We start from the raw sequence: 221,684 nt of genomic DNA, 5'->3' as shown, positions 1-221,684 counted from the left end.
GGACATTCATCACAAGCAAATCCAAACATAGATGAAAAATTACAGGATTAGCAATGACCTTCCAACCAATCAGCCACTGTAATTACACTCGTTTGTTACAACCTGCAGAGACAGAGCAATACAGAGATGACCCTTCACCAAAACAAAATGTTTATAAATGGACAAGCCGAAGAGGAATGCTAATAGGGAGTCATTTTATAAGGCACACAGTCAAAAGCCATATATTTATGTGTGCATTTCTTTTTATAAAGGGTTTAGATTGTCAAAGTGTCCAAAAGTAATGATTACATTTCCTAATTTTACCCTGCGAATTGAACAAATGTAGATTATGATGCTCTAAATATTTAATGGTGTACTTATTTCAGATGTTGAAATAAAAATACATTTTTTAAGCATTTAGCAGGACTTGGTTTGTTCATTCAGTAGTTATGTTTTAAACTTATACTGTTTTAATATGTTTGCATGTGGTTTTGTAGGAACTGTGGCCTAGTGTTAGCATGCACACTGTACATCAGTGGCTGTCATGTATGAGATCATGTCATGTTTGATTCTTATGCACTGTGATTGTGATTCTCTGGCTCACTTCATGCACTGTGTGTGATACTGGCCCTCTTTCCCAATCATTTCATAAATGAATAAAATAATATAGTTCAAATGTGATTTCTTTGTTGGTGGCATTATATTTCCTATATATATATATATATATATATATATATATACAGTATTGTGCAAAAGTCTTAGGCACATAATTTGTCTTAAGATGGTTATTTATATCTTCAGCTTTAGTGGTGTGTCAATAGGAAATATAAATGTTGAATATTGAATAAACACTGAATATTTATTTAGCTTTTTTTTTGTTTACTGGACTTTGTATGACATTAAATGATAAATGAAAACTTTTGATGTCATTATTTTTGAAGACATCCTCACTATGCAAAATTTTTCACAAGTGCCTAAAACTTTTTCATAGTACTGTATATATACACGCGCGCGCGCACACACACACACACACACACACACACACACACACACACATATACTGTATATATATATATATATATATATATATATATGTGTGTGTGTGTGTGTGTGTGTGTGTGCCTGCGTATGTCCTCCTGCTTCTTTGTAGACCACATCCCCTCCCCTGGCTGTCATTATTCCATGTTCATCGACAGAGAAATTATAGTCAAATGGGTTGGACAGCAGATAATTGAGGTGATGATCAGAGCTGTTCAAAGACAATTGATAATGATGGAGTCAGGGTTACTAGCATGCAAGGATCCTGGCCTGTGGAGTCCTCCCTTGCCCTAGGAGTGGTACACAGAATATAGAATAACATATACGCTACTAACGTGTGTCAAGCAGTCACTCTAACACACTGGGCTTTAAGGGTGTTTGGCCGAACTGAGCATTCCATCAGCCGACAGGGATATTATGAGAGAGCTTTCTGAACCGTGTGAGCATGAGAGAATTTACCCGGACTCCATATATCTGTCTGATCCATCCATTTGACAAGTTGCCAAACTTCTCAAATACCCCCTAAGACGTTAAGGCAAAGCAAGCTGGGAAGTGATACTTCACAAGCACAGTGCTGGGTTAGGTGGGACACATAGGAAGTCATTACTTTTTTGTCTCTCAGTGAAGCCTTTGTCTGGATTGAATGTGTCAAATCTGAGATATCTTATTGGCTTCCACATACAACTCCATTTCTTTAGTTGTTATTCCACAATTGAATGCCACAACCTTTTTCTCCCTTTCTACCAGTGTATTAAAGGCATAGTTCACCCAAATATGAAAATTCTGTTATCATTTACTCACCCTCATGTTGTTGAACCCGTAAATAAGTATTTTTTTCCCCGTAGAACACAAAAGGAGATGTTAGGCTGTGGTGTTGGAGAAGCTTCTTTGAAACTGTATCTTCCCAAGCTACAAGCGACCAATAACAAGACCACAGTCAAGCTACTTAAAAAAAAAAAAAAAAAAAAAGTAGTTAGCTAAACTACAAGCTACTAAAAAAGTAGCTATCCACTTTAAGAAAATGTTTTTAAATATATAACAATCACATTATATAATTTATTATTATTAAATAAAATATTATCACCTAATACTGTAGTTATATATTTAATTGTGACATTAAATAATTAGGGTCACAGCATTAAATTGAACATATAAATTTATAGTAAATAAAAACAAATAAAACAAGAAAACACCCTATTTTATATAACTGACACGATAATATAGTAACAGTCATGATTCACTGTTGTTTGCCTCGTGTTTCTCCCCTGTCATCTGTTCCTCCCGGACTACATTTCCCATAATTCCCTGCCTTCATCACTGCCAGCTGTCCTTGATTGTCCTCACCTGTGTTCCATTAAGTAATTATCCATTGTGTATATAATGCCCTGTTGTTTGCTTGTTCTTTGTCAGTTGTTATGTGTTTTGACCTCCCATGTATGACCAGTGCCCTTTGTAGATGTTTCCTCATGTTCATGTTCATGTTCATGTTCATGTTCATGTTCATGTTCATGTTCATGTTCATGTTCATGTTCATGTTCATGTTCATGTTCATGTTTCCCATCATGGATGTTTTATTTTGTTCCTGAGTTTTCCCATTATTTTGTACTTGTTTATTTTTCATTAAACTCCTTAGCCGCACCTAGATCCAGCTCTCGTGACTTCCTTCCAGATCGTTACAGTAACAATCAGCAATTAAATATTTCAGCAACTTTCCTTTAATGCTGCGCAGGGTCTCAAGTGAATTAATGAATCATTTATGTGAACTGGCTCTTTTTCTTGAGTCTCTAAATTGAACTGGAGTTACCTAAACTAAAAATAAATTAATATTTTTTTGTTTTGTTTTTACAAGTTAACTGTCCTTAAGTATTGATTCACTTAAATATTTGGATTTCACAGCACTACATACAGTATAAAAAAGAGAGTACGGTGTACATGAGCATGTTCGATTACTCCCACAGCTCAGCTGTGTTCACAATACAGTGTGACAGATGTAGCATTTTGTGACATTACATGGCTAGTCATTGAAAATGTAGCTTGCTACTGGAAATCCTACACTATTTTGACTGAAAAGTTTTGTTACATTAGTATTGTTACTACTTTTGATGAGTTATTTTGTTTATTGCATCTTTTTCCGTACAATAAATGTAAATGGTGACTGAGATTGTCATTCGGTCTAACATCTTTCATGTACCACGGAATAAGGATTTATACCAATTAGAGCTGTCAAAGTCAACACGTTAACGCATGTGATTAATTAAAAAAGTTTAACACATTCATTTTTCTTATTCGTGATTAACGCATTTACCGTTAATAAAGCATAGGTCGGAGTATGGTCTCCACCCGGAGTCATTACACTGACGCACATACCACAAACACATACAACAGCTGTGTCAGTGATCAAATGATGGGGAAAGGACCTCTTAATGCTATTTGTTGTACAAAACAAGCCCATATGGGATAAATCAAGTAATTTAATTACCACAGAAGCAGGTCAAATCTTAACTATCATGAAAATGCAGAAAGAGAAGTTTGCAAACGCTTTTCATGTGGAGTTCAAAGCGAAGCTTGACACTGGCATTGACACCCTGACAGGAATCATGAATACGGCCTATTCTCCTATGGGTGTTTTTAATGGGGTTTTTGAACTTATGAGTAAAATAAGGTCTGTAAACATTGCTTAACGATACGTGGACATTTTGTTCTACAACATAAATTACACACTTTCATACCTCAAACATGAATTTTGAAGCCGCAGTGTGTTTTTTAAAAAAAAATTATGTAATAGGAGTGGTGTGGCGCCATGCGGGGGTCAGACATGTGAACGGCGAGCTCTGCGCACTTTGCTAGTTTTTAATACTTTTTGTGTCATAAACCAGTGAGATTCGATACACCCTGTTCCATAACTGTTCTATGAAGTCAATATGTTGTAGGTTCTACTGGTTGTTTAGATCAGTGTTACTATCAGAAATAATTAATAATTATTTCTTTAGTTATTAATTAATATTTAAATTAAATAATAGAATCTAACTCATTAAAACCTCACACGGCACACCACTAAATGTAGTGCACTATGTTCAGGAGCAGGTTTGGTTATAAGCAATAATGAATAATTATCAAAGATAATTATTAATTATTAAAATCAATAGAACATTGATGAGAATCAATGTTAGCTTTTTTAATCCTTCAAATCAACAATTATCAAAGATAATCACCAATTATTAACATCAATGAAACACTGATTAAAATTAACACTAGCTTATTGATCCTTCAAATTCAACAATTATCAAAGATAATTATCAATGATCAAAAATCAATAGAATATTAATAAGGATTAATATTGCCGGGGCACCACCCTGGATTCAGGGACTAATAACCAGATAGTATAACTGTCTCAATATTAGATTGTTCTCTTAAAAGTCGACATCCCAAGAATATTGACCTTCGAAAAGAAACAATGAAGGCTTGAATCTGAGCACTGACATCCTCTGTCAGCATTTGACACATTTGTATGCAAAACAAACCAAAACACTTCTCTTTGAAATATAACAAAGTTTATTTATGCAGTAATATCGATTAATAATCAATACAATGCAGTCAATAAACTTCCGACTTACAACTACAAACTAAACAGTGACGTGATTAAATATGGTAACCAAACTAAGCCTATAACACATGAGAGGAAGGTAGGTGTGTGTGTGTGTGTGTGTGTGTGTGTGTGTGTGTGTGTGTGTGTGTGTGTGTGAATGGGTGTGTGTGTGTGTGTGTAAGGAGTGACGTGCACCAAATGGCGGACGTGGCTCTCGTGGAGAGTACGTCACGCAAGATTTCCGGCCAGAGAATATGGCTGTGAATGTGGGCGGAGAGAAGCCTGTTAATGGCATCTGCCCGTTTACTGCGTGTCTCCGCTTGTACAATAACTTAGGGACAAAGCTGAGCTTTATCACGAAGTTATCTACTAGCCAAATGTGTGTGCGAAAATGTTTGTGAGGGGTCACGTGTGGTTAGTATGAGAGAGAGAGAGAATAAAGTGGTGGCACCAAAGCCGGTTTCGCGATCGTGGGAGAGAAAGCAGCTGTTAGTTTATCACTCAGAGACGCGGTGAACGGCTCGTAAACCATCCCACGGTCTTTGGTTCTTTAATGGATAAACTCAGTTTGCCGGTCTCACCCGCGATGGCGGAAATACACAACAGTCCAATGTGGTTGGACTACAACACAGCAGATCACATTTGTGATAACAGTACATTACAGTAATACCTTGAGTATTATTAGCAGCAATGAGCAGACTCGGCGGTCCGTAAACTGTACAACCAATAACCTTGATACACAAGAATAACACACTATAATATTCTATCTCTGCCCAGACGTAAACCTCTTACTTGAATCGCATGAGGACACAGACGAATGTGTGTTCATCCGTCCTTTAACTCCGACTCGGTTCCTCGAGGCTCGGGTGATGACGGGAGGCCATTTCCTCGCTCTGTCGGCGGGTGGTACGGCTGCTGATTCTTGGTGGGCTGGCGGAGAAATCAGCGACTTCGACTTGATTGAAGATGGAAGAGAAATTTTTTTCTCTTCACTTCTGCAGGCAAATGGATGAAGATGCAGATTGCTCAGCGGACTCCTTCAGATCCGTTAGAGTATTCGGTTGAACACAGAGTAATCTCAACTCGTCCAGCGAGATGGAGATTGTATGGCCACAGTTTCAAGTCGGATGTTACTTCCTTGTGCCACGAGGCCACACCTGAGAGCAGCGATGAGCTGCGTCTACACACGGCAAGCAAAGTTGCTGGAAGCAATTCCCGGAAGGATCTCAGAGTTATTTCTACTCCTGATGACGTCATTGTTGAGGGGCGTTCTGTCGTGTGCCTCATCCAATAGGAGTTGAAAGTTCGATCCTTTAGTGAGCAAGGCTTCATAAGTTTTGTAGTCTGTTATGACTGTGTCTCTGGGCCTCAGTCAGGCTTCTACGACTGTTAGGCCTGCCTATGTCTTCTATCTGAATACATGAGGCCCAACAATGTCAAAGAATTCAAAATCTTCTGGCTCTGGAGACATTAAAAGGCACTTACGTGCTCAAGCTGATACCCCTGACAAGGTCGCAGACTGGGGACTCCATTTGGACAGTGCAGTGGGAGAGATTCAGCGTCAACTGTCGAGCATGTCGGCAATGCTGGCGAAGGTCGTAGCTGACTTGAAGGATCTTGCTCTACTATGTCAATCGATCACTGCCATGGAGATGAAATTCTTTGAGTTTGTTACAAGAATGGGGGACGTCGATTATCTGGAGTCATCAGAGATGGAATTAGCTGCTATCCTGCTAGCGACCAAGATAGACTTGGAACACTTTTAGGAAAAGTTGGAAGACCTTGAGAATCGTAATCTGCGAAACAACGTCCAAATTGTTGGAATTCCTGAGAACGAAGAAGGCAGAGACATGGTGAAATTCCTAGACAAGCTCTTCCCGAGTCTGCTCTACATAACAGGCCATTAGCTGGAAATCAAGCAAGCTCACAGGGTCCCGGCTCAGAGATCAGCTGAGGGAGACAGGCCCTGATCAATTCTGGCCAAATTTCTGAGATCATCCAATAAAGATCTTGTGTTACGCAAGGCGAGGATTAAAGGAAGGCTTTTTTGGAAGAACTACAGCATTTTCTTGTTCCCAGACTTAATTCGACAAGAAATTAATGTGATCGATTCATGGAATGCAAGAAACTCTTACATCAACGAATTGTCACTTTTGCACTGATGTTCCCGACCAAACTGAGAATAGATACTAAGGATGGCCGTAAAATATTTACATGCCTACAGCAAGCCATGTCCTTCATAAAGTCAAAGGAATTAGTAAGTCATGGTGTGATTCTCACATTGCAGCCAAGTGAGCCTGACTCACTGTACATTCACTTGAGCGTCCAAGGAAACTGGGCTTTTATTTTTTTTGTGCTGGTTCCACCTAGCGGCTAGAGTTTGTTTTGTGGAATAACACTCCTTCGGGACAGTTGTAGATGAATCTGCACGTTCTTTGTGCTCATACCTCCTATTGGCTGGAGGTTGTTTTGTGGGCATCTCCGGGGGCAGATGGCTTTGCCGTTGAGTTTTTTAGATCCTATGCCACAGAATTGGCCCCACTTTTGTTAGAAGTTAATACAGAATCATTAAAGAATGGAAATCTTCTGCCAACCATGAAACAAGCCCAGATCAGTCTGATTCTTAAAAAAGACAAAGACCCAAGCGAGTGTAAGAGTTATTTTATATATAAAAAATATTGTCAAAAATTTTAGCTAACCGATTAAGTTATGACATCTCTTATACATATAGATCATGTGGGGTTTATTCGGGGGCACAGCTCTTCTGATAACATTAGGTGTCTCATCAATATTATGTGGCCAGTGGCGAATAATCAGACTCTGGTCGCGGCCATCTCACTTGAAGCTGAAAAGGCGTTTGATATAGTAGAATGGGATTATCTTTTTAAGATTTTGGAAATATACGTCTTCGGAAATACTTTTATTGGATGGATTAAGTTACTTTATAGACACCCAGTAGTGGTGGTACAAACAAATGGATTAATTTCAGATTATTTCACTCTGGATAGGGGCATCCGGCAGGGATGCCCTCTTTCCCCATTATTGTTCTGTGTTGCCCTGGAACCATTAGCAGCCGTGATAAGAAGGGAAGCTTTTTGCTTTACACAAATGATATTTTATTATTCATCTCCGACCCCACTAGATCTATGCCTTGCCTCCACAGTATTATTAATTCCTTTTCTAAGTTCTCAGGATACAGAGTCAATTGGTCTAAATCTGAAGCTTTGGCTCTGACAGCGTACTGCCCAGTAATGGCTTTTCAGCCGGGCGCCTTCCAGTGGCCCAAAAAAGGGCATTAAGTATTTGCCGTTAATTTTGACCCCTTAATAAAAAGGTTTTCGAGCGATGTGGGCAGGTGGGCTTCATTACATTTATCTATGATTGTGAAGGTTATTGTTATTAAAATTAACTGTATTCCAAAATTAACTACCTGTTACAATCTCTCCCTGTAGATGTCCCCCTCTCTTATTTCAAGCAATTTGATAGCATAGCAAAGTCCTTAATTTGGAATGCTAAACGTCCCAGATTACATTTTAATAAGTTACATAGGCCAATTGACAAAGGTGGGCTAGGCCTACCCAAGATTTTGTTTAATTATGCATTCGGTCTTAGATATTTGGCTCATTGGTCGCTTCCACCTGAGAGAGCCCCTCCCTGGTTTTGTATTGAACAGAAAGTTCTTGCCCCTATTTTGCCATTGCAAAGCCTTTCTGTCAAACTAATCAGAGAAGTTTAGTGACACCCTGTTATCTTGCATTTGCACTTGGTATGGACAAAAGTGTCCAGAGTGTTTAATACGGACATTTATTTAAATGTTGCCTCAAGCATATGGCTGAACCCTAAATTATGTATTAATAAGTCCCCTTTCTTCTGGTCAGAGTGGATTGTGAGAGGGTTAGTACACTTGGTGACCTATATGAGAGTGGAGTGTTGAGATCTTTTGAATATTTGGTTCAACATTTTGGGAGACCCAGATCTCAGTTCTATAGGAATTTACAGCTGCACCACCTGCTCTGTATTGTTTTTGGGAGTAGCACACACACCCCTAAAGTGGCAGATACTCTGGGAGAGTTGATTACTGCTTTTGGAAAAGGTCATGAGACATCAGTGTATTACTCCCTGCTAATTCAGAGTCTGGGGGATGGAGCTTCAACTTCTCTCAAGAGATTATGGGAGAAAGATTTAAATTTGTTATTGGAGGAGGGAGTGTGGGCTAGGATTCTAAAAAACGTCAAGTCTGCATCTAGAGGTGCAAGGGTTCGCCTTATGCAGATCATGATTTTTTTTAAACATTATAAAAACCCATAGGAAAAACCAATGGTAACCCATGGCGAATTCTCTTCCTGGTTTTTGGACTACAAGCTGAACAGATCTATTGTAACAGAATGTAAGCCTATGTAGCTATTTCTTCAGATTTCAACACTTCTGGCTGTTCTTCAGTATGCATGCAATGTAGTGTGATGTCTTTGCTGGGATCAATGAAGCTCTTTGAGGAGTATATCAATAACTCAATACTCCAACCATCAGTGACCAGGATGCCAGCCCCCTGGGCTCTGCTATAGGATCAGGTTGGCAGCATGGGATATGAATGGAAGAGAATGAAGGGAGCCTGACTGGCTATCACACCCTTCCCTACCTCAGCATCTTGTCAATGCTCTGACAGTGGCAGGTGAAGGGATTGGACTGGTGACCGGGGGGCTACAGGTTGCCACTGTCAGGAAGCAGCAACAACACTGTCACCCCACCTTAATCCTCTTTTGTGTGCAACTCCTTCAGCACAAAAAGACTGCCAATGTCTTGTCAACCACGCTTAATCTTCAGAATCCTGAGATTAAGCCTCTGAACGAGGCCCCCAGGGCTTTGCCTGGGCCACCTTTCTTGCCCCTGTTATTGACCTGAACTGTCATTCTGGCCCACTGATGACCCCAGTGCATGGGCCAATCTATTGTGGATCATGAGTTCAAATGATTTTCCTCCCCTCTCCCGCCCCTGTTTTCCTAGTGAGCTGATTGCAAATGACAACATTAGAAAGGTCAGAATGGAGATTCCACAAACAATTTGCACCCTGGATTTGCAAATCTAATATTTGAAGTGGTTCAAATACAAGCCTGTCATAATGATATGAAGGACCACAATGGAAATATGTGGAAATAAGTAATTGTATTGTGTTAACCTTGACATAAGAGTTTTTCGTATTTATTGTCAAATAAACTGAAAATGCTCTAAAATAAATGCTCTGTTTAAAGCAAGATACATTTTGGCAATAAAGTTAAATTCATTCATATTGAAGTGTTGATAAAATTTAGTTTAGAATAAATAAGAAACTGATTTTTTGAAAAACAGCACTGATCGGCCGAAGCATGGACTCTACAAGACCCCTGAAGGTGTCCTGTAGTATCTGGCACCAAGACATTAGCAGCAGATCCTTAACTCCTGTAAGTTGCAAGGTGGAGCCATCGTGATCGGACTTGTTGGTCCAGCACATCCCACAGATACTCAATCAGATTGAGATCTGGGGAATTTGGAGCACCTTGAACTCGTCATCAGGGCAGCACCTTGAATTCGTCATCATGTTTTTCAAACCATTCCCGAACAATGTGTGCAGTGTGGCAGAGCGCATTATCCTGCTGAAAGAGGCCACTGCCATCAGGGAATACCATTGCCATGAAGGGGTGTACCTGGTCTGCAACAGTGTTTAGGTAGGTGGTACGTGTCAAATTGAAGTCCACATGAATGCCGGACCCAGGGTTTCCCAGCAGAACATTGCCCAAAGCATCACAATCCCTCCACCGGCTTGTTGTCTTCCCACAGTGCATCCTGGTTCCATTATTTCCACAGGTAAATGGCACACGTACATGCCGTTCACGTGATGTAAAAGAAAACAGGACTCATTGGACCAGGTGCCCTTCTTCCACTGCTCCAATGTCCAATTCCAACGCTCAAGTGCCCATCGTAGGTGCTTTCGACGGTGGACAGGGGTCATCATGCATGGGCACTCTGACCAGTCTGCGTCTACGCAGCCCCATATGCAGCAAGATGCGATGCACTGTGTGTTGTGACTAGGGATGTAACAGTGTCACAGTTTCATGGTATATCACGGTTTTAAAAACAGACAGTTATCAAACCGTTGACATTTATAATTCACGGTATTGCATTCATGGTATTACTTGATTTTTTCTTTTTTTTTTAATCCAAGTGAAGGAAGGTTACATTGTAAATATCAAGTAAATTAAGAGATTTACACAGCATCATATAAACTTGATCAAACAAATCTGTAACTTGCAACATCCTCCTGTTTCACTCAACCAACACTTCTTTTTAAAAGCCACATGCGTGAACTGCATGGCCATGCAAACGCACTCACACCAAAGCACATATGCTTACACTCAAACAGATGAAAACATCAGTCATAGAGATGGTAGAAGCATTTTAAAGTGGCCAATTCAGAATATTTTCCCTTTACAAAGTACTTTATGCAACCGTTTAAATATTCTGTCCATCATAACATTATTTTTCTAACAAATTCTACATTTCATAACGCTCATAGTAAAAACATTCAGTCAGTGAACCAGATAATTAATGCACAGCATAGAGAGTTCAAATATCAGAAATATTCACAGATAGACAGTCTTTAACGTTAATGAATGAATAGAATACAACAGGCATACTGTTTTACTCACAGACTAAAAGCTGTTTATTTGAATACAGCATAGAGTTACAAAGTATCGGATCTGTATTTCCTGAGGTTATTTAATCTTCATAACGGAGCGCATCTGAATTTTGAGCGGATCAAGGGAAGTCGGGACTCGGGCAGCTGCAGTAAACAATCTCTGTCAGTGCGACTTTTACAGAGATGCAACTCTTTGTTTGTTTTTGTTTTTTTCTCTGAACAACGTGATTTGGACCAGGTGCAACTTATATTCAGGTGTGATATTATTTCCGGAAAATACGGTATATCATATAAATATTAAACTGCTAATAATTTTAGCAAGGTACCTAAATACCGTGATACCGTAATATTGCAGTAATTTTTGTGAAGGTTATCATACCGTGAACATTTCATACCATTACACCCCTAGTTGTGACACATTCCTCCAGTATTCATCATTAAAATTTTCAGTGACTTGTGCCACAGTAGACCTTCTTCTAGACAGGATAGCCTTCATTGCCCTCGCGCATCGATGACCTTGTGCGCCCAACACCCTGTTGCCGGTTTGTCCCTCCTCGGATCACTGTCAGTAGGTACTCACCACCGCTGACTGGGAGCACCCCACAAGCCTTGCTGTTTCAGAGATGCTCTGACCCAGTCATCTGGCCATAACAATTTGGCCCTTGTCAAAGACGCGCAGGTCTTTACTCCTGCCCATTTCTCCTGAATTCAACACGTTGACTACGAGAACTGATTGTGTTTCATACCATTACACTAGGGGTGTAATGGTATGAAATCTAATCTACCCAGACCTTGACCTGTGGCCTTGTTAGGAGATGATCGTTATTCGCTTCACCTGTGAGTGGTCATAATGTTTTGGCTCATCAGTGTATATTGTGACATCTGTATTGAAATCAACTACTCAGTCAAATCTACTGTGCGCTTCACGTGAGGAGTGTATTTGTGTGGCTGGAAGTGGTGTTTAATGTATATGCATTTGTGAGCTCCAGTTTCTACCTGAAATGTCCACTAGTGGTGCCAAATGCCAGTTGTAATTTTAATTGTAAATAATATAAAACAGTCAATAGGAATGCATACTTTATTAACTCTACCCCAAAAGCCAAAACCCAACCTTAAACCTAACTGCAGTGGTGTATAAATGAAATTTTAGAGCAAAAATGCAACCTCCAAATCGCACTCACTATTGTTTATGTGATTGCAATTACTTCCTGTGTGATCATGTTGGTAGAGTTGCTGTCTGTTAACCATTCCAAATCAGTCACTTATGAGGCTCTATGATCTTTAGAGTGCTGCCTTAGAACTTAGTTGTCTATTTAGGCAGTAGGCAGTGAGGCAGCTCACTAGGTTTTGGAGGAGAGCTTAAGTATGATGTTTGTTGCAGAGTGATCACATGATTTAATTTCATTAGTCAAGAGGGGATGCTTGTGAATTTTGTGAGGAGATGAAGTGTTGAGACATTTCTAGCAATTTCATTACATTACAGTTTACAGTGACATTCAACAGTGACATTTCTTTCTTAACATATTGCTTTATTGATGAACATTGTTTCAGAAAAAGATGATTTACATTTGGGTAGGTGCACTACAGTATATGGTTCAAATACTTCAATTTGAGCTTCATAAAACCTTGCGCTTTCTACATTCCAAGACTGATTACTTTTCATTTGCCTGCTGCAAATACCTCAGAGGGACGTACATTTTTGTATGCTGTAATATAACAAAAGGGAAAACAGCTACATGAATCAGTCGAGTGGCTATAAGGCAATTGGGAGCATGATCGTGATGATGATGACGAAGATGACGATGGAAGGAATCAGGTTATTCATCCAACCCAACACACACTATATGTTAACAAATTGGTTTGGCCAGCATCTCGTAACTTGGGCTCCATGGCCCATTCCCTTCCTGCATTTAAATGGAAATTTGGGGGTTAACCCCCAAGTCCACCTCTTGCCTTCCACATTCTCAACTGGGCCCACAGTAAATATTTCATTAATCAAAAGTTGCAAACAGATTTTGTACTGTCATAACTCTTTGCCATGGCTTTCCTGTTGATTGATTCCTATACACACATACTGTCTGATTACCATAATGTGTTTTTGTGGTGAGAATTCCAGTTGGGGGTTCAGGGGGGCAGGGAGGAGGGAAGCATGGCAGAGCGCCAAGGGAAGTACATAATAAATGGTGGTGGCTCCTCCTCATCGGGAGTGATTTTAATCCAATGCTCTATCACTGCACATGGTAGAGTAGAGTCTTTGGGGTTTAGGCTATCAGTTATGAGCCTATGTGTGCAGGCAGACACAATCATTTCGCTGATTGTCACAAGTCCCAAGTAGTGACACCAGGAAGTGATCTATCAGTCCATTTCCCATGACATGAGGAGAAAGATGATGAGGGGCCCCTTGACTTATGCAGAGAACCCCAATGCTCTCTTTTCCATGACTCTTTATACATGCTCCAGGGAAAGTATTTGATTCCAAACACTTAACCTTCCTGTGTTCCACCATTTTTCTCCAAGCCTATTGATTTATTAATTCTGACTGGCCCAAAACAGGTGCTTTTGTTATTGATCAAACTACTTACTGTCAAAAAGGTGTTTGCTGCCTTCATTTTACTTTCAGGTCTTGTAAGGAGACACATGCTCATCACATTTGTGAAAGCAATTCGATGCTACTATTTCACTAAATTGGTCACACTTTATATTAGGTGTCTTTAACTACTATGTACTAACATTAAAATACATACAATACTACATGTTGTTCTGCAAAATTTTCACAAGATTCACATTTGCTTCTACTGAGGTTGAGGTACAGGTTGGTTTAGGAGTAGGGTTGGGGTTAGGGGTTAGAGATAGGTTTTAGGGTAAGGGTTGGGTTAGGGTTAGATTTAGGGTTAGAGGTCAGGTTAACAGTGGAACTAGAAATGTACTTAAATGCAGGTACTTTGAATGTAAGTACAATGCAACAACAAGTATGTACATAATAAATACATTGTATTAAATGCTTAAGTTCATAGTAGTTAAAGACACCTTATATAAAGTGGAACCACTAAATTTAACCCTAGAATGCATATGTGGGTAAAAAATTGCAAGACTGTTTACTTTTTGTCTATAGTTTTTACATGTAACTCCTGGTATTCCTCAATTCAAGTGTCTTAGACCATGTGAACTGACTTTTTTTTTAACATTTAGTTGAATATTTCTTTCAATTATGAGAGAATTTGCAACAGTACCCCTAGAATGCATATACAGGTGCATCTCAATAAATTAGAATGTCATGGAAAAGTTCATTTATTTCAGTAATTCAACTCAAATTGTGAAACTCGTGTATTAAATAAATTCAATGCACACAGACTGAAGTAGTTTAAGTCTTTGGTTCTTTTAATTGTGATGATTTTGGCTCACATTTAACAAAAACCCACCAATTCACTATCTCAAAAAATTAGAATACATCATAAGACCAATAAAAAAAACACTTTTAGTGAATTGTTGGCCTTCTGGAAAGTATGTTCATTTACCGTATATGTACTCAATACTTGGTAGGGGCTCCTTTTGCTTTAATTACTGCCTCAATTTGGCGTGGCATGGAGGTGATCAGTTTGTGGCACTGCCGAGGTGGTATGGAAGCCCAGGTTTCTTTGACAGTGACCTTCAGCTCATCTGCATTTTTTGGTCTCTTGTTTCTCATTTTCCTCTTGACAATACCCCATAGATTCTCTATGGGGTTCAGGTCTGGTGAGTTTGCTGGCCAGTCAAGCACACCAACACCATGGTCATTTAATCAACTTTTGGTGCTTTTGGCAGTGTGGGCAGGTGCCAAATCCTGCTGGAAAATGAAATCAGCATCTTTAAAAAGCTGGTCAGCAGAAGGAAGCATGAAGTGCTCCAAAATTTCTTGGTAAACAGGTGCAGTGACTTTGGTTTTCAAAAAACACAATGGACCAACACCAGCAGATGACATTGCACCCCAAATCATCACAGACTGTGGAAACTTAACACTGGACTTCAAGCAACTTGGGCTATGAGCTTCTTCACCCTTCCTCCAGACTCTAGGACCTTGGTTTCCAAATGAAATACAAAACTTGCTCTCATCTGAAAAGAGGACTTTGGACCACTGGGCAACAGTCCAGTCCTTCTTCTCCTTAGCCCAGGTAAGACGCCTCTGACGTTGTCTGTGGTTCAGGAGTGGCTTAACAAGAGGAATACGACAACTGTAGCCAAATTCCTTGACACGTCTGTGTGTGGTGGCTCTTGATGCCTTGACCCCAGCCTCAGTCCATTCCTTGTGAAGTTCACCCAAATTCTTGAATCGATTTTGCTTGACAATCCTCATAAGGCTGCGGTTCTCTCGGTTGGTTGTGCATCTTTTTCTTCCACACTTTTTCCTTCCACTCAACTTTCTGTTAACATGCTTGGATACAGCACTCTGTGAACAGCCAGCTTCTTTGGCAATGAATGTTTGTGGCTTACCCTCCTTGTGAAGGGTGTCAATGATTGTCTTCTGGACAACTGTCAGATCAGCAGTCTTCCCCATGACTGTGTAGCCTCTGAGAGACCATTTTGAAGGCTCAGGAAATCTTTGCAGGTGTTTTGAATTGATTAGCTGATTGGCATGTCACCATATTCTAATTTTTTGAGATAGTGAATTGGTGGGTTTTTGTTAAATGTGAGCCAAAATCATCACAATTAAAAGAACCAAAGACTTAAACTACTTCAGTCTGTGTGCACTGAATTTATTTAATACACAAGTTTCACAATTTGAGTTGAATTACTGAAATAAATGAACTTTTCCACGACATTCTAATTTATTGAGATGCACCTGTATGTATCTTATATGGCCCTTATATGTTTACTTTGGTGTTCAATGCATTTAACACTGGTATTACTCTTGTAATACTTTTTTTTTCAGTGTTCATTTGTTATGTAATTAAATATATGTTGAATACCATGTTCACGTTCATATTTATGTGCAGTATGCAAGTATAGCAAGTTGTCATTCAGCCGATGCTTTTATTCAAAGTGCATGAGATTATACCCATAATAGGGACAGTCCCCATACTGAGGTTAGATGCCTTATTCACGGCAAGGGCACAAAGGTAATAGCTCCTGGACCATTTCTTAATGTTTTCGCAACTTCTTAATGTGTTTTTTATTCAGTGCACCTCACTACTTCGAACAACAAAAGTAGCTGCATAGAGTAATATAGAAATATGATGTTATTCAGTATTATAGAGTTGGTCATTTAAAATAAGACCCTAACCTAATCCACTGTACTTATATGTATGTGTTTGTTGAGACCCTTCATATTTTACCACCTAATGAAAAACGCCCATATTTTTGTTATACAGCCTTTTTTAAACTGTCACCCAAAAGTCCTACTTCATTTTAAATGTGTGTTAAACTCTTTGGAATTAAATGAAATATAGATCAACCATTTAAACATGTAAATTATTAATACAATTATCGCTACAGTTAAATTTCCTTGAAAAATAGGTAGTTTTTCAGAATATTCTTTGTGCAGTTCCTTGAGTTCCATCCCATATACCCACCATCATTAACAAACTATCAAACGATCATTAATATATTTTGAGTCTGAAATAACCAATGAATAAGTTTCATTAAAAAATATAGCAGTTTTAAGACAGCATATCAGCCAGAAGGCAGGTAACATAATAATATATATTTAAAACAGTCTTTTTATTTCTTTTAAACTGTCCTTTGTTTCCTGTGCTGTCAAATTCTTGCTTCAATGTCCCAGAGACAACAGCCACAGAAGCAAAAATCTGCCTTCACACTGATCAGTTTGTCAATCGCTCATATTATCTGTTATTTCAAGATGATGAATGTACATACTAAAGATTAACCTTTATTATGTGATTAAGTTCCATATGAAACAATTATCTTGTAGCTGAATATGGTGCCATATTCACCAAGTACCACATGTTCCTATATCAACATCCTTTTTGATCATGGAACAACATTTCTGTCAACCAATCAGACTTTAGATTTCAGGTTAATGTTAAGACTTGGTTAAACATAACCTATCATTTCGCACTAATTTTAGGGGTAGGTTATGGTTATCGTTAGGGGTATCGGTAGGGATAGGACTTAGTTTCAAAGATCCAAGAACATGTCTTGGCAAATCATGATGAACTGAATACTACTGTAATAATGTGTGAAAAGGAAAATAAATAAATCCTGTGAAGAATGCATTTTTTATGCAGATTTTACAGACAAATAATAAAAAGATCCCATTCTAATCCTTAAAATTCACACTCCCCTACATATTCTTCTAGGAAGCTTTAATTTCATATTTTTCCAAGGAAAGTAAACTGGAGTCACCTCTCTATAATCTGTGAGTGCAGGACAGTGACTCTATCAATCTATGGCTGTTTGGATGATCGCCTTATCCGCTGGCCGGGTCTGTGTAATCTGTCTGGCTCTCATTGTGCACCTGACCAGCCGAGGGCTCATTATCACCACAATCGGTGGTGTAGCTCTCCCTAACATTATCCCACTTCATCTGTAAACAGGGTCATCCATCACACACATGCAGTCTGCTTATCCAAACAGATCCGGGGTATGTTCTAATCATTTGCTCATCTGTAGGAATGGAGGCGATGATAATAATGTACATAATGCTTCCGATGTACAATTCCTCCACTATCCTCCTCTGGCTCACTCATTCTCTCCCACTTGTTCTTAAACCTTTTTTGCCCTGTCAGAGTGGAGGTAGTCATAATATAATTTTGATGTTAGTTTATTAATCTTGTAGTGACATCAGGCAGGAGGGGAATGGATTGTAATTGATAAATATTGTAATTCATGATGTGATTAAAGTCATGATATTGCCTGTTGTTTACTTGATTGTAATCAAAACCTCACCATTATGTTGTCTGGGGAAAATAAGGATGGGTAATAGGTATCATAATGGGGTCTTCTATTCAGGTAATGTGTATGTTTTGTGTATTTATCTACCTATGTCCCTTTCTGTGCTTGTGTGTTAGTGGAAACTGTATAGCCCATCTTGTCTTTTAGTTTTTGTGGTTTCAAGAGTATATTGTACACAAAGTATTTGGCCACTTTAGCCAAGCTTACAAATGTATTCATTTATTTGCATTTCATAATAAATAAATAAATAAATAAATAAAATAAAAAAACAAGTGGCAATTGCATTAAAGACAGATGGAAAGAAGCACACTTTTCAAGCAAAACATTTCAATAATATAACTTTGTTAGGTTTCAATGTATAAAACAGTAGATTTATTCTTCAAATATTGTGAAAAAAGTATTTTGACTCTTTGTGACTGTAAAATCTTAGTGGAACATGAACACATGTAATGTGATGAACTACTCCTGTGGTTACTCTGCTAGGACACCTATGAAAACTGACTTCATACATTCACTAAAATGACCTTGGCCAGTTGGTAAAAAGAAATTGCAAAAAGTGAAATTATTTCAGATGCCGTTTTGATTATTATTATTATTTTCTATTTTATTTTTATATAATAAAAATGAATGAAATTCATACATTTTAAGTGTAGCTTATGTGTCCAGAAGTGTCTTAATACTTTTTGTGGCCACTTTATGTCCTCCCATTTTTTCTGTCATTACCCCAATTTAATTTGAGAATTTTTTTACAAGCAATTTAATTTATTTTATTCAAATTAAGTCAGTTCCATTCAGCCAACATATTAGGTTAATTAGGTCAGATTAGGTCAAATCAATGTACTATAGTAGTTTTAACTCAACTTCATTAGGTTCGTCAAATTAAATTATCTAATGTTTAATCTAATGAATTTAATTATGTTGGTCCAACTTTATTTTATTAATTATTAGCATATGCCAGGTGCGCAAGTGCAAGGACAGTGAAACTGTTGCACTGAAAATTTGACAGCAACTGCTTATAAAGCTAAGCAGCACTCAAAACCAGGGGCGTAGCAGTCATTTTAAAAGTGGGGGGACACAGTAGGTAGCTGTCAGTAGGTGGCTCGAACAGACCCAACACTTACAGTGCAGTCTTAATATATTACAGTATATATTAATATATAAGTATGATATAAGTATTATATTAATATATACGTATTATTTACTTTTAATATTTGTAGTATTTTAAAGATTCAAGTATTGCAAAATAATTTGCAAAATGTAGCAAATTTGGCTGCAAAAATAAAGGGCATCATGTGGAGCACTTTGCTTCTGTTTCACACATGGCAATAAAAGACTGAGCACAAGCTGGTCCTGAATAAATTATTTAATCAGTTACAATAATGACAACTGTGCATGTGCACAATACAATGTATTACTCTGTGCTTGTGCATTGTGGGATTTAAATGTATCCAAGTGGCTCGAGTGTTTTGACTACATTCACCAAAATTCGTTCAGATCCATTTAATGATTCAGTGACCATTTCTGGTGATGCCAGAAGTGGTGACAAATGAGCGTCTTGTGTGAAATGAGTTAGTCACTGAATCAACAATCAAAATAACATTTTAATCCTTTAAAATTTGTATGTCTACAGACCTAAAAAAAGAGACTTTAGTAAAGGTTTCATAATTAAAGAACAAAGCAAATCTATCATTTCCATACAGTTTGTGAGATGCTGAGCATGACTTCTATCAAAAGGCAACAATAATAGTGTCACAAACTCAACACCAGAGGTCCCTCTCGCCCGAGTTCTGAGGGCACCTCGAACTACACTTCCCAGCATGCCAACCTGGACTGATTACACTCACACCTGTTCCCTATTTCATAGACTATTTAAGCGCTGTTCAAACATTAATCATTGTGAAGTCTTGTTTTGTTCCTATTAACATTTCTGAGCGTTTATCTCTGTTTATACTGCCTGCCTTGTTTACCCATTGTTTACCTGGACTCTTACTGTGATTGTTTGCTGCCTGCCCTGACCATTGCCTGTTTATTACTACATCTCTCATCTGCCTATGCTGTTCCATTACTGGTGATTTACCCTACCTGTCAGTTTATGAGTTGCACATTTACTATTAAACCGCATATGGATCTTAACCTCTGTTCTCCGGAGTCTGTGTTACAGAAGACTTTGCCAACTACAGATCCAGCGGCGCTCCAGCAATTATCTACTGAAATGTTCGCTCAAGCTAATGTGTTGGCTGCCCACCAACAGCAACTCACCCGGCTGACTGCTTCTATGGAGGAATTAGTAAAGATCTTGCAAAACCTCCGCATTCATGCATCAGACGAACCGCCACATGCATCTCAACCCATTCTGGTGAATAACCCTCCTTCTCCGAACATCTTCACTGCCAACACACGTCTTGATTTTCCGGAGAAGTTTGATGGCACATCAGCTAGTTGCAAGGGGTTTTTGATGCAGTGTTCGATGTTTGTGAAGCAACAATCCACACTATATGCCACTGATGACAGCCGCATCTCTTTTGTCTACTCCTTATTAACCGGAAGGGCTCTGGACTGGGCTACCGCTATATGGTCTTGTGAGGGTTCGAGGTTCACTACCTTTTGATTTTCTTCAGCGATTCTGAGAAGTATTCAAACATCCTGAGGGAGGAAAGAACACTGGTGAGCTGTTATTCTCACTCCAACAGGGGAAGGACACCGCTGCTGAGTATGCACTTACCTTCCACACTCTCGCCGCTCAGACTGTGTGGGTAGAGGACACACTCAAGTTGCTTTTCCGAAGGGGACTCAATCTGGAGCTGCAATCCGAGCTGGCATGCCGCAATGAAGGGAGACCCTGATATCCTAATTTATTCAAACTCTCTGGAAGAACACATCACCCATGTTCGAGCAGTCCTTCAGTGTCTGATCCACCACCAACTCTCGGCCAAAGCCGAGAAGTGTGAGTTCCTTCAGACCTCTGTGTCTTTCCTTGGCTACATCATCAGCCCAGAAGGGGTCACCATGGTTGACAGCATGGTATGTGCGGTACTAAACTGGCTTCAACCTACTTCTGTGAAGGAATTGCAATGCTTCCTGGGGTTCACCAATTTCTACAGGCGAATTATCCGAAATTTCAGTTCAGTCGCTGCTCCATGTTAAAGGGAGGGGGCTCCAAACTGTGTTGGTCTGCAACGACCCTCCAAGCCTTCAAGAACCCGAAGTCTCGCTTCACCTCCGCTCCCATCCTGCACCATCCTGACCCCAACACTCTTTTCACAGTTGATTTGGATGCCTCTTACACGGGAATCGGAGCCATTCTCACACAACATCATGTAATGCCCCCAAAACTCTACCCTTGTGCATACTTTTCCTGTAAGCTATCGCCTGCCGAGCAAAACTACGATGTGGGTAACCGAGAATTGCTGGCTATGAAAGCGGCGCCAGAGGAATGGCGTTGTTCTTTTCTCGATTCAATTTCACCATTAAATATCGTCCAGGTTCCAAAAATTCCAAAGCCTATGCTTTCTCATCTGTTTGAGTCTGCCTGTGTTCGACTTCTGCCTGTTTCCCACTGTTTGATACTCTGCTGCCTGCCTTGTTTACCCATTGTTTACCTGGAATCTTATTGTGATTGTTTGCTGCCTGCGCTGACCATTGCCTGTTTATTACTACGTCTCTCATCTGCCTACGCTATTCCATTACAGGTGATTTACCCTGCCTGTCTGTTTATGAGTTGCACATTTACTATTAAACCGCATATGGATCTTAACCTCTGTTACAAATAGTCTTATAATAATTATGAGTTTCAATAACGTCCGTGTGTTTTTATATATGCATAAAACACATGTCTACATACCTATTCACTTCAGTAAAATGCCTAAGTGTTCTAAGAACACAGCAGATCTATCTTTTTTCCCACAGTTTGCACACCAACATAAAGGTAAAAAACAGGAGCTGATATTAACATATATTTACATTTACATTTTTAACAGACCTAGTAATCTGCTTAAATTGGCAAAAACAACCTATCAAACTTCCTATCATATTAAAAAAAAATCTATCATTATTACCTCACAAACATACTGTAAAAGCATAACTTAATGAAGATTCATGCGCTGATATAACTCCACTTACAATGTGTGCTTAAAAGAAGGATTGTCCTTTGTTTTTTCTGCAGTACATTTCATGTAATGCTGACAATCAAGAACGATATGCCGATAAATAACTCTCATTTGTGTGTTCCTCTTCTCTAGATTTTTAATATAGATCAACATCAATGCGATAAAAAAAAAAACATGGATAAATGAGTATTGTTGAAAGCAACTTTGTAGAAATGAATGGAGCCGCGTTGATTAGACTGTCTGACTGACGGCCTATTACGTAAGGGTTGTTTCAGCTCATGAAACTCACCTGTGATTGTCTGGATGGTCGCTCAACCAGCCCAAAGGAACAAAACACAAAGAATACTATATACAAATCCACCATTTGGACTCGTTATGGGTAGTGATGTCCAGTTCGTGAACGAATCGTTCTTTGGAACCAGTTCTTTTCAGTGAACGAGTTGAATTAGTTCACCAAATCGGACTGAATCGTTTGAAACAGTTCGCATCTCGAGTCAACACTGATGCACAAGTTACTCTATCTTAACCTGTCTCTCGGATGTGCCTGACACTCCAAATCGAAATGAGCCGATAACCGGGAGTAATATGATCCTAGAACTGGTGATATCTGCTTTTGCCAACTCTTCTTTGCAATGAACCGCTCCAACTTGTTCACAAACCAGACTGAATGCTCGGGTTGCAACAGTACACTGAACTGAGAATTGCCTCTTTCGGAGGTGTCCGACATAGAACCGATGAGCTGCTGACATTGAGCATGTGTGTGATTAAAGGGCGAAATGTATGTTTCAGGTGTATTTTGCTGAACAACAGGGAGTGTAACAAATAAAACATACTGGAAATATGTTTATGACTTGATTGTATTACCGTTTTATCAATGTATGAAGATGATCCAATCTACAGTTCTCGAGTCAACAGTACACTGATCCGAGGACAGCAGCTCTCGCATCAGTAGTACATTGAGTTGATCACAGCAGTTTTTGAGTCTCACTGAACTGAGAATCACCTCTTTCTGACATAATACTGAGAACTGCTGATCAGTGAGCAGCTGATGAGTATGCGTGAACCGAGGACTTGAATGAAGGTGCGAAACATTTCAGTCGAGAGATGTAAACAAATGTTACTATTGAGTATTGTGCATGCAGATTATATCTGAAGTTGTGATGAGCTGGATCATGGTTTCTGTAAAAAAGGGTGAGTTGATTAAGACTAGTTTAATCACTTTTTATGCTTTAAACATGTGTAGAACATCCACGTTTGTATATCAGTGTCAGTGTTGGGTGCTTTAGGTGCAAAACTTTAATGTAGGATGTATTGTAAGATCACTGAATGAAACACTGATGACAATAAACACCCTTATTATTATAACTTAATTAAATAAAATGTTATAATCAGCAATATGCCCTTACATATGGCTTTATTGAATTTGTTTGTGCATGTATTCTACTACACCGGCGAATTAGCATTATATATAGTGACGTCATTACATGATTACGTAAATGAACTGGTGAACCCTTTTTTTGGAACCAGTTCATTGAAATGAACCGTCCTAAAGAACCGGTTCGCGGAAAAGAGTCGGCCTTCCCATCGCTAGTTAAGGGTTTAGCTTGAAAAAATGCAGGAGACAAAAATCACCTTTTTAAAGAGTGTACTACACCCTTGCTCAAAATAAATTTCACTTGAAATTGAAAGTCCATCCTCAACCTAAGCACAAGTGCCAATCTTCAGCACAATGGTAATCCCCAAAACTCCAGCCTAGCAGACACTCTTTTAAATACGAATATAACAGAACATTAAACATTAACAAATCTCCTCCTATTCTCATCTTGCTCAAAAATGCATAAAATAACACTATCCAGTCCCATGCAAAGCATGGTGGGAAATGGAAATCCCCTCCAGTTTCATCAGTGCTACAAAAAGTAAACTCAAATGGACTAAGCAAACTTCAGTTTTACAAATTTAATTGGATAGAAAGCAATGACATCAATTTGTAACAAAATGTTCTAGAATTGTGTTGCTTTAGTTTTAGTTCATTTTAATTTATTTTAAGTAAACTGAACAACATGAAAAAATACTTTTTTTAGAGTGTACATCCCTGTAGATGCATGTACTTGTATGTGCATATGAAAAAAATAAATATTTATGTAATATTTTTGATTTACAGCACTTTATTCAATTCTAGTGTTGGGTTCGAGTCCACCTTAGTCAGGTCCAAGTCAAGTCCGAGTCTTTAAACAATCAAGTCCGAGTTCAAAAGGGGCCGAGTCGGACTAAAGACCGAGTTCATAACAGGCCGAGTCCGAGTCAAGTCCGAGTCTGAATGGATCTGTTCTGAATTAAAATTGTAACCGTAAACTTAACATAAATATTTTAAGCTTATTTTAAACTTCACAACTAAGAAAAACAGTTTATAAATGTAACAAAAACACCTCTGTTGCCTTTCATATATACATTTTATGATTAGTTTCCTGCTGAACAAATTTCAAAGTGGTTTCAGAATGAAAGTATATGCTTTAGGTGTATGAAGACAAAATTGTCCTTCAACACAATTCTTATTGTATTCTGTTAACATTTCAATTATATGTTGCTTTTTCCCCTACACTCAAACATACACCAAAGAAAGTGAAAGCTGTGTTAGTCATTACAACCAAGGTTATTATGTTTCAAATTTTTATTTAATTTTTATTTCTACTTCATTTTCAATTTGTCAATTCAATTTAATTTAGTTTTATTGAAATGTATCCCTATCTAAAGAAATAATAGGCTATACTGAGATTTCTTTCTGAATCTTTTTTCTCTATCTGCCGACTGATTTGGGAAAATGCATATTGTACAAATGAGTCAACACAATAGTAATTAGCACTCGCTGAGAAGTTACGTCTCACGATTTGACTGTAAATGCAACATCCAAAAACACTGGAAATGTCATCACGGACATGATTTTCTAGTTAATTTGCGGGAAACTGCACAATGCAGGGCAGTTCTGCGTGCTGCTCGTGTACCTAAATCCATGATGCGTCCATGTGCGTCTTGCAGCAGCTGCCGCAGAAGATAAAACAAATAAAATAATAATTGATATTTGCTTGAGCGGCCGCCGCGTTGGTCTGCAATGAGTCTGAAATTTTTAAATACCAACCGAAGAATATTTTATTGAGCTCTTCTTTAACCACAAAAACATGGAGAGTAATGTTTTTGAGTCATAAATTTAACATAATTTTCCTTCAAAAGTGACAGAGATGTAGGCTAAAAAAGACGTGCATAAGTTACCCAGGTGGTTTAGAATAAAAATTAAATTAAATTACATTTTAAAATAAAAACGTCATAACCAACTAAATTAATCTCGTAACATGAAGATTAGCTTCATACACAAACTCTGTCATTGAATAATACATTTACTTTATAGTCTATAATTAAATTATAAACAAAATATTTCACTGCCCAAAATATCCTAATATTTTATTGTGCATGACTGAATTTTGTGAATGGTGGACAAATGCTGTTAAAGAATGTATTTTAAGCAGCTCGTCAATGCTTTGAAAATAGTCAGTCAATAATAAATGGGTGCTGCTTATCTGTTTAGAGATGCTGTCTGCTTTAGCAATAATGCTTTATTCCTTCGAATATTTAAAACATTACACAGTTAATTCATCAAGCTATTATGGACCATTTCAAGCTAACAACATTGCATGGACCACAAGAGACTACAGAAGCCTACATGTGTAGATGCATTATGCCTAAAAAGACTTAATATCCAATATTAATACTATTTTTATTTCAATATGCTGTTTTTAGTAAACTGCGAGAGACATGATATGGGTGACTTGACTCAATAAGTTCTTGATTTTAAGTTTTTAACCATGATGAAACCGCAATCCGAGCACCGTCTTGGCTGCAAAAATGCCACATGCAATTTTACCAGTTGTCAGGTCCCGTGTCATAAGAAACTGCCTTGTTTAGTGTCTATTACATTGGATACATACCCGTCTTTATGTTTTCGTCATGCCAGCTACCTCGGTAGTCAATGTTATACAGTAGTCTCTGTAGTAACATTCAAGTGTATTGGTTGACTGATGAGTGTTCCTGTGCACATGTGTATGTGTGTGTGCGTGTGTTTGCTTAAACACAGTGAAACTACTCTGGCTACGTCTACAATTTCAGGGGCTAATAAAGCTGCATGCAGACAGAGATGCGTTCATTAATTTCTGTTTTGTTATTTATTTATTTATTTTTTCATTGCAACACAAATGTCACAGCTGTACTTGGAAACCAGAGCTGTACCAGAGTCCCAAAGGATCGAGTCCAAGTCAAGTCCGAGTAAAAATGTGTAAAATTGGTTCCTAAAAATTCCATCAGAATTGGACTTGTGACTCGCCTCTAGTCCGAGTCCAAACTCGAGTACCCCAGCTCTATTCAATTCCACAATATGCTCTAATCTTAATAACATATACAGTTTGTTATGGCACTGATCTGGGCAGCAATGGAGGTTACGAAAGTAACCAGGACGTTCCCTATCTGTCACTCACTCGATGTTGTGTCGATGTAGTGACACTAGGGGTTCCTATACAAAACGCCATGACTACTGAACTGTGTTATGTGGACTAGCGGTGCGAGACGGGCAGACCTTTGTGTGCCTCGTAGCCAGCGCACCAGGCCATCACGTAACCTCCCCCAACGCTCTTAAGAGTGTCAAACGGTCCTTCGGGAACAAGTAAACTGCCTAACAAATAGGGACAGGCTAGCCCAGCCATGGCCTCTTTTCCTCTTTTTTCTCCCCAAAAAGAGTGGAATTTGTTAACCGACTGGGGGCCATAAATGTCTACGTCGGAGGGGGTGTCACTCCCAAGGGGAAGACACCACGGAGACCACACCCCACCCAGAGAAGGGGGGGTATTTCGAGAGGAAGTACATCACATGGTCTTACCGAGTCTTGTCAGAAGTATGTCATGTGGAAAAGTCACCTGGTAGGTCCTACCCGAGGGGGGAGGAGTTTCTACAAGCATGGTGACGGGGGGGCAGAGGGGCCTCTGCCCAAGGAAGATGCAGTTTACTGACAGGGAAATGATTTAGTGGAAGATATATCACATGGGGTCACCTATGGGGAACCAGCGCATATGGAGAACCTACCCCAGTACAGGGCTTAGTTAGCACATGTACTGGGCCGGCAGCGAGTTTCTCCGCAAACTCGTCTGCCACAGGGCTAAGGAGGAAAATCATCCAGGGATCACAACTTGTGAACACGACTGGGAGTCAAAAGTGAACGTCTTCACCTCATGGGAGGGGAAAGGCACTATATGCAAGTAGTACACCCAGCCAGCTGTCCCAGAACTTACCTGTTCAGACCTGACAACACACGGGATGAAACCGGCTCAAGAACCTCGCAAAGGTGTTGGGTGTCGCCCAGCCCGCTGCTGTGCAGATGTCTGCCAAAGAGGCGCCACTGGTCAGGGCCCAGGAGGCCGCTACACTCCTAGTAGAGTGGGCTCATAGCGCCACGGGAGGCAGCACGTCCTGAGCGTGATATGCCATCACGATGGTGTCAATGACCCAGTGGGCGATCCTCTGTTTGGAGACAGCGCTTCCTTTCCGTTGTCCACCAAAGCAGACAAAGAGCTGCTCGGAGCTTTTAAAGCTGTGCATGCAATCCAAATAGATGAGTAAAGCACGCACTGGACATAGCAATGCCAAAGCTGGGTCTGCCTCCTCCTGGGGCAGCGCTTGCAGGTTCAACACCTGATCCCTAAACGGGGTCATGGGAACCTTGGTCACATAGCCCGGTCGGGGTCTCAGGACCACGTGAGAGTAGTCCGGACTGAACTCCAGGCACATTTCGCTGACAGGGAATGCCTGCAGGTCCTCTTCCCTTTTGATGGAAGTGAGCGCAGTCAGGAGGGCAGTCTTCAAAGAGAGTGCCTTAAGTTCAGCTGACACCAGGGGCTCGAAGGGGACTCCCCGTAGACCCCGAAGGACTACAGAGAGGTCCCATGAGGGGATGAGATGCGGTCTGGAGGGATTCAACCTCCTAGCGCCACATTGCGGGGGCTCGAGCCCCATGGCCATGCTGAGTCCAGGGACATCGAAGCACTTACCTGGCTCCTGATACCCACCATAAGATTGGTCGAGGAGGGGGGAGGAGGAACATCGTCCCCATAGTCCGTCAGATCCAACCCAGTGTGGGCGTGTTTGTGCCACAGCTGGGCGCACAGGGGCGGGGGCTCAGCCGCTGGATTGCCAAACCTGCGAAAATGGGACGGTGGACGGCGGTCGTGACGACGGCCGTGCACACCTGACATGTGACCCAGAGAACAAGGAAACCACTCTTTTGTTGAATTTTGGGTACCGCAGCCTCTTGGGCATGCGGTGAAAAATGAAACAAAAGATTCTCCTCCCGGCCCTCCACCAGGGGATGGAGTGGTCTGTCTAACAGCTCCGTAGAAATGGATCTCCTCATCCCTGGGTCACCCGTCTCAGGGGTGCTTCGAAGCCTTCCTAGGGTTCTTGGTGGCCGGCCATGAGACGGGTGGCGTCTGCTTCCTGCGGTGGGCTCCACACCGGGGCCACGGGGCAGGCTGCGGTGGAGCTGGTGCTGTTGCTGCAGGAGGATGCATTGGCGACGAGCAGATGGGGTGCGGGGTCTTAAGCCGCGCTGGGGCAGGATGTGTTGAATGGCCTCCGTCTGCTGCTTCACCGCCGAGAACTGCTGGGCAAAATCATCGACGGTGTCACCGAATAGGCCAACCTGGGAGATGGGGGCATCAAGGAACCATGCCTTGTAGGCCTCTCTCATCTCGACCAGGTTGAGCCAATGGTGGCGCTCCTGGACCACCAGGGTGGACATCGCCTACCCGAGAGCGAGGTTGGTCACCGAGCACAGTTCCTGCATCAATCCTGGGTCAGAACTATCCTCGTGCAGCTCTTTTAGCACCTTGGCTTGGTGAACTTGCAGGAGAACCATGGAATGCAAGGCGGAGGCAGCTTGTCCAGCAGTACTGCAGGCCTTAGCCGTCAGGGATGACGTAAACCTACAGGCCCTGGACGGGAGCTTCGGGCACCGTGAGCAACTTATCCACCTGGGGGATCACCGAATACCCCTTGGCTGCCCCACCATCGAGGGTAGTGAGAGCAGGGGAGCTGAAAGATCGGGATCAGGCAGTAAAAGGTGCCCCCCACGATCTTGTCAGCTCCTCATGCACTTCTGGGAAGAAAGGGACTGGGGTGGGGCGTGGTCGTGAGCGGCGCTCTGGGCCCAGGAACCAATCATCAAGCCGCGAGGGTTTAGGGGAGAGTGGAGTGTTCCACTCTAGCCCGACGCTCACGGATGCCCGAGAAAGCATGTCCGTCATTTCTGCGTTGGCCTGAGACTGGGCGACCACACCCGAAGGAGGGAGCCTAGCCGAGGCATCCGCGTCAGAGTGGACGAGCTCGATAACTCATCGTCTTACCCGGCTCCGAATAAGAGGTCGAACTCGCTGTGAGACGAGCCGGCGGTCTAATCCGAGAGCCCGACCGGGGCAAGCGAGTGTGCTTGGGAATGGGAGGTCCGTGGGGGTTTACCTGGCAGAGGTGCTCCTATTGAGGTCCCCAAATCGCCCCCAGTGCTAACCGGCACGGCCTCATACCCGTAGGTAGAAGGACCGAGGCGGAGAGCCGCTGGGGTGGCTTGCTTTCTTACGAATGCAAGCCACAACCGCAACGTTGCCATGGTCATGTTCTCGCAATGAGGACAAGACCCATTCATGAACGATGTCTCCACGTGGGCAGCGCCTAGACATGTAAGACAGCGATTGTGGCTGTCAGAAGCGGAGAGATAACGACCGCAACCAGCAATAACACACAAACAGAAAGGCATCTTTAAAAAGACATTCCGTGTGTGCCGCTATTTTAGAATGAAAATATACTTTGCCAAGAAACATCTGGTCGAACAACAACATTTACATCCTGTGCAGGACAGGAAGAGAGAAGACCAGACATCTCACTGACTCAAAACAATGGTACTTAAAATTTGGCTGTGCATAGACTTTAAATAGTCTAATAAACCCTTTTATTGGTGAATATACACTGGCAACCAAAAGTTTGGAATAATGTAAAAATGTTGCTCTTGTGGAAAGAAATTGGTACTTTTATTCATTAAATTGGCATTCAACTGATCACAATGTATAGTCAGGACATTAATAACCTGAAAAATTACTATTACAATTTGAAAAAAATTAAACTACTTAAACTACTTCAAAGTGTTCTCATAAAAAAATCTTCCATGTGCAGCAATGACAGCTTTGCAGATCCTTGGCATTCTAGCTGTCAGTTTGTCCAGATATTCAGGTGATATTTCACCCCACGCTTCCTGTAGCACTTCTCATGCACCTTACAGTCTAGCTGATCCCACAAAAGCTCAATGGGGTTAAGATCCATAACACTCTTTTCCAATTATCTGTTGTCCAATGTCTGTGTTTCTTTGCCCACTCTAACCTTTTCTTTTTGTTTTTCTGTTTCAAAAGTGGCTTTTTCTTTGCAATTCTTCCCATAAGGCCTGCACCCTTGAGTCTTCTCTTTACTTTTGTACATGAAACTGGTGTTGAGTGGGTAGAATTCAATGAAGCTGTCAGCTGAGGACATGTGAGGCGTCTATTCCTCAAACTAGAGACTCTGATGTACTTATCCTCAGTTGTTTAGTTGTACATCTGGCCTTTCACATCTCTTTCTGTCCTTGTTAGAGCCAGTTGTCCTTTGCCTTTGAAGACTGTAGTCTACACCTTTGTATGAAATCTTCAGGTTTTTGGCAATTTCAAGCATTGTATAGCTTTCATTCCTCAAAACAATTACTGACTGATGAGTTTCTCGAGAAAGCTGTTTCTTTTTTGACATTTTTGACGTAATATTTGCATACTGTGACAACTCAAACACAAAGACAATATTAAGCTTCATTTAAAGAACCAAATAGCTTTCAGCTGTGTTTGATATAATGACAAGTGATTTTCTAGTACCAAATTAGCAATTTAGCATGATTACTCAAGGATAAGGTGTTTGAGGTGATGGCTGCTGGAAATGGGGCCTGTGTAGATTTGATAAAAAATTACTTTTTTTCAAACAGTGATGGTGCTGTTTTGTACATCAGTAATGCCCTGACTATACTATAAAGTACCAATTTCCTTCCGAAACAGCTAAATCTGTGCATTATTCCAAACTTTTGGCTGCCAGTGTGTATATATATATACACACTATATGGCCAAAAGTTTGTGGACACCATATGTGCTTGATGAATATTTGATTTCAAAACCTTGGGCATCAATTTCTCCTTTTGCTGTAATAACAGCTTCCAATCTTTTTGGAAGGCTTTCCACTATACTGTATGTATTAACATGGCTGCAGGGATTTGCTCTCATTCAGACACAAAGCTATCAGTGAGGTCAAGAACTGATGTTGATCAGTGGGGCCTGACTTACAGTTGCTGTTCCAGTTCACCCCAAAAGTGATCAGTGGGGTTCAGGTCTGGGCTTTGTGCAGGCCAGTCAATTTCTTCCACGCCAGACACAGTAAACCATTTCTTTATTTACCTCACTTTGTTCACAGGGGCATTGCCATGCTGGAACAGAAAAGGGCTATCCCCAAACAGTTGCCACAAATTTGGAAGCACACAAAGCCCAAGCCATTACATAAAGAAACATTAATATTTTTCTTCACTGGATTTAATGGAGTAACCAAATTCATTAATACAAAAAGGGTTGTCCACAAACTTTTGGCCATATAGTGTATATATATATATATATATATATATATATATATATATATATATATATATATATATATATATAGTTTTGTAGACATAAATATAATTGTGCCAACATATTAATTGATTTCATTATGAAACTAAAATTGTATTAAAAAAAAGAAAAGAAAAAAAAAACTTTTTTTTTAAATGGATGACTTTGACTGAATAATAAAGAAAAGCAGTGCCAGGCATAGATGGGAACTCCTTCAATACTGTTTAAAAAGCATCCCAGGGTGATTCCTCAAGAAGTTGGCTGAGAAAATGCCAAGGGTAAATTTCTGCAAATTCTAGGCAAAGGGTGGCTACTTTGAAGGTGCTAAAATATAACACACTTTTGATTTATTTTGGATTTTTATAGTCACAACATAATTCCCAGTTCCATTTCTGTTATTACATAGTTTAGATGACTTTACTTTTATTCTAAAATGTTAAGAATTGTTTTTTTTGTTTGTTTGTTTTTTAAATAAAGAATAAGTAAGTGACCTTAAACTTTTGACCGGTAGTGTGTGTGTGTGTGTATATATATATATATATATATATATATATATATATATATATATATATATATACACAGTACTGTGCAAAAGTTTTAGGCACTTGTGAAAAATGTTGCATAGTGAGGATGTCTTCAGAAATAATGCCATAAAAAGTTTTCATTTATCAATTAACATCATACAAAGTCCAGTAAACATAAAAAAAAGCTACATCAATATTTGGTGTGACCACCTTTGCCTTCAAAACATGACCAAAACAGTTTTTATTGGTTATTGGCAGATAGGATGTTCCAAGCTTCTTGGAGAATTTGCAACAGTTCTTTTATCTATTTAGGCTGTCTCAACAGTTTTGGTCTCTTCATGTAATCCCAGACTGACTCTGTGTTCAGTGGGGGGCTCTGTGGGGGCTATGCTATCTGTTGTAGAGCTCCCTGTTCTATTCTATTTGCAAAAGGAATGTTCGGGAGTTTAAAATGTATATTTCCTATTGACACACTGAAGCTGAAGACATATAACCATCTTAAGACAAATGTTTTTGTGAAACATCTTATGTGCCTAAGACTTTTGCACAGTACTGTGTGTGTGTGTGTGTATATATATATATATATATATATATATATATATATATATATATATATATAAACTGTGATACAAATAATTTTGTTTGAGGATGTCTTAATGTCTTTCATGTGTCTTTGTGGAGAAGTCTGTGGCAAGTCACATAGGGAAGATGTCACAAGGGCTATATCAAAAGGCTATTTCTCATTAAACTAAAGTTTTAAGTCAAAAGTAAATTTACACAAATGCTTGTTTTCAGTGGTTTTGTATGTTGGTTTCAAACACCTATTTCAAAAACCTCTTAAATGAGAATATTTTTTGTTTATTCTAAACTCCAATCTTAAATTACAGTATTATATTTTTGCTAACGCTATTGGGTCTTTTCTACTTATTCAAATCAGTAGGCCTATTATTCATGCATTTCAATTTGTCATAACTAACAAACTCACTCTAAATAGGGCTCTACAACATAAATGTGTTTCATCTGGACCTTATATAAACCATTACAGAGTTAAACACTGATTTGAACATTTTAATTAAGTTAATGGAGATTTAGTTTGTTGGATACTTGTTAACCACAAAAGCACCACCCCTCACTTCAAGAAAGTTAATGTAGAAAAAGTTATATACATCAAACTGCCCAGGCACATCTCCATATTAATATGGTCCTATTAACAAGGGGCACTAATGAAAATTTGTTTTATAAATATGTATGCGCCCAAGTCACAACATTATACAGGAGGGGGGAAAAACAGAGGAGACAATGCTGAACAATGAAGATGAAGCCCAGAGGAAAAGAGTGTTCCCAGCAGAAAATTGGTTTAATTAATAGCACATTTTACATAATGATTACAGTGTAATTGCACCGACTAACAGAGTGTCATTAAATATATCCTTGCTCCTTTACAACACCCTCTGGCGAAAAATAATGAGTTACATTGGAAATCACTATGCAACAGGTTCATAAATAACATTTAAGCCCATACAAGGCAAGTACTTATAAATAATAAATATTTGCCTTCTGTAATTGAACGAAAAATTACTGCCTCCCTCACTCCTCTTTTTTTCCTGGGCATGCTGCTTTGTCCTGTTATGGCTGTTGAAAGGAGAATTTTCTCATTTTTTCTCCCCTTGTAAGTGGTGAATAATTTATTTCTTGGCTAATAGTCAACACTGTCAAAGCAGGGTGTTTAAAATATACCTGTGTCCAGATAAATGTCATGGCGGCTGAGGAAGTGATTATTCCCTGCTTCCAGATATTTTGTTGGATGCAGGCCCTGTATACACTGCAGTAAATCACCTTCTTCCAATTACCTGCCTCCATAAAACAAGCCCGTATTCAAATCAGGTCTAAACCGGAGCCCAGAGACGTGGTTCAGTGCAGTTATAACTGTCAAGGGAGGCGGAAAGAGGTGTTCAGCCTGAGGGGCTGTCTGATATTGGGAAGCTATGTAAGAAGGGTTGTGGCTCTGGGGACCAGACGTAACTTAGAGTGGCTGTTTTATGTAGCTGGGTGGAGATTTTAAAGTTTTCTCTGATTATGTTGTCTTTTTGAAGCTTTGAAAGTGAATCTACCCTTTTCTTTGGCATCTTAGGGAGTAATGTTGTCATATTGTCATGTCAGTAGTTGGTCTAAAGTCAAAATGTCACAAGCCAAACCATATTGTCTTCATGAATTAAAAAACAAAATTATCTAAATTTATTCAAATAGAACATGTAAACTGATTGCCCCTTAAGTAATCTACTTGTGTACATTTTTATTTGTATCTAGTGCACATGTCAATATGTATAAGGTGCACATCATGTCCAGTTACTTTTTTTAACCCATATATTGTGTTCTGGTCAAAACTGACAGGTTATCTTTTTTCTTTTTTTTTTTTCTGAAAACCGTAGTTTATTTCATCCAGTTGAAATACAATTCCATGACTTTGTTCACACAGTCATCTGAACACACAAATATTTTTTTAAGATAATTTTCATAAAATTTTATTGGTTTTATTTCACTTTGTTACACCTGTGGTGTTCCCAGTCTAAAGTGGCCGGCCATTGGAAATTAATCAATTAGACTACAAAATACAAAAATATTAATTGTTCAGGAGTATCCCAATCCTTAAGAATAGCACATATGTGGATGTGTGTTTGTATATACAAAGTCATCGATATGTGCACACACACACACACACAAACACACACATGTTGGTGCAGCTATCATTATGAGGACTCTCCATAGACATAATAATTTTTATACTGTACGGACTATAGATTCTATCCCTTAACCCTAACCCTACCCCTAAACCTAACCCTCACAAAAAGCATTTTTACATTTTCAATAAAACATCGTTTAGTATGTTTTTTAAGCGATTTAAATTATGGGGACACTAGAAATGTCCTCACAAACCACATTTATAGCATAATACCCTTGTAATTACCAGTTTGTAACATAAAAAAAGTCCTCGTAAACCACATAAACCTGCCCACACACACACACACACACACACACAACATGTGTTGAGCGCCCTTTTGTGCATACACTCTTTGAAGATTATTTCAAGATCTACTTATATTATGTTGTGTTTGGGCTCGTTTGAATTGGGATAGTCTGCCTGTAAGTTACAGTATATCATTGTCTATGTTACATGAATGTTTCAGGAAGTAATAAGAAAAAATGTGACAAAAAGACACTCCTGTTTATTATATATATATGTGTCAGTGTGAATTTCATACACTAATACTCATTACAGTTTGCCCTCTGAGTGAAACAGATTTTCTCAGTGCATCTTATTAATAGATTAAACAATATATGACAGATGACTATTTCATTTTTTTTATGTTTTTACCAACAATGTTAAAAAAAGAAGTACAAAACCTGTCATAATTTCTAAAAATATGCAATGCAATATTTTGGGATAATATATGCAATACGAGAGATAACAATCTAGGTGGTCATTTTTGACCAAGAACACAAAAGGAGTTAGCACAAACGAACACAACACAAGGGTTAATCAATTAAGATTTAGGTTTAAATTTATATGAACTTATAAATTAAAGTATATGTCTTAAGTCCTGTAACTGGTCTCTTTTTGCACCAACAAAACTCATTTTAAAGGTAAGATCAGGCAGAAATAGCTTAATTAGGTAAAATTGCAGGTTACCCCTCTTTACAGTTCAGCTCATTTTAAATGGTCCTGCAGTGTGAAAAAATGAATCTTTAAAAATACAGATATTCCATGTAGTCTCTACTTCTTCTTTTGGCTGCTCTTGTTAGGGGTCGCCACAGTGGACCATCCGTGATCCGCATATTTGACTTGGCACAGGTTTTATGCCGGATGCCCTTCCTGATGCAACCCCTTGTGGCTGGGGGACATCCCATGTAGTCTCTAAAGGTCATAAAAGTTATGTGTATAATAATTATATAAAAATTAAAAGAAATAGCAAAATGCTCTTTTGAATGGTTCTAGATAGGATGTCACACAGCAGGATGTCAACTCAACAAAAGTATTTCATGTTATCTACCCATTTACTGAAGTTTCACAGTACCATCTCAATAAGTCCCATGCCTTATTCATGCAACATGAGTAGAATGAATTTCTGTACGAAAAAACGTTCTTACATTAACCTCCTGAGACCTGTGTGTTACTGCTGTGTGCATTTTCCATTTCCTTCCTTTATGTGCAACTAGTAGCACCTAATAAATCAGCCAAAAAAAAAAATGTGTGAAATTTAAAATAATACCAAGCTATAGAAAATCAGATTTTTTCTATGAGTGATGGTTATTCATTTTTTGAGACATTACAGACATTACATCAGAAATTAGCATCATTAATTCTGATTCAAAGTAATCAAGCATCATCCAATCACTGCCAACCATGTTAAAATAAAATTATACTTTATAAATTCTGAATATATGTACTGATTATCTGTCCCATGTCTGCCAAACATGTTGAGTGGTCCAAACATCATCTGCAGCCTGAAACTGAACTTTTGGTTGGATTTTAGGAGTGAATGCTCTTAGCTGCGTAGGAAAGCTATATGATGCTCCCTTGCTCCTTATTTAGTGAATGTCTTAACCTCCAGTGTGCTGTCTGTCTGCACTGGTCTCAGAACAGTTTGAAAGGCACCTTATTTTCATCCTAACTCCATATAAAGCCTCTGAAAGCAACATTTTTCAGCTATTGTTGATTCTCAATGTTAAAATGCCAGCCTGATCTCACATAAAAATTGGCAAGTGTGTTGATTTTTCTTTAGCCGAAATCAGTATATGTTGACCGAATTTGAAAGCATTGTCCCCAGAGGCTAAAGCGGTAAGTGCTTCAGAGCATATAAACAAGTGTGACATTCATTTATATCCAGGAGAGGTCACCAGAAGCCAGTTGTAAAAAGAATGGTTTTCAGCTGAGCAGGTGTAAAACAGTGAAGAGAAATGCTTATTTTATTTAATCTACCCTCCAGCCAAAACCCAAATCTAACCCTAACCATTTATACAAACTTGAATACTTCCTCATTTGAATGGGGACTGAACTGTGGTCTCCCATGCAACTGATGCAACATGCTACCAGTCATGCCACGAGGGAAAATAATTGTTGTTGAGCCGTTCCAAATATGTCCGATGGGGCATGTCAGTGAGTCTGCATTCTGTTGCCGATCCTAGGGTACCGGAACTTTCAGAAACAGCATGCAGACTTTCCGTGTGATCATGTTGGAAAATGCAAAGTAAATATAGGAATGCATTTATTAATGTTAATGAATAGAACCATACTGTACAGTGATAACAAAATAAAATAGAACAAAATATATATTAAAATGAAGCAAAATGACACACAGATGTGTTTATGCTGAGAGTTATTCAGAATAACTAACATGTTTTATCTTCTTTTGAGGGAATATTGTCCCAAAATCCATGTATGTGGACATCACGTTTATCAGCGCGCTGACGCGTGAAAAATTAATATTTTTATAATCAAACAAAACTAGAGACGCTACTCTTTACACTTAAGCAGTTTTCAATGAAAAAACGTAAAGAGGTTTCTTACCAGAGGTACTTTTTGTGGCTCCATGCCCATAGAAGTGCTTCACGAAAATCAACGTCATGTTGCTGTGTCACGTGGCTCTGTGCGCTGGAAGTTTAACCCTTAAATGACAGTCTAGAGTGTTGTGAATAGTATTCAGTCAGCTTAAATTAATTTATATTATCCGTTGCGTATAGCGAAGCCAAAATACAATGTCCACGCATGTGGACACATGGTCGCACAAGGTTAATTGTTGCATTTAGTGAGACAATTTACACAGCAATTCGTTCGGCTTGTGTTTCATAAATAAGGCCTAGTAGCTGTACCATAGACCTACTGCAAAAAAAAATTGCCTGAATGAAGCAAGTTCATGACATACCCAGTCAATTGCCCTCTCTCGTGTTCTATCCAATTCACACATCTGCTGGCACTGAAGCTGCATGCTGATTTGCTGTTTATTTACTCCCTACATCAAACATGTAAATTCACAAACTGCTAGGGTCATTGTGGGTCTGCGTGCAAATGACTTCCAGTGGTCTACTGATAATCTCAAGCAGCCTAGATAGAGGACCATGGGGTCCCTATGACCTGATTCAAGCATCGTATCACCAAACAACCATTATGAAGAATGCATGCTTAAAAGAGTGTGTAAGCCCTTGCATCTGTGCATATGTTAGAGGAAAATGTCATCATCTCTCGTTCTCTCTCTCTCCTCGCCATCTTTTACTCTGCCGCTCATTCTCCCCTCATTTTTCCCAGAGATTCAGTGAACTGATAAATGTTCGAAGCTGGCCACATCATTGTCATACATGTAGAGCTCATGTATATGATTCTATTTTGATCTGCTCCAGGATGAAAACACTCAAGGATCTCCTCTACCTGTCTGCGGCTGAATGTATTACACACCCTCACAATCCCTGCATACACATCACAAACACACAGATGTTCACCTCATTTGCGAGGAGTGCATTTATGAAAAAAGATGCTAACAAGTCTTTTTCAGAGCTGTAATAGAGTAAAATACAGGACTCATCCCAGTGTGCAATCAGGCTTTAAAGGTATAGTTTACCCAAAAATGAAAATTCTGTTACAATTTACTCTTGGCTTGACATATCCTTTTGTGTTCCACAGAAGTAAGAACTTCATATGTCATATGGGTTCAGAACAACATGATGGTGTGTAAATGATGACAGAATTTTCATTTTTGGGTGAACTATCCCTTTAATCAGAAAATACATCAGCTGATCTCCCCAATACCTCTGCTTCCATCTGTGTAGACAGTAATCACTAAGCAGGTGCTCATCCCTTGCAGAAATGTATAAATAATTTTCATTCAAACATATTAACAGTCAAAATATGAGAATCCATCACAGCGCTTCTGTGAGAGGGTTTCTTAAGAAGCAATCAGGGCCATCTGGCAGTGTGTTCTTTGTCTTTTGTGCCTGAGAGACAAGGTGTAGATTACTTGTGCTGCTCTCTTTTGCATAATGACCTTCTTCCTCCCCCTACCACAGACCGATGGCGCATTTAAACTTTTGCCGGCAATCCATTACGTTTACCAAGCTGGGTCCCTTGTTTAATCTCATGCTTGCCTGGATGTGGGTTTAAAGACCTTTTTATGAAGGCAAGCATGCAGGGCTCAGTTCATCTTCAACGAAAAGGCCTGACACATTGTTGTTCCATGGACAGCTTATGTCCCACCATCTTAAAGAGCAAAAACTTGCCATTTTTAACTGATTGGTAAAGAGGTGACAGTGAAGAAGCCCAGGCCATGATGTTGGTGAGAACCTGACCAAGTGGATGAACCATTCTGGCATTTCTAATCTAATTTCTGAAGAGGAAACATTTTGGGTTCTCAGAATGTGTTGGATGTTCATTGAAATCAAATTCAGTCTATGAAGTCACATTGTAGCTTGATAAAGTGGCATGATCTAGTCACCCAGCCTTATTTAATTACACCTGAATTCGCTCTTCTATGCCCTGAAAGGCCGCAGGTGAGAAAGACAGAATAGCTATTCATATGTGGTAAATTAAATCTTTCTCTCTCCTGACTTGGAAACCACTCAAGTATGACAGGACATGGACTGCAGTTTTATGTCACCTCATTTATCTGCCATTTATATTTTCTATGACCGTATTGTATCTTTCAGGAACATTTGGAAAATACACTTGCAGTAAAAACAGTGTCCAATGTACCTCAGACATGCCTATGTTTTCCTCCTTTTTGTAGTGATGCAAACATATTAATTACTTTTATTTTATTATAATGTGTGTTTATAATTGTATACTTTTTCATAACTGTACAGTACATACTAGTGTATACTGTACACTTAAAAAAAAAAAGCTGCTTTTTCACTATCGGGCCTAACACTTTTCGTTGCAAAGCCGTGCCGTTCCGGTTTCTTTTTCCACTGTGGTCCTGCAAAATCAGGAGTAGAATACAAATTTGTCAGCTGGTGACTGATTGAGTGGTAAACACTGGGGCAAGTCTGCTATTGAGGATGATCACATATGCTTATTCCAGTTTTTAGAACTGCTTTTTCCCTGTTTTTTACTTTGCTACAGCACAGGAACAACATGGCTCATGTCACAAAAAAGGAGGAAAAATGAGAGAGGTTAATCATCATATGATGAGGGGTTGTGTATGCCACTGGACACGAACATGCAGAAAGGTAAAATTTCCCAGACTAGCTAAAAAGGATGTAACAAAATATAATATGAGTAATTTATTGATTTATTACATGATTAATTAGCTTGCTAGCGTAATCTACCTCCCTGACAAAAAAGGCATGTAGGAATATAATGTATGCTAGTACCATCATCATAAAATCATGAAGATACACTAAACATCCACACATTTTTATTAACTTAGCCCAAATATAGGCAAACTTAGCCAGCTACCTAGAAACCAAGAGTTATCAAATTGTTGGCAAATTGACAATCGTGAGTCACTACATGCTAAAACCATTCAACTAGCATGACTGGCCAGCCTGGCTCTCTGCTTTTGCTGTCGCAGACAGATTTCCGAGGTTTGTGACAAAAACGTTGGATCGCCGCCAAATCAGTGCTTGCTATGGTTGGCAATGCTCGTTATGTATGAGCAGTTCATCGACGTGATCTGAACCAGTCTTGAGCAGTCACAGACGCTGGGATGTTTTCACGCAATGCTTGATATTATCTACACATGATCTTGTAGTGTGAGCAATGCATCGACTAGGGCAAACTGCTCCAGCCAATCACATTTTATCATGCATCTTTATGTTCAACAACGGAAAGCCACAATTTGATCATAATTAAGTTTTTATTGTAATAAACTAACAAGTAAGATTTTTAACAAATAAATATATGGTCTGCACACTCAACTTGACATTGTGCTGTTTTTATTACCTCAGTTTGTTTCCCCAAAACAGACACAGAGAGCTTGCCCACGTCTTTTCATACTGTTGCTGCCATATTTTCTTTTTTCATCTCTTTTTTTGGTTTTCTGACAAAATAAGTGGACAGACAACTTTTGGACAGCAAGCTAATCGTGACCCTCCATTACTGGATAAATCTTGTGATCACTCTAATTTCTCACGTGAATTTACAGTACTAAGAAAACTGTTTTGCTGTTGGTTGGGGTTGCTCTTGATCAAAGATCTTGTAGTTTGTGTACCTCGTCTGCGTTCTGTTGTGTAGTATGAGTGCTGCTAAGACAAGAAGAAGACAGATAACAACAAACTTGTTGTGTTATGTGAGCAATACTGCAAATCAGGTAGTCTGACAGTTGGGTAGTGAGAGCCCAGCTTAACCGTGCTGAGAAGTCCGGGCCGAGAACGGTTTGTAATTGTACCATGCCAAACCATGCTCAAGTGGAAATGCTACTGAACTGTTTCTCAATGTGCTCAGAACCAGTCACCCTAATGGTGGAAAACTGCTTAGTGTTAACCTTAAAAATGTGCTTTATGTGGTAGCATCTAAATTAACTGTTTAACTGAGTCAAAATTATTACTTGACATCACTTAACATGAATCAACCTGAATACACCAACCAAACTAATTTAAAAGGTTAGATCAGGTAGTAACAGTTGCAGTTTTCCACTTTTAACAGTGTACACTGTAAAAATGTTTTGCCAGGTAACCTAAAAAATGTGCTTCATGTGGAAACATCTAAATTAAATGACTCCGTACTTGCTCTGCAGTAGCAGCATAGCAGATCTAGTCTGCCAAGGCCAATATCCTATCTATATGTCATAGCCACATTAGCATGCCAAATCTTTCCAAAAGTTGTTATGACTGAATTTACTAAGTTGAATGGCGCAAGCTGATAGTTTCTTTGAACTTGTTGTCAGTTAGCCAATCAGCTTGCTCACATATGATATGTCAAGCCAGTTGACATGGTGTAAGCTGATAGGTCCTTTGACATGTAATCAGGTAGCCAATCTCTTTGCCTAACATTTTAATTTTCTCAATTCACAAGTTAGCCGGTTTTACTGCAGCACACTGCAAGAGTTTTCTTTAAAAAATGTAATCATTGCACAGGTGGTTGCTGGGGCTTTTTCTTCTATCAGCTTGCATGGTAAGGTCTACTTTTGGCCATAACACATGGAAGCACATCTTTATCAAGGTAAGCCGTAGCCTAATCAGGCACTGGCACATATCGCTATCTAAGGTCATTAGTTTAAATAAATCCATGCATAGCTAGGCTAAGTCACTGGTTAAATAAGCTCAGGGCTTTCCTGGTCCAGATACACATTATGAGTCAGGTCACTAGACGTTTAAGCCTTTCATCCAAGCAGGCCCAGGCACACATAGAGATTTAGATAATTAGCATTATGCCATTCTCCAAGCAGGCCAAGGCACACCGAGCTAGCATACACTCGGTGCACATGGTGTGGTGTCCTGTTGTTATGTGCTATTCCTACTGAGACCGCTAGAGGGGAGTATGACTTAACTGCATAGAGTAAGAAAGAAAGTAGAGTAGAAGAAGAAGAATGAGACCGCATGTATATGCGTTGTGTGTTAAGACATTTTATTAAAAGTATCACATTCATTTTACCTGGCCTTGCTTCCTCTTGATCTCCTGAAAACATAACAAACTGGCGACGAGGCTAACCACTTACTTTTGCTGCAAGGATGGCTTCATCGGCTCTGTTCCCAAACTTTTTCTTACCTGCTCCGGGTGAACCCGTGATTCCCTTCAAAACGTGGGGGCACATGTTCCAGAATTATCTCTTAGTGATCGATGTTGAAGGGGAGAGATGGTCGGAAGCCAGAAAAAGAGCTCTTCTGTTGCCACAGACAGATGATAAGATGGCTACTGCTATTACTGCTTTATAGACTCATTTTTTGCCCAAGCTGAATGTGGTTATGGAACGACACACGTTTCAGATTGAGTACAACAGGCTGGTGGGTCTATAATTCAGTACATTGCCGCATTAAGGGAACTCTCGACTACTTGTGAGTTTGTAAATGCAGAAGATATAATTCATGAACAGCTGGTGGAAAACGTCACTAATCCATGCATCTGAGAGAGACTGTTGTTACAAGAAAAGTTAACATTGGCGGATGCCGTTACAATTGTGCAGAAAATTTAATCTGCTTATGTGCTAAAGTGATGACGAATACTCAGAACTTACCTGTGCAGATGGTGTGACTTCAAAGAGATTTCAAGGAGCACTGATGTGGGGCAGTGTGAGCTAGAACAAGACCTGCTGGCTCACGCTCAGCTGCTCTGTCAGCGAATTCTGCTGCATGCACCTGCTTTCACTGTGGCTCAGATAAGCATCTAGTGAATGCTCCGGAATGCCCGGCAGCCAAGGTGATCTGCAAAAACTGTAAGAAAAAATGACATTTTGCACGGGTTTGTAGAACAAAGCAAACACACACAATACGTGAAGTAGTAATGCCCGAATATACACTACTGTTACTCCAAGATACTCATTTAAACACTAAAATCTAGTGTACTGTTGATGTTCAAGTTGGTGCAATTCAGCGACCTGTTAAACTGATAGTAGGCACAGGTGCTTCAGTTTCAGTTCTGCCTAAGCAGCAGGTCACATGACGCTATGCGAGGAGCAGACATGTGAATGGCGAGCTCTGCGCACTTTGATAGTTTTTAAATTATTTTCATGTTATAATCCGGTGAGATTCAATACACCCAGCTACATATTTGTTCTCTGAGGTAAACATGGCAAAGAAGTCAAAATCCTCAGGCTCTGGAGACATTAAAAGACACTTACGTGCTCAAGCTGAAATCTCTGACGGGCCTGCAGACATGGGACTCGATCTGAACGGTGCAGCGGGAGAAATCCAGCGTCAACTGTCCAACATCTCTGTGATGCTGACGAAGGTTGTTGCTGACTTGGAAGATCTCACTGTAATACGTCAATCGATTATGGCGATGGAAAAAAATGTATCTGAGTTGGTTACAAGAGTGGCAGATGTTGAGAAACGGATCAATTATCTGGAGTCATCAGAAAGGGAATTATCCGCTAATCTGCTCGCAATCAAAACATTTTGGAAAAACTGGACGATTTGGAAAATAGGAGCCGATGAAATAACGTACGGATTGTTGGAATTCCTGAGCATGAAGAAGGCAGAGATATGGTGAAATTCCTAGACGAGCTTTTCCCGAGTCTGCTCGACATAACAGGCCATAAGCTGGAAATCGAGCGAGCTCACAGAGTTGAATCTTGAATCTTAACACACACCCAAAAGACATGAGTTGTGTCTTCAACTTCTGATTGGCATCGCTAGCAGGTTGGTGTGTCTTTAAGACCAAGCCTATATAATCTAGAGGGGGTCCAATAAAATCTATGTAAAATCTTAAATTGCATAAGGCGAACCATTGCATCTCTGGATGCAGACTTGACATTTTTTAGAATCCTTGTCCACACTCCTTCCTCCAATACCAAATTTAAATCTTTCTCCCATAATCTCTTGATAGAAGTTAAAGCTCCATCCCCCAGACTCTGAGTTAGCAGAGAGTAATACACTGATACCTCATGACCTTTTCCAAAAGCAGCAATCACCTCTCCCAAAGCACCTGCCGCATTGGGGGGGTGTGCTACTCCCAAAAAGAGTACAGAGCACGTGGCGCAGCTGTAAATACCTATAAAACTGAGATCTGGGAATCCCAAAATGATGACCAAAATTCTCAAAAGATCTCAACACTTCACTCTCATACAGGTCGCCAAGTTTAGTACAGTAACCCCCCTCACAATCCACTCTGACCAACAGAAAGGGGACTTGTTGATACATAATTTGGGGTACAGCCATATGCTTGAGGCAACATTTAAATAAATGTCTGAATTAAATACTCTGGCCACTCTTTTCCAAATCACGTGCAAATGTGAAATAAGGGGAGTGACTTAACTTCTCCGGTTAGTTTGATAGAAAGGCTTTGCATTGGCGAAATAGGGGCAAGGACTTCCTGTTCAGTAGAAAACCAGGGAGTGGCTCTTTCATGTGGAAGCGACCAATTAGCCAAATGCCTAAGACCGAACGCATAATAATAAAACAAAACCTTGGGTAGGCCTAGCCCACCTTTGTCAATCTGCCTATGTAATTTGTTGAAATGCAGTCTGGGACGTTTACCATTCCAAATGAAAGACTTCACTATGCTATCAAATTGCTTGAAATGAGAGAGGGGGACATCTATAGGGAGTGACTGTAGCGGGTAGTTGAATTTTGGAATACAGTTCATTTTAATAACATTAACCTTCCCAATCATCGATAAATGTAATGAAGTCCACCTGTCCACATCACTCGAAAACCTTTTTAATAAAGGGTCAAAATTAACTCTAACTAAATCAGACAAATTTGCTGGGAATAAAATATTATAATACTTAATGCTCTGTTTGGGCCACTGGAAGGAGCCTAGCTGAAAAGCTGTTACCGGGCAGTATGCTGTCAGGGCAAAAGCTTCGGATTTAGACCAACTGACTTTGTATCCTGAGAACTTGGAAAAGGAATTAATAATTCTGTGGAGGCAAGGCATAGATCTAATAGGGTCAGAGACAAATAATAAAATATAATCTGCGTAAAGCAGAAGCTTATGCACCACCCCTGGAAAATCATCCTCCTTTCTTATCATGGCTGCTAATGGTTCCAGGGCAAGACAGAACAATAATGGGGAAAGAGAGCAACCTTGCTGAGTACCTCTATTCAGAGTAAAATAATCTGAAATTAACCCATTTGTTTGTACCACTGCTACAGGGTGTCTATAAAGTAACTTAATCCAACCAATAAATGTACTCCCGAACCCATACATTTCCAAAATCTTAAAAAGATAATCCCATTCTACCATATCAAACGCATTTTCGGCATCAAGTGAGATGGCAGCGACCGGAGACTGATCATTCGCTACTGACCACATGATATTGATGAAATGCCTAATGTTATCAGAAGAGCTACGGCCCCAAATAAACCCCACCTGATATGTATTAGAGATGTCATAACTTTACTTAATCGGTTAGCCAAAATTTTTGACAACATATTTACATCTAGCTGGATCAGGGAAATTGGATGGTAACGTTTACACTCGCTTGGATCTTTGTCCTTTTTAAGAATCAGAGTGATCCGGGCTTGTGTCATAGTAGGGGAAGCTTTCCATTCTTTAATGATTCCGTATAAACTTCTAACAAAAGTGGAGCCAATTCTGTAGCATAAGATCTAAAAAATTCAGCAGCAAAACCATCTGGCCCTGGAGCCTTGCCAGTAGGTAAGGCCTTAATTACCTCATCAAGCTCCTCCAAGGTTATCTCAGAATCAAGAGAATTTTTTTTGCTCAGTCGTCAATTTAGGGAGTTCTAATGGTTCCACAAATGTTCTTATATCTTCATCAGTTGACGAAGACATGGAACTATAAAGAGCAAGATAGAACTCTTTAAAGGCATTATTAATATCAATGGCCGAGGTAAAAATTTCACCACCAGCAGATTTCACTGAGGGAATGGTAGAAAAAGACTCTCTGCTTTATATATCTAGCCAAAAGCTTCCCTGCTTTGTTCCCTGACTCAAAGTATGACTGTCTTGCCCTGAATAACCAAAACTCCACTTTCCGCGACAAAAGAGTATTATATCTGTATTTCAATAAGGTCAATTCTCTGAGGCCATCAGATGACATTCGGCGCTTCAGCTCTGCCTCTACACTTTTAATATTCCCTTCCAACTCCGTGAGTTCTCGTGCTTTGTATTTTTTGGTAAATGAGGCATACTGTTTGATCCGACCCCTAAGAACCGCCTTAAGTGCCTCCCAAGCCATGCCCACAGAAGATACTGAGGACCAGTTGGTCTCCATATAAACATTGATTTCATTCTTTAACATTTGTTGGAAATCAGGATTTTGCAAAAGGGATACATTAAAGTGCCAACTATATGATTTCTTTTTCTCCGTATGTGGCAACATCTCTAAACTCACCAGGGCGTGATCTGAGACTAAGATGTTTCCAATTGAGCAATCCACAACAGATGAAATGAGGGACTTATGGACTGATGAAAAAAATGTATAGTCCCTACCAGGTGAAGCATCAGTGTTGCACTAGGGGGCTTACACACTTTTGCTTCACTATGATCAAGGACTGAGTCCATCAAAAGATTAAAGTCTCCTCCCAATATTATATCATGAGGGGTGCCAGTGGTTTGCAACATCCCTTCAATGGGGGTTAATAAAAAAGCCCTGATTGTCAAAGTTAGGCACGTAAATATTAGCCAAAACCAACCTTTGCCCTTGAATTTCTGCTAAAACAATAATGATTCTCCCTAATTTATCATTAATCTGTTTGAGAGATTTGAATTGTAGATGTTTATTTATCAATATAATGACTCCCCTGCTCTTAATTGAGCCAGCACTAAAGAAAACATGCCACCCCATATCTTCCCAAATTTTTCAGCTTCCTGCGAGGAAAGATGTGTTTCTTAAAGAAACACTATATCAGATTTCTTACCATTAAGAAAAGGAATAACCTTCCTTTTTCCTTCCTTCCCCCAACCCATTCACATTCCATGTGGAGAAAGATAACCCACTTATATTAACATTTGACATTTTGATATAATAGAACAAATAAATTGTGTGTCAAAAACACGATTATAAAGACCACATTCCCACATTAGTGCGACAATCAAAACCCGAACATCCCCCAGAACCAAACAAACAGAAAAAAGAAAAACGTGCGCATTAACACCGTGCACGACAGCGGCAACCGTCGTCAATCCCTCTAAACTCAAAAGGTCCATGTACGCCTAGGAGAGCCCCTGCGACAACTTTGCCATTGGATTGCCATTGGATTGCTGTTGGAAGAGAATATTAAAATTGCCGAAGCAGAACTGAAGCACAGAATGTCGTCTGATGGCCTCAGTCAGAGAACTGACTCGATTAAAATACAGATATAATGCTATTTTGTCGCGAAAATTGGAGTTTTGGTTGTTCAGGACAAGACAGTCATACTTTGAGTCAGGGGACAAAGCAGGGAAGCTTTTGGCTAAATATATAAAGCAGAGAGAGTCTTTTTCTACCATTCTCTCAGTGAAATCTGCTGGGAGTGACATTTTTACTTCAGCCATTGATATTAATAATGCCTTTAAAGAGTTCTATCTTGATCTCTATAGTTCCACTTTTTCGTATACTAATGAAGATATTAGAACATTTGTGGAACCATTAGAACTCCTTAAATTGACGACTGATAAAAAAAAATTCTCTTGATTCTGAGATAACCTTGGAGGAACTTGAAGAGGTAATTAAGGCCTTGCCTACAGGCAAGGCACCGGGGCCAGATGGTTTTGCCACTGAATTTTTTAGATCTTATGCTACAGAATTGGCTCCACTTTTGTTAGAAGTTTATACAGAATCATTAAAGAATGGAAAGCTTCTGCCAACCATGACACAAGCCCGGATCAATCTGATTCTTAAAAAGGACAAAGATCCAAGCGAGTGTAAAAGTTACCATCCAATTTCCCTGATTCAGCTAGATGTTAAAATTTTGTCAAAAATTTTGGCTAAGTAAAGTTATGACATCACTTATACATATAGATCAGGTGGGGTTTATTCAGGGCCATAGCTCTTCTGATAACATTAGGCATTTCATTAATATCATGTGGTCAGTATCGAATGATCAGTCTCCGGTCGCTGCCATCTCACTTGACACCGAAAAGGCGTTTGATATGGTAGAATGGGATTATCTTTTGAAGATTTTGGAAGTGTATGGGTTCGGGAGTACATTTATTGGTTAGATTAAGTTACTTTATAGACACCCTGTAGCAGCGGTACAAACAAATGGATTAATTTCAGATTATTTTTTACTGAGCTGAATTCCCACGACTGTTCATTCACCTCTGCTGGATCTGATGGCGCATTTCAGTGGCTTCTCTCCCCTCTGCACTGGTGCAATGCAGAGAATGCCCCTGGGCGCTTCGGCAGAAATAAGAGTATATTTCTGTAAAAGAGTATATTTCTCTAAAAGAGCAGTACACATGGAACGTCTTTTTAAAGACGCGTCTTTTTAAAGATGCCTTTCCGATTGTGTGTTATTCCTGGTTGCGCTCGTTATCTCTCACCTTCTGATGGTCACGATCGCTGTCTTTCGTGTCTGGGCACTGCTCATGCAGAGACAGCGTTCGTGGATGGTCATGTTCTCATTGCGAGGATATGTCCATGGCAACGATGTGGTCGCGGCTCGCCTTCGTAAGAAAGCAAGCCACTCCAGACGCTCCCCGCCTCAGTCTTTTTACCCAGGGGTATGAGGCCAGCGCGGCTAGCACTGGGGGTGATTTGGGGACCCCAATGGGACCGCCTCCGCCGGGTATACTTCCGCGGACCTCCCATTCCCCAGCATGCTCGTCTACCCAATTGGGCTTCCGGATGAGTCCGCCGGCTCGTCTCACAGCGAGTTCGACCTCTTATTCGGAGCCCGCAAAAGTGATGAGCTCTCGAGCGCAGCATCGGAGAGCGGGCTCATCCAGTCGGACGAGGAAGCCTCAACTGGGCTCCTCCCTTCGGGGACGATTGCCCAGTCACAGGCTGACGCGGAGATGATGACATGCTTTCCTGGGCAGCCGCGAGCGTCGGCTAGAGTGGAACCCTCTGCTCTTCCCTGAACCCTCGTGGCTCGATGATTGGTTCCTGAGCTCACGGCGCCGCTCAAAGCCACACCCCGCCCCGTTCCTTTCTTCCCGGAAGTGCATGAAGAGTTGACAAGGTCGTGGGAGGCACTTTTTACTGCCCGTTCCCGATCTTTTCAGCTTCCCCACCCTCACTACCCTCAATGGTGGGGCGGCCAAGGGCTATTCTGCAATCCCCCGGTGGATAAAGGTGCTAGCGGTGCACCTATGCCCGCAGAGCGCCACCACCTGGCGCGGCTGCCCACAGCCCCCATCCAAGGCCTGTAGGTTTACGTCGTCTCTGACGGCCAAGGCCTATGGTGCCGCTGGACAAGCCGCCTCCACCCTGCATGCCATGGCTCTCTTGCAAGTCCGCCAAGGCACTAAAGGAACTGCACGAGGGAAGTTCTGCCCCGGGATTGATGCAGGAACTGTGCTCGGCGACTGACCTCACTCTCCAAGCGATGGAGGTCACGGCACAGTCTCTCGGGCGGACGATGTCCACATTAGTGGTCCAGGAGCACCACCTTTGGCTCAACCTGGTCGAGATGGGTGAGGCCGACAGGACACGATTCTTGCTGCCCCATCTCCCAGGCTGGCCTATTCAGCGACACCGTCAAGGACTTTGCCCAGCAGTTCTCGATGGTGGAGCAGTAGACGGAGGCTATCCGGCATATCCTGCCCCGGCACGGCTCAAGATCCCACGCCTCGTCTACTCATCACCAAGGGCATCCCCGTGCGGTGACTGCACTGGCTCCGCCGCAGCCCGCCCCTTCGGCCCGGCCCCGGCATGGAGCCCACCACAGGAAGCAGACGCCACCCATCTCACGGCCGCCCAGAACCCGTGAAAGGCTTCAAAGCGCCCTTGAGATGGGCGACCCAGGGACGACGACCTCCCCATCTTTTTGTTACCTTTGCATTTAATTGAGCTGCATGCCCAAGTGGCTGCAGTAGTCAAGAGTTCAGCAAGAGCAGTTTCCTTGTTCCCTGGGTCACGTATCTGGTGTGCATGGCCGTCATCACGACTACCATCCACCACTCTATTTGGCAGGTTTGGCGCTCCAGCGGCGGTCTCCCGGCCCTGAGCGCCCAGCTGTGGCACAAATCCAGCCCCGATGTGACTCTACAGGTCACGAGGACAGGCCTCTTCCTCCCCCATCCCAGGCTGTTCTGGGGATGGTCACAAGGAGCCAGGTAAGTGCTTCAATGTCCTTAGACTCAGCACGGCCACGACATGGTGTGGCACCTCGAGCTCCACCCCGCCACAAGGCCCCACCTGCTGGTACGTCCGACGACGTTGTCCCTTTGGTCCCCCTTGCGTGGAACTTGGACGCGTGGCTTGAGCTTTCCAATCCGTCGCAATGGCTGGTCCAGACCATCCGACTCGGCTACGTGATTCAGTTCGCCGGGCGTCCGCCCAGGTTCAACGGTGTCCACTTCACCTTGGTGAAGGACGAAAACGCTGCTACCTTGCGCGGAGATCGCTACGCTCCTACGGAAGGCTGTGATAGAACCTGTCCCTCCAGCCGAGATGAAGAAGGGGTTTTACAGCCCCTACTTCATCGTACCGAAAAAAGGCGGTGGGTTGTGGCCAATCTTGGACCTGTGAGTACTAAACTGGGCTTTACACAGACTCCCGTTCAAGATGCGAATGCAAAAACGCATTCTGGCGAGCGTCCGGCATCAAGATTGGTTCGCGGTGGTAGACCTGAAGGACGCGTACTTCCACGTCTCGATCCTTCCTCGACACAGACTCTTCCTGCGGTTTGCATTCGAGGGTCAGGCATATCAGTACAAGGTCCTCCCTTTCGGCCTGTCCCTGTCTCCTTGCATCTTCACGAAGATCGCAGAGGCAGCCCTTGCCCCACTAAGGGAGATGGGCATTCGCATTCTCAACTATCTCGACGACTGGCTAATCTTAGCTCACTCTTGGGACATGTTGTGCGCACACAGGGACTTGGTGCTCTCACACCCCAGCTGACTAGGGCTTCGGGTCAACCGGGAAAAGAGCAAGCTCCTCCCGGTTCAGAGCATCTCTTTTCTCGGTTTGGAGTTGGACTCTTTGACAGCGTGCCATCATGAACGAGCACGCCCAGTCGGTGTTGGTCTTTTTGAAGGCGTTCAAATAGAAAACAGCAGTTCCAATGAAACTTTTTCAGAGGCTCCTGGGGCATATGGCATCCTCAGCAGTGGCCACCCCGCTCGGGTTGATGCATATGAGACCACTTCAGCACTGGCTTCAGACTCGAGTCCCGAGATGGGCATGGCGCCGCAGGACACATCGTGTGGTCATCACGCTGGTCTGTCACCATCTTTTCAGCCCTTGGACCGACTTCTCATTTCTACGGGCAGGTGTTCCCCTAGAACTGGTCTCCAGGTGCGTCGTGGTCATGATGGATGCCTCCCAAACGGGCTGGGGTGCTGTTTGCAATGGGCACGCAGCCGCCGGCTTGTGGACGGGCCCATGACTGCATTGGCACATCAACTGCCACGAGTTGTTGGCAGTTCTGCTCGCCCTGCGGAGGTTTCAGCCGTTGATCCAGGGCAAGCACGTGTTAGTTCAGACAGACAACATGGCAACGGTAGCATATGTCAACTGCCACGGTGGTCTGCGCTCTCGTTGTATGTCACAATTCATCCGCTGTCTCCTCCTCTGGAGTCAGCAGCACTTCAAGTCACTGCGAGCCACTCACATCCCGGGCAACCTCAACACTACAGCGGACGCGCTGTCATGACAGAATACCCTCAGGGGAGAGTGGAGACTCCACCCTCAGTTGCTCCAGCTGATTTGGAATCGATTCGGACAGGCACAGGTGCACCTGTTTGCCTCCCAAGAATCCTCCCCACTGCCCGCTCTGGTACACCCTGACCGAGGCCCCCCTTGGCATAAACGCGCTGGCACACAGCTGGCCCCCTGGCATGCGCAAATATGCGTTTCCCCCAGTGAGCCTACTTGCAGAGACCCTGTGCAAGGTCAGGAAGGACGAGGAGCAGGTCGTCCTGTTAGCACCCTACTGGCCCACCCAGGCGTGGTTCTCGGACCTCACGCTCCTCGCGACAGCCCCCCCCCCCGGCGAATTCCCCTGAGGAATGACCTTCTTTCTCAGGGACGGGGCACCATCTGGCAACCAGATCTCTGGAATCTCCATGTCTGGCCCCTGGACGGGACCTGCGGTGGTAGACACGATCACTTAGGCTAGGGCCCCCTCTATGAGGCACCTGTATGCCTTTAAGTGGCGTCTGTTCGCTAAGTGTGTTCTTCCCGATGGGAAGACCCCCAGAGATGCGCAGTCAGATCAGTGCCTTCCTTCCTGCAGGAGAGGTTGAAAGGGAGACTGTCCACTTCCACCTTGAAGGTGTACGTTGCCGCCATAGCAGCACACCACGATGCAGTCGACGGTAAGTCCTTAGGGAAGCACGACCTGATCATCAGGTTCCTAAGAGGCGCCAGGAGGCTGAATTCCCCCCAGACTGCGCCTCGTTCCCTCATCAGACCTCTCTGTAGTTCTTCAGGGTCTACAGAGAGCCCCCTTTGAGCCTTTGCAGTCAGCCAAGCTTAAGGCACTCTCCTTGAAGACTGCCCTCCTGACTGCACTCACTTCCATCAAGAGGGTAGAAGACCTGCAAGCGTTCTCTGTCAGCGAAACGTGCCTGGAGTTCGGTCCGGGTTACTCTCACGTGATCCTGAGACCCCGACCGGGCTATGTGCCCAAGGTTCCCATGACCTCTTTTAGGGACCAGGTGGTGAACCTGCAAGCGCTGCCCCAGGAGGAAGCAGACCCAGCCCTGTCGTTGCTGTGTCCGGTGCGCACTTTACGCATCTATTGGGATCACACGCAGAGCTTTAGGATCTCTGAGCAGCTCTGGTGCACAGCGGAAAGGAAGCGCTGTCTCCAAGCAGAGGATCTCCTACTGGATCATTGACGCCATAACTATGGCATATCACGCCCAGGACATGCCGCCCCTGGTAGGGCTATGAGCCCATTCTACCAGGGGTGTAGTGGCCTCCTGGGCCCTGGCCAGTGGTGCCTCTCCAACAGACATTTGCAGAGCAGCAGGCTGGGCAACATCCAACAACTTTTCAGGGTTCTACAGCCTCCTGGTGGAACCGGTTTCGTCCCAGGTAGTGGCACTTAATACAAGCGAATAAGCCCGGGATAGCCGGCCGGGTGTATCGCTTGCACATAGCGCCTTCCACCTCCTTTTGAGCTGAAGATGTGCACCATTAATTCCCAGTAGTGTTCACAAACTTTGTTCCCTGGTTGACTTCCTCCGAGCCCTGTGGCAGTCGAGTCCTCGGAGAGACTCGCTGCCAGCCCAGTACACATGCTAACTAAGAGTCCTGTTCTGGGGTCAGTGCTCTGCATGTGGCGGTTCCCTGTAAGGCTAACCCCATGCGATATGTATCTTCTGCTAGTTCGTTTCCCTGTTGGCAAACTGAATCTTCCTTGGGCAGAGCCCCTCTGCCCCAGTCTCCATGTTTGTAGTAACTCCTCCCCTGTTGGGTAGGATCTACCTTGAAGACTCTCCACATGGTTGGGACAAGTCAACTGCCCAACAAATAGGGACAGGCTAGCCCAGCAGTGGCCTCTTTTCCTCTTTTTTCTCCCCAAAAAGAGTGGAATTTGTTAACCAACTGGGGGCCATAAATGTCTAGGTCGGGGAGTGTCACTCCCAAGGGGAAGTTAGTTTTCTACAAACATGGTGACCGGGGCAGAGGGGCCTCTGCCCAAGGAAGACGCAGCTTACTGACAGGGAAACAATTTAGCAGAAGATATCACATGGGGTCACCTATGGGGAACCAGCACATGTGGAGCACCTACCCCAGTACAGGGCCTAATTAGCATATATACTGGGCCAGCAGTGAGTTTCTCCGCAAACTCGTCTGCCACAGGGCTAAGGAGGAAAGTCATCCAGGGATCACAGCTTGTGAACACGACAAGGAGTCAAAAGCACACGTCTTCACCTCAAGGTGAAGGTTTCCCCTGTGTGCCAGGGGAAAGGCGCTATGCGCAAGTGGTACACCCGGCCAGCTGTCCCGGAACTTACCTGCTCGTACCTGACAATACACAGGACGAAACCGGCTCAACCCGGAGATTGTAGAACCTCGCAAAGGTGTTGGGTGTTGCCCAGCCCGCTGCTCTGCAGATGTCTACCAAAGAGGCACCACTGGTCGGGGCCCAGGAGGCCGTTACACTCCTAGTAGAGTGGGGGGGGCACATCCTGAGCGTGTTATGCCATCACGATGCTGTCAACGACCCAGTGGGAGATCCTCTGTTTGGAGACAGCGCTTCCTTTCCGCTGTCCATCAAAGCAGCAAAGAGCTGCTCGGAGCTTCTAAAGCTCTGCGCGCGATCCAAATAGATGTGTAAAGTATGCACCGGACACAGCAACACCAAGGCTGGGTCTGCCTCCTCCTGGGGCAGTGCTTGCAGGTTCACCACCTGATCCCTAAAAGGGGTCGTGGGAACCTTGGGCACATAGCCCGGTCGGGGTCTCAGGATCACGTGAGAGTAACCTGGACGGAACTCCAGGCACGATTCACTGACAGAGAATGCCTGCAGGTTCTCTAATGATCAAGTTGTGCTTCCCCAAATACTTACCATCCACTGCATCGTGATGTGCTAAAATGGCGGCTACATACACCTCAAGGTGGAGGGGGACAGCCGCCCCTCCAGCCTTTCCTGCAGGAAGGAAAGTAACGATACGACTGCACATCTTTGGGGGTCTTCAGGAAGAACACCACTTAGCGAACAGATGACATTTCAAGGCATACAGGCACCTCGTAGAGGGAGCCCTAGCCTGAGTGATCGTGTCTACCACCGTGGGTGGTAGGCCACTTAGGTCTTACACATCCCATCCAAGGGCCAGATGTGGAGATTCCAGAGGTCTGGTCACGGGTGCCAGATGGTGCCCCGTCCCTGAGAAAGAAGGTCCTTCCTCAGGGGAATTCGCCGGGGGGGCTGTCACGAGGAGCGTGAGGTCCGAGGTACTACTAGGATGACCTGCTCCTCATCCTCCCTGACCTTGCACAGGGTCTGTGCAAGGAGGCTTACTGGGGGAAATGCATATTTGCATAATCCCAGGGGCCAGCTGTGTGCCAGCGCGTCTATACCGAAGGGTGCCTTGGTCAGGGCGTACCAAAGCGGGCAGTGGGAGGATTCCCAGGAAGCAAACAGGTCTACCTGTGCTCGACCAAATCGACTCCAAATCAGCTGGACCACCTGGGGGTGGAGTTTCCACTCTCCCCTGAGCATAGCCTGTCGTGACAGTGCATCCGCTGCTCTATCGCACCCTTCCATAGAAGGGTAGTGATCTCTGCACGCAAGGTAGCGTCATTCTTGCCCTTCACCGAGGTGAAGCGGATGCCGCTGAACCTGGGCGGGTGCCTGGTGAACTGAATCGCTTAGCCAAGTTGGACGGTCCGGGTCAGCCATTGTGACTGGTTGGAAAGCGCGAGCCATGCATTGAAACTCCGGGCGAGGGGTCCAAGGGAATGATCACGTCGGACATACCGGCGGGTGGGGCCTCGCGGTGGGGCGGAGCCTGAGGCACCACATCGAGGGGGCTCGAACCCAGTGGCTGTGCTGAGTCCAGAGACATCAAAGCACTTACCTGGATCCTGACGCCCACCATAAGATTGGTCGAGGAGGGGGGAGAAGGAATATCGTCCCCGCAGTCCATCGGAACCAACCCGGTGTGGGCATGTTTGTGCCACAGCTGGGTGCACAGGGGCAAGGGGTCCGCCGCTGGAGAAGTTTTGGGTACCACAGCCTCTTGGGCATGCGGTGAAAAATGAAACAAAAGATTCTCCTCCCAGCCCTCCACCGGGGGATGGAGTGGTCTGTCCGCCAGCTCCATAGAAGCGGGTCTCCTCGTCCCTGGGTCGCCCGTCTCAGGGGTGCTTCAAAGCCGGGGCCCGGCTGCGGGGGCGGGCTGCGGCAGAGCCGGTGCTGTTGCTGCAGGAGGACGCCCTTGGTGACAAGCAGATGGGGTGTGGGGTCTTGAGCTGAACCGGGGCAGGATGTGCTGTATAGCCTCCGTCTGCTTCTTCACCACCGAGAAATGCTGGGCAAAGTCCTCGACAGTGTCGCTGAACATTCCAACCTGGGAAATGGGGGCATCAAGGAACCGTGCCTTGTAAGCCTCTCTCATCTCGACCAGGTTGAGCCAAAGGTGGCACTCCTGGACCACCAGGGTGGACATCGCCTGCCCGAGAGACCGCGCCATGACCTTCATCGACCGGAGAGAGAGGTCGGTCGCCGAGCGCAGTTCCTGCATCAATCCTGTGTCAGAACTACCCTCATGCAGCTCTTTTAGTGCCTTGGCTTGGTGTACCTGCAGGAGAGCCATGGCGTGCAGGGAGGAGGTGGCTTGTCCAGCGGCACTGTAGGCCTCAGTTGCCAGGGATGATGTAAACCTACAGGCCCTGGACTGGGAGCTTCGGGCACCGCGAGCACCTTATCCAACTGGGGGATCACCGAATACCCCTTGGCCGCCCCACCATCGAGGGTAGTGAGAGTGGGGGAACTGAAAGATCGGGATCGGGCAGTAAAAGGTGCCCTCCACAATCTTGTCAGCTCCTCATGCACTTCTGGGAAGAAAGGGGCCAGGGTGGGGCGCGGCCGTGAGCGGCACTCTGGGCCCAGGAATCAATCATCGAGCCGCGAGGGTTCAGGGGAGAGTGGAGGGTTCCACTCTAGCCCGACGCTCGCGGCTGCCCGGGAATGCATGTCTGTCGTCTCTGCATCGGCCTGAGACTGGGCAACCATATCCAAAGGAGGAAGCCCAGCCAAAGCCTCTGTATCAGACTGGATGAGCCTGCTCTCCGATGCTGCACTCGATAACTCATCGTCTTCTCGGGCTCCGAATAAGAGGTCGAACTCGCCCTGAGACAAGCCGGCGGTCTCATCCGAGAGCCCGACCGGGGCAAGTGAGCGTGCTGAGGAATGGGAGGTCCGTGGGGGGTTACCTGGCGGAGGTGCTCCCATTGAGGTCCCCAAATCGCCCCAGTGCTAACTGACACGGCCTCATACCCGTAGATAGAAGGACCGAGGTGGGGAGCCACTGGGGTGGCTTGCTTTCTTACAAAGGCAAGCTGCGACCGCAACATTGCCATGGTCATGTTTTCGCAATGAGGACAAGACCCATCCACGAACGATGTCTCCGCGTGGGCAGTGCCCAGACACGTAAGACAGCGATCGTGGCCATCAGAAGCGGAGATAACGATTGCAAACAGGAATAACACACAAATGGAAAGGCATCTTTAAAAAGATGTTCCGTGTGTGCCACTCTTTTAGAATTGAAAATATATTCTTTTAGAATATACACATTTGTTTTGTTCTGCCGAAGCACCAAGGGGCATTCTCTGCACTGCACGGGTGCAGAGGGGGAGAAGCCGTTGAAATGCACCGTAAATCCAGCAGTTTGAGGTGAACGGTAGGGAGAAATTGAATTCAGTGCACTGAATGCAACCACTCGGCTCCAAAGAGAAAATCTGAATGAGTGGTTGCATACCAGCTCCTTTTAGCCAATTCCCATTGGTCTTTTTTCAAAAAGCAGAGGTGTTTGGGGCTCCCAAGAGTGACCCCTAGTGTCACTACATCGACACAATGTCGAGTGAGTGATAGATAGGGAACCTAAATATCTAATTAATTGTTGTTTCTAAAACAAGATAAATCAAATTGATCTTGTTTTAAGGATTTTTAGATATTTTTACAGAAAAGCAATACAAAAATTATTATCAAGAATACGATTTTTGCCCTAATATCAAAGGTCTTACTAGAAAAAAAGATATTATGATCCAACATGAATTTTCTTGATAAAAAAAAATATGATCGTGCCTGGTAACATGTGCATGTAAAATGGCTAGAAACAGCATTTTAGCTTAGCGTAAAGCTGACAATTTACACAAGGTTTATTTCTATTTCTTCTGCTCCAAACTTACTTCAAACTTACTTATCTGTCTGCTCATATGAATGTAACACATCATAAGAAAGTGTTTCACTGCTGTTCAAATGCACTTTGGATCACATCATTTATATGTATACATTTTTCCATCTGAAAGGACTAAATATTAAATGAAACAAATAACAATAAAATGCAAGGTAATCTCTTCAGTAATCAAAATACTTTTCGAATGTAACTGTATTCTAAATACCAATGATTTAAATTGTAACTGTAGTGGAATACAGTTACTTATATTTAGTATTTTAAATACGTAATCCTGTTACATGTATTTCGTTACTCCCCAACCCTGGCGACAGAAATTAAGGCACCTAATATTCTCAGTGAGGACAGCTGTGTCTGCTGAACTGGACAGATTACTCTCTGCTGGAGTTATAGAACAGATCGATGCATTTCCCTGGGTTTCACCTATAGTGGTGACTGTAAAAAAGACAGGCGGCATAAGAATGTGCATAGACCTGAGAGAACCGACTAAAGCTGTGATAACAGACAGCTACCCCTTGCCTCACATGGAAGAATTACTGACTACTTTAGCGGGGTCGACAGTCTTCTCTACAATTGATCTCGAGAGTGCATAACATCAGGTGCCTTTGCACCCAGAGAACCACGATTTAACAGCATTCATTACGCACGAAGGACTGTTTCGATTTCGCAGAGTACCGAACAGTCTAGCCTCAGCACCTTCTGTATTTCAGAAAATTATGGAGTGTATTCTCAAGCTGAACGGAAGCCGAACATGTGCTGTGCTTAACACAGTGTTGAAACGACTGAAAGACGTTGGTCTATGGTTGAATGAACAAAAGTGTCAATTCAGGCAAAAGATCTTACGCTTCCTTGGACACTTAATTACAGCACAAGGTGTTCAGCCTGATACGGAACACTTACAGGCTATTGATCAAGCCCCAGCACCTAAAGATGCAGCAACCCTGCGATCCTTTCTGGGCATGCTCTCTTGGTATAGCAAATTTATACACAATTATGCTACTGTGGTCAAGCCCTTACGTGCATGCCTTCACCAAGATGTGCCATTTCAGTGGACTGCTGAGGCAGAGAACTATTTTGCTGCTGTGAAGAGATTGTTGGTTGCAAGTCCGGCATTAGCTTTATACAACCCTGCTTTACCATCCATTATCTCGACTGATGCTTTGGATTTTGGGCTAGGTGCTATATTCACACAAATTCATCCAGATAATACTGAACGCACAGTTGCTTTTGCCTCCAGATCCTTAACTCCAACTGAAAGAAAGTATGCAACAGTGGAGAAAGAGGCTCTTGCTTGTGTATGGGCTGTGGAGAAGTGGAGGACATACTTGTGGGGGTGCTGGTTTACACTCAGAACCGATCATCAAGCTCTAACCACATTGCTCTGTACAAAGGGTTCTGATAGGGCCAGAATACGCATAGCCAGATGGGCTACACATCTGTTGTGCTTCAATTATGATGTTGTCTATCAAGCAGGTTCTTTGAATAATACAGCTGATTGTCTTTCGAGATGCCCTTGCCAACTGCTACTGCTTTGGACATCGAACCTGAGCTTATTTCACTACTTTCAGCTGCTCAGACTGCCGTTGCTCCTGCTGAGTTTGAGTCTGCTTCCCTGGCATGCTCTGAGCTTTCTGCTTTGCATGCTTAGATTAAAAAAGGTTGGCCTGCTGCTACAAAATCACAGAGTCCTATGCTGCAACCTTATTTCAAATTGCGAAATGAACTGCGCATGACAGACAATTTACTGCTCCGGGGGTCGCGGTTACTGGTGCCAGTGTCGCTGTGTAAAACCATGGTCACACTTGCACATGAGAATCACCAAGGCATAGTGAGGACTAAACAGCACTTACGGGAGTTGTATTGGTTCCCTGGGATGGATGCCATTGTGCAGGCTCAGATAGTAGCTTGTTCATTGTGCCAAGAGTCTGAAAGAACTACACAAACGACTGCTTCCCCATTACAGCCAGTACCTCTTCCTGATGCCCCATTGCTTAAGTTAGGTTTGGACATAGTAGGACCATTTGAGACTACTGCATATGATTGTAGATATGCTATTTCACTTACGGACTACTACTCAAAATGGCCTGAGGTTGCATCACAACTTCTGCAGTGATTGGATTTTTGAACACTGTTTTTAGCAGGCATGGAAACCCAGAATGCCTGGTAACAGATAATGGACCACAGCTTAACTCCTCAGTCTTTAGTCCATTCTTGGAAGAACACAATATCATCCACACCAGAACTTCAGTGTATCATCCTGCGGCCAATGGAGCTGTGGAGAGATTCAGCCAGGTTCTTAAGGACTGTGTACAAATGGCCATGCTGCAAAAAAACCTGGGAAGGAGTCTGTTTTGGACTTTCTGCAAACTTACCGCTCTACTCCACATGCAATGACTGATGTTTCACCATTTGAACTGTTGCATGGCAGAAAGATAAAAACCAAGCTTACTGTTCTTACATCTTACAAAAAATGAAGCAATACTGTGATGCAAAACGAGGGGCACGAGTGCCTACTTTTCAAGTGTGGGACTTAGTGCGTGTACGCAAACCAACACATGTCCCCAAAAGACACTCAAAATTCACACAGCCAGTGGAAATGACAAAACTGGTGGGTCCAAGCACATATGTTGTCAGATGGACGATTGTGGTATTCTTCTCACTTGTCATTAGTCCCAGATGCCCTGTCACAGGTTTCAGATGTTTTAGTTACAAATGCACCAGATACAGTACAGAACAATGAACGACACTCTCCTAGACAGTGTAAACAACCAAGTTGGTTGAAGACTATGAGAGTAAATAAAGGTGTATGTCACAGTGATTACAAATAACTTAATGTATGTGTGTACATCTCATATGGTTGCTAATTACGGTATATTGCTGTAAATGTTATATTCTAAGTTGAGGAGTGAAAAGTTTCTGAGAGTTAGAAGCTATTTCATGTAATTACAGTTACTTAATTACTGTAAGAAATTTAGTTGTTAGTTACATAGATGTATGTTCCTATGTGGAGAGTCTTTAATACTCCTGAGTTATTTTACAACAGGAGAAATCCTTTTACGTAATGGGGGGATGTGGTGTCCTGTTGTTATGTTCTATTCCTACTGAGACCGATAGAGGTGAGTATGATTTAACTGCACAGAGAAAGTAGAGTAGAAGAAGAATGAGACCGCATATGCATGCGTTGTGTGTTAAGACGTTTTATTAAAAGTATCACATTCATTTTACCTGGCCTTGCTTCCTCTTGATCTCCTGAAAACTCATGACTCTTCAGAGCAGCAGCAGTACACAAGTCTTGGCGGTAGATATGCTTGTGGTTTGTGTTATACATTTGTGCAGCTTCTCTTCTTTGTTGGGGGATTGTGTTTGTCTAATTGTGCAGCAGCATGCCATATATGCTTGATTCAGCATGTCTTGTGTTTTCCTAATTGTGCAGCAGGAGCAGCAGCATGAACACAGCATGCCTGTTTATGTTCTAGCAGTAGCAAGTCTCCATACTTAGAGTAGCAGATCTAGTTCACAAGGCCAATACCAAGACCTTATGCTACCTTATTACTGTTTTAGTGTTTATTATTTGTTCATTTATATAATATTTGTACTATTTATGTTAACTAATAACTTATTTTGCTGTTTTAACCATCAATATACATATGTAGATCCCGCACCAGCAGCTGTTCTTATGGATCATGATATGTCCTCCGTCAGCCATACTGGAAATGTCAAGAGCTGTTTGTAAACACATGAAAGTGAATTGATGTGGTCTGCAGCAGTCTGGAGTCTTTTCCAGCAAATGTTCACAAGAATCAATATGCCATTTACATCAGACAATATCATATGATATCATATAAAAAATACATATTAAACAGAGCATTAGTAAAATGCTCTTGCATATAATGTTGATCATCATAGCACTGCCTGATGCTTTAGGCTTCTAATTAAAGAGATCAGACTAGTGATCTCAGTGGGATGGATAGGTCATAACCATAGATGAATTTAGTTCCAAAACCATCCAATATATGTTTTTATTTTTATTCATATCATATATTTTTATTAAATCATATAGCACCAATCATACACATAGTAAATTCTATCCATATAGGCCTATATTATAAATTATTTTGATTTCTGAAAAATACAACCATAGATATTAAAACGCTTTCAGAATTTTCCAATAGTTAGTACTGTAAATAAATCTTACTTAATGCAAAAAACACAACTTCCCTTCTAAAACAGTAATTGTTTTACTGTAAACAGTAGCAAACTCCAAATAATGTTTTCTACAAATAAAAATATAATGGCAAACATATTAAAGATTGGCACCCAGGCAGTCAATTTATTATATGATGCACTTATATATTTTTTTTATTACATTTTAACTTTGTAATGAAATAAATTAATATGGTGGCACAATTATATTTTTGTCTACAAAATTAATTTCAAACATTTAAGCATATGCCTTCAGAACAAAAGATTTTTAAGATCATGAGAAAATTTCAGTCAAGAGTTTCAAAAGTTTTGACCAGTAGCAGTATATATATATATATATATTCTTGTTGCACTCTAATATGTCTTTTATACTATTATTCTGATGCAAGTGAAACTTTGTAATGCAGCACTTTTTGTACTACTGTCTCCTTAAGATGATTTGCTTATAATGTAATATTCCTCTTTTGTAAGTCGCTTTGGATAAAAGCGTCTGCCAAATGAATAAATGTAAATGTAAAAGGAAATGTTTCCTCACTAAAACTGCTTATTCATCTCCTCCATTGACTTGCATTCAAACGGGCCTCCTTTTTGACCATTCCAATATAGCGGTGCGGTTGACGCATCCCAACCATCAAAATGTGTTATCTACGAATGTATATCTATGGGTTTAATAATGAAAAGATTGATTCAACAGTAATTTGGCCCTCCAATGGTACTGACTAAATTTGCATCTACTGTACTAGTTTTTGGCATTAGTGTTAGCTTTTGTTGCAGTGTATTTATATGACATTATGTATATGTGTATTATAATTATGTGCATTTAAATAGTCATTATTGTATGTAGAGCAGAGAGAACAAACATTTTAATAAACATGTGTCTTACAACATACAGCATATGTTTCTAAGGACTGAGGCCACACACAAATGCAATGGGAAAATGGCTGACTATACGCCATGCTTTGAGAGTTTTATTAAATTGCAAATGAAGACTAGAGCAAATTGAAGAAAAAAAGGACTTGTCATATCTATTTTGTCCCTATAGCTCTCCCTCTATTTTTCTCTGCCCTACTCTCCTGCCCTCCTAGTGTGTGAGGGCTCCTAGGAATTATTGCTCACTGAAGTGCAGTGGCAAAACCTGGGAGATTCATAGATGGTGGGAATGATAAAGTCCAGACCAGAAGAAGTGCTACCAGTGCAATAACAGCCTGAGAGGGTCACAATAAAGTTTAGTTTAATGACAAGAACAAATAACTCTAACATTTGGCCGGGGTGCTGAACCTCGCACCGGGGAAGCTCACATCTTATACTGTATATCAGTGGGCAACTAGCCGTGACTCACGGCTGATTGTGCAGGCTGGCGTTCACAGGGGCCCCCAGTGATACATGTGGCCGCTGTGGCAGGTGTCCATTTTATAGAGTTATTTAGTGAAAAAGGCTGGATACTCGGTCTGCTGACCAGGCCTGGGATTATTGTTCCTTTGCAGCTGACACATCCAGCTAAAACACCCACCCACCCCTCCCTCTGCCCTAGCCAGAACCTCTGACTTCCACCTACTGTTAGCATCCTTGTCGCTAAGAGCCTTCACTATAGCAATAACAAACCTGCCATGGGCTAAAGGCTGGACTGAAGCCCAGTAGCGATGGTGAATTTATTTCTAAGCACTGCTGCAGCAATTGCTGTCTTGTCAAATGGCTGTACATCCATCAGTGCACTTTCCACTTGACTCACCAAACGGAATTAAAAGGCTGGACTTGTTATAGCCGCTTACGCTAACTGACAGTTTTTACACCACACAACAAAATGATATATATTTATTTTTATTTTTCTGGACGTGTTTCTGCTGTTTGCAAATATTGTCATTTGAAGAGGTGTTTAGTAATGTTGTTCACGTCATGCCACAATTTCCATAATTACGAGTATCTGACTTATAAAAAAGGTTTGCATCTTTTTTTGTTAGAAAATCAATTTTTAAGTGCCAACTTGACCATTGTGGCAGCATGTAAAAAGAAACAAAATAGCAGCAGCCTCAGCAGTTAAATGTATTTAGGCATTTAAGTTTAGGTTTGATATGCCATTTTAATATAGCCAGTTTTACCTGATGCTTTTGCCTGATGATACCTTTTCTTTGTTTTTTGTTTTTTTTTGTTTTTTTTTAACCCTTCTGTTTTGGAAAAAATTTCTAACAACCATTCTTTTTGGGTCAAAAAAGACCTGGTAGAGTACAGTAGAGACAGCACACCTCCCTTTTAATTATAAGCATAAACATTAACATGGCTTGTTTTTCATACTGAACAAAATCTTTTATAGTAGCATTTTATCTAGAAAGAACACCACCTATATGTCAATGATGGTACTATTATTTTACAGTAGATACAGTATACAGTAAACCCTTAATTTTGAGTGAAAAAGCTTATAATTGGAATACTTTCCAATTTTCTTTTTGAAACAAATACAGAATCATGGTTTATAATCCAAAAGATTTTTATTTCAGAATATAAATGTCCCACCAGGAGATGAAAAATTAGCAAAAAATCCCATATACTTCAACTGAAAATTCTCCACACATATATCTATGGATCAGGATATTATAGAGATGTGGGGACGATCTCTTCTGACTTGCCAGTAAGCAACCATCTAGCCACCATTTAGTAAGGCCCTAGCAACCACCTAGTAATACCCTTGCAACACCCCAGTAACAACCCAAAACACTGTGACATTACATAAATATAAACAAGTATCATACATTTATTTTATTTTATTTTATTTTATTTTATTTTATTTTATTGCTTAATCATTTATTCCTTGTTGAGGAAAATCCAAAGACATTTTGACCAAATAAAAGATAATTTTTTAAGAGTTTTAATTCTTAAATGGGTCAAAAGCATTCAAATATAACAGGAGGTTTAAGTGCATAATGAATGAATGAATGAATGAATGAATGAATGAATGAATATAGTGATTAAATATTTCCCTGTCATGGCATTAGGAGCTAATGAAATTAATAATGTCTGAGTCAGAGGACGTGACTAGTTCTAAGTTGAACCTCTGAGTTTTCATCTTGTAATTATGTTAATTCTAACAAAGTGAATGAATCATAAGTCCTGAGTATTGGGAAGTAGTGCCAAAGATCTTCTAAACTGAGATAGCAACCTCTGCATTTCAACCATAAGAAAGAGTGTAACGGTCAACTAGTGTGTTACGACAGTTAAGTCACCATTTGCGGAGACCATTCAAATGAATGGGGAGAGCCGTAAACTGACACCTACCTGTTGCGAAATTGTCAGTGTCTTCTCTTATAAAAAAGTAATTTTATTGTAGTAAACACCACACATAGTTCATTTCAAAAGGACTTTTTAGTGTAAAACATGTTGAAGATTAGTGGACAGGAGGTCAGTTCATTAAGTGATGAGCTGTTTCTTCACAAAAACTGTTTATTCAGCACACTGAGGCATCTACTCCATAGACATTCATAAAAAAAAAAAAATAAAAAAAAGAATATTGGCCATAGAATGTCTATGGGACAGCTGCATTATGCATTGTGTTGCTAACCTTGTAGGCTCCCCTTGGTAAAAGAGGTCTGGTATTGTCTCTCTCAACAAATGGTGTGTAACCAGTGTAATTCAGACCAGGTTGTTTGAAGCAGCTTGCTCAGAATCAGACTTGTCTGTTTTTTGTGATGAGCAGCAGGAGTGTGGTCCACTGAAAGAGGAGTTGTAACATCAGTTTAGTCTCCCACACTTGGGTCATTAATAAAATCAACAATATATATCATTACTCATACACACTGGATCTCTGAAGTACAATTTCTCAGGCAAGAATATGACTTCTTGTCAGAACTGTGGCACAGTGGATAGTGCACGTGCTTGCAACACACTTACAGGGATGCTGGTTCGGGTCTAGCCTTAAAGTCATGCCCCAATCCTATTTCCCCCACCCCCAACTTTCTTGACTGGTATTGGCTGTGCAAAATTTAAAAAGGGGCTACTTAAAAGTTAGCCTTATTGTATGTCAGTAGAATTGTTTTGTAACTTGTCTTTAGTGTAAAAATGGCATCTTCTCAGCTAAATATTGAGACAAACCAAGTTTTCAGCTCTTTCAGCTTCATTTGTCAACACATTTTCAGTTTACACAGGCTTCAGAGATCCTATTAGTCTCTCTTTTGTCCAATATGGCTAGCATGCTAATCCTTTTGATAGAGTATTGTTAGAAGAGAATGGTAGACACAAAAGATAGACAAGTGGTGACAAATGATACACCCCCATAACATGGTTCCAGACACTGTTGCCAAGAATACAATATAAGCAGTGAAAGGGATGGCTTTGTGTTGGAAACAAAACATTAGCATTCATGGTGCACAGTTTTTGTTTTTTCCCAAGCCAGTGAGAGTGCTATACCTCTTAGGGATGACTCACCCACAAATGAAAATTCTAACATCATTTACTTTTTTAGTTCTGTGGAACCTTAAAAGGACATGTTAGGGAGAATGCTAGCTTCGGTCACCATTCGCTTTTGGGGGGGAAATGATTCCCTTGAAGGTTAATGGTGGCTGAGGCTAACATTCTTCCAAACATCTTTTTTCACAGAAGAAAGAATGTCAGAAAATTACTTTTGAATTATTTCTGTATTTCAAGCCAACAAGCAACTAACACAGTGGAAAATTGGAACGCTGAGGGCAGTAGATAACCTTGGTGTATAAGTGCAGCTAAAATGTTTTGCCTACTCTTGACAAGCTGAGTTAATGATATGCCTCAGGGGACTGTTCAACATAGAGGCTGATTAGTGATCAGTCTTATAATTAAGAGTAGCTTTGACACAGGCAGTGTTCCAGAAAACCCTCTCAGCATGGCCTCTCCCCACCCTCTGCCAGTGTCCTAACCATTCATTCCCCACCTCTCCACTGGAGGACCCTTGAGACCACTTCACAAGGCTGTTTATGGCACAATCCCATTATCTCACAACAAAAAGGCAGCAGGGCCACACAGGCCCTCGGCAGCTGTGTGGAGAGCCTTGGCGTGAGGATCCACGGCATTTCTCCAGCAAACGATAAAGAGCAACTTGAGTTTAAACAAAAAAGTTACACCATATTTGCTCAGACTAACTATGATGAAAGGCAATGAAGACAAGGGCTCCTCATATAGGTATCAATATAAATATTACTGGAAGGTCAATTAATATGTAAATTAACTCCTCCATTTAATTAGCTATTTAACTATTTTCCAAGGCATGGACATATTAAATCATGCTTAAAGACCCCTCTAACTAGCCTCTTGACAATAGTGTGAGGGAGTCACAGGCTCATAAACCACCGGCTTGACCTATAAAGAGCCCCGAGTCTGCTAATTCCATCTCAGGCTAATTTTATTACTTGCATAAAATAACCATAGTGCTGCTTTGTGGCTGTAAAGAGGATATGGGTGATAAAACTAGCTGGGGAAAGCATCTGAAAATCTCCTCTTACTAGTGTCCTCATTTATTATTCTATTATTCTTTGCCAGGAACCGAGTCCATGTGAAAGACAAATGACCTTATTATATTAAATAATTTGTGAGGATATTAACAGTTAATCACACATAAACATCATTTAAATGGTATTGATTTTGCCACACTCTCAACAGCTTGTAAAATTTATGTCCAATAACAAGATAATAGATAATCAGCATGACTGGGTCAGTCATGTAGGGGACAAGGGAAAGGTGAGGTGGTGTACCTCCCATGACCTCTGTTTATGACATCACATGTACCTCTCTTCCAGTAAACAAATACACGTCCTTGCAGGTTTCTGGATATCTGACATGCTACTATGTATGCAACACTGAAAGAATTGTTAATATATAATTGTTAATTCTATTTCTACTTGATCTAACCCATAAAAATAACTTTTGTTGGTGTAACCTCATATGTCAGGTAAATTTAGTCAGATTAAATAATTTTTTTGAATTGAATTAAGTTAATTTATATGTTACCACTTAAATCATATTTTTAGTTTACCTCACTTTTCTTTTCTTTCTTTATTTTTTTGCAGTGTATGTGTCGTTTTTTTTTTGTTTTTTTTTATTCATTTTTGTGTACATTTAGATTTTATAATATTTATGTGCACATGAATGAAGAGACATGCATCCCACCTAACAAGGAACGTTCCAACAACTTTGGCTAATGTTATGTAAAAGTAAGAAACAAATGTTGTTAAAAAAACATTAATGGAACATGCTTATGACGGTATTAGTATCTGTTAAAACTTCTCATAATGTTAGGAGAAAATGTTCTTAGTGCAACATTTTTCGTACGTCCTAGATTTCTTTACTATATTTCTGTCATTTTTTTTTCTGAGAGTGAAAACAGATAAACCAGTTGGCACATTTTTTTCAGGAATGAAGGCCTACGCTAACCTAAATAATGTTCTAGTTGCATTAAGAAAGCTTCAAGAAAACTTTTTTCATTTTTCCACAACCATATATATATATATATATATATATATATATATATATATATATATATATATATATATATGTTTATTTATTTTAATATTGAAGTGTTTTTTTGTTTTTTTTACTAGGATATTGTGTGCCCAGAAGTACTGTGAAGATGCTGTTGAGAGATTAGTCTCTTTACAATAATGCATAAAAAGCAAGTATAGCAGCAGAGGACACAACCAGACATGCAAATCTGTCGTGTGTCCCTGTGGGGCCAGCAGCACTGAATAGAGAGAATGCAGGTTTGCCGCTGGTCTCAAAAGTTAATCTCATTGTGGAAATGCAGTAGACTCTACCTGAGGAGGTATTAAGAATGATGGACATAGAAAATCGACTATTTGTTATAAAGCATTGTAATTGTATTCCATGTATTCCTTCAGTTGTGTGCATCTGTGTTTTAATATAATTGCAAATACCATTGTTTGCATTTTAAATAATTCAAGGCAATAAGTAATATGCTTAACATTTGGTTAAAAATGTTCTTCATGTATAAGTTCTTGTGTAAAATACAACAACTTGTAGCATATTGTTTTTCTTCAATGGCCTCAATGTGAAACCAGGTTATTTTCTGTAATGTCTGTGTAAGTATGTGTGAAGCTGACCCTGGCTTGGCTGATTGATTATGACAGTGCTATCTTTTATTAGCCATGTGGTTCTGATTAAAATTCTGTCTTACAAGGGAAATGCTAGAGCTTTGACTAGATTAATCCAGCAGATTTATTATTTTAGCACATATAGATCTAGGTAATTAAGGGAGACGCTGCTTTTGACAGATATAAAATGTTGAAGGTTCTAGGTAAAAAAAAATTCTTCCAAATATCACTCAAATAAGTCACTTATTGTCTTATTCATATATATAAAATATGTAATATAAATGCTATAATTAAATTTCAGCAGTTAGTATTTATATATATATATATATATATATATATATATATATATATATATATATATATATATATATATATATATATATACAGTATATATAATATTGTATACACTATCTGAGAACTTTATGAGGAACACCTGTATACCTAATTATTCATGTGATTATTTAATCAGTCAATCGTGTGGCAACAGTGCAGTGCATAAAACCACACAGATACGGGTCAGGAGCTTCAGTTAATGTTCATATCAACCATCAGAATGGGGGAAAAATGTGATCTTAGTGATTTTGACCATGGCATAATTGTTGGTGCCAGACGGGCTGGTTTGAGTATTTCTGTAATTGCTGATCTCCTGGGATTTTCACTCACAACAGTCTCTAGAGTTCACTCAGAATGGTGCCAAAAACCATAAACATCCAGTGAGTGGCAGTTCTGTGGACAAAAACGCCTTGTTGATGAGAGAGGTCAATGGAGAATGGCCAGACTGGTTTGATTTGACTACGGTAACTCAGATAACCACACTGTACAATTATAGTGAGCAGAATAATATTTCAAAATGCACAACACGTCGAACCTTGAGGCAGATGGGCTGCAACAGCAGAAGACCACGTTAGACACTTTATTAGGACCATAGTGTACCTAATAAAGTCCTACGTGAGTGTATATATAGATATATATGCTTTAAAAAAATAGGCAATATATTTTAGCATGTTTGAATCAACATGAACACATTAGGTTACAACATCAAAACTAGTTTAAGGGAAAGGTCAGGTAGAAGAAGCTTCTACCTATACATGTAGCTTATACAATTGCATGTTGTATACCTTTTGCAGTACTATGGAAAAAACTAAATAATTGCAACAAAGCTTATATATTTAGATTATTCCCACAGAAGACATTCATTTACATTAGTTTTCTCATTCAGAAACAAAAGAATGAAAACAAGTCATATTATGGGCATCGTCGGATATAAAAAATATATTATTGCCTATTTACTTTCAGAGATTGAAATCTGCAGAAATATTGATAGAGATTAGCAGAGTAAATCAAAACAATTCTTCTATCAACAATGGTGAAGTTTTACAGTCTTTTCAGGGCAGTGAACAAGAACTTGGCTTAATGAATTTGGATTTCACATGGTTTGTTACAAGCTGGCCATAAAAATGCAATTTAATGAAATCATTAATTTCATCCAACATTCTCTGAAATGGCAGGAAAGCAGAATATTGAAACTTTTTCCATTCTTCTAATTATTCACAGTTTAATTAGAATAATTTCAATTTAGCAGGTCATTGGATATTAAATATCCCTGAACTCACATTGCTCTAAACACTACAGTACATGCACATTTCATAGATGCACAGAGCTGATAGTTTTAGAGTGTCTGCAGATGTATCCATATCCATACATTTTTGAACTGAGTTTGTTTTCTACACATAGTCTGCCAATCTGCTTTCACATTTCCTGTTTTTATGGCAAGCAGCAGACAGGCCTGCTGAAGCCGTCGGTGGTAATTTTAGGGCTAGGACAAGTGTGAAGACGGAAAGTCTTTCTCTGCTCATAGCCTGTGACCATCGCCAGAGCACGGGAATCAATTCCCTCTGTTTACAGACCATTTCACAGCCCTTTACCTGTAACATCACTTGTGTCAGGCCCATAAATAGCCTTGGATATATAATGGTTGGATTAGCATAATGGTTCAAGATGCAGCACCCTTCCCAGCACAAAAGGAAATGTCAACACATCCCCTTCTCCGCAAAAGCAATTAGGGGCTCATTATACAGCCTCACTGGAAACATCATCAAGGTTAAAGACAAGTCCAACACCCCACTGACCGCTCTTTTATTTCAGTCTCTGAGAGATGAGCCATAGAAACTGAAATGTTGGTAAACAGTGGCTTGGAGTGCTCTCTTTAAGATCAGCCCCAATCAGCCCAGATACTCAGCATTAGAGTAGTTGTGTTTGTGTGTTCGCAGGTGTGAGCGTGGTGTAGAAATTAGATTATTTTCTTAACTACAGCCCAGGTAAGTTTGAAGATGTTGAATGTACAGCAAGTAGAAGGCGATAGACAAAACGAAGGGCAGAGTAAGATCAACAAAGACCTCATTCCATATTGTTAGTCCAGATAAATAGGCTAAGGGGGAATAACTTTAACCTCACTGGATCTGAATGCTGAATATGAATCTTTTAGATGAGTACATTCTACATACTTAACCACATCATCTAAATTTATACATAGCATGTTTCAAGTGTCTTAGAAAGTGGTTAGATAATATATTTTTTCCTGCTCAGGAACAACAGGAATACGATTATTTTGTGTACCAATAATTGTTTTTGTTTCTGCTATTGTTATTAATTACATTTACATATAATATGTGCAACATGGACAAAGTTATGTAAAAAAGTTACTGTGCTCAGTTTTATAATGTATCCAAATCATGTGATGACTGGATCCATATTTAGGTTAAATAAATAAATATTTGCATTTGTGCATTATTCAGTATCATTAAGTGCATTTATTAATTGTATTTTTTACTATTCTGCTATTGTTGTCTGTTTGAATATAGGTAATCTGGCTACACCCACTGAAAAACATTTACCCTAAAAAATGTGCTTCATGTGGTAACATCTAAATTAACTGGACTGATTCAAGTAAAACATTTTATTTAACATCACTGAATCAACCTGAATACATTAGGTTACACCAACAAAACAAGGGGTAAATCAGGTAAAAATAGCCCCTTAAGAAAGCAATAGCAGGTTACCACTTTTTGCAGTGCAATATATTATAATATTACTGTACATTTGTGGAGGAAACAGAACCAGAATTCAGCCCAAGTGGAAATGTAAGGACACACCTAAAATTGTGCCAACCTTTCAATTTTTTTTCTTTTTTTTTTTTGTGGAGCAGTTTATAACCGAGCTGGCAAGGAAGAGTTAAGAATCAAAAGGCCTTGTAAGTATTGCCACAAAACTGCAAAGGCAAGCAAGGCTATAGAGCAATGGTTCATGACCACCTATCATTCTGTGTGTGTGTGTGTGTGTGTGTGTGTGTGTGTGTGGACAGGTTTAAGTGGACTTTAGGTTACAATCTGGTAATTACAAGGGTATTATGCTATAAATGTGGTTTATGAGGACATTTCTAGTGTCCCCATGATTCAAATCGCTTAAAAAAAAAAAAAAAACTAAAAGATGTTTTATTGAAAATGTAAAAACGCAAGAAAGTTTTTTGTGAGGGTTAGGTTTAGGGGTAGGGTTAGGGTTAGGGGATAGAATCTATAGTTTGTACAGTATAAAAATCATTATGTCTATGGAGAGTCCTCATAATGATAGCTGCACCAACGTGTGTGTGTGTGTGTGTGTGTGTGTGTGTGTGTGTGTGGTCAGCATAGGGTACTGTAGATAGCAACCTAAAGGTCATGGCCTTCAGCACTAAGAGAAAATAAAACTCTGAAAACTGTCCCATATTAAGAAGAGAAAAAGCATACAAATCATATTTCCAGCTATCTTCAAATAATTTTGGATGTGCCATCTAAGGACCAAACAGCCATCTTGCCTGCCATCATTCTCAGAATTTAATGGAAATGCATTGATTAGTTTTTGCTTTGTCAAAGCTGAAATAGCCTGATTTAATAATATAAATTATCCTTTCATCAAAGGGTATAAACATATTGATAAAAGAGCTTCTTTTTAGATTAGATTAGATTAGATTTATTGTCATTGTGCAGAGAATAATAGTACAGAGCCTATACTATAAAATACAATTAGCATCTAACCTGAAGTGCATAAGATAGCATATAATATATAATATAGCATATAAATAAATTACGGTAAAGTGCAAATGGTCAACGGAGATCTGCGCATATGCAACGAGTGTTCAACTATGGCCTGAGAGGCTAGTTTGCCTTTGCCCCTGAGCCAATCAAAAGCTTTGATCATATTTATGTTAGCTGTTGACATGAGCATCGGAAGTTACCGCTCTTGACAGCAGACCTGCGTAGTGAACTTCATTGGTACGTTTTAAAGCAAATTTTTTCTAATGTGCTGTTGGTTGGATTTGTTAAGCACCGTTCATCATTTCATTTAACTGTATACCATTGCGTTGAGGTGTTGTGTTGTTGATGCATTGGTTTAACTGCTAAATTCGAGTTAGTGAAATAACATGCACACCCTTTGATGATTTGCCTATTTGTGGTTTACTTTCACGGTCACTTGAGCTTTTTGACGTGGATGTGCATGTCTTAGTGGTGTTTTGTGCTGAGATTAAATTATTAGGGATGTTTGTGTGGCATCATGTTCAGAGGTTGCCCAAAAAATTCCTTTATTTGACACTCTCTGTAAAATTTCTGTCATGGTCTATTTTATCAGTTATCTTTGTTTTCATTTTTTAAGTACTAGGACATTGAGGGGCATAGCATCTATTATAATGGCACATACATGAGAGTAGATAGGCTTTTATGACAGATTCTTTGACTCCCCTTGTTTGAGTGCGGTGAAACCAGTGAGTTCTAGTGTGAAACTTCTACCTGTGCAACTGCTGCACTTAAACAAGGTTTTTAAACTTTGCTGGTTAAAGCGTATACACACATGCACAAGCTCACAGAACTTCATAGTCCCTGATGTAAACATAAAATGTAACATAAGAAGCACATCTGTGAAACACAGTTATTCCACTAAAATAATGGACAAATCTGCTCTAAATATGATGTTTGTGCTTATATTAAATGCATGCATAATTGGCGTAAATGATGCACTGCTTTTTTTGTGTTTTCTTTTTGTTATTATGCAGTTTGCACTTTATTATCATACATTAACACACTGAAGTAATGACTGATGTATGCAGTCGTGAAATCAGATACCCTCTACTCAAAATCTAAACACAAAAGAGATGCACAATTCCATGTGTAAATGATGATGGTGCCAGTTAATACGCATCTAATACACATATTAATACCAGGGAATAAACAGGGCACAAGCACAGTGGGAATGTGAGGGACAAAGAGTGAAGTTAAAATCGATGCACTGTTTTTCTTGTTTATTTTTTTATCTGTCAAAATGACAGACAGAATTTTGAATTATTCCTCAATGTTTCAAAGATTGGTCAAATAACATGAGCAAAAATGGCAGTGTGGAGCGGTGTGTAATTGACGGGAAGATGTGCAAAATGGCAATAGTCACAGTGGCAGTAATGTACAAAATGTCAAGAGATTTCATTTTCAGTTGGTTCTAAGCTTTAAGACTTACTTGTATCATCTTACAGAATCTTACATAATAAATGCAATCCAAATTGATGTTACGGAAATTAAAACAGAAATTACAAGAACATACAAATACAAAAATTTTTTTTTGAAATTGTTACTTTTGTTAAAGAGGCTCTATCATGCTTATTGGGATTTTGCCTTTCCTTTAGTGTGTAACATAGCTCTTTGTGCATGTAAAAGGTCTGCAAAGTTACAAAGCACAAAGTCCACACAAAAGGGAGTTATTCTCTCCCACAGACAACACTGCTCAAGAACTACAAGAAACGGCTGGATTGTAGTCCAGCCATTTCTTCTGTAAAGTATTTACGTCACTATGTAACACATTTGCATAATGCCCACCTAAGGGCTACTTTGGCCAACCCTCAAACAAACATAGTTATAGCCGAGGCCAGGATGAGTTGGGTTAGTGTTGTCGCTATGTCGAGAAGATGCTGTTTTCTTCACTGCGAAAGCAAAACCTCCTTGTTTGGACTTCCAAAGGCAGACGAATTGAAGTATCAGTGGTTAAAATGTATTTTTACCAATATTCCTCAGCAGTACAACCACAACCACTGCCAGATTTTCAAGACGGTTTCTCCTGAAAGATGGTGCAGTTCCCACTTTGTTGGGACAATCTGGCACTTCAGGATCACAACCTGTAAGTATGCTTGATTATATGTGGATTTATCTGCTACCGAGAGTTTTGTGTTGTAGCTACGGTGTAAGTCGATCAGCTTGTTCTTCCAAACTTTCGTTATTTCATTCATTATCGGACTCTGGCTCGAACTGGTATGGAAAAAACTGATGCCACTGTTATCATAGTTACAGTAGTGTTTACAGCTGCTCAGGAAGCCTCGGGAGCTGAAACTTGGTTATGGTAAGGGGCGTTACATTTCCGACACACGCACTATGTGGTTTACCAATCACAACAGTCTAGGCCAGCTGACAAATCAGAGCAGACTGGGCTTTTCGGAAAGGGGGCTTTAAAGAGACAGGAGGTAGATCAGAGCATTTCGGCCAGAGTATGAAGAGCAGGGAAAAGAAATGTACAGTATGAGAAAATAATGTGTTTTTTGAAAATGAAAGCATGTAAACCTGTTCTAGTAGACCCCCAAAATAAAATTATGTAAATTAGCATAATATAGGCTCTTTAAAGGAATATTCTGTGTGATTTACTCGTGAATTCCAGGTTCAATACAAGTTAAGCTCAGCTGACAGCATTTGTGGCATAATGTTGATTACCACAAGAATTAATTTTGATGAGAGAGGTCGCGTGGCGCCATGCGAGATTCGGATGTGTGAATGGCGAGCTCTGCGCACTTTCTAGTTTTAATACTTTTTGTGTCATAAACTGGTGAGATTTGATATACTTTGTTCCATAACTGTTCTATGAAGACAATATGTCAAAGAATTAAACATCCTCAGGCTCTGGAGACATTAAAAGACACTTACGTGCTCAAGCTGAAGCCCCTGTACAACAGCCCGAAAGCCCGGGACTCAATTTGGCTTGTGCAGTGGAAAAGATTCAGCATCAACTGTCGAACATGACAGCAATGCTGACGAAGGTCGTTGCTGACTTGGAGGATCTTGCTGTAATATGTCGATCGATCACTACCATGGAGATGAAATTCACTGAGATGGTTACTAGAATGTCAGACGTCGAGAAACGGATCGATTATCTGGAGTCATCAGAGAGAGAATTAGCTGCTAATCCGCTAGCGACCAAGGTGGACTTGGAGCATGTTTGGGAAAAGTTGGAAGACTTGGAGAATCGTAATCGGCGAAACAACGTCCGAATTGTTGGAATTCCTGAGAACGAAGAAGGCCGAGATATGGTGAAATTCCTAGATGGGCTCTTCTCGAGTCTACTTGACATAACAGGCCATAAGCTGGAAATCGAGTGAGCTCACAGGGTTCCGGCTCAGAGATCTGCAGAGGAAGACAGGTCCCGATCAATTCTGGCCAAATTTCTGAGATCATCTGATAAAGATCTCATGTCAGAGGTGAGGAGTAAAGGAAGGCTTTCTTGGAAGAACCACAGCATTTTTTTGTTCCCAGACTTTGCGAATTCAACAAGAGAGAAACGTGATCAATTCAAGGAATGCAAGAAACTCTTACATCAACGGAAGGTCGCTTTTGCTCTGATGTTCCTGGCCAAATTGAGAATAGATACTAAGGATGCCCACAAAGTATTTACATGCCTACAGCAAGCGATGTCCTTTATAAAGTCAATGGAATGAGTAAGTCATTTTGTGTTGCTCTTGATGCTGCCGAGTGAGCCTGACTCACTGAACATTCACTTGACTGTTTGAGAAACTGAGTGTCTTTTTTGTTTCTTTTTGTGCTGGTTCCGCCTAGTGGCTGGAGTTTGTTTTGTGGAATATTCCTTGCAAATCATTAGAGGGATTAGGGCATTTGTTACACTCAGGTAACAGCCGAATGGGCCAGCTCACTGAACATTCATTTGACTGCCTGAGGAAATGTACGTTTTTTTTTTTTTTTGTGCTTCTTCCACTAGCGGCTGGAGTTTGTTTTGTGAAGGAACACACCTTCGGGACAGTTATGTGGATGAATATACATGTTCTTTGTGCTTATTAGCCTATTGGCTGGAGTTTGTTTTATAGATTATTTTCTGTTGTGTAATTCTGTCTCACAAAATTTGTATAGAAGTACCAGACTTGTCAATCCGATGGCAAAGTTGTCGCGGGGGCTCTCATAGGTGTACATGGACTGTTTGAGTTTGGAGGGATGGTCGCCGGTTGGCGCTGTCGTGTGCGGGGTTAATGCACATGTTTTTCTCTTTTCTGTTTTTGTTTTCTGCGGGTTGTTCGGGGGTTGATTGTTGCACCAGTGTTGGAATGTGGTCTTTATCATTTTATTTTTGACACACAATCTATTTTTTTTCATATGTCAAAATGTCAAATGTTAATATGAGCAGACTGTCTCTCTCCACGTGGAATGTGAATGGGTTGGGGCACCCCATAAAAAGAAGGAAGGTTATTTCTTTTCTTAAACGTAAGAAATATGATATAGTGTTTCTTCAAGAAACTTTTGGGAAGATATGGAGTGGACATGTTTTCTTTAGTGCTGGCTCGAGTAAGAGCAGGAGAGTCATTACATTGATAAGTAAACATCTACATTAGAATCATTATTGTTTTAGCAGAAATTCAGGGGCAAAGTCTTATTTTGGCTAATATTTATGCACCTAATGCTGATGATCAAGGCTTTTTTATAGATCTTGAAGGGATGTTGCAAGTTGCTGGCACCCCACATGATATAATACTGGGAGGAGACTTTAATCTTTTGATGGACTCAGTCCTTGATCATAGTGAAGCAAAAGTGTGTAAGCACCCTAGTGCAAAATTGATGCTTCACAGGATGTGTAGAAATCTTGGTCTTACAGGTATTTGGAGACTTTTGAACCCATTTGGTAGGAACTATAAATTTATTTCATCAGTCCATAAGATTTATTCTAGAATAGATTGTTTTTTTTTATATCTAAGTCCCTCGTTTCATCTTTGTGGATTTCTCAACTGGAAACATCTTAGTCTCAGATCACACCCTGGTGAGTTTAGAGGTGTTGTCACATACAGAGAAAAAGAAATCATATAGTTGCCACTTTAATGTATCCCTTTTGCAAAATCCTGTTTATATGGAGACCAACTGGTCCTCAGTATCCTCTGTGGCCGTGGCTTGGCAGGCACTTAAGGTGGTTCTTAGGGGTCGGATCATACAGTATGCCTCATTCATTCAAAAATCCAAAGCACAGGAACTCGTGGAGTTGGAAGGGAATATTAAAAGTGCCGAGGCAGAGCTGAAGCATCAAATGTCGTCTGATGGCCTCAGAGAACTGACCCGATTGAAATACATATATAACACTATTTTGTCACGGAAGGTGGAGTTTTGGCCATTCAGGGCAAAACAGTCATACTTTGAGTTGGGGGACAAGGCAGGAAAACTTCTGGCTAGATATATAAAGCAGAGAGAGTCTTTTTCTACCATTCCCTCAGTGAAATCTGCTGGTGGTGAAATCTTTACCTCAGCCATTGATATTAATAATGCTTTTAAAGAATTCTATTTTGATCTCTATAGTTCCACATCTTCGTCTACTGATGAAGATATTAGAAACTTTGTGGAACCATTAGAACTCCCTAAACTGACGATTGAGCAAAAAAACTCTCTTGATTCGGAGATAACATTGGAGGAGCTTGGGGAGGTAATTAAGGCCTTGCCTACAGGCAAGGCTCCGGGGCCAGATGGCTTTACCGCTGATTTTTTTAGATCTTATGCTACAGAATTTGCTCCACTTTTGCTAGAAGTTTATACGGAATCATTAAAGAATGGAAAGCTTCCGCCAACCATGACACAAGCCCGGATCAGTCTGATTCTTAAAAAGGACAAAGATCCAAGTGAGTGTAAGAGTTACCTTCCAATTTCCCTGAACTAGCTAGACATAAAAATATTGTCAAAATTCTGGCTAACCGATTAAATAAAGTTATGACATCCTTATACATATAGATCAGGTAGGGTTTATTCGGGGCTGTAGCTCTTCTGACAATATTAGGCGTTTCATCAATATCATTTGGTCGGTGGCGAATGATCAGACCCCGGTCGCTGCCATCTCATTTGACACTGAAAATGCATTTGATATGGTAGAATGGGATTATCTTTTTCAGATTTTGGAAATATACGGGTTCGGGAATACTTTTATTGGATGGATTAAGTTACTTTATAGACAACCGGTAGCGGCGGTACAAACAAATGGATTAATTTCAGATTATTTTACTCTAGATAGGGGCACCCGGTAGGGTTGACCTCTTTTCCCATTATTGTTCTGTCTTGCACTGGAACCATTAGCAGCCTCGATAAGAAGGGAAAATGATTAACCAGGGGTGGTGGCGGGAGGTATGGCGCATAAGCTTTTGCTTTATGCAGAGGATATTTTATTTTTCGTCTTCGACCCCATAAGACCTATGCCTTGCCTCCACAGAATTATTAATTCCTTTTCTAAATTCACAGGATACAGAGTCAATTGGTCTAAATCCAAAGCTTTGTCTCTGACAGCATACTGCCCAGTAACGGGTTTCCAGCCAGGCGCCTTCAAGTGGCCAAAACAGGGCATTAAGTATTTGGGCATCTTATTCCCAGCAAATCTGTCTGATTTATGGTACGTTTACATGACTACGATGTACTAAAAATGGAAACATTTTTCCTTTGCATTTTTTAAAAGTTTCACTTACAGACTACAACATTGTCAGAATGATCCCCGTTCACACGGATCCACGAAAACGACTAAAAACGCTGTATTATGCATGCCAGGCCAGTAGTTGGCGATGTCACTCTGTAAAGAAACACTATGCGCCTGCGCACATAAGCATTCTTCCACAGAGCGGTGAATACAAACAATGAAGATGGCAAAAGCATCGAGCAGTTTTGTCTGGACGGACGATGAGGTTGCTTTATTACTACAATTACTTTGCTGGAGAAGCGTCAATAAACTCAAAATCTTAAGCAGCACAAACACAGTCCTGTAGTCCGCCATTGTAGTTTTTAATGTCTCGCGCGTTGTTTTGAAGTACTCGCGCGCATGCCTATAGACTGAACTCTCAATATTATTCAATAAACTCTGCTCATTTTACCATCACTTCATCTCCTGCCTTCTTCTGTATTCCCCCTGCTGACTCTTGGGCTGGTAGGAGAGTAAGTTAACATAACAAGCTGTTGATGTTGACTGGTTTTGGATATCAGACAGAACTCTGATATATGGATATCTTCTGACGGAGAGAGGTCTTGTGTACACTGGATCTAACATGCATTTTCACTGCCTCATGTTTTCAGATTCTAAGCATATCACTGAATACTGTACATGGAATCACATCTCTGTCTATAGGCTACATACACAAGCAGTGGGTAAATGAATTGCAGGGTAAAGGTACATCAAATAAAATTAAGTAAATAAATAAATAACATTTAAAATACAAATACATTTTTCCCATCTGAATCCATACATTAATTTCAAGATTTTTAAATTGCAGGTTCTGCCTACTTTACAATGTTCACACTCCATACAAAACACTTCAAATGAATAAATTGTTGATTATTGTTGTTTGCACAGACACCAGTATTCATACTGATAATTATACATCTCAAATCGATGCCTATCAATCCATCATTCTTTATATAACACATAATACACGTGCGCATGACGTCATAGTTTTCACAAATTCGCATTTTGTATGTTTACACAGAGACGATAATGGCATCGTTTTCAAAAAGGTTTTCCGTTATTAGTTGTGTAAACGGCCCCTTAGTTAGAGTTAGATTTTGATCCCTTAGTAAAAAGGTTTTCGAGCGATGTGGGCAGGTGGGCTTCATTACATTTATCTATGACTGGGAAGGTTAATGTTACTAAAATGAATTGTATTCCAAAATGTAACTACCTGCTACAATCTCTCCCTGTAGATGTCCCCCTCTCTTATTTCAAGCAATTTGATAGCATAGCGAAGACTTTCATTTGGAATGGTAAGCATCCTAGATTACATTTTAATAAGTTACATAGACCAATTGACAAAGGTGGGCTAGGCCTACCCAAGATTTTGTTTTATTATTATGCATTCGGTCTCAGGCATTTGGCTCTTTGGTCGCTTCCACCTGAGAGAGCCCCTCCCTGGTTTTGTACTGAACAGGAAGTTCTTGCCCCTATTTTGCCATTGCAAGCCTTTCTATCAGACTAACCGGAGAAGTTAAGTTACACCCCATTATCTCGCATTTGCACTCGGTATGGACAAAGGTGTCCAGAGTGTTTAATTCGGACATTTATTTAAATGTTGCCTCAAGCATATGGCTGAACCCTAAATTATGTATTGATAAGTCCCCTTTCTGCTGGTCAGAGTGGATCATGAGGGGGGTTACTACACTCAGTGACCTATATGAGAGGGGAGTGTTGAGATCTTTTGAAAATTTGGTTCAACATTTTGGGATTCCCAGATCTCAGTTCTATGGGTATTTACAGCTGCGCCACCTGCTCTGTATTGTTTTGGGGAGAAGCATACACCCCCCTAAAGCAGCAGATATTCTGAGAGAGGTGATTACTGCTTTTGGAAAAGGTCATGAGGCATCAGTGTATTACTCCCTGTTAATTCAGAGTCTTGGGGACGGAGCTTTAACTGCTATCAAGAGATTATGGTAGATAGATTTAAACTTGGTATTAGAGGAAGGAGTGTGGGCTAGGATTCAAAAAAATGTCAAGTCTGTATCTAGAGATGCAAGGGTTCGCCTTATGCAATTTAAGATTTTACATAGATTCTAGTAGTAGTGGTGGTAGTGGGAGTTAAATGTTGATTCTGTGTATTTATGTTTTGCTTTTCTGTGTTCGATGCAGGAATCAATAAAAATGTTAATCATAAAAAAAATTATTAATTTTGACTTGTCCCTCCTTTTCTATAAAAATGCACAAATCTGGGTTACAGTGAGCTACTTACAATGGAAGTGAATAGGGCTAATCTGTGAATGTTAAAATGTTTCAAATGAATAACCACAAGACATAAACAATATGCATGTTAGCATGATTTTAGTGTGATACAATCACTTACTAACCTTTGCTGTGTAAAGTTACATGCAGTTTTACAACTTTGTTGCCATGACGGCGTTACACCATAAACCCTGTAATTCCGCAAAAACAATGATTTAAACAGGTTTACGGCCCAAATAATACATGAGTTTTAACAGAAGAATTAATGTAAGTGCTTTTATACAATTATTAGCTTCACATTTCTGTCTTTAAATCCTTCAAAAATTGGCCCCATTTATGTGCCTCACTGTAAACTCACGATGTCACGATTTGACGATTTCAAATAAATTTTTGTGGTAATCAACATTATGCCACAAATACTGTCAGTTGATTTTAAATTGTATTGAACCTAGAATATTCCTTTAATTGTCATTTTGCAGGTGCTTTATTGATACCCCAAGGAACAATTTAAGGTTAAGTACCTTGTCTCTTCATAGGATCAAACAATTATATTTGTGTTATAATCCCAGATCCTCAACCACTGGATAACCACCATTCCACTGGTAATCCTTTATAACAAAGTGTGGTCATGTCACACAGAACAAGGTGATAAGCCACCTAGCTGTGTAGTATTGATTAAGGTCTTGGAGACTTATCTAAAGAGGAGGTGGTGTGAGTGATTGTGTTCAGAACATTATCAGTCCCTTAGTGGCGTTAGAGTCCTCTCCGCACATACAGATAAACAGAGACCACTAAATGCAGGGAAGGACTTGCTGAAGTGTTACTTTCAATCTCAAAGCCAAATTGTAGGCTGAAACGTAAATGCTTGCTGTCTGTTCAGGCCGTTTTTCATTTCTATTCTTGACCACATTGGCAATTGCTATCTCGTATGCTCCCTTTGGGGGGAAAATGATGAGCTGTTATGTCCAATGTGTTCTCTGTCTTATCTCAGCAGCATAAGGCAAATACATCTCCTTTTTTTTTTTTCAGAGTGTGTGTCTGTTTTTAATCTTGTTCACCTGCTCTATATTTTTATTTGCTCAGATGAAATAGGAAAGGATGACTTTGTCAAAAAAGTCATGCCAGGCATTGACTGAGCACAGCAAGCCCAGAGCACCATGATGGATAAATCTGTCCATTAGGAGAATTTGAATAACTTTTACAGTTTTATCATGGTCTGTTTGTTAGGCAGGAGATTTATGGTCAGCCTGTGAGGGCACCATGTTTCTGATCTGTCCTGTCTCAAGATTAAATCTGGATCAGCCTGAGGAGAGACCAACTTGACTGCCACAATCCACAATTGGAGATGATCTTATCTCTTTTAAAATTGCCTGGAGTCGATGGCGGGGACGAGTGAGAGCTATTTTTTCTCTCTCACTCTCTCTCTCTCTCTTTCTTTCTCTCCTTTTCCATGTCCTCCATCCTCACTTATATCAGTGGTGATTACATGGGGAAGCCATATGTATGTAATTTTGCTTTACCCCTCCCCGAACGCGTCACGTAAACTCCATGTAATCACAACTGATTCCCTGCACTGACAACACTCACATAAACTCTCTCCTATCAGCCAGGTGCAATCTGAGGCACAGTCCGGACTAACAAGGAATTTAATATTTTTTCATGCTACTGCTCCTACTTTAATTGATTGATGCTAAAAGTTTAGCTAATAAAAAGCTAGCAGGTGATCAGAGGCAATCCTGGGCTCACCCTCAGAGGGGAACAGCCTGGATTGAAAGTGACAGCTTGCATTTTCGGCTTGAGCCGGTTCTGTCATCTCAGGGGCTGGATATGTGGGTCTGCCTCTTCAGACAAGAGCCAGTCTGAAACACACATGTACTGCGAATCAGGGAATCAATAGAACACTTAATGAACAATTAGGGGAACAGCTGTAGACCTGTCAAAGACCCATCTGTACATAGCTGGGAGTGAGGAGATGGTGGAGAGAGAGAGAGAGAGAGGCAGAGGGATCCTTTGGTGAGGATAAGTTTCCTGAATGCTAAGAATATTGCATATTGCACTGCTAACCTACATAAAAACATATAGTGTTACTAAAATAAACTTATTTTAAATTAAAATGCATTCATTAATAAAATAAGCTCTAGTATATGAACAAATGGAGTGGTGTAGTGTAGTGGGCTAAAGCACATAACTGGTAATCAGACGGTTGCTGGTTCTACCCTCACAGCCACCACCATTGTGTCCTTGAGCAAGGCATTTAACTCCAGGTTGTGCTGGGGGGATTGTCCCTGTAATAAGTGCACTGTAAGTCACTTTGGATAAAAGCATCTGCCAAATGCTTAAATGTAAATGCATGGAGTCTCACACACAATCCAAATTCATTCTACAAACCCTTTTCTCTTCACTATTTGCCCCACACTAAGTGGTTTTGCTGTAGAAAAATAGAAATGGCTTTTATCCGATCTCTCATCAAATGAGCAAAGTCATAAATTTGTCAAACAAAAGTTGCATTTTTACCGCATTAAAACATTTTACCCTTAAAGAAATGTACAACACTTTTAAATAAAAATAAATAAATAAAATAATGTACACTCATATTAGTATTTAACACTCATACTCGTATAGTCATATTAGTAGCCACAGGGGCCATACGCACGAACCTTGTGATACAGTCCTTGTGCAAAAAAAGCTAGACGCGCAGTGCTACGAATAGGGACATATATATTCCAGGGGGGATGGGGAGGAGGTAACACACCCAATAATCAAAACAAGCAAGTACAACCCCCCCCCCCCCATTATTTATACCATGATCAATGGAAATATGTAAATGCTTCATGCTGCAACCACCCCCCACCCCCCATCCGAATATGCATGCAGTGTTCACAATGCAGTCTCGTGTTTTTAACAGTTGAAGTTCTTTACTTGATATTGCATCTAAAAAGCACAGATGCTGAAAAAAGTGAGACGTGGCGCAATAGTCAAAGACGTCCATCTAGCATATGTTTACATAGGAAAGTGTGAAGAATGTACATGTTTCCATTGATCATGGTATAAATATTGGGGGGGGGGGTTGTACTTGCTTGTTTTGATTGTTGGGGGGGTTACCTTACCCCCATCCCCTCTGGAATCTACGCCCCTGCACTAAGTGTTGAGGTCTGCATGAACAGCCCTGTATTCTTTTTCTATCTCCAGTAATGCAAGGCTATGTTGTATAGAAGAATACTGTACATAGCGTGCAAAAAGCTTCCTTATGGATGACGTATGTATGATTAAACGTGTTTATAAGGAAAGTTCCAAATATGAGATGTTCATACAAAATGTTTTTATTTTATTTAAGTACCATGTACATCAGATTTGTAAGTTAAAGTTATTGTATAAACTGAAATGTTTAAGTTAAACTTACTTTAATCAATATTGTGTCATGAAGTTAAGTACATTTAACTTAATTTTAGACCATTCAAATTTACTTAGAAAAACTGTGTGCAAAAACTTGTTTAAGTAAATCTTACTCATATTTTTTTTCTTTCATTGCACTAGATATCAATATTAGTCCAAGATGACATAACTACCAGGACAACATAAAAAAAAATTGTACTACACATTTATCAAAACTGCTGTCCTGGACAAAGCAGTTTGTTTTAGATGTGCAGTTTTAGACACTTATTGTTCAAATGAACTCTAAAGTGCAGGCATGAGCCTTTAAACTACTAAATCACATTCAGTATTTCTCAAAGAAGGAGCTGGACCACACGGCACCACACACACCCTCTCTGCCACAATAGTAATCTCTTGCCCATTTTCTTTGAATCTCAACCTATTCATGATGCATTGAGATATTTTCCTCAAAGCTGACACACACCGTAAATGATGGGGATGAAGAGAGCCTCTTTGTCCACTTGTTAACAGGAAATGTCGACCTTACATGCCAATCAAAAGGGAAAAATAGTCAACAACACTGAGCACACACACACTGACACACAAAAACATTTCTGTTAGATCACTTCAGCCTTCACTTGCCTCCTAAGACATTATGGATGACTGGTCTATGACTGACAGATATTATGCTTAACTAAGCACAAGTATCTATACCTGGGGAGAGGCAGATTATTATTGACCTTGGACACCCTCGGTCGTGCTTTATTAAAACTTCATTTAAAAAAGACAAAACCTTGGTGAGGAAAGGAGCCACAGCCATAATGGATTAGATGAAAATCCATTATGCATTGCACACAAAAAAGTAGCGAATAAGACCTGCTTTAAAAATATATTTTTAGTACAGAAAATTAATGCCCCCACACAGGACCACTGAATAATTTTAATGGCCTTTTTTAGTACATAGGTATATGTGTTGAGAAGGCCAATATTTCAGCTGCACACAGACTAATGGCTCATTAATAGATAAATGTTTTTGTGCCTTTGTTTTACCCCCTTTTGGTTGTGGCATGCCATTTTATTCCCCTTTGTGAAAAGTAAAGGGTATTTTGCATTCAACTGAGTGTGTCCATCCTGTATTTACATTCATATTTAAAATGACAAATAATTCTGCGTTAAAATAATTTTAAGAAATTTGTTTTTTCACATATTTTAAACAATAAGGTATGAGAGGCCACACCATAGTCACGAAAAAAGGCTTTTTTTTTCTTTTTCTTTTTTTTTTTTTTTTTTTGCTTAAAAAAAAAAATCATTAAAACATTATTTTATTCATGTTCATGAAAACTCATTATCCATTTTATAGATTTTTTTAAATTAAGTGCCATCCTTCTATTGAAAGTTATTGTCCCTTACATGTAAACAATAGCATGTTATTCTGTGGTATCTGCATAATGGTATACACAGTAACTACACTGTAAAACACTAAAAGACTGTCAAAATGCTACAGAATTTTTTTAAATTGATTAATGAGTATTAACTGTAAAATATACAGTAAAAAAAAAAGTAATATATTTTAAAAGACAATACAGTAGTTTTTACAATAAAATGTTTTAAAAAGTAATTTTTTTTAGATGTAAAAATAATCATTTTCCTGTATAATTAATGGTAAAAATTTACATTATGTTTAACAAGAGAGTACATGTACTTTTTACAGGAAATTATTGTTAAAATTACAGTAAAAAAATAAATAATCGGGCATTCCCACAGTTCCCTGCATGACCCATCATATTTCATTATATTTTATGGGAATAGTTATGTTTCTTCTTATTTTTAATATCAGTTACATACATTGGGGTGTTCTGTGTTATATCTGATGTTTGCTGCATTATTTAAATTTCACATGTGTTACCCTGATGGTGTTTAGTGTTTGTGTGAGTGACACTGAGCACTGTCTCTACATGTTTATTGGTCATTGCTTCTGGAAGAGCAACTATTGGTGAACTTCATGTCATCATGTGTTCTTCTGTAATTTTTACAGTGATTAACAATACCTTATAAAGTAAAAAGCAGATTTTTACAGTTTCAGAAGGTTAAGATCAAGTTTATGGGTTTTTTTTTTTTTTTTTTTTTTTTTTTTACAGTGCCAGCGTGGTCATGTGAATTACAACAGTTTTAAACTGTACAATTTACAGGTTGTTCTGTAAAGTTGTTTACATTTTCACTGCAGTTTTTTACATAATTATTCTGGTAAAAACAGCTGCCAGTTTTTTTTTTTTTTTTTTTACAGTGTATCAAGCAAACACAAAACATTCCCCCAATGTTAGTGTATGGTTCCCGTTTGATTATTTATGGGTGGGAATGTTTTAGGAACATTCTTTTTAGGTTTTATTTTTTTTTTAATCAAGGATAACAATTGTTCCCAGAACATTCTGGAACCAAAACTTGTAAGCTGGGTGGGAACACAAGTGTTTTATATTTTAGCATGGCTGTAATGACCAATTAGCACCCAGGACTGATTAATTATGACAAAAATGCCAATAGATTCTTATATCACAACCAGGGTTTCCACCATTTTTAACCAATGACTTTTCCATGAACAAATTAATTAATGTTATATTTTTATAGCACTTTTCTGACTCTACACTCAAAGCACTTTACTTACTGAACAGGGAACCCTCCTCCACCTGGATGATGCAACAGCAGCCATAGTGCACCAGTACACTCACCAGCTGTGGAGAGGAGAGAGAACAGTTATATAGCCAACTCAGAGATGGGTATTACTTATTAGGAGGCCATGATTGATAAAGGCCAATGGGGGGGAATTTTGCTAAGACACCAGGGTTACACCCCTACTCTCTGCAAGAAGTGCCCTAGTATTTTTAGTGACTGAGAGTCAGGACCTCAGTTTCATGTCTCATCCAAAGGACAGTGCCTTTTTACAGTATAGTGTCCCCATCACTATACTGGAGTGTTAGGACCCACACAGACTGCAGAGTGAGCATCCCCTGCTGGCCTCACTAACACCTCTTCCAGCAGCAACCTTAGTTTTCCCCAAGAGGTCTCCCATCCAGGTTCTGACCAGGCTCAACTGTTCTTAACTTCAGTGGGTAACCAGCCTTGTGCTCCAGGGTGATATGGCTGCTGGGCATTTGTGATTACCAGATAAAGATTTTTAAAAATAATTTTAATTCAGACCGATTTACATAAATCATTCAGACCAATTTGTTATTCCTTTTATACCTATTTACTGAACAGACTGACTCAAAAGAACTATTCGCTCACAAATCAGACATCATTATGGCTTGCAAGAAAGATTAACTCTACTTAAGAGCAATGTCCAGCTGATGAGACATTTTTAGAGCAGAGGAAAATAAAATACAAATAATTATATATTCACTTTAGAAATTCCCATTACTTTCAAGATTTTATTAATTTCAATGGCTTTTCTAGGACTGGAAATCACAATATTACCATAGATATTCTCTATGAGAAATACTATGTAATGGTTGGGAAAAGGTTTGGTCTACAGCATATGTAAATGTTTCAGATTTTAGCATCTCAAATTTGCTGTTTACAACCATTCCTATTACCGAAGATTCCTAAAAGAACAATATATCTTTATCTCACTTCATTTTCCCTTTATTGCAGAGGTTTCATTGTGACATCAAGTTTTTAAGGTAGCCACTGATTAAGTTTATTCACTCTTGCAATTACTGTCATATTCCTGTTAATTAATGAGAGCATTTTACTGTGCTTTGTTTCCTTATGGAGCCTGAGACAATGAGACAAGCGACATGATTTCATCTGTGCGTCTGGGAAAAGTCTTTATAATTGTTCTAGCAACAGTTCTAACTTTGACCAAAGTGTGCAGCAGACAATAGACCTTGGATATATTTTTATGTGTGTAAAGAAACACTAGATGACAAAAGTGTGTCTGTGAGATAGATGTTCTGCCTTTCTGTGGTGGAAAGTGTCTCCTCTCATTGGAATGAACGACTGTGTGTGCATTCGTGATCCTCTCCAACCCCCCCAAAAGCCTCCATCTCAACTGTGGTTCACACATAGCTGACTCGACAGGCCCAACAGCAGGCAATATCCCCTGCTTTCCAGCCTTTGCTCTGGATGGATTTGGTTAGTAAATCGTGACAGGGGGTCGGCCATGCCTGAGAGGAGAGGGGAATGAGAAGCAAGTGTTTGCTCCGTATCACCCAAGAGATTCAAGAAACAGCCGCTGTGATGTCCTGTCACCCGAAAGGCATATGAAAACAGACACACACATCTGTTATCCAAATGTTAACTTCAGGCGGCCCGTGTTGTCACGTTGAAGGGGGAATGGGATTGTGGCTGGCTAAAGACAAGAGCGCTTTACCTGAGGGAGGGCTTGGGCACCCTGCTCAGTGGTAAGAAAAACCCAAAGAGTTAGATTTTGCCACGGTTGCTGATAACGATTTCAGAGCTAATAGTAGCTAAAATAACTAATAATAATAATAACTGGTTTTGCTTCAGGACTCCAATTTTATATTGGACATCAATAAAAAAATCTTAAAATCAAAAATTGCAATTTAGTAAAATTACCATGAACTGCTTAGTCTCAAAAATATGCAAAATTATTAACATTAACATTATTGACATTGGCTGAAAATGAAATAGGAATAGGTGTAATTTACTCATGGACCCATATTTAAAGGAATGTTCCGGGTTCCAAGTTAGTCTCAATCAGCAGCATTTGTGGCATAATGTTGATTACCACAAACATTTATTTTGACTTGTTTTTCCTTTTCTTAAAAAATAAGCAAAAATCTGGGTTACAGTGAGGCACTTCCAGTGGAAGTGAATGGGGCCAATTTTTGTTTAAACGTAAAAATGTGAAGCTTGTAATTTTATAAAAGCCCTTACATTCATTCTTCTGTAAAAACTAGTGTATTATTCAAGCTGTAAAGTTGTTTAAATCGTCATTTTTATGGTACACAGAAAAGATTAGCAAGTGATTTTTATCACACTAAAACTGTTAAATTTTGTTGCTATACTTTTGAAACAGTGAGTATTTTAGTGTTTACGGATTAGCCCCATTCACTGTATCTCACTGTAACCCAAATTTTTGATTTTTTTAAAGAAAATGAGGGACGAGTCAAAATACATTTTTGAGGTAATCAACATTTTGCCACAAATGCTGTCGACTGAGCTTAACTTGTACTAAACCCGAATTATTCCTTTAATGTAGTCTGGATCAAATTGTCTTTTACCTGGCTTAATTTTGTTTGTTTTTCGAAGATGAGGGCAAGTCATGCAACCTGTCCACATTGACATTTACCTAATTTGCAGACTGATCACACTTTAAATTCAGCAACAGGAGATCTAAAATTCTGCTGCTGAAATTGGTCTCTGCTAACCAAAATTTAAACCGCTGCCCCCAGTGGCCGAAGCTGGAAGTGTTGTTGACCAATTCCCAGGTGAATTGTCCACAGGGTGGTTTACATTTTACATTTAATTGTATGAATTTGGCAGATGCTTTTATCCAAAGTGACAGTACATTGAAGGTATATATTTTTTATCAGTTTGTAGTTTCAGTTTTAAATGATGTAATAGTCAACAAGAATGCATAAACTCAAACCTCATTCCTAAATCTAACCATCAGTGGAGTAAATAGGTAATATTAGAGCGAAAATGCAACCTCAGAATTTCGCTCACTATTGTTTATGTGAATGCGATTACTTCCTGGTTTCCACGGGACACTACACCCAACACTGGTGGCGCTTGTCAGAAAATTGGCAGAATGTGGTGATTTCAGGGTACATGAACATTCGGACCAGCATGTTGATTTCCTGTGTGGTCATGTTGTAATTCTGCTAGCTTCTACCAAGTTACAGATGAATTTTCACCAAAATACTGTAGCGATGAACTGGACAAATGGCTTTTGGGAAGCAACAAAAGTTATGGGAAGCAATTTCTCCTCTTTTTTAAAGGTTGATAAGCCTTTTAAGATATATTGCTGTTCTTACAATTTATGATTATTTGGTTGCATTTAGCAATATTTATTTCAACCCTATCAGAACAGACCAGCGACCCATTTTGGGGTTGTGACCCACCAGTTGAGAACCATTTTTTTAAGGAATTTCCTTGGTCATGGAAAACTGGCACTTGTTGAAGGACATCAGAACACAGACATGCAAACACAGACACAGAAGTCTTTACTTGTGTAAGCTGATATATTTAACTGCTCCTATAATGCCAGGATGATAATGTACTTCATGTACTTGTTTGAAGATTCCCTGCATTCCACAGATCTCGAACAGGAATAAGTCACAGAGCAGGTCACCTGGTGCAAGATGCCCTACCCTGCCACCTGAGCTCATGGCAAAACATGCTCCTCTACTCAAAGAAACATATATACACCTCTCTGTCAGTGTAAATCCAAATGTGAACGGAAATGTGTGATTTGAGAATACTTGTGTACACAAGTGGACATTATTAAATGAGTTAATCCAAATGTAGCTCTGAACAGGGTTTGTTTGGAAGTCTGTGGGGTCACATGGGACCACACTAAACACTGGTACCACGCTAAATACTCTGGCACACCAGTTACTGTGAGACCGACAAAGATTAGCTCTAGTAATCTGCTGCTGGTGGCATGAAATTCACATTTATGTGTCCAAGGTCATTCATCATGTGTAGCTACCTTTCTCCTTGTCTCTGTTGGATGGAACCTTTAGTGCTGCAGAAAAGAAGCACAAGATGGTCACAAGTAATTAAGTGGCAATCTTCAGAGTAAATGAACTAGTCTAAGCTCCACTGCACCAAGATGCTTTGGAAGGAGTTGTTAGTGCTCTGGTCTAGTTGGTAACATTTTGGATTTAAATCTATATAAATGAAAAGTTTTAACAATTACCAGGTTCAATACAAGTGAAGGTTAATCAACATATTTTAGTGCGATAAAATTTCTTACTAACCTAATATTGGTTATATCCAATATTACAACTATGTTGTCATTACGACATAACGCCAGTAAACCCTGTAATCTCGGTAGGCGATTTGATCATACTATAATCATGTAGAACAAGATGTTTTTATACTTAAATCATGTTAACAATTATAATGTTCATGTCTTGTGGCTATACTTTTGAAACAGTGTGTATTGTAACATCTATGGACTGGCCCCATTTACTTCCATTGTATGTGACTTACTGTTCTGCGGTATTTTATTTCAAAATAAACAAGGGACAAGTCAAAATTATTTTCTGTGGTAATTAACGTTATGCCACAAATGCTGTCGACTGACTTAACCAAAGTCCCTTTTCAGCATGTTTCAGCAAGTCAGTCCACTTGGCTGCCATCTTGAGAAAGCCCCGGGGCAGCTACTTTCTATATGGAAACAAGCAACAAAAATGTACAGTTAGTACTTACACAATCTTCTACAATCTACTTGAATGGAAAAAGACAGAAATCTCCAAAATGGTTGGTCAAGATAACGATCAAATAACATATTTTAAATTAGTCATAAAATCTGACAACAGTAATATCATAAATTGTGCTTGTCTTGTTCAGATCAAGAAAAAAACAAAAACAATAAACGCTATTTTTCAGGACATTCTCAAGTTAATTGACAGGCGATGTCTGTATCTAAAAGGTGAATGGCTCTTTTACCTGTAAGGTGAGACTTCCTTTTCTATGTCTGCCCTATTAGGTGTTCCAGTTTCTCTCATTCATTGTAATACAAATGGTCTGTCTTGGGCTAAACAGTCTCTGGCTTAACTTGTATTAAACACAGACTTTAAAGACTCTTTAAAAGACTTTGAGTAGTGTGTAAAATGTGTGAATGCTGCTATGCTGCCATCCATTTCCTCAGAAATCTGCAGAAAACAATCAGGAACATGGCCTCATTTTGCTCAGTCTTCAACAATAGTTGGTCTTAGAAATATAAAGAATGAAATGAAGGCACAACGGAATAAACACTGAACTGATTGTTTTTAGTCCATTCAGCATGGATGGCTGTGCACTCTCCCTTATAGCCTGCAGCAAACCCTTGTCGTATCATTTCTTGTCAAAACGGGTATCACAAAAGAGATAGAAACTTTATTCAGTCCAAAAGGCCTGCAGAAATGAAGCTCTCGTAGAATTCCGCTGCTTTCATCTGTGGAATTCGCTCGGCAGAGCAGATTAGATTTAAAGGAATGTGCAGGAATCAATGCCTCTATTGGCAGCAGAGCGCTGAGGTCTGCTATGGTGCTGTAGCTGCTGCTGGGATATAACGTTCTCCCCCTTGGAAAGCATGACTCATTAATCAAATATTCATACAGGCAGCATCGTAAATACGAGCAGAACACAAAGTCTCCTTAAAGCTGCCATGCATCCCAGCACAAGTGCCCTTTCATGTAACTCTGACAGAAAGGCCAGCATGTTGCCTCACCCCTGATGTCCTGAACTTCCCCCTTTTCCTCTCTCCTCTGTGCCTTATTTCCTAAAAACAGCCCAGCATGAATTTACTGATCACAGACACAAGCTCTGGAAAACAGTGTTAAACGATGGGCTTATTGTACTCGTCTGCTTCTGTCTTCCTGACATGCACTGGTAAAACAGGCAGTGGATTCTTTTGCTCTGTACTACAGAAGGGTATCTTGTTCCCCCAACCAGGGCCTATAATTGCAGGCCATGACCTTATTAATATAAGAATTTGTATTTAACATGAAAATAGCACAAGCATTGCTCAAACGGAAAAGAAACAGAGGAATTAACCATGGCAACATTGAGTCCCATAGAAGGATATTTTCTTTCCTCTGGAAAATGCCATAATTAACGGATACAGATTTTTTCCATTTGGTTGAATGGGTTGCAGTTAACAAGTGCAAGTCATTTTCATTTGCAGTCTTGCCCGTTTGTTGGGGAAAATGAGTTAATAGATTCACAAGAACTCAATAGCAAGTTTGAGGTTTAATAAAGAATGTAAAAAAAGAAAAAAGAAAAACACTTTCATGTTGGCATTTACAATAAAATGTACTCCATTTTTTTTTTTTTTTTTAACTGATCAACCATTTAAGATTTATTGTACACTGAGATCAACAAATTATACAACTGAAATGCTCATTGTGCAAAATGGATTTAGCAACCGATATTAAAATACACTGTGGTATTAAAGGTTATAAAATCTAATCTCTAACATTGAAATGGTAGAATTAGTAGGTCTGCATAAATAACAGAAAAAAAATTAAAAAATTAGGGTGATTAAATACAATGTTTTAACACTGTGTGCTAGAGCTAGTGTTAAAGTTCTGTTCCATGTCAAATGCTTTGGTTCCAATGTGTTTCCAAGTTATTCACAACAACTGGATATGGAAGTAAAATATCTTCTTTTATGTTGACAATTTTGCTGAAATGATCACTACAAAAGGGGGATTAAAATTAAACAGTCAAGTTATATAAAAAATTATGCATTTGATTCATACTAATTCATGTCCTGCATCATAACTTATGAAAATAATAGAGACCCGTGAAGACTTATGAGAACATAGCAGCTCTGAAATTCTTCATTTCACACATTGGCATTAAACCATTCGACTGTTAATAAATTATAAAAAAAAATTAATGTTGTATGAAGCCTCCCAACCCCCCCTTTTTTAATCTAGCTACTACTGCTACTGCTAAACAAGCACTATGACATGTTTATTTTGGCTGTGTATGCAGGCTTATGTGATACAGTGTTTTCTACTCCACAGTGAAGGCACATTATCCTTCCATTCAACATAAAACACAAGTCAGTGATTAATCAACCTTCATCTGATAATGATGTGCACCTTTCAAATAAGAAACTACATCTACTATTTGATTTGTTTATTTTTTTGAATGTTTTTTAATAGCTATATTAACCCAGAGAGAAAAATGTGATTCTAGTTGAATTACGAAATGTATGTATCAAACAAACATGTCCATTGCATTTATACAAAAAGCACTGCAATATTTGCAGGTTTAGGTAGTAAAGGGATCGGAACTTCAATATAGTGTGTGACAGAGGCCATGATCTGTGATGGGTTATGGAGCACTCCAGAGTCTAGACTATATAAAAAAATCTGTACATCATGTTTGCTTACAAGCACATATTGCCAAGAACTAGATAAGGACAATGTAGTGACATCAGTATTGATACAGTACATAGGTTCACTTAAGTGTTCAACTTTGTGAAGCTAGTGCATGCATCCAGTCTTTCAACTTGGCTTTTTGACATGAATAATCAAGGTGGCATAGGGTCCTACATTTTAGGTCCAAAGTGTTAAAGAAAGACTGATCCAGATGTACAACAGTAGTCCTAATTTGTAGTGTAATACTTGGGCTGTGAGTTGATGGCTCAAAGGGTTCTCTCAGAGCAGAACAAAGTCTCCTGATGTTGCCCCTGCTTTTCTTGTGTCCTTGATGAAAGGCCATTCTCTCTTTTCAACAGAAACCGAAAGCTCATAATCTTTCCCATGTCCTTTCATAAAGGTGAATGCAGGGTATTTTTCTTTCGATGAAGGCTGTAATATCTGGCATACAAAAACACAGTTTGTTATAGACCTAACACTGATAAAATGTGGATTTTTAATCTTAAATTAAGTTAAATATAATTTAAATAAATCTCAATCATTATAAAGAAGGACAAAGGAATTTACAAGATTTGCCCCTAAAAGTAGTCTATACAAGGATGAAGTGACAGTTCCCAATTACACAGTTAAATGCTGCCATCTGCTGACAGAAATCTAAAAGAACTGCCTTGTTACTGCTTAAGGGAAAATTGATATTTACTCTGGTTAAAGTGTGGTGAAATTGGAAAATTGGCTCTATTTCAACAAAAGAAAACACTTAACATGTCTTCATGCATATCAAAACAACAAATATGCAACATAAGTTCTTAACAGCTGTACATCCTTACAAATATGGTTTTGGATTTGTTTACCCACCTTTGAAAGTTGGCTGCTAATTCTTTCATAGTGTTCAATGTTTTTGGAGTAGAATCCAATTGTACAGCTTGGGTCCATTTTATTGAAAGCCATTTTCTTAGGTGATGGGCAATGATAAGACTTTAACCAAGAAAAATTATCAATGATTAAAAGGAGTCAAAAGAAGCCATTTGTGATCCATTTGCACAACTAAACTGCATTATAAATATTAATTCTTAATATCCATATACAGTGTAATAAGCTTGTAATACAGATTGGTGCAATACTGTTCCAAATTGGTCATTTGTGTGTTCATGTGAAACCATCAGATAGCAGATATGAAAGTTTTTTACTTTCTGACATACTGTTTTAGACAAATTATGGATTCTGCCTGAGATCTGAATGGCTTAGACAGCTGAGCTAAAAGTATGGAACAATATTTCTGTCTTTTGTCAAGTCTCTTACAGCACACAAAAAGCGTAAAAATAAGTTATGATGCTGAAATATAAAATCGTTGGAGCTAAATATAATATGTTGGAGCGGATACAAAGTACAGAATAATGTGTAAATCTCTTGCATTCAGTAATTGAGCATGGAGGACTACTTTGAGATTCATACCCTTAAGTACAGAAACTATTAAATTCACATCACTGTGCGGCGGTCAGCTTTTTGTAATTTCACATTACCTGCAGAGGGAAATTGCTTGTGCTGACATCCACAAAAGACTGACAGTAATGAGGGTCCAGGTAAATCAAGCTGTCATCTGCAAGGACAAAACAAAAGACAAGTTATTCAAAAAATACAGTGATTATTTTAATGCATATCCTTTCCATATTTCTATGCAGAACAGATCAAAGTCAACCACCTCAGTTGGGCTTCTAACAATCAAACTCAAGTATTTTTTCTTGGCCCTTCTTAAGCTTGGATGGATAAAACTCTGTATAATCAAATCCAGTTGTACAAGCACATTTGTTATGCTGCAAAAGGGGCTGTCATTTAATTTTGGTGTGAAGAAATTACTTTTACAAACATGCAATTATATTACATAATTTGCATATGATGAATGCATGCAATAGGCTGAGCCCAGCAAAGAGAATGTATTGCTTGTCATTTAGACATCATTGTGGAGTGTATTTCAAATTGCTAAAATGTAAATGGGTAAATATTGACTACCAACATGTACAACTGAAGGTTTCCACTGGCTGCTGAAGGTGATGGAGAGTGGGGCCACTGGAGAGCTCTGAAATCTATGCAAGTTGTTTATGGACATGTAAAATGTCTGCTACTTGGGATATCCTTGCATGATGAATGGTGTAGCATTTTGATGGGTTTGGGAAAAATAAAAGAAGCTTCCCTGATGGTGCTGGCCTTCTATATGTATGCATTAATTTACTTTGTCTATTTTTAACCATCACAGAGTATGCAAAATTACTTCTGAATAAAAGACTAACCTTGAAAACCAACAAAATAGTAGGCCTGTTTAGGCTTTCCGCCAATGATACCGATACAGTACTCTAAGCTCAATATACTCTGGAGGAGAGAGGAAGAGAGCAGTTAAGGTCACAGTTTTAAGTCAATAGCCACATCATTAACAAATATTTATCTCTTTCTCATCATATGTTCTGGTTTGTAGATAAACTAGAAACTGAAATGATCTAGATTAAGTTTTTGAAAATCATGCAGAAATAACAAAATTAGTTATTGCCATCTATGACCATGTCTTCTACAGCAACATGTATCTAGCTATACTTGAATACATAACCATCAGTATGTGCTAGTTAGTTATTAAAGCAGTTCTAGAGAAAAAAGGCTCACCTTGACAAAGCTGAAGTATTCTGTGTTGATCTTCTCTCCACCCAGTCTCACAGGAATGAGGATGATGACAGCCCTACTACCAGGAGCAGCTCCAGTATTGAGTCCCTGAGGATTACTGTGGCTGCCCGTCTGCCCCAAATGGCTATCAATAACATCAGCACTGTACACTGCAGACAAATCAATAACAGAGGTCAAAACCGGGTCCGCTGTCTATCTCTCTCACTGTCAAGTGGTACAAATAGAGCTCATACTCAATCTAATTGTGTTCCTCTTACCCTAACTATAAAATGATTCAGCTACAATTGTTATTAGGTTCAGTATTGGAATTTAAAATATCTCCTAGAAACTAAAATATTTATCCTGGGTCTTAAAGTAAATAAAAAAATTAAAAAAATCCAGAGACAGTAAAAAAAAACAACAAAAAAAAAACAATCTAATTAAAAGCTGAAATTCTTGAAAAATAAATAAATATTGGCACAATATTTTGTAAGAATCTTTTATTACTATTTCTAAAATAAAGCATTGACATTTTTTTAAAGATTTTTAATACAAAGTTTTAAATATATACACTGGCGGCCAAAAGTTTGGAATAATGTACAGATTTTGCTCTTATGGAAAGAAATTGGTACTTTTATTCACCAAAGTGGCATTCAACTGATCACAATGTATAGTCAGGACATTAATCACGTGAAAAATTACTATTACAATTTGAACAAAATGTTCAAAACTTCTTAAACTACTTCAAAGTGTTCTCATCAAGAAATCCTCCAAGAGCAGCAATGACAGCTTTGCAGATCCTTGGCATTCTAGTTGTCAGTTTGTCCAGATACTCAGGTGACATTTCACCCCACACTTCCTGAAGCACTTGCCATAGATGTGGCTGTCTTTTCGGCCACTTCTCACGCACCTTACAGTCTAGCTGATCCCACAAAAGCTCAATGGGGTTAAGATACATAACACTCTTTTCCAATTATCTGCTGTCCAATGTCTGTTTTTCTTTGCCCACTCTAACCATTTCTTTTTGATTTCTGTTTCAAAAGCGACTTTTCTTTGCAATTCTTCCCATAAGGCCTGCACCCCTGAGTCTTCTCTTTACTATTGTACATGAAACTGGTGTTGAGCGGGTAGAATTCAATGAAGCTGTCAGCTAAAGGCATGTGAGACGTCTTTTTCTCAAACTAGAGGCTCTGATGTACTTATCCTCTTGTTTAGTTGTACATCTGGCCTTCCACATCTCTTTCTGTCCTTGTTAGAGCCAGTTGTCCTTTGTCTTTTAAGACTGTAGTCTACACCTTTGTATGAAATCTTCAGTTTTTTTTGGCAATTTCAAGCTTTGTATAGCCTTCATTCCTCAAAACAATGACTGACTTACAAGTTTCTAGAGAAAGCCGTTTCTTTTTTTGCCATTTTTTATCCTAATATTGAGACATGCCAGTCTATTACATACTGTGGCAACTCAAAAACCAACACAAAGACAATGTTAAGCTTCATTTAATGAACCAAATAGCTTTCAACTGTGTTTGATATAATGGCAAGTAATTTTCTAGTACCAAATTAGCAATTTAGCATGTTTACTCAAGGATAAGGTGTTGTTGTGATGGTTGCTGGAAGTGGGGCCTGTCTAGATTTGATCATAAATTAATTTTTTCTAATAGTGATGGTGCTGTTTTTTACATCAGTAATGTCCTGACTATACTTTGTGATCGTGCATAAAATCATGCAGATAGGGGTCAGGAGCTTCAGTTAATGTTATCAACCATCAGAATGGGGGAAAAAAAATATGATCTCAGTGATTTGGACCGTGGCATGATTGTTGGTGCCAGATGGGCTGGTTTGAGCATTTCTGTAACTGCTGATCTCCTGGGATTTTCACCCACAACAGTCTCTAGAATTTACTCCGAATGGTGCCAAAAACAAAAAACATCCAGTGAGCAGCAGTTCTGTGGACGGAAATGCCTTGGTGATGAGAGAGGTCAACAGAGAATGGCCAGACTGGTTCGAACTGGCAAGTCTACGGTAACTCAGATAACCGCTCTGTACAATTGTGGTGAGAAGAATAGCATCTCAGAATGCTATTCTGAAATGCTGGTTGCCACTGTTTTGGTGGCACGAGGGGGACCTACACATTACTAGGCAGGTGGTTTTAATGTTGTGGCTGATCGGTGTATATACACACACAATACTGTGCAAAAGTTTTAGGCACTTGTGAAAAATGCTGCATAGTGACGATTTCTTCAAAAATAATGCCATAAATAATTTTAATTTATCAATTAACTTCATACAAAGTCCAGTAAACAAAAACAAAACAACTAAATCAATATTTGGTGTGACACTTTGCCTTCAAAACAGCACCAATTCTCCTAGGTACACCTGGACATAGTTTTTATTGTTTTTTGGCGATATGATGTTCCAAGATTCTTGGAGAATTCACCACAGTTCTTCTATCTATTCAGTCTGTCTCAGTTGCTTCTGTCTCTTCATGTAATCCCAGACTGACTCAATGTTCAGTGGGGGGATCTGTGTGGGCCATGCCATCTGTTGCAGGGTTCCCTGTTCTTCTGTTCTAATCTATTCTATTTGTAAAATTTGTTTGGAAGTCTAAAATGCATATTTCCTATTAACACACAAAATCTGAATATATAAATAACTATCTTAAGTCAAATGTTTTTGTGAAAGATCTTAAGTGCCTAAAACTTTTGCACAGTACTGTATATATAAGATATTTTGACATTTTTTAATACACACTTTGTTAGGGACAAATGGAGTATCCCTGAGAAAACGTATTGATATTCATGACTTAAACATTAATGGTATTTGTAAAAACGTTGAAAAATACGTTTAAATACAAGTAATTTTTTAATTAATACATTTTGTACACTCACGTGTATTCAAGGTGCAAAGAAAGTACACTGCCTGGCCAAACAAAAAAGTCGCCGTTTGGATTTAAATAATGGTTATGATCTAGGGTTGCTTTAATTGGTCAAGTCTAGGCTCAGCAAACGTTATGCAGCAATAAAATTAAGTTAGCTGAGTATCTAAATGTACTGAATGGCCAGTGTGGCATGGGGTGCGTGGTCATGTGTCGGTCTGCGGGAGAGAGAGAGCGGTAAGGCTCGTCACCTGGTTCATAACTCTCTCTAACACCTGTCTCTCATTACAGTGATGGCGGAGGGAGACTTAAAAGGCATGCCAGAGCATCAGAGAGGGGAAAGAATGACCAGAAAGCACAACAATCAGAGTGCCTGAGAGTGTGCTACATTGCCTTTATGTTTATAAGGACAGTTACTGTCATGTGTGTGAAAACTGAAAATTAAAGAGCTAACCTTGAACCTGCTTCGTTGTCTTGTGCCCCGAACTAAGAACATTTTCACAGCCAGGTTATCCCATCAATGGATTTCTTCTCCCCTGACAGAACGGGCATTTTCCAGGACGACAATGCCAAGATTCATCAGGCTCAAATTGTGAAAGGGTGGTTCAGGGAGCATGAGGAATCATTTTCACACATGAATTGGCCACCACAGAGTCCTGACCACTGAAAGTCATTGGGATGTGCTGGAGAAGACTTTACAGAGTGGTACGACTCTCCCGTCATCAATACAAGATCTCGGCCAAAAATTTATGCAACTCTGGACGAAAATAATGTTGTGACATTGCATAAGGTTGTCAAAACAATTCCACGACAAATGTACGCCGTAATCAAAGCTAAAGGTGGTATTGACGACGGGAGATTCGAACCACTCCTCAAAGTCTTCAAGCACGTTAAGGTCAGGACTCTGTGGTGGCCAATTCAAGTGTGAAAATGATTCCTCATGCTCCCTGAATCACACTTTCACTATTTGAGCACGATGAATCTTGGCATTATCGTCCTGGAATATGCCCATGCCGTCAGGGAAGAAAAAAAATCTACTGATGGGATAACCTGGTCATTCAAGTAGTCAGCTGACTTCATTTTATTGCCGCATAACGTTGCTGAGCCTAGACTTGACCAACTGAAGCAACCCCAGATCATAACCATTATCTAAATCAAAACGGCGACTTTTTTTTTGGCCAGGCAGTGTATATTAACACTTTTTTACTTGATGGTTACACCACTTGACATTTTTTAAGCCACTAAATAAATGTTTTTGTAGAAAATGCTATAAAAAAATATTTTTCGAAAATGTAAGAAACTAACATATACACAAAGATGACATTTCTATTAACTAGATACATGTGTTTCTTATTTTTATCAACTCATACAACCTTTTGTCAACAACACTTAAAACAATGTTTTGCTCCATTCAATTTTTAACAGTAAATGAAGTACTAATATAATCTCATCCTTAGCAAATAATAAAGATTATGCTGAATGTTAGGAAATATTGGCAGAGGGCTAATTTCTCTATAAATATCATACCTGTGCAGTCCTGTGCTACATAAACACTTAAGCCTTTTAGCATTGGGTCTGTGGCCCCATCAACAGCTTTTCTGAAGGAGAAGTGAGAATGACAGAGTGAGAAATTTTTATAACATTCATAACACCCTTTTTTTCATTTTTAATTTGCTGCAAAATTACTTCCAAATCAATGTGAAAGAATCACCATTTCTGGGTCTGGACATTTGCTTGTCCAGTGCTGATGAAACATTTAAGTGAAACATCCAAACATCACTATGTAATGTTACATCAGTGAGGACTGGGTGATTATTAAGGCAGACTGTTATACACATACAATTGTATCTATAAGCCATCATACCTGAGTATGTGTGCCACCACTGCTGGGCCATACCAATCTCCTGCCTGTTTTCCTGATGTCAACCCTAGCTGCACTAGTCTGTGGATGCCCAGCTGGGCTAAAGGTCCGTCTCCAAACCAGGACACAATGGTGCGGTGATAAGCCTCTTTCAGGTAGGAGTCAGCCTCCTCAGCCCTTCCCTGAGAAGAGCAGTGAGGCTGTGTGACCTGTGCTCTTTCTCCCTGAACGGAGGCCTCTAATGTGGCCACAAGTTTCCGTGCTGCACTGCTGGTCCATGTCTCTGTATCCAGTGGTTCCAAGGTCAGTGCCTCTGCCCAGGTCCAGTCTGGTGACAAAGAATTTAACAGATTTTAAGAACATACATACATACATATAATATATATATTAAAAAGAAAAAGTGTTTGCCCCCTTCCTGATTTCTTATTTTTTTGCATGTTTGTCACACTTAAATGTTTCAGATCATCAAACAAGTTTAAATATTAGTCAAAGATAACACAAGTAAACACAAAATGCAGTTTTTAAATGAAGGTTGTTATTATTAAGGGAAAACAAAATCCAAACCTACATGGCCCTGTGTGAAAAAGTGATTGCCCCCTAAACCTAATAACTGGTTGGGCCACCCTTAGCAGCAACAACTGCAATCAAGCGTTTGCAATAACTTGCAATGAGTCTTTTACAGCGCTGTGGAGGAATTTTGGCCCACTCATCTTTGCAGAATTGTTGTAATTCAGCCACATTGGAGGGTTTTTGAGCATGAACTGCCTTTTTAAGGTCATGCCACAGCATCTCAATAGGATTCAGGTCAGGACTTTGACTAGGCCACTCCAAAGTCTTCATTTTGTTTTTCTTCAGCCATTCAGAGGTGGACTTGCTGGTGTGTTTTGGATCATTGTCCTGCTGCAGAACCCAAGTTCGTTTCAGCTTGAGGTCACGAACAGATGGCCGGACATTCTCCTTCAGGATTTTTTGTTAGACAGCAGAATTCATGGTTCCATTTATCACAGCAAGTCTTCCAGGTCCTGAAGCAGCAAAACAGCCCCAGACCATCACACTACCACCACCATATTTTACTGTTGGTATGATGTTCTTTTTCTGAAATGCGGTGTTACTTTTACCCCAGATGTAATGGGATGCACACCTTCCAAAAACTTCAACTTTTGTCTCGTCAGTCCACAGAGTATTTTCCTAAAGGTCTTGGGGATCATCAAGATGTTTTCTGGCAAAAATGAGATGAGCCTTAATGTTCTTTTTGCTCAGCAGTGGTTTTCGTCTTGGAACTCTGGCATGCAGGCCATTTTTGCCCAGTCTCTTTCTTATGGTGGAGTCATGAACACTGACCTTCACTGAGGCAAGTGAGGCCTGCAGTTCTTTGGATGTTGTTGTGGGGTCTTTTGTGACCTCTTGGATGAGTCGTCGCTGCGCTCTTGGGGTAATTTTGGTCGGCCGGCCACTCCTGGGAAGGTTCACCACTGTTCCATGTTTTCGCCATTTGTGGATAATGGCTCTCACTGTGGTTCTCTGGAGTCCCAAAGCTTTATAAATGGCTTTATAACCTTTTCCAGACTGATAGATCTCAATTACTTTCTTTCTCATTTGTTCCTGAATTTCTTTGGATCTCGGCATGATGTCTAGCTTTTGAAGATCTTTTGGTCTACTTCACTTTGTCAGGCAGGTCCTATTTAAGTGATTTCTTGATTGAGAACAGGTGTGGCAGTAATCAGGCCTGGGTGTGGCTAGAGAAATTGAACTCAGGTGTGATAAACCACAGTTATGTTTTAACAGGTGGGGCAAACACTTTTTCACACAGGGCCATGTAGGTTTGGATTTTGTTTTCCCTTAATAATAACAACCTTCATTTAAAAACTTCATTTTGTGTTTACTTGTGTTATCTTTGACTAATATTTAAACTTGTTTGATGATCTGAAACATTTAAGTGTGACAAACATGCAAAAAAATAAGAAATCAGGAAGGGGGCAAACACTTTTTCACACCACTGTATATACAGTATATATATATTATATATATATAAATAAAAAAAATCTATAAATCAATGCTCCATAATTTATTTGATCAGAGATAATCAGATAAATTTAAAATTACATCTGTAATTCAAGAAACCCAATCATTCCAACAGCTTCTCAGCTTTGTGTTTAACCTTGTGCGACCCCGCAGCCTCATGCGAGGACTCACTATTTTGACTTCGCTATATGCAATGCATAATTAAAATTCATTTAAAGGAATAGTTCACCCAAAAATGACAATTCTCTCATTATTCACTTACCCTGATGCCATCTCAGATGTGTATGACTGTCTGTCTTCAGCAGAACACAAATGAAGATTTTTAGAAGATAGACCTCTGTCAGGTCCTTATAATATAAGTACATGGGTGCCAGCAATTTGACGGTCCAAAAGTCATATTTAGGCAGCATAAAAGTAATCCATGCGACTCCAGTCGATCAATGAATGTCTTCTGTAGCGAATCGATAGGTTTATGTCAGAAACAAGTCGATAAATAAAATGTTTTTAACTTTAAATCGGTGCTTCCACCCAGGGCTCTGATGTAGTTTGAAATGGCCGAACACTTGCGTGACATTCATTCTTCTATTGTAAATAAGCACCACTTTTGAATTCTCGCGTGAACTTGCTGACACGCTTACGTCACACTTTGCGTCAGCTGCTGGTCGAAAGCGCTTTTTTAAAAGTTAATAGCATTTTAATTATCGATTTATTTATTTTTTACACAAACGTATCGATTTGATTTAGAACACATTTACATATTGCTGCCTAAATATGACTTTTGGACCATCAAAGTTCTGGCACCCATGCACTTCTATTATAATGAAATGACAGAGCTTTTTCTTCTGCTAAAAATCTTCATTTGTGTTCTGCTGAAGAAAGACAGTCATACACATCTGGGATGGTATCAGGGTAAGTGAATAATGAGAGAATTTTCATTTTTGGGTGAAATATCCCTTTAAACCCATTGCATAGTGTTCAGGACACTCTAAGGAGTCATTTAAGGGTTAAACTTCTGATGCACGGATTCACGTGACCAAACACCATGGCGTCGATTTCCGTGAACTGCTTCTATGGGTGCAGTTCCAACAAAAGTGCCTCTGATAAGAAACCTCGTAAAAAAAATTAACTGAAACCTATTTGGTTCTCTAGTTTCGTTTGATATGCTGCTTTAAATATTTCATTCATTTATTGCGCTTTGGCACGCTGATAAACATGAAGTACTCGGATGAGACTATGGAACGGTGTTTTGACAGACGTTCCAAAAACATGTTTGTTATTTTGAATAACTTTTCACAGAAACAAATCTGTGGGTCATTTCGCTTCATTTGAATCAAAATTTTGTTATATTTTTGTTTGTTAACACTGTACAATAAGGTGCTATTCATTAACATTAGTAAAAGCATTCCTATATATTTACTCTGCATTTTCACATTGAGAATAAATGTATTCGTCCAAAAGCTGAAAAATTTTGCTTTCAGAGGATTTATATGGAGTTAGGATGAAAATAAGATGCATTACAAACTGTTCTGAGACCAGTGCAGACAGACAGCACACTGGAGGTTAAGTCATTCACTAAATAGGGAGCAAGGGTGCATCCTATAGCTTTCCGGTGCAGCTAAGTGCATTCACTTCTAAAATCCGACCAAAATTTCAGTTTCAGGCAGCAGATGATGTATGGATCACTCAACATGTTTGGCAGACATGGGACAGATAATCAGTACATACACTACCTGACCAAAAAAATAAAGTTGCATACTCTAATATCTCGTTGGACCGTTTTTAGCTTTGATTACGGTGCATATTCGTCGTGGCATTATTTCGACAATCTTATGCAACGTCACAACATTTATTTTAAGCAATCTTTATGCTCCCTAGCAAATTGAAGTAGTTTTTATCTGATTAGCCTCACTAACAAGTGACTTTATTGTGGCCACACAGCTGTTTAATCCCAATCCTGTAAATTCTCCTTGCATTGTGTGTGTGGAAATGCTCTTACTTTCACTACTTTCACATAGCCGTGAGTTCTACTGTCAATTTTTTTTTTTATGATGTGACTTCATCATGCGTTTTAGTGATCTCTGATCACGATCGTTCAAGATTTTTTTCCGACCAAATTTCTTCCACGAAGCTGATGGTTCACCACCATCCTTCCAGGTTTTAATAATGCGTTGGACAGTTCTTAAACCAGTTTCAGTAATTTCAGCAATCTCCTTAGTTGTTTTCTTTGCCAATAATTTGCCCCTTCTGAAACACAGTAACATCTTTTCCACGACCACGGGATACGTCTTCCGACATGGTAGTTTAAGAAATGAGAAGCTACACACTGCATCAGTTAGGTTTAAAAGAATTGTTGCCAGCTGAAACATATTAATCACTGCAATAATGATCCAGTCATAGGCTCTTAAGTACCTGCTTATTTAAATCCAAATGGTGACCTTTTTTTTTTTTTGGCCAGGCAGTATAGATTCAGAATTTTATAATTCAACATTTTGTTTTTACATGATTGGCAGTGATTTGATGATGCTGGCCATTACTTTTACTCAGAATTATGTATTCATCTTTCTAGCTTGTTTATTAGGTGCTACTAGTTACACATCAAAAAAGCACACAGAAGTCACGCAGGGGTCTAAGGAGGTTAAAATGTACATGGGCATTACTGTTGCTTGATGCTGTCATGATTCACTGTTGTGTTGCCTTGTGTTTATCCTCTGTCTTCTGTTTTCCCTGGACTACACTTCCCTAAATGCACTGCCCTCATCTCTGTCAGCTGTTCCCAATTGTTCTCACCAGTGTTCCATTCCCTCATTAGTCCTTGTGTATATAATGCCCTGATTTCTGTTGTCTTTGTCAGTTGTTGTGTTTTCTCCATTTCATGTACCAGTTCCTACTGTGGTTGTAACATTTGTTTTATTTTCCTAGTTCCTAGTTTTGCCTTGTTCCAGTGTTTTCCTTGTTTTTGCACTTTTATTTAGTTCTTATTAAACTTCAAGCTGCACCTAGATCCTGCTTTCATACTTCCTTCAAACGTTACAGAACAACTGACCAAATGGATCTAGCGGCTATGTTCGTCCAGTTGAGCTGGGAGGATTTACCCATAAGGGAATACTCCCATTGTTTCAGCACCACTGCCAGCTTCACTTGATTTGCTGATTCCCACCTTAAATCAATTTACCGGATCGGTTTAACAGCTCACCGGTGGAGGGAATTGCCGGAGACGGGAGACTACACGTGGGAGGAATACGTGAAATTGACACTAGAAACTCTGGCTTCAGAGGATACTCCTCTCCCTACCCTGATCCCAGCTTCCAAGCCTTCCACGCCTGAGTCTGCTCCATGCCAGGTCACAGCCAAATTTAAGTCTGTTCCACGCTATGTCACAGCCCAGCCTCCCGTGGCCCCTGTCTACAAGCCTTCCACAACCTCTCTCCAAGTTGAATGATTCCCCCAGTGAGGTCGGTGCGTAGGGCCATGATGACCCTTCCCTACAAATTCAGTTCCCACGCCTGCCACAGCCAATGAGCCAACACACACGCCTGTCACGGCCAACGAGCTTGAAGCCTCGTCTGTCCCAGAGCCAGCGTTGCCAGCCTCGTCCTTCCTGGAGTCAGTGTTCACAGCCGCCCGGAAGCGAAGGAGGAAAAGAAGGGCTTCTGCTATCAAGTCTCTTCCAGTGTACATGACCATGGAGGTAATTTCCAAGTCTCTGCCCGTGCTCACGACCACGGAGGTCGTCCCCCGAGTCCCTGCCCGTGCTCACGACCACGGAGGTCGTCCCCCGAGTCCCTGCCCGTGCTCACGACCACGGAGGTTGTCCCCCGAGTCCCTGCCCGTGCTCACGACCACGGAGGTCGTCCCCCGAGTCCCTGCCCGTGCTCCCCTCGAGTCCCCGCCCGTGCTCACGACCACGGAGGTCGTCCCCCGAGTCCCCGCCCGTGTTCACGACCACGGAGGTCGTCCCCCGAGTCCCCGCCCGTGTTCACGACCACGGAGGACGTCCCCGAGTCCCCGCCCGTGTTCACGACCACGGAGGTCGTCCCCGAGTCCCCGCCCGTGTTCACGACCACGGAGGTCGTCCCCGAGTCTCCGCCCGTGTTCACGACCACGGAGGTCGTCCCCGAGTCTCCGCCCGTGTTCACGACCACGGAGGTCGTCCCCGAGTCTCCGCCCGTGTTCACGACCACGGAGGTCGTCCCCGAGTCTCCGCCCGTGTTCACGACCACGGAGGTCGTCCCCGAGTCCCCGCCCGTGTTCACGACCACGGAGGTCGTCCCCGAGTCTCCGCCCGTGTTCACGACCACGGAGGTCGTCCCCGAGTCTCCGCCCGTGTTCACGACCACGGAGGTCGTCCCCGAGTCTCCGCCCGTGTTCACGACCACGGAGGTCGTCCCCGAGTCTCCGCCCGTGTTCACGACCACGGAGGTCGTCCCCGAGTCTCCGCCCGTGTTCACGACCACGGAGGTCATTCCCGAGTCTCTGCCTGTTTTCGCCCCTCGAGCCTCCCACGGCTCCAGTCTCTAGTCTGTAGTCGCCACCCAGGCCTCCTGACCCTGTTTCAGCCCTGTGGCCACCAACCAGGCCTCCTGATCCAGTCCTTACCCTGAGGTGGTCTCCCGGCCGTCCGCCTGATCTGCTCTGGTCTTCTTGGTCTCATGGCTGTCCGCCTGATCTGCCCTGTTCTCCTTGCCGTCCGCCTGATCTGCTCTGGTCTCCTTGGTCTCATGGCCGTCCGCCTGATCTGCTCTGGTCTTCTGGGTCTCCTGACCATCCGCCTGATCTGCTCTGGTCTCCTTGGTCTCCTGGCCATCTGCCTGATCTGCTCTGGTCTCCTGGGTACCCTGGCCATCTGCCTGATCTGCTCTGGTCTCCTGGGTACCCTGGCCATCCGCCTGATCTGCTCTGGTCTCCTTGGTCTCCTGGCCGTCTGCCTGATCTGCTCTGGTCTCCTGGGTCCCTTGGCCATCCGCCTGATCTGCTCTGGTTTCCTTGGTCTCCTAGCCGTCCACCTAATCTGCTCTGGTCTCCTTGGACTCTTGGCCGTCCACCTGATCTGCTCTGGTCTCCTGGGTCCCCTGGTCATCCGCCTGGTCTCTTTGGTCTGCCGGCCTTCTGCCTGATCTGCTCTGGTCTCTTTGGTCTCTGGCTCCATCTTGGCCCTGCCTCCCTTATCAGCCTTCCTTGGACATCAGGAGCCACCCATTGGGGGGGGGGGGGTTCTGTCATGATTCACTGTTGTTTCTTTGTGTTTATCCTCTGTCTTCTGTTTTCCTTGGACTACACTTCCCAAAATGCACTGTCCTCATCTCTGTCAGCTGTTCCCAATTGTTCTCACCTGTGTTCCATTCCCTCGTTAGTCCTTGTGTATATAATGCCCTGATTTCTGTTCAGACTTTGTCAGTTGTTGTGTTTTCTCCATTTCATGTACCGGTTCCTATCGTGGTTGTAACGTTTGTTTTATTTTCCTAGTTGCTAGTTTTGCCTTGTTCCAGTGTTGTTTTTGTACTTTTGATTTAGTTCTTATTAAACCTTACGATGCACCTAGATCCTGCTTTCGTACTTCCTTCAAACGTTAAAGATGCATTTATGGTTGTACAGTACTACCAGTAACAGCCATTCAGCCACTTAAAAGGGTAAGGGACTTTTTTGTTTTTTTGCTCATGTTAAAATATTTTTGATATCTTGTCTGTGGGCTTTTATTTAACAGATCACACTACATATGTTCAAAGTTAGCTTGTGCACAATATATTTGGGCTTTTAATGAACATAACATATGCATATTTCTTGAGAGGTCTGAATAATTTTGCTTTCATAGTTTAAAATCAGCCTTAACTATACGCACACCAATTAGTTATATTCTTAATTTTGTTAACAAGCTCAGAAATTACAATATTTACACCGGCAAGAAAAAGTATGTGAACCCTTTGGAATTAGCTGATTTTCTGCATAAATTGGTCATACAATGTGATCTCATCTTTAAAGTCACAAGTTTAGACAAACACAAGGTGCTTAAGCTAACAACACACAAAAAATTACAATCTTTAATGTCTTTATTGAACACATCCCCTTAAACATTCACAGTGCAGTGGAAAAAGTGAACCCTTGATTTAATAACTGGTCAGTGGCAGCAATAACCTCAACCAAGCGTTTCCAGTAGTTGCGGATTAGATCTGCACAACATTCAGAAGGAATTTTGGATGACTCTTCCTTACAGAACTGCTTCGGCTCAGCCATATTCTAAGGATGTCTGGTGTGAACGGCTCTCTTGAGGTCATTCCACAGCATCTCTATTGGGTTAAGTTCTGGGCTCTGACTGGGCCACTCCAAAAGGTGGATTTTTTTATTTTTATTTTTATTTTTTTTTTTATTCTGTAGTGGATTTACTTTGTTTAGGGTCATTGTACTGCTGCATCACCCAACATTTACTGAGCTTCCGTTGGCGCACAGCCACCCTGATGTTATCATGTAGAATATCTTGATAAACTTAGGAATTCATTTTTTCCTTGATGGCAAGCGGTCCAGGTCCCGAAGCAGCCCCAATTCATGATGCTCCCTCCGCCGTACTTCACTGTTGGATTATATTTTTGTTGGTATGTGGTGCCCTTTTTACGGCATACGTAGTGCTGTGTGTTATTCTCAAACAATTCAACCTTAGTTTTATCAGTCCACAAAACATTTTCCCAGTAGCGTTGTGGAGTGTCAAGGTGGTCTTTGGATAATTCAGGCATGCAGAAATGTTTTTGTTGGAAAGCAGCGGCTTCCTTCGTGGTGTCACTCATTGAGCATTCTGCTGTGTGCCCTTTGAGTCATCTTGGCTGGACGGCTACTTCTAGGGAGAGTAGCCACAGTACTAAATCATCTCCATTTATAGACAGTTTGTCTAAATGTGGACAGATGAATATCTAAGCTCTTCTAGATAACTTTGTAACCCTTTCCAGCTTCACGCAAAGCAACAATTCTTGATCTAAGGTCTTCTAAAATCACTTTTTTTTTGCGAGGTATGGTCCATGTCAACAGATACTACTTGTGAATAGCAAACTCAAAATGTTTGAGTGCTTTTTTTTTTTTTTAAGTCAAAGTAGCTCTAAACCACACATCCATTCTTGTTTGATGCCAGGTTTGCTAACTCCTGACTCTAATTAGCTTTTGTTGACATCATTGGCCTAGGGGTTCACATACTCTTTCCAACCTACACTGTGAATGTTGGTGTGATATATTCAATATATACAAGAACAATAAAATAATTTGTTATTAGTTAAAATATTGTTTGTTCATTATTGTGACTAAGATGAAGATCAAACCAGATTTTAAGACAAATGTATACATACTGTAAATGCAGTTAATTCCAAAGGGTTAACATCCAGTGCACTAAGAAATAGAGGAACAGATGTCTTTCAGAAGTTCTGAAAGTTTTTCCTAAATTTCTTTGAGCTATTTCACAGACATATTTAAATTTGACTTTTATTGAGACAGTGGGGCTAGATCTCTACGAACAAAAGTTCAATTACAATATTCAACGAAGTACGTATTTCACTTTTACAACATTTTATCCTCAAAAACAGGGTAGGTGTCTGAAATGGTGTGTGTAGGAGTGCTGAGGGTCATAAAGGTGCTGACCAGTGTGTGGGGCCCTTAGATAATGACCTTGCAAAGTGTCAAGGCCTGTAATTGGCCAATAAGTATATTTTATTAGCCATTAACCTCTTTATAGGTAGACATTTCTATAATGACATTTCATTACAGACATGGCCAATGGTGACACTTCAATGTTGTTTTTGAATGATGGTATTAAACTGGCAAATGCTGGGGCCTGTTCACCTTACTGCAAAAAACTGCCCTCAGTCAATCATGAGAGCTCATTCATTAGAAAGTGACAACCTCTGATATTGAAATATCCAACCTCTGCAATGAAAACTTTAAACAGAATTATTTTTTCACTATAATTTCTTCTTAAATTGAACAGTCAAAAGAATGCTTCAACCCCTTCAGTTCTAAAACTGTGGCAAAATCTATTTAAACAACACACACCTAAGAACTGTTTTTCTTGGGATATGCTGCAGCATCAGAACCGTAACTCTTACCTGGACAGTTATTAGAATCAACAACTTAATCTGTGGTACTTAAGGGGTGTATGCCAAATTTGGTGCCTGGCAGTACTCAGAAGAAAGATTTGCAGATTGCCACAGAATTGGAACGCTAGTCATTCACAAAATTCTACAGATCTCCTGCATGTGTTTATTTGATTTGACCCATTATACTGTAATTCATCCCCCCCCCGAAATGTTTACAGAAAAAGTGATTTAGGCAGATTCAGTGTGTGTCTACTCATCATTCACTCACAACTCGATCTCACCTCTACCCAAAATGTGAAGCAAGAGAGCCTGGGACAAAACCATCTGCCCAGCTCGGAGTGTACAACCCCACCCACAGTCTGAAGTGAGGGTGGAGCCTGGAAGGGCAGGAAGTTCTTCTCGATAGGTCAGCCAAACTCGTGAGGTGAAGTCCCTTCGAAATCCATCAACGTTACCCATGACGACGACATCATCATCTAGTGCATCAGCAGTACTACTCTCAGTAGGGCTTTCATCATCTGAGGACAACAGTTAAGAATATTTGTGTATGAGAAATAGAAACAGCAATGTTTCTTTTAAAACTGCCTAAAGCAATTATTAAATTACAACAGGTTATGCAATCAGTGCAAAATATTGTGCGTGTAAAATGGCTCTCTTACCCACAGCCTTGAAGTGGTAGCATTTCCCCAACAAGAAAACAGGAGAATTACGACTGAAGGCAGTTTTTGTTTTAAGAGCCCAACCTACAATTGATGTATTAAACAAACATTCATGTTTAGTGAAATGCAAGCATGTGTGAACAAAGACATCATTTTAGCGAGAAGAAAATGAAAGACTTCCAGTGTCAGGTAAAAGGAATATCAACATCCTAACAGTGACATGTGAGATCTGTCTTGACATACTGTATTTCACATTGTGCCATGCTGACATGAACTTGGACTTCAGTTTCTCCACCTCGTCGGTCCCTTTAGTCTCCATTTCATCAAACGCGGAGCAGAACCCATCACAGCACAAACGCTGGAGTTTTTGTGAAATGTTTCTAATACGAACAAAACAAGTTGTATTCTCCTGGAAAGATGATATGAACTTGCTCACTCACATATTATTATTAAGCTTACATTTCTATCACCTATGTTAAGTAATAGTTAACAGTACAATAAAATGATATATGCACTGGTCAGAATAGAGTTACATAAATACAGCTCAGTTTGTTGTTGGCTGACTAGCATGATAGTTAATCAGTAAACTTGTACTTCTTTCTAAACGTTACGAAGTTACCAACAATAAACCTAAATGCAAACAAGCGGCAAATACTTTGCAAAAAGAACAAATAAACGATATAAAAATGAAATTATATAGTTTAAATCGTACTTGCTCACATGTCTTCTTGTATTGAAGATCTCGCAGAGCAACTACTCACTTCTGTTTACACTTTGAGGAAGTGGCGATCTCGTGCGGTCTCGCGGTATTTCAGAAATGGAAAAACAAATTCTTGCTGGACGCATTTGGGACGACGACTGTCTACCTTTATTTCTTGATGGACACTGATGTATTTTGTCTTTTGAAAGATTGCTATATTTGTACCAATTTAATAAAAGTTGTTTTATTTTTTTTAATTTTTTTTACATTTGAAATAATAAAACGAAAATGTGTATTGTTGAAGCGTTGTATTATTATTTTCTTTAGTTCATATTAAAGCAATATTTAGCTCTTTATAGTCATATTATTATTCATAAGCAGAAGCTTCAAGTGCCACCCATTATTTCATAAACATGATGCGATTTTATGTACATAAAAATGCCAGTGACTTCATATTACGCATGACTTATGGAAGTGGAAACGGATGCATTTCACACTTTAGGCAAAACCGATAGTTTCCTGAAAAAGAGCCCTCTATTGTGCACACAGGAAATGAATCACGTTGGGAAAACTCCAACACACAATCCCAACTGCAAAATACTGTGAAGTACTGTCTGAGTCCCATAAAAAGTTGATGCTTCTAAAAAAAAAAACCTGAAGAACTGCATCCAAATAGACAAAAATAATACTTAAAACATCTCAGCTTTTCACTCTTTTAATATTAATGGCTGGATATTAGCAGTTGTTATGCGGATGAGTGACATTTGAGGCGTAAAAGATTACGTGCGTTTATTTTTCTACTTTTACGGTACGTTTTTCTCTCAAACCCCGCCCTGTATTACTCACCTATTATGGTTACTACGGCTTTATGAACGACTTCTCAACCGTCCAATCACAGACGTCTTATGAGTATCCTACTCTCTACTCCTGCCGCAGGGGGCGGGACTTATTGGAATACGGGCGGCTGGAGCGCTGGAGTTTTTTCGAGCACCCAGCGGCTATAGTCATGGCTGAGCGCCGCGCCTTTGCCCAGAAAATCAGCAGGTAAGGATATCTAACACATTTTAAAACCAAAACTTCATTGCAATTTTTTTTTTTTTTTATTTATTTATTTTTAACACTTGTTCACCCTGAGCCATGCAGTCATTCACTGGCTGCTGCCTGATGCAGTTGGTAAGCGTGCCACTCTTTCCCAAATAAGGCCTAGGCTTTGAGTTAGCTGGAGCAGACGATGAGTTATAGGCTCTGTCTCAAAACCAAGTGAGCTGCCAACCTAGACAGCATACTTGGACGTCAAATGCGCTTTCGAAATGCTGCCGAGGTTGGTAGCTCACTATATTTTGACACAAATCCATCGAGATGCCCGAGTGACCCACCCTAAGCTGCAAGACAGCAGTATGATGCCTTTGTGCCTCAATGCATTCAAATTAGTCTTTGTCGTTGGGTTTATAATTCATAGATGCGCCTTTTGTTTAGTCCATGTAGAGATTTAATGATGCAGACGGCCTGGATTGGGGCAGTCAATGAAATGCAGTGTTTGGGGTTTGTAAGTCGGTGGCTAGACATACTGACACATCGGCATGATCGTGAAATGTTGTTATGCAGTCAGTGCACAGAGCGTGCTTAGAATCGTAAATGTACAGTGCATTCTGGATTTGGGGTTTGAATACAAGCATAATGATTGACAAACTCTGGTGTGGAACAAAGTGATTGAGACTTAAAAATATGCATGCATTAAGAATGTTTTGTGTAAATGTAAACAATGACTTTAAGCCTGGAGATCGCCAATGCAAATTATGGAGAAGTGTATTACTTCTGATCTACGATCTAACACCACAAAGTGACAATTATCGAGATATTATTTTTTTATTTTTTATTTTTTTATTTATTTTTTAATGCATTTAGGCTATGGTTGGATTGATGTAGTAGTTTTGCAGCTATTATACATCTATTTTTTTACCCCCAGCCATTTCAGACTGAGATCCAGAACAATGTTAAATAGAATGCATGATTAAAACACAAGAAGATACTTTAACCATTGTTGGCACTCTTTCATGTTATGTGATAGATGTTTAGTTGCTTTGTCATCACATTTGATTTACTCCAATTTTGGCTAGTGGCCCATACTATGGGGAATAGAGCCATGTGTTATCATAATAGACTATAATTAAGTCTCATCATTGGATTACAAAAGAATCTCTTTTAAATGGAGATTTATTTATTTATTTATTTATTTTTTTGGGATGTGAAGTCACAGATTAGACCTCACATGTATTTAAAAAAAGAAATGACCTTTTAGTCTCCCCTGTGGTTGCTATGCACTTCTTGGCATTTCCCAGATGCTTGAATGCCTTTGCCTTGTCTTGTCAATGATGTGAATGTAATAGGATGAATGCATCAGTTAAAGAGAGACTTGGTGGCACCTGCTGCACTGATTCTAATCGCTATTTCTTACATAACCTGATTGAGAAATCATATGCTGAAGAAATTGCACACTGTTTTGTTTTATTCATTGAGGTAAAAGACAGGAAAGCTAATAACCACAGTACAGGATACAGAAGGCCACAGAAAAGACCATTATAAATGGTTGTAATTTAAGGTAATTTCTGTTTTCACAGTCAAATCAAAACTGAAAGCACTACTGACAATGCAACTATTTTTTTTTTCATCGAATCACTTGATATCTTAAAGTTCCTCTTGTAAATCACAGAAATTGTTTCTCACAGCCCTGTTTACTTAAATGAACAATCACTGAAAGACATTTTCAGAGAAGATGTGAAGTATGCACTGAAAGTCATGATAGTAGGTACCCAATGCCTTGGTAAACAACACATATGTAGTCTAATCATCTGCTAGCTCTTCAGGAATGTCCAGCCTAAATAAAGGTCCCTCCAGAATCAACAAGGGCACTAGGGATGGGTTGTTGTTTCAGTGCACGTCATCCTCCAATGATTAGAGGAGTATTCTGATTTGAGGTTCTGAATAAATCATTATTTTTATTTTCTTTACATCATTTTACATGGAACCTTCATGATGCCCCATGATGGTTTTTTTCCCTTCCCAAACCAACACTATGCTAAACAGGCATTCTGATAATGCTGTAAATTAGACTTTTACTGCTGACCTGCAGAACATTGGTTTGAATCAAAGCTTGAAAGTTTAATTTCTGCTCGTACCTTGCAGACCTAAAATCTCTTACCTTAAAATAAAACATAAGTTACAATCCTATGTTTTTCCCCAATAGTAATGACTCTTCATCATTAACCTATTGGAAGTCACAGCAGCAGGGTCTTAGAGTATTTTAACGAGCTTGCCTAGTCACACAACATATTACTCTTATTTGTGTGTGCTATTTGACTATTCCTGGGTCAAAAAATAAAATAAAATATCCTAGGGTTTTATTTTTCTGCAAATTCCTTTTTTTATTCTGTTTTTGTTTTTTTAATTCCATGTTTTAATGTTTAATTCAATTTTAAAGGGTGTGTAATCAAATTAATCCATAAAACTTGAATCAAATGGAAATAGAACAATTAATTTTCAACATTACATTACGTTATTTTTATCAAATGAAGTGCTTCTATACAGATCCTCAAAGCATAATGCAAATCACAACATTGGTGTAATTTTTTTTTAACAAATAAAGTGCTCTGCAAAAGATAAACAATTTAAAATATTGAGATACATGAAAACATTGATGAAAACTTAGTCAGAAGTCAGTACAACAGCACTCTTATGAGAATGCTATTGCTTAAATGTAATTATTATTGATTTATTGTTATTACCATTATTATTGTTATTACATTGAATATTATTTTGCTATACATTAGTAATACATTTCTGTTGTGTCAGAATTTCTTACATTTTTCTTTCAGTCAACTTCTATTTAGTGCACAGGTCTATGGCGTAGTACGATTAAACTGCGAAATGCTACAGTTTAATAATGTATTTTTAAATCTTAAGATTTAGCTGTTTATCTAGCAGATGTTTTTGTCTAATGTGACTTACATATAAGAATAAATTATATAAGAAAAAGTAAAAGACATATAAGAAAAAAGAATTACAAGATTTTTGCTGTATCTAAAATATTATAGTGCCATACTGCATGTACATTTTAAGAAGTATGCAGTATACTGTTGACGGTATACATATTTTCTATATGCATGGAATATCTGGATGACTTATATATGATACAGCAGAGCACACTCTGTGGGAAAATGTATGCCACAATGCAATGCACTTGACTTGACCCTCCATTGAAAAAACTGTGGAAAAGCAAGTTACAACATCTAAAATATACACTCTCATATACACTATATTGCCAAAAGTATTCGCTCATCTGCCTTTAGACGCATATGAATTTAAGTGACATCCCATTCTTAATCCATAGGGTTTAATATGACGTCGGCCCACCCTTTGCAGCTGTAACAGCTTCAACTCTTCTGGGAAGGCTTTCCACAAGGTTTAGGAGTGTGTTTATGGGAATTTTTGACCATTCTTCCAGAAGCGCATTTGTGAGGTCAGACACTGATGTTGGACGAGAAGACCTGGCTCGCAGTCTTCGCTCTAATTCATCACAAAGGTGCTCTATCGGGTTGAGGTCAGGACTCTGTGCAGGCCAGTCAATTTCTTCAACACCAAACTCGCTCATCCATGTCTTTATGGACCTTGCTTTGTGCACTGGTGCGCAGTCATGTTGGAACAGGAAGGGGCCATCCCCAAACTGTTCCCACAAAGTTGGGAGCATGGAATTGTCCAAAATCTCTTGGTATGCTGAAGCATTCAGAGTTCCTTTCACTGGAACTAAGGGGCCAAGCCCAGCTCCTGAAAAACAACCCCACACCATAATCCCCCCTCCACCAAACTTCACAGTTGGCACAATGCAGTCAGACAAGTACCGTTCTCCTGGCAACCGCCAAACGCAGACCCGTCCACCAGATTGCCAGATGGAGAAGCGTGATTCGTCACTCCAGAGAACGCGTCTCCACTGCTCTAGAGTCCAGTGGCGGCGTGCTTTACACCACTGCATCTGACGCTTTGCATTGCACTTGGTGATGTATGGCTTGGATGCAGCTGCTCGGCCATGGAAACCCATTCCTTGAAGCTCTCTACGCACTGTTCTTGAGCTAATCTGAAGGCCACATGAACTTTGGAGGTCTGTAGCGATTGACTCTGCAGAAAGTTGGCGCACTATGCACCTCAGCATCCGCTGACCCCGCTCTGTCATTTTACGTGGCCTACCACTTCGTGGCTGAGTTGCTGTCATTCCCAATCGCTTCCACTTTGTTATAATACCACTGACAGTTGACTGTGGAATATTTAGTAGCGAGGAAATTTCACGACTGGACTTGTTGCACAGGTGGCATCCTATCACAGTACCACGCTGGAATTCACTGAGCTCCTGAGAGCGGCCCATTCTTTCACAAATGTTTGTAGAAGCAGTCTGCATGCCTAGGTGCTTCATTTTATACACATGTGGCCATGGAAGTGATTGGAACACCTGAATTCAATTATTTGGATGGGTGAGCGAATACTTTTGGCAATATAGTGTACATAAATGTAAATTATGTATGATTGAAAATAAAATCTTGATGTTGAACCATGAAAGCGCATGGACATGTTATTTGACAACTACTAAGCACTATACATAAGGCAGTACGCTATTATTCCATTCTGAACATAGTCTTTGTTTTGTGCTTTTCTTAATGCGAGATGACTGTCAGGTCATGGGATCCTTGTCTGGCCTGCCTATATGCATTACACCAGAGGTTTTCAAACTGGGGTCTGGAGACCCTCAGTGGGCCTCAAGGGGGTGCCATGAGGTCCGCGAACAAATTTAGAGAGAAAAAAAATAGTAAAAAGTAAAAAAAAAAAAAAAATGCATTATTTGAAATGATAAATATTGCATTCTGAAAACATTGGATTGATCAGAAGTATTTTATTCTATTGACAGTCATAGTTTTAAACCATCAGAAATAAAAACAAATCTGAATATAATTTCATATATTATTAAAAAACATTTCTTATTTGTAAGAAATAATTGTTGTACTTCACTATTCTCTTTAAAGCTGCTTTGAAACAATATTTATGATGAAAAGTGCTATATTAATAAATTAGATTTTAATTGAAATTGTTTTTCTTCATTTTAAATTAAAAATTTAATTAAAAGAAAGTACATTTACATTACTATAATAAAAACAAGACTGCCAAATTAAAATGTAAATAATTATTTTGCTTTAGTACAATGGCACTATAAAAGCCAGTTGTTATATCATGCTAACACTTTTTTCACACAGAGGGTGCCTCGCAAGGTGATTATCATATTTGGGGGTCCTTGACATCATAAAGTTTTAAAACCCCTGCATTATACTATCCATGCTCTCAGACACATAGAGACTCACACACATCCATGCACTCATGCTTGATTGACTCCCTCTCTCTCTCTCTTTATTCTTCAGGACTGTAGCAGCTGAGGTCAGGAAGCAGATTCATGGTCAATATGGAGGCTCTCCTCAGCTTCTCAAAAACCTTAGTGTGGGTGGCAATGCAACTAGCAACACTGTAAGTACTACATTTTAAGGAGAATTTGCATTTTCTCTATTAGATCTGAGTAATTGACATTTGAGATGTTAGTTACAAAAAATGTGCTATAAAAAAAAGTCACCATATGCCACTATAACCTCAGGATAATGCAACCTTTTTCACATTCTCTTTCTCACTGTTCCTTTTGGATATCTCCCTACAGATTCCCCTGACAGAGGCTGTAGAGCCAGTGGATTTTGAAGAGTATTTGATCACACATCCATCCATTATTGAGTCAGGACCTCTGAGAGATCTGATTGAGTTTCCTCCAGATGACATTGAAGTGATATACACGGCAAGAGATTGCCGGACCCTTGGCCAGGCTGTACCCGAGGAGGGGTGAGTGTGTGTTTAGTGTAGATTGGTTTCATAGACTTGAGGCAGTCTCCTTGAATCAAAAATATACTTAATACAAGAGGTATTATTTAATATAATGGAATCAGTGCAGGTAATCTATGTGTTTTCATTGCTTGTGTGTGTTTCACACACTGCCCTTTCTGTTTCTTAGTGGAAATCATAACATATGCACATTAGTTGGTGCATTTATCCTCCGCTTCATGGTATTAATATTTTCTTCTCCAGGACAATTTATTTAGATTACTACACTAAACTGTATCTACTCTACTCATATCTTTCTGTAGAGTGTTTTTCTGTGTTTCCATCCATGTATTGTTATGCACATTTTGGGATATCGCTTAAAAACAGCTGGAATGAAACGCCAAGATGCGAATAAAATCTCCAAAATACGCATAAAATACGTAGACGCTTGCTTGAGGTGGATACATTTTTTATTCGATAAGAAGAAATGAGCATAAACTATGATGGAAACACATTTACTGAATAAACTCCTATTGAATTTATTAGGAATACAAGATGTGCATAAAAAATTTCATATGACTGAATAATTAATTCATAACTGGACTAAACTGCGGGCCAGTAGAGCTGTTCAGCCGTGTCGTCAATTTGTAGGTGAACCCGGAAATCTAATTCGCCATGGGTTCCCTCTGGATTTTTGTATGGGTTTTTATAATGGGGTTTTTGAACTTATGAGAAAAATAAGGTCTGTGGTAACCATTACTTGATGATACGTGGACATTTGTTCTACAACATAAATTACTCACATTCATACCTCAGACATGAATTTTGAAGCCGTATTAAATAAAATACGTTTTTTTTTTTTTTTTAAACGCAAGGCGGCTTCAAATCTCACGTTTGAGGTATGACTGTGTGTTATTTTTGTTGTAGAACAAAACGTCCATGGTTCGTCAAGTAATGTTTACCACAGACCTTATTTTACTCATAAGTTTAAAAACCCATAGGAAAATCCAGAGGGAACCCATTGCGAATTCTCTGCTGGGTTTTTGGACTACTATTATCGCATCTAAAATATTGCTCTGGTTATCCTGAAATAATGGTGTGCTGAAAAAAAGAGTTTGCAGAGCAAATAAGGTGAATACAAACTTGAACTGTGCTGAAGAGCAGGTTTATTGACACTTTTGAAAAATATATTATATATCCACATGGCAAAGGAGGAGGAACGCACACATACAGTGCTCCCAGAACTGTGTGCCTTTGTCGCTCCCAGACATGAGACAAAGTTCTTCTAGACTGTTTTTGTCTGCGTGCTCTAAACCATGAGTATTTCATTAATAAATGAGTCACAGTGGCTACAATGTTTCCGGAAGTGAAGATTTTGTTCTTTTGAATACATGGGATGGAAATGCAGCTTTATTCGCACATTGTTTTTGCGATATTATGGTTTTTCGCATATATTAAATTTGCAACATGGATGGAAACATAGCTATTGTCAGTGTTCGCTAAACAGAATTTGAAGTAAATTGAACTGTTGTAAAGCCACTTGCTTTCCACTTCATTTAGCATAGGTCAGAAAAGTTTTGGGTTTTTTTGCATAAAAATGATTTTGTAGATATGTCTTGATTATAGACCATATAGAGTTTTTTTTTTTTTTTTTTGACTTTGTTCTTCTAATAGTAGGTAACCAATTTTTCTCTCTTTCATGATTGCTTTTAATTTTGTCTAGAGATCTGTGCAATTCCTCAAAGCTGTCAATACTTTCTTGTCATTGCATTCTTTTGGTGCGCAGACATATTGATTAAGCATATTTGTGTTCCTCTTAAATAATTTTACAGTGACAGTGACTCACACGTCAGAGACTGCATCCGATCTTACACTGAGGACTGGGCTGTCGTTAACCGCAAGTATGACATTCAGAGAGTTTTAAATGCTTTACTACATTTCCTCCTGGTCTCTGTTTGCTCTTTTCATTCAGAATCCATTCAGGCTTTCATTTTTACATGTGGTTAAAGGTATAGTTCACCCAAAAAATTTAAATTCTCATCATTTACTCACACTCATGCCATCCTAGATGTGTATGACTTTCTTTCTTCAGCAGGACACAAACAATGATTTTTAAAGAATATTTCAGCTCTGTTGGTCCTTACAATGCAAGTGAATGGTGAACAGACCTTTGAAGCTCCAAAAATCACATAAAGGCCACATAAAAGTAACCCATAAGACTCCAGTGGTTTAATATATGTCTTCTGAAGCAATGCAATCGTTTTGGGTGAGAAACAGATAAATTTTTAAGTTCCACTTTCACTTTCAAAATGTAAAAGAATGTGAAAGTTAAAAAGGACTTAAATATTGATCTGTTTCTCACCCACACTTATCATAACGCTTCTGAAGATATGGATTTAACCACTGGAGTCTTATGGATTTTATGTGGCCTTTACGTGATTTTTGGAGCTTCAAAGGTCTGGTCACCATTTACTTGTATTGTAAGGACCAACAGAGCTGAGACATTCTTCTAAAAATCTTTGTTTGTGTTTAGCAGAAGAAAGAAAGTAATACACATCTGGGATGGCATGAGGTGAGTAAATGATGAGAGAATTTTCATTTTTGGGTGAACTATCTCTTTAAGCTCCTAGTTTGCTTTTTTACCTTTTACTTTATGCATTTCAGGTTTTATTATAACTATGAAATTAAATTAAATGTGAAATAGCTGTTCACTTATTGATTTGGGGGAGTCTGCAAAATAGAATTTTGTATTATATGGAGCAAAGTGAACTACACACTATTCGGTAGCTGAAAGCATAAATGAACACGAAAAGGGCAAAAGGGCAGGATATGTGTAGAACTTTGTGTATGGTGAGTATTTCAGTTCTGCAAACTTTATGGGGAGTTCTGCGGATGAAATTGCTGTGTGAAGAAATCCTAGGATTACCTTGGTAAATTTCTCTAATGCTCATGGTGCTTTTACATGTTAATTTTGACTGGGGCTTTTAAATACAGGGCATACAGGCCATAACTGAAATATTTTGGATGCACAGGTACCACAAATTGGGCACTGCGTTTAACCCCAATACTTTGGATAAGCAGAAGGAGAGGCAGAGAGGTTTACCAAAACAGGTTTTTGAGTCTGATGAGTTACCAGATCACAGCAACTATCAGGACGATCAGGTAAAACTCTTGATTGTTCTGCAGTTATGTGTTATCGTATGATTTTTTCTAAGCCTTGTAGCACAATACCCCTGTATGCCTTGGAGTTCCTCTCTGAATATAACTGAGAACTGTATTGTGTTTTGCAGGATGATCTGAAGCGGAGGTCCATGTCAATAGATGATACTCCACGTGGTAGCTGGGCCTGCAGTATATTTGACCTGAAGAACTCTCAGCCTGATGCTCTGCTGCCTCACCTTTTGGATCGAGTACCCAACGAAGAGATCGATCGGCACAATGAGGACCTTCGCAAATCCAATCGTCATCGAGAACTCTTTGCACTGCATCCTGCTTTGGATGAGGTACAGGATGACTTTTGCTTTTAGTGGTTTATGTAGATTAGATGTTTTTGAATGCTTAATTGTCAGCAAAGAGTACTATGGTTCAGTCAAGTTCAGACTATTCAAGATGTCCGTACTCTTTTTGCATCAGTCGTTATTTTTTCCACCTGTAGGAAGAGCCGATTGAGCGCCACTGTGTGCCTGATGTTCCTAAAGAGCATTTTGGCCAGAGGCTTCTTGTCAAGTGTTTGTCCTTGAAGTAAGTGGGGAACAACCTTTTCGTGTACTGAAATGTAATAGTAATGGCTGCAATTTTGCTGACTTGCTTCTGTCTCCCTTTTAAGGTTTGAGATAGAAATTGAGCCAATATTTGCAAGTTTGGCCTTATATGATGTCAAAGAAAAGAAAAAGGTGAGCTTGTGTGCATTGGGAGCACACAAAACATTCTGTAGAAATCTAGCATAGTACCAAATCAATCCAAAATAATACAAGTAATTTACTGCTTGAATAAAAATTTCATTAAAAGGCTAATGTGAGGTTTGAGTGTGTAGAGCATGTACATTTTCATTGTATTATGCTTCCATACACTATTTCTAATTACATTATATGTGGCCCCTATTACAGGTGGTTTAGGATTTCTTAAATAAAAATAGCTTTTGTCACTGTAGTTGCGACTGAAAATAACAGCAGAGCTAATAATGCATGCAGATTCTTGTAAATTACATAAACTTGCATGACACTAGAATTATTATTATTATTTTTTTAAATAGCAGGAATTTTAAAATTGGATGGAAATTCTGTTTCCCCACAGATTTCCAAAACCAAAGGAAGCAAATATTATAGTTAATAATGTTGCATTTTACCCTTTTGGGAAAATCCCATGACAGCCTTGGCTGGTTTGAACACTAGAGGGTAGTAGTCACCTGTTCAGTTGCTAGTTGTGCCTCTGCACGATTACCTACCATACATTTTCATTCTCTTGTCTTCATCCTCAGATATCAGAGAACTTTTACTTTGACTTAAACTCAGAGCAAACGAAGGCCATGCTGCGGCCACACATCCCATCTGCTGCTATTTCTACCCTGGCCCGCTCTGCCGTATTCTCCATCACCTACCCTTCCCAAGATGTCTTCCTCGTCATCAAGGCTGGTTACCTTATTTAACATCTTTCTTCTAACAACCTCCTGTCTAAGACATTGTCTTTTTTATGGTAGTTGAATGCTTGATGATTATTGCAGTTGTTTTTAATTATTTATTGGTTGATTACATTGTTGATTTTGAGTAGTGTTGACCGAAAGCGTGCTATAGCAGTGCATTAATCAGTGTCATCTGGACTGTGTTTGCTTGCAGCTTGAGAAGGTGCTACAACAGGGAGATATTGGAGAGTGTGCAGAGCCTTACATGGTCTTCAAAGAGTCTGATGCTGCCAAAGTAAGACCTGCCATCAGCTCTACTAGTGATCTACCCAAATGGGTTTTTATCCATTTTAGAGAGCAGGTTGATAGATGACGATATAATGCATAAATATAAAAAATATGTGAACCCTTTGGAATTACCTGCGTTTATCTATAAATGTATCTTAAAATCTTGTTTGATATTCATCTATGTTACAATAATGAACAAACTCAATCTGTTTTAACTAATAACACACAAATTATTGTTTTGTTCTTGTACATATTGAATACATCAAACATTCACAGTATAGGTTGGGAAAAAGTATGTGAACCCCTAGGCTAATGACTTCAACAAAAGCTAATTAGAGTCAGGAGTTGGCAAACCTTGTCATCTGCTGACGTGGACCATGCCTCGCAAAAAAGAGATCTCAGAAGACCTAAGATCAAGAATTGTTGCTTTGCATAAAGCTGGAAAGTGTTACAAAGTTATCTTGAAGAGCTTAGATATTCATCTGTCCAAAGTTAGATAAATTGTCTATAAATGGAGATGATTTAGTATTGCAGCTACTCTCCCTAGAAGTGGCCATCTAGCAAAGATGACTCAAAAGGCACACAGCAGAATGCTCAATGAGGTAAAAAAAGAAAAGAAAGGTAAGGATTTGAAAGAATCACTGGAACTGGTCAACATCTCTGCTCATGAGTCTACTATTCAGAAAACTTTAAACAGGCATGGTGTCCATGACAGAACACCATGCAGGAAGCAGCTGCTTTCCAACAAAAACATTGCTGCATGCCTGAAGTTTGCCAAAGACCACCTTTACACTCCACAACACTACTGGGAAAATGTTTTGTGGACTGACGAAACTAAGGTTGAATTATTTGGGAAAAACACGCAGCACTATGTATGGTGATAAAAGGGCACTGCATGCCAACCTGAAAATATCATCCCAACGTTGAAGTACGGTGGAGGGAGCATCTTGATTTGGGGCTGCTTTGCTGCCTCGGGGCATGGACCGCTTGCCATCACTGAGGGAAAAATGTGTTCCCAAGTTTATCAAGATATCCCACAGGATAATGTCAGGTTGGCTGTGCACCAGCTGAAACTCAGTAGAAGTTGGGTAATGCAGCAGGACAATTACCCTAAACATTGAAGGAAATCCACTACAGAATGGCTTAAATAAAAAAAGAAAATCCTCCTTTTGGAGGAGCCCAGACCTTAACCCTATCAAGTTGCTGTGGAATGACCTCAGGAGAGCCATTCACACCAGATATCCTAAGCCCGTACCCGACCCGACATAAAGACTGCGATCTGAACCGTACCCGCATTCAATTAAATCAACTACTTCAGGTAGGCAAATTGTTTATTTGCTCATGTCACACAAGCAAACATTGGACACTCTGAGTTGGAGCATTTAATTAAAACAGACACTTAGCCTAACGTTGTGGTGACAATTAACAGAAAAAAAGATGGGAAAGGAGAACATTATTTGACATTTAAAAAAATAGCCATTGCTATCTGACCCGCAGACCCGCCTGTGCCTATTGATTCCCGACCTGCACCACAAATGGCAATGTAAATATTTTTCCACCCATTACATCAAATATTATCGATTCACTCGTCGGTTACCCGCCCATGTGCAGTACTCTGAATACCGGAAATGCTTGGTTGATGTCATTGCTGCCAAAAGAGGGTCGACCAGTTATTAAATCCAAGGGTACACCTATTTTTTTCCACAGCACTATGAATGTTTAATTCGATGTGTTCAATAAAGACATGGAAGATTATAATTGTTTGTGTGTTGTTAGCTTAAGCACATTGTGTTTGTTTGTACTTGTGACTTTGATGAAAATGAGATTGCATTTTATGGCCAATTAATGCAGAAAACCAGCTAATTCCAAAGGATTTGCATATACACCAATCAGCCACAACATTAAAACCACCTGCCTAATATTGTGTAGGTCCCCCTCGTGCCGCCAAAACAGCACCAACCCGCATCTCAGAATAGCATTCTGAGATGCTATTCTTCTCACCACAAGTGTACAGAGCAGTTATCTGAGTTACCGTAGACTTTGTCAGTTCGAACCAGTCTGGCCATTCTCTGTTGACCTCTCTCATCAACAAGGCATTATCATCCATAGAACTGCCACTCACTGGATGTTTTTTGGTTTTGGCACCATTCTGAGTAAATTCAAGAATTCAACAGCTCCCCGACGCCTGCCGGCGTTGGTTGCTGGCTGAAGAGGAGGGCAACACAGACGACATCATCAGCATCATGGTGCTGGAGCAGTTAGTCTTCCGGCTACCGAAGGGGACAGCGGAGTGGGTCCAGTGCCACCGTCCGGTGTCGCAAGAGGAGACGATCCAGTTGGCTGACTATATAGTAGCATATCCGGGGGGCTGGCGAGCCCTTTTCTCTCTCGCTCCCACTGCCCTCCCCCTCATCCCGTTCCTGTTCCCCGGAAACGGGGAATTCCTTTATCAAAACCTGTTCCCCGGTCCCATGGGCCATTCATCCTTCTGGCTTCCCCTAACACTCTCTGCTTTCCCCCACAGGCGGGTAAATCCACTGCCGTGGGTGTGGGGGTGAAGTCTGGGCCACCAGATTCACCAAAGCTTTGTTCAATCCGAGGCTTTGGGTACAAGGTGGCGGGTGAAGGTAAGGTGAGTGACTGTCATCATTCAATTTCGAGGACAAAAGCACAGTGTCGAGGCTGTGGATAGTCCCCGCCTCACACATCTACTAATCTTGGTTACGAATTGGCCGGCATTTACCACTTTATTGAGGGAAATTTGTGTAGATGGGTCCTGTAACAAAATGTGTCGTTGTGTGGTTTGTAATTCACTGGCAGGGGAGGCAGAGCCAGGACCATCTACGTCAGCTCCGCGTCAGGAAGACATAAGGGAGGGGCAAGTCTCGACTTCCCCAGCCCTTAGAGGATTCCCTGCAGGGGATTTCCCTCTGGAGCAGATGTGAGACGAGACCCTCAGAGACACCTTAGATCAAGTGAAAGTGATTGATGGTCAACGCCTCCAGCCATTGCACTTGCATATCCGTGTTTTTCAATGATCTAGAATCGGTTGTATCGAGTGATACAGCACACTCAGACAAAGGAAGATACAACCCAATTATTAATCCTGAAGAGCCGTCTGGAATTCCAGACGGCACATCATAATCCGATGGTGGGCCACTTAGGGCAAGAAAAGACACTGAACCGTCTAATGGCCCGTTTCTATTGACCGGGAATTCATGGGGATGTTTGCAGATGGTGTGCGGCATGCCATGAATGTCAGCTGGTGAATCCGCCAGCCACCCCAAGAGTGCCATTGCGGCCCCTTCCGTTGATCGAGGTCCCCTTCGAACGAATTGGTATGGACCTCATCGGGCCATTAGAGCAGACAGCACATGGGCATCGCTTTGTGTTGGTTCCGGTGGACTACGCAATGCGATATCCGGTATCAGGTAATCTCAGCACGTAATGTTGCGGAGGCACTCTTCAGAATAATCTCCCGAGTGGGGATTCCGAAAGAAATCCTCACTGATCAAAGCACTATGTTTATGTCACACACACACTATGCGTACTGTACGAATTATTGGGGATTAAATCGCATCATCCCCAAAAGGATGGCTTGGTCGAATGATTTAATCAGACACTAAAAAATATGATTCATAAGTTTGTGCATGAAGACGCTCAAAATTGGGACAAGTGGCTCGAGCCCCTATTATTTGCAGTTTGAGAGGTCCCGCGAGCCTCCATGGGGTTCTCCCCATTTTAATTATTGTACGGGCATCGACTGCATGGAATGGTCAACGTTCTACGGGAAAATTGGTGGAGGGACCTTCAAACGGCAAAAACGAAATTCAATACGTTCTTGACCTAAGAGCAAAACTCTACACACTGGGGCAATTAACACAGGAGAATTTGCACCAGGCTCAAGAATGTCAAAGCCGGCTGTATAATAGGGGTACTCGGCTACGGGAATTTGCACTGGGAGATAAAGTTCTTGTATTACTCCCCACATCTAGCTCTAAATTACTCGGCAATTGACAAGGGCCCTTTGAGGTCACACGGTGAGTCTGGGAAATTGATTATGAGGCTAAATGAATGGATAGAGGCAGAGCACATCAGATTTACCACCTCAATCTCCTAAAACCATGGAGAGAGGCAGTCCCCGTGACTTTAGCAACGGTGGTTTCGGAGAGGGAGGAGCTCGGACCTGAGGTGAACTTAAAAACCACCAATCGAGTCACCCCAGTTACTTGCGGAGACCACCTCTCACTATCACAAGTCACGGAGGTTGCCAGGTTGCAAAGAGAATTCTCTTCCCGGTCGTATGAATCTCATAGAGCAGTGGTTCTCAACCTTTTTGACTCCAAGTCCCCCCATTGTTGGAGAAAATATTTGAAGGACCCCCATGTAGGCTATTAGATATTTATAAGATATTTCTATTATAAGATATTTCCTTAACTTGTGATTCTAGAACTGTATAGTCTTCATAAAAAGCAAGCTGTTGAAGGGAGTTATTAAATTTTTAGCATTTTCAGGAAGTTGAATTATAATTATTATATAAAAATTATAATAATCTATAATATTTTAAATAATTGTAAGAGATCTTGAGGCCCCCCTGGAAGTGTGCTGAGGCCTCCTAGTGGGTCCCGACCCCCTGATTGAGAGCTACTGTCATACAGCACCATATCGAAACAACCCCAGGGGTAGTGGTACACAGTCGTCCCTACCGATTACCCAAACACAAAAAATGTGGTTCGAGAAGAATTAAAGGCCATGCTGGATATGGGGGTAATAGAAGAGTCCCACAGTGACTAGGCCAGCCGGGTGGTGTTGGTTCCGAAGAGTGACGGCTCGGTCCGGTTCTGTGTGGATTATAGAAAAGTACATGCGGTGTCTAATTTTGATGTGTACCCGATGCCTCGGATTGATGAACTGCTCGATCGGCTGGCGTGGCTCGCTTTTATTCAACACTGGATTTGACAAAGGGATATTTGCAGTCAGATCCCCTTAACTCCCATGTCCGGTGAAAAACTGCATTTTCCACACAGTTTGGCTTACACCAATTTGTCACCATTCCTTTCTGTTTGTTCGGGGCCCCAGCTACGTTTCAGTGGCTCATTGACAGAATCCTCAGACCGCACGGCGCTTACGGCGCTGCCTATCTGGATGACATCATTATTTACAGTAATGATTGGCAGCAGCACCTGTAGCATTTGAGAGCTGTCCTGAAGTCGTTGAGACTGCGGGATTCACGGCAAACCCTAAGAAGTGTGCAGTTGGATGGGTGGAAGTACAGTATCTGGGCTTCCACTTGGGTCATGAACCAGTGCAGCCCCAAACTGATAAGACCGCGGCAATTGCAGCCTGCACGAGACCTTAGACCAAAAAGGAGGTGAGAAAGTTCCTGGGGCTGGCTGGTTATTATCGTAGGTTTGTGCCTAATTATTCGACCGTCACAAGCCTGCTATCTGATCTTATTAAAAAGGGGTCCAGTGGTCGGAGCCGTGTCAGCAGGCGTTCACGCAAGTGAAAGCTGCACTTTGCGGCGGGCTGTTATTGCACTCTCCTGAAATGGGGTTGGGAGCGGTACTGTCCCAGATGGTGGAGGGGAGGAGCGCCCCGTGCTGTACATTAGTCGCAAGCTCTCTATGAGAGAGACTAAGTACAGCGCAATCGAGAAGGAGTGTTTGGCCATCAAGTGGGTGGTCCTCACACTCCGGTACTATCTGTTGGGACGTGCTTTCACCCTCTGTTCAGACCACGCCCCGCTCCAGTGGCTCCATCGCATGAAGGATACAATGCGCGTATCACCCGTTGGTATCTAGCTTTCCAGTGTTTAAGTTTGAGGTGGTCCACAGGCCGGGGGCGCTGATGGCTATTGTGGATTTCCTCTCTAGGAATTGGGGGGGGTGGGTAGTAAGTGACAGGCCGGATGGTTCCCCGGCCTGAGTCGGGCGATGGGGGCATGTGGTGGTGGGGGCGTGGCTGAGTAAAATCACCTCTAGCAGCTGTTTTGTGTTTGCAGTAAGAGCGGAGAGGGATTTAAATCCAGACAATCCAGACCGCCAGAGGGGAGAGAGAAAGCAGAGTTTGAAGCTGTGCGTGTGTTCTGAAAAGCAAATATTTGAGTTGGTACTTATAGCTGAAAAGTGATCTTTTCTGTTAACAAGAAGTTTGACATTAGAGTGTTATAATAATTACAATCCCCGGATTGTTCACCCGACTCCCATTTCCTCTTCACATGACTGAACGAACCTGTTACAGGTGCCAAAAACACAAAACATCCAGTGAGCAGCAGTTCTGTGGACGGAAACGCCTTGTTGATGAGAGAGGTCAACAATGAATGGCCAGACTGATTCGAACTGACAAGTCTATGGTAACTCAGATAACCACTCTGTACAATTGTGGTGAGAAGAATAGAATCTCAGAATGCTATTCTGAGATGCGAGTTGGCGCTGTTTTGGCGGCACGAGGGGGACCTACACCATATTAGACAGGTGGTTTTAATGTTGTGGCTGATCGGTGTGTGTAAATATACTGTATATATCTGTATATAATATTCTATATACTTGTATGTAGGAAAATTGCAGTTCATAAGAAATACATGTACACTAAATTGCTGAAATTGAATGAACACGTATTAACAATATTTGCTGAAAATTCACATAATATTTGAAAACAAAAAATTTACACTATTTATTGACATGGCTGTTGGTAGATTTTGGAGCTAACACAAGGCTGAATGATGACTTCTGTTAAAGGAATATTCTGGGATACAAGTTAAGCTCAATCAACAGCATTTGTGACATTATGTTAATTACCACAAAAAATATTTTTGACTTTTCCCTCCTTTTCTTAAAAAAAGAAAAACAAAAATCTGGGTTCCATTGAGGCACTTATAATGGAAGTGAATGGAGCCAATCCGTAAATGTTAAAATACTTATTGTTTTAAAATTATAGCCATAAGATGTAAACAGTATGAGTGTTGACATGATTTTAGCCTGGTAAAATTGCTTACTAACTTTATTATATAAAATTTTACAACTTAGTTTCCATGACAATGCAGTAAACCCTGTAATCCCGGAAATATGAAACTTTTTACAACTTTACAGCTCAAATAATACACAAGTTTTAAAAGAAGAATTAATATAAGTGCTTTTATAAAATTATAAGATTCACATTCACTGCCTTTTTAACCCACCAAAAATTAGCCCCATTCACTTTCATGTAAGTGGCTCACTGTAATTTTTTTTTTTTACACACTTTTTAAAGAAAAAGAAGGACGAGTCAAAACATTTTTGTAGTAGTAGTCAACAATATGTCACAAATGCTGTCGGTTGAGCTTAACTTGTATTGAAACCAAAATATTCCTTTAATTGCCCAATTGGGCACAGCAATGAGCTATTGGCCAAATGGCCAAAAATTGTCCAAATAATCAGCCTTGCCATAATAACAGTATATCACTACACCTGACGTTCAGATTCATAATTGTTTTTTTTGGGTTCTAACCATTTTGTCCACATTTCTGTCTGTATATTCATAAACAACATGGTGACTGACATTTATTTTCTGATACTTTTATCCTGGGACTCATAGAATAAGGAAAAGCTTGAAAAGTTGCGCAGTCAGTCAGAACAGTTCTGCCAGCGACTGGGGCGCTACCGAATGCCCTTTGCCTGGACGGCCATACACCTCATGAATATAGTCAACAGTGCAGGCAGTCTGGAGAGAGACACAGAGCTTGAGATGGGGCTGTCAGGTAAGTCATTTTGACACATATGTTTGGGGTTGTAAAAAGACACAGATGGTTGTGAACAAGTTTTCCTTATGTTAAAAATGTGCATGCAGATCTTTATACCACAGCACAGCATTTGATCTAATAGTATTGAAGTGTGTAACTACCGACTATGTACCATCATGTAGAGCGCAAAGGCTCGTGGTCAGAGCGTAGGAATTCAAGTATTGTGGGGCGCCGCTCTCTGGAGAGGACCACCAGTGGAGATGAGTCGTGCAGTCTGACCAGCTTCAGACCTGCCACCCTGACAGTCACCAACTTCTTCAAACAGGTCACACTGTTATTCTCAAAAAGCAGACCACAATTGATTTAAATATTGATCTCATTAATAGAAAGCTGACTGTCCTCCAGTTACCGGTCATTACATAATGCAGACCACCAAAGTTTACACAATCCCCTGTTTTTAACAGCTTCATATTTTCTTCTTTTGATTGTGTCACTGTTGTTTTCCCATAGCCTTTGAATATCTGATCTGAAGAAAAATGTACTTCTTTATTTTTGTATTAGGAGGGAGATCGGCTCAGCGATGAAGACCTATTCAAGTTCTTAGCTGACATGCGGCGTCCATCCTCTGTGCTGCGTAGACTGAGGCCTATCACAGGTAGATAACTTATGACATATTTAGTGGTAGTTCGCAATTGTAGTAACTATTTATGTACAGAATTTGTAGTCAATTTAATTAATTCTCCTTTTTTTGTTTTGGTTGAGGTTTATGTAATAACTCATTTTCTTTATGATCTTAGCCCAGTTAAAGATCGACATCTCTCCAGCCCCTGAGAACCCTCACTATTGCCTGACCCCTGAACTGCTCCAAGTTAAGCCTTATCCAGACAGCCGTGTGCGTCCAACAAAAGAGATCCTGGAGTTCCCCGCAAGGGACATCTATGTGCCCAACACCACATACAGGTATCACCTCTAGAGCGGGTCTGTATCACTTTTGATTAAAGTCTAGAGCGGGGAATTTAACAGGGATTTTGCAGCGGTACTGCAGAAGGTATATTAAATTATAATGAACATCAATAACTATTATTTTAATGGATTTTCAATGCAAGCATCATAGCAAAGTATGTAAATTAGGCATGTCATAAAATATCAATGTATCGATTATTGATCGGCATGCTAATTTATCAATTTATTTTTTAAAGGCATCGATATATTACAATTAGCCAACATTCAAATTAGAAGCCTAATTTGCTTGCTTTGCAATTCACTGTCAGTTGGCGTAATAGCATTGGGAGACCACAAGAGGGTGATACAACATTTACTGAAGCAGGTCGTGAGGCACAGGTATCACAACATAGGATCTACTCTGCAGTATTTGTTTTTATTTATTATTATTTATTTATTTTATCCCATGCTGTGTATGTACCGTCATAGAAAATTATTATTTCAAATTTTAGATTGCGCTATGTCGTCCGCCAGACACATCCGGTGCACAACACCTTTAAATATACCCTGCCGCTCACACTTTACCTAAGTTGTGATGAGAAATATATTTGAAAACACAACAATCCCAAGCCTAATGTAAATACATTATTATTACGGATGTCCCAATACTATTTTTTTGAGAACAATTATGAGTACCGCTACTTTCTTTTTGGTACTCGCCGATACTGGGTCTGATACCTGTTTTTTTGTTTTATTTTTTCTGAATTCCATATCAACAATTTATTTAAATTTTATCATCAAAATGGTGTTTAAATAAAATAGTTAATTAAAACTTTAATCAAATGAAAGTATAACAATTAATTTTATACAAGATATTGTATTATTTTTATCAAATGAAATGATTTTATACAGAACCCCACAGCACAATCAAAAATACAGCATTAGAGTTATTTTTGTCAAATAAAGTGCTGCATAACAGAGCATCACAGATGTGAGATGTTGCTTAAATATAATTCAATTACTACTGATTTATAATGATTATTATTTGTAGTATTACAGTGAATATTATATAACTACACAGTAGTGATCTATTTCTGTCATACTTTTTCCCTTAATTGAGCTTTTTTTTTTTTTTTGGTGTATCTTTTATTTTGATGTGCTTCTGTATTGTTATGACCAAGGAACTCTGACGTTATGACCGCGGCTTTCCATTCTGGAAAAGCCGGTAGCTACGTGAATCAAAGTGATTATTAAACCGCAAAAGGCTGCTATTTAATTACATAAATATGTAGTCTGTATGTACCTCACGCTACACAGTGAATAAGCGCTCTGCCTGCTGTCATCTACTTCAAACAGAGTGAGCGATGCTTATGATGGTGTTTTCCGTGTATGAGCCAAGGATCTCTAAAAGGCATGAGCACTTTGTGTCTTTATGTCTGCACAACACCGGCTCCACACATTCACAAGCACTCACATTTAAAGTGCTGCACATGAAAACTATATATTTACAGTGCATCCGGAAAGTATTCACAGCGCTTCACTTTTTCCACATTTTGTTATGTTACAGCCTTATTCCAAAATGGATTAAATTCATTATTTTCCTCAAAATTCTACAAACAATACCCCATAATGACAATGTGAAAGAAGTTTGTTTGAAATCTTTGCAAATTTATTAAAAATAAAAAATGAAAAAAAAAATCACATGTACATAAGTCTTCACAGCCTTTGCCATGACACTCAAAATTGAGTTCAGGTGCATCCTGTTTCCACTGATCATCCTTGAGATGTTTCTACAACTTGATTGGAGTCCACCTGTGGTAAATTCAGATGATTGGACATGATTTGGAAAGGCACACACCTGTCTATATAAGGTCCCACAGTTAACAGTGCATGTCAGAGCACAAACCAAGCCATGAAGTCCAAGCAATTGTCTGTAGACCTCCGAGACAGGATTGTATCGAGGCACAGATCTGGGGAAGGGTACAGAAAAGTTTCTGCAGCATTGAAGGTCCCAATGAGCACAGTGGCCTCCATCATCTGTAAATGGAAGAAGTTTGGAACCACCAGGACTCTTCCTAGAGCTGGCCGCCCGGCCAAACTGAGCAATCGGGGGAGAAGGGCCTTAGTCAGGGAGGTGACCAAAAACCTGATGGTCACTCTGACAGAGCTCCAGCGTTTCTCTGTGGAGAGAGGAGAACCTTCCGGAAGAACAACCATCTCTGCAGCACTCTACCAATCAGGCCTGTATGGTAGAGTGGCCAGACGGAAGCCATTCCTCAGTAAAAGGCACATGACAGCCCGCCTGGAGTTTGTCAAAAGGCACCTGAAGGACTGTCAGACCATGAGAAACAAAGATTGAACTCTTTGGCCTGAATGGCAAGCGTCATGTCTGGAGGAAACCAGGCACTGCTCATCACCTGGCCAATACCATCCCTACAGTGAAGCATGGTGGTGGCAGCATCATGCTGTGGGGATGTTTTTCAGCGGCAGGAACTGGGAGACTAGTCAGGATCGAGGGAAAGATGAATGCAGCAATGTACAGAGACATTCTTGATGAAAACCTGCTCCAGAGCACTCTGGACCTCAGACTGCGGCGAAGGTTCATCTTCCAACAGGACAACGACCCTAAGCACACAGCCAAGATAACAAAGGAGTGGCTCCGGGACAACTCTGTGAATGTCCTTGAGTGGCCCAGCCAGAGCCCTGACTTGAACCCGATTGAACATCTCTGGAGAGATCTGAAAATGGCTGTGCACCGACGCTCCCCATCCAACCTGATGGAGCTTGAGAGGTCCTGCAAAGAAGAATGGGAGAAACTGCCCAAAAATAGGTGTGCCAAGCTTGTAGCATCATACTCAAAAAGACTTGAGGCTGTAATTGGTGCCAAAGGTGCTTCAACAAAGTATTAAGCAAAGGCTGTGAATACTTATGTACATGTGATTTTTTTTTTTTTTTTTTTTTTTTTTCTTTTTAATAAATTTGCAAAGATTTCAAACAAACTTCTTTCACGTTGTCATTATGGGGTATTGTTTGTAGAATTTTGAGGAAAATAATGAATTTAATCCATTTTGGAATAAGGCTGTAACATAACAAAATGTGGAAAATTGAATACTTTCCGGATGCACTGTATCTCTTTAAATTGCATCTTTTGCTGTTAAATAATTTCACTAGCTCATGACGTGATTTTAATTTGTGCGCTGATTGTTTACGTAATGACAGCCATACGTCAGATGGTATCGGTTTTTGGTATCGAAGCATTTTACGAGCATGAATACAAGTACATGAGCGCAGTATCGGACCCGATTCCGATACCAGTATCATTATCAGGACACCCCTAATTATTATTGTACTATACGCATGTTATTATTGACCTTTATAGAAATTCCACACTCAGTTTTTTACAAGATGTAACAGGGGGTCCCTGCTCATCTCTCTACAACAAGGGGTCCTTGGCCTGAAAAGGTTAATAACCCCTTGTCTAGATCGTAAACACCAACACATGCCTTGTTTTTTGCCTGTTAGAAAGGTGTTGTCTAAATTATGAATTGCTAAATAGCCAGGCCTCTTTCTTTGCAAGCATTCATCCTCACTGAATGACCTAACACCTGACCCCCCTATTTAAGGTTTCTGTTTCAGACAAGGTCAGTCAGACAAAGATGCTTATCATCTGCATATGTTGACATAACCTGTCATTCAGAAGACATGTTTGCTCACTCTCAGCCTCTGCCTACTTTGTTATCTTCTAGTGGACATGCTCACATCATAGTCAGCCTTGATTTGGGTGATGCTGACTGGACAGTTTAGGACATGCCTCTATTCTGATATAGTTTACTGCCAACAACATTATTATGCTAGATTTATCAAACTGGTCAGGTCTGTCATATGTGAAGGTCATACAAGATTTTAATTATGAAGGGCTGGGTTCACATGCAGATTAAGCTTGATCCTACTGCTGGACAAATATGATCTGTTAAAAATCTGTTAATTATAATAGTTCTGTAATTTATGCTCTGCCACTCTGCCAAGATTTTTCTCAAACTGTAGTTCAGAGTTTTGAATTAAACCAGTGAAATCGTTGTTCTCTGTTATTGAAATTTGTTTTATTACACAACATTGCCATAAATGCTTACCATGTAAGTTTGGGTATTTTAGCCATTTATTGCACTCATGAAAATTAAATTGGCTTTTATTTTTGTCTTAATGTTTAATTGTTTTGCTATAAATATGATGTACCAGACCATCACTAAGGAACATTCTGTAAACTAAATATATACAGTACAGCTGAGTATGCACAAAGCATAACCAGGAGTCAATATGACTCAGTAACAGAAAGAGACATGCAGCAGATCAAACTTTAACCACCATAATGGCACATTTCTTGGTAACACTTTATAATAACTTCAATTAATAACATTTAACAAACATTATATATTGCTTAAATGTGCACTCAGTCATTTGTGTTTGTTACGCTGTGGCATCACATAAAAGCAAAAGTTTAGCTGTTGTAGAAATGTCTTATTTGCAATCATCCATGATTTATTCTGAGTGAAAGTGTCCAATAACAGAGGTTGCAAAGAAATGATTGATTTGTGTATTTTCATATATTAAAATTTGTATGTACATAAACAACTTATCTGTTTAGAATTATATGTTTGTTCAAGACAAAAGTTAGACTATTTAAAAGTGTTACCCATTGATTTTCTTGTTTTGCACATTTTAGAACATTGCTTAAATACAATCTTTAAGTTAAAATACAATAAAACCAATGCATTGAGAAGCTTTATAGTTGAATGCAATGTAGTTCTATAATAGTGTGTGCATTGTCAACACACTTATTGCTAAATCTAGTCCACTTTTAATAATATCATGCACCAGATGTTCCATAGGTGAATCTTGCTATTTGAATCTGTGGTTTTATGATGTTTTTTTAAAAACCAATTATTCTTCCTCAACAAGCTGCAAGGTTGTAATCCAATGACCTATGAAGATTCTGAACTAACACATGCATGTTGCAATACCCCTTTGACTTGGTTTCTACTCTCTACCAGAGTCAATGACCTGTTGTAATTGCATCAGCCTATGGTGAAAAATCAGCAGTTTTGGACTGTCTATAGAGAAAGGGGAAAGCTTTGTTGGCTAGTGTCTACTGCCATTGTGACCCCACTGATTGATCTTGAATTGCCCAATGGAGAACAGGGTCAGGGATTATTGAAACTGGGCTGATGGCCTGATGGTGATCTTTGTGGATTTGAGGCTATAGGAGCTTCCTTTGGCTGGCCTCCAGTAGATCTCTTTCCTGCGCTGGGGATGAGATTTTGATCTCATCCAGGCATATCTCCCATTTAAGTTGGTGTCCCCGCATGCATTAAACCACCAACCACCTGAAAACAACAAACATTTTATGATGAATACTAGAATAGTGTAGACCGCCATTGAATTACATTAGACTAAACGTGCACAGTTAATTTTTTATATGACCATTTGATACCTGTGTAGTTGTGGGCGCAGTTGGACTCATCAAGATTATCATTGTCTTTGTCCTTGGTTGAGAACTTCATGCCTGTGTGGTTGCTCATGGCATCAGGCAGATTTCCAGATAAAGGTGCCAGATGAAGGGTGTAATCAGATGCAGTGCCATCCAGGGTGAACGTGTACTCTATAAAACTCTTTTCCTCTTTCCAGTCTTCCAGTTCGATGTGTAAAATGTATTCTCCTTGTTGAGCAATGGAATGGATCTTCTCCAAGCCAAGCCAAAACTCCTCTTTAACAAAAATACATTTTCACATTTTCACATAGGCTTAAAGGGATATATATATATATATATATATATATATATATATATATATATATATATATATACATGGGAATAGGTTATTCTGTCTTAAAGGAATATTCTGGGTTCAATGCAAGTTAAGCTCAATCAACAGCATATGTGGCATATTGTTGATTACCACAAAAATTAATCTTGACTTGTTTCTCCTTTTCTTAAAAAAAAAAAAAAAAAAAAAAAAAAAAATGGAGGTTACAATGAGGCACTTACAACGGAAGTGAATGGATGAATTTTTTAAGATTTAAAACACATAAATGTGAAGTTTATAATTTGACAAAAAAATAATTAAATTAATTATATTAAAACTTGTGATATTTTAACTTAAGTTGTTTAAATCATCATTTTTGTAGTCATTTTAGGGTTTTAGTGTTTATGGCGTTACGTTGTCATGGCGATGAAGTTGTACAACTGGATATAACTTCACAAATAATAGGTTAGCAAGCGATTTTATCACACTAAAATCATGTTAACGTGCATTGTTTACATTTTGTGGCTATACTTTTCAAACGGTGAGTATTTTAGCTTTTTTAAAGAATATTAAATTTTTGTGGTAATCAACATTGTGTCACAAATGCTGTTGATTTAGCTTAACTTGTACTGAACCCGGAATATTTCTTTAAGGACTCATCACGTCTTATTTTTAAAACGTCATGGTTACTTGCGTAACCTCCGTTCCCTGATGGAGGGAACGAGACGTGTCGATGTAGTGACACTAGGGGTCACTCTTGGGAGCCCGAGACACCTTCTGGTCTTTGATAAAAGGCCAATGAAAATTGCCGAGTGGTATTTGCATGCCATTCCCCCGGACATATGGGTATAAAAGGAGCTGGTATGCAACCACTCATTCAGGTTTTATGCTGAGAAGCTGAGACAAGGTCCAGCCATTTCAGCGGGTAGTTCAGCGTTGTGGCATGAGGGACACAATGTCTCGTTCCCTCCATCAGGGAACGGAGGTTATGCAAGTAACCATGACGTTCTCTATCTGTCACTCACTCTACGTTGTATCGATGTAGTGACACTAGGGGTCCCTATACAAAACACTGCAACTGGCTGAACTGTGTTACGTGAACTGGCGGTGTGTGACGGGCAGACAACTGTGTGCCTCGTAGCCAGAGCACCAGGATGACACGTAACCTCCCCCAACATAGTTATGAGTGTCAAACGGCCCTTTGGGGCCATTGACAAGTCGACTACCCAAAAAATAGAGACAGGCTAGCCCAGTCGTGGCCTCTTTTCCCCTTCTTTTTTTTTCACTCCCTAAAAAAAAGGGGGATTATCCGACTGGGCCGACCAGGTCTAGTCGGGAGGACACCACGTAGACCACACCTTGCCCAGAGAGAGGGGGGGATATTTAAGTGGAAAATACATCACATGGTCTTGCCGATCATGTGGAGAAGTCTCATGGTAGATCCTACCCAACGGGGGAGGAGTTACTACAAACATGGAGACTGTGGCAGAGGGGGCTCTGCCCAAGGAAGATGCAATTTGCCAACAGGGAAACGAATTAGCAGAAGATATACATCGCATGGGGTTACCTTACAGGGAACCGCCACATGCGGAGCACCTACCCCAGAACAGGGCTCTTAGTTAGCATGTGTACTGGGCCGGCAGCGAGTCTCTCTGAAAACTCGACTGCCACAGGGCTCGGAGGAAGTCAACCAGGGAACATAGTTTGTGAACACTACTGGGAATTAATGGCACACGTCTTCAGCTCAGAGGAGGTGAAAGGCGCTATGTGCAAGCGATACACCAGCCGGCTATCCCGGGCTTATCCGCTTGTATTGCGTGCCACTACCCGGGACGAAACCGGTTCCACCCGGAGGATGTAGAACCTCACAAGTTGTTGGGTGTTGCCCAGCCCGCTGCTCTGCAAATGTCTGTTAGAGAGGCACCCCTGCACGCGATCCAAATAAATGTGTAAAGCGTGCACCGGACACAGCAACGACAGGGCTGGGTCTGCCTCCTCCTGGGGCAGTGCTCGCAGGTTCACCACCTGGTCCCTAAAAGGGGTGGTGGGAACCTTGGGCACATAGCCCGGTCGGGGTCTCAAAATCACGTGAGTGTAGCTCGGACCGAACTACAGGCACGTTTCGCTGACAGAGAATGCTTGCAGGACTCCTACCCTCTTGATGGAAGTGAGCGCAGTCAGGAGGGCAGTCTTCAAGGAGAGTGCCTTAAGCTCAGCTGACTGCAAAGGCTCAAAGGGGGCTCTCTGTAGACCCTGAAGAACTACAGAGAGGTCCCATAAGGGAACGAGGCGCGGTCTGGAGGGGTTCAGCCTCCTGGTGCCTCTCAAGAACCTGATGATCAGGTCGTGCTTCCCTAAGGACTTACCGTCCACTGTGTTGTTGTGTGCTGCTATAGCAGCAACGTACACCTTCAAGGTGGAAGGAGACAGCCGCCTTTCCAACCTCTCCTGCAGGAAGGAAAGCACCAATCTGACTGCGCATCTCTGGGGGTCTTCCCATTGGGAAGAACACCACTTAGCGAACAGACGCCACTTCAAGGCATACAGGCGCCTCGTAGAGGGAGCCCTAGCCTGAGTGATCGTGTCTACCACCGCGGGTGGTAGACCACTTAGATCTTCCACGTCCCGTCCAGGGGTCAGACATGGAGATTCCAGATGTCTGGTCGCGGGTGCCAGATGGTGCCCCGTCCCTGAGAAAGAAGGTCCTTCCTCAGGGGAATTCGCTGGGGGGGGGGGCTGTTGCGAGGAGCGTGTGGTCCGAGAACCATGTCTGGGTGGGCCAGTAGAGTGCTACCAGGACGACCTTCTCCTCGTCCTCCCTGACCTTGCACAGAGTCTGTGCAAGTAGGCTCACTGGGGGAAACGCATATTTGTGCAGGCCAGGGGGCCAGCTGTGTGCCAGCGCGTCTATGCCGAGATGTGCCTCGGTCAGGGCGTACCAGAGCAGGCAGTGGGAGGACTCTTGGGAGGCGAACAGGTCTACCTGTGCCTGTCCGAATCGACTCCAGATCAGCTAGACCACCTGAGGGTGGAGTCTCCACTCTCCCCTGAGGGTAACCTGCCAAGACAGCGCGTCCGCTGCAGTGTTGAGGTCGCCCGGGATGTGAGTGGCTCGCAGCGACTTGAGGTGCTACTGATTCCAGAGGAGTAGACAGTGGGCGAGTTGTGACATACAATGAGAGCGCAGACCACCTTGGCGGTTGACATATGCTACCATTGCCGTGTTGTCTGTCCGAACTAACACGTGCTTGTCCTAGATCAACGGTCGGAACCTCCGCAGGGCGAGCAGAATTGCCAGCATCTCGAGGCAGTTGATGTGCTTACGCAGCCGTGGGTCCATCCATAAGTCGGCAGCATGCCCGTTGCAAACAACACCCCAACCCGTTTTGGAGGTGTCTGTCATGACCACGACGCACCTGGAGATCTGCTCTAGGGACTAGGGACTGCTTCTACGCCTGCCCGTAGAAAGTGAGGTTGGTCCGAGGGCTGAAGAGGCGGTGACAGACCGGCGTGATGACCATGCGATGTGCCCTGCGGTGCCATGCCCATCTCGGGACTAGAGTCTGAAGCCAGTGCTGAAGCGGTCTCATATGCGTTAACCCAAGCGGGGTGGCCACCGCTGAGGATGCCATATGCCCCAGGAGCCTCTGAAAGAGTTTCAGTGGAACCGTTGTTTTCTGTTTGAATGCCTTCAAACAGGTCAACACTGACTGTGCGCGCTCATTCGTGAGGCACGCCATCAACGAGACTGAGTCCAACTCCAAACCAAGAAAAGGGATGCTCTGAACCGGGAGGAGCTTGCTCTTTTCCCAGTTGACTCGAAGCCCTTGTCGGCTGAGGTGCAAGAGCACCATTACCTTGTGTGCACACCACACATCCTGAGAGTGAGCTAGGATTAGCCAGCCGTCGGGCTAGTTGAGGATGCAAACTTCCCTTAGCGGGGCAAGGGCTGCCTCTGCGACCTTCATCAAGACGCAAGGGAACAAGGACAGACCGGAAGGGAGGACCTTGTACTGATATGCCCAACCCTCAAATGCAAACCGCAGGAAGGGTGTGTCGAGGTAGAATCGAGACGTGGAAGTACGCGTCCTTCAGGTCTACTGCCGCGAACCAATCTTGATGCCGGACGCTCGCTAGTGTGAGTTTTTGCGTCAGCATCTAGGATGGGAGTCTGTGTAAAGCCCGGTTCAGTAATCGCATGTCCAAGATTGGCCGCAACCCACCGCCTTTTTTCGGTACAGTGAAGTAGGGGCTGTAAAACCCCTTCTTCATCTCGGCCGGAGGGACAATCTCGTCAGACGTACCGGTGGGTGGGGCCTCGCGGCGGGGTGGAGCCTGAGGTGCCACACGTGTCGTGGCCGTACTGAGTTCAGGGACATTGAAGTACTTACCTGGTTCCTTGTAACCACCCCCGGAACAGACTGGGACGGGGGAGGAAGAGGCCTGTCTTCGTGACCCTTGGAGACTGTCACATCGGGGGAGGATTTGTGCCACAGCTCGGCACTCAGGGGCGGGGAGACCGCCGCTGGAGCGCCAAACCTGCCAAATAGAGTGGTGGACATTGGTCGTGATGACGGCCGTGCACACCGGATACGTGACCCAGGGAACAAGGAAACTGCTCTTTCTGAACTCTTGGGTACTGCAGCCACTTGGGCATGCAGCACTATTAAATGCAAAGGTAACAAAAGATTCTTCTCCCGGCACTCGACCGGGGGATGGAGTGGTCTGCTTACCAGCTCCAGAACAGCGGGTTTCGTCGTCCCTGGGTCGCCCTTCTCAGGGGCGCTTCGAAGCCTTTCGCGGGTTCTTTGCGGCTGCAAGACAGGTGGCGTCTGCTTCCTGCGGCAGAGCCGGTACAGTCACCGCAGGGGGACGCCCTTGGCGATGAGCAGACGGGGGGCAGGATGTGCCGGATAACCTCTGTCTGCTGCTTCACCGCTGAGAACTGCTGGGCAAAGTCCTCTGTGTCACCGGACTGGCCAACTTGGGAAATGGGGGCAGCAAGGAACCGTGCCTTGTCGGCCTCTCCCATCTCAACCAGGTTGCACCAAAGGTGGCGCTCCTGTACCACCAAGGTGGATATCGCCCGCCCGAGAGACTGCGCCGTGACCTTCGTCGCCCGGAGAGCGAGGTCGGTCACCGAGCGCAGCTCCTGCATCAATTCCGGGGTGGATCTACCCTTGTGCAGTTCCTTTAGCGCCTTGGCGGACTTGCAGGAGAGCCATGGCGTGCAGGGCGGAGGCGGCTTGTCCAGCGGAACCGTAGGCCTTAGCATCAGAGACGATATAAACCTACAGGCCTTGGACGGGAGCTTTGGGCGCCCATGCCAGGTGGTGTCGCCTTTATCCACGGGGGGATTGCCGAATAGCCCTTGGCCGCCCCACCATCGAGGGTAGTGAGGGCGGGGAAGCTGAAAGATCGGGACCGGGCAGTAAAAAGTGCCTCCCACGACCTTGTCAGCTCTTCATGCACTTCCGGGAAGTAAGGAACGGGGGCGGGGCGTGGCTTTGAGGGGTGCCGCGAGCCCAGGAACCAATCATTGAGCCGCGAAGGTTCAGGGAAGAGCGGAGGGTTCCACTCTAGCCCGACACTCGCGGCTGCCCGGAAAAGCATGTCGTCATCTCCGCGTCAGCCTGTGACAGGGTGACCGCACCCGAAGGGAGGAGCCCAGCTGAGGCTTCTGCGTCCAAGTGAACGAGCCCGCTCTCCGATGCTGCGCTCGAGAGCTCATCACTTTTGCGGGCTCCGAATAAGAGGTCGAACTCGCTGTGAGACGAGCCGGCGGACTCATCCGGAAGCCCGATCGGGACAGACGAGCATGCTGAGGAATGGAAGGTCCACGGGTGGATACTCGGCAGAGTCGGTCCCATTGGGTTCCCCAAATCGCCCCCAGTGCTAGCCACGATGGCCTCATACCCATGGGTAGAAGGACCGAGGCGGGGAGCCTCTGGGGTGGCTTGCTTTCTTACGAAGGAAAGCTGCGATCGTGATCATCAGAAGGCGAGAGATAACGAGCGCAACCAGGAATAACACACAAAGGAAAGGCATCTTTAAAAAGATGCGTCTTTAAAAAGATGTTTCGTGTGTGCCGCTCTTTTAGAGAAATATACTCTTTATTTCTGCCGAAGCGCCCAGGGGCATTCTCTGCAGTGCACCCATGCAGAGGAGGGAGAAGCCGCTGAAATGCGCCATCAGATCCAGCAGAGGTGAATGAACAGTCGTGGGAATTCAGCTCAATGAGCATGACCGTTCGGCTCCGAAGAGAAAATCTGAATGAGTGGTTGCATACCAGCTCCTTTTATACCCGTATGTCCGGGGGAGTGGCATGCAAAAACCACTCACCAATTTTCATTGGCCTTTTATCAAAGACCAGAGGTGTCTCGGGCTCCCAAGAGTGACCCCTATTGTCACTACATTGACACAACGTCGAGTGAGTGACAGATAGGGAACCCAGGTTTTCCAGGGTTTTTGTCACTGGGAATTTTTCATTGTTTTCTTGGCTTAGCGACCAGCACGAAGGTATGAAACTGTACAACCTATTGAACAGTGTACATGTATCCCTCACAGGTTAATTTTCATTAGTAAATTATTAAAGATACACTGCTAAATTCTGGGCTCTCTATCGACATCTGTGGTTGAAACATAAAATTGCAAGTTACTTGTGGAGGAACACTGTCAGATCTGACAAGCTACACCAAGAGTCGTACAAGAAAGTTATACAAGACGTGTGTCTGAAAAATATATTGTCTGAGCAAGTAGCATATCAGCTGACGGACCATCTTGTCTTTGTTTATGGACATCATGTAAACACGCAAGGACAAATGACTGAAGCCTGAAATTTCCCGCCACTTCGAATCCAACAGCTCTGAATGTAAAATCATTATAGGCTTACCGTAGTGACTCATGGTAAAGCAAGAATGTGGATTGTTTGTTTTTGCTCGGTTTATTTCTAATGTAAAATTAATTATACATTTAAATATGGCGTCTACCCTGACTTAGGTCCATTGCTCCCAAATTTTATTCAGAAACGTTCATGTTTCAACATTTTGTCCGCTCAGGTCTTCGTCAGGAAAACTTTTGTTTGAACAAGCACTTGTACCCAACATGAGTTGGATGTGCACACTTTACTGTAAAATTTCCCAGTTATTTAATAAACCTACATGTTTTTACTTGACCTTGAGGCATGACTGAAATCCAGTCAGACAAAAGATCTGATATTAGAATTGTAAAAGATTCTGAACTTTTTGAAGCTTATGGCAGTTTTTTGTAATGCAGTCGGACTGCTTTTGCTAACACTAAGTGTACAGCATAGTTTCCTTTCATAATTGTCCCTGGCTACAGACACATTAGACTACAGAAGCACAAAGTCTTATTGCTGTCCATAAATTTACAGTAGCATTAAAGCAGTGTCAAATGGAACTTTTTTTGGAAGCAGCAAAACAAATGGAAGCAAAATTGATAAATGGAAGCAAACGTTTTTGTTTTGTTTGTCTGTGGAAACTGAGACCTGAATTATTCCATAGATATTGAAGACTTTATGTTTTTAAGTAGACATTCCACATTACATGAAGAGGTATACCTACTTTCCAGATTGCCAAATCCATGTTCATATCTTTCCCACGACTGGTCAAAATCAACAGAACCATCCTCCCTCCTCTGGATGACTGTGGCGGCTCCATCTTCCAAATAAAGAGTGTTGTTAATCTCTTAAAGGGAGTCTTCTATTCAAATTAATAAAAATGGAACTGGCTATATATTTGGTCAAGAAAATAAACCAAATCTTTGTTTTCTAGGTGAAATCACTAGGAAGTCTGATTAGATTAAGTTATTGTTTCCTTACCAGAACTTATCTCACAGTACACACTGAAAGGTTCAGATTGATTGGGTTTGATTGGGTAAATTCCACTGTTCCTCTGGCCTCTTTTGAACACATCACTGCAATCCATTGGAAAGTCTGTGCAAAAAAAACACAGCTGATGATTTCGGAATTATTAAAGCAACAATTTAAACAATTGAAAGATGATGGCTTTCCTGCTGTTCTTACCAGTTGAGTCTGTAGTTCCATTTGTTGGGTTTGTCAAGTACCCAAAATGGTCAGGCATCTCTGGACTTAAATCCATAGTTTTTTCAGTTGTCTCTTGAAAAGTGTCATTATTCAGCTGCAATAAATTACAATTAATTTGCAATAAATGAGAAGGAAAAAAAGCCAAAATGGTTACACTGATAATTAGAACTTTACTGAAACTCCTTTGAACTTGACTGAAAATGCATCCCTAATCTGAAATGTAAGATTTTAAAGTAAGGGATGGATTACCTTATCTTCAAGACTTTTAATTTTGGTCTTCTGGTAGTTGAGCTGTTCATGTTGCTCTTTCACAGATTTAAGCAGATCTGTAATGGTCTTTTCTTGTGTTTCAATCACATCCTGCAACAAAAAAAGTTGCAGTACATAAAAAACTGGATGCAGCTTGAAAAGACTTCTGTACAGCTGAAACGTTCCAACTGAATGGTTTTCGAAGGACTTGGTACAAACTAGCATAAAATTCTAGACCCATTCTGCTAAAGAACTCACTCACCTTCAAGGCAGAGATCTCCTGAAGTTGCTCCATGGGCATCATGCTCTGAGATAAGCCCTTCAGCTTTTCCTCCAGTCCACCAACCTTGCTGTGCAGCTGGCTTCGCTCCTGTAGAATGTTGTTGATTTTGGAGTTGATCTCGAGCGACAAGTTCTTGATCTCCTCGTTGTTAGCCTTCAAAAATGTGGTTGTCTTCTTCAGCTTCTCCTCTTCCTCTTTGATCTCACTAGTAACCACCTTGAGCTGGTAGAAGGACCGGTCAAATATGTTGAGCTTCTGGAAGATGTCATTGATCTGAGCCTTGGTCTTGTGCACGAACTCCCGGAGACTCTGACCGAGCTGGAGCAGTCCGTTAGCCAACAGTCGTACATCATCTAACATGGCAAAGTGGGACTTAGCTTCGGTTGGTGTCAGGGTGGTTAAAATGGGTGCCTCCGAAGGTGCTTTCCTGGGATTAGGGACCACACTTGTCATGGACAAGCTGAGCAACAAAAACAGAAAGATGAACTTCATTATAGCCGGTTTGGTGGTGTTTGCATCAACTTTGCTTAACTGCGTCTGTTTTGTTCCCAGTGCCTGCAGGCTCTAGCTTCCTTTTCTCTCTACTCCTTTCTCATCTACTAATATGATCACAACGCAAAAGGCAGCAGAGATTCCCCAAATATATATGGCTGCACTAAGAGGGGAGGGAGTATTTGGTTATTATTAAGCAGGTTGTGCTTGAGCCTGAGTATCCTCCCCCTAATTTGTGGAAGGTTTACTTGGTGCAATCAATTTACAGTATCGCACACACACATACACTGCCCCCCTCTCGCCACACATCCATAACCTGGCCCCTTGGTCACAACTGATAAGCGAAGATGAACGATTCTACTGGCAGGCAGATGAATCATCCCATCAATTGATCATGTCATCACTGCGGTCACTTGGTGCACTCTTTATGTACTGCTGGTTGGGAATTTATAATAAAAGCATGCAATTTATGGTTCCGCGTTTGATTTAACAGTTCCCTGAATCAGCGAAGCATCACTCCTGGTGCCACTGAGATGGTCTGCATGTACCAGCAGAATTGTCACTTGAGCTCAGGACTGCTCATTTGAGGCAGTAATAGAAATGAGTGATGACTGAAGTTGGCAGAGTTTGGGCCAGTGGACTGATATGTACCAGATTATTATTTACTGCTTCATATTAATCTTCCTTACCGCATTGTCTGCAGTGTTGCTAGTCTGGAAAAATAACCCTGCTTCAACTGAAAACCTCAAGATTTCCATATGATTTTCAACTGTGCCAGTGTTATGCTATTACACAGCATTATGTCCAAACTTTGTGCGACACAATAAAGCAACCAACAATGAAAATGTATTTCTTGTAAGTAGGACTTTTTGTCCTAACCAGCTGTCCAAAATGGCAATCCAAATAGCTGTATATTAAACACCATAGATGCTCTGATTAGCTGTGAACGTGTTAAGTTGCCCAACATTTTTGCCTTCATTGCGGACAGACAAATTACTTGTCGCTGGAAACTTCTGTGACTGTTTTCTGTCTAGTTTTTACTAATGCTTTAATAGCTACATATGTTTTAAGCCATTCTTGAGTTCATGTGTTTTAACTGTGATCAGATGTATGACAAGTTTATCAGTTCATGTTTGTGCAGTGATGAAATCCTAAAACTTAGCAACTCTTAATAGGCATAGCTCTGTAGGCAGAAAACTTATCTGTCAGATATTCAGTCATGGCCAGGATTTTGTGAACCCCCTACATTTTTGACTTTATTGATAAAGTATTTAACCTATTACTATTTTTAAGCTTTTGGAATTTTTCTTTTGCTACTCTGATTGTAGACAAATCTAGGTCATTCAACACATTTACAGCAAGATTGTGTATTGTAAAAGGAAAGCTGAAATGCATTTAGCCTAGCATCATTGTACAGTCAAATATTTTTGGGCAGGAATAAAGTATTTTTTATATTTTTTGTCGAATTTTAAGGACATATTAATATTATTGTCATTTTTGTTGAGTATACTACTTGCCACCAGTATATCACTTGATTGCTAGTTGTTCTGTTACCTTGGAATGTTGAAACAAAAATATCTTAACTCTAAAACATCATGTCTGAAATTGCGTCTTTCTCAGATTTGCTTTTTATAGTTTATAAACTAGCTGTTTATAAACTATAAGTGACCAATTTAGTGATGACAATGGCTGTTTTAAACTATCTGGGAAAGTCGTTAACTTAACATTTACAAATTGTGGTGAAAAACAACTTATCATTTTCATTTGCTTGCCATCTAACTTGTTTTGTGTCCCCTATGCTATAGCAGTTGTTTAAGCATTGCATACATTAGCAGTCTCTGTCAGCATGGCAGTTCTGACCATATATTATCATTGCCCCACCACATGCCCATGTTAACTGGTCCTGTTCAGACAGTTGTGGACAGTTTGGCCTCAATCCATGTTTGTGCACACAGCAAACATGGTCAGGCTCCCTTTGTGTACCCAGAGGCCATTCAGGGTGTAGGAGCATGTGTGCCGATGGTTGATAGAAATATCCTCCCCAATGTCCCTTCATTCACCCTGTGCTAAATAGAAAATTATTAACCTGCATTTTAATCTGATGAGTGTGCATAACCAGCTAGAACTGAACTAAAAAACTTTTTTTTTTGGCTGGAATTGCACCATATATATTTTTTTAATGAATCTCTTCAAATGCAACTTGAATGGAAACATAAAATATTTAGTTAAACTGATGGAATGCTGATAGAATCATTAGAAAAGAGACATTTCAATTACTCTTATGAAATAATAGACTCGGATTTTGAGTGAAAAAAGCATTCTTTATGGGTTATTTTGACTAAATTAAATACCATAAGAAAACATTTGTGCTATAAAAACTACGCACTAGTTTGTTTTAATGTTTAACAGGGAAGTTTGTTTTTAAGCACTTTTATTTGTAAAACAAATTGGCAGAAAGTCACACTTGTGGTGGTGCCATTGAAAATGAATGGGGAAGATCACAAAAAACAAGACTTTTATTTTGAAACTAACCAGGGCAAGTGGTCTAGTGTCATGGTCAAGGATGTGATCAAGAACCTCATGCACAGTGAACCGCTTGGTCATTGTGCTGCCACAAAGTGAATGATGAGCAAGGCCCTATGAGGCTTTATATAGCTTAGCTGTGGGAAAGTTTCTGTATATTAGTAAACATTAGCCACGTTTCCACAATCGGGCCAAATGAGGGCGTGCTAGTGCGCGCCAGGGCCAGTTGAGTTCCCACCGACACTTCCGGGGATTTATCGTGCCTCTTTGGGGCTTTATCTGGGCCAACATCCAATGGCCTTTTGCCCACCCATTACCCTCGGGCCAAACAAGGCCAACCGGGGATTGTGGTGTGTACAGTGTCAAAGGCGAACTTGTCAGGATATGTATCCAGTGCACAACGGTACAGATTCGGGAAAAAATAAATAAAATGCGGGCACGTTACAAATCCATTAAAACGCACAATGGACAAAGCAGTGCCCAAAGAAATTACTTTCCATGGTTCGGTGAACTTTCATAGATGGTGTGCTGGGACTCCGTCCAGCTGTTAGTGGAGAGACCACTCATGGCAGTTACAGTTGGTGAGTTGTTATTGCTAATTTATCTGGCTAGCTAGCTTATGTTTACATTCAGTATAGATAACATGATACCTCAGCTTGACCTCCCCTTTTGCTAGTGAAATGGGTGAAGTGTGAGACGTTGGCAACTGCTTTTTGCCCCGTTAGGTCAGTTGATAGCCCTGGCTTGCACTGGCCCTATATTGGAAACGGGCTATTGATCTGCTGCTTTGTGAGAGCATGAAAATTCCAAAACACATTGTCATAATATTTTGTCTGAAAGGTGTGATGAAAAGTTGCATTGGAAAGGGCTCTTTTGAAGGGGTGTGTGCATACTTTTCTTGGCTACATGACATCAACTACCTACATGACATCAACTACCTATGATCATGAAAGAAAGATTCTATTGGAGAGGGGTCACTGTGGGGCAAAGAAAGTTCAGGTTTGTCTGTGTCTGTGATAATGTTGGATGGATAAATGGATGTTGGTTTAAAGTTCAGGGTAGGATAAAAATCCTAAAAAGAAAGGATGTACTACTCGTGTGTGTGTGATAGTGTTGGATGGATTTTGGATGCAGTTCAGGGTAGGATAAAGTTAATCTCTGTGAAAAAGAAAGCATGTAATACTCAGAGTTTTGATTGTGTGTACGTGTGCACGTGTGAGTTCGTGTGCGCACATGTGTGCATGTGTGTGTGCACGTGTGTGTGTAGGTGCACGTGAACAGGTTCGAGCCCTTTTGTGTTTGCAAGCACACATGCACATATGTGCTCATCTAAAGGATGAACATTCTCCTGAACACTCAATTTTTCTCATATTTTTGATCTCCCCCATTAATTTTCATTGGCTAGTCATTTTTGACTTGGAACACCACAAATGTGACTTTGTGCCATTTTGTACAAAAGAAAAGCAATTCAAAACAAACTGCAAGGTTAAAAATTAAAGCACACTATTGTGATGAATAGTATGGAATTTTTTTTAAATATTTTATTTAATATTGCCTAAATTATCCACAAATAATGCTTTTTTTCACTAAAAAATTAGGTGCATACGCTCAGGTCAGTGAGGCCTATGATCAGTTAGTTCCAAAAAGAAATACAAAACCTGTGCTAATTGAAGAAAAAAAAAAAAACAAGTTGACAAAAAGATCTAATCCAATTTTTGGTGATAATATAGCATAATGAGAGATTTATAAGCAATTTTTATTGGCTGGTCATTTTTGACTGGGAACACCAAAAGTGTAACAAAGTGAAAAAAAGCAGTTTTTGGGGGGGGACATTTAGATACCCTGTGTGAACAAAGTCAGAAAGTTTTAGTCCAGTAGGATAACATTAACTAGCATTTTCAGGCAAAAGAAAATCCTCTTCGGGTCAAAATGACCAGAAGACAACATGAGGGTTAATATAAGTTATATAGAGTTCCATGTAAGCACTGGTAAATTAATTTCATTCAGTATCATGGTATTACGTTCTCTCACTATCAGGGTACCATGGTACCGCCAAAGTACTTTATTTGTAAGGGCAGTAAGAGTTATACAGTATTTTCATTTTGTTTTTATGGATTATAATTTAATTTACCTGTTATTAATCTGAAAATATATTGCTTCTCACTTCCTCCTCAGGTAGATAGGATTGGTTGCATGGTGTGTGACAAAAGATTTAGGTCAAGTGGTACCAATAAATGACAAATGATAGCCAAGTTTGTGAAGGACTGATTGGGCTTCTAAATGCACTAATGATTTCAAATGTGCAGATCATCAGACCGTTTGTTCTTACTGTGCAAAGTTTTGTTGGAATGTGTGAGGGTTGTATCAGCTGTTGGCGCTGAAAGGGCAAAATATACAGTAGACAAATTCAGGAAATTCTCTTTACTAATATAAAGTTATAGTAAAATAAACCAAGATCTGGTCTGTTGTCAAAAAGCATTTTTTGTTTTCTGGTTTCAGTCTGTAAATTAAAATAGTGTTTCTATTCAGGATGCAAATCAATCTTCCAACCATACTTTTTGCGTTCTGCTCCATATTTCCAGTTTTATTTACATTGCTCCAGTTTTCTTGCATTTCATTAAAAAAGCAGTAAGTGTTCAATGTTTCATGTGTATAAACATTTTACCTATCTCTGTCTACTTGTGTCTGTAGGAACCTCCTGTATGTGAACCCACAGAGCCTGAACTTTGCTAATCGTCAAGGTTCTGCACGCAACATTACAGTGAAAGTACAGTTCATGAATGGAGAAGATCCCAGCAACGCTATGCCTGTAAGTTAGGATGGAATAATCCACATCAATTTTCTGATGCACAACAAAAAATAACAAACTCACACAAAAAGTGGCCAAAAGTTGCATTGGAAAGGGCTCTTTTGAAGGGGTGTCTGCATACTCTTCTTGGCTACACGACATCAGCTACCTACAGTTCTTCTCTCATTGGTCTCATAGGTAATCTACGGTAAATCCAGCTGTGCAGAGTATTCCAGAGAGGCGTACACCGCTGTAGTCTATCATAATAGGTGAGTTCACGACTAGATTGACTGTTTACTACTATTAAGACCTCACTGACATCATAAATCTGTGCTTACCTGGCTTAGTGTATCTACATTAAATAAACATCAGCTCATGGAGAGACTGGGTTGCAGTAGTTCTAGTTGACTTTTGAACAATAGTTAAATAAGTTTAAGCTTTTTGCTTTGCTTCTATTTCATAGGAAATAGCTTGTTGACCTTTTTATTTGTGGTGCTTGCAAGTAAATTCCTCAGTTTTGTTTCTTCAGATCGCCAGATTTCCATGATGAAGTTAAAATCAAGCTACCAGCCTCGCTGACCGACCACCATCACATCCTCTTTACTTTCTACCACGTCAGTTGTCAGCAGAAACAGAACACTCCACTGGAGACGCCTGTTGGATACACGGTACATGCAGTATTAGCATTCACCTTATGCTTATAGAGAATACATGCATCAACCATGTACAATTGAACTGCTAAGCGTGAGTATTCATGATCGGCCCATTATGGACATTTTGTCTCTTTTTCTCTCAGTGGATTCCTATGCTGCAGAATGGACGCTTGAGAACGGGTCATTTCTGCCTCCCAGTGTCTCTGGAGAAACCTCCTCAGTCTTACTCTGTTCTCTCTCCTGATGTAAGGCCATTTCTGTCATATACATTGGTAAAGATGAACTGGTTTGATGACACGGTTGACCGGAGTTACTGTATGTGTAGTGTCTATGTGTAGTGTTAGCTTTATTGCTTACAATTGCTTTAATGTAGCAATTATTTGTTTCTGAAAGAAATTATTCTGAAAGTTGCCTCATTGTTGATGCATTCATGATGTCTAGGTTCCTCTTCCTGGCATGAAATGGGTGGATAACCACAGAGGGGTTTTCAATGTTGAAGTTGTGGCTGTATCCACCATCCACACACAGGTAATTGGTGGATAACTTTTGTCAAAAGCACTGATTTTGTCTTTTTTTTTTAAAGATCTCCTCCACCTCATCAACAAATGCATCATTGCGTTACTTTCCTCTACACAGGACCAGTATTTAGATAAGTTCTTTGCTCTGGTGCATGCTCTGGATGAGCACATGTTCCCAGTGAGGATAGGAGACATGCGCATTATGGAGAATAATCTAGAGGCTGAGTTGAAGTCAAGTATTGCAGCTTTGAATTCCTCTCAGCTGGAGCCTGTGGTGCGCTTCCTCCACCTACTGCTGGACAAACTGGTGCTGTTGATGGTGCGACCACCTGTTATAGCTGGCCAGATAGGTATAAGACCTCCCAGATTCATACACATAAAAATATGTGTAATATGCTTCCCACACTTTTGGTACTTACTAGGATACAGGGTTTCTATTGGAACTTGCAGTGTTTCTGCAACCATATCATCTGACATTAAAGGAGTAGTTCAGCCACAAGCCATACCCTTTGTTGAGGAACAGACTGAAATTTAAGATGCTGAAAATTATCATGATCTGTCACAAGAAAAAAAAAAATGTGATCAGTCACAAGAAGAAAACAATACCTGAGGAAATGATGAAAGAATTACAGGATTTGCTTTTGGGTGAACTATCCCTTTAACAATAAATAATAGCATACAACTTAATTGTTTCCCTCATTTATTAAAGGGATAGTTCACCCAAAAATGAAAATTCTCTCATCGTTTACTCACCCTCATGCCATCTTAGAGGTGTATGACTTTCTTTCTTCTGCAGAACACAAACAAAGATTTTAAGAAGAATATTTCAGCTCTGTAGATCCTTACAATGCAAGTGAATGCTCCCCAGACCTTTTGAAGCTCCACAAATCACATTAAGGCCACATAAAATGAATAGATAAGACTCCAGTGGTTAAATCCATGTCTTCAGAAGCAATATGAGGTGGCCTTTATGTGATTTTTGGAACTTCAAATGTCTGGCCACCATTCACTTGCATTGTATGGGCCAACAGAGCTAAGATATTTTTCTAAAAATTCTTCGTATGTGTTCAGCAGAAGACAGAAAGTCTTACATATCTGGGATGGCATGAGGCTGAGTAAATGATGAGAGAATTTCCATTTTTGGGTAAACTAACCCTTTAATTAATCTTTTTTTTTTTTTTTTTTTTTTTTTTTTTAAATCGCATCAATCCATTGCTAGTCTGCTGAGACTGGCTGTTTCTTAATTATGCTTTTTTTTTTAATTAATCTCTACTATAGTGAATCTCGGTCAGGCTTCTTTTGAAGTGATGGCTTCCATAGTGAACCGGCTGCATAAGTATTTGGACACCAGTCAGGATATGCACGGCCGAAACAGCCTCCTCTCTTCGTATATTCACTACGTCTTCCGCCTACCTAACATGGATCCCAACTCCCCCTCTCCAGGTCTGTTTTTTTTTTTTTCAGTAGTCTATATTTTATATCGATCTCTAAACGGTTGCCTTTTAGCCCTTACATTTTTTTTTTTTAATTAGTGGGGAATGCTGTGAATGTCTGGTCTAATTTGTCATGTTCTGCGTAATAGGTCCGGGAGGATTGGGCTGCTCGGTGCATTATGCCACCATGGCCCGTTCTGTAGTTAGACCTGCAAGCCTCAATCTCAACCGCTCTCGTAGCCTTAGCAATAGTAACCCAGACATCTCTGGCACTCCAACTTCCCCAGATGATGAAGTACGCTCCATCATTGGCAGTAAGGTAAGGTACTAGGTAGACAAATTTCAGTAGCAATCTATTGTATGTTGTCTATTACATTAAGTAACAGTTGGTTATGGGTTATGTTTAACTATACTGCTTAGAGGCTGCGGTATTTTGCTCTAAATACTTGGAACACAGCGGCATGCCTATATAGTTTACATAAAGGTCCAAATACATTTTATTAGTGCTGTTGTTGAGGCATGCATTGATTGCTTCCACTGGACATGAATCATTGCGTTCATTATTATTATTATTATTATTATTATTATTAGAAGAGGTCATTGACTTTCTCCTCTCAATTGCTGACTGAACATGTCTCAGTGTTACAGTTCTTCAATTTATAGTTCTCCAGCAATGCAAACTTTAGCTGGAACATTTTACGTACATAACCCTTGTTACACCATCTCGCAAAAAGAAAACACAAATGAATGCAGCAAAATGAATGTGTGGTTGAGATTGGAGGCCAGATTCCATCGAGCTTCTAAATTAGTCAACAGTTTGCTTTTAAGTAATGTATACAGTAAAAAGTAAGACATTGAATGTATTTATTTTCTGTACTCTGGTCAGGATAGTTAGTAATTGAATAATTCAACCAATAATGAAATTGGTTTATAATAAATAATTAAAAGTTATACATTATAGTATTTACATTACAATTCAAAAGTTTGGACACACCTACCCATTCTTCGCTATTTTCCACATTTTAGAATATTAGCACTATAAATTAAACTATTAAAACTATAAATTAACACAAATGAAAGTATGTCAAGTATGCAAACTCATCCATTTAAAAAAAAACACAAAAAAACAAACAAACATTGAATTAATGGTGCTGGAGCATTTCCAGAGCCGTTGGATTAGCCACTTCCCCACTTTTGTAAAAACCCAGCACTCCAAAGATATCAAATGAGACTCCTATTGAGCAGAAACGGTTGTCAAAAACAACAGCAGCAAAATAGTGGCCTCAACTGACAATTGTTATGAGCAACATGGCATAAAAATGGCAATAATCCTCAATAATTAGCTGCAACTACAATACTATGAGAACACGCAAAATGATTGACAGGCAGAAAGCGTCAGAGACCGCAGCCCGCTGACACATTTTTGTTTGTTATTTACAGAGTCTAGTGCTGTCACAGAGACCAATGAGATATCTCACGACACGTATTTCATTCATATCTTTCAGAGAGTAGGAACATTTTTTGCATATCTTTCCATGAAAAAATTGCTTACAGCACCTTTAATTAAAATTTTAGTGTTGTAAAGAAATGAATACATACGCACAATTTATATTTGTCTACAAAGGTAATTTCAAGAATTTAAGCACAGTCCTTTAGAACAAAAGGTTTTAAGATCCTAGAAATATAAATTAACTCTGGTTATTGTGTTCAAAGCTTTCGTTAGCTCTGTGTCACTACTTTAGTGCCTAGGCAAGTTCTGATTTGACTTACAATAAACTTAATCAAAATTAGCATATGAATATAAGACATTGTACTTGGAGATAGTCTTCTATGCTAGGGAACCATTAAAGGGATTGTTCACTCAAAAAAAAACAAAAAAAAAACATGTTTACCAGCCGCGGCCCGTGCAATTTAAGTCTAGGCCTTCAGTGCGATGCATGCCATTAAGAAAACACAGTTTCACAATGAATAATACGCCGTATGCCCATCATACATTACATGGCAGTTAACTAATAATACCAATTGACATATTAAAAACACATCCACGAATGAAAGCCCAAGGAGGTCTAATACCAAGAAAAATCTAATAATATATGCGATTTAAATTTTGTTTGCAAAAAATTTTGTTTCGTCAGGGTACACGGTTACTTTTCAGAACTTGATCCGACACTGAATGCTCAAGCAGCCTAATTTACACTTACAAAACTCCTGATGTTGCTATATCAATGCAAAAAGCACTTACCAATTTGCTTGAAGTGAAAATCAGCCCTCCTTTCCTGTTTAATTAATCAGTCGCACGATCATGCAGAACATCTCAGGTTTTTAAATCCATAAGGATCTCTTTCTCAACGGTAATACCAGCAGTGATGACAGCTGACTCGTCAGCAAGATCTTTGCTTTCAAATTACGTACATCACTTAAAGCATGATTGCCTCACTCAAGGCCAGCTAGAAGGCCTGGACTGGGACATAACCTAAAGACCACACCCACAAGAACAAATAAATCAATCTGATTAGCTGATGAATCTGACTTTAGATGCCTATTCACTGCACTGTTGAGGGATTCTGTGGAAATTCTGAAGGCCTGACGGGGTGGAGCTCAGACTCACGCGCTGCTTCAGGCATGCGATTTGTGAAACAGTTGTCACACTTTGCTTGTAAGCATTGAGGAATAAATTCTGATTGGATAATTTTTTTAGTTTTTTGCTATTTGTTTGTAGATTAATTTGGAGTTGAAAGCGATTGAAAATACATAGGCAAAAAGGTCAATGAGAATAAAAGGATGAAAAAATATTTATTTATTAGGCATGTTACGCCAGCAGAGAAGGCTTTGTTGGCCCTGAGAAATCACCACTGTCGTTTACGCATCCCACAGATTGTCCAGATCCGTATTACTTTTTTCCTCTGTGGAACACAAAAGGAGATGTAGTTTGGCATAATGTAAGCTTTTGTGTTCCACAGAAGAGAGAATGTCATACAGTTTGGAACAACATGAGGGTAAGTAAATGATGACAGAATTATTATTTTATGGTGAACTAACCCTTTAATGTTACAAAAACCCTCAAACATGGAGTTAAATAACCATTCAATGGGAAATCGGGATAATTACAATGACTTCTGCACTGTTTTTGCTGAAATATTACATAAGAAACAAATGTGCTGTTGAATATTCTAATGGTGATTTCTGAAGAAACATACATGGATAACATCAAGATGTTTTTCATATATTTTAAAACTTAATAATGTGACATCAATGCAGATATCTATTTGTGAGCTGACTTTCTTTTTCCTGTTGCAGTGAATGAAATCTCCTGATTTCCCAATCTTGCTCCTGTGTTGTCAAACTAAGCCTTCTTTATCCTGTTAATCAATTAATATGAAGTTATTAGTGGATACTCTTACCTGTTGCTTTTCAAAAATGAGAAATTAATATAAACTAACTTTACTCCCTTATTCCATTTGTTTCATTGACCTGTAACCTTTTGATCTTTCACTGTTCCCTTGCTTGCTCCTGCCCGTGACCCTTTTGATGCCACCCTTGGCTCGCAGGGCTTAGATCGCTCCAACTCTTGGGTGCATACCATGGGGTGCAAAAGCGCCCCCTGGGGGACCAGCCCTGGTGCAACATCTGATGCTAAGCAGGTCATTCCGAATATCCCAAACCCCTTAATTTAATACAAAGCAAAATCCCCCCTCACTAAGTCTCTCCCAATACCACTAAAACCACAATGTGCATTAGTTACATTAATCACTTCTCTCCTAGAAGCTCCTGCTTTCTTAATTCACACATTCTTAGACAAAATACCAGTAGACCCTCAATTACTTTTTTTTTTCAGTCCTATTCACAATCCATTAATCGTTCATTTCTAGAACCCACTTATCTCCTCTCACCATTTTCACACAAGCATTACATGGGCATAATTAACCACATTCCACTTTCACGCACTTTCAATTTCACTTTGGCATGTCATACTGTTCGCTGCATGTCCATATATGTGTGTATGAGTGTTTTGTTTTACTTTTTCTTTTTTGTAACAACTGGCACCTGGTGAAGGCTAATATTTTTCTCTTTTCATTACTCGGCACCTGCAATAGTCAAATTCATTAACACATACATACTTATAGAGATAGTCCCCCCAAAATGAAAATTATTTCATCATTTACTCACCCTCATACCATCCCAGATGTGTCTGACTTTTTCTTTTGCTGAACAAAAACAAAAAGAGAGATTTTTATGAAGAATATTTCAGCTCTGTAAGTGAATGGTGACCAGACATTTCAAGCTCCAAAAATCACATAAAGGCAGCACAAAAGTAATCTATTTGACTAAATCCATGTCTTCAGAAATGATATGATAGGTGTGTGTGAAAAACAGATCAATATTTATCTCCTTTTTACTTAAAATCTTCACTTTCACATTCTTTCACATTTTGAAAGTGAAAGTGAGGGATTTATAGTAAAAAAGGACTTAAATATTAATCTGTTTTTCACCCAAAGTGATTGCATCTCTTCAGAAGACATATATTAAACCACTGGAGTTGTGTGGATTACGTTTATGCTGCCTTTATGTGATTTTTGGAGATTCAATGTTCTGGCTACCATTCACTTGCATTGTATGGCCCTACAGAGCTGAGATAATCTTTGTTTGTATTTAGCAGAAGAAAGAAAGTCATACACATCTGGGATGGCATGAACGTGAGTAAATGATGAGAGAATTTTCATTTTTGGGTGAACTATCCCTTAAAGTGTTATTTTATATTATTATTATTATTTATTTTAAGCATCAGCTCACCAAAACATAATATTCTTTTAATCACCTCAGTCTGTGTACTGCCACTATCTCCCTCAGAATAATTAGAAGTCTAGAAGAATTACAGTTGAAGCAATATAAATGTATCAGAATCACACAAAAAAATAGTTTGTCTTACGGTTACAAATTTTAAGTAATAGTAATTTTAAAATTGTATCTACGGTTTGTGCCGTATTATGTTTTTATGTTCATTGACAGTGTGTGTGTGTGTGAGAGAGAATGTGTATGTGTCTGTTAGTGTGTGGATATGAGTAGTGAATGACACCACGTGCTCCTGTCCTCCACACTAATCTATTGTCACCCTTCCATTCATCCCCACCCGTAGGCCATGGAGCGCAGTGGCAATCGCATGTCATCGCACACTGAGAGTGCCAGTTTCTTGCAAACATTAACAGGACGCTTGCCAACCAAAAAGGTAGAGACCCAATACCTGGAAGCCAGGAGCCAAACCTCTCCTCGTCTCACCTTCGCTTGTCTGTCTTTGAATGGCTGATTATTGTTTTTTGTTGTTGTGTTAGTCATGTTCTTGTGGAAGTTGGGTACAAGTACTTCTCTTTGGTTTGAATGCCACCTGAAGTAGTATGGAGCACCCTGTTGGTCTTGCTCCAGCAGCAGGGACTTTTGCTGTTTATCTGTGTTTGATCCATAGAATAACGTATCCTCCCCACTCTTGCAGCAACACAATGGACCTTATGTCAAAGGACTGTTTCTTATCCCATAGTAGAGCTAAGACAAAATTTACCCATTGGAAATGCATCTTTATTGAATAATGAGTGGTTCTCTGATGGTTTCTTCCTGTTCTCAGCTCTTTCATGAGGAGCTTGCCCTGCAGTGGGTGGTTAGCAGTGGCAGCGTGAGGGAGGGAGCTCTACAACAGGCCTGGTTCTTTTTTGAACTCATGGTAAGAACTACCACACTCCATAAGAAGAGATGCTTCTTTCATGATCAAAAGAGTAATATTTGCTTTTGAGGTTCAGAGAAGAACAAGATATTCTTTCATTTTGTTTTTGTCTTTTTTCAGGTTAAAAGCATCATCCATCACTTATACTTTACTGACCGATTAGAATCTCCCAGAAAGAACCGCTTCCCCGAGCGCTTCATGGATGACATCACCGCTCTGGTTAGCACCATTGCAGGTGACATCGTCTCACGTTTCCAGAAGGTGAGAAAAATATGAGTGCACTGACCTATTTGAAAAGATCTGCTGTTTTTATTTATTTGCTCTCTTATTGTCTGAAAGAGCCTAAATGCTTATGAATCCCTTTTCACATTTCCAGGTTTGTAACGGGGAAGCTTGTAGCGGGGGTAAACGCATATAGCTTTAAGTGGGGGACTACACCAAATGTTATTTCCATCAGCACTAGAAAAAAACACTTACAATTCCACTAATTTACCCCATCAGAGCAATGTTGACTGGATAGATATATATATATATATATATATATATATATATATATATATATATATATATACACATACAGTTGAAGTCAGAAGTGTACATATGCTTAAACTTCATTTAATCATTTCATTTCACTTAAAGTCATTTAATCAAATTTTTTAACCACTCCACAGATTTCCTATTTGCAAACTATAGTTTTGGCAAGTTAAGACATCTACTTTGTGCATGACACAATAGTTTACAGACAGACTGTTTCACTTTTAATTGACTATATCAGAATTCCAGTGGATCAGAACTATAAGCAGCTTGGAAAATTCAAGAAAATGATGTCAAGCCTAATTTCGATAGGCTAATTTGAGTCAATTGGAGGTGTACCTGTGGATGTATTTTAAGGCCTACCTTCAAATGCAGTGCCTCCTTGTTTGACATCAAGGAGTTTGACATCATGGGAAAATACAAATAAATCAGCCAATTGTGGACCTCCACAAGTCTGGTTCATCCATTGGAGCAATTTCCAAATGCCTGAAGGTACCATGTTCATCTGTACAAACAATAGCATGCAAGTATAAACACCATGGGACCACACAGCCATCATACTGCTCAGGAAGGAGACACATTCTGTCTCCTAGAGATGAACATAGTTTGTTGCAAAAATGGCAAATCAATCCCAGAACAACAGCAAAGGACCTTGTGAAGATGCTGGAAGAAACAGGTAGACAAGTATCTATATCCACAGTAAAACGAGTCCTATATCGACATAACCTGAAAGGCTGCTCAGCAAGGAAGAAGCCAATGCTCCAAAACATTCATAAAAAAGCCAGACAACAGTTTGCAAGTACACATGGGGACAAAGATCTTTCTTTTTAGAGAAATGTCCTCTGGTCTGATGAAACAAATATTTAACTGTTTGGATATAATGACCATCATTATATATGGAAGAAAAAGGGTGAGGCTTGCAAGCCAAAGAACACCAACCGTGAAGCATGGGGGTGGCAGCATCATGTTGTGGGGGTGCTTTGCTGCAGGAGGGACTGGTGCACTTCACAAAATAGATGGCATCATGAGGAAGGAAAATTATTTGGATATATTGAAGCAACATCTCAAGACATCAGCCAGGAAGGTTGTCCAAATGGGTCTTCCAAATGGACAATGACCCCAAGCATACCTCCAAAGTTGTGGTAAAATGGCTTAAGGACAACAAAGTCAAGGTATTGGAGTGGTCATCACAAAGCCCTGACCTCAATCCAATAGAAAATTTGTGGGCAGAACTGAAAAAGCATGTGCGAACAAGGAGGCCTACAAACCTGACTCAGTTACACCAGTTCTGTCTGGAGGAATAGGCCAATATTCTAGCAACTTATTGTGAGAAGCTTGTGGAAGGCTACCCAAAACGTTTGACCCAAGTTAAACAATTTAAAGGCAATGCTACCAAATACTAACAAAGTGTGTGTAAACTGAGAATGTGATGAAAGAAATAAAAGCTGAAATAAATCATTCTCTCTACTATTATTCTGACATTTCACATTCTTAAAATAAAGTTGTGATCCTAACTGACCTAAGACAGGGAATGTTTTCTACGATTAAATGTCAGGAATTATGAACTTCTGACTTCAACTGTGTGTATGTGTATATATATATATATATATATACACACACATATATATATATACATATATACACACACTGATCAGCCACAACATTAAAACCACATCTCGTTACAATGGCACCTGTCAAGGGGTGGGATATATTAGGCAGCAAGTAAACAGTCAGTTCTTGAATTTCATGTGTTGGAAGTAGGAAAAATGGGCAAGCTTAAGGATCTAAGCGACTTTGACAAGGGCCAAATTGTGATGGCTAGATGACTGGGTCAGAGCATCTCCAAAATGACAGGTCTTGTGGGGTGTTCCTGGTTTGCATTGGTTAGTACCTACCAAAAGTGGTCCAAGGAAGGATAACCGGTGAACCGGTGACAGGGTCATGGGCGCCCAAGGCTCATTGATGCGCGTGGGGAGCTAGGGCTAGCCCATCTGGTCTGATCCCACAGAAGAGCTACTGTGGCACAAATTGCTGAAAAACTTAATGCTGGCTATGATAGAAAGGTGTCAGAACTCACAGTGCTTTGCAGCTTGCTGCGTATGGGGCTGCAAAGCCGCAGACCGGTCAGAGTGCCCATGCTGACCCCTGTCCACTGCCGAAAGCACCTATAATGGGCACATGAGAATCAGAATTGGACAATGGAGCAATGGAAGAAGGTGGCCTGGTCTGATGAATCACGTTTGCTTTTAGATCATGTGGACGGCCGGGTGAGTGTGTGTGTGTGTCATTTATCTGCGGAAGATATGGCAGCAGCATGCACTGTGGGAAGAAGGCAGGCCGTTGGAGGCAGTGTGATGCTCTGGGCAATGTTCTGCTGGGAAACCTTGGGTCCTGGCATTCATGTGGATTTTGACACATACCACCTATCTAAAGATTGTTGCAAAACACGGGCACTCCTTCATGGCAATGATATTTCCTGATGGCAGTGGCCTCGTTCAGCAGGATAATGCGCCCTGCAACACAGCAAAAATAGTTCAGGAATGGTTTGAGGAAAATGAAAAAGAGTTCAAGGTGTTGACTTAGCCTCCAATGTCCCCAGATCTCAATCCGAATGAGCATCTATGGGATGTGCTGGACCAACAATTCCGATCCATGGAGGCCCCACCTCGCAACTTACAGGATTTAAAGGATCTGCTTCTAACATCTTGGTGCCAGATACCACAGGACACCTTCAGAGGTCTTGTGGAGTCCATGCCTCGACAGGTCAGAGCTGTTTTGGCGGCATGAGGGGGACCTACACGATATTAGGCAGGTGGTTTTAATGTTGTGGCTGATTGGTGTGTGTGTGTGTGTGTGTGTATTATATAATATGTGTATATATATATATATATATATGTATATATGTATATATACACACAGTATTTATATACGCGGAAACGCGTCATCGCAATGTGTGAAAATTCTCCATTGGTGAAAATAGTTAGAATAGCATGTGTTCTATAAATGATGTTGAATTAGCTGTTGCATATTTATCTCTTTCCTTTCAGGATCTTGAGTTGGTGGAAAGGCTCAACACAAGTTTAGCCTTCTTTCTCAATGACCTCTTGTCTGTCATGGATAGAGGCTTTGTCTTCACTCTCATCAAAACCTACTGGAAACAGGTACCAATAATTCAGCTTTAAACACATAATTGACAAATAACCCAACAAACATGTTCGGATGTCAATGTCAATTCTTGTTCTATTCCTCCTGTGTACAGGTGTCTACTAAGCTCTATGCACTACAGAACCCCACTCTAGAGTCTCTGAGGCTGGACTTCCTGAGGATCATCTGCAGTCATGAACACTATGTCACTCTTAACCTGCCCTTCAGTCTACTTACACCCCCAGCATCCCCATCTCCTTCTGTCTCCTCTGCCACATCTCAGGTATGAACTATAATTTGATAATCTCAGATTCTGTCAATGAAAATTCATAATTTACTCACATTCAAGTCATTCTAAACCCATATGACTTTATTATGCGGAACACAATATATTTTAATAAATATTATGGTCCGTGGATAGTTCCTCACTTTAAAGCTTTAAAAATGACCCATAAGTATTATAGTCCATTCAATTTGTGCATCATATTCCAAGTTGTCATTAACCACCCTTTATCACCCTTTAAGTTCTGAAGGTATGTTTAAAGATTTCCTGTTTAAGTGGCATGCCCAAAATGAAAGGCTTATAACAAAACAAAACAAAAAACTAAACAAAAGAGGGTCAGTTTGGTTTCATTTTAAAGAAAACATTTCTATTTTTTTTAATTATATAGATTATAAGTTATGAGACTCTCAGTCTATGAAACTGCTGAAAAATCACAAAAATTCAAGATTTTTCTTATTTTTCTGTTTGACGTTATATATCTCAGTGCAAATAAGGTAGCTCTTTTGTTTTGTTCCCAATCATGTTACCTGTAACTGAGTAAAATTTTGTGTTGAAACGACAAAGCAATCAGAAGTTGTAGCATTACAAAAATGATTTACCCTAGTGTCCAAAAACATCTGCAAGTGTCCAAAAGCCTTTCCAAACAAATACAACTTAGTAATTGTACAAAATAACTAAATTACACATGCAAATATAACAATGACTAAAGGTATGCTCTCTCTCCAAAGCATGCAGGCATGAGTTACAAGATCTCATTCCGTACCATTCTGTGTCATTTGAGCCATCATTGAGTGCGTTTACATGTATGTTCTTACACGAATATGCTCAATAAGCAGACAATGCGTGTGGTCATGTAAACGCAATAAACAGTGTTCCTTTATCGGTGTAAGGTCATAAACGGCGTAAGAATAAACCGGTTAACGTAGGTCGATTTTTGCCTGTTAGACCGATTTTGCATGGCATGTAAACACCTTTACCGGTGTTCTCACCAGCTTGTCCAATGTGTGCACGTGTTTAGTGCATGTCTCTTCACAGTTTGATGGCAAAAGCAGAGAATAACACCATTATTTCAAATCTCATGTAAACACGTTTTTTTTGCTTTGTCAAATTTTTTTAAATAGGCTGATTTTTTTTGGGAGCAATCAGCATATTGGTGTGCATGTAAACGTGCTCATTGAGTCTGTGTCATGTACTTGGCGCCATCTCCTGGTGACCATATGTAATTAGAGTGAACGATCCTCTCTGCCCAAATTTGGATAACTTCCACCTCTGGTTGTAGCGATCTGAATCCTAATATGATTGGTTTAGTGTTCAATGATACTGGACAGTGTAATACATAATTCCGATGAAGTCATCTTATCCAGGAAAGCTAACGTGTTTTAGCCAGATAGAACATTATGTGCTTCGTGTGGATTATCTAATGATCTATGGATCTGATTATGTTGTGTGTGGGCTAGTTTTAACTGTAATCCCCTCCTGATATGTGAAATTTTATGTTTGTGAAGTTAAAAGTGAAAATGTGGCTTATAAGCAACATCTGTTTACATGTTACATGAATGTCAAAGACATGTACTTAGCTATTACTCACTATATTTTTGTATGAGTAAAACAAATGGGCTGGTTGTATTCTACTCTTTGAAAGCTTTCCAATGACATATGCCACATAGCCATTTTATCAGTTTCATGTTTTTACTGATTACGATAATATGTACAAAGCAAAATAATTAAGAATTTATCAAAATTGAACACTTCTGTTTGTCTACATATTTCAAAGCACTTGTTCAGTCATAATGACTACATGCATTGTAAAGTACAGCTTTTAAGCTTTAAACGATACATATTTTGTGTTGGTGAAAACTAGTTATTAATATTTTGATAATTATTTTTTTATCTGTGGGCCAATCCTAACTTAAAGAGTTAAAACATCTCCTTTTGTGTTTCACATAAGAAAGAAAGAAAGTCATACAGGTTTGGAACAACATGAGGGTGAGTAAATCATGACAGAATTTTCATTTTTGGCTGAACCATTCCTTTAAGTAGATGTACTCAGCATTGCTTCCTCACATTTGTTTAGCTTTCTTTTTCGATATCTCCCTCCAGAGTTCTGGTTTCTCTACCCATGTGCAGGACCAAAAGATAGCCAACATGTTTGAGCTGTCTGTACCCTTCAGAGAGCAGCATTACCTTGCTGGTCTTGTTCTGACAGAGCTGGCTGTCATTCTGGAACCTGAGGCTGATGGGTCAGTACCCTGGTGTGTGTCATATCCTATCTCCAATTTTTGATCTTACTAGTAGCTAGTAGATTTACTAGTTCTATTTTTTATATTTTATCTTAATGTATTTATTTCTATGATCTTTTTCTCTCCATTTGGGCAGAAATACGTCCGTTTACACTTTTATTTTGTGGTGTGCACCCAATGAACACAGTTTACACAGTAATGGCAAACCTAGAGATATCAGGAAATTTTACAATTCTCATCGGCTAGATATTGCTCTTGTGTAGAGTAAAACTCTCTCGCAAGCCATAGTGATTTCTGATTTGCGAGCGAAACATTCTTTTGAGTCAATAAATAAGTCAAAATTATTCACAAATTGGTCTGTATGACTCATTAGCGAATTAGTCTGAATCAGAATGATTTTTAAAAATCTGTATCTAGTAATCACAAATGACAGGAAAAGTCATGCAGTTTCATTGGCCAAAAGGGGTGATTTTGGGCTAGGTTTCTAGTTAAACAGGTTTTTGAATATTCGTTTTTGAATTCATGTTTTGCCACATTGTAAATGTCTTGCAACTTATCTGAGAGATTTTTATGGACTGCATTTCACTTAACAGACATCAAAGTTGTAATTTAGCACTCTCTGATCTTGATGTAGGATGTTTGGTCTCCAAAAGAAGGTCATAAGTGTGGTCCATAATCTGCTCTCCAGTCATGACTCTGATCCACGCTATGCTGACCCTGAGGTCAAAGCCAGGGTTGCCCTGCTCTACCTGCCACTCATAGGCATTGTCATGGAAACCCTTTCCCAGCTCCATGATTTCACTGGTATGTTCAAGAACTTTACAAGTAATATAATAATGTATTGTGAATATGCAGAGCAGAGTATTAACAAAATGCCCTATCCATATTGTTTTTTTAGTTTTGTTTTTGACCCTTCTTTTACAATCACAGAATCACATAATCAGTGGGGTCGACCAGGTATTGAGGAGCAGGAAGCTGAGGGCAACAGTATGATCAGCCAGACTGTTGCCATGGCAATAGCAGGGACCTCTGTTCCACAGATGTCACGGCCTAGTAGTTTTCTGCTCAATCCACAGGTAATATGACCTAAAGTCTTTTCATCAGATTTCTATCTCTTCAACACTTGAGGCTTATTCCCTTTTTTAAAAAAGTTTTACTTCATTGGTTTACCTTGCTGTGTTCATACCTTGTGTCATTGCAGCCAGGTTTTAGACCAAAGCTTATGATCTCATGAAAGATGCAACATGGCAATGTTTTTTTAAAACAGAATAGATAACGTTGATTTGATTTCACACACTTATAAAAAAATATGCTACATCTTGGCTGTCTGTCTTTTTATTTTTCCATTAATCCATCCACCTATTTTGTTCTCTAGGCCACCCGTCAGCATGGTTCGTTCTCAGCTGAGTCCAGTCGAAGTCTGCTTATCTGTCTGCTGTGGGTGCTGAAGAATGCAGATGAGATGGTGCTTCAAAAATGGTTCACAGACTTGTCTGTCTCCCAGCTCAACCGTCTGCTGGACCTGCTCTACCTCTGCGTCTCCTGTTTTGAATACAAGGTGTGGATAGGCATCCTATCTGTGGAAGCTTTTACCTTAGGGTTTATTTTCAGTTGGTTTCACAGCAATTTTTTATTTGTTCTCTTAGTACCAATATACAGTGGACCTAAAGTATTTGGACACTTTTGGAAATGCTTGAAAATATCTGAATTGCTTTGCATTAGATATCAGACCAATTGGCATCTGCAAACAGATTAAGTTGTACATTTTCTCAGAACTAACTTTGCCATTTTTGCAATTGTTTTTAACCAACTGTTTTTTAGTGAATGAATGAATTTAATTCTGCTCAAATATACACAGGTGTCCTAGCAGAGTAACCACAGACATAGTTAATCACATTACATGTGGACATGTTCCACAAAGTTTAACCAGAAAGTGTCCAATCGTTTTTGTCTTAAAGGGGACACGTTTTATTATCTTACCCAAGGTCCACTGATAATGTTATTAAAGTTTTATTGCACCAAAACAGTCATAATTATTAATATAAGATCATTTTAACCCTGTTTCTGGCCCTCTGTCTGAAAGGCTCAGTTTTTGCCTAAGAGACTTCTTTAAACTTCTACGTAAACGCTCACTGTTGTGATTGGCTAAAATCTTGCAGGCCCAGGAACATAGCCATATTTCAGACTCAGTCGGAAATTAATGAACAAGCTCCACAACATTATAAAACTAAATTTCAGGGTTTACACATAACGCACATCCAACACATTGCATCTGAATATATTAAACTGTTCACTCAAGCACGGCAGCTTCCAGGACATCCAGGACGCTTTTGTGCTCAAAACAGCAAGAGCACCTCAGCTGAATGAAACAGAATGGGGTCTCCTTTTCAGAGTTGTAACTTGACACCACATCTTTTAAAAGAGGCGCAAGATACATGACAATGGTCAAAGGTCTCTCTAGTGCATTTTTACATACCGAAATAATTTAAAATAGTCCAGATGGGTCCCTTTTGGTGTTCAGGAATAGTTTGTAGGCCACACTAGGCCTGTCTGTCCTGCTCTATCTCTGTTAACGAACTGATCACCAGTGGGCAGGGCCAAGGGTGTGATGATGTGAATTTGATGTTGTTGCTGTAGAGGCAGTCATAAATTAATTAGCCCTGATGTAGGGAAGTTGTGGAAATAGAGAATGAGACGTTTTTGCAGCTTGGTTTTAATACATGCTTTTATTGCATTGGGGATTAATTTTTGAGTTCTGAAATTTACTGTATGTTTTTATAGTAGAATGACCTCTTGTATGTCAAAATATCAAGGAAAATTTGATTCCTCATGACATGACCCCTTTAATTCTGAACACTATACATATCTATTGTTTTATTGGTAACCAAACAAACTTCTTTTTGTGAAATATTTTGCTTGAAAAGTGCTTGTACTAATGTATCTTTAAAATGAATGTCACTTGGTTTGATATTTTGTTAAATATTGTAAAGCATATATAGAAGTGTGGCTGAAGTGTCCAAATACTTTTTGGGGCCACTGCATCTGTTGTCTCTCCATCTTCTGTTTAACCTTTCTATTCAGCTCTGAAGATAAGCACGGAATTTGCTCATCTGTATTCCTTCACCTACTAAATGTTAAAAGTAATTGGTGTTTGTTTCTTTCTGTCCATCCATCACATACAAAAAGGCCCATTTTTTGTTCATGCAGGGGAAGAAGGCATTTGAACGAATGAACAGTCTAACCTTCAAGAAATCTAAAGACATGAAGGCAAAGTTAGAAGAAGCCATCCTGGGCAGTATTGGAGCCAGACAGGAGATGGTGCGACGGAGCAGGGGTCAGCTTGGTTAGTGAAAATATTGGTTTATTTGGACACTGTTGTGCTGGAAGTACAAAGTAAAGGCTGAATGAAGACCCTTTGATATGTACCCTGACTGATGTATATTTCTCTTTTTCTATGCCTTTCCTCCTCAGAGAGAAGTCCATCAGGCAGTGCTTTTGGCAGTCAGGAGAATCTGCGCTGGAGGAAGGACATGACTCATTGGCGTCAGACCAGCGAAAAGATGGACAAGTATGATTTATTTATTTATATGTTTATTTTCTTTGTGTAAATGTGTTCCTGAGCTAAAATCAAACTTGGATAGAATTTCACTACATTAGAATTAGGTAACTTCCCTGATAAAGTACAAACATTATAATCTGCACATCAGATAAGGTCAGTGGTACTGTAAGATTTTATAAATCAGTTTAGAGACCCCATGAAATCAAAAAAGTGTATATGGTATTCTTAAAAGTAAAGGCTATAAATAGAGCTCTTCACAGATATACACATTTGTCTTTTTCTTTTGGGACCAAAAATATTTATGTTGCATTTTGCATTCAAGAATGAAAATGTCCCCCTCTACTTAATTCGGCATGCTTCTGATTATCAAAAGCAAGTAGCAAATTATGGTTCACGGCTGTGAAACAAAATAAAGGCAATTCACAAAAAAGAGACGAGCCCTTCCATATTCTTTTCCTATTGAAACTTCCTGTTTTAGTAGGAAATACATCAACACAGGAATGAAAACTATAAAACCTCACTCGTCAAGTGATTTCATGCATCTTTAATAATAATTTAGCTGCATTATTATTTTAAATCAGAAAAATAATTTCATTTCATAGTAATTGTCAGTCTTGCTCATTGATCTCATTCCTCTTGAATTATGTTTGTATATGTATTAAAATATAATTAAAGGGATAGTTCACAATTTTTTTTTTTATTTTTTCATCATTTACTGACCCTAATGCCATCCCAGCTGTGTATGACTTTCTTCTGCTGAACACAAACAAAGATTTAAAAAATATATATATCTCAGTTCTGTAGGTCTATACAATGCAGTGAATTGTGGCCAGAACTTTGAAGGTCCAAAAGCACACAAAGACAGCATAGAAGGAATCCATATGACACCAGTGGTTAAATACATATCTTCAGAAACAATATGATAGGTGTGGGTGAGAAACAGATCAATATTGAAGTCCTTTTTTACCATAAATCTTCACTTTCACTTCCACATTCTTCTTTTGTTTTAGTCTATTCACATTCTTCGTGCGTATCGGCACTTACTGGGTAGAGATAATGTATAGAAAAAAAGACTTAAATATTGATCTGTTTCTCACCCACACCTATCCCATTGCTTCTGAAGACATGGATTTAACCACTGGAGTCATATGAATTAATTTTATGCTGCCTTTGTGTGCTTTTTGGAGCTTCAAAGTTCTGGCCACCATTCACTTGCATTGTATGGACCAACAGAGCTGAGATATTCTTCTAAAAATCTTTGTTTGTGCAGAAGAAAGTAATTCATGCACAGGGTAAGTAAATGAGAAAATGTAAATTTTTGGGTGAACTATCCCTTTAATATTTAATTTAGATCAGGGGCCTGGGTAGCTGAGTATTGACGCTGACTACCACCCCTGGAGTCGTGAGTTCGAATCCAGGGTGTGCTGAGTGACTCCAGCCAGGTCTCCTAAGCAGCCAAATTGCCCCGGTTGGTAGGGAGGGTAGAGTCACATGGGGTAACCTCCTCGTGGTCGCGATTAGTGGTTCTCACTCTCAATTGGGCGCGTGGTAAGTTGTGTGTGAATCGCGGAGAGTAGCATGAGCTTCCACATGCTGGGAGCCTCCGCGGTGTCATGCACAACGAGCTACATGATAAGATGTGTGGATTGACTGTCTCAGACGTGGAGGCAACCATGCTATCACAAAGACCCACTAAGTAGTGGGAATTGGGCATTCCAAATTGGAAGAAAAGGGGATAAAAAATAATAATACATTTTTTTAATTATTTAGATCATTGCTTGAATTTCTCCTCCAAAACTATAAAGTTTTTTCCCCATTACATTCATAATAATCTGACCAATATTGCCCCTTGATATAGAAAAAAACCATTAACCATTTGACCTCAGATAACCCCTTGTTCTTTCATGTACTGTGCATTTAGGGGCCTGAGATCAGTCAGGTATTGTACAACTGAAGTGTGTTGCTGTAAATGACGCTTGCTCTGCTTCAGACCTGAATTTTAAGTCCCCTCTCCCGCTCTCCTCTACTGGTGCTTGCATTGGTCTGGATGCAGTTGTTACTGACCAGAACTTGACTCTGCCCCCAGACCTGTGTGTGTGTGTGTGTGTGTGTGTGGGTGTTCACGTGTTTATTTGGGGCAATGAAGTAGAATGCTGCTTGGATGATTCTGTATGACCAGTGTGTTTATAACAAGAATGTAACATAATGTAACACATTTAGCCAGCCTCTCATGTCCAAGAGCTGTTTTATTAAACAATCCTAGCCCATAGGGGCTCTACCCCTGTAGTGAGTGATTTCGAAATTTAAAGTAGTTTATGTAATACTGGCTGAGAAATATTAACAGTTATCTTTTATCCTAATCTAGTATCATTAGGTTGTTTTTGAAGATTTAGGTTTTACACACTAATGAGTTATGAGAGTTGTAAAATACATTTGTCATATTGGTTTCTCTCTCTAATTCCCTTTCCAAGCACCGATCTAATATTATTTAATTCAGAGAATTCACATGGTGGCAGTAGTCCTTTTGTGAGCTATTTAGAGCAGTGGTTCTCAACCTTCAGGGGCTGTTCGGACCAAACACGTTTTTAAAAGTTCTTTTACACTTGACACAACATCTTAATTAATGTGGTGCTCCTCTGCGGGAAAAAAAACAGCAAAGCACGGCCCAACAGGACGTCAATGGGACATTAAAGATGTTTTTCAAGTGTGTTTATATAGAAAAACAATCGAAAATCAGCACATATGAATGTAAAAACGCATTTATTGAGAATGGGCCCTTAATCCTCCATGGAATATTCATAGGCCACTCTGTACAGGCCATGACACTCCTTCTAGAACTTGTAATTTTGATAAAAGTGCATGTTTTTAGTAAGCTTATCCTTAAGAATTTTGTTGTTGTTTGTGGTGTTACACTGCCCACAAAAAAAAAAAAAAAATATATATATATATATATATATATATATATATATATATATATATATATATATATATATATATATATATATATATATATATATATATATGTATATATAGTTATATATATATATATATATATAAAGAAAAAGTCATGTATTTTGAGAAGAAATCATCCTTAGAAAAAAGTAATATTACAAAACAATGTTTCAGTATGAATTTGACATATTGCAACTTTATTTTCAATCCATGTTTTTGCATCTTTAAAATGTGGTTGTATAAAACCATTTAGTTTAAACAAAATATTTTGCTATTGTAGAAGGCATTTTCATCTGTCATTTATATGAAATGTATTCAGGCAGATGTAGCAATCTGTTGAAGCATCTGTATTTCAGTTATTGATATTATTTTGGCTAATTCCTTGGAATTGCCAAGGTCATGTGCTATAATAAAACATTTGGTTTGCCGTTTTAAGTGCTCCATGATGATGTCCATGATGTTCCTAATTTTAATCATAGCAAGAATATCATGTATCCATTATTTACTTCAACTTTATCTTTAGCTATTTAAAGCAATTTCTTTCTGGAAGTCTGCTGAGGGCCTCATGGGTTATGGCCCTCCCAGTTGAGAACCACTGGTCTTAATTCACTTATACTGAATAGTTTTCTGGTGTTCATTGTTTGATGTTGTTGAATAACAGGTCTGTTTGCTCCCATAACTAAATTTAATTAATTAGATGGATATCAAATTAAAAACTTATACCTAAAGCACATTTATTTTATATATACAATACAGTGTTATGCCATGTTTAAAAAAAAATCCTACTACCACAGACCATCCTGTCTGCTTTTAACAAATCAGCCATATTGAGGTCTGTGACAGGGGATGGCTCTCTCCTTCCCTACTCCTTTGGCATAAGGTATGTGTCTATGATAGAGGTACTTTGACGCAAAGTTTGTGTTTGGCCTCTTTTGAATGAATCATGTAACATGCAGGTTTAAGGGAACCCTACTGCGCAATGAGAGAAGTTGGGAATTCTTCTATTATGCCATATATATATATATATATATATATAAATATATACACCCACAATGTTTCCCCTAGGATTTTTTTCAGCAGTGGTGCTGTTTTGCATGCATCCACAAGCCTGCAACTGCGGACCCGTATTAACGCGTGTTGTTCAAAGAATAACTTAAAATGGGGTGTTAAACTCAATTTCAGCCTGGGTCACATTAGGGTTTATTTGTGCCCTAAAAGGGCCCGTTGAAAATGTGGCACCAGCACCTGCTTTGGTAGCACCCATGCAAATACTAATAATAGTACATGTTATGTGCATTTAAATGAACATTTGACAGTACAGCATTTATTTTGGGGTTGGGTCTTCTTTACAGATTCCTTTCATCAGGCTCCTACTGATGAAACTACAGTCATGTCTTGGAATTTCTGAAGGCAAACAAAACAACTTACGTTTTCCTACAATCAGAGAGCACAAGAGTACAGATTTTACACAGATGGATGGCTTTGTCCATAATTATGAAAATGCACCCATAGTTCTTCCATAGTTTTAACAATGATATTTGTAATTGTAATAGTTCATGGTAACCACAGGTAAAACCATGCATAGCTCTTCACTACCATGATTAGTAACTATGGCTTCTATATAAAGAACTATGGCATTTTTATAATGAAAAAACAGCAGTCTAGATACATTTAGAAAGTCTTTCTGCCACAGCTACCATAGGTAATACAGCACAGTTAGTGTTACTACATTAAATCCATGGTACATTTTTGTAAGTGTTGTGATTTGAGAATTGAAATCTAATTTATGTTTTCTCCTGTTTTCTTTTTTCAGTGCCGTTTAGAATGTGGGGGCTGTTTATTTCATCACTGAGACATAAGCGTTTTGCAACAGACAATTCTGTACCGCATTCAAAGGGGTTTCACAATCCCCGCTGCGCATCTCACTGGTTCACAAGCGCATTTAAAATAGTCTACTGTGTAGTTTAGTCCAGTCTGCGAATTACCGCACTTGCTCTGTGCTCGTGCTGCTTTATCCATGATTGAGCCTTGTTGATAATTGACCCGTGTAGCGCTGTTTCATTCCGCTTTTGAAATTAGCAAAATGCGCTCCAAAACATACTGAGGTGTGTGTGTGTGTGTGTGTGTGTGTGTATATATATATATATATATATATATATATATATATATATATATATATATATATATATATATATATATATATATATATATATATATATATATACATACACACACACACACACACACACACACTACCGGTCAAAAGTTTTGAAACACTTGACTGAAATGTTTCTCATGATCTTAAAAATCTTTTGATCTGAAGGCGTATGCTTAAATGTTTGAAATTAGTTTTGTAGACAAAAATATAATTGTGCCAACATATTAATTTATTTAATTATAAAACTCAAATTTAATAAAAAAAATAGGTTTTGAAATTTATGACTTGGACCAAATAATAAAGAAAAGCAGCCAATAAGTGCCCAACATATAGATGGGAACTCCTTCAATACTGTTTAAAAAGCATCCCAGGGTGATACCTCAAGAAGTTGGTTGAGAAAATGTCAAGAGTACATGTCTGCAAATTCTAGGCAAAGGGTGACTACTTTGAAGATGCTAAAATATAACACAGTTTTGATTTATTTTGGATTTTGTTTAGTCACAACATAATTCCCATAGTTCCATTTATGTTATTCCATAGTTTTGATGACTTTACTGTTATTCTAAAATGTGAAGAAAAAAAATTATAATAAAGAATGAGCAAGTGTTTCAAAACTTTTGACCGGTTGTGTGTGTGTGTGTGTGTGTGTGTGTGTGTGTGTGTGTGTGTGTGTGTGTGTGTGTATATATATATATATATATATATATGCCTGTGCACCAACTGTACAAGTCCATTAGAAATTATTAGGAACTGAATTTTTGCGTGTATTTAAATGTAAATATTCTGATTTCTCTTTATTAAAGTGTTAAGATTAAAGTCCATATGACTCAAAGTTCAAATTAATGTTCAAATTAATCAAAGTTTTTTGTCTGTATACAGAGGACAGTCCTCCAACTCTGTATACACTCACTTGAATGCTTTTGTGGCGATTGCTGTGGCATTCAAGGGCCACCTCGCTGTTGTGCCTGGTGTGTTGCAGCATTCTGACTGTGCTTTACCACATTGTTTGCTAGGACCAGGGCTGAGCTTGAGCATGAAGCAATTATTGATGGCAATCTGGCGACTGAAGCTAATCTTATCATATTGGATACGCTTGAAATAATAGTTCAGGTAATTATCTTCACTACTACTGTCAGTGTTATTATATTGATTCCATTTATTAAAATTAATTTGGCCCATATGTAAATGCATGTGCACCATATAGACTGTTTCAGTGACGGAGTCCAAAGAAAGTATTCTTGGAGGCGTTCTAAAGGTCCTACTACACAGTATGGCATGCAACCAAAGTGCCCTCTATTTGCAACACTGCTTTGCTACACAGAGAGCTCTTGTGTCCAAGGTGAGTAATTCAGGACAAAGACATTCTTTTGTGTTGGGTTAGGACCAATTTAGCTTCTGCTAATATGTGCTTCTGCACATTTTTCTTCAAGTTTTACACTAAATCAGGAATAACGCTATTGTTAAAAGAAATGGTATTTAAAAACTGGAGAAAAAAAATAATACTGAACCTTTTTGTGATACCTTTAAACTGATAATCTTGTAAGCAAAAAGTGACAGATAACTGGTACATAAATATTTTCCTTCATTTAGAGTGATTAAAATGCAGTCTGTAACAGTTTGATCTTGTAGAGCTCCATCTTTTTAAATAATTTGTATTATAGTAATGTATTTATTTCAAATTAGTAAAATGCCTGGAATTAGCTTATTATTGTTACTCTATTAATATTGTTATTTCATGAAAATTCTGCATTAATTGGTGTTATATTGTCATAGAATTTCACCTCTTGTTACATAATGTTTAATTATCTGTGGCTCTGGTTTGTTTAGTTTCCAGAACTTCTGTTTGAGGAAGAGACAGAGCAGTGTGCTGACCTGTGCCTGCGTCTCCTGAGAAATTGTAGTAGTAGCATCAGCACCATCAGAGCCCATGCCAGCGCCTCTCTCTACCTTCTCATGAGACAGAACTTTGAGATCGGAAATGTAAGAAGCATACACAAACTGTACACAAAGTCTGCGCTAATTGCCATACATATTATGTTGTTTGTGTCCAAATGCACCTACAGTTATATACAGTGGCATGCAAAAGTCTGGGCACCCCTGGTCAAAATTGCTGTTGCTGTGAATACAGGTGCATCTCAATAAATTAGTTATGTCGTGGAAAAGTTCATTTATTTCAGTAATTCAACTCAAATTGTGAAACTCGTGTATTAAATAAATTCAATGCACACAGACTGAAGTAGTTTAAGTCTTTGATTCTTTTAATTGTGATGATTTTGGCTCACATTTAACAAAAACCCACCAATTCACTATCTCAAAAAATTAGAATACATCATAAGACCAATAAAAAAAACATTTTTAGTGAATTGTTGGTCTTCTGGAAAGTATGTTCATTTACTGTATATGTACTCAGTACTTGGTAGGGGCTCCTTTTGCTTTAATTACTGCCTCAATTCGGCGTGGCATGGAGGTGATCAGTTTGTGGCACTGCTGAGGTGGTATGGAAGCCCAGGTTTCTTTGACAGTGGCCTTCAGCTCATCTGCATTTTTTGGTCTCTTGTTTCTCATTTTCCTCTTGACAATACCCCATAGATTCTCTATGGGGTTCAGGTCTGGTGAGTTTGCTGGCCAGTCAAGCACACCAACACCATGGTCATTTGACCAACTTTTGGTGCTTTTGGCAGTGTGGGCAGGTGCCAAATCCTGCTGGAAAATGAAATCAGCAACTTTAAAAAGCTGGTCAGCAGAAGGAAGCATGAAGTGCTCCAGAAGTTCTTGGTAAACGGGTGCAGTGACTTTGGTTTTCAAAAAACACAATGGACCAACACCAGCATATGACATTGTACCCCAAATCATCACAGACTGTGGAAACTTAACACTGGACTTCAAGCAACTTGGGCTATGAGCTTCTCCACCCTTCCTCCAGACTCTAGGACCTTGGTTTCCAAATGAAATACAAAACTTGCTCTCATCTGAAAAGAGGACTTTGGAACACTGGGCAACAGTCCAGTTCTTCTTCTCCTTAGCCCAGGTAAGATGCCTCTGACGTTGTCTGTGGTTCAGGAGTGGCTTAACAAGAGGAATACGACAACTGTAGCCAAATTCCTTGACATGTCTGTGTGTGGTGGCTCTTGATGCCTTGACCCCAGCCTCAGTCCATTCCTTGTGAAGTTCACCCAAATTCTTGAATCAATTTTGCTTGACAATCATAAGGCTGCGGTTCTCTCGGTTGGTTGTGCATCTTTTTCTTCCACACTTTTTCCTTCCACTCAACTTTCTGTTAACATGCTTGGATACAGCACTCTGTGAACAGCCAGCTTCTTTGGCAATGAATGTTTGTGGCTTACCCTCCTTGTGAAGGGTGTCAATGATTGTCTTCTGGACAACTGTCAGATCAGCAGTCTTCCCCATGATTGTGTAGCTTAGTGAACCAAACTGAGAGACCATTTTGAAGGCTCAGGAAACCTTTGCAGGTGTTTTGAGTTGATTAGCCGATTGGCATGTCACCATATTCTAATTTTTTGAGATAGTGAATTGGTGGGTTTTTGTTAAATGTGAACCAAAATCATCACAATTAAAAGAACAAAAGACTTAAACTACTTCAGTCTGTGTGCACTGAATTGATTTAAAACACGAGTTTCACAATTTGAGTTGAATTACTGAAATAAATGAACTTTTCCATGACATTCTAATTTATTGAGATGCACCTGTAGTTAAGTGAGTAGAAGATGAACTGATCTCCTAAAGGCATAAAGTTAAAGATGAAACATTCTTTTCAACATTTTAAGCAATATTAGTGTATTATTTTTATTTTTTACAATTTTAGAGTGAAAAAAAGGAAAGGAGCTCCATGCAAACATTTGGGCACCCCAAGAGATTTGAGCTCTCAGATAACTTTTACCAAGGTCTCAGACTTTAATTAGCTTGTTAGGGCTATGGCTTGTTCACAATCTTCTTTTGGAAAGGCCAGGTGATGCAAATTTCAAATCTTTATACATACTCTGACTCCTCAAATCTTGTCTCAACAATCAGCAGCCATGGGCTCCTCTAAGCAGCTGCCTAGCACTCTGAAAATTAAAATAATTGATGCCCACAAAGCGGGAGAAGGCTATAAGTAGATAGCAAAGCATTTTCAGGTAGCCGTTTCCTCAGTTCATAATGTAATTAAGAAATGGCAGTTAACAGGAATGGTGGAGTTCAAGTTGAGGTCTGGAAAACCAAGAAAACTTTCAGAGAGAACTCCTCGTAGGATTGCTAGAAAGGCAAAACCCCTGTTTGACTGCAAAAGACCTTAAGGAAGATTTAGCAGACTCTGGAGTAGTGGTGCACTGTTCTACTGTGCAGCGACACCTGCACAAATATGACCTTCATGGAAGAGTCATGAGAAGAAAACCTTTCCTGCATCCTCACCACAAATTTCAGCATCAGAAGTTTGCAAATGAACATCTAAACAAGCCTGATGCATTTTGGAAGCAAGTCCTGCAGACTGATGAAGTTAAAATATAACTTTTTGGCCGCAATGAGCAAAGGAATGTTTGGAGAAAAAGGGTGCAGAATTTCATGAAAAGAACACCTCTCCAACTGTTAAGCACGGGGGTGGATTGATCATGCTTTGGGCTTGTGTTGATGCCAGTGGCACAGGGGAACATTTCACTGGTAGAGGAAAGAATGGATTAAATTAAATACCAGCAAATTCTGGAAGCAAACATCACTCCATCTGTAAAAAAGCTGAAGATGAAAAGAGGATTGCTTTTACAACAGGATAATGATCCTAAACACACCTCAAAATCCACAATGGACTACCTCAAGAGGCGCAAGCTGAAGGTTCTGGCATGGCCCTCACAGTCCCCTGACCTAAACATCATCGAAAATCTCTGGATAGACCTCAAAAGAGCAGTGCATGCAAGACGGCCCAAGAATCTCACAGAACTAGAAGCCTTTTGCAAGGAAGAATGGGTGAAAATCCCCCAAACAAAAATTGAAAGACACTTAGCTGGCTACAAAAAGCTTTTACAAGCTGTGATACTTGCCAGGGGGTGTTACTAAGTACTGACCATGCAGGGTGCCCAAACTTTTGCTTCGGGCCCTTTTCCTTTTTTGTTATTTTGAAACTGTAAAAGATTAATATAAAGAAGTAAAATTGCTTAAAATATGAAAGAAATGTGTCATCTTTAACTTTAAGCCTTTTGGAAATCAGGCCATCTTTTGCTCGCTTAGTTATTCACTGCAACAGAAATTTTGATCAGGGGTGCCCAAACTTTTGCATGCCACTGTATAGGAACGCTCCTGTTCATCTTTCTACATCAGTCTTAAAGGGATAGTTCACCCAAAAATAAAAAATAAATCTCATCATTTACTCATCTTTATGCCATCCCAGATGTGAATGACTTTCTTTTTTCTGCTGAACACAAATTAAGTTTTTAGAAGAATATTTCAGCTCTGTAGGTCCTCACAATGCAAGTGAATGGGTACCAAACTTTTTGAAGTTCAGAAAAGCACATTAAGGCACCATAAAAGTAATCCATACTCCAGTTGTTAAATCCATATTTACAGAAGCGATATGATGGGTAGAGTGAGAAACAAATCAATATTTATGTCCTTTATTATTATAAATTCTCTTCCCTGTCCAGTATGTGGCGATATGAACATAGAATGCGAATCACCAAAAACACAAGTGGAAGTGAAAGTGGAGATTGATATTAAAAAAAGACTTAAATATTTATCTATTTCTCACCCACACCTGTCATATTGCTTCTGAAGATATGGATTTAACCACTGGAGTCATATGGATAAATTTTATGCTGCCTTTATATGCTTTTTGGACCATCAAAATTCTGGTTGTATGGACCTACAGAGCTGAGATATTTTCTAACAAACTTCATTTGTGTTCAGCAGAAGAAAGAAAGTCATACATCTCTGGGATAGCATGAGAGAGTGAGTAAATGATGAGAGAATTTTCATTTCTGGGTGATCTATTCATTAATACACCATATATATAATATAACTAAATATATAATATATTTTTTTATAACTACAAATTCCTGATTGTCGAATACACTGCAGATCTTATATACTGTATATATTATTATTATTATTTATAATATATAAATTTTCTCTTAGACAGTATTTAGTCTCCTTCTATGATAATATGTGAGGGACTTTATCTTGTGTGTGCATCTTCATTCTGTCTTCTTCAGAACTTTGCTCGAGTGAAAATGCAGGTGACTATGTCTCTTTCATCACTGGTGGGTACATCACAGAACTTCAATGAGGAGTTTCTGCGCCGCTCGCTCAAGACCATCCTCACTTATGCAGAAGAAGACCTGGAGCTCAGAGAAACCACCTTTCCTGACCAGGTCAGGCCAATTAATGTACTTCTTGTTTAAATCATGTTTAGTATCTATAACTAGGTCCTGGACATGGGGCACTAATTATGGCTTTGGATATTAGGTTCAAGACCTGGTGTTTAACCTGCACATGATTCTGTCAGACACAGTAAAAATGAAGGAACATCAGGAAGATCCAGAAATGCTGATTGATCTGATGTACAGGTATTGTTGCTTGCATTACAGTTGCTGAATGGTCTTAATGTAACAATTGTTCTTTGAAAGAATAGAGAAGTGCAGCCCAAGGTAATCTCTTGATTAAAATAACTGTAACTGACTTCATAACAAATTAATTAGCTGGTTCTAATAATTCTCTCATTATTCATTTACCATGATGCCATCCCAGATGTGTATGACTGTCTTTCTTTAGCAGAACACAAATGAAGATTTTGAGAAGAAGATAGAGCTCTGTCAGGTCCTTATAATAGAAGTACAAGGGTCCCAGCTCTTTGACGGTCCAAAAGTCATATTTAGGCAGCAGTAAAGTAATCCATGCGACTCCAGTCGATCAATGAATGTCTTCTGAAGCAAATCAGTAAGTTTGTGTAAAAAGTAAATTGATAATTAAAACTTTATTAACTCTTAAAAAGCGCTTCTTGCCAGCAGCTGATGCGAAGCATGACGTAAGCGCGTCGATGAGTTCACGCGAGAATTCGGAAGCGGCGCTTGCTTACAACAGAAGAACGAACATCACGCGAGAGTTTGGCCATTTCAAACTGCATCAGAGCCCTGGATGGAAGCACCGATTTAAAGTTAAAAACTTTCTAATTCAGATTTGATTCTTGCATAAGCCTATCGATTCACTTCAGAAGACATTCATTGATCGACTGGAGTCACATGGATTATTTTTATGCTGCCTAAATGTGACTTTTAGACCGTCTAAATGCTGTAACCCATGTACATCTATTATAAGGACCTAACAGAGCTCTATCTTCTTCTGAAAATCTTTATTTGTGTTCTGCTGAAGAAAGACATCTGGGATGGCATCAGGGTAAGTGAATAATGAGAGAATTTTCATTTTTGGGTGAGCTATTCCTTTAAGGTCTTTATTTGTACAAATAAAAATAATACAAAGTCATACACCTTTCATCAGATTTACTGTAACTGTTTAAAACATGCAGGAAATCATAATTTGCTTCAGTATTTATTTAAAAATCTTCTTTCATTTTTGTAGGATTGCTAAGGGCTATCAAACATCCCCAGACTTACGTCTGACCTGGCTGCAGAATATGGCTGGGAAGCATTCAGAGAGGAATAACCATGCAGAGGCAGCCCAGTGCTTAGTACACAGCGCCGCCCTGGTGGCTGAGTACCTCAGCATGCTTGAGGACCGCAAGTACCTGCCTGTGGGCTGTGTCACCTTTCAGGTTCCTGCCACTCTCTCTGACACAAAAAAGGAATCGTAAATAATTTATTTTTAAATATAATTATATTAATTAATTCCTTCTCACGCCACAGAATATTTCTTCAAATGTGCTGGAGGAATCAGCAGTATCAGATGATGTGGTGTCCCCAGATGAGGAGGGTATCTGCTCGGGGAAGTACTTCACTGAGGCAGGATTGGTTGGGTTGCTGGAACAGGCTGCAGCCTCCTTTTCTATGGTGAGTCATATACTATGTGGTTTTAAAGACATTTTGCTTGCAGATATCTGCTGTGGTGCACATGGACTAACCTAATCTATTCTACTGCATGAATGTTTGATAGATGGAAATATTGTCCAAACCAATTAAGATAAATATTTAATTTCAGCAATTCTGTGTAACTTCTACAAACATTAAAAAAATGCTACTATTAAATTGTATTATATTGCATTGTGTTGCAACCTGCCCTTTAGATACACTCACTGAGCACTTTATTAGGAATGGTCCTATGGTCCTAATAAAGTGCCCGACGTGGTCTTCTACTGTTGTAGACCATCCGCCTCAAGGTTCGACATGTTATGCATTCTGAGATGTTATTCTGCTCACTACAATTGTGCATAGTGGTTATCTGAGCTACCGCAGCCTTTCTGTTAGCTGGAACCAGTCTGGCCATTCTCCGTTGACCTCTCTCATTAACAAGGCATTTCCATCCACAGAACTGCCATTCACTGTGTGTTTTTTGTTTTTAGCACCATTCTGAGCAAACTCTAGAGACTGTTGTGCGTGAAAATCCCAGGAGATCAAATCAAATCACTTTTATTGTCTCACAACCATATACACAAGTGCAATAGTGTGTGAAATACTTGGGTGCATGTTCCGAGCAACATAGCAGTCGTGATAATGATGAGACATATACCAATTTACAATAAACATCTGATTTACACAACACAATTTAAAATCTAATATACACATAATTACACACAACACAATATACAAATAATAACATACAATGTACAGAATACAATACACATTATACAATAAAAAAAAAATAGTATATATAGTATATATAAAATATACAGTAGGTTGTATTGTACTGTATTGACATTCAGGCTGTTGGTTGATAGTAAGTTGCCAGTGTGTTGTTAAGAGAGAATATAATTTATGACAGTCCGGTGTGAGATAATAAGATTAATAAAGTGCAGTGCTGATGTATTTTGATCGTGTGAGATCAAGAGTTCAAAAATCTGATTGCTTTGGGGAAGAAGCTGTCATGTAGTCGGCTGGTGCAGGTCCTGATGATGCGATACCACCTGCCTGATGGTATGGCGATTCAATCCAAACTTCCTCAGCCGTCTCAGGAAGAAGAGGCGCTGATGAGCCTTCTTCACAACGATTTCAGTGTGGATGGACCATGTAAGTTCCTCAGTGATGTAGACACCCAGGAACTTGAAGCTGCTGACTCTCTCCACTGGTGCTCCATTGATGGTGATGGGGCTGTGTTCTCTTTCTCTTCTCCTGAAGTCCACCACAAGCTCCTTACTGAATTTGAGGGAGAGGTTGTGCTCCTGACACCAGTGTGTCAGAGTGTGCACCTCCTCTCTGTAGGCTGTTTCATCATTGTCAGTGATCAGACCTACCACCATCGTATTATCAGCAAACTTAATGATGGCATTGGAGCTGTGTGTTGCACACAGTCATGTGTGTACAGAGAATACAGGAGTGGGCTGAGAACACAGCCCTGCGGGGCTCCAGTGTTGAGGGTCAGTGATGAGGAGATGTTGCAGCCCATTCTAACCATCTGGCGTCCGCTTGACAGGAAGTCCAGGATCCAGCTGCACAGCGAGCTGTTTAAGCCCGGAGTTTCACATAAAGCTTGGAGGGCACTATGGTGTTGAATGCTGAGCTGTAGTTTACAAACAGCATTCTCACATAAGTGTTCTTTTTTTCCAGGTGGGAGAGAGCAGTGTGTATTGTAGATGCAATGTTATCATCAGTGGAGTGGTTGTTGTGGTAAGCAAACTGCAATGGGTCCAGTGATGGAGGCAGCACAGAGCAGATGTAATCTCTGATTAGTCTCTCAAAGCATTTGCTGATGATGGGGGTCAGAGCAACAGGACGCCAGTCATTAAGCAAGTGATTTTGGATTGCTTTGGAACAGGCACAATGGTGTACGTTTTAAAGCATGTGGGGACTACAGACAAAGAGAGGTAAAGGTTGAAAATGTCCGTAAAAAACACCAGCCAGTTGGTTCGCACACGCTCTGATGACGCAGCCCGGAATGCCGTCTGGACCCGCGGCTTTACGGATATTCATCCGTCGGAAGGATCGGGTTACATCTGCTACAGAGATGGAGAGAGAACTAACCTCTGTAGCTTCGGCCGCTGTCCTTCAATCTTGTTCCTGTACTGACGTTTTGCTGTTCTTTTTCGGAGGGCATAACTGGCTTGTTTATGTTCCTCCGCGTTCCCGGAATTAAAAGTGGAGGTCCGCGCATCAAGTGCCACGCGAACATCACTATTAATCGAAGGTTTCTGGTTCGGGTAGATACGTATTGTTTTGGTCGGAACAACGTCCTCTACGCACTTTCTGATGAAACACTTTACGCTATCAGCGTAAAGCTCGATGTCGTCATCAGAGGCGGACCGGAACATCTCCCAGTCCGCATGATCAAAACAGTCCTTTAGCATAGAATCTGATTGGTCCGACCAGCACTGGATCGTTCTGAGGGTGGGTGCTTCCTGTTTCAGTTTCTGCCTGTAAGCGAGCAGAAGCAGAACAGAAGAGTGGTCCGATTTGCCAAATGGTGGGCGGGGGAGGGATTTGTAGCTATCCCGGAAGGGAGAGTAGCAATGGTCCAAAATGGTCCCTCGTTTGTTAAAACTGATGTGTTGGTTGTATTTTGGTGCGACTGATTTGAGATTGGCTTTGTTAAAGTCCCCGGTCACAATGAACGCGGCCTCAGGGTGCACAGTTTCCTGCTTTCTTATAATCCCATACAGTTCCTTGAGTGCCCGGTCTGTGTCAGCTTGTGGCAGGATGTACACAGCAGAGATAATGACCGCTGTGAATTCCCTCGGTAGCCAGAATGGTCAACACAGAAGCATGAGAAATTCCAGATCAGGAGAGCAGAAAGACTTGATAGAATGTACGTTCCTCTGATCACACCAGGATTTGTTGATCATAAAACATACACCACCACCTCTGCTTTTACTTGAGAGGTCTTTCGCTCTGTCCCTTGGTGCACAGAGAACCCCGCGTGTTCAATGGCTGAGTCTGGAATCTCCGCAGACATCCAAGTTTCTGTAAGGCAGATAATGCAGCAGTCCCTCGTCTCATTGGAAAGAGATCCGCACTCTCAGCTCGCAGAGCTTGTTGTCCAGAGACTGATCATTTGCCAGTAGAATACTGGGTAGCGGGGGTCGATTTCCGCAACGTCTTACTCTGATGAGAACGCCGGCTCTGTTTCCCCTTTTCCTTTTGCATTTCCGCGGCCGGGCTGCCCAGACAAAGGGCTCCGCTGGCCTGTTTGTAAACAGCGGGTCGGCACTGAGGAATTTGAAGTCCGGTTTACGGTGTGTAATTGCAGGACCAATGTCCAGAAGTGTTTGTCTGTCATAGACAATAAGGCAGACAACATCCAAGACAAAAAAACATAAGAATTGTAAACAAAACAAACAAAAAACTACAATGTTGTGTCGGAGCTCGCAACGCAGCAGCCATACTCGGTGCCATCTTGAGTCCAATAGATCAGCAATTATAGAAATGCTCAGACCAGCCCGTCTGGCACCAACAGTCATGCCACGGTCGAAATCACTGAGATCACATTTTTTCCCCATTCTGATGGTTGATGTGAACATTAACTGAAGCTCCTGACCCGTATCTGAATGATTGTATGCATTGCACTGCTGCCACACGATTGGCTGATTAGATAATCGCATGAATAAGTAGGTGGGCAGGTGTACCTAATAAAGTGGTCGGTGAGTTTATATCAGCATTGCAACTGAAAAACGTATCGACTGACTTTTAACGAGTATTGCACATAATTCTCTTTATCATTTGTCTCTAGGCTGGTATGTACGAAGCAGTGAACGAAGTGTACAAAGTACTCATCCCTGTTCATGAGGCCAACAGGGATGCCAAGAAGCTGGCCACTATTCATGGTAAACTTCAGGAAGCCTTTGGAAAAATTGTGCACCAGGTAAATGCTTGTATTAAAAAACATATTTCCACTGTTTTGAATCTTAAATACATGCCCAGTTTAGTCTCTTTACCAACTGTCGCAGTATAACACCTGTTGCACACAGTACGCCAAAGCAGTGCGTGAGCAGCAATGAAGCAGTACGTCAGGACAACTTGAGCAGCAAACAACGTTTGTGCATTTTCACTGGCAACGTGTTAAAAGTTATAATAAAGTTATAAAATGGTTACCATGAGTGAGCTATTGATAAGTACTACAAACTTGATCATCTTGGAATCTTATTTACACGATGCTGGTGTGACCTAATGGTGTCTTGTAGAATTATTTCATATAGTGACAGCCAACACAATAAGCTCTGCTCATTTCAAACATTATCATTCAGTGGAATGGGAATGGGGAGGACGATGAGACTGCGAATGAACAATGAACAATTTATTTTAACAGCATTTATTAATGTTTGTTAATGTTAGTTAATAAAATTACAGTTGTTTATTGTTAGTTCATGTTAGTTCATTGTGCATTAACTAATGTTAACATATACAACTTTTGATTTTAAAATTGTATTACTATATGTTAAAATTAACTAACCAAGATTAATAAATGCTGTAAAATATTGTTCATTGTTGGTTCTTGTTAACTAATGTTAACAAATGGAACCGTATTGTAAAGTGTTTCCGTGTTAACTTACCATCTGCAGCAATAGCCGAGGTAACTGGTTTTTCCTTTAATTAATCCTGATAAAAAGTAAGTTGAGGTCATAGACCACTTCGTTTCTCTACAATCAATCTTGTCATCCATCGCAAAAACAAGACTGAGATAAGTTCTGAATTTTCGTCAACACGGGATGTCTTGTGCATTTGTTTACCACCGCTATCAGCACTCAGCTGTGTTGCTGTTAAAGGGATGGTTCACCCAAAAATGAAAATTCTCTCTTCATTTACTCACCCTTATCCCAGATGTGTATGACTTTCTATCTTCTGCTGAACACAAACTAAGATTTTTAGATGAATATCTCTGTTGATCCTCACAATGCAAGTGAATGGTGGCCAGAATACTACTCCAGTGGTTAAATCCATATCTTCAGAAGTGATATAAGTGTGGGTGATTAATATTTAAGTCCTTTTTTTACTATAAATTCTCCTCCCTGTCCAGTAGGTGGCGATATGCACAAAGAATGAAAATTGCCAAAAACATAAGAAGAAGAATGTGAAAGTGGAGATTTATAATAAGAAATTACTTAAAAATTGATCTGTTTCTAACCCACACCTATCATATTGCCTGTATATCCATTTTGGACCTTCAAAGTTCTGGACACCATTTATTTGCATTGTATGGACCAACAGAGCTGAGCTATTTTTCAGAAAATCTTTGTTTGTGTTCTGCAGAAGAAAGAAAGTAATACACATCTAGGATGACACGAGGGTGAGTGAATGATGAGAGAATTTTCATTTTTGGGTAAACTGCTGTATAATTCAGTGTGAACAACACAGCAAAAATAGACTCTGTGCCGAAGCTGCAATGCTTCTGCCACACCGCTTCTGCTTCCGAAGTGAAAACTCTAACTTGTTAACATGGGCGCCGAAGGAAAAAAAAAAGCGCTCCTCCTGCTCTGCTTCGGCATGCTATGTGCAACAGGCGCAAGACAACAGGACTTTGTATTATTGCACTATTAGTACAATGCAACAGCTGCCAACTCGTATGTGAATGGACATGTCTCACAAACTTTGTAATATTATACTTGTGTACAGACACATGACAACTTGAAAAACACATTACTGAAGGTTGTGTAGTTCACCAAAGGTTTAGAAACAAAAGACATTTGGATGCAAGAAGAGATTCTAACATGCTAACAAGAGAGACGTGTTTGTTCTTTTAGTAACATGGTATGTCTTGGACATTATATATTAGGGATATAAAAAAAAAAAACCTATCCTGAAGCACTAAACTTTGGCGCATAACTCGTCTTCCCTTGTTTGGGTTACGGACATGATTTATACCTCAAATCATGCAGCTCATTGAGGGAAGGTTTGCTATTACTTGTCTAAGCAATCATGCTTTTCAATTTTTAAACAAACAAAAAATTAGGGAATATTAGAATATCATGAAGACTTGGGGGTAGACTCTTCTGACTTCAGTAATCAACCATCCATAACACCCTAGCAACCACATAACAATGTGCTAAAAACACTCAGATCATATAAGTAACCACTTAGCAAGACGTTAGCATAGTGATGGCAACTTTTCTACAGACAAGCATCACTTCCATCTTTTTTTACAGAAAATATTAAAATCAACTTCTTTAGATTCTTGCATGCAGTATTTAAAACCAGCATGTAGTGATGAAAAGTCTACATGGAGGAATAGAGCGCAACAGTCAAGCTCCAAAAATAAGAATCCCTTTTATTTTCTCCATCGACTAAATTATATTTTACTTCTAACACTGACCTCCAAGGTTGGTAATCGATGGTGTATATACAGTATTTCTTTTGAAGCCATTAGTTCACGTTATTTCAACTTAAAAAAAAAAAAATCTTGGTTAATAGTGGAATTCCAGGTGAGAAACCACACTACCCATGATCCTGAAGAAGAAGATCCACCAATCAGAGTGTTGCGATAAAACACCTCTGCAGTGACCACCCACTCCCAAAAAGCACTATGAAGGACGTAATCGAGTCAATCTCCATACATTCTCAAACTACTTATATTTTTGTACATATTTTGAATATTTGCAACTTTCTTAATATATATATTGTTTTTATACTTATAATCAACAACTTTAAATCAATAGTTTAATATTTTTCCATTGTTTTAATTCAACCATATACTTTTATCTTAACACCTTTGTCCAATTTTTTAAATACTTTTTTGCTTCAAATAAAACTTAATAACATTGTGATTCAGCTCAGAGCTGGTTGTTTTGGTTCATGTCTTAGAACTCTTTAATGGCACATTTAAAAAAAAAAAAAAAATCCCCATGGAATAAATTAATGGGGAAAATACCTCAGGTCCCAAGAAGGCTGAAAAAGTGGGCAGGCACTGTTGCGCTCTATAAATATGAGTTATGGGAAACAAGTGTCAGTGTTTCCCACAGTGTTTTGTAGTTTGTGAGTCAGTCAGGGCTTCTGAATGGGGTTGACTGTGACCTGCGTATTTTGATTTTTGCTGTATTCTCTCTGTCATACAGAGCACAGGCTGGGAGGTAGGTGCTGAACTTCATGGTTAATGCTTAGCCCATACGTGCAAGCTGTGGGCATTTATCATGACTCTCTTTGCTATGAATTTGACCCATTAACCTTTTAATGGACATTTTATTTTCTTCGTCCATTCCTTCATCTCTCTTTCTGTGGGACTGCTGTCAGTGGTGTGTGGACAGCAGCGCCCTTCCTTCTCTGCTCATCTTCCTCTCTCCCCTCTTTCTTGAGGAGAAGCAATGTTAACATTGTCAATTTTGGCGGGCCATGCATGGGAGCCACTGTGTGACACTAATGACAGATTTATTCATGAATGCATCATTTCACTTCCTCATCCATTTCTCTCTTTCATCAGCACTGGCATCAACGTCGTCTTAGCATGTCTCAAAAGCACAGGGTTCGATTTATGCAAGATATGTAGACAGCAATAACCAATTTAACTTACATGAATTTGGGCCGGAATGTTGTTAATGGAGAGTATGCTAGCATAAAGGGGTATTTCATGGTGGATTTTAGTTCGAAACATCATATGTTCTCCAAATGAAGTCTTTCAGCGTACTTTCTTTCACAATGACCTATTGTTTCATTTAAAACTAAATCGACCCCTTAGTTCTTATTTGCACTCGTTTTTCTAATGCACAGGGTGCAATTAATGTAAGACATGTAAATAGCCATAACAAAATCAACTGACAAATGAAGAAAACAATAATTAGGGCAAGAATGTTCCTACTGGTGAATATGCCATTAAGCTTAATATATATTTTTTTCTCCTTAAGGGGCATGTCATGGTGGTTTTCAGTTCAAAACATTGCTCCAAGTAACATTGTTTACCATACTTTCTCTCGAAATTGAGTTATTGTTTCATTTAAAACTAAATCGACCCCTGAGTTCTCATTTGCACCAGTGTTTGTGTCAACTAGTATTAATCTCACTTTCACGTGGAATATTGCATGGCACTGACTCACCAAAACCTTCATATTTGACCCATTATTGTAGCTTTATACCAGAAATGCACCTGTCCATTAATACAGAAGTGAACTCTTTTCTGCCTGCCTTTTCCTTATTGCATGTTTATTGTTGGGTTTTAGTCTTTGTCTGTGTGTCTGTGTGTCTGTGTGTCTGTGTGTCTGTGTGTCTGTGTGTGTGTGTGTGTGTGTGTGTGTGTGTGTGTGTTTCTTTTTCTTTGTATAGTATTTATTTGAGGTGTTTGGTAGTATTGCTGTTTGTTTTGTGTGTGTACTGTACGTGTGTGTTTTGTTAGTCTTTCGAAGAGTTTCCTGATTAAAATATGTTCTGTTCTCTTGTTTTTTTATTTCCCTGGTTGCTGACCCCTCCTCTTCCCACTTTAATTATTGTGTCTTGTGGTAAGTTCATAGTTTTAGAGTTTAAATCTGAAGCTTTATGATTGGAAAAGCGATTGCAATGAACCAGATTGGGGCTGAGCCATCTCAGACGACTGAGGAGATAGATGTATGACTCAAATTTAAAGGGATGGTTTGCTCAAAAATGATAATACACTCATCCATGTTGTTTTAACCTCGTGCGACCCTGTTGTTTTTTGGCTTTGCTAAATGCAACACATAATTTAAATGTTTTTAAACTGACTGATCTCAGTTCAGAAGACTCTGGGCTGTGAGTAAAAGGTTAAACTTACGACGTATGGTGTCATGTGACAAAACAACAGGGCGCCGATCACAGCGGAGTTTGTCTTTGGGAGAAACTCTTGCAAAACTAAATCTGGTAAGAAACCTAATTAAGTTTTTACATTGAAACCTGTTTGAGTCAAAAGATTAGTCTCTAGTTTCATCCAATATGCAATTCTTTTTTTTTTTATTTGAGCGATTTATTGCGAAACGCCATACTGCTAAACACAGTGTACACAAATGTGTACTTTAGCATGTGTTTATCCTTAGAAATCCTATATTTACTGTGTCTTATCACATTGAGAATAAATGTGTTCATCCAAAAGCTGAAAATGTTGCTTTCAGAGACTTTATATGGAGTTAGGATGAAAATAAGGTGCATTTTGAACTGACAGATAGCACACTGGAGGTTTAGTCATTCACTAAATAGGGAGCAAGGGAGCATCTTATATCTTTCCTATGCAGCTAAGTGCATTCACTCCTAAAATCCCACCAAAACTTCAGTTTCATGCTGCAGATGATGTTTGGACCACTCAACATGTTTGGTAGACATGGGACACTGGAAATCAGTGCATAGATTCAGAGATTTATAATGTATAATTTTGTTTAAATATGGTTGGCAGTGATTGGATGATGCTGGCCAATACTTTGAATCAGAATTAATTATGCTAATTTCTAATGTAATGTCTGTAACATCTCAATAACATCAATAACCAACACTCCTGGAAAGATAATAAACTATTTGATAAAAAAATAATAATAATAATTCTATAGCTTGGTATTATTTAAGATTTCACAACTTGGTCCCACTGTCCACAGATGTTGCCATCAATTTTTAGGTGTACGATTTGCTCTGTTATTTTTATTTATTTATTTATTTATTTATGCATGTTTATTAGGTGCTGCTAGTTAAAATCAAATCAAAAAGGGAAATGGAAAATGCACAGTCACACTCTGGTCTCAGGAGTTTAAACCTGTATGACTACAGGTTTGGAATAACATGAGGAAGAGTAAAACTAACCTAAAAATAGAACCAATTGTTGTGGAATTTGGAAAATGGTGACTGGATAATGAACACATAACATTCAGGCTCTCTGTTGTAAGCGGGAGAATTCAATTAGTGCAGTCAGAGAATTGGCTCCATAGTTGGTCTGCTTTTGCTCAGCCCTCACCTGCACATTATTGACACTTCACTTTCTGTCTGTAGAGCACACAGAAATGTTCCTGGCCCTGTACATATAACACCCACCACTTTTTATACTTGCTGTCTCTCAAAGTCCGCCTCAGTACATACAAATTGTTCAACTGTTCCAGTCTGGCATTCTGTATACATAGGCTACAGTGGCACATGCACGTTCTGCCGATGAACTTGCTATAAACTAAATATTCTCTTTGGCTCTGCTATCTGTCTCTCTCTTCTTCTGAGAACAATTGTTGACTTACTGTTTAAGAACATCAGAATTTCTCCAGTCTTGCTCTTGTTATGTCCATCTTTGCTTATACATTTCTCTGAGAAATGTCCCAGCCTGTTCAAAACGGCCTCTTGCGCCACTATTCTCAAGCTTGGCTCAAACTATCATGTTTTTTCAATTAGGTTTTGTGTCTGATGTGGAGATGCTTACTTGTCAACCACAACTTTCTTTAAATAACAAAGACGATAAAAAATAAAAAATAAAATTTACATTTTGGTGTAAGTGAAGAATCATGCACTCACACCGTGTGAACATACAAATGGGAAAAAGTCAAATGGGTAACCATAGGATCAAAATCAAATGAGTTGGCAAATATACAGCTCTGGAAAAAATTAGAGACCACTGCAAAATTATCAGTTTCACTGGATGTACTATTTATAGGTATGTGTTTGAGTAAAATGAACATTTTTGTTTTATTCTATAAAGTACTGACAACATTTCACCCAAATTCCAAATAAAAATATTGTCATTTAGAGCATTTATTTGCAGAAAATGACAACTGGTCAAAATACCAAAAAAAGATGCAGTGTTTTCAGACCTCGAATAATGCAAAGAAAACAAGTTCATATTCATTTTTAAACAACACAGTACTAATGATTTTACTTAGGAAGAGTTCAGAAATCAATATTTGGTGGAATAACCCTGATTTTCAATCACTGCTTTCATGAGTCTTGGCATGCTCTCTACCAGTGTTTCACATTGCTGTTGGGTGACTTTAAAAAATTCAAGCAGCTTGGATTTGTTTGATCCATCTTCCTCTTGATCACATTCCAGAGGTTTTCAATGAGATTCATGTCTGGAGATTGGACTGGCTATGACAGGGTCTTGATCCAGTGGTCCTCCATCCACACCTTGATTGACCTGACTGTGTGGCATGGAGCATTGTCCTGCTGGAAAAACCAATCCTCAGAGTTGGGGAACATTGTCAGAGCAGAAGGAAGCAATATTTCTTCCAGGATAACCTTGTACGTGGCTTGATTCATGCATCCATCACAAAGACAAATCTGCCCGATTCCAGCCTTTCTGAAGCTCCACCTAGTCATCTAATGGTTAGACGGAGACCTGGAGAGGCCTTCAAGCCACGGTGTCTCGCACCTACTGTGAAATTTGGTGGAGGATCGGTGATGATCTGGGGGTGCAAATAACTGCTCGACAATATTTTTATTTGGAATTTGGGAGAAATGTTGTCAGTACTTTATAGAATAAAACAAAAATGTTCATTTTACTCAAACACATACCTATAAATAGTAAATCCAGAGAAACTGATAATTTTGCAGTTGTCTCTTAATTTTTTCCAGAGCTGTATATCAAAAAGTATTGTGGTAAAAGTGGGGTAACAGCAGTACATAAATAAACTTTACCCATCCTTAGACTGGAATTAGGCTGGTATGATGCCAGTCCATTGAGTCTTTATTTGCTACTGTTGTTTTCTCAAATATGTTTAGAAGTTGACGTTTATACTATACAGATGATACTGTAGGCATTAGTATATGTGTTAAATCTGTTTTCATGTATTTAACTCTTCATTACATCACTATGTTCAGTGTTGAATGCAGGTTATTCATGTAAACATGTACCAGACAATGTGTACATTACTGTTGTCACTTGATAACTTGCTGCCAAGGGAAAATGTTGTGTTTGCCTCATTGCAGTTTACTTTTCCTTAAGAGTAAACATTTATTTTTTTTAGAATGCAAATCCATGGCATGTGTCAACACTGAGTATCAACAGGATTCGTTTTTCCTAGTGTCACTCGGTATTTTGAAGTGCTAGCTTTAATTGATGGCAGATTTGTAATTGATTAACACATTTGTTTCTTCCAGAATGGAAAGCGAATGTTTGGCACCTATTTCAGAGTTGGATTTTACGGTTCTAAGTTTGGTGACTTGGATGAGCAGGAGTATGTGTACAAAGAGCCAGCTATCACTAAACTGGCAGAAATCTCGCATCGGCTTGAGGTAGAACACAGTGAATAGTTTGTAATTGTGTGCGCATGGGTGTGTGTGAGAGAGAGACAACACGCATATTCTTTACAAATGCCATAATTCTGTCTGTCTAAATTCCACAGAGTTTCTATGGTGAAAGGTTTGGTGAGGATCAAGTGGAAGTCATTAAAGACTCCAATCCAGTTGACAAGTGTAAATTGGACTCAAATAAGGTGCTATTTTTTTTTTTTTATCAGAATGGCCCTTAACTTATGTGACCTTAAAGGCATTTTAGTAACAGTATTCATTGTCTTGAAATTACACAATAATACTAAACACAGAGAATAACAGTTTGCATTCTCTCTGATACAGGCCTTTATTCAGATTACATATGTTGAGCCATACTTCGACACTTATGAAATGAAGGACCGCATCACGTATTTTGATAAGAACTACAACCTGCGACGCTTCGTCTACTGCACGCCATTCACACTCGATGGAAGAGCTCACGGTGACCTGCACGAACAATTTAAACGAAAGACCATCCTCACTACCTCCCACGCCTTCCCCTATATCAAGACCCGCATCAACATCATCCACAAAGAGGAGGTAGCCCAACCATACTTTATAAAAGTTTTTTCACTGCCTGTCAAAAGTTTGGACACACCAGTACTTATTCTTTGTCATTACTATTATCCACTTTTTAGAAAAGCTCTCAAAACTATTCAGTAACATATGAAAGCATGTGGATTTCACAGTGAACAAAAATTTTTGCTGTTTCTTCATCGTTTTTTATTTTATTTTTTTTATAGTTAGTTTTGTCAAAATAATACATAGAAATTATTAATATTTGTCTATAAAACTATTAACATTTCAAACATTTAAACATTAGCTTTTGGATCTAAAAGTTTAAATAATCAGAAACATGAATTTATGATGTGTCCAAACCTTTGACTTGAAGTGTATGTGTATTCCTGTTAGATTGTTATTATATGAAAAACTATTCAGAGATTATTTAAATGGATTAAAGTGACACTTTCTTTAACACTGTACTTCTGTGCAATGTTCAGATCATCTCCACACCCATTGAAGTAGCTATTGAGGATATGCAGAAGAAGACACAAGAGTTGGCCTTTGCCACTCACCAGGACCCATCTGATGCCAAAATGCTGCAGATGGTTCTGCAGGGGTCTGTTGGCACTACTGTTAACCAGGTGACTAATTGGGCATTTCCACTTGTAATACTTATGTTAAATCACTGTAATTATCTTAGGGTCTATAGCAGTGATTCCCAGCTAAGGTATTCGTAGGTATTAGGGCTGGGTAAAAATACAGATTTTCAGATTAATTTGAACAATTTCGATATCCATTCTTAAAATCACAAGATCGATCTTTTAATATGCAAAGTTTAGCACAGAGAACTTTTCACTGCGTGCTGAGTGTAAAAGTTAGGTTTGACTTGTTCCGTGTAATGTGGGTCCAATGACGAGATCCACACAATCCATTTGCATTGATAATGTCTCTTTATTAAAGATGAGGCTGCAGTGGGCCTACCATCTGTGTACCTCAGCAGAAATCAAGATTCATCAGACCAGGCTATGTTTTTCCAGTCTTTAACTGTCCAGTTTTGATGAGCCTGTTCCCACTGCAGACTAAGCCTTCTGTTCTTGGCTGACATAATTGGAACCCGACGTGGTCTTTTGCTGTTGTAGCCCATCCGCTTCAAGGTTTGACGTGTTGTGCATTCTGAGATGCTATTCTGCTCACTACAATTGTACAGAGGAGTTATCTGAGTTACTTTAGCCTTTCTGTCACCCTGAACCAGTCTGGCCATTCTCCATTGACCTCTCTCATCAACAAGGCGTTTCTGTCCGCAGAACTGCCACTCACTGGATGTGTTTTGTTTTTGGCACCATTCTGAGTAAACTCTAGGGACTGTTGTGTGTGAACATCCCAGGAGATCAGCAGTTACAGAAATACTCAAATCATGAAGATATGGGTCAGGAGCTTCAGTTAATGTTCACATCAACCATCAGAATGGGGAAAAATGTGATCTCAGTGATTTCCTGCCTAATATATCCCACCCCTAAACAGTTGCCTGATTGTTGATGCCAGATGGGCTGGTTTGAGTATTTCTGTAACTGCTGATCTCCTGGGATTTTCCCATGCAATAGTCTCTAGAGTGTAAAGAGAATGGTGTGAAAAACAAAAAACATCCAGCGAGCTGCAGTTCTGTGGGCAAAAATGGCTTGTTAATAACAGAGGTCAGAGGAGAATGGCCAGACTGGTCCAAGGTGACAGGAAGGTGACAGTAACCCAAATAAACACGCGTTACAACAGTGCTATGCAGAAAAGCATTTCGGAACGTACAACACATCGAACATTGAGGTGGATGGGCTACAGCTGCAGAAGACCCCTCCGGATACCACTATTGTCAGCTTAGAACAGGAAACTGAGGCTGCAGTGGACACAGGCTCACCAAAACTGGACAGTAGACAATTGGAAAAACATCACCTGGTAGGCCCACTGCAGCCTCAGTTTTTTGTTCTTGGCTGACAGAAGTGGAACCCAATGTGGTCTTCTGCTGTTGTAGCCCATCTGCCTTAAGGTTCGACATGTTGTGCATTCTGAGATGCTATTACATTCACTACAATTGTACAGAGGTTTTTCTGAGCTACTGTAGCCTTTCTGTCAGCTGGAACTAGTCTGGCCATTCTCATTTGACTTCTCTCATCAACAAGGCATTTCTATCCGCAGAACTGCCACTCACTGGATGTTTTTTGATTTTCTCACCATTCACTATACACTCTAGAGACTGTTGTGCGTGAAAATCCCAGGAGATCAGCAGTTACAGAAATACTCAAACCAGCCCGTCTGGCACCATCAGTCATGCCACAGTCGAAATCACTGAAATCACATTTTTTCCCCATTCTGATGGTTGATGTGAACATTAACTGAAGCTCCTGACCCATATCTGCATGATTTTATACATTACACTGCTGCCACACGATTGGCTGATTAGATAATCGCATGAATAAGTAGATGTACAGGTGTACCTAATAAAGTGGCCTGTGAGTGTATATACACTGATCAGCCACAACATTAAAACCACTGACAAGTGAATAACATCAATTATCTCATTACAGTGGCAACTGTTTAGGGGGGGGGTATATTAGGCAGCAAGTGAATGGTCAGTTCTTGAATTTCATGTGTTGGAAGCAGGAAAAATGGGCAAGCGTAAGGATCTGAGCAACTTTGACAAGGGCCAAATTGTGATGGCTAGACGACTTGGTCAGAGCATCTCCAAAACGGCAGGTCTTGTGGGGGGTTCCTGGTATGCAGTGGTTAATACCTACCAGAAGTGGTCCAGGTAAGGACAACCGGTGAACCGGCAACAGGGTCATGGGCACCCAAGGCTCATTTATGCGCCTGGGGAGCAAAGACTAGCCTGTCTGGTCCGATCCCCCAGAAGAGCTACTGTAGCACAAATTGCTGAAAAACGTAATGCTGGCCATGATAGAAAGGTGTCAGAACACACAGTGCATTGCAGCTTGCTGCGTATGGGGCTGCGTAGCCACACAGACACAGACAGAGTGCCCATGCTGACCCCTGACCACTGCCGAAAGCACCTATAATGGACACATAGTGTCAGAACTGGACAATGGAGCAATGGAAGAAGGTGGCCTGGTCTGATGAATCACGTTTTCTTTTAGATCATGTGGACGGCCGGGTGCGTGTGTGTCATTTACCTGGGGAAGAGATGGCAGCAGGATGCACTATGGGAAGAAGGCAGGCCAGCGGAGGCATTGTGATGCTCTGGGCAATGTTCTGCTGGGAAAACTTGGGTACTGGCATTCATGTGGATGTTAATTTTACACGTACCACCTACCTAAAGATTGTTGCAGACCACGTACACCCTTTCATGGCAACGGTATTCCCTGAAGGCAATGGACTCTTTCAGCAGGATAATGCGCCCTGCCACATTGCAAAAATTGTTCAGGAATGGTTTGAGGAACATGACAAAGAGTTCAAGGTGTTGACTTGGCCTCCAAATTCCCCAGATCTCAATCCGATTGAGCATCTATGGGATGTGCTGAACCAGCAAGTCCGATCCATGGAGGCCCCACCTCGCAACTTACAGGACTTAAAGGATCTGCTGCTAATGTTTTGGTGCCAAATACCACAGGACACCTTCAGAGGTCTTGTGAAGTCCATGCCTCGACGGGTCAGAGCTGTTTTGGTGGCATGAGGGGACCTACACATTTTAATGTTGTAGCTGATCGGTGTAAGTTTGGAAAACACTGGTCTAGAGTTTTTTATTTTTTTAGTTATACTTGTTTTTGCCTACCAAATATCTATGTAAACAACCAGATGGATGAGTCAGTAGTCCAGAGAATACTGTTTGATTACTGTTCCTAACCAGTGTATGTATTGTATCTCTACAGGGCCCTCTTGAGGTGGCCCAGGTTTTTCTGTCTGAGATCCCAAGTGACCCTAAACTCTACAGACACCACAATAAACTACGACTGTGCTTCAAAGACTTCACCAAGAGGTTAGATTCCAGATGCTCTTTCACTACATTCACATGGACTGCAATAATCCAGCTATTGGCTCCACTGACACAACACAGTATTGGAAACATACTGTATATACACCGCAATTGGACCTGTTGTCCTAAAAATAGTCAGATTATTGCAGTCCATATAAACACAGCCACTGTTAAACATTGATCTTTTGTATAGACAAAGAAATAAAATGGATATTTTAATTTTGAAATTGTCCTAATACAATTTAATAACCTTTCATTACTACCCCAGATGTGAAGATGCCCTTCGCAAAAATAAGAGTCTGATTGGACCAGACCAGAAAGAGTATCAGAGGGAGCTGGAGAGGAACTACCATAGGCTAAAAGAAGCTCTGCAGCCCCTCATTAACAGGAAGATCCCACAGCTTTATAAACCTGTGTTACAGGTCAACTCACACAGGTAAGACAGCAATAATGGTGTCAAAATCTGTGTTGAGTATGCACAGCAGTATTATGTTCAGTGTGATTTTGGGGGCGGGGAGGGCAATTCAGCTGTAAACTTGGCACAAGAAGTGTCAATGGTTACCTAAGTGATACTGATCAGATTAAAAAGTACATTTAAGCTGTAACCGAGACACATTTAAGGCAGACTTCTCAAACAACTTTAGTTTGAGACCTGGGTAAAAATCTTGATTTCCTGATTTATTGTGATCATCATTTGAATGATGCTTAAATACTTTTGTTTTTTGCTATATTTGTTGCGCATCTCCAATCCTGTAGATGTCACCCTGTCAAGTTTTTGTTAAACTAGCTTCCTCTGGAAACTGTTTATCAAATCATGTTTTCAAGTCATGTTTATCAACTTGAACAAACTATAGTAGTAATAGGAAATGTATATGTTTGTAATGTACTAAGTATTTTATATTTAAGCAAAATTGTAATTGTAAAAATATTATATGAATATTGAAATATTCCTAACTGAATTACAATAAAATCAAATGTAATCAGAATGGAATATTTTGAGAGATAGTCCAAAAAGCTTTTAGCAAGTGTTTTTGAATATACTGAAATGTCTTGTTTTCCCCAGCAGCAAAAGGACAGCTTGACAAGGTAGCTAAGTTGTTGGACAGGCTTTTTTGTCAAATTTTTGTTTGCCATGAACTTTTTTTCCCTCTGGACTCATTTCCTCTCCTTATTGCATGATGTTCAAGTTTTTTTTTTTGTTTGTTTTTTTTTTTCAGAGACTCCTTTAGCAGAATGAGCCTTCGCAAGCTAGACATGTGAAGACGAAGAATAAAAAAAAGGATAAATGCAATTTTATTTATTTGTATATATCAATCCTATCAGTGTTTCTGCCATAAAGTAATAAAGCTAAGTGTCTAGAAGTTTGGTACATCATTACAAATTTGCATTACTTTACAAAATGGCCTGTTACATGATCATGAGAACCAACAGTGAGCACATAATGTGTCAAATCTGTATTCAATTTTCCTATGTGCAGTTTTTTCATTTTTTTTTTTTCATCCCAGTGAATTTGTAAGCCATGGTACAAATTTATAATTTATTTAATTGAAACAGAAACTCAAAATTTTTACATTTCAGCATTGTAGTTTTTATGTACTTTTGTTTACTTTAAATATTTTACAAAATAAATACTCTAATAGCTATTGTGGTGTGCAGTGTGGTGTAAAGAAATTGTGCACCAAAATAAATTTTTATATGCTATTGATTTAATGTGGTAAATATGAATCAACAAAGATTAAAAAAAAAAAAAAAAAACATCCCTCCCTCCCTCAAATATACAATGCCATGTAGCAATAGACATTTTCCATGAATTGCAAGAATGTTTTATGTATTACTCATAGATACAGTGGCTTGAAATCTAATTGTAATGGCAGAAAGCCAGGCCTGCTCACAACATGGGAAAAGGACTAAGCTTTTTAAACTGGAATGAGGTATGGTTAATAGAAACTATAAAACAGGTTGCATTTTTCCCTGTGGTCATATATAGGCAATTTATACACTCTGTACTTTGACCACCTTTCAAACTAAATTCCATTCTCTTGTGTGCAAATAGACAAATCCTAGTTAATTACTGCAGTGGAAAACATAACACACTGTTTGTCTCCTTGTGTCAAAAATTAAGTGACTACCATAAATCTACTTTGGGTTTGCAAGGTATTAATTAAAATAAAAGGGACATCAAAATGTTAACTCATACTTGGAGACAAAACCAAACAAGCAAGAATAATTGGGCTTTTAAAAAAAATATATATATATAATCAGTTTGTGTCATTCATCAAAGCATTTTAAGGGAATAGTTGAAAGTACAGAAAAAATTGGTCACATGCACTACAGTAAGTGCCAAGGTATGTTTGCTTGAGGGTCACTCAAAAGCAGACAACAAGGAAAGATCAAAGTACAAAAATAGTAAGACACAAAAATCATACTTGTATAAACAATGGCAACAAATTTCATGGCCTCAAACGTTTTACACAGGCTTTTCACTGACTGACACTTGTAAGACAAGCCTATGTAACTTTCAACACATATCCTGACTTGCTTTTCTAAAGACCTGCGAACATACTCTATTGTCCATTCCTCAACAGTAAAACTTAATTACTGAGTGGACCAGTGTAATACCACAGTTTCTGTCAATATCCAATGGCCTGTTTTTACTGAGAGACTCTCTTGTAGAAAAGCAAATAGGGTGTAGAGGTGGAGCACGTCTCTGGGGAACAGGCTCGCAGGAAGTCCTCTTCTTCAAAGAGTCTTACTTCTGAATCATCAAACAGCATCCACTTTCCTTCAAAGTCCAAAAGGTTCTGCAGAGCAAGGTTAGCGTTTATCTGGGTCCCATCGATCATAGCATCACCACTCTCTTCCCTGGTCTCTTTCTTCATTCCAACGTTTTGAAGCAGAGTACCAGAGACACAGCTGGCCAAACTGGTAGGCTTCTCAGTATTGGTCTGCTTGCTGTTGGCTAGCTCATAACTGGTGATGCTCCTTTGTCCTCCTAAGAGCCCTACGCCCTCAGAGCACCTCTTACCTCCTGCTTTGCTTGTTATGCTGGCCCTTTTGGGCACATTTTTCCCCCTGCCACTCAAGCTGAAAGACACCTCCCCATCATCGTAATCTGTTTGAGGTACCTCCTCTTTCTTCTGTTTTATATCCTCCTCTCTGTCTTGCTCTTCATTCTGAGACTGAGGCTTGAGATCAGTGTGATAGAGATCCACCATACGGATGTACGTGGTGTAATGCCCACTGCTGATGGTTACTCCACTGTGCATGACCACAGCGAAGAGCTCGTAGTGATGGCTGTGGTCTGGAGCATCAGGCTGAGTGCACCACTCATGCAGGGAAAGTCTAAGAGGAGTCTGCAGAGGGGTGTTCACCTTGGAAAGGCCAGCATAGGGGTCCATCCTGTTGGAGTAGAAAATGAAAATTCTGTTGGATGAGCTGCTCAATGTACTTAAATAACTATATAAATATATTAGACTAAAACAAGCAAATTAATGGTCATGCCAATTTGAAACTGGTTTAATTAAACTAGTGTTTATTAAACAAGTATTTGAGTGAATCTTACAAAACCTGTCAAGAAAATGTCTAGGTTATATTTCCCCCTAAAATCAAGAATATGTAATTATATTTTCCTTAATGGATAATATTTTGGGACCTTTAAAAGGAAAAGTTCACCCAAAAGTAATTCTCTCCGTCAATAGGAGATACTTAACACTGTCAAGCTCCAAAAAGAACGCAACGCCATGTCTTCTGAAGATATACAATCGGTTTTAGGTGAGAAACAAACCAAATGCAACTCCTTTTTCACTAGAAATCTTGACATCTGCAGTCTCCTTGGCACAATCATGACTTCCTCGCGTGCTGAACATGCGTCAAATGCTAGGAAGTGTAATCGAGCTTGTAACCTAAAATCAATCATATCACTTCAGAAGACATGGATTAAACCACTCAAATTGTATGGATTACCTTTACGCTGCCAGTTTGTCCTTTTTGGAGCCTGAAAGTACTGGACCCTATTGACTTGCATTATATGGATTTAAATCCCTTTTGGGTGAATTATTCCTTTAAGATATTTTTGCATTGTGACATTTTTTATGCCAATTAAGCAACTTTTATTTTTTTCTTTTAATTTTGAGGTGAAATGGACACATTTTCATTAAATTCAGCTATTTATTTGAACTTCCCTTTATGTTTTGAAATGGATGAATTGAGCACCAAAATCAATCAAGGACATACTCAGAACCATTGGCAGCAAAGCATTTCAGGTGGATTGTGACAACCTCTGGGGTTTTGTCAAACAGAAGACTTCTCTCAGCTTCTGTGTAGTGATGACAGGTCTCACAGAAATATTTATCTTCACCCACAATCCGCTCCACAGATGCAAACTGAGAAATGGCCCACTTTAGAGTCTTTAGCTCAGGCTTTGGATCTGGAGAAACTGAAGGACAGCAACCAGTTAAACATAAGTAAGTAGAGCTGCAAACATCTGAGATTTTCTATCTTACTTGAATAATATGTTTGTGTTGAAATCAATGTACTCACTCTCAGAATTGGGGTCAGAGCAACTGGTCTCGTCTTCTTGCACAGGCACACTGATGTCTTGAAAGTCCTCCCTTCTCTCTGTGTAACACTCACATTCCAGGCAGCGTGTCCGCAGCACCAGCTGACCCTGGAACATCCACTTCAGCACATCCAAGCCTGAACGCTCTAATTAGACAAGATTTGACCATTTCTATTACCACTTTTTGGGATTATAACTGCTTTGCTACCAAAAAGTTAGTTGCAAAATTTCCAGGCAACTCTACAAAACATGCTCTTAGGCAGCAATGCCATGACAAACTATAGGGATACTCTTGTCAAGTCCTTACTTCTATTTCTTAGTTTAGTTATTTATCAGTTTAATATTTTTATTATTATTTTTATTTTTTCAATATGTTCTAAATGTAAGCAATTTCACATTCATGGTTGAAATTTTTATTTTATTCATAGACTCCAACTAGGACATAACATTAGACCACATGGTTTTTACTATGATATTTACCTTCATTCTTTCCAAGGCTCAGTTTAGCATCTTGAGTTTTGCTTTCATTTTCAGGCATGTCCTTTTCCTGCTTCTCTTGGGTACTACAGTCTGATTTCTCCTTGGTATCTCCTCTCCCTCCAATATGTGAGCTTATTCGTCCCATGCTGCGGAACTTTGAGAAGATGCTAGGCTGCTTCCCTGACGGCTTCAACCAGCCCAGCTTCCCTCTTCTCATCCTCTTGCCCACCTCTTTGGGGGGACTGTAATTCTTCTCTTCCTCTGTGGTGCTCCCTCTCTCCTTCTCTTCCCATTCTTCATCTCCATTCTTCTGGTCCATAACAGAACTCTCTGTGGTTATGTCACTGGAAGACCTTCTCTTTGAGCGGGTCATAGGCACGTTTTCCTCATTTTTCTTGGACTTGCTCTGAGATTTCGGCTTTTTCTTTGCGTTGCCTGCTTCAGTGTCGCTCTTTCTTTTTCCGCTCAGCTGACCATCAGAGCTTCCATCCTCCTCGAGGGAGGACACACCTATTCCATTACTCATTGCAGTGTCCTTTTGGTTGCTTTTTTGCTCTTTTTTAATAGTGTCACAGGCCTCCTGTATGTTTGCAAGAATACACTGCAGTACCTCCTGTGCATCATGCTGCATGTAGCCCTCGTACATAGGATTGAGCTGCCTGTAGAGGGAAGTAAAGCAGGTTAAGGTTGACTTTGTCCTAAATTCTACTTATATCAAATCAAATGCTTTGTTTGGTGTTTTAAGCTACTGAACGCTCATTTGTTGAGATATATCTGTATATAACATCCAAAAATCTTAAATACCTTATGCAGACATTAGTGATAATCACTTTAACTGAGAAACATTTTATTTTAATGTTGTTAGGCAACACTAATCTGCAGCATTACCTGAGTGTGTCAAGCAGTCTGCGGGGTGGTGTGGCAAGCTCTCCATCATTGTATTTTTCTGGGTTAAGCAGAAAGCTGGACTGAAGCTGCTCCACAGAGGAGATGAGGCTGTGGAAACTGCATAGCAGCTCCATGTGAACAGGTAGGGTGTCCTCACTACAGTCCCCCTGATAAAATAAAAACATGCCAAGTTTAATGTAAAACAACTATACAATCATTGAGACACTATTCTGGACATTTAAAAATATACTTTTTCAAAATTGGCTACAAAAGCTGCTAGAAAGGAGTAATTCTGTAATCCTGTATTGTGTTTTTTTTTTTTTTGTTGGCGAACCCGGAAGGGTTTTTTATAATGGGGTTTTAAACTATGAGAAATATACGTTCTGTGGCAAACATTACTTGACGATACATGGACGTTTTGTTCTACAACATAAATTACACACAGTCATAACTCAGACGTGAATATTGAAGCCACTGCATATTTTTTAAGAAAAGTATGTACAGTTGAATTCAGAAGTTTACGTACACTTAGGTTGAAGTCATTAAAACTCATTTTTTAACCACGCCACAGATTTCATATTAGCAAACTCTAGTTTTGGCAATTCATTTAGGACATCAACTTTGTGCATGACAAGTAATTTTTCCAACAATGGTTTACAGACAGACTGTTTCACTTTTAATTGACTATATCACAGTTCCAGTGGGTCAGAAGTTTACATACACTAAGTTAACTGTGCCTTTAAGCAGCTTGGAAAATTCCAGAAAATGATGTCAAGCCTTTAGACAGTTAACCAATTAGCTTCTGATAGGAGGTGTACTGAATTGGAGGTGTACCTGTGGATGTATTTTAAGGCCTACCTTAAAACTCAGTGCCTCTTTGCTTGACATCATGGGAAAATCTAAAGAAATCAGCCAAGACCTCAGAAAAAAAATTGTGGACCTCCACAAGTCTGGTTCATCCTTGGGAGCAATTTCCAAACAGCTGAAGGTACCACGTTCATCTGTACAAACAATAGTACGCAAGTATAAACACCATGGGACCACGCAGCAAACATACTGCTTAGGAAGGAGACGCATTCTGTCTCCTAGAGATTAACGTAGTTTGTTGCGAAAAGTGCAAATCAATCCCAGAACAACAGCAAAGGACCTTATGAAGATGCTGGAGGAAACAGGTAAACAAGCATCTATATCCACAGTAAAACTAGTCCTATATCGACATTACCTGAAAGGCTGCTCAGCAAGGAAGAAGCCACTGCTCCAAAACCACCATAAAAAAGCCAGACTACAGTTTGCATGCAGACATGGGGACAAAGATCTTACTTTTTGGAGAAATGTCCTCTGGTCTGATGAAACAAAAATTGAACTGTTTGGCCATAATGACATCGTTATGTTTGGAGGAAAAAGGGTGAGGCTTGCAAGCCGAAGAACACCATCCCGACCGTGAAGCATGGGGGTGGCAGCATCATGTTTTCGGGGTGCTTTGCTGCAGGAGGTACTGGTGCACTTCACAAAATAGATGGCATCATGAGGAAGGAAAATTACGTGGATACATTGAAGCAAAATCTCAAGACATCAGCCAGGAATTTAAAGCTTGGTCACAAATGGGTCTTCAAAATGGACAATGACCTCAATCCGATAGAAAATTTGTGGGAAGAACTGAAAAAGCACATGCAAGCAAGGAGGCCTACAAACCTGACTCAGTTACACCAGTTCTGTCTGGAGGTATGGGCCAAAATTCCAGCAATTTATTGTGAGAAGCTTGTTGAAGGCTACCCAAAACGTTTGACCCAAGTTTAAATTGTTTAAGGCAATGCTACCAAATACTAACAAAGTGTGTGTAAACTGAGAATGTGATGAAAGAAATAAAAGCTGAAATAAATCATTCTCTCTACTATTATTCTGACATTTCACATTCTTAAAATAGTGATCCTAATTGACCTCAGACAGGGAATGTTTTCTGCGATTGAATGTCAGGAATTGTGAAAAACTGTTAAAAAAACTTAAATGTATTTGGCTAAGGTGTATGTAAACTTCTGATTTCAACTGTAATTCAATATGGCTTTAAAATTCACATTTGAAGTATAACTGTGTGAAATCTATGTTGTAGAACAAAACGTCCACGCATCTTCAAGTAATGTTTACCACAGACCTTATTTTTCTCATAAGTTCAAAAACCTCATTTTGAAAATCCCAAGGGAACCCATAGCAAATTCTCTTCCGGGTTTCTGGACTACAAGCTGAACAGCTCTATTCAAAGGAATATCTCTTGAAAAGTAAAATTAAGACAAACCTCATTTTTGGCACCATCTTCTCGCTGATTGTCTTTCAGTTTAGCCAAATTACACAAAGATTTGATGGCATCTTTAAAACCAGGGCAATAATATAAGACCTGAAATTTGTAAGAAAAACAAAAACGTAGAACTTACATTTAATGGGACCCAACCCACTGTAACAACAACATGGAGTTATAAAGAACAGAGTGTCATCGATAATACATGAATGGTAGGTTAACTGATGGCAAGGCACATACCTGAAGGATGCTGTTCAGATAGCAGGTGTTCCCTAAATTATTAAGTCCAACGAAAGGGACAAGGCTCTCTTGCTTCTCACAGGTAAGAGGAGATGAAAGGCATGTCATAGGCACAACCTGGTCATGACTTGGAGAGAGAAACAATGAGGAAAACAGATTATTGTGATACCTTCTTCAAAATGATCTGTATTTGATAATTCAATAATTTCATACTTTGTTGTCTCTTCTGGTTCAGCTGCACTTGTCTCCTCTAAGGGGGTCTCTGAGAAGTCCAGGGCTCGTTTGGTTTCCTTCTTCTGGAAGAACTTCAGAGAGAGTTTGCTTTTCTTCACAGGACTGCCTGCTGCAGCCACCACAGCACATTCACTCTGCAGCCCGGGCATTTTAACCATTCACTAAACAAAATTAAAGAGAAACATCAGCAAATGTCAAGATAAAAAATATACACTAAAAACGAGCAGCAGATACTATCCTTCACACGCGCGCCAAAATCAGCGACGAAACGCGTGAAAGCCTTGATCTCAGATGCACCCTAGAAACATGTTCTGCAACGAATATGACTTCGACTATAAGTACATTTAATCGGTGGATGTTAAATATTCACAGCATATCGTATCAACACTTGCGGTTTGGTCATTGTTAGTTCATTTGAATGGAAATGAGTTTATGGCAGTGTGGCTAACTGACTAGCCGCCCAACCCACACAATCTCGCACGCGCCGGCTCATTTCTGCAAGAATATTTCTGAGTTACATTACAAAAAAATTAAAGCCTTACCTACTGAGTCTTATTATGGATGCATTACATTTTTGCTTCCAGCAGGAGCTATCCAGAGTACACAGTTTCGTATTAAATGTAAACAATCTGACAAGCTCGTCTGTTGTGGAACTTGGCGCTTTTTTTCACGAGCAGGACTCCTCAGCTACTGCCTGAAGAAAAGGAAATATTGTCGGATACATTATGAAACGAAAACGAATTTTCTGAACTATTTATTTCATATTTATTTTTGTTTATCAAAATACAGGTTCCTCAAAACCGCGAATAAAAACTGCAATTATTTTTGCAGGTATAATTTCAGGCTACTCGTTGTGTTAACGAAACATTTAGACAGGGCTGTTCGATTCCAAAAATGTGGGAGTCGACTCTGATTCCTGGTTTTGGAATCGATTCCAAGAGTCGATTCCAGACTCATTTATTCGATTCTTTTTCAATTCCGAGAAAAAAAATCTCATAATAAATATCTCACTACAAAGTGTTCTTTGCACTGTTTATAATAGCATGAATGACATTTACTATTAATAGCTCCATTCTAAGATGAAATCAGGGCCTGTATGCACATACCAAAGCGCGATGCTTCAATCCCATGAGATACATGTTGCTTACTGCAACAACCGCTCCACTGATGATGCCATTGTATCTACAATACACACTGCTCTCTCCCACCTGGAAAAAAAGAACACTTATGTGAGAATGCTGTTTGTAGACTACAGCTCAGCATTCAACACCATAGTGCCCTCCAAGCTTGATGAGAAACTCCAGGCTCTGGGCTTAAACAGCTCGCTGTGCAGCTGGATCCTGGACTTCCTGTCAAGCAGACACCAGGTGGTTAGAATAGGCAGCAACATCTCCTCATCACTGACCCTCAACACTGGAGCCCCGCAGGGCTGTGTTCTCAGCCCACTCCTGTATTCCCTGTACACACATGACTGTGTGGCAACACATAGCTCCAATGTCATCATTAAGTTTGCTGATGATTCGACGGTGGTAGGTCTGATCACTGACAATGATGAAACAGCCTACAGAGAGGAGGTGCACACTCTGACACACTGGTGTCAGGAGCACAACCTCTCCCTCAACGTCAGTAAGACAAAGGAGCTTGTGGTGGACTTCAGGAGAAGAGATAGAGAACACAGTCCCATCACCATCAATGAAGCACCAGTGGAGAGAGTCAGCAGCTTCAAGTTCCTGGGTGTCCACATCACTGAAGCCGTTGTGAAGAAGGTTCATCAGCGCCTCTTCTTCCTGAGACAGCTGAGGAAGTTTGGAATGAACCGCCACATCCTCACACGGTTCTACACCTGCCCTGTAGAGAGCATCCTGACTGGCTGCATCTCCGCCTGGTACGGCAATATCACAGCCCACAACCGCAAAGCACTGCAAAGGGTAGTGCGAACTGCCAGACACATCATCGGAGGTGAGCTTCCCTCCCTCCAGGACATATATACCATGCGGTGTGTGAAAAAAGCTCGGAGGATCATCAGAGACTCCAGTCACCCGAGCCATGGGCTGTTCTTACTGCTACTATCAGGTAGGCGGTATCGCAGCATCAGGACCCGCACCAGCCGACTTCATGACAGCTTCTTCCCCCAAGCAATCAGACTTTTGAACTCTTGATCTCTCACGATCAAAATACATCAGCACTGCACTTTATTACTCTCACTCTTATATCTCACACCGGACTGTCATAAATTATATTATATTATATTATATATACTCTCTTAACAACTTACTATCAACCGACAGCCTGAATGTCAATACAGTACAATACAACCTACTGTACATTCTATATATACTATATATACTTTTTTATTGTATAATGTGTATTCTATATTGTGTGTTTTGTATACTGTACATTGTATGTTATTATTTGTATATTGTGTTATGTGTAATTATGTGTATATTAGATTTTAAACTGTGTTGTAAATCTGATGTTTATTGTAAATTGTCTCATCACTGTCACGACTACTATGTTGCTCAGAACTGCACCCAAGAATTTCACACACTATTGCACTTGTGTATATGGTTGTGTGACAATAAAAGTGATTTTATTTATTTATTTATTTATTTTTATTTGATTACATTTGTGGGAAGTTTGAGTAGATGCACCTGTATGTCCAAGAACTACCGAAAAGCACCATTTAACTTGAAACTGTCTGTTACAAATCATGAGTTCTTGTTTAGAAAGAGGTTTATATTAGAATGTACAGTAATTGTCCACTACCTTTTGCACACTGAATAAAATTTCCAAACAATACACTTCGGTTTTATTTAAAAAGCCAGGTTGTTATACTGGTTTATTTCATACAATTTAAAAAAATATATACATTTTATAATGTGTATTTCAAATTTTTGTTTTTGAATTTGATTTCAAAAAATAATTTAAAAGTAAAATTGTGTAAAATGTAGGCTAATTAAAAAATATGTATGTGTAAAAGGTTTTAAAACACTGTATAATTGTCCAGAACAAGTAGAGAAGCGTTACATTCTCACTTTTATAAGTGCAGCACACTGATCATTTCAACTTTAACATACAGATTTATTGATGTGATCTGGGAAGCTAACTGAACTCTGCCATCTCCTTGTTGCAGACTTGTGTTGTAACATCGGGGAAGTTGTTATTGTCTGACAATTTACTGTCACAAATTTGGCACGTTACTTGATTTTTAATCCAAAGTAGATTTGTTGACGGGCTTATGTGATTGCGAATCCAGATGATCAATCGGAGCGGATTTACAGATGTTGCGGACTACAAAAGACTCAGAGTCAGGTTGATGATCGTTAAGATGTAGCCATTTTATCATTCTTTTATACTTTTTTTAGTGCTGTTAGGCTTCTGAAATATGTAGTAGTTCAGTGGTCGAGGAAATAAACGCAGTCTAAAAATATCAACCGGTTTCCCCGAAAGGAGTCGATTCCAACGTTTCAAGTCGATTCTCGATTCCCAACGCCTCGTAATCGATTCTTTTTGGAATCGATTCCCAGCCCTACTCATGATCCAAAGTCAAACATCACCAGCTGTCTGATTTCTGTTTAGGTTTCTGTTTAAGGAGGATTGTTAGGGGGAAATAAGGTTTTGATTCCAAAAAGAAAACAAAATCAAGATTTAAAGAATAGATCAACACAGATTTAAACTTTCAGTGTGTCTTTTCAATTACTTATTCTTAATTACTATAAGTGCTGAACATGTTACATTTGCCAGAATGTCTCCCTCACCAAGACAACTGAACTGTTCTCAACAATAATTTATCAAAATCAGATCAATTCTTCACTGAACTTTCTTTCCTAAGAACTTAAAACACATTTTTAATTAATGTGGTATTTACGTGTACAGTTTGGATTTGTTAATAATGATCAGGGATGCAAAATCATGAGAAGTGTAGAAAGGAGAGAAAGCAGGTTTCCCAGGGGTATTTTTTTTTAATTTTTTATTTATTATTATTATTTATTTATGTTTTATTATTGTTGTTGTATTCAAAACTTAATTTTCAACTTCAGTACAGAACGGAACAACATACAAGACATCCTGGCTAATATAGTACAGTTCGTATTTGCAACCATACAAACTAGGGGATTTTTATGCTGTAAAAGCAATGATGTGCAAATCATGTCAGTATTGGCAGCTATTCCTTCTCCCGCCAAATGATGAGGGCCACGGATTTCTTTGAGCACTAAGGCTAACTCATTTTAACACATTTTAATATTAACTAATTTTAGCTAACCTAGATAATGTGATTTCTGTGTGGCTTTTATTACATTCACATTCTCAGGTCCTTGGATAATGAGAGCATCTACACTGCTGGAAGGCATAAATTCCACTGAACTTTAATGTTGTTTCGCTTTTCTCTTTTAAAGAGCAAATAATGCCGAAATTTTCAAGAAAATAATGCATGTTCTTCCGTGGCCATCGCGATGAAGCAGCTGTTTGCCTAGAGAGCAGAGTGCTTATGTGAGACAGGTGTTATTTGCGCATGCGACAGTAGGAGGCGCTCCTGACTCAAGTGAGTAATGAGAGAGAAACCGAAGAGAACGCGCATCTCTAAGCCAGGGGTGTGCAAACTTTTTCGGTCATGGGCCAAATAAGGTGAAAAAAATAAGGTGCCGCGGGCTCGCTGTAATAATCTAAAAAATGGCTAGAAGCTACTAGATTGGCACTATGCATAATCTTTATATTGTGTGCTTAATATTATGCAAGTTTGAATTAAAAATTGTGCTCTGTGGAATGCTTGTGCATGCCCTACATGTAAATAAAGGAGAGGGTATTCCACCCACAAAGAACACTTATAATGGAACAGTGATGCATCTTATACAAAACATTACACTCACTAATTCACATTTATATCTTATTTGATGTCAATTCAGTGGCACTGCAAAGCACACAGAGCTGCTAAAATTGTTGGGTGTGACCCATCACAATAATCAGAATCAGATTACATTTTATCACTTTATGAATTAATGCAAGGAATTACTCTTTATTTTTCAAGGCATTACTCTTTATAGCTGTACAATTATAACTTCTGTTCTGTTGTTACTTGCGTTACAAATACAATTTTAATTTGATCAAAATTATTGCACTTTGTGCAAGCTGAGCGCACGCATCAGGCACAGATGTGCAAGTGTTTTGAGTGCTCTCTCCTACAGTATGTCCTCACTCAAATGGCGGTGGGAAGCCCATGAATAATTTTTCTTGTTTCAATGAAATATCAGAACGAACCAATTAAATTATACTTCCCAGTGCTACAGAGGACGTTCTGGAAGAGTATGCTTGGTTTATGCGTCTCTGTGCGTGCTCAATAAACTCTGTTCAGCAGCTCACACAACAGCAGCTCTACTAAGTTGTATGATCCCAGTTATCGGGACAATTTAACAAGAACAACTACATGAGTAAAGTATCTAACCTGATGCCAATCCTTTAATAAATGCATGATTCTTTCTGCGGGGCGCTTCATCCTTGGAAATAAGGAGTATTCCAAACTCCTGTTGAACTGTGCCAGTGGATGAAGCTGGTGACTACACAGTTGGAGGGCCGCAGATGGCCCACGGGCTGGACTTTGGACACACGTGCTCTAAACAAACAGCTGTCTGTATCACTTTATGTCAGGAAAATTCACTATTTCTTTTGTCAGAAATTAAAACGTGTAATCCTGAGAGTAATCCCAATTTTTTTTAATGTAACTGTAATCTGATTACAATGGGTTTTATGTAACTGTAATGGATTACAGTTACCTAATATGTGTATACTGATTACCTAAAATCGTTACAAGTAATTCGTTACTCCCCAAGCCTGAGTATAGTATAATATTTTAGGATTTAGTTTTGTATAATATTTCTAGGGAAACCTCAATAATTTCTGGACTATCATAGGAAAATAATTTAGTGGTCCATTTCATTACAATGATGGCGCTGTCTCAAAACGAGAAAACAGGATGCAGCCGGTGTGTTTTGATATTTTTAACGTGTCTATATTTAAAAGCATGCGTGAAATATATAAACAATTTAGAATACTTAAACACTTTCACAGCATAATACACATGACATTTTTTTTATTTCCAATAGTTTATTTTTCTTTTTAAAATGTATAGAAAGTACACTTGCCAATCTTCCATCGATCGCCAGCAGATGGACATCAAGAGCAATGCATGAGCAATCAGAGACAAACTCAATTAACTTCTTGTATTCAAACGGTAGACCTATGTTTTTAGCCAAGCACCGAAGGTACTGGAACCCTATTGTATTTATTTTCTTCTTCTTATTATTATTCTTATTTTTCTGCCCTAAAAGTATCTGGGCATCAGAAACAGTAGTCGTAGAGATCCCAAACTTGGCAGGGCAGTTCTAAATGCGCATCTCTACCAGAGATTATTCAGCAGAGATGGGCCACCTCTATTTAAGTGAATGGGAGAAACTGGAACACCCAACCAAGAAGCTCTAGCGCCCAACGGTCAACAGATGTAGAAAGGAATTCCCGCCTTACAGGTGAAAGAGCCAATCACCTTTTAAATACAGACATCGCCTGTCAATTAACTCGCGAACACGCATGCGCATTAGCTATACAAGCCAGGAAATTGCGTGTTTTAACGTAATATAAGGTAAAGAAGCACAATTTATGATTCCAATATTATCATATTTAATTGCTGATATGAAATATGTTCTTTGATTGTAATCTTGACTGACCATTTTTGAGATTTCAGTGTTCCCCCATTCAAGTAGATAAGAGCTGTACTGGCATGACTAGAAATAGCCACCTGAGAGCGTTACAAAGATGGCCGACAGCGGATTGACTTGCTAGAATGTACTCAGGCATACACACACACCTCCATACGACTCTAGGTGGCACTATGATAAGTACTTTTGAGTTTTCGCTAATAACTCCGGAACCATAAGAGATAGAATAAAAATTATTTTTTCCCTGATTCCTTGAGTCAAGCCCTACAAATCATATATCTCCAATTTCATTTCCGTCAATAAAATATTTACGGCATTTTGAATTTTTTGAAAAACCTACTTTTTCAAACTCCTAGGCCATTTGTCCAATTTCATCCTGACAAAAAGTTATCAAAGAATTTTGATATGTCAAATAGTTCCAGAGATATTAACGATACAATTCCTTCGGTAGAACGCAGTTTGATTAATTGATCGATATCTACTCAAAGCAAAGTCCAAATGTAACGAAACTCACTACACATCGTCAACGGGCCATATTGAGGATGATGCAAATTTTCGTTCAGTTCTGCCCATAGGGGGCGCTACAATGAAAAAACTTTCATAACTACGCAGCTGTTTGGTTGACTAAGTTCAAATTATATATGCACCTTCTTTGGTTCAAGTGCTAAAATATCCTTAACATATCAATTCGACAAATCAACCAAAATGGCCGCCAGCAGCCAATCAAATTTCAGCACCTAATAACTTGAGTTGTGAATGGCCGACGGTCATGAAACTAATTATACTCAAACAGGGTCTCCACACGAAGCTGTATATAAAATGTTGTGAGAATCGGCCACAGGGTGGCGCTATAATATGCTAATTCACATAGGCTAGAATAATTTTTCTTAGCTTCTCCAAATCCTTCAGTGCCCCAAATTCTATGGTCACATGGATTTCTATTTCCACATGAAAACTTTTCCACCACTTAGATCTTTTTGAAAAACCTACTTTTTCGAACTCATCCTAAGCCGTTTCCTCGACTCACATGAAATTTAGCTTACATCTACATACACTACTGACAAAAGTGATTAAAATAATTTTGATATGTTAAGTCATTCGGAAGATATAAACAAATACACTACCGGTCAAAAGTTTTTAAACACTTACTCATTCTTTATTATAATTTTTTTTTCTTCACATTTTAGAATAATAGTAAAGTCATCAAAACTATGGAATAACATAAATGGAACTATGGGAATTATGTTGTGACTAAACAATATCCAAAATAATTCAAAATTATGTTATATTTTAGCATCTTCAAAGTAGCAGAAATTTTACTCGACATTTTCTCAACCAACTTCTTGAGGTATCACCCTGGGATGCTTTTTTAACAGTATTGAAGGAGTTCCCATCTATGTTGGGCACTTATTGGCTGCTTTTCTTCATTATTTGGTCCAAGTCATCAATTTCAAAAACTTTTTTTTATTATTATTATTACATTTTAGTTTTATAATGAAATAAATTAATATGGTGGCACAATAATATTTTTGTCTACAAAACTTATTTCAAACATTTAAGCATATGCCTTCAGATCAAAAGATTTTTAAGATCATGAGAAACATTTCAGTCAAGTGTTTCAAAACTTTTGACCGGTAGTGTATGTTTTTGGGTGTGGCCTTTAATTACTAATTGGCCTGTATCTTGTGAGCAAAAAATTCAAACTTAACAAAACTTAAAACACATGGAGACAAGAGAACATTCTGAGGTCACATGCAAAATTTAATAAATTTTTAATGCTAGGGGGTGCTATAATTTAAGAAAATCCTATTTGTGCTACTGTGATTAAGGTAATTAGGGTTAGGGTTCCACAGGATCTTTCCTTTTAAATCTGATTACCCCCCCTCCCATCCCCCCATCCCCCCATATGTGCTTTTCTTCTTCAACAACAATTTAGGTTCTAATGTATATGTTTAGTTGCTGTAACTGGTCACCATTGCACAATTTTTAATCAATTTTTATTTTTTATTTTGCAGTTTATAGTCCTGAGACAAATAATTTTTTTAAAGCACAAATATTTAATGTAGTAT

General features: G+C 39.9%; 4 protein-coding genes across 24 annotated transcripts; 1 reads left to right on the top strand and 3 right to left on the bottom strand.

The window, feature by feature from the left end:
- Window positions 1–95,661: 95,661 nt before the first annotated feature.
- Window positions 95,662–115,735, bottom strand: LOC127445813 (cysteine protease ATG4C-like). Of its 5 annotated transcripts, none has more exons than XM_051706166.1 (11): window positions 115,661–115,735; window positions 115,192–115,357; window positions 114,949–115,032; window positions 114,571–114,807; window positions 104,205–104,529; window positions 103,868–103,938; window positions 99,472–99,638; window positions 99,108–99,186; window positions 98,343–98,419; window positions 97,678–97,797; window positions 95,662–97,263 (listed from the first exon to the last, which is right to left on the bottom strand). In XM_051706166.1, the coding sequence occupies exons 2-11, from the start codon at window positions 115,265–115,267 to the stop codon at window positions 97,102–97,104; spliced, it is 1,398 nt and encodes a 465-aa protein (XP_051562126.1). In that variant the 5' UTR covers window positions 115,268–115,357; window positions 115,661–115,735; the 3' UTR covers window positions 95,662–97,101. The 5 variants fall into 5 exon arrangements, with proteins under 5 accessions (XP_051562126.1, XP_051562127.1, XP_051562125.1 ...); XM_051706167.1 differs by having other exon boundaries at window positions 115,192–115,328; window positions 115,661–115,719; XM_051706165.1 differs by having other exon boundaries at window positions 115,669–115,714.
- An 859-nt stretch (window positions 115,736–116,594) lies between these two features.
- Window positions 116,595–205,859, top strand: LOC127445810 (dedicator of cytokinesis protein 7-like). 14 transcript variants are annotated; one of them, XM_051706146.1, is made up of 51 exons: window positions 116,595–116,692; window positions 122,104–122,206; window positions 122,391–122,566; window positions 124,378–124,446; window positions 125,578–125,707; window positions 125,836–126,048; window positions 126,201–126,286; window positions 126,372–126,438; window positions 127,023–127,172; window positions 127,378–127,458; window positions 135,027–135,189; window positions 135,354–135,496; window positions 135,733–135,826; window positions 135,969–136,131; window positions 156,215–156,332; window positions 156,510–156,580; window positions 156,841–156,979; window positions 157,108–157,209; window positions 157,406–157,492; window positions 157,601–157,832; window positions 158,761–158,925; window positions 159,065–159,234; window positions 162,464–162,556; window positions 164,050–164,139; window positions 164,530–164,625; window positions 164,746–164,886; window positions 168,207–168,320; window positions 168,419–168,586; window positions 170,687–170,826; window positions 171,461–171,630; window positions 171,757–171,902; window positions 172,202–172,384; window positions 174,034–174,169; window positions 174,298–174,394; window positions 176,307–176,324; window positions 180,509–180,605; window positions 180,700–180,834; window positions 181,323–181,475; window positions 185,690–185,848; window positions 185,943–186,043; window positions 187,053–187,245; window positions 187,337–187,480; window positions 191,307–191,438; window positions 194,623–194,637; window positions 199,568–199,702; window positions 199,813–199,902; window positions 200,042–200,278; window positions 200,740–200,883; window positions 204,115–204,221; window positions 204,487–204,654; window positions 205,436–205,859. In XM_051706146.1, the coding sequence occupies exons 1-51, from the start codon at window positions 116,655–116,657 to the stop codon at window positions 205,476–205,478; spliced, it is 6,405 nt and encodes a 2,134-aa protein (XP_051562106.1). In that variant the 5' UTR covers window positions 116,595–116,654; the 3' UTR covers window positions 205,479–205,859. The 14 variants fall into 14 exon arrangements, with proteins under 14 accessions (XP_051562106.1, XP_051562102.1, XP_051562108.1 ...); XM_051706142.1 differs by having other exon boundaries at window positions 170,687–170,838; window positions 174,013–174,169; window positions 199,577–199,702; XM_051706148.1 differs by lacking the exon at window positions 176,307–176,324 and having other exon boundaries at window positions 199,577–199,702.
- On the bottom strand, window positions 140,284–151,131 carry LOC127445814 (angiopoietin-related protein 3-like). The gene is made up of 7 exons (XM_051706171.1): window positions 150,488–151,131; window positions 150,226–150,336; window positions 149,956–150,070; window positions 149,752–149,865; window positions 149,495–149,590; window positions 141,602–141,874; window positions 140,284–141,494 (listed from the first exon to the last, which is right to left on the bottom strand). The coding sequence occupies exons 1-7, from the start codon at window positions 150,998–151,000 to the stop codon at window positions 141,319–141,321; spliced, it is 1,398 nt and encodes a 465-aa protein (XP_051562131.1). The 5' UTR covers window positions 151,001–151,131; the 3' UTR covers window positions 140,284–141,318.
- Window positions 205,860–206,458: 599 nt separating the features above from the next.
- Window positions 206,459–213,598, bottom strand: LOC127445812 (ubiquitin carboxyl-terminal hydrolase 1-like). 4 transcript variants are annotated; one of them, XM_051706161.1, is made up of 9 exons: window positions 213,451–213,598; window positions 212,888–213,069; window positions 212,675–212,801; window positions 212,435–212,533; window positions 210,145–210,311; window positions 209,257–209,915; window positions 208,758–208,922; window positions 208,452–208,653; window positions 206,459–207,617 (listed from the first exon to the last, which is right to left on the bottom strand). In XM_051706161.1, the coding sequence occupies exons 2-9, from the start codon at window positions 213,064–213,066 to the stop codon at window positions 206,870–206,872; spliced, it is 2,346 nt and encodes a 781-aa protein (XP_051562121.1). In that variant the 5' UTR covers window positions 213,067–213,069; window positions 213,451–213,598; the 3' UTR covers window positions 206,459–206,869. The 4 variants fall into 4 exon arrangements, with proteins under 4 accessions (XP_051562121.1, XP_051562122.1, XP_051562124.1 ...); XM_051706162.1 differs by having other exon boundaries at window positions 213,455–213,585; XM_051706164.1 differs by lacking the exons at window positions 212,675–212,801; window positions 212,888–213,069; window positions 213,451–213,598 and adding an exon at window positions 211,003–211,145 and having other exon boundaries at window positions 212,435–212,527.
- Between the last annotated feature and the right edge of the window lie 8,086 nt (window positions 213,599–221,684).

This window comes from Myxocyprinus asiaticus, chromosome 9, assembly GCF_019703515.2.
Source record: "Myxocyprinus asiaticus isolate MX2 ecotype Aquarium Trade chromosome 9, UBuf_Myxa_2, whole genome shotgun sequence".
Taxonomy (NCBI): Eukaryota; Metazoa; Chordata; class Actinopteri; order Cypriniformes; family Catostomidae; genus Myxocyprinus; species Myxocyprinus asiaticus.
Note: the sequence above shows the minus strand (reverse complement) of the source record. Positions and strands in the feature narration are given on the sequence as shown.

Bases quoted from the DNA above. Each gene is read 5' to 3' on its own strand.
- LOC127445813 (XM_051706166.1), bottom strand. From the start codon at position 115,267: ATGGAGACTAAAGGGACCGACGAGGTGGAGAAACTGAAGTCCAAGTTC. The intron at 103,939-104,204 runs GTATGATGGCTT...CTTCTCCTTCAG, and splicing joins GTGGTGGCACACATACTCAG to AAAAGCTGTTGATGGGGCCA. The intron at 98,420-99,107 runs GTTAGTCTTTTA...TTGTCCTTGCAG, and splicing joins CTATTTTGTTGGTTTTCAAG to ATGACAGCTTGATTTACCTG.
- LOC127445814 (XM_051706171.1), bottom strand. From the start codon at position 151,000: ATGAAGTTCATCTTTCTGTTTTTGTTGCTCAGCTTGTCCATGACAAGT. The intron at 150,071-150,225 runs GTAATCCATCCC...AATTTATTGCAG, and splicing joins TTAAAAGTCTTGAAGATAAG to CTGAATAATGACACTTTTCA. The intron at 149,866-149,955 runs GTAAGAACAGCA...TTTTTTGCACAG, and splicing joins TGGAACTACAGACTCAACTG to ACTTTCCAATGGATTGCAGT.
- LOC127445812 (XM_051706161.1), bottom strand. From the start codon at position 213,066: ATGGTTAAAATGCCCGGGCTGCAGAGTGAATGTGCTGTGGTGGCTGCA. The intron at 208,923-209,256 runs GTAAATATCATA...TTGTCTAATTAG, and splicing joins GAGCCTTGGAAAGAATGAAG to AGCGTTCAGGCTTGGATGTG. The intron at 207,618-208,451 runs GTATGTCCTTGA...CTACTCCAACAG, and splicing joins TTTGCTGCCAATGGTTCTGA to GATGGACCCCTATGCTGGCC.
- LOC127445810 (XM_051706142.1), top strand. From the start codon at position 116,655: ATGGCTGAGCGCCGCGCCTTTGCCCAGAAAATCAGCAG. The intron at 135,190-135,353 runs GTAAGTCATTTT...ACCATCATGTAG, and splicing joins GCTTGAGATGGGGCTGTCAG to AGCGCAAAGGCTCGTGGTCA. The intron at 180,606-180,699 runs GTAATTATCTTC...TGCACCATATAG, and splicing joins CGCTTGAAATAATAGTTCAG to ACTGTTTCAGTGACGGAGTC.